The 282,773-nt window shown below is 39.0% G+C and overlaps 19 protein-coding genes, 1 long non-coding RNA gene and 4 pseudogenes across 48 annotated transcripts; 11 read left to right on the forward strand and 13 right to left on the reverse strand.

Annotated features, from left to right (window-relative positions):
• The first annotated feature begins 204 nt into the window (after positions 1-204).
• Positions 205-44,125, forward strand: LOC126622694 (zinc finger BED domain-containing protein RICESLEEPER 2-like; annotated as a pseudogene).
• On the forward strand, positions 32,581-39,480 carry LOC126621324 (uncharacterized). Its single transcript, XR_007622885.1, has 2 exons — positions 32,581-33,051; positions 39,376-39,480. It is a non-coding gene; the product is annotated as an uncharacterized LOC126621324 (long non-coding RNA).
• Positions 44,126-46,147: 2,022 nt separating the features above from the next.
• Positions 46,148-50,317, reverse strand: LOC126621302 (G2/mitotic-specific cyclin-2-like). Of its 2 annotated transcripts, none has more exons than XM_050289726.1 (11): positions 49,994-50,317; positions 49,743-49,803; positions 49,532-49,631; positions 49,342-49,401; positions 49,216-49,249; positions 48,895-49,116; positions 48,667-48,789; positions 47,575-47,661; positions 47,141-47,461; positions 46,859-47,037; positions 46,148-46,662 (listed from the first exon to the last, which is right to left on the reverse strand). In XM_050289726.1, exons 2-11 carry the CDS (start codon positions 49,792-49,794, stop codon positions 46,524-46,526), a joined length of 1,317 nt encoding a protein of 438 aa, XP_050145683.1. In that variant the 5' UTR covers positions 49,795-49,803; positions 49,994-50,317; the 3' UTR covers positions 46,148-46,523. The 2 variants fall into 2 exon arrangements, with proteins under 2 accessions (XP_050145683.1, XP_050145682.1); XM_050289725.1 differs by having other exon boundaries at positions 47,575-47,664; positions 49,994-50,315.
• An 11,688-nt stretch (positions 50,318-62,005) lies between these two features.
• Positions 62,006-65,002, forward strand: LOC126621296 (U-box domain-containing protein 15-like). The gene is made up of 4 exons (XM_050289722.1): positions 62,006-62,572; positions 62,696-62,812; positions 63,072-63,503; positions 63,858-65,002. Exons 1-4 carry the CDS (start codon positions 62,231-62,233, stop codon positions 64,911-64,913), a joined length of 1,947 nt encoding a protein of 648 aa, XP_050145679.1. The 5' UTR covers positions 62,006-62,230; the 3' UTR covers positions 64,914-65,002.
• A 27,262-nt stretch (positions 65,003-92,264) lies between these two features.
• On the forward strand, positions 92,265-96,252 carry LOC126621298 (ubiquitin domain-containing protein DSK2a-like). The gene is made up of 8 exons (XM_050289723.1): positions 92,265-92,859; positions 93,142-93,918; positions 94,501-94,709; positions 94,801-94,908; positions 95,075-95,130; positions 95,441-95,469; positions 95,566-95,652; positions 95,773-96,252. Exons 1-8 carry the CDS (start codon positions 92,622-92,624, stop codon positions 95,919-95,921), a joined length of 1,653 nt encoding a protein of 550 aa, XP_050145680.1. The 5' UTR covers positions 92,265-92,621; the 3' UTR covers positions 95,922-96,252.
• A 337-nt stretch (positions 96,253-96,589) lies between these two features.
• LOC126621312 (uncharacterized) lies at positions 96,590-100,392 on the forward strand. The gene is made up of 4 exons (XM_050289740.1): positions 96,590-96,728; positions 98,047-98,718; positions 98,821-98,904; positions 100,036-100,392. Exons 2-4 carry the CDS (start codon positions 98,061-98,063, stop codon positions 100,119-100,121), a joined length of 828 nt encoding a protein of 275 aa, XP_050145697.1. The 5' UTR covers positions 96,590-96,728; positions 98,047-98,060; the 3' UTR covers positions 100,122-100,392.
• Positions 100,393-102,229: 1,837 nt separating this feature from the next.
• On the reverse strand, positions 102,230-103,627 carry LOC126621306 (zinc finger protein ZAT3-like). The gene has a single exon (XM_050289733.1). It carries the CDS (start codon positions 103,494-103,496, stop codon positions 102,375-102,377), a length of 1,122 nt encoding a protein of 373 aa, XP_050145690.1. The 5' UTR covers positions 103,497-103,627; the 3' UTR covers positions 102,230-102,374.
• A 1,112-nt stretch (positions 103,628-104,739) lies between these two features.
• Positions 104,740-108,893, reverse strand: LOC126621290 (pentatricopeptide repeat-containing protein At2g17140-like; annotated as a pseudogene).
• Positions 108,894-119,405: 10,512 nt separating this feature from the next.
• On the reverse strand, positions 119,406-123,511 carry LOC126621295 (probable galacturonosyltransferase 3). Of its 2 annotated transcripts, none has more exons than XM_050289721.1 (9): positions 123,249-123,511; positions 122,886-122,938; positions 122,721-122,781; positions 122,042-122,092; positions 121,824-121,935; positions 121,513-121,650; positions 121,090-121,424; positions 120,048-120,996; positions 119,406-119,936 (listed from the first exon to the last, which is right to left on the reverse strand). In XM_050289721.1, exons 2-9 carry the CDS (start codon positions 122,905-122,907, stop codon positions 119,661-119,663), a joined length of 1,944 nt encoding a protein of 647 aa, XP_050145678.1. In that variant the 5' UTR covers positions 122,908-122,938; positions 123,249-123,511; the 3' UTR covers positions 119,406-119,660. The 2 variants fall into 2 exon arrangements, with proteins under 2 accessions (XP_050145678.1, XP_050145677.1); XM_050289720.1 differs by having other exon boundaries at positions 121,824-121,961; positions 123,249-123,510.
• A 1,484-nt stretch (positions 123,512-124,995) lies between these two features.
• Positions 124,996-128,435, reverse strand: LOC126621303 (probable serine/threonine-protein kinase PIX13). Its single transcript, XM_050289727.1, has 6 exons — positions 127,990-128,435; positions 127,246-127,610; positions 126,519-126,654; positions 126,241-126,383; positions 125,864-125,987; positions 124,996-125,718 (listed from the first exon to the last, which is right to left on the reverse strand). The coding sequence occupies exons 1-6, from the start codon at positions 128,054-128,056 to the stop codon at positions 125,264-125,266; spliced, it is 1,290 nt and encodes a 429-aa protein (XP_050145684.1). The 5' UTR covers positions 128,057-128,435; the 3' UTR covers positions 124,996-125,263.
• Positions 128,436-131,097: 2,662 nt separating this feature from the next.
• Positions 131,098-136,576, reverse strand: LOC126621293 (uncharacterized). 2 transcript variants are annotated; one of them, XM_050289716.1, is made up of 10 exons: positions 136,018-136,576; positions 135,405-135,450; positions 135,223-135,307; positions 135,068-135,113; positions 134,884-134,982; positions 133,656-133,724; positions 133,252-133,576; positions 132,997-133,148; positions 132,375-132,570; positions 131,098-132,278 (listed from the first exon to the last, which is right to left on the reverse strand). In XM_050289716.1, exons 1-10 carry the CDS (start codon positions 136,486-136,488, stop codon positions 131,545-131,547), a joined length of 2,223 nt encoding a protein of 740 aa, XP_050145673.1. In that variant the 5' UTR covers positions 136,489-136,576; the 3' UTR covers positions 131,098-131,544. The 2 variants fall into 2 exon arrangements, with proteins under 2 accessions (XP_050145673.1, XP_050145672.1); XM_050289715.1 differs by having other exon boundaries at positions 131,098-132,570; positions 136,018-136,575.
• Positions 136,577-137,554: 978 nt separating this feature from the next.
• Positions 137,555-140,502, forward strand: LOC126621313 (uncharacterized). Its single transcript, XM_050289741.1, has 5 exons — positions 137,555-137,866; positions 138,372-138,555; positions 139,526-139,732; positions 139,990-140,184; positions 140,272-140,502. The coding sequence occupies exons 1-5, from the start codon at positions 137,784-137,786 to the stop codon at positions 140,410-140,412; spliced, it is 810 nt and encodes a 269-aa protein (XP_050145698.1). The 5' UTR covers positions 137,555-137,783; the 3' UTR covers positions 140,413-140,502.
• A 181-nt stretch (positions 140,503-140,683) lies between these two features.
• LOC126621321 (metallothionein-like protein 4B) lies at positions 140,684-141,480 on the reverse strand. The gene is made up of 2 exons (XM_050289751.1): positions 141,312-141,480; positions 140,684-141,025 (listed from the first exon to the last, which is right to left on the reverse strand). The coding sequence occupies exons 1-2, from the start codon at positions 141,401-141,403 to the stop codon at positions 140,860-140,862; spliced, it is 258 nt and encodes an 85-aa protein (XP_050145708.1). The 5' UTR covers positions 141,404-141,480; the 3' UTR covers positions 140,684-140,859.
• Positions 141,481-146,696: 5,216 nt separating this feature from the next.
• Positions 146,697-148,121, reverse strand: LOC126621308 (protein EXORDIUM-like 5). The gene has a single exon (XM_050289735.1). It carries the CDS (start codon positions 148,034-148,036, stop codon positions 146,984-146,986), a length of 1,053 nt encoding a protein of 350 aa, XP_050145692.1. The 5' UTR covers positions 148,037-148,121; the 3' UTR covers positions 146,697-146,983.
• Positions 148,122-162,213: 14,092 nt separating this feature from the next.
• LOC126621284 (uncharacterized) lies at positions 162,214-209,312 on the forward strand. Of its 21 annotated transcripts, none has more exons than XM_050289694.1 (14): positions 162,220-162,575; positions 163,225-164,494; positions 165,129-165,347; positions 165,446-165,678; positions 166,075-166,149; positions 174,629-174,700; positions 174,788-174,886; positions 175,275-175,346; positions 175,425-175,539; positions 175,952-176,020; positions 176,231-176,576; positions 176,651-176,780; positions 177,677-177,894; positions 208,477-209,312. In XM_050289694.1, exons 1-14 carry the CDS (start codon positions 162,426-162,428, stop codon positions 208,931-208,933), a joined length of 3,525 nt encoding a protein of 1,174 aa, XP_050145651.1. In that variant the 5' UTR covers positions 162,220-162,425; the 3' UTR covers positions 208,934-209,312. The 21 variants fall into 21 exon arrangements, 17 of the variants coding, with proteins under 17 accessions (XP_050145657.1, XP_050145656.1, XP_050145661.1 ...); XM_050289695.1 differs by having other exon boundaries at positions 177,677-177,861; positions 208,444-209,312; XM_050289698.1 differs by lacking the exon at positions 208,477-209,312 and adding an exon at positions 184,568-184,846 and having other exon boundaries at positions 177,677-177,861.
• On the reverse strand, positions 178,967-213,552 carry LOC126621286 (disease resistance protein RUN1-like). Of its 2 annotated transcripts, XM_050289708.1 has the most exons (5): positions 212,773-213,552; positions 211,532-212,627; positions 210,777-211,052; positions 209,926-210,683; positions 178,967-179,375 (listed from the first exon to the last, which is right to left on the reverse strand). In XM_050289708.1, exons 1-5 carry the CDS (start codon positions 213,384-213,386, stop codon positions 179,072-179,074), a joined length of 3,048 nt encoding a protein of 1,015 aa, XP_050145665.1. In that variant the 5' UTR covers positions 213,387-213,552; the 3' UTR covers positions 178,967-179,071. The 2 variants fall into 2 exon arrangements, with proteins under 2 accessions (XP_050145665.1, XP_050145664.1); XM_050289707.1 differs by lacking the exon at positions 178,967-179,375 and having other exon boundaries at positions 209,542-210,683.
• On the reverse strand, positions 184,735-192,536 carry LOC126621291 (disease resistance protein RUN1-like). Its single transcript, XM_050289714.1, has 5 exons — positions 191,732-192,536; positions 191,207-191,541; positions 186,185-186,978; positions 185,571-185,846; positions 184,735-185,477 (listed from the first exon to the last, which is right to left on the reverse strand). The coding sequence occupies exons 1-5, from the start codon at positions 192,394-192,396 to the stop codon at positions 185,220-185,222; spliced, it is 2,328 nt and encodes a 775-aa protein (XP_050145671.1). The 5' UTR covers positions 192,397-192,536; the 3' UTR covers positions 184,735-185,219.
• Positions 205,329-207,955, forward strand: LOC126621319 (uncharacterized). Its single transcript, XM_050289750.1, has 2 exons — positions 205,329-206,049; positions 207,443-207,955. The coding sequence occupies exons 1-2, from the start codon at positions 205,900-205,902 to the stop codon at positions 207,605-207,607; spliced, it is 315 nt and encodes a 104-aa protein (XP_050145707.1). The 5' UTR covers positions 205,329-205,899; the 3' UTR covers positions 207,608-207,955.
• Positions 213,553-226,701: 13,149 nt separating the features above from the next.
• Positions 226,702-237,146, reverse strand: LOC126621283 (TMV resistance protein N-like). 5 transcript variants are annotated; one of them, XR_007622877.1, is made up of 8 exons: positions 236,989-237,145; positions 236,008-236,644; positions 234,782-235,889; positions 234,307-234,606; positions 232,721-234,208; positions 231,763-232,618; positions 231,059-231,506; positions 226,702-226,753 (listed from the first exon to the last, which is right to left on the reverse strand). XR_007622877.1 is itself a non-coding variant. In XM_050289687.1 (6 exons), exons 2-6 carry the CDS (start codon positions 236,634-236,636, stop codon positions 231,821-231,823), a joined length of 4,251 nt encoding a protein of 1,416 aa, XP_050145644.1. In that variant the 5' UTR covers positions 236,637-236,644; positions 236,989-237,146; the 3' UTR covers positions 231,573-231,820. The 5 variants fall into 5 exon arrangements, 4 of the variants coding, with proteins under 4 accessions (XP_050145644.1, XP_050145641.1, XP_050145642.1 ...); XM_050289687.1 differs by lacking the exons at positions 226,702-226,753; positions 231,059-231,506 and having other exon boundaries at positions 231,573-232,618; positions 232,721-234,136; positions 236,989-237,146; XM_050289684.1 differs by lacking the exons at positions 226,702-226,753; positions 231,059-231,506 and having other exon boundaries at positions 231,573-232,618.
• An 18,376-nt stretch (positions 237,147-255,522) lies between these two features.
• Positions 255,523-260,588, forward strand: LOC126621301 (alpha-1,3-mannosyl-glycoprotein 2-beta-N-acetylglucosaminyltransferase-like). The gene is made up of 18 exons (XM_050289724.1): positions 255,523-255,803; positions 255,945-255,995; positions 256,370-256,457; positions 256,588-256,650; positions 256,968-257,079; positions 257,190-257,235; positions 257,340-257,402; positions 257,492-257,558; positions 257,633-257,701; positions 257,786-257,855; positions 257,976-258,037; positions 258,493-258,582; positions 258,685-258,779; positions 259,311-259,373; positions 259,482-259,520; positions 259,600-259,770; positions 259,995-260,123; positions 260,223-260,588. The coding sequence occupies exons 1-17, from the start codon at positions 255,735-255,737 to the stop codon at positions 260,109-260,111; spliced, it is 1,335 nt and encodes a 444-aa protein (XP_050145681.1). The 5' UTR covers positions 255,523-255,734; the 3' UTR covers positions 260,112-260,123; positions 260,223-260,588.
• A 137-nt stretch (positions 260,589-260,725) lies between these two features.
• Positions 260,726-262,569, forward strand: LOC126621310 (uncharacterized). Its single transcript, XM_050289738.1, has one exon. The coding sequence runs from the start codon at positions 261,445-261,447 to the stop codon at positions 262,426-262,428; it is 984 nt and encodes a 327-aa protein (XP_050145695.1). The 5' UTR covers positions 260,726-261,444; the 3' UTR covers positions 262,429-262,569.
• Positions 262,570-264,031: 1,462 nt separating this feature from the next.
• Positions 264,032-269,024, forward strand: LOC126621297 (protein NUCLEOLAR COMPLEX ASSOCIATED 4-like; annotated as a pseudogene).
• Positions 269,025-269,120: 96 nt separating this feature from the next.
• On the reverse strand, positions 269,121-270,218 carry LOC126621309 (uncharacterized). The gene has a single exon (XM_050289737.1). The coding sequence runs from the start codon at positions 270,124-270,126 to the stop codon at positions 269,134-269,136; it is 993 nt and encodes a 330-aa protein (XP_050145694.1). The 5' UTR covers positions 270,127-270,218; the 3' UTR covers positions 269,121-269,133.
• A 5,964-nt stretch (positions 270,219-276,182) lies between these two features.
• LOC126621299 (receptor protein kinase CLAVATA1-like) lies at positions 276,183-278,336 on the reverse strand (annotated as a pseudogene).
• Positions 278,337-282,773: the final 4,437 nt, after the last annotated feature.

A 282,773-nucleotide genomic window follows, 5' to 3' on the forward strand; every position in this document is an offset into this window, starting at 1 on the left:
GCTGTCTGTAACCATTGTAAAACTAGGCTAGCATCGGGCTCCATTATTGGTACTTCATCTTTACGTTCACATGTTAGAACATGTCCTATATTGACAATAAAGAAAAAGAGTCCAGTTATAACTGTGATGAGTCTGTTAAACATGGTGCATATAGTTTTGATGAAGGTAATGCTAGGAAAAAGCTAGCTTATATGATTATCTGACATGAGTATCCTTTATCTATGGTCGACCACTTGGGTTTTAAAAGGTTTTGCAATTCATTGCAACCCTTATTTAAGGCTATTTCTAGAAGTACTATCAAGAGGGATATTATGAAAGTATTTGAATGCGAAAATGGAGAGACCATGAAGTTGTTGCAAATGAACAAGAGTAAAATTGCAATCACGACTGACATGTGGACTTCAAGTAATCAGAAGAGAGGGTTTATGGCTATCACTTCTCATTTTATCGATGCTTCATGGACGCTTCAAAGTCGAATTCTAAGGTAATTTATCGAACTATTACTAGCTATGTAAAAGCCATAATCTGTAATTTGAGCTTCTAAGTCTGTTTCTTTTTGTACTTGCTGAAGCTTTTTCTAGAGAGAGTGAGGTAACCATTCCATTTTGTTGACTCTTCAGTTTGAAAATGGGAACTGGGTTTTCTTAATTCGTCGAAATAAAGTGTCTGTTCTATTTTTTGGGACATTCTGGAACTAGGTTTCCTTAATTTGTCGAAATAAAGTGTGTTGGTTCTATTTTCTTGGAGATTTTGTAACTGAGATTTTAAGGTAATATAGTTTATTTTATGCTAGATCTTCACTTTTTGTTTCCTTTTTACATGTGCTTGTTGTGTATTTGAAAATTGACTTGTCACTTTCTGTTTCCTTTTTATGCTAGATCTTCACTTTCTGTTTCTTTTTTCCAGTTTGAGAAATATAGCCGAATAATGGTAAAATATAGCCAGTTTGAGAAATGACTTGTTAGATGTGCTTGCTGTGTATTTGAATGCTCATACTCGTTGGAGGAAGACAAGACTTTAAATGACTATTTCGAATTTAAAAATGTATCTTTGCTCGTTTATAAACTAAATGCTTGTCTTGTTTACTGATGGAAGAGATCATGCTTCTGTGTATTAAATTTTAGTGTTGGATTTATTGCCTAGCACACCATGTTACTCTGAGTTATGGTAATTAAGTGGTGTTTTATATCAGTTTTGCATATATTCCATGCCCACATAATGTCCAGACACTTTCTGCTATAATGATAGATTGCTTATCAGAGTGGAATATTGATGGTAGTTGTCTGCTCTCACAGTAGATAGCTGCTCTACAAATGATGCCATGATTGAGGATATAGTGACATATTGCAAGCTTTCACTTGTGTTAAACGGAGAATTATTTCATATGCGTTGTTGTGCTCACATACTTAATTTGATAGTTAAGGATGGATTGGATGTGATTAGGGATAGTATTGAGACTATTCGGAATAGTGTTGCATATTGGTCTGGGACAGCAAAAAGAGAGGAAAAATTTGTTGAGATAGCTCAACAAATGAAAATTAAGTTCTCTAGGAAGTTAGTCCTTGATTGTAAAACTAGGTGGAACTCGACGTATGTGATGCTTACCACTGCATTGGTATATAAAGATGTATTTCCTCGTTTAAAGCAGCGTGAGCCCTCATATAAAAATGTTCCAAGCGAAGAAGATTGGGCAAAGACTAACATGATTGCTAAAAAGTCGGAGATCTTTCACCAAGTGACTGAGTTATTTTCTGGGATCAAGTATCCCACATCAAATCTTTATTTTCCAAATGTGTGTCAGATTAGGATTGCAATCTGTAAGTCTCTTGAGTCTAACCATGTTGAAGTTAACTTTGTTTGTACCATACTTGACCAATCTCGAAACTACTGAGCACCGGTCAACGTTATACCATCAAGGACCCAGAAGAGTGATGTGAAAATTAACTTGACACACAAATTAAACCCTATGGATGACAATTGTAGTATATGAGCAAATAGGGATCGTTCTAAACCAGGGATTAACTAGGGATGCTAATCAATGTGAAACTGACTCAAGAACATAAAAACATAATGTAGAACACTAAACTAGACTCAATTAATGCAAAACTAGAGCTTAAAACACCTAAACAAACCAAAAACTCAAAACAGCAACTAAAAGACTCAAAACTGCCTTAAAACCACTTTCTGGGCAGTTTTGAGTACCTAACACTAATTAGGACGAAATTGGACTATAACTTGACTCAAAATGCTTAGAAACACAAACTAAATTGATTTCTAACTAATCTAACACTCTAAAATAAATGGGGGATTGATTTTGACGAAATTGAAACTTTAGAACTTAAACTTTGAAAACAAACCTAAAGCAAAACAGATTGTGATGAAATAGAATGATGAGAAACTAGTTAGAGGGTTCCTTATCCACACATGAACATATGCATACGATTCAATTTCCAATTACTCTTTCAACAAACCATGAATAACAATGCCCCAAATTAACTAGATTGAACCAATTAATTCTCAGATTTCCCTAGATTCATTGAATTGAATGGAATACGCATTACAACCAAATTATTCTTATCAAGGACCCTAACTATGGAATACGCATGATAGAGACACATATCAAAGATCATTAAGTTCAATGGAAATCATAAGCATTGATGAGGCATTCATAACTATGGGATACGCATGTTACTCTTGCCTAGGATTTACTTAACGCAATCGTGACTAGCGACTTTTACTACTTATGAATATAAGTTAATAACGATTAGGTGAAATTCCCTTATATCCTAGCATCGAGTTTATGCATGCAAACTAAGTGTCGACCCTCAACCCACATACATAAACAAGTTATCAATCAAATAGATAAGTAAACCACATTCACGATTTATGAAATCATAATTGGAAGAAATCAAGTCATATAAAACACATGTCCATGGCTTCAAATTCGCCTCTAACTAAAAAGAAATTAGTTCCACATGTTTAACATAATTGAAAAGCAAGTTAAATTAAACATGAAAACAGAAACAAGGGAAGAAAGAACTCCAAACACTCCATTAATGGCAGATTGCATGTGCAAGGTGTCTTCCTCCTTTGGGCTGCACGGCACTACTCCTTTCTCTCCTTCAATGGTGGCTGCACAAGGTGGATGAATGGTTGTGGAAGGATGTAGTAATGGGTTGGGGAAGGGGATGGTGCGGCAAAGGTTGTAGAAGTCAGAAATATGGGAGTTTGGGGATGGAAGGTTGCGGCAAGGGTGAATGAATGAATTCTGGCGTGAGTTATGTGAATGGGAGGTGGTAGGTTCGGCCAAAAGGTTTTAAGGAGTATATATAGGCACCTAAAAACCCTAGCAATCAGATTAGGGTTTCTAGAAACCCAAATCCACCAGAAAATAGGTTAAAACAATCAGAAATTGCATGGGAAAAGGCCTAGGGTGCGGCAGGTTTGGTGGGCTAGGGTTAAGGCTTCTAGAAGGCCTTGCAAGGCAAGGAAATCAGATATTTTAGAGGCCTAGGTGCGGCAAAGGGTTAGGGTTTGTAGACAGGGCTTCTAGAAAGCCCAAAACCAAGAGAAAATAGACCCAACCCACGGCAAGAAGGAGGAAAATGTTCTAGAACCATTCTTCGTGTCTTCCAACGCTTCGGAACCTTCCAATGTTGCTAAAACGCAAGGCCATTTAAGTTTAGGAAAGATCAACCCAAAATGGAAACTTTTAGGCTTAGCTTTCCTACTTCAAGTAGGAAACCTCGTTTGAGTAGGAATCTTCGTTCTTCTCGGAATCCATCTTCAACTAGGAATCCCTCGTTGATTAGGAATCCTTCTTCAATTAGGACTCTTCCTCGGACTAGGAATCCTCCTTGTACTAGGAATCCTCAAATCTTCAAATCTTCAATTTCATCCCAACCTTGTGTTCCAAGCATGTACTTTTCAATCCAAGCTCACATTTTGCTCCAAAAACTCCAAATTGCCATCTTTTATGTCATATGCCCATTAAACCTGAAAACACATGAAAGTAGCTTAAAAGACTAATTTAACTAAGAAAACATAGTGAAAATGCATAAGAACTAGCTAACTAAGGCGCATAAATATGCTCCTATCAAAGAGTTTCCCTCTAACTAGGAGGCCAATCACAGTGAGACACGTGTCGACATCAGAAGCCAATCATAGCATGACACGTGTCAACATCAGAAGCCAATCACAACACGACACGTGTCAATGTCAGAACAAAGCTAGAAACTTTCTTCTATAAAAGGAGATCATTCTCCCACAATATTTCCTAATGTCATTTGTACTAAATCATTCACTAGTACTCACTAAAGGAGAGCTTGAACCTATGTACTTGTGTAAACCCTTCATAATTAATGAGAACTCCTCTACTCCGTGGACGTAGCCAATCTGGGTGAACCACGTACATCTTGTGTTTGCTTCCCAGTCCCTATCCATTTACATACTTATCCACACTAGTGACCGAAGCAATCTAGCGAAGGTCACAACCTTAACACTTTCTGTTGTACCAAAGTCATCACTAATTTTGTGCATCAACATTTGGCGCCGTCTGTGGGAATCGACACTTATTCCCACTCTCTTCAGCTTTGCCAAGCTGGTTTCCACCATTCATACACTCTCTTTTGACCAGGCATCATTCTCCAACATGGGGAGCGAATGAAGCCACAACACACAGAATGACACCCATCTTGCACCTAGTGTGAAGTAACGAAAGAATGAAGGAAAGAGGGTTGCTCTTCAAGCTAAAGTCGATGAGCTAGAAGCTCAGAACAACAAGATAGCAATGAAGAATGAGGTCCTCCATGAGCAGTATAAGAAGCTCTTTGAGACGCTCCACGAAACTAGGCGTACACAAACACGCGAGCTCATTGCCTCTGTGGACATCAACCATCATCTAGGTGCCCCCCAACACGAAGGGTCACCTCCCTTCGACATGGGTATCCCTGATGAGGAGCGAGCTAATCATCAAAACATTGATCAACATGAGACTTCTTTCAACCCAGATGCTTCAACTCGAAGTAGGAGAAGTAGAGGAAGACACCTCCTTACAGAAGGGTTGGAAGGATCGAAAGCCATTTATCGTGAATGCCAAGGCTTCCTAAAGCAATGTCGAGAGAATCCCCTCCACATATGCTCGAAGATCAATGACCCAAGGATTTCTAAAAGACTCAGTCTCATCCCACGACCCAGCCAGTTGCCAATCTAGGGAAGGAACGACAGGTCCCAGAGGAACATGAAGGTACAGGGGATTCTGAGGTATTCCAACAGACTCGCCCTAGAAGTCAGTACGGCGAGTCCAAGGAAAAACCACACGCCCTTGCTCAAACTTTCCTACTTCCAAGAGGCGATGGAGACTTACGAAAGAAAATTCTAGTGGTACATGACTCCACTCAGGACCCCCTTGTCCTATAGCTCCTTGAGGAAGTAAACAAGTTGAAAGCCAAACGTCAGGCCGAGATACATGACTGGAACCAACCCAGGCCTGGCCCTCTCACAAGGAGGATCTTCGACACCCCCTTCAAGCGAAGACAAAACAAAAGCTTGGTTTACAACTCTATACTGGAAGGAAGGACCCAATTGAACACCTTAACCTCTGTGAGTCCACCATGGCATATCGGATGCACACCGACGAAGAGCTATGTCTTCTCTTCCCCTCCACCCTCTATGGCGGAGCTCTAAACTGGTATTGCCGTCTTCCACCTGAGACATTAGACTCATTTGAGGAACTGAGGAAACTATTTGTCTCTCAACACATCTTCCAGATCGTTCGCTTGCATTCTGTAGATGACTTGTACACTATTCGCCAGAAGCCGGATGAGTCACTACGAGAGTATGCCGGTCGCTTCAGCCATAAGTATTCTCGCTGGCCTGAGGCAGATGACAAGACCGCCCTCAAGGCCTTCACGGCAGGCCTACGTGATTGTTTCTTCAAGTACATGATCAATGCCAACACTTGGAAGACTTGCTCTGAGGTGATGGCACATGCTTACAACCACGCCTCCGCCGAATCAAGGACATACCAATAGAACCCCCATATGGTTAACCCTATCAACAAGTGGGAAGTGGAAGTCAAGTTCTACCAAGTGAGGAGATCTTGGCCATTCAGACACCCATTGCATCATCTCCTGCCTCATTTAGCTACTCGCTAAGTGACCATACGTATCTGTCTCTTGGTAAGAGGAAGGATTTTTACTCTCAGCAAGCCCATTACAACAAGAGGGATAAAAGTTCGTATCAAGACAACCAGGGGTGAACGTACCGTCGACTATTATGATTATGGGGCCAAGCCTCACTCTTTCAAAGTGGAGGACTAAGTACTGAAGGAAATGCTATTATAAGAAGGCATACACATTACAAATGTTTTGACTCTCAACTGCTTGAGATCTTTTGTCACACAAGCCATTCGGCAAATATTTAAAGAAAAGGGAATTCAGCCAACTTCTTCTGAGTCTTTTGCGTTCCTAGCACTGGAACACTTGGTCTACGCTAACCTACCCTTATACTCCAACTCAGAGCTTCAACATGCGTACTTTGACACAAAGTATGTGATATTAAGTGTTACAACCAACATGGTTCACATATCAAAAGCATGGATCCCTTCATGCATAGCAAAACATTCATAAGCATCACTCATATCAATCAACATAAACATCATACATTCCAACACATTCATACATAAACATCATACATTCCAACACATCCATACATAAGCCAACTGTGCTTCGAAAGGGTTCAACACACTTTGTGTCATTCGACACTTGCTACAATGTGCCTCGACACCTTGCCCTTATTCTCACCAACCAGGTGATGAAATGTGAAGAATGAACTCATCTTCATGCCACCAACCAGGTGATGAAATGTACAACCCGTACTCTCCTTCATGCCACCAACCAGGTGATGAAATATACAACCCGTACTCTAATATCATTTGGCAACTTTCCACTCATGCCACCAACCAGGTGAAGAAGAAACTTATCTTCATGCCACCAACCAGGTGATGAAATGTACAACCCGTACTCTCCTTTATGCCACCAACCAGGTGAGGAAATGTACAACCCGTACTCTAATATCATTTGGAAACTTGCCACTTATGCCACCAACCAGGTGAAGAAGGAACTCATTTTCATGCCACCAACCAGGTGATGAAATGTACAACCCGTACTCTCCTTTATGCCACCAACCAGGTAATGAAATGTACAACCCGTACTCTAATATCATTTGGAAACTTGCCACTCATGCCACCAACCAGGTGAAGAAGGAACTCATCTTCGTGCCACCAACCAGGTGATGAAATGTGATGAAAGATGATGAAGGAACTCACCTTCGTACCACCAACCAAGTGATGAAAGCAACTCACCATTCATTCCACCTACCAGAAGACGAGTGGTACAACTTGTACATGTGAACTCCTAGCATTCACAAATAATCAAAAACCCTCAAGCTTGACAACTCAACTAGGGGAGCACTTATGCCCAACAAGAGTTATAGTCACCAACAAAGATTTATTGCAAGCCAACAACAACTTCAGTGCATGGCATACGAAGATCAAGCTATTTAGCCCTCTTGCATCTACTTCAGACATTTCTCCTCTGTAACAATGCAAACACTACAACTCGTAGAAAGCTTCACACACTATTGATCAAGACAGTGTGAAGCAAAACCGATTTATGGTGCCAACAAGAGCTTCATCAAAGGAGTTCAACCACAACTCGTACAAAAGCTTCACACACTCTTGATCAAGACAGTGTGAAGCAAAACCAATTTATGGTGCCAACAAAAGCTTCATCAATGGAGGGCAACCACAATTCTCAAAAGCTTCACACTCTTGATCAAGACAGTGTGAAGCAAAACCAATTTATGGTGCCAACAAGAGCTTCATCAATGGAGGGCAACCACAATTCTCAAAAGCTTCACACAATCTTGATCAAGACAGTGTGAAGCAAAACCAATTTATGGTGCCAACAAGAGCTTCATCAAAAGAGTTCAACCACAATTCTCAAAAGCTTCACACACTCTTGATCAAGACAGTGTGAAGCAAAACCAATTTATGGTGCCAACAAAAGCTTCATTAATGAAGGGCAACTACAACTCGTAGAAAGCTTCACACACTCTTGATCAAGACTATTCGAAGCAAATTCAAATGGTTCATCCAAACCTTCGACTACTACAAGGTGTGGCTTGCATCACAATTTCTTGCTCAACAATGTGGAAGCAAAATTTGTATATGTTGTCTCTCCCACATTTTCAAATTTCTAATTTTCCCAAAAAAAAAAGGAAATTGGGAAATTCAACAAAGCTTCATCATGGTACCCTACAAAGCTTCAACTCCAAAGCTTCAACTACAAAACTTCAACACAAAAGCTTTACCAACAAAAGCTTCATCAATGGAGGACGACTACAAATTCTCAAAAGCCTCACACTATCTTGATCAAGATAGTGTGAAGCAAAATCAATTCATGGTACCCAACAAAAGCTTCAACTCCAAAGCTTTACCTACAAAGCTTCAACACAAAAGCTTCACCATCAAAAGCTTCATCAATGGAGGACAACTACAAATTCTCAAAAGCTTCACACTATCTTGATCAAGATAATGTGAAGCAAAATCAATTCATGGTACCCAACAAAAGCTTCAACTCCAAAGCTTCACCTACAAAGCTTCAACTCCAATGTTTCACCCACAAAAGCTTCAACATAAAAGCTTGACCTACAAAAGCTTGACCCACAAAAGCTTCACCTACAAAAGCTTCACCCACAAAAGCTTGACCCATAAAAGCTTGACCCACAAAAACTTCACCTACAAAAGCTTCACCCACAAAAGCTTCACCCATAAAAGCTTGACCCACAAAAGCTTAACCTACAAAAGCTTCACCCACAAAAGCTTAACCCACAAAAGCTTCACCCACAAAAGCCACAAAAGCTTGACCCACAAAAGCTTCACCTACAAAAGCTTCACACACTCTTGATCAAGATAGTGTGAAGCAAAATCAATTCATGGTACCCAACAAAGCTTCAACCTCAAAGATTCACCTACAAAGCTTCAACACCAAAGCTTCACCTACAAAGCTTAAAAAAAAAATTATATATATATATATATATATATATATATATTCGGAAATTCGAAAATTCGAAAATTCAAAAATTTGAAAAATCGAAAAAAAAAAAATTGCCTAGGCATCCTCTTCTTTGGGCCTAACAACTTTCATAACAAATATATATGAATGAGGAGCTTTGGGCTACCACTTAGAAAGGAAAATGGTGAAGTTTTGTTACTTTAGAAGCTTGGCTACTAGCAAGACACCTCCTTTGTCAACTCCCTCGACCGGAGACTTGGGGGACTCCTACCATATGCTACTGCACCTTGATACTCGGAAGTCTCACGACCACTCAGTGACTTGGATTTTTCAAGTCTCCAACCGAGAAGTTTTCCTCACTCGGGAAACTAAGGGAACACTACCTCAACCTACATGCTTCACTCACAAAGCTTCAACATACAAGCTTCAACAAAAGAAAAAATTCAAAAAACTTAGTGAAGAAGACTTTGGTGTATTTAACACAATACGTTGAAATGAAGCAAAGCTTATTTATTGATATCTCCGATAAGTTACAAATATGTACATATACATGAGTCAAAATAAACAAACAAGAGGGAACCTTCACAAAGGTTGCTTAAGAGAAGTCTCAACAGTCGGCAGAGCCCCAGAAAGAGAAGGCACCGAAGGGTGATCATTCGGAGCCTCAGTACTGGATAGAACCCCAGAAGGAGAAGGCATCGGAGGTTGATCATTTAGAGCTTCATTACGCGGTACAGCCCCAGAAGACAAAGGCAATAAATGCCTTTGGAACAAACCCACAAACCTCTGATGATCAAGTAAAATCTGACCATCAGATTCCTGCATCTGGTCAAGCTTCCTCTTCATGTTTGTAGCATAGTCATGTGCGAGCATGTGCAACTGTTTATTCTCATGCTTGAGCCCTCTAATCTCCTGTTTGAGACTTATCACTTCAGCCGCCAATGATTCAACTTGGCGGGTTCGAGCAAATAGGCGTTGGGCCATATTAGACACAGAACCTGCACACTGAACACTGAAAGCCAGGGAATCCTTAACAGCCAACTCATCAGACCGTTTGGAAAGTAGTCTGTTATCTTTGGGAGTGACAAGGTTCCTGGCCACCACCGCAGCGGTCATATCATTCTTCATCACAAAGTCTCCAACGGTAAGAGGACCAGTAGGGGATAAGAAGGATAGGCGTCATATGTTGTCTTGACGAGACATAGCTGCCTCTTCACCAAAGTTCAAGTCAAAACGACGGTCGGATGGGCCAGACATTTTCAGAAATGATGAAGGAGAAATGAGGTCAAATAAATCTCTGAAGTACAAAAATAAGGGGAAAATTCCTACAAGCAATAACTCTCTTAATGTACTTCTTGCACACAATTGGTGCCCTTATAAAAGAAAGGGCAACATATCGAAGAGGCACCACTCTCCAGATTTCAATGAGGCACTACTTTCCACACATAACATCAGCTCCTCGGGTACCACAGATAACTTTGCCAAAGATCTCTGACAAAGTTTAGACACATAAATTTTGAAGGTCCAGCTACCCTACTATTACCCACAAGGGTAAATAAACATCACCACTGCTTGATAACTGGAAAGGCCCTATGTGTGTCAACCTCCGTACTCCGTGGCAAGGCAGACTGGCAAAAATGCCTAACCTTTACTCACACTCCCAACAAGATTGCTTGCTCAAAAATCGAAGAGGCATCACTCTCCGAATCTCGAGAGCCAGACTCCCAACAGGATTACTTGCTCAAAAATAGAAAAGGCACCGCCCTCTGAATCTCGAGAGCCAGACTCCCAACAGGATTACTTTCTCAAAAATTGAAGAGACACCGCTCTCCCAATCTCGAGAGCCAGACTCCCAACAGGATTACTTGCTCAAAAATCGAAGAGGCACCGCCCTCCGACTCTCGAGAGCCAGACTCCCAACAGGATTACTTGCTCAAAAATCGAAGAGGCACCGCCCTCTGAATCTCGAGAGCCAAACTCCCAACAGGATTACTTTCTCAAAAATCGAAAAGACACTGCTCTCCCAATCTCGACAGCCAGACTCCCAACAGGATTACTTGCTAAAAAATCGAAGAGGCACCGCCCTTCGAATCTCGAGAGCCAGACTCCCAACAGGATTACTTTCTAAAAAATTTAAGAGACACCACTCTCCGAATCTCAATAGCCAGACTCCCAACATGATTGCTCTCTCAAAAATCGAAAAGGCACCGTTCTCCGAATCTCGAGAGCCAGATCCCCAACATGATTGCTTGTTCGAAAACCGAAGAGGCACCGCTCTCCGAACTTTGAGAGCCAGATTTCCTTGGATAAAGCTTGTCTGTAATCTTCACACGCAAAATCAGCTTTCCAGATACCACATACCACTTTTTCAAAGTGCTCTGACAAAGTTAAAACATGTGAAGCTTACAGCTCCCACTACATTGCTATGACCAAGAAGGGTAAAGGAATAGCATTACTACTTATTGTTAGGGAGACTCCTATATATGTCGACCTCCATCCTCCACGGACAGGCAGACCTGCAAAAATGCTCAACCCTTCCTCATATCTGAGAGGGCACTCCCAACGAAGCCTCTCGAAATACTCAGCTTTCTTCCCCCCCCCCAAATAATACCTATGCAAACCAGCCACACCAGAGCAAAAGTATCTCATATCATCAGGGTCAAAAGCAAGAGTATCTCATATCATGCTTTTTCCCTGTCTTTTCCTTTGCCCTTGTTCTTACCTGCAAGACAAGGAGAAAAAGAGTAATCAGTCAACACTTGGAATCAAGCTTCCAGTCAGGAACTGACTGCCTGGAACCCCTTGCCTGATTACTTACCTCTCAAGTACTCATCTTCAACATCTTATGCTTCCAGAGAAGATACCACATCTGCCTGAGGAACAGATGGGGCAAGTGAGAATGATACAAGGAAGCATGTGGAGACAAGCGTAACAGAACACGTGCCGATACATCCACTACTTTGTCAACAGCAAAAGTATCATATATCATCAGGGTCGAACGTACTCTAGATTTGATGGACTTGTTTTGACCCTCAAATTCTTGAGTCGGCCTTATACTCTGGAGGAAACCAGAAAACCCTCCAGCCCAATTCAAGAATAAGCCTGTGGAAAGTTACTTCTTCAAAAGCAAAAGTATCTCATATCATCTCTTCTCTTTTTTCTTCTCTTTATCTTTTATGCTGCCTGCAAGATAGGGAGAATGAGAACAATCAGCCGGAACTCAAAATCAAACTTCTGATCTGAGACTGATTGCTTGGAGCTCTGATTGCTTACCCTGTCTGTCACCTATTTCGGCAGATCTCCTAGCTCGGCGACTTGGGGGACTCCGACTACATGGTTTGTATCGCGCTTGACCAAGCCTGAAACTACAAGTAAGCTTCAAGTGAAATTGATACATTACCTTATGCATCTCCACCGGTTAAAGATACCACCCCTAGATGGAGGAAGAGTACTTCCAGAGAAGATGTCACATCTACCTATGAGATAGATAAGGCAAGTGAAGACGATACCACACTTCAGTACTTAGAAGTTTCGTGATTACTCAGTGGCTTGGATCTTACAATTCCCCAACCGAGGAGCTTCCCTCACTCGGGAACTTAGGGGAGCACTGTTTGTACCATACTTGACCAATCTCGAAACTACTGAGCACCGGTCAACGTTATACCATCAAGGACCCAGAAGAGTTTCCCTCCAACCAGAAGGCCAATCACAGTGCGACACGTGTCGACATCAGAAGTCAATCATAGCGCGACACGTGTCAACATCAGAAGCCAATCACAACACGACACGTGTCAATGTCAGAACAAAGCTAGAAACTCTCTTCTATAAAAGGAGATCATTCTCCCACAATATTTCTGTAGACATCGAAATTTCGTAAATAAATATTGACTGATAAATAAGTGTCAACGCTCATGTATTACATAAATTTTACACGTAGCGTGTGACTCAATGAAAATTGAAATAAGTTAGAAAAGTCATCAAATAGGACACGTGTCAACACCTGGCAGAAACGACTTATTTCATCTGGGATATTATATTCAAAATTAGGCCTTGGAAAATTCTATAAATACAAGCCCATTTCATTCATTCAAAGGGAACCAATTCATATTACACCTTGAAGCTCTGAAGCTCTGAAACTTCGAAGCTCTCAAGCATCCAGGTTCCCGAAGAATCAAGAAAGTGTTCTTCGTTCTTCGTTCATCGTTCATCCAAGATCAAGCCCCAACGGCCCTTTGGATCAACCATCCACCAATTCAAGATCAAGCCCCAAAGGCCCTTGAAGAACTTCCACCAATTCAAGATCAAGCCTCGACGGGCCTTGAAGAAAGTGTTCATCGTTCATCATCCGTTCATCCTAAGATCAAGCCCCAAGGGCCCTTTGGATCAACAACATCGACAAATCCACACACATCCGACCGTTCTTCAAGATTAAGCCCAAAAGCCCTTGAAGATCTGTTCATCACTGTTTCTTCAAGATCAAGCCCAAAAGCCCTTGAAGATCCGCTCAAATCCACCTTCAAAGATCAAGCCCACGGCCCTTTGAAGAAACTTTCAACTGTTCATCCAAGATCAAGCCTCGACGCCCCTTTGGATCAACGAAACATCCACGAATCAACACCTTACGGAGATCGAATCAGAGGATCAAATTAGAGAGAGATTGTAACCCAAAACCATCAAAAAATACAAATATTTGTTTGTGCACGTTGTTCTTGTCTCTTTCGTTTCAGGAATTTTCCGTGTTCACAAATTGGCACGCCCAGTGGGACTATCTCTGCCTCTCATCTCTTTCCCCGTTCAAAAAAATTTAAGCACACTTCCAAAAGTAATGGCATCAAGGAAGGCTCAAACTGTTCCCGCAACCGGCGCAAAGAACAAAAGCGTCCTCGTCGCAACTGGTGTGACTTTGGGCATCACGACTCGAAGCATGGCAAGAGCTACTTCTACCGCCTCTTTGACCCCTGCATCAACTCTGCCAAGGGAACAAAAGCACCCAAGGCACGAGCCTTTGATCACCTTAGCCTCACTAAGGGCACCAAGGGGGGAAAGCCCAAGGAAATACTCCGAATCCATGCTCTCTGATGCCGATTCAAGCGACAGTTCAACCATGCAAGTCATGACCATTGGAGCAACTTCAATCGATGAGCAGCTGGCTCAAATGAATGAAGCAATCGCAAGGCTAACCCGAACTGTGGAAGAAAAAGACTTGCAAATTGCAGCACTAGTCAACTGACTAGAGGCACAGGACGGCGATAAACCCGACCCAGAGGATGATCCACTAAAGGGAGGAGCTGGCGGAGACGAAGAAACCCCAGTGAAGAAAATCGATGGGAAGCCGGAGCCAAACCAAGCAGCGGCACTCATGGGATCTCTTTCTATCCAGCAACTGCAGGAGATGATCACCAACACCATCAAGGCACAGTACGAAGGGAGCTCACATACCTCTTTGTTCTATTCGAAGCCCTATTCCAAGAAGATTGATGCCCTAAGGATGCCAAGGGGTTATCAACCACCAAAGTTCATGCAGTTTGATGGAAAAGGAAACCCAAAGCAGCACGTTGCACATTTCGTCGAAACTTGCAACAACGCGGGGACGGAGGGAGACTACCTCGCCAAGCAGTTTGTGCGCTCGCTGAAAGGAAATGCCTTTGAGTGGTACACGGACCTAGAGCTTGAGTCCATCAACAGCTGGGAGCAATTGGAAAGGGAATTCCTCAACCGCTTCTATAGCACCCGCCGCACTGTGAGCATGCTAGAGCTAACGAGCACAAAGCAGTGGAAAGATGAGCCAGTCATTGACTACATCAACAGATGGCGCATTCTAAGCCTCGACTGTAAAGACAGGCTCTCGGAAACCTCTTCAATTGAGATGTGCATCCAAGGCATGCAATGGGGTTTGCAATACATCCTTCAAGGCATTAAACCACGGACCTTCGAGGAATTGGCCACTCGCGCCCATGACATGGAACTGAGCATCGCCCATCATGGGAAGAAAGAACCAATCGTCGACTACAAGAACGACAAAGTTCTTGGGACAAAGGTGGAAAAGGCTGCATGGAAACCCACCAAGGAAGCAATGACGGTCAACACAGCTCCCGTCAAAATCTCCACACGAGGCAAGGCGATTCAAACCGAAGCTTTTCAAGAGATGCGTAGACGCACTTTGAAGGAGCTTGAAGAGAAGATTTATCCATTCCCCGACTCTGATGTAGTTGCCATGCTGGATGACTAATGCGAATAATATAAGCACACAAATTAAACCCTCTTTTTGACAATTGTAGTATAGATGTAAGTAGGGTATCGTTCTAGGCCGGGGATTAGGAGGGATTGCTAATCTATTCTAAATTAATTTAAAAATATTAAACAAGACTCAAGGACACAAAACTAGGCTAAAAACTCTAATAACTCGAAACACACTTAGAATGACTCAAAATAATGAAAACAATCAAATTAGACACTAGGAATTGAAATGGACGGAAATTGAATTAAAAGACTAACAACAATGAAAACTAACTAAATAATATAATTTAATAATGGGGAGGGTTTGGTTTTGACGAGAAGTAAATTAAACTTAAATAAATTACAGAATTGACAAAAACATGAAATTAAGGTGAAAGGATAGGTGACGGATTAGCTAGAGGGTTCTTCTCCACACATGACACATATGCAACCTAAATTGATTTTCAGTTGTTCTTTCAATAAATTATAAATCTCAACGCCCCAAATTAACCGTGAATTGCACTAATTAACCCTCAGTTTTTCCACAAGTTATTGGGTTGGATGATTGCATACGACAACCCAAAACATTCCCTACAAGTTCCCTACATGAATTGCATAATAGAGATACAAGCAAGAATCATTAAGTTCTATGAAAAACATAAGCATTGACGAGGCACTCGTTACTATGATTTGCATGAAACTTATGCCAAGAATTTACTTAACGTGATTGTGACTAGCAACCTTCACTACTTGTGAATATAAGTTCATAACGATTAGGTGAAATTCACTTATATTCTAGCATCAAATTCATGCATGTAAATTAAGTATGCATCCTTAATCGACATACAAAAATTAGTTATCAATCAAGCAGTTAAGCAAATTAAATCACAACTCAGAAATCACAACTGAAGGTAATCAATTCATATTACAAATATATTCATGGCTTTGAATTAACCTCTAGCCAAAATAAATTTAATTACACATTATTAAAACAGAAATAAAATATAAGTTTGGAAAGATTTAACCGAAAGAGAAGGCAGCTTTTCTTCTCTCCTTTTCTCCTCCAATGGTGGCGGCACAAGGTGGTTATGGTGGTTGAATGGTTGGTTATATGGAGGAATGGATGTGGAAGGTTTAGATATGTAGGGAGAGGCATGGGAAGGCTTGGAAAATGGTTAATTTCTGGATGATTTGAATGAGGTTGATGCCATGGTATTTATAGGAAGAGGATGGACTTGTTTAACACAAAATGTTGGTGGAATTGAGTAGGTGAGCATGGCAAAGAGTGGGAATTGTTGGTGGGTTAGGTATTGAGTCATCCATTCACATGTCATGGTGATTTAAGCATTGCATCATCCACTGTCTCTCCACTCCCTCTGCTGGTAAAGGCAGCTTTTTATTCCTTTTTCTTCTTTCACCGACGCTTTCCCTCCTTTTCTTCTTTATTTTCTCCTTCTTTGCCGTTCCTTTCTTCTTCTACAAAACATGAATCATGATGCTGTTTCAAACATCATCATGACTTATCATTATTATTTTATTTAAAAGCTGATCTACACAGACAGTTTTGACGAATTTATTACATAAAATTTCACTTGTTCTATTTTTATTTTCTTTGCTAGACAAATCCTATAATACGCAAAAACAAAGTAAATAGCTCAAAAATATAAGGAACTAACTAAGAAAAGACGAGTGAATTCGAAGTAAAAATATATATAAATATGATCCAATCAATGACCTGTTGGACAAGAATGTGATCAGTTTGCCTGAGTGCAGACGGCCGGAAGAGATGAATCGTACCGACAACCCAAGATACTGTAAATTCCACCGCTTCATCAGTCATCCAACGGAAAAGTGCTTCGTACTGAAAGATCTCATCCTGAAGCTAGCACAACAAGGGGAAATCGAGCTTGACCTCGAAGACACGGCTGCGGCACACACTACTACTATCGTGTTTGAATCACTCGATCCTGTGCATCTCCGAAGCATGCATGACCATTCCCGTCAATGTTCAAGTCACATGGCACCTCCTACACAACCATCACCGGGGGCAAGCAACCAAGATGCATCTACTGGTGATAAGAAAGGGTGGACATCGGTGACCTACAAAAAAACGAGGAAGCCAAGACCACAAGCCACAAGGCCAAAAGAGGAGCCTAAACCCGCCCCTCGAACTTCAGTCTTCGAAAGGCTGAATTATTCAAAACCTAGAATTGCAGCACTTGATCGCATCAGTGGTCGAGACCAAACTTCCGTCTTCAAAAGGCTTGAGACGCCAATACCGCAAAGATCAGTCTTTGAAAGGTTATTAAAACCCAAGAAACAAAGTGGCACAGCTAGATCTCCTCCGCAACGGTCGGCTTTGGACAGACTCAAAGAAACTAAGAAGCTTTCTAGAAACAGGAAGACAACGCCAAAGGGAGAGAAGCTCGACAGTCTAGCAGGAAAAGACGATGTTCAAAGCTTGATTCCTTCAAAGATGAAGCGCCAAGCAACTTTGGAAGTCGACACAAAAGGACCATTGAAGGTAAGGAGGCGCACCATCATCTACACCGGCCAATCTTCACGGCAACAAACCCAAGAGGACCGCACTGAAGAGAAGGCCCAAGAAGACAAAGAAGACGAAATCCTGGAAGAAGACGTCACTTTTGGCTCTGTCAACTCAAAATTTTCACCTCAATCGCTGGGGGCATGCTCCAAAAACATGCCAGTCAAACCGAGTGAAGTTGGAGGATGGACTTATGTCACTCCGAAGAAATTGCACAAGAAGCATATGTCTTCTCCACAAGCTCACCAATGGGAAAGGGGGTAAAACAGCTCCTATTCACCTCCAGAACAATGTGAAAGTGTTGGAGATAATGAAACTTTGACACGAAGATCATCCATCCCCATCACGATGCGTGACATCTTCCCAGAAGACTTCTTCAACTACTCAGTCAAGGATCCTTGCTATGAAGATTGCGAGGAACAACTCTCTCAGATCGCTTGACGAACCAATGCTCCTTGTTCGCACGAGCCTAAACTGCATGAACCAAAGCTCCTTGTTCGCACGAGCCTAAACTGCACGAACCAACGCTCCTGGTCTGCACGAGCATAAAAAGCAACACCAACGCTCCTGGTCTGCACGAGCATAAAAGGCAACACCAAATTCTCCTTGCCTGCACGAGTTGAAACTGCAAACGGCACCAAAAGAAAATACCAAGAAAAAAAAAATGTATTTGAACTACGTTACGACTTGATCTCTTCTTTAGAGGGGTACGTAGGCACCTCGAGCATTCAATTTCGAGTTCAGTCACATCAAAAAAAAAAAAAAAAGGTTTGATTAAAGTTTCATTGATGAAGGACAATTTTATTACAAATTTATTTTGTTTAAAAAAAAATCTGCAATTTTTCTTTGACAAAATTAAATTACAGTTTCTTCGAAAAAATAAAATAAAATAAAAAAATGAATACATATGTTATTATGTATTTACAAAAAAAAAAATATATATATATATATATGTATATGTCTAGGCCCAGGTGCAACAAAAGGCACCAGCCCAGGCCCGTTTCTCTCTCTCTCTCAAAATACCCAGAAAAGCCCATCTCTCTGTTTTGAAGAAGAAGAAAGCGAAAATGCGGATAAGCTGTAATTGATGTCGAATACTCCGCAAGGGCTGCAGCGAGAATTGCAGCATCAGGCCTTGCTTGCAGTGGATTAAGACCCAGCCGTCCGATCCGCCGGAAATGGACGCCCTATTCGACTCAATCAACGTCCGAGAGCTCCTGTCGGCGCAGGACCTCAGCGACCCCACGACCCCTCTGTCTGCGCCGGATCTCCGCCTCCTCATCCAACGCCTCGACTCCCACTCGCTCCAAATCAAGTCCAAAATCCAATCTGACCTCCTCTCTCACCACCAGGATTTCGCCAACCTTTTCTCCGTCTGCAACGACGCTGTTTCGCGCTCCAACCAAATATCCGACGACGTGGTCCAGCTTCTAAGTTCAAATTCCAACCGCCCCATCGAGGCGGAGATTGGGCAGATTATGAAGCAGATGAGCGCCACAAACAAGAGGAGGAAGAGAAGGAACAATGCAGTCCTGTTTCTGTATTGGACCCTCCATTCCAAGACGGCGACGAGGGACGTGACGGTGACGGTGAGGATGATGACGACGAAGACGGTTGTGATTTGGAGTGCAGCTATGCCAATGTACAGAGAACAAAGCATCACCTTCTGCAGAAGCTTCGTAGATTTGAGCAATTGGCGGGGTTAGATCCAATTGAACTTGAGAAAAGAATGCTAGAAGAAGATGATGATGACGATGAATGTAAAGAAGATGAGTCTGAAACATCAGATAGCAGCAGTGAAGAAACTTCCAACACAGGATCTGCTTCCGGTCCCGGCAAGCGCCATTGCTCCAAGAGAAGGAACAATCAGGTGAAGAAAACGATTTGCATGCCGGCGATCCAGTTCAAAATCAGAAGCTCCGTACTCCGTCGCCATCGACGGCCAAGCCTCCATCTCCGATCGTCGATCTCAGCAGTGCCCTGCTACAACCTTGCTTCTTCATCTTCAGTTTCTGGATCATTCCAGCACCATGGCCCAAACTCCGTCGTCTTCCTTCGACGGTCGACTGCGAAAATGAAGCGGGCGTTTCCGCCCATAACACTCACCATGTGCCCCTCGTGTGAGCGTGTCGGGGTCCCACCCAACTCATCATCATCCGCCACCTTCCTCCCCGCTGCCGGATGATGGTTATTGAAGGTAAGCGCAAAACGCCCAAATTAATAATCGAGCAGAGGCCAGAGAAACTTGTAACGCCAAACGACTCCTTCGGGGACTGACTTGGCGACGGAGACGAAGCCTGAGCTGCAACCATTGTCGACAACTCTGCTTGCTACAAACTGTTTCATGTGCGAAGAACTGCAACCAGGGAATTCCTCAAGACACCCAAAAAAATGCAGCCCAGGCCCAATCTCTCTCTCCCTCGCAGCCCTCGAAATCAAAGCTAGGACTCTCATCTTCGCACTTTCCGCTGTGACCCTCTTCCATTCTCTCTTCGTCTTTTAAACGGCAGTGGTGGCGGTGACAAATCGACGTCGCTAGCTGCGGAGACTTTGCCTGCTGGGGGTCCAGAGTCGTCGAAAGACGAGTGGGCCTGCGAGCTCCAGTCGATTTGGAGCGGCGGATTGGAGGCCGTGACCGGATCGGGAGGAGGGGTCGAGAAGTGCGGCCTTGGGCTTGGCGGGTTTGGAGGATTGGGAGACTATGCTCTCCGAAACGGCAGCGTCTCCGGCCCACGACCAGTCTCTGCTAAGGTGGATAGCCGGGGACGTGGACGACATGTCGTGTGGACTCAAGCGGCTGTTGCAGAGCGGGAAGGGCAACCACTACAACAGCCCCATCGATTTCGACAGCAACGCCGGGTTGGGAATCGTTGATCAGAGCCCTAATTTCGATCTAATTAGGAGCAGCGGCATCTAGTGATCCCTTCCTCCGTGACGACACGCAGTGCAACGGTTGTGCTCAGTGGCGGTGCTCCGAAGCTCCCCGACCATCCCTGCAAATTCCTCAACTCACCATCCAAATTTATACAGAAAAAATAAAAATAAATAAAAAAAAAAAAAAAAAAAAGAGGTGGTGGTGCATCTGGCACCACATGAAAAAAGGGGGAGGGGTGCATCTGGCACCATAATTAAAGGCAAAATATATATATATATATATATATATATATATATATATATATATATATATAAAGGAGAAGGAATGGTGCCTCTGGCACCGCAGGAAAGTATAATAAAAAATAAAAAAAAATAAAAAAAAAGGGAAAATCTGGATTGATCTGGCACCATACCTAAAAATAAAAAATAAAAAAATAAAGAATAAAAAAAGGGAAAGCAAGTAGGAAGATGGGATGGTGCGGATTGCACCATATATATAAAAAAATAAAAAAAATTATAATAATAATAAAAATATATATATATATATAAGAAATAATGGGTGGGATGGTGCGGTTGGCACCGCATGAGAAAAAAAAAAAAAAAAACAACAACAACAACAAATGCATTAAGAGAAATAGAAGTCCATTTTATTTTTCTGGAAATTTTACATAAATGTGTACATACCTTAAAAAAAAAAAAAAAAATCAAATCAACTCAAAATTACAAGAGGGGATCTTCAAGGACGATTAGGTGGCGCCTCACAACTCGGCGGAGCTCCAGGAAGAGTAGGTGCCGGAGGTTGACTGTTTGAAGCCTCAGCAGTCGGCAGAGCCTCAGAAGACGAAGGCAAATGCTGCTGGAACAAACCCACAAACCTCTGATGATCAAGTAAAATCTGACCATCAGATTCCTGCATCTGGTCAATCTTCCTCTTCATGTTTGTCGCATAGCTATGTGCGAGCTTATGCAACTGTTTGTTCTCCTGCTTGAGCCCTCTAATCTCCTGTTTGAGACTCATCACTTCAGCCGCCAATGATTCAACTTGACGGGTTCGAGCAAATAGGCGTTGGGCCATATTAGACACAGAACCTGCACACTGCACACTGAGAGCCAGAGAATCCTTAACAGCCAACTCATCAGACCGTTTGGAAAGTAGTCTGTTATCTCTGGGAGTGACAAGGTTCCGGTGTTGGAAATGTGCCCTAAAACCAATCATATGATGATACTTTACGGACATTTCAAATGTTAAACTAATCTAGTTTAACATATAAAGGGCAAAGATTATTGTTTGAGCCGTCTCATATAAATGTTATATGCTTAAACGATAAAGTCCAAGGAATATGTGATTGGGAGAATGCAATCTAATGAAGTTAGATTAATGAGACCATTCTTTCGTAGACACATCCTAAATGTTCCTGATCATAGGATTACCAATTGGGCATTGACAGTCCGTTAAGATCAGTACGTACTGTGTCTTCTCTCAGGGAGAGTGACTAGTCTCGAGTCATTGGTGTGTGTGACATCAAGACAAGTACGTAGGTGTTCAATAAGAGAATGAGTTCACTGAACGTGATCAACAAAAGAATTCTTATATTCCATGTCACATGAGAACTCATGGTTGGGATAATGCAAAGTAGTCCTTTTACCTGAGGCATCACAGTTGTCTTGTGGTTAAGTCCTTAATCTTTGATTATGTCTAATTCACCCCATCGGGGTGTCACGGCATCGTTGGGGTTAAGCCACTTAGCTATGGAGACAAGTGAATGCGCAACAAGGGATCTCTAACCTTCAAACAGTTGAGGGAGAATACTCTATGATATGATTTGGAATCTCTGGCCAGAGTATGAATGAGATTGGGGAATGCGTTCCAAATCACATTCAAGGAAATCATATAAGCAAACGATTCACATTGGATAGTAGACATGAGTAAATAAACTATCATACCAAACAATGTGGTCAAGAGTATTAGATTAGAGAAGGACCGTATTGCATTTGTAATCCCGAACTGAATAGGTTCTCCACCTCTTCTGATTAGCTTGGGTAACCATGATATGCTGCTAGGTGTCACTCATGGTTTGTGGAAGCCCTAAACGTGTGTAATCACTAAAGGGAGAATTGAAAATAGTTTCAATTCACAATCGATGTAAAATGGTTTTAATCGCCCACTACCTCGCTAAAAGGAACCTAATGGATCGCACACCGTAAAAGGTAGAGATTGGAGATTAAACGGAAATGAGTAAGAATGATTAAATGGTTTAATCATTTAATTATGGCAAGGATTAATTAATATGTTAATTAATCAAACGAATAAGTTCGTTAAAGACTTCGGGATAGTTTTGGACCTTAAGGCCCAATGGGCTTCGAACGTCAAGCCCATTAACTTAAATTGTATGACAATTTAATGAATAAAGATTCATTAAAGCCCAAAAGCCCAAACATCCCTAAATGGCCGGCCATATTAGATGAATTAGGGTTTTGGTTGTTTAGGTTACTTAAAGAAGTGACTATATAAATGACTTTATAGCCAAAATTCATTAAGGAAAAATTAAGGGTTTATTTTAGGGGAAAATTGGTGAGAATTGTCTCTCCATTTTCTCTCTAAAAAGGCCAACACCTTGGAGGGTACATCTAGCAATCCTACTACTCCAAGGTCACTCATTTCTTCTACAATCAAACCTTGGTGAAGAGACTTAGAGGTTCCCTATTTTGGGAACTTGGAGAAACCTATTTTTCCATCCAAATCCATGGATCTAAGAAACAAGGAATGAAGGCCCTATCTCTTTGGGTGATTAGCCTTTGCTTATGCAAAGAGGAATCTACAAAGGTATTTTTCAACTCACTTTGTTTTTGAGTTGATTATTGGTTCACCAATCTACTAGGCTTTGAATTTCATGGTAATGTTTTGTTTTTGAGTGCATGCAAGCATGATTCCGCCTTTTAATTGTTAATTGCATGCTATATGATGTTGCTCAAATGAACATGTTTTTCAAAATAAATCCTTCAAGTGGTATCAGAGCCTAGGTCTAGTAGTTGGTGAATCCTTTTGGGTTTTGTAGTTCATAAGTTTATGATTTAAAAGTTGTAATTGTTACAAGCTTTATTCTTGCTTCTTTGAATGTAAATTTTGTTTGAAAATTTGCCATCTCAAATGTTGTAGATGTAGTTCATATGAGGATGAATATTAGAGCTAAAATTTGGTGCCATGATTTTAGGGATTTTCGGCCAAATCCAAAGGGTGATTTTTTGGGTTCATGTTTGTCTTGTTAAAATGGTTTTAAGGTGACTTTTGGAACCCCTAAGTACCCTAGGATGTTAGCCTCATTTTGAATGATAAAAATTTGAGTTTTATTGCATGAAAACATTCATGGAGCTCTTATGGGTTTTCATGGATGTTCTTCATATGTTCTTGATGTTCTTGCCAAGAACACAAAGGTTTGTGTTTTGATTCAAAGTTTTGATTTATTTCATAAAGTTTATGATATATGTTTTTCAAATGATTTATCATGTATTTAAAGTGTTAAATATTTGTATAAATGATGATGGAAACATCAATCATCAAAACATATATTATTTTTATGAAAGTATTTAAAGTGTTAAATATTTGTATAAATGATGAAAGAAATATCAATCATCAAAACATATATTATTTTTATGAAAGGTGAAAGCACTACTTGATTGTTTTTTACAAAACTAATAAATCAAAACACCCACCACTCATTTTTATCCCTAAAAACCGGCCACCCTAATAAAATAGGGTATTTTTGGGGCTTTTATGCAATTACATAAAGTTTTGATACTTTAGTGTATTTGTACTTTCACCCGAAAGTTTACGTTTTGACGTTAAGGCCTAAAAACGCTAAAGGACAAATTGTTTTGCTCCTTTAATGAAGTTTTGAATTTATTTAAATTTTGGGTTCTAGTTGTATTTACATGAAGTAGTGACTTTTGTGTTTTTACAAAGTGACCCCAAAAGTTTATGTTTTCGCAATATGGCCCAAAAAGTTGTGGTTATTGCATGATGGCCCAAATAGGATGAGAACAAAATTGTTTTGTCTCTTTAAATGAGAATTGGATTTTCATTTTGTTTAGCTCCACTTAAATCAATTTTATGGATACAAAAACCAAATGAAAATGTTGCATTCAATTAATTAGTTAAAGCGTTAATTAATTAAAGGATGATTATGAACCTAAGCATAATATAATTGAGCTATGTGAAAGGCGTTTCAAATTTGTTTGAACCATGGGAATGTGTAGATTAGATTTTGGTTGTAATTTGATTTGATCAAATGTTGTAAAAGGGCATAAGTCCTTCTTTACTTTAAGGTAATTTGTTTTATGCAAATGTTGTAATGAGCATAAGCTCATCCTTTACTTTGAAGTATTTCTTTCTTGCTTTATATGATATGCATGAAAATGAAGTAATTGGGTCCAACGCCCCTAAGACAACACGCCTTAATGTGATTAAACGCGTAACTAAAATCAATCTCCATCCCTAGACCGAGATTCAACACAAGGCTCGTGTTGAATCTAAACAAAGGTTCATAGTCATCCTAAGGCCCTAAGGCAACTATATAGTCCATCAAATGAATGCAAACCTTATGTTAGTAGTAACATATACTCTTGCTTTAAAAACCGTTTTAAAAGCATAGTGGGATTATTATGTACAACTAAAACAATCATATGGACCAATAGTTGTAATAGGACCAAAATTGTTTTAATAGAGATTAAAATGTATATTGATATGTGATGAGACCTAAAACCCTCAACCAAACCAATATTAAGTTGATAAGCGGAGAGTGCTTAGAACACTCTTTCGTGGCCTTCCACCGTGGTAGGCTCCGATCGTTTGTGACTCGTACACCGGCTTCACCCTATAATGGGGGAGTACAAAGTGCGTGCTTACACTCAGGAGGAGTTCTATATACATACATGATGAAGTGAGGTAGGGAACGAGTTTAGCCAACATGATATAATTCTGAGGCTATGCTTGAACACCTACACGAACTAGGCATGGTGGGAATGACTTAACTAAGTACAATGACGCCAACATGATATAATTCTGAGGCATCATTTTCTAGAGGCCAAACTAGATGGGTACTTGCAAGAGGTTGTTGCAAATGAGTAAGCGTACTCTCTCATTATTATTAACGCTAGCCAACATGATATAATTCTGAGGTGGGCTTGGTAGTAGTGAGTCTCCCATAACCTCCTAAGAATTTCATCCAAAACTCTCGAATTCCAATGAGGGATATGGAATTTGCCAAAAATAGTGGGTGATGCTATTTGATTTAAAGACCCGAATCAAATGGCTTAAAATCAATCAATTTATATACGTTATGTATTTGTTTACCAATATATTTGCAAACGCTATCCAACACTTGACAAATAAAAGCCGAACGTTTAGTTTACGGACTTGGTACTACAAAACCATAGATTGTCTTTAATGGCTTGTAAATGTACCTAAGTAGTCTCATCCTCACAATCTTCCTATTGATAATGTATCATTAGAAGAATATGTTAGAAAAGGTCTATCATAGAGAGGACAACACTTTTAATGTCATAATTCTTCAATTACAAATTGTTGTATGAAGAAATAGGAGTTGCTTTGAACAACCCTTAGTCAATGCAAACACTTAGTGCTTGTTTTTTTGTTAAATGAACAAAGAACTTGAGAAGAAAGCACAAAGGCATGGACACTTAATGTGCCATGATTCTTCACTTGCAAATTGTTGTATGAAGAAATGAGAGTTGCCTTGTACAACTCTTGAAAGTTTGTAATTATGTTTAGAACATAATGGTTGGTTGACAAAAATAGTCCATTAACATGGACTTATGATGATTTTGAATCATTGAGTGTTGAAGTGTTAAACCACTTAACGAGACGGAAACTAGGCAAGGACTTCACCTTTGTTTCCCCTATCCTAATGGTTCACTAAGTTTATGGTAAACTATGTAGTGAACAATAACCACATACTCTCCAAATTGTTTGATGTGTATAACACAATTGAAAAAGGTTTCAAGAGAGATAGTGGGAGTTTAGGGACCATGACTAATGTAGTCAAAGGTGAAACTCAAATAAAGAAGATAAATAACTCCAAGGGAACAAACTTTCTTTATGAAAGGATGGACATTGGAAGGGGTATTTGCAAGAAATGTCTTGCAAGTGTCAAGAACACACCTTTCGAAGGTGTTGTAAAATGTTCTTGAAAAGTTCAAAACAGTTGGTTCTTCTACTTGAATGTATGATTCCGTATTAGTAACTATATTTTACAAATCGTTGTAAAAGTGTGACTAATAAGAAGTAGAAGATATATGAGAGAAGAAAAGGTGCTTCACATACGGAACGTGAATAAGATATAGATCTCTGCGAAAGCAGATAGTACTTACTTCCTCATATGAACTACCAAAGAAATTGGATTATAGTAATCTAATTGATTGTCTCTATAGTAGAGATGATATGGTAGTGTTAACTGTTTAGAATAAAATGATGCTTAAAACCCAAAAGGTTGCAAGGTAGTGACTAATCCTAACTAAATTGTGATACCTCTAAAACATAAGTTACGAGTTGGTGAAACAAGGATGTTTTGGATCGATAGATCCGGATCCAATACCTTCTTGTTAAAATTGTATAGAGGCGAAATGTTCGAATCTTTATTCTTTTGGAAAGAAGAAAGAATCACAAAGTTGTTGAGGTTAATTCACTTAGATGTTAGTGGCACTTGTCCACAACATAATACTACTCATGTTATATGACATTCACCGAAGATCACTCTCGGTTGGACTATAGTTTATTTTGAATAAACACAAGTCCGAATACTTTGCAAAAGGTTTCAAAGAATTCAAGAAATGTAAATAGATGAGTAAGATATCTAAAGTATTTACCTCCTTAGATTTGATCCAAGGAAAGGTAACACTTTAGATGAGTTTCCTTGAAAGATATCAAGGAAAATAGCATCATAAGATAATGTATTTCTCCATTAGGAGAAGAACGAACTTGAATAAGATTTAGTTCGTTAAATGTTATCTATTACCCATATATAGGATATATACTTCTAAAACAATATGATTGTCGATGAGAAGATCTTCCAATATTTTCATGACTCCATAAGATGTAGTTGGAAAGAAAGACAAATCTTAAGCATGTTAAAGATTTGGGGTTGTATGCTAACAAGCAATATTTGTTTGATAATAATCTTGTAGGATATCCTTAAAATAACTTTTGGAAATCGCTTCTATAAACCAACTAACAAATGTTGTTTTGTTGGGTAGTTCATTGTAATTCTACAATGTGATTTGCCTAAAAGCAAATGAACGAGAGATAGAACTCAAAGAATGGGTTCTTTGAGAGACAAGATAGTAATCAACAAATATAACAACCTAGTTCCTATACCACAAGCTCCAAGGTAGTCGATAAGAATGAAAATCCTTATGACTACATTGAGTGCATATACGATATATACTCAAGGAAATGGTAAAGTACCATTTGACTCGAAATAATGAAACCTTCATAGCTAATTGGTAGCTTAAGGTAACTACAATCAAAGAGAATGGTTGACTTTGAAGAAACCATCTTTGAGATAGGCTTGGTTTCAATTAATTCGAAGATTGCTAGCTACAACTAAAATGGTGATTCAATGTTTTGACATAATATGGGTTTCCGAAACCATTATTAAGATAGTCTTGATAATATATGTCCAAAACTATAAATCACAAGACATGTAAGTTGTAGAGATCCATCCATCATGGATCTTAGCAAGTTAGTGGGAGCTATTTGCATTTTATGAGGAAAAAGGATCAAATCGTTTGATTTCTCATCAAGATGTAAATGAATCTTTTGTTTACGAGTTTTACAAAAGATTAGTGGGAGTTAATCATGTTCCTAAAATTTAAGTATATATGATATATTAATTTTGGAAATGAAAAGAATACTTCTTCGTTAAAGTTATGACTTTAATACATTATATGAAGATAGAATGTATATGGGAGATATAGTCTATATACATGGGATGGAAATCTATAATGATATATTTCATGATATAATTGGATTATATCAATCCCTAATAATAGACAATGGATGCTAGGAAGTTTCTCATATGATGATAAACTTCAATAAGAAGGACGATTCTAGTGAGACTAGCAAGTTGCCCTTCTCAAAGGGAACGTACCCTTTGACTCCCATAGAAATAATGCGTAAATTGAATCCTTTATGCATAAGCAGAAAGGTGATTTATGTATTTCATATTGTATGAAAAACATTGATATGAGTTGTACCTAGAACGGTACAAGACGATATCAGTGCAAGCCCAGGATCAGAACCGTGGCAACTGTCAAGTGAGTCCTTAAGTATTTAAGAAATACTTAAGGATAGATTCCTCAAAGAATGAGGAAGAATTAGAGTAACGTAATGGAAGCGTAAATGTATTAGATTATGAATCTAATCCATCATTGGATGTTTCTTCATTACGAATGAAGAAATAAACAGATATCTCTTTATTATGACTAAAGAGATATTTGGATGGAAACATTAAAGTAATGACTTTAGTGTGTTCCATTATGAATGCAAGATATATTGCCATATAGAAGTTTACAACAATGTTGTTTGGATGGGAAAGTTCATTTATGAACTCTCTATACGGTTCCAACCAGAAAGTGTATGACACTAATGGGGCGATAGCTCAAGCCTGGGAATCAAGGGCTCATCAAGATCCGAACACAAATGAGAGACTGAACCACATGATTGAGAATCATGTATAATGGTGACGTCGTTATTCTCAAGGTTGCTTCTATGGATAACATATAGATATCCATTGTCTAGGCCTACTTTTCAGCCATTTATGAAATGACTACAGAAGAGGTATCATCACTGATGACCAATGCTGATTGGCTCTAGTGCAAGTGGGAGATTGTTGGAAATGTGCCCTAAAACCAATCATATGATGATACTTTACGGACATTTCAAATGTTAAACTAATCTAGTTTAACATATAAAGGGCAAAGATTATTGTTTGAGCCGTCTCATATAAATGTTATATGCTTAAACGATAAAGTCCAAGGAATATGTGATTGGGAGAATGCAATCTAATGAAGTTAGATTAATGAGACCATTCTTTCGTAGACACATCCTAAATGTTCCTGATCATAGGATTACCAATTGGGCATTGACAGTCCGTTAAGATCAGTACGTACTGTGTCTTCTCTCAGGGAGAGTGACTAGTCTCGAGTCATTGGTGTGTGTGACATCAAGACAAGTACGTAGGTGTTCAATAAGAGAATGAGTTCACTGAACGTGATCAACAAAAGAATTCTTATATTCCATGTCACATGAGAACTCATGGTTGGGATAATGCAAAGTAGTCCTTTTACCTGAGGCATCACAGTTGTCTTGTGGTTAAGTCCTTAATCTTTGATTATGTCTAATTCACCCCATCGGGGTGTCACGGCATCGTTGGGGTTAAGCCACTTAGCTATGGAGACAAGTGAATGCGCAACAAGGGATCTCTAACCTTCAAACAGTTGAGGGAGAATACTCTATGATATGATTTGGAATCTCTGGCCAGAGTATGAATGAGATTGGGGAATGCGTTCCAAATCACATTCAAGGAAATCATATAAGCAAACGATTCACATTGGATAGTAGACATGAGTAAATAAACTATCATACCAAACAATGTGGTCAAGAGTATTAGATTAGAGAAGGACCGTATTGCATTTGTAATCCCGAACTGAATAGGTTCTCCACCTCTTCTGATTAGCTTGGGTAACCATGATATGCTGCTAGGTGTCACTCATGGTTTGTGGAAGCCCTAAACGTGTGTAATCACTAAAGGGAGAATTGAAAATAGTTTCAATTCACAATCGATGTAAAATGGTTTTAATCGCCCACTACCTCGCTAAAAGGAACCTAATGGATCGCACACCGTAAAAGGTAGAGATTGGAGATTAAACGGAAATGAGTAAGAATGATTAAATGGTTTAATCATTTAATTATGGCAAGGATTAATTAATATGTTAATTAATCAAACGAATAAGTTCGTTAAAGACTTCGGGATAGTTTTGGACCTTAAGGCCCAATGGGCTTCGAACGTCAAGCCCATTAACTTAAATTGTATGACAATTTAATGAATAAAGATTCATTAAAGCCCAAAAGCCCAAACATCCCTAAATGGCCGGCCATATTAGATGAATTAGGGTTTTGGTTGTTTAGGTTACTTAAAGAAGTGACTATATAAATGACTTTATAGCCAAAATTCATTAAGGAAAAATTAAGGGTTTATTTTAGGGGAAAATTGGTGAGAATTGTCTCTCCATTTTCTCTCTAAAGAGGCCAACACCTTGGAGGGTACATCTAGCAATCCTACTACTCCAAGGTCACTCATTTCTTCTACAATCAAACCTTGGTGAAGAGACTTAGAGGTTCCCTATTTTGGGAACTTGGAGAAACCTATTTTTCCATCCAAATCCATGGATCTAAGAAACAAGGAATGAAGGCCCTATCTCTTTGGGTGATTAGCCTTTGCTTATGCAAAGAGGAATCTACAAAGGTATTTTTCAACTCACTTTGTTTTTGAGTTGATTATTGGTTCACCAATCTACTAGGCTTTGAATTTCATGGTAATGTTTTGTTTTTGAGTGCATGCAAGCATGATTCCGCCTTTTAATTGTTAATTGCATGCTATATGATGTTGCTCAAATGAACATGTTTTTCAAAATAAATCCTTCATCCGGGCCACCACCGCAGCGGTCATATCATTCTTCACCACTGAATCCCCAACGGTAAGAGGACCAGTGGGGGATATGAAGGATGGACGTCATATGTTGTCTGGAGAAGAAGGGACTGCCTCTTTGATCGGATCATATTTATATATATTTTTACTTCAAATTCACTCGTCTTTTCTTAGTTAATTCCTTATATTTTTGAACTATTTACGTTATTTTTGTGTTTATAGGATTTATTATGCAAAGAAAATAAAAATGGCACAAATGAGTTTTAAATAATAAATTCGTCAAAAAGTAAGATTTGTTTTAGTTTAAGTATTAATTCTTATCCCTTCCACCTTTAGTTTAAAATAAGTAATTGATCCAAGTTTTATATTTTGTTATGCATACACACACATATAAATAGACACACACACGTTGTTCTCTACTTTTGATATAGTAAATATGCATACAGGTGCTTTTCGAGCTGGAGGTGTGAGGAAGAAAAGGAGCACTTGGGGATCAGAAAAGAGAAAAATAATAAAAAGCTTTGCAGAGTGTGGTAGGTGAAAGGCACAGAAGGAATAAAAAAACTGCACTTGCAGCATTAGTGTGGTGGGTGAGGCATTAGCCTCGGGAGAGAAAAGAATAAACAAGACCTTGCAGCCTTGGCAGTGGGGGGAACGAAATAAGCTGCCTTTGGCAGCAGATAGCAGGGGGAGTGAGGGAAAGGAAAGAGCCGCCTTTGGGCAGAGTGAAAGAGGGCGAGGGAAGAGAGGTCAGTACGGGGAGAGATAGAAGAGAGTGACGCGGGGCAGGAGAGAAAGATAAGGGAGAAAGCTGCCTTTGAGCAGCGGGAAGGAGAAAGGGGCTGCCCTTTGGGCAGCTCGCAGAGACGCAGGAAGGAGAGAAGGTCAGCAGGGACGCAAGGCAGTGTGACGCGGGGGGAAGCTGCCATTTGGCAGCGTGAACTGAAGAGAAGGACTGACAGCAGCGGGCAGGTGGAAGGGCAGCATGAGCTGGATAAGACACGGGAAAGCTGCAGGAAAGGAGAGGGCGCCAGCGAGGCGCAGTTCACACGGGCACGAACGCAACAGATCACCTTCTTTCGGTTTAATCTTTCCAAACTTCTATTTTATTTTTGTTTTAATAATGTGTAAATAAACTTATTTTGGCTAGAGGTTAATTCAAAGCCATGAATATATTTGTAATATGAATTGATTACCTTCAGTTGTGATTTATAAGTTGTGAATTCAATTTACTTATCCGTTCGTATAAAAACTGATTTGTGTATGTTGGTTGAGAGTGCACGCTTAATTTTCATGCATGAATTTGACTCTAGAATATAAGGGAGTTTCACCTAATCGTTATGAACTTATATTCACAAGTAGTGAAGGTTGCTAGTCACAATCACGTTAAGTAAATTCTTGGCATAAGTTTCATGCAAATCATAGTAACGAGTGTCTCGTCAATGCTTATGTTTTTCATAGAACTTAATGATTCTTGCTTGTATCTCTATTATGCAACTCATGTAGGGAACTTGTAGGGAATGTTTTGGGTTGTCGTATGCAATTATCCAACCCAATAACTTGTGGAAAAACTGAGGGTTAATTAGTGCAATTCACGGTTAATTTGGGGCATTGAGTATTAATAGCTTATCGAAAAGCAACTGAAAATCAATTCATGTTCAAGTGTGTCATGTGTGAAGAATGGATCTCTAGCTAATCCATCAACCATATATTTAGTTTTACTTTTTATCTCAATCACAACCAAAACCAATACCCCCAATTTATTTTCTTGTATCAAAGTGTGCTTAAGTTTGTTTTGAACTCTTTGAGTCTAGTTTAGTGTTTTAAAGCCTACTTTTGTGTTTTTAAGTTTCTTCTTATTTTTTTTAGTCAAGTGAGAGGTTATTAGCAAGCCCTCCTAATCCCCGGCCTAGAACGATACCCTACTTACATCTATACTACAATTGTCAAAAAAGAGGGTTTAATTTGTGTGTTAACTTATTTTTCACATCAAATTTTGGCGCCGTTGCCGGGGATTAGCAACTTTGCTAATCCTTTTATTTTTGTTTTTGTTTATGTTTATATTGGTGTTTGTGTATTTTACTTTTGATATTTGATTTATTTTTCTTTCTTTGATTTTAGGTTCAAATGGAGCCGAGGGAAATTTAAAGGAAAGATGCGTCCGGCTAAAGACGTTAAATCAAGCGCTTCTTGGGAGGCAACCCAAGCATTCAACGAAGGGAGACTTTGGAATCACTAACCCAATCAGCTTTGCATTCTTCCACCCTTATCTTTACTGCTTTCATTTTGTTTTGTTTAGTTAGTTGTGTTATTTGGTTGATTTCTGTGAGTTTGTGTTATTTAGTTTAAGTGTGGGGGAAGGTTAACCAAAGTCTCTTTACATTAATTTACATATAAAAATAAAAAATAAAAAAAAAAGATAAAATTTAAAATTAATGAAAAAATAAATAAATAAATAAATACATAAACAAAAAATTAAAAAATATAAAATATAAAATATAAAAAAAATAAAAAAAAGTACAAATATTTTATAATGATGTAAACTAATAGTATTCATTGGTCGGGTGGTGCTTCAGTAGTAGGCGGGGCTTCAGCAGTCGGCGGGGCCACAGAAGGAGGAGGCGGCAGAGGTTGATCAGTTGGAGCTTCACTACGCGGTGCCGCTCCAGAAGACGAAGGCAGATGTTGTTGGAACAAACCCACAAACCTCCGATGATCAAGTAAAATTTGACCATCGGTGTCCTGCACCTGGTCAATCTTCCTCTTCATGCTGGTGGCATAGCTGTGTGCGAGCTTGTGCAATTCTTTATTCTCATGCTTGAGCCCTTTAATCTCTTGTTTGAGACTCTGTATTTCAGCCACCAACGACTCAACATGACGGGTTCGAGCATATAGGCGTTGGGCCATGTTGGACACAGAACCCGGACACTGCACGCTAAGAGCCAGAGACTCCTTAACCGCCAATTCATCAGACCGTCTAGCGAGCAGTCTGTTATCTCTGGGAGTGACAAGGTTCCGGGCCACCACCGCAGCGGTCATGTCATTTTTCATCACCGAATCCCCAACGCTAAGAGGACCAATAGGAGATATGAAGGATGGGCGCCATATGTTGTCTGGTGAAGGCGGAGCTGCCTCTTCACCAAGGTTTAAGTCAAAACGACGATCGGAAGGGCCAGACATTTTTCAGAGGTGGTGAAGAAAGAAGAGAGTCGGACAGATCAAGATTAAACAAGTGCAAGAAGGGAGTGTTTACAGGAGGGAGCTCAAGTGTGTTGTGGAACAAAATTAACGCCTCTATAAAAAGAAGAAATCAAAGAGGTGCTCCTCATAAATTGAAGAGGCGTCCTCTCGCAAATCAAAGAGTCGGGGCTCCGTTCTCAAACGCCTGATTCTTTTCTCAAAAGAGGAGTTCCCTTTCTCAAAAGCCGGATTCTTTTCTCAAAAGAGGCGTTTCATTTCTTAAAGGCTGGGCTTGCTCAGAAACCACGAGCCGAACCCCGGATTTCAAAAGATCAATTTGTCCAGACGTGTTGTCACTCGTCACATGCAACCGGTAGCTTTGCGGAAATCACGGGCAGTTTGTCGAAGCACCAATTCAGAAATCAAAGAGGGAAATTCAACAGTCAAAGACACGCTAGCTTTCTCAAAAGCTGGGCTTCAACCCACGGGCAAATCTTCTTTTCCTGATTTATCCGCACGTGTCACATGCTACCTCTACAATCGACGATGCTCAGAGCTCGATGCGCCGATTCCAGATATCAATGAAGAATCTGCTTTGCGGAAATCACGAATAGCTGGTCAAAAAAAAAAAAATTATGGTGAAGTGGGAAAGCACGTTGCACTGTTCTTCTACTCGTGTCGGTAACCCTGGGTTAATTGAACAGTACCTCTACCAGCCATTAAGAAAATTCTTTAAATGTTGAACTTCATTGCAAAGTAGCCTCACTCAAAACTTCTTCATCTCCGAGAATGCATTCCAAAAGAATCCTCCTAAGTTACTCAGTGTTCCTCATTCCTTGGGATACTCTTGCGAACAACCCATTCAAAGCAAAAGTATTTCATATCATAAAGGTTGAAAGCAAGAGTATCTCATATCATACTTTCTCCATGTCCTTCTCCTTGTCTTTGTTTTCCGACAAGGAGAAAGAGAGCAATCAGCCAGCATTTGGTATCAATCTTCCGATCTGGAGCCAACTGCCTGGAACCCCTTCCTGATTGCTTACCTAGCCTTGCTCTCGAGTACTCATCTTCTTCATCTTATGCTTCCGTTTTGTCTACCACATCTACTTGGGGGACAAGTAAGGGAGGTGAAAATGAGACCTCGAAGCATGGGGAGACAATTTGCCAATTCATCCTCAGCTAGGGAAGGAGAAAGAAAGCAAGAGGTGGGCACTTGGAAAGATTGAAGAAAGAATCAAACCAAAACAGCTACCTTGTGCCTGCCCGCCATGCAGAGGAAACAAGCAGAGAAGAATGCAGCTCGTACAATCAAACCAGCACAAGGAGTCCGAGTTGAAGAACTCGAGAAGCTTCAACAACATTTGGAGGGCACCTTCGCCAAAGAGCAAAGCTTCGCAGTACAATAGCATAAAATCATCACTTGCAAGTGAAAAGCTAAGTGTCACCCTGTTCAAGAGGAAAGCTGTGGAAAGTCAACAAGCACGACCAATGATTACTTATTAGTTTTATTCATTATCTTTTATCGTAATTTTCAATTTTTCGTTTGCAATTTTTTTTAATTAATTTTCTTGCGTTACTTAACTGAATTATTTCTTTTCTTTGCAGGAACTTTTGGTTCTTTCCACCCTTGAAGTTGATTGCAGAATTTTAGCTTGGAGGGTCATCGCTTGATTTTACTGCAAACTAGGGAAGTTTTCAGTCCAATTGCTTTATTTTGTTTCTTATTATTTATTTATTTTATTTTTATTTGCATTATAGTGTTTTCTGACATTGGGGACAATGTCCAGTTTAAGTGTGGGGGTAGACATCTCTAGAATTTCATTTGTTTCTGTGTTGTTGTTTTTTTTTTTTTTTTTTTTATTTAAAAAAAAAAAATATATATATATATATATAATAAAAAAAATAAAAAATAAAAAAATCGGAAAATTTAAAAATCCAAAAATATTGTCTTGTTTCCCTTATTGTTTTGAATTAGATTTTTGTTAGTTTCCCGACCCAATGATATAATTGGATCAAATTTGAACCATGATCATCAAGAACTTAGTTAACATGTGTTTTGTGAAATTCCTAATTCTCTTGTTAGTTTTGTATATGTTTGACCATCTTTGAAAAACCAAATGCACATAGCCTTGTTAATGTGAAACTAAAGTATGAATTAAAGCGTCATATGTGAATTTAGTGACCATATTCATCCTATGTGAGTTTTTGAGCCGATTGAAAGTGTGTGCATTTTTCATACACTCCTATTCTTTCATGTGTGATGAACTTATGTGAGATACATCTCTAGAACTTGCGTAACGATCTTTCGAAATGTTTATCATTGATTGCATGAACTTGGAAATGATAGAGGCATTAGGTTTACCACTATGGCCCAAATAACCATGTTTCCCAAAGAAAAATGATATCATTAGATTGCCAATTTGAGCCGTATTTGTTGAACCTTTTATTTCTTATCACCATATATGTCTACCCTTATACCTGAAACATTTTTTCCTTACCCTTTCCAAGCGAGCAATGCGAGATTGTCTTATGAGAAACGTTTGTGAAGTACTTTGAAGGTGTTTGGCAAAAGAATAAGTGTGGGGGTATTTCATGTTTGTATTTAAAAAAAAAAAAAAAAGAAAAGAAAGATTGTATAAAAAGAAAATAAAAAGTTTTTAAAGTTTCAGTTTAAGGGTGTGATTGAAGGTATCAGAAGAATCGTTGGAGAGCTTGAGTTCTTATAAATCTAAACAAAAGAATTGCTTGCAATGTAGCTTGGAACTTGTGTTTTCCTATTCTTTCGTTTCAATAACCCTATCCCTAAGCCTCATTATATCCAATAAAAGTCCTCTTGATTTAAGTTTTGCAATTATGACTGTGGAGAAGTGATCTTTATGCAAGCTTATGGTAGAAATTTCACATTTGTTTCTTTGAGCGAAACACATTAAAACTAAACACATGTGTGATTGAGTGCATATCCCGTGAGAAGGTCGCTAGTTTGCATATGATGATTTTAAAAATAAAAACTTGAAATTGCATTAGCATGGCTATCTCACACACTACACTTCAATGATGATTTAAAGATTACTGCTAATATTTGAATGAGGAAGATGAACTTGGATTAGTTTGTTGGTGTTAGCTATGGTTCTTGATGATTTGTTTTCTCGAATGAAATTCTATGAGGGTCACATAGGGGGAAACTAATGTTTTTCATGTTAGTACTTTTTCATGTTTTCTTTGTTTTGCTCGAGGACTAGCAAAAGCTAAGTATGGGGGTATTTGATCGGATCATATTTATATATATTTTTACTTCAAATTCACTCGTCTTTTCTTAGTTAATTCCTTATATTTTTGAACTATTTACGTTATTTTTGTGTTTATAGGATTTGTTATGCAAAGAAAATAAAAATGGCACAAATGAGTTTTAAATAATAAATTCGTCAAAAAGTAAGATTTGTTTTAGTTTAAGTATTAATTCTTATCCCTTCCACCTTTAGTTTAAAATAAGTAATTGATCCAAGTTTTATATTTTGTTATGCATACACACACATATAAATAGACACACACACGTTGTTCTCTACTTTTGATATAGTAAATATGCATGCAGGTGCTTTTCGAGCTGGAGGTGTGAGGAAGAAAAGGAGCACTTGGGGATCAGAAAAGAGAAAAATAATAAAAAGCTTTGCAGAGTGTGGTAGGTGAAAGGCACAGAAGGAATAAAAAAACTGCACTTGCAGCATTAGTGTGGTGGGTGAGGCATTAGCCTCGGGAGAGAAAAGAATAAACAAGACCTTGCAGCCTTGGCAGTGGGGGGAACGAAATAAGCTGCCTTTGGCAGCAGATAGCAGGGGGAGTGAGGGAAAGGAAAGAGCCGCCTTTGGGCAGAGTGAAAGAGAGCGAGGGAAGAGAGGTCAGTACGGGGAGAGATAGAAGAGAGTGACGCGGGGCAGGAGAGAAAGATAAGGGAGAAAGCTGCCTTTGAGCAGCGGGAAGGAGAAAGGGGCTGCCCTTTGGGCAGCTCGCAGAGACGCAGGAAGGAGAGAAGGTCAGCAGGGACGCAAGGCAGTGTGACGCGGGGGGAAGCTGCCATTTGGCAGCGTGAACTGAAGAGAATGACTGACAGCAGCGGGCAGGTGGAAGGGCAGCATGAGCTGGATAAGACACGGGAAAGCTGCAGGAAAGGAGAGGGCGCCAGCGAGGCGCAGTTCACACGGGCACGAACGCAACAGATCACCTTCTTTCGGTTTAATCTTTCCAAACTTCTATTTTATTTTTGTTTTAATAATGTGTAAATAAACTTATTTTGGCTAGAGGTTAATTCAAAGCCATGAATATATTTGTAATATGAATTGATTACCTTCAGTTGTGATTTATAAGTTGTGAATTCAATTTACTTATCCGTTCGTATAAAAACTGATTTGTGTATGTTGGTTGAGAGTGCACGCTTAATTTTCATGCATGAATTTGACGCTAGAATATAAGGGAGTTTCACCTAATCGTTATGAACTTATATTCACAAGTAGTGAAGGTTGCTAGTCACAATCACGTTAAGTAAATTCTTGGCATAAGTTTCATGCAAATCATAGTAACGAGTGTCTCGTCAATGCTTATGTTTTTCATAGAACTTAATGATTCTTGCTTGTATCTCTATTATGCAACTCATGTAGGGAACTTGTAGGGAATGTTTTGGGTTGTCGTATGCAATCATCCAACCCAATAACTTGTGGAAAAACTGAGGGTTAATTAGTGCAATTCACGGTTAATTTGGGGAATTGAGTATTAATAGCTTATCGAAAAGCAACTGAAAATCAATTCATGTTCAAGTGTGTCATGTGTGAAGAATGGATCTCTAGCTAATCCATCAACCATATATTTAGTTTTACTTTTTATCTCAATCACAACCAAAACCAATACCCCCCATTTATTTTCTTGTATCAAAGTGTGCTTAAGTTTGTTTTGAACTCTTTGAGTCTAGTTTAGTGTTTTAAAGCCTACTTTTGTGTTTTTAAGTTTCTTCTTATTTTTTTTAGTCAAGTGAGAGGTTATTAGCAAGCCCTCCTAATCCCCGGCCTAGAACGATACCCTACTTACATCTATACTACAATTGTCAAAAAAAGAGGGTTTAATTTGTGTGTTAACTTATTTTTCACATCACTCTTCACCAAGATTCAAGTCAAAACGACGATCGGAGGGGCCAGACATTTTCAAAGGTGTTAAAGAAAGAAGAGGTCGGACAAATCGAGATCTTAGAAGTGCAAGAAGGTACAAGCAAAAATTCAAGTGTGCTTTGAAATGAACTGCCTGCCTCTATAAAAAATCCGCGCTCGACGGGATTTCAGAGATTGAAGAGGCGAGCTCAGAATTCGAAGAGGCCATTCAAAAATCGAAGAGGCAAGCTCAGAAATCGGAGAAGCATCTTGCTTTTCCAGACGCGTCGGCACCCGTCACACGCAAACTCAGCTTTGCGGAAATCACGAGTAATTTGTCGAAGCGCCGATCCCAGATATCGAAGAGGCGCCAGTCTTTTTCAGCTGCGTCATCACCTGTCATATGCACACTCAACTTTGCGCAAATCACGGGCAATTTGTCGAAGATTTTCGGTGAAGGAGAAAGCACGTGAAAGTTTACTGTTCAATCACGCGTTAGTTGCCGACACAAGTGAAAGAATAGTACCTCTACAGGTATTAAGGGACCTCCTATAACTGTCCACCTTCACCCTCCATAGCAAGGCAGACATACAGAACCTTTCTTCATCTCCGAGAATGCCTTCCCAACGAAGCCTCTCGAGTTACTCAGTGTTCCTTATTCCTTGGGGTACCTCAGCAAACAAATGACACCAAAGCAAAAGTATCTCATATCACCAGGGTAGAAAGCAAGAGTATCTCATATCATGCGTCTTCCCTGTCCTTTCCTTTGTCCTTGTTCTTACCTACAAAGACAAGGATAAAGAAAACAATATGCCGGAACCTCCACTCAAACTCGGGTAAGGAACCGACTGCTTGGAACCCTTCCCTGATTGCCTACCTGGCACTGTTCTCGAGTACTCGCCCCCCCCACTGCTGCTGTACTTTCAAAGAAGCTGCCATATCTGCCCGGAGAACAGATAAGGCAAGTGAAAATGATACCTTGAAGCATGTGGAGACAACGTGCAGAAGGAACAAGCAGAGAAGAATGCGGTCTGCACAGTCAACTCAGCAGAAGGAGTCCGAACTGAGGAACTCGAGAAGCTGCCACATCTGCCTAAAGAAACAAGCAGAGAAGAATGTAGCATGAACAGTCAACTCAGCAGAAAGAGTCTGAGATGAAGAACTCGAGAAGATGCCACATCTGCCTGAGGAACAGATAAAGGAAATGAAGATGATACCTTGAAGCATGTGGAGACAAGAGTAACCAAGCACGTGCTGATTCATCCGCTACTTTTTCAAAAGCAAGAGTATCTCATATCATCAAAGTTGCAATCACTCTGACGGTGGACTCGTTTTGACCCTCAAATTCTTGGGTCGACTTGCTAGGCGTTGTGGGCTGCATGTGCCGTTTCACCACCCTTGAATCAAATCCTTAAAGATCAAGTCACCAACTGGAAGAAAAGCCCATCAATCTTGAAGATCATACCGTTGACCAAACTGCTCAGGTGTGAATTAGAAAGATTGAACAGAGCAACAAGTCGTCACCTTCACCTCGTGCCTGCTTGTCATGTGTTCGAGTCAACCTTCAAGAATCAAGCCTCAACCGCCCTTGAAGAAGCTTTCAGCCAAATTCGAAATCAAGCCTCGACGGCCCTGGAAGAAATCATAAGTCTGATTCAAGATCAAGTGTCTACCACCCTTGAATCAAAACCTAGTTCAAGAATAAGCTGTGGAAAATCAACAATTGGAGGAATCCAGAAAATCCTTCAACCCAGTTCAAGATCAAAGCTGTGGAAAGTCAACAAGCGCAACAAAATACGTGCCGATTCATCCACTACCAAAGCCAAAAATCATCTACCACATGAAGCTCCTTGTGGCCCAATTTCAACCTTCAAGATCAAGCCTCGACGATCCTTGAAGAAATTTCAAACAAAAGTTCAAGAACAAGCCTCAACGGCCCTTGAAGAAATCTCAAGCCCAATTCAAGATCAAGCCTCAACGGCCCTTGAAGAAATCTCCAGCCCAATTCAAGATCAAGCCTCGACGGTCCTTGGATCGACATCTACAATAAGGGACTTCAAAACGCATCTCCTACACGTGACAAGCACATGTATACGACGTGCCTTGAAGTGGGGGCATTTGTAGACATCGAAATTTCGTAAATAAATATTGACTGATAAATAAGTGTCAACGCTCATGTATTACATAAATTTTACACGTAGCGTGTGACTCAATGAAAATTGAAATAAGTTAGAAAAGTCATCAAATAGGACACGTGTCAACACCTGGCAGAAACGACTTATTTCATCTGGGATATTATATTCAAAATTAGGCCTTGGAAAATTCTATAAATACAAGCCCATTTCATTCATTCAAAGGGAACCAATTCATATTACACCTTGAAGCTCTGAAGCTCTGAAACTTCGAAGCTCTCAAGCATCCAGGTTCCCGAAGAATCAAGAAAGTGTTCTTCGTTCTTCGTTCATCGTTCATCCAAGATCAAGCCCCAACGGCCCTTTGGATCAACCATCCACCAATTCAAGATCAAGCCCCAAAAGCCCTTGAAGAACTTCCACCAATTCAAGATCAAGCCTCGACGGGCCTTGAAGAAAGTGTTCATCGTTCATCATCCGTTCATCCTAAGATCAAGCCCCAAGGGCCCTTTGGATCAACAACATCGACAAATCCACACACATCCGACCGTTCTTCAAGATTAAGCCCAAAAGCCCTTGAAGATCTGTTCATCACTGTTTCTTCAAGATCAAGCCCAAAAGCCCTTGAAGATCCGCTCAAATCCACCTTCAAAGATCAAGCCCACGGCCCTTTGAAGAAACTTTCAACTGTTCATCCAAGATCAAGCCTCGACGCCCCTTTGGATCAACGAAACATCCACGAATCAACATCTTACGGAGATCGAATCAGAGGATCAAATTAGAGAGAGATTGTAACCCCAAACCATCAAAAAATACAAATATTTGTTTGTGCACGTTGTTCTTGTCTCTTTCGTTTCAGGAATTTTCCGTGTTCACAATTTCCTAATGTCATTTGTACTAAATCATTCACTAGTACTCACTAAAGGAGAGCTTGAACCTATGTACTTGTGTAAACCCTTCATAATTAATGAGAACTCCTCTACTCCGTGGACGTAGCCAATCTGGGTGAACCACGTACATCTTGTGTTTGCTTCCCTATCCCTATCCATTTACATACTTATCCACACTAGTGACCAGAGCAATCTAGCGAAGGTCACAAACTTAACACTTTCTGTTGTACCAAAGTCCTCACTGATTTTGTGCATCAACAAACTTAATGGCAACAAAGATGTCAATCAAGTTTGAAAAGTATTGGCATAAAATTCATGGTGCTATGGCAATTGCAACTATTCTGGATCCAAGGTTCAAGATGAAATTGATTGAATATTATTTTTCTCTTATTTATAAAGAGAATGCTCCATCAAAATTTGAGAAAGTCTTTGACTTGGCTGTTAAGTTGGTCAAAGAATATGAATTGAAGCATAGACCTCGGCTTCGGTCTTCTAAATCTTCTTCTTCAACTGATTTTCCATTATAGTCATGTGATTTCAGAGTTGGTGATCCTTTAACATCTTATGACCAGTTTGTTATGGATTCCACCATCAGTAATGAACAAACTGACTTAGATTTATATTTGGGGGAGAAAGTCTTGCCTATGACTCAAGATTTTGATATATTGTCGTGGTGGAAGGCAAATGGCATTAAATATCCTATTTTGCATAAGATAGCTCAAGATATTTTGGCTATTCATGTATCTACAATAGCTTCAGAGTCTTCATTTAGTACTGGTGGTAGGATTATCGGTCCACACCGTAGCCAACTTCATTCAAGCACAATGGAAGCACTCATGTGTTCTCGAGACTGGTTGTAGAGTCAGATGCGAGGTACTTACTGTAAAATTTCATATAAATTATGTATATGTTCAAAATTTTACTATTTTAGCCTTTTTAATTTTTACTATTGAACCAGATTCAAACTCTGCTCCTCGTGTTGAAGATTCCTCATTCAGTGATGATACTGATGTGAATGTGGTAAAAAACTAATCTTTATTTTTGTTTTTTACTTTGGAGTTATTGGTGATACTAATTCAATTTATGCATATGGGTGTGTGAAAAATCATGGAATGTAAACCTTCTATTTATACATATTGATGAATGGTGATACTAACTCAATTGATTTGGTACTCCGCTTTTGTTTGCTTTTTTTTTTTTTTTTTTTCTGATAACTGAGTGTACAATGTAAACCTTATGTGATCACTTACCTCTGTTGCATTAGTGTTGGTGTTCCTAAATGGGATACTAATTCAATTTATACATTTCTTTTGTATGCCTCTTTTGGTGACAACGAGTCGATGAGACTTTGTGATTGAACGTGCTAAAGCATTAGTGTTCGAAAGTGTTTAGTTTTGGAATATTTTGGAGCTTTGAATCATCTAGTATTCAAGATAATGACTACTTTTTGTTTTTAGAAGCTTTACTTTGTAATCATATGGATTATAATTAAAGACTTGTTTGGGTGTAGCAGAAAAATATCGTTCGTAAACTATTATTTCAATTATTGGAATTGTATGAGGACTTAAATGATTAAAATAGGGAAATGCATGCTAAAATGTACCTATAACGATGTTTAATTGTCAGAAAACGAAAATTATGACAAATTTTTCTTTAGTAATTTTCAAGTTGTTAAAAAAAAACCACGTAGACGGGTGAAAAAAGGGGTAAATGGGTAAAAAAAAAGGATAAACGGGTTCAAAAAAGGGTAAACGGATAAATAAAAATGATTAAATGGGTAAACCGTTATGGTTAAATGGGTACACGGTTATGGGTATGGGTATAACCGTTTATGCAATTACCCAACGGGTAAATGGTTATGCGGATATGAACAAGAACGGTTATGGGTAAATAACCGCAGTTACCTGCCCGCCATAACCATTACCCATCCCTAAGTACTAGAATGTAAACCTTAACACCCAGCTCATTCATGTAGTTATTTTTTACATGAGTTATGCGCCACCATTACTTAATGAGCATTGATTTATTGTGACAGAGATTTGAGATTTGATGATGAGATATGTATTGTAGTAGTACCTTATATTCTTTGACTCACTTGTGCTTCAGGATACCCTAATATATACTAGTATTATATTATTATTTCTGAGAAACTATATACTTGTTTTACAATGAGGCGTTTTCAAAAAGGTTTTCAAAATTTTACTTTTATAGGCCCACTGACCCTTGTATTTCATTTTTTTTTAACTCTAGGATTTAGTGGCAATGCTTTAGTGAGGACGAAGACTTCTAGCAAAAGCAGACATATACAAGTTTACTGCTTATTTACATATGCTCTGACATCACTTGTGTGATAAGAGTTCAAACCGCTCACATGCGCACTCTAGAATTAGTTACTTTAAATTTTAAATTAGTAACACTTTCCACATCTCTATCACTTTATGGCATCATCATCTTGAAAATGTCGGCAAATAGTGATCGATCCTGGTCCAGGTGAACATTCTGGATCGAGGTGTGTCAGCGATGGAGGCCCACGATTATGAGGCAAATAAGTTGATTGATCATGCTACCTTCGAGAAGATTAAGGCCAATGACCTTCAGGCAATCCTAACTACGGCCGGAAGGGAATCAGAGTCCAAGCGTAGGGCCAGAATCCAATTGGAACATGCGTTGCAGATGCACAAACTTGACTACCTATAAAGAAACAAACAACCTTAAGTAACCTAAGCACCGGTGGGGTGCCGGCCAAAGACTCTTTGACGGTCAAGTTATTAAGTAATATTTGAGATTCAAGCAGTAGGCAAGAGAGTATAGTATGCGATAATTGCACTACTAGAGATGTACGCGAGAAGAGTGTATTCATACCAGTCGAGAAAGAGTCATTTTAGGACACAGAATCCGTATTAAACTGGGAGAATCGCAAATGATATCTACGAGCAGATCTTTGCATCTTCTTAGGAGTGTGATTACTAGCGGTGCACGTCAAATCCCTAGTTTGTAAGAATCTCCAATAATACAGGAAACTTGACCAATTCCATACCGGCTATTCTTTAGTGTCACACTATGATGTTGGGGGACGTATGAAATGCATTTTGGCACTACTTAATTTGATTGGATTAGGGGAGCGCATTTTGTGTGGGGAGCTTGTCTACTCCCATTTTCCGTTTGGTTTGTTTGATTCCTGGATGCTAGCGGAGCTGTGGCGGTTGTCTTTCTGGGTTACGGCTTGTGGTGGTATTGTGGCGGCCGTGCTAGCGGAGCTGTGGCGGTTGTCTTTCTTGTTGTAGATCTCTATATTCTTTCACTTCGAATGAATCTTACATTGACCAAAAATAAGGATTAGTTACAATTGACCGATTATATTGTGAATTGAATCTTCAAGCTTCTGTTTTAATTCAAACCTCATCCATCAAATTTCAAGACAAATCTTGATCTCTGTCAATCGACTCAATCCTTCCTTTCTGTTTAGTCTTTTGGCATGGAAAACGGAAGAGACAGACAAACTGGAAATCTAAGAGCATTCATGTTAAAGAAACCATTGATTCCAGGAAACATGAGTCAACGAAAGACTACCCAAAAAAAAACATTCACGTTATCCGCAGAGAGCAGGCTAAATAGATAGCTGTTGGAGTTGACAACAAAAGAAACCCACCCTAATATGTTCAAAGATCCCCCAGGGCAACTTCTGTTGCTCAGTGACATACTCAAGATAGAATCTTGGTCGCTTATATTTGATCGAAGTTGTCTGTCAGTGCGCAATCAGTGATCCAAGAGGAACTCAGCTGGTTGAGCTTTAGCTGCATAGCCAAACTTCCATGTGCTGTACTTCCGGTGCACTCCAGTGAGTTTTGCAGTTTCAGCCTTCTGATGAAACGTAACCATCATCCTCGAGCATTCTCTGTTGATACATAAATTACACATGAAACATTACTTTTCTAACAAGTAAACAAATTTCATGTAACAAGTCAAATGTTTGCTACATACATGATCACACTTGGTTATTTCGTTTGCCAATGTGGTCCAAATAGATTTATTACCACGTGTATACCATAAAATTGCAATGAATCATGACAGTCAGTGCAAGAAGTACTCACAGGAGTTCATCTTCTGAGTAATTCGTATACCACTCACTAGTCTTGCTCCACTGCTTGAACCGGGACAGAGTACATTGAGCAGTATAAATTGCGGCAGCAGCTAGCATAGAAGGGGGGAACCTGAGCATTTCGTACTCCACCAGGCATAGCTCAATGAGGAAGAAGGACAGAAGCTCAAGCTGTTCATTCAATTCCAGGAAAACCAAGTACATTAATACCGTTAGGTTTTATAAAAATAAGTGAAATATTACTGCTTCTTATACTGTGTATCGCATGACTGACCTTTTTCTCTGAATGAGCTGCCTTGAGGAATCGCCTCATGAACACATACACGGTTGGAACAGAGAAGTTGAATTGTAAGCTGTTCACCATTGATTTCTCCATATCAAGCACATCTTTCCGTGAATATGCCTTATCTGATATCAGAACAAAATCCTCCACAATTGGGACAGAAACCTCCTCATACTTGCAAGCTAGTAGCATGGCTGTCACACCAACCAACTGAAGCTTCTTTCTGATCACCATTTGGCGCTCTAAGAACCTGTCTATAAGATTTACAGTAAGGAATAGTGTCTCATCCATAAGCTCAAACTTGTAGTGGACCTGTTAAAAGAATCAAAACCCGTTAACAATCTGTTCACATCACAGTACCAAACTCTTAATACTCAAACTTGGGCATCTTTAAAATGAATCCAACTAATGACACAATATGGTACCTCAATAAGCCAGTCAATGAGAATTGCCCTCATTTTCTCATTGATGTCAGGTTGGTGAGCCATGTAACTTGGGGAGACAGAGCTTGACTTCTGCATGATAAAGATTATCATTTTTTAGTAAACTGAACTTAGTCGGTAACCTCCCCCTCATTTATGCATCTACTTATCTAGTTAAAGGGTGTCTCACTAGACAATCTGGCCAACTAACCAATTTGATTGATACTTATGGCAGAGAAGAATGCATTTCTACCAAAAGAAAACCAGTAAAACCAAAACCAAACAATGAAAACCCCAGAAAAGAAAAAGGCAGAAATTGATTGTCAACATATGCACCTCCAGAAATCAGACCAACCCTAAAATGAAAAGGTATGAGACCAAAAAAAGGTAAAGATTCTCATCTAATCAAACAGGTCAGTTTTCGACAAACCAACATTTGCATATCTGACATCCTTGTATAACTATTTCGGGTTAGCTACCCTAAGCCATACGACAACACAAACATGCAGTGCTTTTTATTTTTGAAGCTCATCTGATCAAACAGATAAATGAATTCAGAATTTTCAACATTCGCTCGAAATAGTTATACAAGGATGTCAGATATGCAAATGCTTTTAATTGGATGTCAGTTATACAAGGATGTCCAATTACCCTATGCTCATATGAGAACAAAAAGTGCAGTGCTTTTAACTTTGAAGTTCATATGATCAAACAGATGCAAGAATTCTGTACTTTCAACATTGGTTAAATTCTACCCTAAGCCATATGAGAACACAAAAATGCAGCGGTATTTCTAAGCTCATCTGGTCAGTGATCACACAGACTTCCAACAAATCTTAAGGTTAACATCTATGCCTTTCATTTCTAATCCTCAAGAGCAGAACTATGTTCTTACATTGGTTTCAGTGATCCATCTAGTAGTAATACCATAGTATCTGCTTTCAATTGATCACAGACTTCCAACAAATCTTAAGGTTAACATCTATGCCTTTCATTTCTAATCCTCAAGAGCAGAACTATGTTCTTACATTGGTTTCGGTGATCCATCTAGTAGTAATACCATAGTATCGCTTTCAATAGCTAATGAAAATATACCTCAGATTTCCTGTAGTGAGCATAGATGTCATCTATGTACTCAACAACATTAAGCGGATCCTTTGAGCTGCTGCTGTCGATATCCATAATGGGGTCCTCAACCTCCAGAGTTTCATCCTCTTCCTGCAGTAATCAACAGAATGTACCCAGTTAGCCTTCTGATATATAAAGATGGGAACTTCTGAAGAAGAAAACTACTAGTAGTACTAGACAGTAAGACACACATACCATCCTATCGATTTCATCTAGCATAGCTTCGGTGTGCTTAACAAACATTGGTACATGAGCATCACAAGCCTCATCCTCAATGTTCTCCACATCTATAATTTCACAATCCACTAAACCACTAGAATTTGCAGTATACGAGCTCAGTTTCTTAGCTTCCTGATTAACGTCCTGCACAGCTTTCGGATTTGCAGCAAATGAACTCACAGTCACTTCCTTGGTTTCCTAATTACATTTAAGAACACCAAAAATTGTAATTTGAATTAAAAGCGAAAAACCAAAATGTAAACAAAAGATCCTTGTCATCGGTCTAAAAGGTACTACCTTTGGCTGCTGCTGGAGCAATTGTGCAAACCTCCTATACAAACATCAAAATATAAGAATCAAATTCTTCAGATAGCCTATTACAACAAAAACAGGAAGGCAAATAGAATAAGAGTAAATTCAAACCTTGTCACTGGTCTATGTGGCAGATCTGGCACATTTTTCTTACATTCCGCAGCATCTTTCCTGAATTACATAATTTATAATGTCTCAAATTAGTTCATTAGTAAACTAAAGGCTACTAGAAAACGAATCAAACATATTAAAACATAAACATGGAAAGAGATTCATCAGATTGTAAGAAAATGTCCCAAACCTAGAACATTCTTTTCTGGTGATGTTATGGACATCCCTTAGTGCTGGTCGATGATTCGGTCCAACCTCCTTCACAAACTTGGAACCCCCCATTCTTGGACCTTTTCCAAAATTTTAAAGAAAATAAATACAAACAAAGAACATAAATTCAAATATTCAGAAATTGAAAATTACGTTAAATTTACATCATGGGTTTTGGCTGCGTCTCTTACCTTGGAAATTTGAGGGCCTAACTAGAGCTGGGTTGTTCTCCTTTGATCCCATTTCGATCACCTTCAATACGAAATCACCATCAAACAACAAAAAACAAAAACCCCAAATTAAAATTTGAATGACATCAGAAAAACCCATGATCTAGAACACGAAGAGCAAGAAGAAAACGACCGAAAATCTGAAACAATCGAAACCCAGAACATTCGAAATTTAAAAAAACAAAACGAAAGATCGAAAGAAACCCACAAACCTTGAAGAGAAATCAAGGGACTTGATCAAAGTAATGCAAATATCAAAGCCTTGAATCTTCAAAATCCCGAGAGAGAAATGAATGGCATATGAAGCCGCTTTCTCTCTCTTTCCCCCTCTCTCTCGTCCTGTCTCTCTCTATTCTGTGCGTCTGTGTTCTTGTTGGGTTCTTTAAAACGGGTTTTTATTTATTAAGCAGATTCATATTCGAAGAAAAAAGGAAAAAGAATTTTTAAAAGCGGAATTTGGGAGAGAAGGGCATGTGCTCCTCCGTTTTGAATACAACGGCTACTAATACCTGACCGTCCGATCTCAATACTGCCGAAAGGTCACGATGGTCTGTCTCCAACGGCTACCTGGCTTTTGTGCTTTGTACCTTATATAATTTCAAATGTTTTATGAAGGCCTCCGGTCCGGTTTTTTTTTGGGTTGGGCTGGGCCTTTGACCTTTTTGTCTGTAATAATAAGCCCGTTTACTACGCTCCAAGCTAATGATTTGGCTTTTTCCTAGGGTCATTTTTGGAAATTTAGCAGATACGCTCTACAGCACTGAGGAATCTGTCCCTATTCTCATACAAGCTCCCCATGCCACGTTCCTCACAAAAAATTAATTTACTATAAATATATCCACGAAATATATGAATTAATAGTTTATTTTAAAATTATTATTGAAATTCCAAACAATGTATTGTTAAGGAAAAAATAAGTGTGTGGTTATAATTTCAGGGCGCTAATATCAATTCTTATCTTTTAGCAAATCAATTATAAATCAATCATCGCGTAATGTGATCAAGTAATATATAATTGCATTAATTTTACACTATCATTTTTAGTTTGAACCTTCAAGCTTTTAACATTTTTTTTTTAACAAACGATATTATTTATACTAAAAAACTAAAAGAGAGAGATAATGGGTTTATCCTCATAATAGGCTAGCAATAATGTGGTTAAAATTTGTCTTTCACGATAATCGAACCTAAGACATCTCACTTACAAATAAAGAGGAATATCACTAGACCGTAGTACTAAATGACCAAGTTTCAACCTAAATAATATGAATTCACTTCATTTTTTGCAAGACAAGAAAAGGAAAGATCTAGAGATATTGAACAGCAAAGTTCTTATCAAATTGTATCGTGTGTACCTCCATTGCATATTCAGTTTCCCTTTTTACCTTTTTCTTGCCAAAGTAATTCAATTTTCTTTCCCATATTCCTCTATAAACTGAAGGTGAATTGGCCTATAAAGTGCTATCAATTTGAAATACAAGCTTGTATCTTATTTTATTTTTTTAGGCTGGAATGTGGACGTTTTTTTTTTTTTTTTTTTTTTTTGAAATGTGTTGACATGTTTCTTTTGATACAAGTTGTGCGGGATGGATTGGCCACAAGACTTCAGATGCATATATAACTTTTATCATTATGTACGGTCTAAGCCTTTTTCATGATATTTTGGGGGGGGGTAATCTTTATATGATGATATTGAAAGTGACGCCCTCCACACTACTACTAAAGACACAATGGTTAAACCAATCATTGTGTCTTTAGTAGTGCAACTTAGTTGCTTCTTGCGTTTGTCATATTCGTAGAAACGTCAATATGGTGTCACATAGATTGGCTAAGTTGGCCTATTTCTGATTTTGTATCTTGTTGATTTCATGAGCTTTCAGATATTATCCAGAAGGCTCTCTTGTACAATTGTATGTTTCCCTGATAATGTTAATAAATTTCACTATCGTTTCTCTCCTAAAAAAAATGTTTATATTCGTTATAAATGAAAGGAAGAATGACTTGACCTAATAAGCTTGGGGAGTGCATGTATCATGCAACCACATGAAGAGAAGAAGACCTGTTGACATGCCAAATGTGGAGGCTGGCAATCACTCACAAGTCGGAACTTTCTTCGGCATTCGATTTGTGGCCCTTAGGAAGACTTAATTACAAAGACCTCAAGCATGAAGTCCAGGTTGACGTGGAAGACTAACCCAAATCGGACGCATAAATCTTCCACTTTGCAGATTCAACCCAATCCATAATTTAATATTTTGAATCCTTGTTAACGGGTCAAATTTAACATTTTGAATGTCTTCTGAAGTGACGCACAGGCTCGGCTTAAACCGTGTGCTAATCACTATCAAGACATTTTCGGGAATAATTGCAACACGTATTTGCACATAAGGAAATGGATAGAACTTCGCTGCTGAAAAGATCAGCAGCCAAGTCCAGTTCTAAGAAAATACTTGCCTCATTTTCGATAATGGGGTAAATCCTAAGTTTTTACTATTATGGATAATTTTACCGTACACATGTTAAATTGAAATCGTTTATTTTATTATTACTAGTCTTCATGCAAGCGCTCACGGACGTGTATAAGGCATTTTTTGAATTACGTCGTGCTACGCGCGACTTACACATTTTAAATGAATTTATATGCGTGAATTGACAAAAGGAAAGTCAAATAATATCTTTTGTTCAAAAAAAAAATCAATCATTTGACAACTAATTTAATCACATTATTATGCGTGTGCGAAAGACCTTTTTCATAACCGGCATTACAAGCCTCTTAAGATGTTTTGAACGTTTTTTAAAATAGAGAAAATAATATTTAGTGAACAACTGATTGAATTGTTGTAAACATTCCTAGTTTAAGTATGATTGTGTAAATCCTAGATAAGATTTGATTCTAGTTATCCTTTCCTATTACAACTTGTATTACTTGGAGGAGAAGGAATATCTTCTCTCCCTTTACTACTATAAATAAAGGCACAATGTAGGAGGGATAACAACACACACATTCCCCTACAATTCTACAAACACACATCTCTCTCCTCTCTCTCTCTGCCGCCGGCCCTAGTCCCTCTGTCAGATAAAATAGACCACAACACGTTATCAGCACGCTCCTACCGCTGCGCTTAGGAATCTGACGTTGGAGATTTTTTCTGCATCAAACCAGTTCATCCATATCATCACGCAATCAAGTTCTTTCTAAACAACGGCTTTTAACTCGATATTTTGCAAGCCCTGATAGCATGAACATTCACCATGATGCATGACCCAACTTTACGTTTAACGTATTTTAGATTCTACATAAATTGTGTATGCTTCATAATCAAAATTGCTACAATTATGTGAATTTGATATTTGTCATGAATTGAATCCTACATATGTACATGCATTGAAACTATTATTTGCATATGCATCAACGTAAATATGTGATTCATTAAAATTATACATGCATATAATATAATTGAATACAAAAAAAAAAAAAAAAAAAAAAAAAAACGAAAAAATTTTTTTTTTGGCTGCACACAGCAGCCCATTCCCTTCTTCTCACCCCGTGGGCCTGTAATCCCACCCGAGGGTTCTTGGCCTATATTTTTAGGCCCCGAGATTTTATTATTTAATTTTTTTTAAAATAATATGGGTTTTTATATTTTCACCCACATTTTAATTTGGCCCCGAAGACCAAAAATAAATTAATTCACTTATCATTATACAATATTTCTGCATATATTCTTTGCATATTTGTTTGCATATATATTTGTGTTTACCTGCAGGAATATATGAACCTGAAGTTCATAATTACTTTGAAACCCGAAGTTTCTTATACACATGCCTTGTTAGAAAACCCGAAGTTTTCACTTAAATATATCACCCATGAAAACCCGAAGTTTTTCATGCAAAATTAAACCAATACATGTCTATTTGAACCTGTATGTTCTACTCCTATGTGAATGGATTGATTTTTTCTCCATTACACTAACCACATCTTGTCCATCTATTTTGTGATAGGACCATGTCGAATTTGAACAAACTCGACTTCACCGCTTTGGAGGTTTCTGGAAGGAACTACCTCAAGTGGGTTCAAGATGTGAAGCTCCACCTCACTGCAAAGAACTTGCGTCCTGCTATTGAAGAAGCAACAGATAAACCTGTTGGCGAGGCTGAAAAAGCCACTGCTATGATCTTCATCCGAAGACATATCCATGACGCTCTACAAACTGAGTACCTTGCTGAGGAGGATCCACGTGCATTATGGGTCGCTTTGGCTGATCGTTTCGATCACCAAAAGGACATATTCTTGCCTGAAGCAAGACACGACTGGCAGCACTTGCGCTTCCAAGACTTTAAGTCTGTGAATGAATATAATTCTGAAGTTTGTCGAATCCGATCACTTCTCAAGTTTTGCAATGAAACTTTGACTAAAGATGATCTCCTGGAGAAGACCTACTCGACCTTCTCTGCTTCTAATATTGTCCTGCAGCAACAATATAGAGCTCAGAAGTTCACTAAGTTCTCGGATTTGATCTCTGTTTTACTTCTTGCTGAAAAGCAGAACCAGCTGTTGATGAAGAATCATCAAGCTCGACCTACTGGGGCTACTGCTGTGCCTGAAGCACATTATAGCACTAATCAGCACCCAAAACGCCAAAAGAGGCGTGGTAAGGGCGGCCAGAAGCCATCCCACCAAGGTCAACAGAGCCAAGGCTCATCCAAGGGAGGAAACAAAGCCCAGAAGCGCCCAAACCTCGCTCCCAAGGCCCCGAACTTCAAGAATAAGGGCAAAGCACCTGCCACAATGAATGACGATATGTGCTATCGTTGTGGTTCCAAGGACCATTGGTCCCGTATTTGCCGTGCTCCCAAGAAGGTTGTGGATGCATATCATTCTCGTCGTACGAAGTTTGAACCAAACTTCCTGCAAGTGGACGAATCGGAGACTACAAAGATGGAGGTTTCTGATTTTCAGGAGGATACCACTCCTATGGAAGATTAGAATCTTAGGCATAGACTTATTTTTCAGTTAAAATAAGACAATTGGGGCCGAATTCCACCTTGTGGCCGAACCCCACCTTGTTTTTTGGTTGATTTTGAACAATTTTCCTTTATGTTTTGGATTATTAGTTGGCGATTTATTTTGGATATTCAGTTTTTTCCTTGAATAAAGGAAATTATTTTGAATTGATACTTGTTTTTATAAACTTTTATGCATGTGACCGATTCAAATTAATTTTTCATTCTAGGTATGACTAGTGGGAAAGTTAGTTGTCTGGCAGATAGTGCAACCACGCATACTGTTTTGCGTGAACGCATCTATTTCACTAACTTCATACCTAAGAATGCACCTCTGACAACCCTCTCAGGCCCATCCAACCTGATCGAAGGATACGGTAAGGCACGTATAATGTTGTCCAATGGTACAATCTTGACCATTGCTGAGGCACTCTATTCTCCACGTTCCGGAAGAACATTACTAAGTTTCAAGGACATTAGAGATAACAATTACCACGCTGAAACCCACGTAGAAAACGGAGTTGAATTTCTGTGCGTAACTTCCTACGAATATGGCCAGAAACGTATTCTAGAGAAGATGGAGCGTAACCCGAGTGGTCTGTATACTACGACCATACGCCCCATAGAATGCCACTATGTGGCCGGCCCTACCACAGGGACCGCGCACGAAATTACACTTTGGCATGATCGTTTGGGACATCCTGGACGAATAGCGATGCGCCGTATCCTCAAAACTTCACACGGGCATCCACTAACCCGAAGCTTAGGTTCCATCCATGAAATTGCATGCCAAACATGTTCTATGGGAAAGCTTATTACTAAGCCTTCTTATGACAAGATTCGTTCGAATCCTCCCATTTTTCTACAACGGATTCAGGGGGACATTTGTGGACCGATTCAACCTCCCTGCGGACCATTTAGATATTTTATGGTTTTGGTTGACGCTTCTACACGTTGGTCACACGTGTGCTTGTTGTCCACAAGGAACGCTGCATTCTCCAAACTGTTGGCTCAGGTTATCAAGCTTAGGGCTCACCACCCTGATTATCCGATCAAATCTATTCGATTGGATAATGCTGGAGAATTCACATCTAAAACTTTTGATGACTATTGCATGTCGGTTGGGGTTGAAGTTGAACATCCTGTACCCCATGTTCACACCCAGAACGGCCTGGCAGAGGCTTTCATTAAGCGTTTACAAATGATTGCTCGATCGTTGGTCATACGTACCAAGCTCCCGATCGCTGCTTGGGGCCATGCAATATTGCACGCAGCAAAGTTGGTCCGCCTGAGGCTTGTTGCGACACAACCATTTAGTGCCCTTCAGTTGGTCACCGGATGCGAACCCGACATATCGCATCTGCGCGTTTTTGGTTGTGCGGTCTATATGCCGATCTCGCCGCCCTTACGTACAAAAATGGGGCCTCAGCGAAGGATGGGAATCTATGTCGGATATGATTCTCCTTCGATTATTCGTTACTTAGAACCTTTGACAGGCGATCTGTTTACCGCTCGTTTCGCGGATTGTCACTTCTATGAGACAATCTTCCCGTCGTTAGGGGGAGATAAGAACGTCAACGTTCCTAATGAACGACGCGAATTATCGTGGACGACTCCCACTTTGTCTCATTTAGATCCCCGCACCGCTCAGTCTGAAGCTGAAGTGCAGCGCATATTAGATCTCCAGAGCATAGCTCAGAGCATGCCAGATGCTTTCACCGATCTAGCGCGCGTGACAAGATCACATATTCCAGCTGTGAATACGCCTGCAAAGATGGATGTACCAAATGTACGACGGACTACCCTCCTGGAAGCCCGGGACGCCAATTCTGGTGATCCACGTACATTAGCGGCTAGCCAATCATCTGCCCCTACACAAAAGCGTGGCAGACCCCTTGGTTCAAAGGATTCACACCCCCGGAAGAGGAAAACCACGGCACAAGGTCCTGAAGAGCCTACCGTGAATCCGACTATCGCTTACTCATTTTACCCAACTCATGAGGAAATTCTAGATTATGGAAGCGTCCTTGAAGAGACGAATCCTCCTCCCGAGAATCGTGAGATTTCGGTCTATTATGCTAGCTTAGATGATGTGTGGCGTAGAAATGAGATGATTGTCGACGATGCATTAGCATTTGCAGTAGCTACTGAGATCATGTTGAGCGATGACATTGAACCGCGTTCCGTTGATGAATGTCGACGTAGAGCTGATTGGTCAAACTGGAAACAAGCAATCCAAGTCGAACTTGATTCACTTGCGAAACGTAAGGTGTTTGGACCTGTAGTTCCTACTCCTCCACATGTGAAGCCCGTTGGCTACAAGTGGGTTTTCGTTCGGAAGTGTAATGAGAAGAACGAAATTGTGCGTTACAAAGCTCGTCTTGTAGCACAAGGTTTCTCACAACGCCCCGGGATTGACTATGACGAAACTTACTCACCCGTTATGGATGTGATTACTTTTCGATACCTTATCAGTTTGGTAGTTTCCGAAAAACTGGATATGCAGCTGATGGACGTAGTAACCGCGTATCTCTATGGGGATCTTGATACGGAAATTTATATGAAAGTTCCCGAAGGACTTACATTGACTGGTTCAAATATTTCCAAACCCCGGAACACGCTTTCAATTCGGCTGAGGCGTTCACTATACGGTTTGAAACAATCCGGAAGAATGTGGTATAACCGTTTAAGTGAGTATTTGACTAGTCAGGGATATGTGAATAACGAACTATGCCCTTGTGTGTTCATTAAGAAGTCACATTCCGGATTTGCGATTGTTGCAGTATATGTCGATGACATGAATCTCATCGGAACTCCTGAAGAGCTCGCGAGAACTGCTTCGCACCTGAAGTCGGAATTTGAGATGAAAGATCTAGGTAAGACTCGATACTGTCTCGGTCTCGAGATAGAGCATTGTTCGGATGGAATCCTAGTACATCAATCGAACTACACCCAGAAGGTGTTGCGCCGTTTTAATGAGGATAAAGCGAAGCCTTCGAGTACTCCTATGGTCGTTCGTACGCTAGATGCAAAGCGAGATCCCTTCCGTCCGAAGGAGGATGATGAAGAGATTTTGGAGCCTGAAGTTCCTTATCTAAGTGCGATAGGCGCTTTATTGTACTTAGCTCAATGCACTAGACCCGACATCTCCTTCGCTGTTAATCTTTTGGCAAGATACAACAATGCACCAACACGCAGACATTGGACTGGCGTGAAAGACATCTTCCGTTACCTTAAGGGTACTACGGATTTGGGCTTATTCTATCCCTACGAATCCTCGAGTGATGCCGCACCATATGCTCATCGGGTTGATTCTCGCCTTGTTGGTTATGCCGACGCTGGATACTTATCTGATCCGCACAAGGCGCGTTCTCAAACGGGTTATGTCTTTACCGTTGGAGGCACCGCAATATCTTGGAGGTCAACTAAACAGACCTTAGTTGCCACTTCGTCTAACCATGCTGAAATTCTCGCCTTACATGAAGCAACTCGGGAATGCTTTTGGTTGAGAGCAGTAGTGGGCCATATTCGAAGCTCCTGTGATCTTCATCCCGCCGTTAATGCCCCGACGACGATTTTTGAAGACAACGCAGCTTGCATCGAACAGCTCAAGAAGGGTTACATCAAAGGAGACAACACCAAGCATATTGCGCCGAAGTTCTTCTTTACACATCAACAACAAGAGCATCAGAAGATTGAAGTCACGCAAATCCGATCACAAGACAATATGGCCGACCTCTTCACCAAATCACTACCGAAGGCGACGTTTCAGAAGCTTGTTCATGGAATTGGTATGCGTAAACTTTCTGAGTTGTAACTTTGCTATTTCTCTGTGGAATTATGTCAAACTCAGGGGGAGTATCTTCTAGATACTTGCTTGATCTTAATGTACTCTTTTTCCCTACGATTAGGAGCATTTTTCCCACTGGGTTTTTGCTACCTAACTAGGTTTTAACGAGGCACCCACCTTGGGCTGGTCATATCCCTGATGACGTCCTGTAGACGTATCTTTTGACTTTGCATTTCTCACGCATTTTTCCTTAGACTATGAATTTTGTCCCTACTTGGGTTTTTGCCATAGCCTTAGGGTTTTTTTTAGTGAGACTTACTACTTATGCAAGTTCCTACCTTATTGAGAATAAGCGTTGTTCCTTGGAATCAATGCCGACGAGTCGACTTCCTCAACTTCTGCATGATGCTGAATCTACCTTGAGTATTTACCCACTCAAGGGGGAGTGTTGTAAACATTCCTAGTTTAAGTATGATTGTGTAAATCCTAGATAAGATTTGATTCTAGTTATCCTTTCCTATTACAACTTGTATTACTTGGAGGAGAAGGAATATCTTCTCTCCCTTTACTACTATAAATAAAGGCACAATGTAGGAGGGATAACAACACACACATTCCCCTACAATTCTACAAACACACATCTCTCTCCTCTCTCTCTCTGCCGCCGGCCCTAGTCCCTCTGTCAGATAAAATAGACCACAACATGAATTACATTATTGCTAGTCTATTGTGAGATACTAATAAAAAATAATTTAAAAAACTGCACAAAAAATTAATTATTAAAAAAAACACTGTTAAAATGATGAAAATACCAATGCCACATTTGATGCATTATTTTGGGCTACTTTTGAAGTTTTTTTTCGGGGCATTTTTGTCCAATTTTTTTTGGTGAAGCATGTGACACCAAAAATTACTGTTCAAAAGCATGTCGACTTTATATATAAGATTAATGTATGTTTCATACAAATAATCTTTAAATGATGGTATGAAAAATTAACCTTTGATTATAACACGTATAGTGAAATGATGTCACATTAGAAGAGAATTAGATTTTTCGTCCATACTGGAAATTAAAAAAACATTATACTTGCAGATATTAAAACTGGTTGTGTATCGCATGTGGCCGGATTCTAGCACCTTCAACTTTTTTTTTTTTTAAGGCCAAGTAGTACTTCAACTTGAGTTCTTTTACATTAGAAGGAAAAAGTTTAATTCATATCTAATCGTCTTCTAATCCCCTCAAAATTAAAACTCTTTTGCATCAACTCTTCAAATGCCTTGAATTTAGAGCGTTATCCCTTTCAATCCAATCCTTTATTCCAAACGAACCATTGACTCCAAATGCCTCCTTAGACATTCCACTAGTGCTCGGATTGGCCTCGCTGTCTTTCCACTTGGACTGGCTGTTGATCGTATCGACTCGACTTTGGCCTAGAAGCTACTGCTTCATCCTCCTAAACTTTGTTCTCTCTCGTATATCACTTGTGTTAACGTGTGTTTTTGGGAGGTCAACTTTGAGCTCGGCAAGTGTTGATCAAATTTGGCGAGGTTGGGAATATGATTTGCACAAGGTAAACAAACAGGTCATCCAACAAGCACCCATATGATACCGGTCTAAGCTTTTTTTTTTTTTTTTTTTTTATGCCTATTTTTACCTAAGAGTATGTCTTTCACCTTGAGTTAAAAAGGGAAATTAGGTTATTATATCAGCTGGCTATCGCGTGAAAGTTTCATTTTTTTTTAATTTTCCATGGATTTTAGCATGTCGTTGGTTATGTGAAAGATAGACATTCAACCCTTAACGGCATCCTAAATTGGGCATCTAGACAAAACTGAGATCAGTGTGTAGATAAGGTGTGATAAATTCTTAGATAAAACTTGATTCTAATTAGGGTTTACCAGTTCAACTTCTAACTAACCATACATAGCCTAAGTCCTTTAGTCTGCTGGGTGCATGCGTTTACATGCATCAGTACCGTATGTCATCCTGATTTCAAGAGGTAGAACATGTCAAACGGACATTAATTCATTTGTGTGCATACAAGTAATTGCATGTCGATCTTTGATGCAAACGAATTTCATAATACACGTTTTAAATGTATTTATATGCGTGAATTGACAAAATAAAAGTCAAATAATATCATTTGTTCAAAAAAAAAAGCCAATCATTTAACAACTAATTTAATCACATTATTATAGGCGTAAGAAAGACATTTTTCATAACCGAATTTCATAATACATCTCATTTCTTATAATTAGTGAGTCATAAAGTTTATTTTGATATAAGTTATTGTTTTTTAGCATTAATACATCGTATTATTTTTTTTTTTTGAAAAATTATCTTAAGCATGAATCTTTTTATAAATTTCGCATAAGGTCCGTGAAATCTCATAAACGACTCTCTGCATCTTAGTTAAAATGCATTCGAGGCTCTCCTAGCGACTGTCACATTCACAACTCATTATTATCCCAGGTTTAACTTAGAAGCAAAACCTATGGGATTGTAAACCCTAAACCCTAATTTGTCTGATGCAGTCTCATTCCTACATAGTCAACATAATATACTGTAACTGTATGCACAGACAATGCTGACATACAGCTAATATAATCATTAAGAGCGTAATCAGGACGGCTAATACATGATAAAACAAGGGTCCCACTCCAACACTCCAAGTCACCACTCACCGTTCAGATTTTCCTTGCCCTAAAATCCCACCACAAAAGGTGGAAGAAGATCAGAGCTACGCGGGACCCCATCACCCATGGACTCCCCAAGTCCTTCAAAAAACAAAAGAGTGCAGAATTGGACACGTCACGACAGCACAACATGCAACGCCAATCCAAAATGATTGCACGTGAATACGCGTCACATTGTCAATAAACCGCGTGAACCGACCCAGACCCGGCCCCACAATCCCAATCCAAATCCCCATCCCCGTGCATGTATGAGCAAAACATATGCAACTGCTTTTCAAATCTTTCTGTTTCTTTTCTTGGCAAAGTCATAAAAACCCGCCAAAAATGCAGCAAGCACGCACCCAAAACCAATCCTAGACTTCCGGATCATGATCGACTGTGGTTTTCCTTTTTTGACAAGTAGACAATAAAATCCAAAGTGGGTTCGAGCATTGATTATATAGTTTAGCGTGTGATGTTAATATACCCTCTTACTAAGTCGTATCAAAGTGTTTGGTGTGACAATGTACGATGTTGTTATTTGTACACAGTCTTGAACAAGATACGTGAGGTCATCATTATATTTAAGAACAATGGAACTGCTAAACTGAGTTTTAGTATATATAGAAATTGACTCAAAATTTATATAGATTTTGTTTTTATTTTTTGGTACATTACATATTAAAATGTTATATACTTGTTAAATATACCATTTGAGTCTAAATGCATTAAAGATAAAAATATAAGCACTATTTGTTACGTGACCAACTGTGTTTTATCAATTTTTTAAACATAAAAATCTAAGCCCTATTTGTTACACAATTAAGGTAATTACTAATTATTGGGTCTTAATTACTTTCTCGGGAAAATCACCATTTGTCCGGGAAAAGTGGAAGATTGTAAGACTTAAAGAAATCCTTTAAGGGGTCTTCGTATTGCTTATAGCCACATATAGCTGGTGAAGTGGTACTAGTGGGAAATGGCAGGGAGGCAGATAATGATGGAAGTTGGGGAGAAGAAGAATGTTGGCAGTTCAACCAAGGGTGAGGATGGTAGCGATGGCGTCGTTGTGGAATTGATGGGAGTGATTGAGACCGTTGGATCGTACTCGGGGTTTCGGAAAACACACAGGAAGGAGTGCGTGAACTTGGTGAGAAGGCTGAAGCTTTTGGTACCACTTCTGGAAGAGATGAAAGAATTGGACATAGTCATGATCATTTCTACAACAAAGGCTTTGAATTCTCTGGTTAATCTGAAAAATGGACTTTCTTCAGCCAAGAAGTTGCTGAAGAATTGCAGCTCTGGAAGCAAGATTTACTTGGTCAGTCTTCTCTCTCTCCCTCTCTCTCTTCTCTCTTTCTCTCTCCAGAATTGGCTTTTGGCTTTTTGGGTTCTCAGATTAATGGTTTTGTTGCATTTTTGTGTGGTTAAAACATGATTTTAGACGCTGGAAAGTGAGGCAGTGATGGGAAGATTTCATGCAGTTTATGATAAATTAAGCCAGGCTTTGGATGATATGCCATACAATGAGCTGGGGATCTCAATCGAAGTCAGAGAGCAAGTAATTTTTATTCCTTTTCCTTTTAACTTTTCCTTGTTTTGCTTTAGCCATCTTCAAATTCTGTTGAAACAATCTCGCAAGCGATTTGTAGCTGAAGTCGTTAAGAACGTTTATATTGTACTTGTATCAAAAGTGGCAATTTTTTTTTTTTTTTTTGAAAACAGAATTGGACAATAGTCACAATACAGGAAATTCTGATATTGGGTTAATTAATTACCGATGTGCTTGTAAAATGGTCAATTTTTCGTGTCGATTTCAGGTCGAGCTAATGCGAATGCAGCTCAAACGGGCAAAGAAACGAGCTGACACACAGGACATAGAGCTGGCAATGGACATGATGGTCGTGTTCTCTAAGAAAAAGGAAGGCAGGAATGCAGACAGTGCAATTCTGGAGAGGCTTGCCAATAAGCTGGAACTTCATTCCATTGCAGACTTGGAGGAGGAAACCGTGGCGGTTAGAAAACTTGCTAAGAGGAGATCGGCAAGGCATAATGCTGAAAGCATTCAACAAATCACTGATCTTCTGGGAAAGTTCAAGGAAATTGCAGGGATTTATGAGGATTTCTTGCTTGATGGTCCTGTTTCGACTAGAAGTCTAAGGAGGTGCCAGTCTTTGATGATTCCTCATGAATTCCTCTGTCCAATTACTTTGGAGATCATGACTGATCCTGTCATTGTCGCAAGTGGACAGGTAATCTCGAATACGAGGACGACTCACCTGTCACGGGGTAAATCCCCAATGTCTCCAGCTCACTCCTCGCGTGAATTACGTGAGGAGTGTGATAGATGCATTGGGATATTAACCCCGGGATAGGCAACTGTTTTCTGCTTAATTAGACCATCTAAACCCTTTCTGCAACTAGTTACTACCATTTATGAAATGTTATAGGCAATGCATCTTATTCAAAGTATTTTTACATTTTGGTTTATGGATCATAAGTCAGAGTTTAAGCGTCGGATAGCCTTCTAAGTCCAACCATAGTTTAATTTTCTCAAGTGCATAACATGGGGTCTGAGATACATTTTCTTGCGTTTTTTTCTGAAGACTTATGATAGAGCAAGTATACAAAAGTGGCTGGATTCGAATCATCGCACCTGCCCAAAGACAGGACAAAAGTTGGATCACTTATCCCTAGCGCCAAATTTCGCCCTCAACAACCTAATCCGTCAATGGTGTGAGAAGAATAATTATGAACTTCCCAAGAAGGATCCCTGCGCAGGTTCGGATGCCTCTTCTGCTGAAATCATAGAGGAAGTATCTCGCTTAGTCCAAAATCTATCTTCGTGTCAGCTGGATGTTTTGAAAGATGCCATTTATAAAATCCGAATGCTCTCTAAGGAGAATCCGGAGAACAGAATTTTGATTGCTAACGGTGGAGGAATCCCGCAGTTGATCAAGCTCCTTTCATATCCGGATTCAAAGATTCAAGAACACACAGTGACAGCGCTTTTAAATTTGTCGATTGATGAGGCGAACAAAAGGCTCATTGCCAGAGAAGGGTCTATTCCTGGTATAATTGAAATCCTGCAGCATGGAACAGATGAAGCTAGAGAGAATTCTGCTGCTGCATTGTTTAGTTTATCGATGCTTGACGAAAACAAAGTACTGGTGGGGGCTTTGAATGGAATTCCTCCCTTGGTAGATCTTCTGCAAAATGGAACAGTCCGTGGAAAAAAGGATGCTGCCACTGCACTATTCAACTTGTCTTTAAACCAAGCCAACAAGTCTAGAGCCATCAACGCCGGCCTAATACCGCCACTGCTTCATTTGCTTGAGGATAAGAACTTGGGCATGACGGATGAAGCCCTCTCGATTTTGTTACTCCTTGCATCACACCCCGAGGGTCGAAATGAGATAGGCCGGCTGTCTTTCATTGAAACCCTGGTCAAGATTATCAAGAACGGGACACCCAAGAACAAGGAATGCGCTGCATCAGTTCTTCTGGTGCTGGGATTGAACAATTCGTCTTTCATTTTGGCTGCACTTCAGTATGGTGTTTATGAGCATCTGGTGGAGCTGGCTAAAAGTGGAACCAACAGAGGTCAAAGGAAAGCAAATTCCCTTTTGCAGCACATGAGTAAATGTGAGCACATACCCTAACAGAGTTGTTGATTATTCTTTATGTAGTATAGATTGTATCATGCTGAAGAGTTGTTGATTTTATTGAGTGAAATATATATTTACGTACAGACTCTTGGACTGTTTAGCATACGTTTAAAAGAGAGGGATTTCCGCACTCTCTTTTTTCTCCATTCCCTCATCGTTCCTTCTTTTTTATACTTTGGACTGAACAAATCAAAAGAGAATGAAGGGCTATATACAAGGAGAGGAGTGCAGCTCCATAAGTTGAAAATGAGAGCGTAAATCAATATCCTATTGAAACTTGCCCAATCATCAACTATAACGGGGTGACTCAGTAGTTGGGATGAATTCCAGGTTCGTATTCTACTAGCACGTTTTGGGTTCAACTCTTAGCATTGGTGAAACACACACTGGTGTCCAGGAAGGCTAAAAAGCTTTTGTGAGTCTTTTCGGGCCTGTTATGCTATGATTGTGGGAGCATCGACTCCTTTCTTGTGGGCTTTCGAGGAGCACGAGAAATTGTTGGAATTCTATGAAAGAGTTTCCATAGTCAGGATGCATGCCAGTTTCATATGACTAGGTGGAGTGGCACAAGATTTGCCTCTTGGCTTATATAATGATTCTTCCACGCAACAATTTGCTTCTTGTATCGACAAATTAGAAGAGATGTCAATCGGCAACCGTATTTGGAAACAACGATTAGTGGATATCGGCGCTGTCACTGCACAACAAGCAAAAGATTGGGGATTCAATCATGTAACGTTAACGTTAAGAGGTCGTGCGAGATAAACTGTTGTGGCGAAGTCACCAACTTGTAATTTTTAGAAAAAAATGATGAAACTTGCCCAATCATCGTATGGATTATTTTTCAGTGCCAAGCCCGGATAAAGGAGGAGGGGGAGGGCGTCAGGTAGTCGACAACCGGCACTCCATGATCACGTCGAATCCTTATGAAAATGAATCCAGAACAAAATCGCGCTAAAGCTAGGGCGTCACCCGTAAGTGGCGCGCTGTGTGGCCTGAGCACAGTGATAAGTGAGCAAGGGTCGCTGTATCTCCATCGGCACCCGGATGCAGTGTTAAATGAGCAAGGGGGCCATAGAAACTTCTTTTCGAACGACTCCACTCAAAGTTGTTTGGGAGCATATGCTCCTATCAACTTTACCCGGGACACACAAAAGAAGTACTTTGATCCTATTAGACGGGGGAGGGTGAAGAAGCTAGGACAGAAGGGTAGAGTTCAAGAGAGCAAAATGCGTTTAGGAACGTGGAATATAGGAACCTTAACGGGAAAATCTATGGAAGTAGTGGAAGTTATGGTGAGGAGAAGGATAAATATTATGTGCCTACAAGAAACTAAGTGGGTTGGTAGTAAGGCAAAGGATCTAGAAAACTCAGGGTTTAAACTTTGGTATTCGGGCACAAATAGAACGAGAAACGGTGTTGGCATCATCGTGGACAAGACCTTGGTACAAGATGTTGTAGATGTCAAGAGGGTAGGAGATAGAATCATGGCAATCAAGATTGTAATAGGACAAGAACTTATCAATGTGATTAGTGCGTACGCACCTCAAGTAGGGTTGGATACGAGTTCGAAGGAGAAATTTTGGGAAGATCTTGGAGACTTGGTGCAAGGAATTGCTTAGACGGAGAAGTTATTTATAGGAGGAGATTTAAATGGACACGTGGGCAGGGAGACAGGCAACTATGGAGGTTTTCATGGTGGCCATGGTTTTGGGGAGAGAAACGAGGATGGGGAAGCTATCTTGGATTTTGCAATGGCATATGATCTCTTCTTAGCCAACACCTTCTTTAAGAAGAGAGAAGAACATGTGATCACCTACAAGAGTGGGTCGTCAAAAACACAAATAGATTTTCTTCTAATGAGGAAAGGGGATCGTATAACTTGTAAGGATTGCAAAGTTATACCAGGAGAGAGCGTGGCTAATCAACATCGCTTGTTGGTGATGGATGTACATATCAAAAGAGTAAGACAAAAGAACAAGACTTGGAAGTGCCCAAGGACTAGATGGTGGAATCTAAAAGAAGAAAAACAAGCCATTTTCAAAGAGAAGGTAATCACCCAATGTGTGTGGGATAGAGAGGGGGAAGCTAGCCAAATGTGGGATTCCATGGCTAGTTGTATCCGAAAAGTAGCAAAAGAGGTATTAGGAGAGTCCAAGGGCTTTGCCCCACACCAAAAGGAATCTTGGTGGTGGAATAAGGAGGTACAAACAAAGGTGAAGGCTAAGAAGGAATGTTGTAAAGCCTTATACAAGGAGAGGACTGATGAAAATGGTGAAAGGTATAGAAAAGCGAAGCAAGAGGCGAAGAAAGCTGTCAGAGAAGCTAAGTTAGCGGCTTACGACGATATGTATAAACGACTAGATACCAAAGAAGGAGAGTTGGATATCTATAAACTATCTAGAGCAAGGGAAAAGAAGACAAGGGACCTAAACCAAGTGAGGTGCATCAAGGATGAGGATGGAAAGGTTCTTGCTACAGAGAACGCGGTTAAAGACAGATGGAGAGGTTATTTTCATAATCTTTTCAATGAAGGACATGAAATGAGTGCTTCTTTAGGGGAGTTGAGTAACTCAGAAGAGTGTAGAAACTACTCTTTTTATCGTCGAATCCGGAAGGAAGAAGTGGTTGTAGCTTTGAAGAAGATGAAGCATAAAAAAGCAATAGGCCCAGACGATATACCAATCGAAGTGTGGAAACTTTTGGGAGAGACAGGTATAACATGGCTCACTGACCTTTTCAATAGGATTTTGAAAACGAAGAAGATGCCAAATGAGTGGCGAATGAGCACTTTGGTGCCTATCTACAAGAATAAGGGCGACGTACAAAATTGCATGAACTATAGGGGTATTAAGCTAATAAGTCATACAATGAAGCTCTGGGAGAGAGTCATTGAGCATAGATTGAGGCAAGAGACACGGGTTTCGGACAACCAATTCGGGTTCATGCCAGGGCGCTCAACCATGGAGGCAATCTATCTCTTACGAAGATTGATGGAAAGATATAGAGATGGGAAAAAGGATTTACACATGGTCTTTATAGATTTGGAAAAAGCGTATGATAGGGTCCCAAGAGACATTCTTTGGAGGATTTTAGAGAAGAAAGGAGTACGAGTAGCATATATCCAAGCTATAAAGGATATGTATGAAGGAGCAAAGACTGCCGTAAGAACTCATGAAGGACAAACCGAAAGCTTTCCCATAACTGTAGGATTACATCAAGGCTCATCCTTAAGTCCTTACCTTTTTGCGTTGGTAATGGATGAGTTAACACGACATATTCAAGATGATATTTCTTGGTGTATGCTTTTCGCAGACGATATAGTGTTGATAGATGAAACTCAGGAAGGGGTAAATGCAAAGCTTAACCTTTGGAGAGAAGTGTTGGAATCTAAAGGTCTTCGCCTAAGCCGATCAAAGACAGAATATATGGAGTGCAAGTTCAGTGCAAATGGAGGCCAAAACGAGTTAGGGGTGAGGATCGGAGATCAAGAAATACCAAAGAGCGACCGTTTTCGTTACCTAGGATCTATCTTGCAAAAGAACGGAGAATTAGATGGAGATCTCAACCATAGAATACAAGCTGGATGGATGAAGTGGAAGAGTGCATCCGACGTGTTGTGTGACCGCCGTATGCCACTGAAGCTCAAGGGAAAATTTTATAGGACGGCAATAAGGCCGGCGATGCTGTATGGCACAGAATGTTGGGCGGTGAAACATCAACACGTACACAAAATGGGTGTAGCGGAGATGAGGATGCTTCGTTGGATGTGTGGGCACACGAGAAAGGATAAGATTAGGAATGAGGATATCCGGGGTAAAGTAGGAGTAGCCGAAATTGAAGGAAAGATGAGAGAAAATCGGTTACGGTGGTTTGGACATGTGCAAAGAAGGCCTACTGACGTTCCGATTAGAAGATGCGACTATGGGACAGAGGTTCAGGGCCGAAGGGGTAGAGGAAGACCTAGGAAAACTTTGGAAGAGACTCTAAGAAAAGACTTAGAGTACTTGGATCTAACGAAGGACATGACACAGGATCGAGTACAATGGCGTTCTAAGATTCATATAGCCGATCCCACTCAGTGACTTGAATTTTCCAAGTCTCCAACCGAGAAGTTTTCCTCACTCGGGAAATTAAGGGAACACTACCCCAACCTACATGCTCCACTCAGAAAGCTTCAACATACAAGCTTTAACAAAAGAAAATTCAAAGAACTTAGCGAAGAAGGCTTTGGTGTATTTAACACAATACGTTGAAATGAAGGAAAGCTTATTTATTGATATCCCCGATAAGCTACAAATATGTACATATACATGAGTCAAAATAAGCACACAAGAGGGAGCCTTCACAAAGGTTGCTTAGGAGAAGTCTCAGCAGTCGGTAGAGCCCCAGAAAGAGAAGGCACCGGATGGGGATCATTTGGAGCCTCAGTACTGGACAGAACCCTAGAAGGAGGAGGCATTAGAGGTTGATCATTTGGAGCTTCATTACGCGGTACAGCCCCAGAAGACGAAGGCAATAAATGCCTTTGGAACAAACCCACAAATCTCTGATGATCAAGTAAAACCTGACCATCAGTTTCCTTCATCTGGTCAAGCTTCCTCTTCATGTTTGTAGCATAGTCATGTGCGAGCCGGTGCAACTGTTTATTCTCATGCTTGAGCCCTCTAATCTCCTGTTTGAGACTCATCACTTCAGCCGCCAATGATTCAACTTGGCGGGTTCGAGCAAATAGGCGTTGGGCCATATTAGACACAGAACCTGCACACTGAACACTGAGAGCCAGCGAATCCTTAACAGCTAACTCATCAGACCGTTTGGAAAGTAGTCTGTTATCTTTGGGAGTGAGAAGGTTCCTGGCCACCACCGCAGCGGTCATATCATTCTTCATCACGGAATCCCCAACGGTAAGAGGACCAGTAGGGGAGACGAAGGATGGGCGCCATATGTTGTCTGGAGAAGGCGGGGCTGCCTCTTCAACAAGGTTCAAGTCAAAACGACGGTCGGAGGGGCCAGACATTTTCAAAGGTGTTGAAGAGAGAAAAGGTCGAACAAATCAAGATCTTAGAAGTGCAAGAATGAAGCTTCTACTGGTGGAGATTCAAGTGTGCTTTGGAACCTAATGCCAGCCCCTATAAAAATCTGCACTCGACGAAGCTTCAGAAATCGAAGAGGCGCCTGCTCAGAAATCGAAGAGGCGTTTGCTTTCTCAAAAGCTGGGCTGCTTAGAGATCACGAGGGTTGATCTCAGAAATCGAAGAGGCGTTTGCTTTCTCAAAAGTTGGGCTGCTCAAAGACCACGAAGGCCGATCTCAAAAATCGAAGATGCGCTCGCTTTCTCAAAAGCTGGGCTCCCCAGAGACCACGAGGGCCGATCTCAGAAATCGAAGAGGCACCTACTTTTCCAGCCTTTTCCAGCCTTGTCAGCACCTGTCACACGCACACTCAGTTTTGCGGAAATTATGGGCATTCTGTCAAAGACTTCTGGGGAAGTAGAAAACACATGAATCTTACTGTTCAATCACCCACTTCCCACACGCAACAATAGCTCATGGGTACCACAGATAACTTTGCCAAAGTTCTCTGCCAAAGTTGAGCACGTGAAGCTTGCAGCTCCCACTACATCGCTCTGACCAAGAAGGGTAAAAGAATAGCAAAGAAACAGCACTAACAAAGTTTAGACCCATAAATTTTGAAGGTCTAGCTACCATATTATTACCCACAAGGGTAAAGGAACAGTACCACTGCTGGATAATTGGAAAGTCCCTGTGTGTCAACCTCTGTGCTTCGTGGCAAGGTAGACTAGCAAACATGCCCAACCTTTACTCACATTCGAGAAAACACTCCCAATAAGATTGCTTGCTCCAAAATCGAAGAGGCACCGTCCTCCGAATCTCGAGAGCCAGACTCCCAACATGATTACTTTCTTAAAAATCGAAGAGAGGGTAAAGGAACAGTACCATTGCTGGATAATTGGACAGTCCCTGTGTGTCAACCTTTGTGCTTCGTGGCAAGGTAGACTAGCAAACATGCCCAACCTTTACTCACATTCGAGAAAACACTCCCAACAAGATTGCTTGCTCCAAAATCGAAGAGGCACCGCCCTCCGAATCTCGAGAGCCAGACTCCCAACATGATTACTTTCTCAAAAATCGAAGAGACACTGCTTCCTGAATCTCGAGAGCCAGACCCCCAGCATGATTGCTTTCTCAAAAATCGATGAGGCATCGTTCTCCGAATCAATCGAAGAGGCGCTCGCTTTCTCAAAAGCTGGGCTGCTCAGAGACCACGAGGGCCGATCTCAGAAATCGAAGAGGCACCTACTTTTCTAGCCTTGTCAGCACCTGTCACACGCACACTCAGCTTTGCAGAAATTATGGGCATTCTGTCGAAGACTTCTGGTGAAGTAGAAAGCACATGAATCTTACTGTTCAATCACCCACTTCCCACACGCAACAATAGCTCATGGGTACCACAAATAACTTTGCCAAAGTTCTCTGCCAAAGTTGAGCACGTGAAGCTTGCAGCTCCCACTACATCGCTCTGACCAAGAAAGGTAAAAGAATAGCAAAGAAACAGCACTAAAAAAAGTTTAGACACATAAATTTTGAAGGTCTAGCTACCATATTATTACCCACAACTGTAAAGGAACAGTACCACTGCTGGATAATTGGAAAGTCCCTGTGTGTCAACCTCTGTGCTTCGTGGCAAGGTAGACTAGCAAACATGCCCAACCTTTACTCACATTCGAGAAAACACTCCCAATAAGATTGCTTGCTCCAAAATCGAAGAGGCACCGTCCTCCGAATCTCGAGAGCCAGACTCCCAACATGACTACTTTCTCAAAATCGAAGAGAGGGTAAAGGAACAGTACCATTGCTGGATAATTGGAAAGTCCCTGTGTGTCAACCTTTGTGCTTCGTGGCAAGGTAGACTAGCAAACATGCCCAACCTTTACTCACATTCGAGACAACACTCCCAACAAGATTGCTTGCTACAAAATCGAAGAGGCACCGCCCTCCGAATCTCGAGAGCCAGACTCTCAACATGATTACTTCCTCAAAAATCGAAGAGACACTGCTCTCCGAATCTCGAGAGTCAGACCCCCAGCATGATTGCTTTCTCAAAAATCGAAGAGGCATCGTTCTCCGAATCTCGAGAGCCAGATACCACAAACCACTTTTTCAAAGTGCTCTGACAGAGTTAAAACATGTGAAACTGGCAGCTCCCACTACCGTGCTATGACCAAGCAGGGTAAAGGAATAGCATTACTACTTGTTGTTAGGGAGACTCCTATATATGTCGACCTCCATCCCCAACGGACAGGCAGACCTGCAAAAATGCTCAACCCTTCATCATATCTGAGAGGGCACTCCCAACGAAGCCTTTCGAAATATTCAGCTTTCTTTCCCCCCGATAATACCTCTGCAAACAAGCTATACTAGAGCAAGAATATCTCATATCATCAGGGTTAAAAGCAAGAGTATCCCATATCATGCTTTTTCCCTGTCTTTTCTTTTGGCCTTGTTTTTACCTGCAAGACAAGGAGAAAGAGAGCAATCAGTCAGCACTTGGAATCAAGCTTCCAGCCAGGAACTGACTGCCTGGAACCCCTTACCTGATTACTTACCTGGCATTGCTCTCGAGTACTCATCTTCAACATCTTATGTTTCCAGGGAAGATTCCGCATCTGCTTGAGGAACAGATAGGGCAAGTGCGAAGGATACAAGGAAGCATGTGGAGACAAACGTAACAGCACACGTGCCGATACATTCATTACTCTGTCAAAAGCAAAAGTATCCCATATCAGCAGGGTGGAACGTACTCTAGATTTGATGGACTTGTTTTGACCCTCAAATTCTTCAGTCGGCCTTATACTCTGGAGGAAACCAGAAAACCCTCCAGTTCAGTTCAAGAATAAGCCTGTGGAAAGTTACTTCTTCAAAAGCAAAAGTATCTCATATCATCTCTTCTCATTTTTCTTCTCTTTATCCTTCATGCTGCTGCAAGATGGGGAGAAGGTGAACAATCAGTCGGAGCTCTGATTGCTTACCTTGTCTGTCACCTCTTTCAGCAGACCCCCTAGCTCGGCGACTTGGGGGACTCCTACTACATGGTTTGTATCGCGTTTGACCAAGCTTGAAACTACAAGTAAGCTTCAAGTGAAATTGATACATTACCTTGTGCATCTCCACCAGTTAAAGATACCACCCCTGGATGGAGGAAGAGTACTTCTAGAGAAGATGCCACATCTACCTATGAGACAGATAAGGCAAGTCAAGACGACACCACACTCCGATACTTAGAAGTTTCGTGATTACGAGATCATTCTCCCACAATATTTCCTAATGTCATTTGTACTAAATCATTCACTTGTACTCACTAAATGAGAGCTTGAACCTATGTACTTGTGTAAACCCTTCACAATTAATGAGAACTCTTCTATTCCGTGGACGTAGCCAATCTGGGTGAACCACGTACATCTTGTGTTTGCTTTCCTATCTCTATCCATTTATATACTTATCCACACTAATGACCGGAGCAATCTAGCGAAGATCACAAAAAGCGATCGTTTTCGCTACCTAGGATCTATCTTGCAAGAGAACGGAGAATTAGATGGAGATCTCAACCATAGAATACGAGCTGGATGGAAAGAGTGCATCCGGCGTGTTGTGTGACCGTCGTAGGCCACTGAAGCTCAAGGGAAAATTTTATAGGACGGCAATAAGGCTAGCGATGTTGTATGGCACAGAATGTTGGGTGGTGAAGCATCAACACGTACACAAAATGGGTGTAGCGGAGATGATGATGCTTCGTGGGATGTGTGGGCACACGAGAAAGGATAAGATTGGGAATGAGGATATCCGAGGTAAAGTAGGAGTAGCCGAAATTGTAGGAAATATGAGAGAAAATCGGCTCCGGTGATTTTGAACATGTGCAAAGAAGGCCGACTGACGCTCCGGTTCGAAGATGTGACTACGGGACAGAGGTTCAGGGCCGAAGGGGTAGAGGAAGACCTAGGACAACTTTGGAAGAGACTCTAAGAAAAGACTTAGAGTACTTGGATCTAACGGAGGACATGACACAAAACCGAGCGCAATGGCGTTCTAGGATTCATATAGCCGACCCCACTTAGTGGGAAAAGGCTTTGTTGTTGTTGTTGTTGTTGTTGTTGCCTCATCTGAATGGATGCTTAATCAGATGAAAATATATTCATGAATAAAGAGTGGGAGTATATTAGTAAACTCAGATTATGGTGGGCTCATTGTGATCTTATTATTTAATTAGTGTCATGTGGAAGTGTTAACTCTGCTGCAATGCTACTTGCAGGACATCAAGCCACCGACGATGACCACCTCACATTTAATTTTTTGAAAGTCCAGAGAAATTCTAACAGAAATCCAACCAAAAATATACAAAATTTAATAATAATAATTATTATTAAAAAAAAAAAAAGGTCGTACCCAGTGCACAAGGCTCCCGCTTTACGCAGGGTCTGGGAATAATAATAATTATTATTACAAGAGAAAAATAATAATTTTGCAACTAGCAACGTGTATAAACATAAAGAAATCTATCTCGCAACTCTAAGGCCCTTTTCATTTACAACAGAAAATCATCGTCTCAAATTCTTTTGAACAAGTTGATGACTGATGAGTCAAGCAAATGACCACTTTGGATTTATTTTTTAAAACAACTATAAGAGTTATGGTGTGCTTATTGAGCATGAGCATTGAAATTATTCGTGTACTTTAGGCTGCGCTTATTAAAATATAGGCATTGAAATTATTTTAGTTTTTTAACATTTTTAATGCTTACCGGCACACGTAGAATCAGAAATCAAGTCAACTAGAGGAAATTCATTGGTGTATATTCTTTTTATAAGAAAACTGATACCATATTTGATGAACTCGTAGGCCATATCACTGATAACATATTTAACTTAATCACTTACTATTAAGTCATACAGGAAATGATATGTTTCCAACACTGTGTGCAAGTCATGTTCCTGCCAAACCTTATTCATATGTTTCCAACACTTTGTATTAAGGATCTCTTTTGTAAATCATTGTCTTTTACCTGTTAGCTAATCAGCTGCAAATAATATTTTCAATTGCATTCTTCAAATGGGATAATATATTGAACGCTCATCTTTGCTTCAGATCGTTGTCTTTTACCTGTTAGTTTTAGTCAGCTTCAAAATAATTTAGTGGTGGAGGACGGCCGACTCTGCACCTGGTGCTCCGTTTCCGTAGTGGCACAAAGAAGCGTAAGAAGAAGACCTACACCAAGCCCAAGAAGATCAAACACAGACACAAGAAGGTGAAGCTCACCGTCCTCCAGTTCTACAAGGTCGACGATTCAGGAAGGGTCCAGAGGCTAAGCAAGGAGTGCCCCAATGCTGAGTGCGGCGCCGGAACTTTCATAGCCAACCATTTCGATAATCACTACTATGCTTAGTGTGGTCTCACCTATGTTTACCAGAAGGCTGGCGGTGACGGAGTCAAACGCGTCGTTTTATAAGTTTGTTTTGGGTATCGTTACGGTAGCTTGTTGAATAGATGGTTAAGTTTAAATAATTTTGATTTAGACTTGGAACCGTGTTTGTTATGGAGTATGGTTTATGTATTTTGATATGGTATTTAGAATTTTTTTTAAGGGGTCTATTCTGTTGTAAACATTCCTAGAATAAGTATGATTGTGTAAATCCTAGATTATATTTGATTCTAGTTATCCTTTCCTATTACAACTTGTATTTGGAGAATGAATATTTTCTCTCCCTTTACTACTATAAATAAAGGCACAATGTAGGAGGGATAACAACACACACATTCCCCTACAATTCTACAAACACACATCTCTCTCCTCTCTCTCTCTGCCGCCGGCCCTAGTCTCTCTGTCAGATAAATATAGACCACAACACGTTATCAGCACGCTCCTACCGCTGCGCTTAGGAATCTGACATTGGAGATTTTTTTTCTACATCAAACCAGTTCATCCATATCATCACGCAATCAGGTTCTTTCCAAACAACGATTTTTAACTCGATATTTTGCAAGCCCGGATAGCATGAACATTCACCATTATGCATGACCCAACTTTACGTTTTACGTATTTTAGATACTACATAAATTGTGTATGCTTCATCACCAAAATTGCTACAATTATGTGAATTTGATATTTGCCATGAATTGAATTTTACATATGTACATGCATTGAAACTATTATTTGCATATGCATCAACGTAAATATGTGATTCATTAAAATTATACATGCATATAATATAATTGAATTGAAAAAAAAACATTTTTTTTTGCGATTGGGACCTGGGTTCTTTAGAACCCGTGACCACCATCCTGCAGATGGGGTCTCCACGCAAGCAGAGAGCATGCAGCTCTTTTTGTTCCCAGAAAAAACCCACGAAGCCAAGCCCCAAACCCAAAATCCCGACACCCTTCCTGGTGTCCCCCGACCATGGCATGGCCTGCAGCCACGGCCTTGAACCTTTGGTTCATATTCTCGACGACCTGAAGTCGTCCCATGTCGACAATTGAACCGAGATTCAACGGAATCTCGTCGGAATTTTTTGAAAATTCAATTTCAATTTTTAGGGTTTTGATATCACGTCGAGATTTCATCTCCGTTGATGGATATTTGGGTCTCCGACGAACCATGGCTTGCATACACCAAGGACAACCACCTGCAGTGGCGCCGTCCTAGTTTTTCTGGCCTTCTTCCTCTGCCAAGCACACCCAGCGTCGCTGGGGTGTCTGATACCTGCAACCCGAGCCCTAGTGGGCTCCAGCCTCTCGGCCTGTGCGGAAAAAAAAAGATTTTTTTTGTTTTTTTGGGCTAGCCTAAAGCGACCGTTCAAAAAAAAACAAATTTTGTTTGTTTTTGGGCTCGCTTGCAGCGGCCCAGTCCGGAAAAAAAAAGATTTTTTAGTTTTCTTTTGGGCCTGCTTGATGCAGCCCTTTGTGAAAAAAAAAAAAAAATTTGGGGGGGTCTGCCCGCAGCAGCCTAACCCCCTGCTCTCCCCGTGGGCTTATAGCCCCACCCGAGGGTTCTCGGCCTATATTTTTAGGCCCCGAGATTTTATTATTTAATATTTTTTTTAAATAATATGGGTTTTTATATTTTCACCCACACTTTAATTTGGCACCGAAGACCAAAAATAAATTAATTCAATTATCATTATACAATATTTTTGCATATATTTGTTGCATATTTGTTTGCATATATATTTGTGTTTGCCTGCAGGAATATTTGAACCTGAAGTTCATAATTACTTTGAAACCCAAAGTTTCTTATAAACATGCCTTGTTTGAAAACCTGAAGTTTTCTATTAAACATATCACCCATGAAAACCTGAAGTTTTTCATGCAAAATTAAACCAATACATGTCTATTAGAACCTGTATGTTCTACTCCTATGTGAATGGATTGATTTTTCTCCATTACACTAACCACATCTTGTCCATCTATTTGTGATAGGAACATGTCGAATTTGAACAAACTCGACTTCACCGCTTTGGAGGTCTCTGGAAGGAACTACCTCAAGTGGGTTCAAGATGTGAAGCTCCACCTCACTGCAAAGAACTTGCGTCCTGCTATTGAAGAAGCAACAGATAAACCTGTTGGCGAAGCTGAAAAAGCCACTGCTAACAGATAAACCTGTTGGCGAAGCTGAAAAAGCCACTGCTATGATCTTCATCCGAAGACATATTCATGACGCTCTGCAAACTGAGTACCTTGCTGAGGAGGATCCACGTGCATTATGGGTCGTTTTGGGTGATCGTTTCGATCACCAAAAGGACATATTCTTGCCTGAAGCAAGACACGACTGGCAGCACTTACGCTTCCAAGACTTTAAGTCTGTGAATGAATATAATTATGAAGTTTGTTGAATCCGATCACTTCTCAAGTTTTGCAATGAAACTTTGACCGAAGAGGATCTCTTGGAGAAGACCTACTCGACCTTCTCTGCTTCTAATATTGTTCTGCAGCAACAATATAGAGCTCAGAAGTTCACTAAGTTCTCGGATTTGATCTCTGTTTTACTTCTTGCTGAAAAGCAGAACCAGCTGTTGATGAAGAATCATCAAGCTCGACCTACTGGGTCTACTGCTGTGCCTGAAGCACATTATAGCACTAATCAGCACCCAAAACGCCAAAAGAGGCGTGGTAAGGGCGGCCAGAAGCCATCCCACCAAGGTCAACAGAGTCAAGGCTCATCCAAGGGAGGAAACAAAGCCCAGAAGCGCCCAAACCTCGCTCCCAAGGCCCCGAACTTCAAGAATAAGGGCAAAACACCTGCCACAATGAATGACGATATGTGCTATTGTTGTGGTTCAAAGGACCATTGGTCCCGTATTTGCCGTGCTCCCAAGAAGGTTGTAGATGAATATCATTCTCGTCGTAAGAAGTTTGAATCAAACTTCATGCAAGTGGACGAACCGGAGACTACAAAGATGGAGGTTTCTGACTTTCAGGAGGATACCACTCCTATGGAAGATTAGAATCTTAGACATAGACTTTTTTTTAGTTGAAATAAGACAATTGGGGCCGAATTCCACATAGTGGCCGCACCCCACCTTGTTTTTTGGTTGATTTTGAACAATTTTCCTTTATGTTTTGGATTATTAGTTGGCGATTTATTTTGGATATTAAGTTTTTAATCCTTGAATAAATGAAATTATTTTGAATTGATACTTGTTTTTATAAACTTTTATGCATGTGACCAATTCAAATTAATTTTTCATTCTAGGTATGACTAGTGGGAAAGTTAGTTGTCTGGCAGATAGTGAAACCACGCATACTGTTTTGTGTGAACGCATCTATTTCACTAACTTCGTACCTAAGAATGCACCTCTGACAACCCTCTCAGGCCCATCCAACCTGATAAAAGGATACGGTAAGGCACGTATAATGTTGTCCAATGGTACAATCTTGACCATTGCTGAGACACTCTATTCTCCACGTTCCGAAAGAACGTTACTAAGTTTCAAGGACATTAGAGATAACAATTACCACGCTGAAACCCACGTAGAAAACGGAGTTGAATTTCTGTGCGTAACTTCCTACGAATATGGCCAGAAGCGTATTCTAGAGAAGATGAAGCGTAACCCGAGTGGTCTGTATACTACGACCATACGCCCCATAGAATGCCACTATGTGGCCGGCCCTACCACAGGGACCGCGCACGAAATTACACTTTGGCATGATCGTTTGGGACATCCTGGACGAATAGCGATGTGCCGTATCCTTAAAACTTCACACGGGCATCCACTAACCCGAAGCTTAGGTTCGATCCATGAAATTGCATGTCAAACATGTTCTATGGGAAAGCTTATTACTAAGCCTTCTTATGACAAGATTCGTTCGAATCCTCCCATTTTTCTATAACGGATTCAAGGGGACATTTGTGGACCGATTCAACCTCCATGCGGACCATTTAGATATTTTATGGTTTTGGTTGACGCTTCTACACGTTGGTCACACGTGTGCTTGTTGTCCACAAGGAACGCTGCATTCTCCAAACTGTTGGCTCAGGTTATCAAGCTCAGGGCTCACCACCCTAATTATCCGATCAAATCTATTCGATTGGATAATGCTGGAGAATTCACATCTAAAACTTTTGATGACTATTGCATGTCGGTTGGGGTTGAAGTTGAACATCCTGTACCCCATGTTCACACCCAGAACGGCATGGCAGAGGCTTTCATTAAGCGTTTACAAATGATTGCTCGATCGTTAGTCATACGTACCAAGCTCCCGATCGCTGCTTGAGGCCATGCAATATTGCACGCAGCAAAGTTGGTCCGCCTGAGGCCTGTTGCGACACAACCATTTAGTGCCCTTCAGTTGGTCACTGGATGCGAACCCGACATATCGCATATGCGCATTTTTTGTTATGCGGTCTATGTGCCGATTTCGCCGCCCTTACGTACAAAAATGGGGCCTCAGCGAAGGATGGGAATCTATGTCAGATATGATTCTCCTTCGATTATTCGTTACTTAGAACCTTTGACAGGCGATCTGTTTACCGCTCGTTTCGCGGATTGTCACTTCTATGAGACAGTCTTCCCGCCGTTAGGGGGAGATAAGAACGTCCACGTTCCTAATTAACGACGCGAATTATCGTGGACGACTCCCACTTTGTCTCATTTAGATCCCCGCACCGCTCAGTCTGAAGCTGAAGTGCAGCGCATATTAGATCTCCAGAGCATAGCTCAGAGCATGCCAGATGCTTTCACCGATCTAGCGCGCATGACAAGATCACATATTCCAGCTGCGAATGCGCCTGCAAAGATAGATGTACCAAATGTACGACGGACTACCCTCCTGGAAGCCCGGGACGCCAATTCTGGTGATCCACATACATTAGCGGCTAACCAATCATCTGCCCCTACACAAAAGTGTGGCAGACCCCTTGGTTCAAAAGATTCACACCCCCGGAAGAGGAAAACCACGACACAAGGTCCTACAGATCCTACCGTGAATCCGACTATCACTTACTCATTTTACCCAACTCATGAGGAAATTCTAGATTATAGAAGCGTCCTTGAAGAGACGAATCCTCCTCCCGAGAATCATGAAATTTCGGTCTACTATGCTAGCTTAGATGATGTGTGGCATAGAAATGAGATGATTATCGACGATGCATTAGCATTTGCAGTAGCTACTGAGATCATGTTGAGTGATGACATTGAACCGCGTTCCGTTGATGAATGTCGACGTAGAGCTGATTGGTCAAACTGGAAACAAGCAATCCAAGTCGAACTTGATTCACTTGCGAAACGTAAGGTATTTGGACCTGTAGTTCCTACTCCTTCACATGTGAAGTCCGTTGGCTACAAGTGGGTTTTCGTTCGGAAGCGTAATGAGAAGAACGAAATTGTGCGTTACAAAGCTCGTCTTGTAGCACAAGGTTTCTCACAACGCCCCGGGATTGACTATGACGAAACTTACTCACCCGTTATGGATGTGATTACTTTTCGATACCTTATTAGTTTGGTAGTTTCTGAAAAACTGGATATGCAGCTGATAGACGTAGTAACCGCGTATCTCTATGGGGATCTTGATACGGAAATTTATATGAAAGTTCCCGAAGGACTTACATTGACTGGTTCAAATATTTCCAAACCCTGGAACACGCTCTCAATTCGGCTGAGGCGTTCACTATACGGTTTGAAACAATCCGGAAGAATGTGGTAGAACCGTTTGAGTGAGTATTTGACTAGTCAGGGGTATGTGAACAACGAACTATGCCCTTGTGTGTTCATTAAGAAGTCACATTCCGGATTTACGATTGTTGCAGTATATGTCGATGACATGAATCTCATCGGAACTCCTGAAGAGCTCGCGAGAACTGCTTGATGAAAGATCTAGGAAAGACTCGATATTGTCTTGGTCTCGAGATAGAGCATTGTTCGGATGAAATCTTAGTACATCAATCGAACTACACCCAGAAGGTGTTGCGCCGTTGTAATGAGGATAAAGCGAAGTCTTGGAGTACTCCTATGGTCGTTCGTACGCTAGATGCAAATCGAGATCCCTTCCGTCTGAATGAGGATGATGAAGAGATTTTGGAGCCTGAAGTTCCTTATGATAGGCGTTTTATTGTACTTAGCTCAATGCACTAGACCCGACATCTCCTTCGCTGTTAATCTTTTGGCAAGATACAACAATGCACCAACACGCAGACATTGGACTGGCGTGAAAGACATCTTCCGTTACCTTAAGGGTACTACGAATTTGGGCTTATTCTATCCCTACGAATCCTCGAGTGATGCCGCACCCTATGCTCATCGGGTTGATTCTCGCCTTATTGGTTATGCCGACGCTGGATACTTATCTGATCCTCATAAGGCGCGTTGTCAAACGGGTTATGTCTTTACCGTTGGAGGCACCGCAATATCTTGGAGGTCAACTAAACAGACCTTAGTTGCCACTTCGTCTAACCATGCTGAAATTCTCGCCTTACATGAAGCAACTCGGGAATGCTTTTGGTTGAGAGCAGTAATGGGCCATATTCGAAGCTCCTATGATCTTCATCCCGCCGTTAATGCCCCGACGACGATTTTTGAAGACAACGCAGCTTGCATCGAACAGCTCAAGAAGGGTTACATCAAAGGAGACAACACCAAGCATATTGCGCCGAAGTTCTTCTTTACACATCAACAACAAGAGCATCAGAAGATTGAAGTCACGCAAATCCGATCACAAGACAATTTGGCCGACCTCTTCACCAAATCACTACCGAAGGCGACGTTTCAGAAGCTTGTTCATGGAATTGGTATGCGTAAACTTTCTGAGTTGTAACTTTGCTATTTCTCTTTGGAATTATGTCAAACTCAGGGGGAGTATCTTCTGGATATTTGCTTGATCTTAATGTACTCTTTTTCCCTACGATTAGGAGCATTTTTCCCACTAGGTTTTAACGAGGCACCCACCTTGGGCTGGTCATATCCCTGATGACGTCCTGCAAACGTTTCTTTTGACTTTGCATTTCTCACGCATTTTTCCTTAGACTATGGATTTTGTCCCTACTTGGGTTTTTGCCATAGCCTTAGGGTTTTTAAGTGAGACTTACTACTTATGCAAGTTCCTACCTTATTGAGAATAAGCATTGTTCCTTGGAATCAATGTCGACGAGTCGACTTCCTCAACTTCTGCATGATGCTGAATCTACCTTAAGTATTTGCACACTCAAGGGGGAGTGTTGTAAACATTCCTAGAATAAGTATGATTGTGTAAATCCTAGATTAGATTTGATTCTAGTTATCCTTTCCTATTACAACTTGTATTACTTGGAGGAGAAGGAATATCTTCTCTCCCTTTACTACTATAAATAAAGGCACAATGTAGAAGGGATAACAACACACACATTTCCCTACAATTCTACAAACACACATCTCTCTCCTCTCTCTCTCTGCCGCCGGCCCTAGTCTCTCTGTCAGATAAATATAGACCACAACATATTCAGATTTTTATTTATTTTTAAAAGTCTTTATGTTTATGGGCTTTAAATAGTCATTTTATTTCAGGTTTATAAATCATTTATGTTGCAATCCTATTAGATTATGAATATGATTGTGTAAATATTAACATATCTAGGAAGATTCTATCATATCTCTTAGACTATATATTATCCTATTAGAGTTGTAATCTTATTGGGGTAAGGAATTTATCTTCCCTACTACTATAAGTAAATACACAATGGAGTGATATAACACACACCTCAGAATTAAATTTCTCTCTTCTCTCTCTTGCCGCCGGCCTCTCTCCCTCACTAGTCATAAATACAGTTCAATCAAAGAGGCTTACAACACGTTATTAGCACGCTCTTGACGCTTCACTTAAGTGAGTTTGATCTTCCCGAGTTTGATCTTCAATCAGGGGAGTATTACGTTTTAATCATTCTTTTTATAATTAATTTATTATTTTATTGAATTGATCTACATGATATTGATTCAATTTAATTTTTTTTATTTGTTGAACGTAATAGAATGCATTGGAGATGAAATTCCGACTTTCTGAGAATGATCTTCTACAAATTCAAAGGCTTTTGTTGTTTTCTGTCAATCAGGTACGCTTAAAATAAAGGAAGATATTTGAAATGTCCATGAAGCATAAAAACATTCCTCATGATGCATGAACCCCTTATATTTATATTTTCCTTCCTATATATATATATATATTGTATATGTTTCATATATTTGTCAATATATATATACATGTTTCAATGCATTACGCAATTTTTGCTATGTAGAATTTGTGAGTCAAAGAATCGAAAGAAATTAGAAGCAATTACGGTTTTTCAAACCCTAAGAATTTCGAATAAAAAAAACAATTAAATTTTTGGGAAAAATTTACAGTTGAGTCGTCGTCGCACCAACCTCACCCCAAGCCGAGCCTGGAGCTCGAGGCTTAGGCGCTGGAACCGTAAGGCAACAACCCTTTGGGCTTTGTTGCATGTGTGGACTAGGCCCCTGGCCTGGGTTTAAACCTGATGGGCTTGCAGCACCTATAGATCGCATAACAACCTTGCTGGCCTCCTTCTTAAGATCCAGCCAACACCTTACCAAGCCAGCGCTGTTATTGGCCGCCTTTAGTAGCCTATACACTGCTGGGCTCTTCCCATCTCTTCGGCCCAAATATGTGCCTTGCCTTGCAGCCATGTCCCCAAGCCCAAAGGCTTGCAACTTTTATTTTTTTTGCAGGGCCGTATAATGCAACCAGCCCATATGTGCTAGGTTGCATTCCTCTTTCGACCCGATGCCATATTTTGGCATCTCGTGTTTCTTAACCATACCCAAATAATTTTTGGGACGTTTTTTGGTTAACGCTATTTAAGTTATAATTCACTTGTCACTTGACCCGCCGCTAGTTGAAGCTAATAAGACCCATATGTCATTATTTTGCTTCCACGATCAATCTCGTATGGTCTCGATCTATTGAATTAATTAAAAGTGACCAGCAGTCCATTAATCTGACAAGACATCCAAAATTATTGGCCCGAAGATCAATTTTGGACATTAACGATTCAATAATTTATTTTTCTTCTTTGAACCGTTGACATCCTTTTGTAGTCTCGAAGCGCTCACACTTGAGTTCCCGAAACAACTCAAATCCACTACACTTAAATCAGCATATTGTATTATGTGTTCTTGCAGGAACCTCTTTTTTATGAACTAAACGTTCATAAACTAAATTGAACCTATAGTTTCAAATTTAGTGCCTTTGAAACCCGAAGTTTTCTTAAAACAATACACCCATGAAAACCTGAAATTTTCATGTATACCATGTCTTAGAACTCGAATGTTCTAACTGTGATGCTTATGGATATTTTATTTCCATAGCACCAATCACAATCTTGTTCTTTCCACTCAATGGATTGTCAAACCGTCACAAGTTCAATTTTCCTGATTTGGACGTTTCCAATAGAAACCACTTCATGTGGGGTACAAGATGTGAATCTCCACTTGACTATCAAGAAACTGAGAAACCATGTAGCCAACAAAGGCATGGAAGAGCTGAATAAGCCTCCATCATGATCTTCATTCGAACGAGGATTTCATGGCTCTTTGGTTCGCTCCTACGAACCGTTTAATTAGGGCTGGGTTCAGTTCAAATTGGTTTGGTTTGGTTCTTTTTTTTTAGGTTTGGTTTCGATTTTTTTTTTCAAAAAAATGAAAAAAAATTGAAAATTGAAATTTTAACATCTCCAACACAATCATAACATAAGCATTCCAACTAGAATCAAAGACAATGAAAATAAACATTTAAAGTTCAACTAGAATCATCAATCAAGTCTTCCAAAGTTAAAATAAACATCAAAGTTTAAGTCTTCAAAAAGTCCACAACACAAAAATCGAACAAAATTTGCAAACTGGCTCACTTTTTTCATTTGGGGTTTCACTCGGCAAGTGTGGGCAAAGTTTAGGGTTTGCAGGACTTGTGGGCTACTATTGATGTAGCCAAATACGAAGAGGGAGAAAAAAGAAGAGGATGATTTGAGAGCAAAATAGAATGAAGGTCTAACTGGGGAGAAAAGGGAGAGAAGAATGAAGGTGCGGCTAGAGTCCAGGAGAAAGAAATGAAAAAGGGAGACAGAAAAGAAAAATAAAGAAAGAAGATGGAGAGATGGTAAGGTGTAGCTAGGGTGAAAGAAAGGAAGGGGGAGAAATATTAGGTTAGGGTTTAGAGTTTCTAAAGGCTTTTTTAATATTTTGGGCTTAAAATTTGGCAACATGTTGGGTTTAAAAATAAATACCCAAAACAGATAATTAAATTTTAAAAATATTAATTTAATTAATTCGATTCGGTTCAGTTTGGTTCCCTTTTTTTGGTCTTGGTTCAGTGTTCGGTTCAAATTTTTTTTAGTTTCAGTTTTATGAACCCATCCTTACGTTTAATCATGAAAGATATTGCTTGAAACACACCATGATTACATCTACGAATGAGTACGATTATGAGGTTTATAAATCTGATAAAGTTTTGACTCGAGAATACTTTTTCGTCCTTCCATGTTTCTAACTCGTTCCCGAGGCAACAGTGTAAAGAGCGAAAGTTTACCAAATTCTTGAACGGTATAAACCCAGTTTGGTCAAGCCCACGAACAACATGCCTTGCTTCGGCAGGGATGTACCGAACAGACTCCCATGGTTCGATTGAAACCTTTTGAACCCATTTGTCTCTCTCATCCGCTTTAGGGTTTGTTTTTACAACGTGTGGTAGAATCCTGGCCTGCCAAGGTGTGGCATCATGCCCGAAGCATGTTCCTTGGCACCTAAGACCTAAAACTTCAAGAATAAAGGATATTGTTCCTGAACCTCAACCCTGCATAATCTACTTTCATCTCGATGGAATAGATCATTGGTTATGCACCTGTTTGTGCCCCTACCAATGTTGTTGAGGAGTATTATTCTAGTAGACAATCTATTGGACTAATTTTGCTCCACCAAACACTGTTGGAAAAGCATATTTTTGACATGAATGGCCATGTTGGTCGAATCCACCTTAGTAACCTTGGTTTACTTTGTGAACATTTTTCTATGTTCTTGGATTCATGTTTGGTGTTTGTTTTCGTTATGGATAATCTTATCGATATTGTCCTCAAATATGAGTTAATTGAATCATGTTTCTTGTATACATGTGATCGAATTCAATTAAACACGTGATTAGGTACGAATGTGGGAACGTTAGTTGTCTGGATGAATGTGATACTACGCATACTAACTTTATATCTAAATCACATCTCTAGCAACGACTTCAGGTTTATCCAACCTGATTAAAAGCATTGGCACGCTCCTCGTTGTATGAATGGTACTAAATTACCATTTCAGAGACCTTATATTCTCCTTGTGCTAGAAGAATGTCGTTGAACTTAAAAATATTCGAGAGAACAATGATTATGAATGAAACCACTGATGGAAAATAGAGTGAAATATCTTTGCACCACCTCCAAAAATGAGCCTGAAGCTTTGTTTTGGGGCCAATCGGATGTCTCCCAACTGGGAACACGCCACATATAGCCGGCCTAAAGCCTGATGATTCGAGCAGTTTACTTGCCTTGGCATGACCATTTGGGACACTTAAGTCGAACAATGATGCCACGACGCATCTCCTTACCCGAAGTAAGGATCTTGTGCCTACAAACACAGTTTGCCAAGCCTGCTCGTCAAAGAAATTGATTTTTTAAATCATCCCTAGCAAAGATACGAAATGACCCTCTTTTCACAATGGATTCAAGGGAATATATGTGGACTAATCCAACCAAATTGTGGACCATATAAATACTTATGGTTTTGGTTAATGAATCGACAAACTGGTCACATGTTTGTCCACACACATTGCTGCTAAATCTCCTGGCCGATTTTAAAGGTTCACCACCCTAATTATCCCATAAAGTCTAAAAGACTGGATAATGCCAGAGAGTTTATATCGACGATTTTTTATAAAGTATTGCATATCTTTTAGGTTTATAATTGAACATCGAATTCCCATGTTCACCCCAAAACAACCTCGCATGGTGATCATAGAGAGCAATTTAAATGATTGTGTGGACCTTGGTGAACGCACCAAGTTTTCGGTTTCTACCTAGGGCTATGCAATCATGTATGCATCGATGTTAGTCTGCCTTGAGACCCACTGCCACCCAACCATTTTCGAAGTTACAATTGGTTAATGGGTACGAACCTGACGCTTTGTATTTACGCGTTTTGGGTGTGCATTCAATTCGCCAAGTTGCGTCGCCGCAACATACCAATATGGGTCCTCACAGAAGGTTGTGAATCTTTGTTGATTACGATTTTCCTTCATAATAACTCTCTTAAAGCCCTTGCAAGTGATCTCTTTACTGATCATTTGCGGATTGTCACTTCAATGAGACAGTTTTCCCGCCGTTAGGGGGAGATAAGAATGTCAACGCTCCTGTAAAACGACGCGAATTTTCGTGGATGTTGCTCACTATGTCTCATCTTGATCCCCATACTGCACAAGTGTGATAAGAAAGTGCGATGAATTTTAGCTTTCAGAATGTTGCTCTAGACGCATTCCTCTGATTTAGCTAAAGTGACGAGATCATATACCAGCTGCAAACATACCTGCAATGATAAATGTACATAAAGGACATTGAGTTAACATCCCCAAAGGGTGTGCCGCCCTTGTTGAACGGTTCAGTACACCGGCGGATAGCCAATCCATTTGTCTCAGTCTGAAGCATGACAGATTACTCGGTTCATAGGATTCACTTCCCTAGAAGAGGAAGATCACGACACAACAATGAATCCATCCTCGATCGCTGTCTCAAATCATTTCCATCTCATGAGATTAATCCGGATTACTCCCGAGACTTGAAGTTCTTGGTCCAGTATACTAGTTTGGATGAGAAATGGAATTGGAATGAGATTATCATCGATGATGTTTTCATTTGTATGGTAGCTACCGACATAAATGAAAAGCAACGATATCAAATAGTGTTTCGTTGATTAGTGACAATGCAGAACTGATTGGACAACCAAAATTGCAATATATGTTAAATTTCTTACCAAAGTGTGTTTGGACCTACGTTCCTACCCTGCCCAAGGTAACCCTGTTGTGTTGCTAGTGGGAAAATAAACGTAATGAGATGAATCAAAAAGTGCGATATAATGCATGTGTTACGGCGTAAGATTTCTCTTAAATGCCCTGTGATTGATATCAGCATTATGAAATATGGTTAATGTTTTTCCATGGGGATATTGATACAGAGATTGATATGTAAGTTCCTGAAGAATTACATGTAGTGGTTCAAATAGTTCCAGACTACATAACAGCCTCTCAACTTGTTTAAGGCGTTTACTTATGGATTGAAGCAATCCGACGGATGTGGTATACCCATCTAAGTGATTATTTGATTAGTCAGGGATGTGAATGAATGCCCTTGCGTGTTAAACTATGAAGTCTTATTTTAAATTGCTAGAGTTACAGTTTATGTTAGTGACATGAATCTCACTAAGACTCTAGAACTGCTTGAGAAAACTGTCTTGCACTTGAAGATGGAATTTGAGATGAAGGATATTAGGAAAACTTGTTTATACCTTGAACTGAAGTTCAAGCATTGTTCTGACGGTACTTTGGTCTACTAGTCAAACTACACCCCGAATGTGTTACCTTTGAGTATACCTATGATCTTCCATACGCTATATGCAAATGAGACCCTTGAAGAGGTTATGGAATCCGAAATTCAATATCTAAGTTCAACTTTGCGCTTTGTTGTACTTAGCTCATTGTGTTAGATTGGACATCTCATTCGCTATTGATTTATTGGTAAAGATGCAGCACCACGCCTACATGCGATCACTGAATTTGTATTAAAGATGTTTTTCCGCTACCCTAAAAGGTGTTATAGATTTGGGCTAATCTCAAAGTATCTCGAGCAGATATGACCCTTTTGATCCTCGAAATGATGCTTGCCTTATTTGTTATGCTGACTTTGGTTACTTATCAAACCCGGACAAGGCATATTCCCAAATGGTTATGTCTTTACCTTTAGGGATATCGCAATATCTTGGAGGTCCACGACATGACCTTAGTTGCGAAATCTTCAAATCGTTCCAAGACTCACCTTACTTCATTATGCCACACATGAGACTTGGTTGAGAACTCTTGTTGAACATATTCTAAGTACTTGCTGTTTTCATCCATCGTTGAGTCCTGCTGACGATCCATGAAGATTATACCGCATATCAACTCGACCAAGACATGATACATCAACGAAGTCAACGTTAAGACACATTGCGTCTACATCGACATCAACAAAGCATCATGAGATTAAAGTCATGCAAGCTGATCCCAGACAACCATGCCGACCTCTACACGATGTCACTGCCGAAGTCAACCTTCTAAAAACTTGTCCGAGGAATTGGTATGCCTAACTATTCATATGCAATGCTTATAGTTCTCATTTGGAAGTTCTGTCAAACTCAGGGGGAGTATCCAGAAGTATACTCACTTGATCTTAATGTACTATTTTCCCTACGATTAGGAGCATTTTTCCCACTGGGTTTTTGCTACCTAACTAGGTTTTGACGAGGCACCCATCCTGGCCTGGTCATACCCTTGTGAGTTCTTCTACTTACGTTCAGAAGGCGTATATTTTTTACTTAATGCAACTTCTCACTTTTCTCCTTAGTCTATGGGTTTTTATCCCACATTGGGGTTTACCATAGCGAGGTTTTGTGAGTTTTACCTTTTATGCATTCTTTCGTTGATCTAAGACTCGCATTTGCTCATTGTGCCGACGACTCCATCAATTGAACTTCATTGCTGAAGACTTGATGCGCCATTTGTTTGAGTATTTACACACTAAAGAGGGAGTGTTGCAGTCCTATTAGAGTAGGAATGCGATTGTATAAATCCTAAACTATCTTGGATATCCTTATGAGATTTTACCATATCTCTTAGACTAGATATTATCCTATTAGAGTTGTAATCTTATAGAGGTAAGTAATTTACCTTCCCCACTACTATAAATAAAGACACAATGGGATGATATAACACACATCTCACAATTAAATCTCTCTCTTATCTCTCTTGCCGCCGTCTTCTGTCCCTCACTAGTTCTAAATACAGTTTAGTCAAATAGACCTACAACAATTTAATATGTTTTTATGTAATTATTTGTTTGCATATTAATGTTATTAGTTTAGTGATTTTTTTTTTTGGTGAAGATTAGTTTAGTTTGTTTTTTATGTAATTATTTGTTTGCATATTAATTTTATTAGTTTAGTGTCTTTTTTTTTTGGTGAAGATTAGTTTAGTTTGATAAAAAGCTTGAAGGGCCACAAAAAAAGAAAAAAGGTCCCCTGAGATTATTATAACATAATTACACGCAACCAAGGAGCTTAATGACGGAATTGAATCTCATTTGGATTCACTTTGTGAGAATCTTAAGGATCTCCACATCTTAACCATTCATTGTGTATCGTGCGTTCAAAAATTATTTGATTTTTTTTATTTAAAATTAAACACAAATAATATTTGACAAAAACTAGCCGCACGATGTACGATGAACGGCTAGAATGTGGGGATCCCTAGGATCCCCACAAAGTAGATCCGGAGAGGATCCTCTTCCCTTAATGACAACTACTCATCTTATAATGCTCCATAAAAAATGCAATTGTCCTCTGCAAAGCTAATATATAACGTTCTCACATCCACAATAAGAGTCTGTTGTAACAAATATTATTTTTTAAAAGGGGTACAAAATGGATTATGTATGGAAAATGTTCAACACCCCAGTCTCTTTTCGTTTACATTATAATTACAATGATTAAGAATATTAATCCATGAAATTTATACATATTACTATAGTAGCTATTCATACATGCATGGCACAATAAGAGCTCATATCATATATTAGAGTTAATTAACGTCAAATTAAGCAAAAAAAGATTAAAGAGAAAAATTAACGACATAAAACACAATGATAAACTCCTCAAACTAAAAAGACGGATACCAAATAAAAATCCGAGCAAAATACAGGACCAAAATGGTATTTTAAAAAAAACAAACTTTTCCTCTTCAATTTTAAATGCAAGAGAATTGTGTAGGTCCATCTTATATAATATGACTTATAAAGAGAATTAAAATTAATTTATTATGTCATAAATAAAAATAGTGCTGTTATTTCCAGCCAGTACTTTATTTCTCTATCCATTTTTTTTAATAAAATTTTTATTATAAGTTTGCCCATTTGTAAAATAACCAATAAATACCTTAAAAAATAATAATAGGTTGGGTGCGAAAATGTAACAGGAGCTCTAGACTTACATTAAGTTGTGAAATGAATGGATAATACGTGAGCCAAATTCACAAAAGATACATATTAAAGAGTAAGAAGCTAGCAACCGATGTTGATTGGATACTGATGGTAATATTATTAGATTGCATAATCGCTCAACAACAGAGCAATTGAAGGGTTATTCATTTGCTAGTAGATCATCATCGGAGGAGACTTTGTTGTTGAGCAAATAGCATTCCAATTTTTTTAGGAATAAATAGTGAGTGAGGAAATAACATTTCAAATTTTTAACTTTATATGGTGAGTGAGATTATTATGTAATTGGGGAAACGTGACAATAAGGTAGGTCTAACCGCTATTATAACTAATAAGGTGATGAGCTTCATGTGAACCAGTACTTTATTGAATACGGTGTTAAATTTTTACTCATACGTTTTGAGTTCGGAACTTTTCTTTTCTATATTATTGAATAGTTTCACACATGAGCAAAAATGAGGTTGACCACTTAAACAAGTCATAGTCATAAACTCCAATTCCACAAGAATATGCGAACCTAAATGTAGAGACTCTCACCTCCCTATAATTGTTCTCTTACAAATAGGTTTCCCCTTGGGCACACAAACCCACCTGTACACTCCTTTTACCTGTTCGATTCCAAATCCTCTGCAATTTCCTTCGTTTTCATTACAATTTTAATTTTTTATTCCCCCAAAATTTTTATTTCCATACCTATATATATATATATATATATATATATATATATATATATAATGTATACATTTAATCAGTAGCACAATTTTTCTGGGCTGTTACCTTTCACTTCAGAGGCATCGATTTCAATTTCGTAATTTCTAGGGTTAGGGTTTTCGATTCATTCGTCCTTGCGATCGATCGATTGGTTGGGAGACAATTATGGGTGGGGAGGGCGATTCCAGCGAGCCTAAAGTCAGTGGCGAAGGAGGAGAAGGAGGAGAGCAGATTAACATTCGATGCTCGAATGGTTCCAAGTTTTCAGTGAGGGCGAGCCTGGACTCGACTGTTGGGGCATTCAAGGAAGTTTTGTCTCAGAATTGCGATATTCCAGCTGATCAGCAGAGGTTGATTTACAAAGGTCGTATTTTGAAGGACGACCAGACCCTCACTAGTTATGGTACGCTCGATTTTATTCTCTGCTCGTTTCGATTTTTTAATTTGTATTTTGTATCGAATCTGGGTTTGATTGTGATGTGGGTTTGTGTAAATTTGTCGAAATATGCTTATAATTTTGTTATATTTGTCTCGGAAAATTGATTTGGGTTTTGTGGTTTATCGATGAATGTTTCGGGGTGAGATAGTTGGATTTGGATGCTGTCAATGGTTGTGAAAGTGCCCATATGTCATGTTTTGGGTGATTTACTGTAATCTAATCCATGATTGGTTTCTTGTGTTGAAGGTCTGCAGACAGATCATACTGTTCACATGGTCCGTGCCTTTGCTGCACCTGCATCAACCCCCGCTCCTCCTGCTGCTAATGCTACTTCTGCTAGTCCTACAACTGCTCCAGGTGTTACTCGCGGTGTTGGTTCCACTGAGCGTGAGGGGCTTCAGACTCCTGACCTTGGGGCATCTTTGTTGTTTGGGCAGGGTTTAAACCCACTCGGTGGTGGTGGAGGACAGGGGTTATTTGGAGCTGGTCTTCCGGAATTTGAACAAGTGCAGCAGCAACTGACTCAGAACCCGAACATGATGAGGGACATAATGAACATGCCTGCCATTCAGAGTTTGATGAATAACCCTGATTTGATGCGTGGCTTGATTATGAACAATCCGCAAATGCGTGATATCATTGACCGGAACCCAGAGCTTGCACATGTACTTAATGATCCTGGCATTCTCCGACAGACATTGGAAGCTGCAAGGAACCCTGAACTCATGCGTGAGATGATGCGAAACACTGACAGGGCAATGAGTAACATTGAATCTTCCCCTGAGGGATTCAACATGCTGAGGCGGATGTATGAAAACGTTCAGGAGCCATTTTTGAATGCTACAACCGGGAATGCTGGAAATGATTTGGGTTCAAATCCATTTTCTGCTCTTTTGGGCAACCAGGGTGGGGCACAGGCCCGGGATGGGTCTAACAACCCTTCAACCACTGGCTCAGAAACACCTGCAGGTTCTGTTGCTCCTAATACAAACCCACTTCCTAACCCTTGGGGCGCTGCTGGTGGTGAGCTTCTCCCTCTTTGTTCTCTATTTTCCAAATATTAGTTTTGTTGATAGTGTTTTAATTTTATTATTCTTGGCAAATTATGGATATTAAATGGAAGAGACTTCACATGAAAGTATAATATTTTTATCGGCACTAAATTCTATCCTGAAAGTAGGACTGATATTGCTGTTGGAGATAGTCTTGGTTACGCAAACGTGTTGCTGGGTCTTGAATCTTAACACCAACATGCTTAGTTGTCAATTCCAACACTTGTTACATTTGTAGTTGTGGAAATTTTAGCATGATATGGCCATCTCATTTTTAATGGGGTATGTAGATGTTCTCAGTTTGTGCACCCTTCTGGAAGTTTATGTTCAAGTCTGCATAATATTATTTAAATCGTTGCATAAGAGTCTTTAGTAAATGCAGTTGGACCTTGAAATTGATTATTAGGTTAACTTAGGCCATTTTCTGTTCTATTTTTGAGTTTTTCTTGTTTTTGTTTTTATTTTAATTTTATAGACTTTTATCTTTTAAAAGAATAGGTTCTTTGAATATATTATGAAAACCATATTGATATATCATGATCTGAATTGTTAGGAGGAAATCAGCCAAATACTACCAGGACAAATCCTGTTGGGGATGGAAGGGCAGCCGGTATTGCTGGCCTGGGAGGTCTTGGTCTCCCCGGAATGGAACAGATGCTTGGTGGCATGCCAGATGCTAATGCAATGAATCAGCTTTTGCAGAATCCAGCGATATCACAAATGATGCAAAGCATGCTTTCCAATCCCCAGTACATGAATCAGGTACCATCATTTGACAAAGTTTCCCTCACCCAAGATGTTAGCATTTTCAGAAAGTGATGTTTTTTAATGTTTCTATTATGTTTAACTTTAGATTCTGAATCCACAACTACGCGGAATGGTTGATTCAAATCCTCAATTTAGAGAAATGATGCAAAATCCAGAGCTACTGCGGCAGTTAACAAACCCTGAAACAATGCAGGTATTTTCCCTTTCAAATGTTTGCTAATTTTCCCCATTTCCTGCACGGATCTGTATGTCTTTGTTAATCTAGACATGCTGTCCCTAAGAACACAGAAATTGTTTGGCTTGTGAACCACAAATCTTTAACGTTAATCTTTTTCGTGCTCTGACTTTTCATCTCTCAGCAAATGCTCGCGTTACAGCAGTCGCTATTTTCAGGCAATCGACAGCAACCAACTCAGTGAGTCTTAATAGACCTTACCATGCCTGCTTGGCTTCCACATTCAAATTTTGTAGTTACATTGTGTCGTTATGTGATTGGTTTTTTACTTCATACTTCTGTCTAAATACAGCATCCTTCTAAGGTGTCAATGATTTCATAATATACTTGTGTCTAAATAAATATACATCATTTACCACTAAATTATTTCCATGTCCATGGAGGTGTGCCAACTCATCTCAACTAGGAGTTTTGGCCACTGAAAAAGAAACAGAACAATACTTGTCCTTATGTTAACTTTATTACTAATCATTTGTTGCGTTCTTGCCAGGGATCCAACTCTCACTGGTGGTGCTACAGGTACATTGATAATAAAGAAGTTCAAATATAATTACGGATTCTTGGAATTTTCTCCTTTTGGGTGTTCACTTTTGTTAATTTCTTATGCATAATCAGGTGCACCCAATAATGCTGGGTTGGAGATGCTGATGAACATGTTTGGAGGTCTTGGAGCTGGCAGCTTGGCCGCGGCAAACCCTAATGGTTGGGCTCCCTATTCATTCTCAATACATCTTACCCTTTATGAATTCAACTTTTTGTCATAAGAAGTCGAATTAAATCAACTGTTATGTTGTCTCTGAACATTTGTCTTTGCGGTTGCAGTACCACCGGAAGAGCTGTATGAAAATCAGCTAAGGCAGCTTCAAGAAATGGGTTTCTTCGATACCCAAGAGAATATCAGGGCATTGCAAGCCACTTCTGGGAACGTCCACGCTGCGGTGGAGCGACTTTTAGGGAATCCCGGGGCGTAACTTTACTCGGCTTCATGTTTTTATATTTATTCAATTGGGATTATTTTTCTTGTGGACGTGTAAAATTAGTAAAAACTTGGAGTGAAGTCGTCTCAAGACACAAGACATACAGGCACTTGTAGATTACAGTTTGGGGGTGTGGATAAGCAACAACACACACGATGATGATACAGCCGTGAACTTGTGGCTAAGCTTACGCCTTGCCCCAACTGTTTACCTGCTTATCCTACTCTCACTCATGTTTGCTTGAAAAGTGCTTTGGTATACAAAAGTGCTTTCTGGTTCATGTATACGTGCACATTTTAATTAAATAAATGGTTTCATATTTCAATGCCTTGATTTAGGAAAACAATTTACTTGACACGTGTATACTGCTGTTATAAATAGTACCCGTACATGAGTATCCTTGTGTAGGGGGAACATGGCGATGAGATCCTTTATCAATTCTCTTTGTTCTGTAATTTGGGTGTTTATCTGTGTTAACCTATTACTAGCGGGGATCAAATTTGAGATTTTAGATGCATGAAGAAGACTTTTTAACCGATTAAGCTACAACTTAAGTCCAATAATATACAACCAAAATAAAAGTTGAGGCCCAACAGGCTTCTGTTGAAAATGACAATCAGGTCCTTCTGGGGTGAAAATTAAATATCCAAAGACTCTAGGACCAATTCCAAACTTTCTAAAAGTAGTAAACATAACGGAGGGACCGGACTACAAATTCGTTGCGTTGTTAGAGAGCCAAAGCTTCTGGCTTTTGAAACCCCTTCTTCCTTTATATGTTTCGAGCGGTTCCAATGAGCTAAGGTAAATGCTCTTCCCATTCACCTTCCATTGCTTTTTCTCGATCAACGTCTTCCTTTTCTTTTTCGAATCATTCGCTGTTCTGGTCTTTTTTTTTTGGTTAGGTGTTGTGGTGATAGAACATGAATAAAATTTCAATTGCATGTGGGTCTTTTCGTATGGATTTTGATTTTAAAGTTAAATTGATCAAATGGGTGTTGCTTAATTTTCGATCTTAGTAGAACCCATGTCTCGAAATCGATAAATTCATGCATAAATGCAGTGATTTGGGTAAGGGTAATGCTTTGATGCATGTTTGTCTTGAAGTTTCCGGAATTAGATAGAGGTATCGAAATGTGCGAATAGATCAAGTTATTTGATCATTCATTAGGGTTTGAGCTGCTTTTCGTGTGGAAAAAAGTATGCATTGTTGGGAATTTGGAGGCAAAAATTGTGTTTCTATGGGATTTGAGTTTGGGTCTTGTGTGTAAGTTGTTAAAGTTCAAAAGAAACTTGCAATGCAATTTTAGGTCATAATACCGAACTTAGAGTTTTCCCGCCAAGAAAGAACTAGAAAGATAAAATGTTGATCATACAACATTTAATGTTTTTGCCCAGTTGGATAAGGGTAGTTTCTTTGATGGATAATTGTCTCAAAGTATCCGGAATTAGATAGAGGTATCAAAACGCATCCATAGAGCAAATTAGTTGATCATTCATTAGCCTTTAAGTTGCTTTTGGTGTGAAAAAAGTATGCATTGTTAGGTATTTGGAAGCAAAATTGGTGTTTTTATGAGACTTGAGTTTGGGTCTTCCATGTAAGTAAGTTAAAAATAAACTTGCAATGCAATTTTAGGTTACAATACCAAAATTGAGTTTTTCCCGCCAAGAAAGAACGAGGGAGATAAAATGTTGAGCATACAACATTTAATGTTTTTGCTGATTTCGCTTATTTGTTTATTTATAATGCACTTATTAGCACCTTCTTGTTTTAGAAATAGTAGTTTTCTACTCCTGTGTAGATAATTACAGAGGATGAACACTTGGTCAAACTACCTCTTGTAAGATATTACTTTTGTAGTATTGTGCTTAGATGAACTCTCCCAACGGTTTTAGCTATGTGTACTACTTTGCAACCTATGTCAATGATGATCTAGTCTCTTATGCGCACCATTAGGGTCTGTAGGAGAGAATTTCCGATCAAGAACATTCTTTGTTTGTCGTGCTCTGGTGATCTCATGCAAATAAGCTTGTCTGTTTTAGTTTCCCATTATAAGTTGGATTTAGTAAATCATCGGGTTACTATTTTGTTTCTAATTTTTACTGGTTTTTCCGTCACAAGGTCAATTACTTCAGATGGTTCAGCAAACCATAGATTCTATAGTCAGTGAATATGGGATGGGAACTACAGAATCTGAGTCGTCTATTCATGATAAACAACAGCCAGTTCCTGTAAAGAAGACAGTGTTAAGAGATCTGCAAAATGTGCCCAAGGATGGACCCACTAGTAATGCCCCTAGAGTTTCGGGCATCAAGAGACCTTTACCTGAGCAGCCAATGAGCCCTCCTCAACACCAATCCCCCAGTAGCAGTGCTGCAAATGCGCAGCTTGTCTATGTTCGTAGAAAATCTGAAGCAGATGCAGTCAGAAATAGTTCATGTGATAATGCAAGCATTAATGCTGAGTGTCAGGTGTCAAGGAAACTTAGTCACCATGAGGCAAGCACCCGACCCATACCCCAAACAAAGGAAACAAAAGTTTATTGTGTGCCTGCTTTTGCACCTTTTCCAGTGGCAGCTTCAACCATTCCGCCTGGAAAACCTTCAGTTCCGGTCCTGCCTAGTAAGTCTGGTACTGGACTACCACCAGCAGGAGCCAATGGTCATCCCCATACTTCTTCTACAGTGCCTTGTTCATTGGGTCTAAAATATCTGCACTGGGAAGAGCGATTCCATCAATTGCAGTTGCTATTGAGGAACTTGGACCAATCAGAACATGAGGATTATATCCAGAGTACGCACTTGAATTGAGAAAATCCACCTTAATATGTTTTGTTTGGATTTCCTTAAATTGTAACTGTACTGACTTACCCTTTGGATTTTGATTATCTGTTAGTGCTGCGGTCGCTCTCCTCGGTTGAACTGAGCAGACTTGCAGTTGAGTTGGAAAAGAGATCAATTCAACTTTCACTGGAGGAAGGTAATGTGATTCTCTTCTTTTTATGTTTTTTAAATATCTATTGTAGTTAAAAGGATGTTAAAATGGAAATTCTTGTTTTATTGTCTTACTACAAATATAATTATCATGGTCTTTGTGTAACTCCACATTGGGAAAGTTAGCTATAATATAGATTAAGAAATCTATGACCTGCTTTCAAGATTTTTAGGTTGCAAATGTTTGCCAAATCTGCAAAATATCTGTCTACTTAATCTGTGAAGATTCACAGGTTATTTTGGTTGAAATGATCTTGTACTGTGGTCCTACCTATTTTAGCAACATTGTGAATAAATAGTCAGTTGACTTTCTTTTATAACCATTGACACCTTCAGTGTCTGCTATTTGGTTTCTCAAAATTCTCAAAGTTTTTCACATGTTTGGTAGCTAATATGTTTTGCCATAGTTGTTGTTTGTGTAATAGGATAAAAGAGAATGTTTATATGAAGATGATTTAAACAATAATAATCAGTAAGTTTCTAAATTTCTTCTTCTTTTAAGGTAATAAGTAGAGATGTTTATGTCCACATGGCGCATGGCACACATATTTGTCCAGGTTCTGTAAGCAAGATGATATTTTTATCCTATCCTCATGCATAGAAAAATTAAGTCATCCATTGAGTTGGCCATTGTAGCGCCCACATGATACGGGTGAGTTGGTGATGACAAACCTTGCAAGGCAGCTTGCGCCTTATTCATTCTTGTCAATGAGTTAGGTTACAAATGTATGTGATCTGTGAATTGCTATCACTTTTAGATCCACTAAACTGATGGATGATATTTTTATCGACCTCTTTTGGGTGGATTTGTGTTTTGGTACTTCAATGTAAGTGCAGTCGTCCAAATACGTGGCATTTACCTTTTTTCAAAATAATCCGTTACTCTTTACTCTTTATCATTAAAAACTCTTATGATTCGTTTGAAAGCATAATGTTTCATGTCATATCTGGTAATCATGACTGTTCCTTTTGTCGTCATAACTGTTGTAGCGAGATGGTGGTTACGTATCAACTTTTCAAGCTTTCTATTTATTTTTCCTATTATACCGCCCTGAATGTCTGGACGCAGCACAAAACCTCTCTCTTACATTCCTCTTTACATCTCCCATTACTGCAGCAAAAGAGTTGCAGCACGTTGGGCGATTGAATGTTCTAGGGAAATCTGCGAAGCAGTTTAAAGTGCCCTCAACTCAGGAAGACTGATCGGAGGATTGAAATGACACCAAGGAAGAAGGAGCAGATTGTGCTAATAGGTAAATTGCAGCTGGATAAAGGTGTGCCTGCTAGTTTATTTTCCACCGGTTCCGACCTTTTCCGCAGTTGGTTCTCCTGGTTGTATTCACCGCAAGTTGTCTGTAAAATTTGGGTTGCCGTATGTGCAGTGTTCTTACATCAGCTGTAGCCAAAGCTGCTGAAAGTATTGAATTGTAACTGTTGAAAAATATAATTAAATGGGTAAATTTGTCAACTGCTATCTCAATGCTTTGTTCCTGCGGTGCAGCTTCTAATTTTATACTTGTTTGTTTGTGTATTGGGCTCTGTCCTCTGATGTGCATTGGGCCCAAAATATGGTGGGCCTGTCTATATTTTAAACCCAAGGTTTATGTGAAAGTTTGGTTTTACAACTTATGATTTGTGACAAATCAATGTGGAGAAAGTATTTAGAATTGTAGTCATCCTTTTAAGCTTATGATAATCCCTTAATAACTTAAAACTTCGTCATTTGCTCCTAACCGTCAAAAACTTCCTTAGTTGATGGGACACTTTTTGGCACCTTATTTGTCGGTGCATGCCACGATGGACAAAATCAAATATATTATTTGGCATTTGGCGTGGGTGACATGGAAAATGATGCTTCATGGACATGATTTCCTACAAAATTGAGAGGGTGCCATTGGAGATGTAACGGACTTGGTGTTAGTATCTAATCGGCATGGAAGCATCGGTAAAGCTGTGCAAACCGTGTTTTTAGAGGCACATCATGGAGCTTGTATGTATCATATAGGAAGTTTTAGTCATTAGAGGCATATTGGTATTTTTATATCAAGTTTTTGTTATAGTTATCATAAACTTAAAAAGGTGGCTATAATCCTATATAAGATTCAAATTTAGGTTATTTTTTAATTTCCCATGCATCTTTAGAAGTCTCCTTTTTATCAATTTGAGTGTTCCATTTCTTGTAAACAGGAAGTACAGATTTGCCTAATTATAACCGCATAAAATCATTTATAACATAGTTGTATGATTAAATCATACTTTTGAGTGTCATTAAAAATATAGTTATCATTCACCTTTGCAAGAGAATCTTGGGTCATGCAGCATAATTGGGTCGCATTTTTTGTGTTATTGATTATCGATAAGTGGTCGATATTATTGATGTTATTGATACTTTAACCTTATAGTTAAATATATGTTTATTAGTGTCAGTCTAGGTGGAATTTTCACTGTGGAAAGTACATGACGATGTGGCAAGATTTGCGTTATTGAAAAAGAAGCATGGTTAGGAATAAGGGAAGTGAATAAAACAAATTAAAAAATAAAAAATATTTGGGCTAAATACCCTAATCTGGATCCATTAGTTTAAGTTCATGGTTTAATCAGTTTGCTGCATATTCAAGTGTCCAAAGAAGACCTAACTCAAAAACACCAATTTAATAATTGCTTCCTAACCAACTTAGCTATTGGAATGGAACACAATTGCCAATTTGATTCAATAGCCGTAACGTCTGAACTTTCTGATTTTCAGACTAGATGTCCTTGTATTAGACAGCTTGTAGAGGAAGACTTACATATGTTCCAGTTAGAAGATGCGATTATGAGACATGCTCACGACAAAAAGAGTATAGGAATACTTAGGAATACTTTGAAAGAGATTAAGAAAAGATATGGAATACTTGAAGCTAGCGGAAAACTTGGTGCAAAACTGAGCGCAGTGGCGTTCTAGTGTTCATACAGTGACCTCGCTTAAAGGGATAATGCTTGGTTGTTTTTGTCTTAGACAGCTTGTAGCTACAAATCGATCCGGTTGCCGCTCAGAAATTAGGTCTAACTACTGAAATTATACACAACATGGCTTGTAACTCAATCCCAGAGTTGAATCTGTAGTTCAGTGGACAACACAAAGCAAATGACAAACCAAACTAGCAAGAAGGTGCAAAGTTGAAGTTGAAAGTTGAACAGAATAACAAGCATTGATACAAACCAAACTCAGATAATTTGTAATTTATGCGTATAAATATAAAGCTGTCTTTTCAGGTATTCTGTAAACCACAATATTAATTTATATATAATCTCCCAATTGAGGAGCCAATAACAAGTACTTTAACTACAATACACATATATATCTTCCAAGTCAAATATCAATTGTTACAAAATAAATCACCTAATTATGTTCCAAGACACACATATACATATACATATACATATACATATACATATACACTAATTCAGATTCATTCAAAGACCCAACCTTAAATCCAAAGTGAGTCCAGAAGAAGAGTAAGAAGAGGAGCAGTACTGATCATCTGCAGTGTGAGAAGTAGAAGCAGCAGCAGCAGGCAAATTCAAGTCCAGCCCACCACCACTACCACCAGAATTTTGACCTAATAATAATTCCTTTGAAGTTCCATAAGGCTGCTGCAGGTTGAACCCTAACCCTAACTCTAATTGGGTCTCCTCCCCCTTTTCCCAGTGACACCTCATGTGCCCTCCCAATGCCTGCCCACTTGAAAATACCCTCCAACAAACACTGCACTTGTGCCCTGCTGATGATCCCACCAACTCCATGTGATCCTCATCCATCACATCATCATCACCATCACCATCACCATCTTCATTGTGATGATGATGATCCTGATCAACCTCTCCATCACTCCTTGTAATTGCAAAACAGCCCTTCACATTCTTGTGGCTTGCCCTGTGGCCCCCCAACGCCTGGTGGGACGCAAACACTTTCTTACAACTCGAGCACTCAAACCTACCACTATTGTTACTATTACCACCATCAAACACCTCCTGTATACCTTGGAGATTACTATTATTACTCACACTCTGAGTAGCGGCGGTAGTAACGATGATCTCATTACTTGTCCCAGAAGTAATCCCACTGGAAAGCATTAGCAAACTCGAGGCGGCCTCGTGGTCCTCTTCACCCTTGGCCAATCCCAACTTGCTCAACGTGATGTTGGGTGAAGCGAGCACCCGCAGATTTGGCGGTGGGTCAATGCCCCTCCACTGGCGCTCGGGGTGGCACCGCATGTGCCCGAACAAAGCCTTCCATGACCAGAACGTCTTGCCGCACTCAGTGCAGGGTTTCGTGATCTTTGGGGCAGATGGGTCGGGTTTTTTAGCATACTTGGGCCTCAAAACCTTGTTCGGAGCAGCCTGGTTGTCGAGCCTGATCAGCTTGGAGCGTTTCTTCCTGCGATTGTGGTGGGTTTTATCGTCTGCAGTGAAAAAAGTGGAAGAAGATGAAGCCAAGTAGGCAGTGGTGGTGGCGAGAGCGGCGGGAACGACGGCGTCTTGGTGGGTTGGAGGGGATATGGGGAATCGGAAATCGATGTCGGGAGAGTTGTTCATTGAGAAATGTGCTGTTTTCTTGTAAAAGATGAGTGGATTTGGTGGAAGAAGAGACAAGAAAATGGGGGAAGAGGAAAAAAGTTCAACAGTCGGAGTGGGTTCAGAATTTGTAGGGCAACAAAGGGCGGTTACTTTGGACTCATCTCTGAATTGGCAGTTATAGACAGTTATTCTAGTTCCTATCCGTACAGTTCAAACCCCACTAGCCCACAATATTTACCTTTTTTTTTTCTTTTTTTTTTCTTCCTCTGCTAGCACATTGCGTGCGCATGAAGGTGGTGGTGGGAGAGCTCTTGTATAGAGTTTTTATTGGCCTAAATTTTGTTTCCTTTTCCTGCCTGGAGATTTTGTGCAGGAAGGAGTAACCGAACAATGTTTACTTATTGCAAGTGGCTTGTAGCTCTATTGCTTAAATGATTTTTCTTTGCACTCAAGTTTTCATGTTCGAATTCCTCTTTCTGTAATTTATATAATTATGATAAATTATCCTATCATTTGTCAATAATTTTTTGTTTACTTACTAAGAAGGGATAGGAGAAAAAAAGAATTATTTTTTCAATTCGCGGCTTTTTCATCTTTACCAACACATAGAGAGAATACAAAAGAATGTGCGCTCAACTTCAAATCATTATTTCCATACCATCAAATACTAGAGTGAGGCAACATGCTATGCATGTGAGATAGTTTCTACACGAGAGTAGAGATAAAAGGACAGAAAAATTAGGGTGTGAAAGAAGAGAAGGACTTGCTTGGCAACGGTTCACCGTCACGTAGCTTTTCGTGTTAATAACGTAAGGACATGTGTTAGTTTTTTTCACATGTCCTTGTCTTATTGGCATGAGACGCAACACTGTAGCAATGAACTCGTACCATACAAGTTGTTCTCGTAAAAGAGGAGGTTTTAGGTGCAACACAAACCAGAATTTCTGTTGACAGAGAGGGAGTGGGTAAACTGGAATTATAATGCCGCCTTTAGTTACTAAAGTTACATTTAAACCTTTTAAAGTATTAAGAACACTGTAGTTATTTTATCCTCTATATAGTATAGTTGACAAATAAAATTTTCATAATACATAGATGACCCCCAAGACCAATTACATAATGCCACATGGATTATTTAAGATTCCAAAATCTAAATGACCAAACTGTTGAGTTAGCAAAACATAAAGAGATAATTTGTGATAAAAACCCGTCTTAATTTTTCTCATCACAAATAAGTTGCTCAAAACTCTCACAATAAAAATTAAAACACCGCTGCTGAACACAATTAACAGCCGACTGATTTTGTATTATACATTGGTTTTGGAAGTGTTTTTCACTACTATTTTATATTTATACAATGCTAGAAATATGGATCAGTTCACAGATACAGGCAGAGTGGAGTACCCAAGTACAAAAGTATCGAATATGAAGCACGTAAGGGCCAACGGAGGCGTAATAATCGAGTAGATGCCGATCTGAGGTATTCAATGGACTGATGGAGGTCTCACAGTTGAGTAGAGGCCAGTTTATGACTTGGGGCAGCATGCACCAATGACGAAAATCACACACTTCCTTTCTCATGCATCCTCTGGAGGTAACAACTGAGGTTCTAGCTTCCTCTAACTTTGCTGTGTCGCCAACGCTATTGGAATGTCATCAAATCATAGGAACAGAAGCTGAATCTAGTTAACTTGATGCACATCAGGAAGAAACTCCTGAAGAAGAAAGATTGGGTGAGCTTTTGTGACAGAAATTAAGGAACTATAGCAGGTAGTGGAAAGGTTAGAATAAGAGACAACAAAGGTTGGATCTTCACAAGGAGAAGATAAGAATTCACCTAGTCAGTTAAATTTTATTCAGAGACAATGTGAAACTATGTACACCAACCATGTTGGGGTGAAGAGAACTTTATGGAAGATAAGAACTCAAGCGAGCAGCTTAATACTGAGTGAGTTGCATAGCCATAGATACCATAAACTTTTCCTTTTGCGAATTTTAGCAACTAAAAACAAAGGAAGAAGCATCGACACCATAGTAATAGATGCCTCCCATATCCACAATGAATAAGGGCGTTCTAATTATGGACAGGATGCTAATCAATTTCTAGTTAGTCCATTCAATATTGGAAGGATTCCGGTATGTGTGTGTCGTAAGATATCTGAAATCAGTTAATGTATTCTGTTTAATCATTGAGCTGAGCAAGCATTAAAATCCAGCGAACTTGGCTACAAATCTTAAATGCGATGTTAACAGGATTTACTTCTGGGCTGTCATTGATTTCACATTGCCCGACACTTGTGAGAAATTGTATAAAAATATAAAGTAGAAGAAAATTGAACGAAAAAGTCAAAACCAGAAAACCAATTGAACCTGAGATCCTAAAGGTTGATATCTTTCTTGGCTTTGTTTTGGGGTTCCATTATCTCTCCAACCAACTGAAAGAAATTGACGGATCATTTCCTCACAGTAATCGATAAATTCATTTGTCTGGGGCTGCAAACTCGTTAGACTTTCTCGACCCCAGCCTTTCTATACCTGCTTAAGGGTTTTCAATGCAATTCCACTGCCATCATCTCTGTGAAAGAAAAAAGGTAAGTTACCAAACATCATAATAAAATTAAGACTAGATTGCACAAATAAAAGCGTAAAGAGCTTCAAGCATCAAGCCCGCACTACTGCAAGGGTGAGATAAAAAACCTAGTGAAATTAATATGGGCAGGCCTGCCTCAGCCATCAACTATTGATTTGATGATCAAGGCATTTATGAAGTACCTCAAAGAGTCATTTAATAAGTTGTAAAGTGGAGAGCAGGAGAATAAAAAAGAGTACAACTCATGAAACATCAATTCAAAAATATTAAGAAACCGACATGGTCCATGTATAATGGCAAAGCAATGCCAGAAGTTGTTCGAAACGAAACGGAAAAGAATCATGTATGTATGTCAACCATACCTGTGCACTATGGTCTGCCAATCACTTCCACATGTATTATTTGGTTTCCGACCAATCATTTACCTCTCAATTCGGCAAACCTTATCTGCTACCCTACCTTTGGTCTCCATTTCCATCATTATCTCTGAAAGTTCATCAGCCTCCTGCTTAGTTCCCCTTTTACCTAATCCATCAATTACTGACAGGAATGATGCTGGATCAAATCCGTATTCTTTATTCTTCATTGCGTGAAGGATGCTAGCAACATCCTCTAACTTTTCATCCTTGCAAAGTCTGTCAATGAGATCACTGTAGTTAAAATTCCCCAGATAAAAATACCTGTCCAATGCAATTTCAAATAGCTCTTTAGCACTCCATATTTCCCCTCCAGCGAGCAACTCATTAAACATCAAACAATACAAGGCTTCCTTGTGGCCACATACACTTAAAGCAATGTCGAATACCTCATGCGCAGCTCCAAAATCACATCCCTTGGCGAAAGCTTCAATCAATATTCTGAAGGTAGATATATTCAGGGATATGCCTGTCTGCAGGATTTCATCTGAAAGAGAAGTGGCATCTCTGACTCTCTCTCCTTCACAGAGACTTTTCATCATGTTATTATAAGTGCATACATAAGGAGGGAATCCTCTTTCTCTCATCTCATCCATCAGTCCATATATTTCAAAATTTTGCTTTTTCCTCCCTAATCCCAGGATCAGTGAATTATAAGTTCGAATGCTCTTGTTGCAACCATTTTTCTCCATGTCCTTCAACACGCAAAATGCAGATGATATCTTTCCTTGTTCACAAAAAATTTTTATAATCATATCATAAATCACTGAATCAGGGTGCAAGTTTTTCCCCAACATCTCCATGAACTTCTTCTTCGCTTCATCAAGCCTCCCAGCCTTGCATAACCCACCAATTATGGTTGAATACGTTATCAAATCAAGGATGCATTTCTTCCCATTATTACTATTGTCAACCAGGCCAATAAACGAGTTCCCTATGTTTCCAAGAGCCACACTTCCATGAGTCCACATCCCACTCAAAATTTCAATTGCCTTGTCCAATTTCCCATCGTTGCATAGACCATCAATCACAATATTGCAGGTCACCGTATCTAAGCCATAGCCTCTCTCATTCATCTTTTTCAGTCGCTCCTCTGCTTCTGATGTCCTTCCCTCCTTCCATAGGCTATGCAGCAAAGTGTTGCAAGTATGAGTATTTGGGAAGCAATTATTCGTCATCATCTCATGCAGAATATTGTTGGCCTCAAATACCTTACCTTTACTGCAGAAACCATGAAGTAAAGTACTGTACATAACCGTATGTGGGAAATATTGTTTCTTTCCATTAGACTCATCACCGTTCTTGCATCACGGAGTATCCCGCTTTTGCATAACCCATTTATTACAATGTTGTATGAGCAAATAGTGGGTTCCTGCCTTTATCTACCATCTCTTGAAGAGTCGATCATGCCTCTAAGAGCTTCCTGTCAACAACCATATGTTATAACTCTCTAAATTAAAAAAATTACCAGCCTTTTCCATAGATTTGATCAATGCCTCTGCTTCCTCTAACATCCCTTCATTGCAAAATCCTTGCAACATCTAATTATATGTTATAACATTAGGTTGAGGCAGCCCCAACTCTTGATCATCTATATGCATATCTCTAAATATTCTAGAAGCTTCAAGGATTTTCCCGGCACTACAGAGAGCTGAAATCCTAGAATTGGAAGTAACGGCATCCAGAAACAATCCATCCTCTCGCATCCTCTCTACCAACTTCTCGGCCTCATCAGTCCTGCCTTGTTTACAAAAGCTAGAAATCAAAACTCCTCACCTCATCCAAACTTCCAAACCTCTGCCAGCAAGCCCAGCTCTATAATACCCATGAACCAAAATTCCGACACTGTACTCATTCGGTAGACAACCCTTGCCACGCATTTTATCAAACACCTCGCGGGCATCATCCAACAATCTGATTCACAAAATGCCCATATCAAAAGATTAAAAGTATACGTTTCGGGCTTAACCCCGGAGAGAATCATGTCCTTATACAGCCACAACACGAAATCTACATAGTTCTCCGTGAGAGAAGACTCGAGGAGCAAATTATACAAATACACAGAGGGGGGCTCATCAGGGAACCGGCTGCGGAGGGATTTAAAATGGGCAACGGCCTTATTGGGGAGATTCAACTTGGCCAGGATTAGCATGAGCGAAGGGAGGCAAGGGCGAAGGGTTTCGAGGGGCTGCGAGTGGAGGAGGAGCTGGTGAAGGCTGTCGATTTCGCGGTGCATTTTGGAGTCGATGAGGATACGGGCAATGACAGGGAGGGAGCAGAGGCGGAGATCCGAGGAGGGGGAGGAGAGAATGCGCTTGAAGAGGTGCCATGCTAGCTTGGGATTGTGGGCGTTGTTGAACAAAGCTTTGGTGAGTGACGTTGTTGGGTCCATGTTTTGGCGGGAGACGAAGAGCTGCTAACTGGAGTAACTAACTTTTAAATATTTTTTCTTCCTTTTTATTTTATTTAATTTAGTATTTAACAAGTGCCGTTTTTAAGAAATGAGATTATAATAGAGATGGCAACGGATCGGTTTGGGGATGGAAATACGATATTCATTCCTATAACCACGAAAATTAATTATATTTATAACCGCAAATTAACCATCGGGTATTATCCATAACCATACCCACCAGATAACGGATTTCTCATCGGTTAACGGTTATATCCATCTTCATTAATACAAAAAATTTATTCGCCCAATTGACGCATGATAATTTAGTAAATATTAATTTCGTCATTAAATATTTGATGTATAAAATATTTAATTAATGTATCTTGTGAAACATAAAAATTAAAGCTAAACATTGATAATGTTGGTTGATCTTTGATATCTTGCATAAATACTATTAAATTCTCATAGACTTTGATTCATATCAAAACTTTTGAACTTTGCCACAAAATAAAACTCACACAATGCAATTTTTGTATTATCAAAGTAATGGATTCGGTGAATAATGAAATACATATATGTACATATAATTATATTATATATTATTCGGTTCGGATTCGGGTACGGATATGGATTGGGGACCCTTATAACCATATCCAAAACTATAACCGAATAATATTCACAGTTTTTCCCCATAAACAAAATATACCCGAATTTTTATACTCAAATCCAATCCATTCGGACGATTATCGGGTTTAACGGTTAGAATTGTCATCCCAAGACAATGTCTAAAATATCGATATTATTCCGATATTTCCATCGAAATTTCCGTGTTTTTTTACTACCGATATTTCCGATATCATCGATATTTTAGACCTTGATAGGAACTCTATGTGGTGCTAAGTCACCCATGTATCTTACCATGCAATGTATGAAGTGTAAAATATTGTACTAATTCATTATATATAAATGATTATGGTGTGTTTAAACTTCTTTAATTAATTACTACATATTTTCTACACTCACAATGTTTGCCAGCTCGCAATATAATCAACTTAAATCAGTTAAATCCATCATGCAATGCATTTCTTTCCATTTTTTTTTTGTGATAAACTAATAGATAATTGATTAAAGAAACATCTTGTAAAGTTTCAATAAAAATTTTCAAGTTTTTCTTACAATTTCCGTGGTTTTTATTCAATTTTTATCGATATCGATAATATCCCGATATTTCCATCGAAATTTTCGTGTTTTTTTACTACCGAAATTTCCGATATCATCGATATGTTATACCTTGTCCCTAGATCATAATCTCCTCTACCAAAATAAAGACAGGAGGTAATACGTGGCATGACATGGCTGCTAATGTGTATACAATTAACATTGTCAACTTAATATATTAGTCAAATGATAATTTTTTTTTCTTCATTTTTCTAATAAATAGTATGAGTTATCGTGTATCAATCAACTAATAAATTGACACCAATACAACGTATTTAAATGGATCAACCAAACGGTCATGTATGCGACTTTAGACCTACTTTTATTTACCAGTTGAAATGGTGTCCGTTGTGCTCGCAACTTTGGACCTGCTTCACTTCCTCTTATTGTCAACCCTAATCCGTTTAATTACGTCTCACTTGGGTCCGCCCTGCCCACATGGTGCAGCAACTTAGCCTTGCTTGAGGGACGACGGTACGACGTCGACAATGCTCTAATTGCTACGACATCGCGTTTTAAGGTAATTACCACATCATTGAGGATTCGAAGGTTTTGCTGCCAGGGGTCACTGGAGCTTCTACTTCCCATGCGCGTCGCCAAGCCAATGAAGCTGCTCACCGCCTTGCTTGTTTTCTCCTGTCCTCCCCAAGCAACTGCACTTGGTTCGAGGAACCACTGGATGTTATTATTGATATATTGTTGTCGAACAATAGTTCATTGATGTAGCAGGAGCTTCTCCTGTTTCTTTTTAATTGCTGCTGTTCTCTGAACACTTAATCGATGAAATACCATATCGTTGCTAAAAAAAAAAAAAAAAAAAAGAAGGTAATTACTTAAATCTGTAAACAAACTACCATTAAAAAGATGGAAGGTATACACGCGAGAGACTATGCGACCCTTGACGCGCCCACACAAGAAGCCTGCAACGTTGTATGTCTTTGCTACGTCATATGCCACGAACGTGAGACACCGGTTACATATTGGCAAAGTTTATTTCCACCCGTACAAATCGCAGCCCATATTAAGCATAAACGTGGTTCAGGTAACATTCCTCTTACTTAATGCACAATGTACCCACAGAAAGAGAATCATAATGGATGAATACTACAGATGAGGACACTATACGATTTCTTTACAAGATTTTTGTTATGAAATTGAGGATATGTGTGTAGTGAAATATAAAGTAAATAAGACATAATATTTACGAGGTTTGAGAAGTGTGACTACGTCCTCGAGGCAGCAATAGTACTTTATTTCATTATCTGAAATAATAGGAATATAAAATAACTCTCATTATTTTCTCTATTTTCTCTAGCCTGTCTCACTAGTATTTTATCCAGCATATCTCTTCTTTCTTTTCTGTCTTCCTTTCCTCTTTTCTTTCCTTTCCTCCGAATGTTTCTCTTCTTTGTGTGTTGTGTTTTTTGTTTTTACTCTAAAATGATCGATCTTTTATCATATTGTTGTCATTTGTTTGTTACGTCATCAATATTTAAGTTTTATGCTGTTGATATATAATTTTTTTCAATTCAGCAATGGTATTTGATTTTTACCATTGCTAAATGATATAAAAATTACCCTGTTAGAATGAGTCACCGTTCTATATATATATATTTGTCAAGTTAGGTTGTTACCTATCTCTCAACCGTATAGGAACAATGTTATAAGGAGACTTCCAATGGCATTTGAATGCCCCTTATACGCACAACTAAGTGATTTGTGTACAAAAAACTGTATTTCATTTCCAAAAAGTCATCATGCATCGTCCACATTTTCGCGTTAGAGGTCATACGAAAACAAGTCCCATATACCGTCCTACGTCTTTCGTTTCCCGGAAACTATTGGTAGAAATATAAAGATGTAGCGTAGAGTATTGATGAGTCGATATTATATATGTATTTTACCCTAATCTTAGTATTAATGTATTGGTTATTTTGTGTGAACTTTGATACTTTATTATGTATTTTCAATGTAGGACATTCGACATCCTCTGGAGCAAAAAGTAGTCAAACGGATGAATTTTGGAGTGATTCCAATTAGAAGATGTTCATGAGTATGTTGACTTGTTTGTGTCAAAGTTTTATAGTTTTCTACCAAGCAGTTTATTATAACGATGAAATAAAAGAGCAGCTCGCAGTGCTGTCAAACTGACGTTTTGGACTGCTTTGGGCTTTTTGGCATCTAAAATGATGTCTTTTGGGTTCGAGGCCTTTTGCAATTATGTTCGGGACATCTCAATCTTTAATTCTAGCCATTTTAGGCCTGTTTTGGAACCCTGAAGATCTAGAAATATGGCTGTTTTGAGGCTATGCAGATTTTGGGCGAATTTTACTAGTCAATTTAGGATTATGTTTCCTAATTTATTTGGTTCCTAGTATTATTCTAAGTCCTTTTCTAGGTAGGGTTTTATTTTCTAGTAGTATAAATAAGGCTTTTTAGCCATTAGGGTTTAGAGGAGGAGAGGAAGAGAATGCACATATCAATACTTTGCTAGGATTTGAAGATTCAAGTTTATTTTCAAGGTGTTTTCTATACATATTTTTAATAATATTTTATTTTATGATTGTTCGTCGCTAGTTTCTTTTGCTAGGGCGAGGCCACGAACCTTAGCAAGAATATGTAGTTTATTTTCAATTCACTTATGATATTATGCATGCATATTTTGAATTATTAATCACCATTTTAAACTATCTAAGTGTCTTAGTGATTTGCGACCATTAGGATATTTAAAAAAGTAATTTGATTCAATTTTGGTCGGAAGGTTCCCTGAAATTGGCGCTAGCTTCTTGTGGTTAATAATTGTAATTTCACTTAGGATGAACACCACGTCTTAAGGGTTGCATGGTTTTTCGAAGGGTTTTCATAAAACATAATGAATCTTTCATGTTCATATTTGATCCAAACGTCCGGACAGATTGTATGTTAGATATACATTCTATGTTAAAGCTTTCAAGTAGGATATATATTAGGAAAACCTAACCTTCAAAATATGCATGGGTAATTCATAAGTAATTGGAAGAACTACATAAGATTGTTAAGGTGACGGAAAAAACACTAGGGCTTTTACAAATTGATTTTCTTTAAATTGGTTTCTAGTTGATTTATTTAATTGTTTTTAATTTAAATTCGTTTTTATTATTTTAAGTCACAAAATCAACCTTTTCGGAACTTTGTTCTAAATAATTAATTAAGAATCAGTTTAAATACAAATTATTCATTCAATCCCTGTGGAAAACGACCTTACTTGAGCCGTTTGTACTACAACTACCTTGTTCTATTGCAAGTATTTTTTTAGTGTTTTTATCTCTACTTTTGCAGGTGATAAAAATCCTATCACCTATGTCATAGGGTTCTCCCTAAAGTTTTTTCAATTTTTGACACTGAACCTACACCATCAATCCTAGTCACGACAAGTAACTGACTAACGAACTTTGTTCGATTAAGTTGAAATTTTAGAAAACATCCTGCTGTCGGTCTTGATCATGCAGGTATGCAGCATCTCGAGCATCGAATGCGTATTTCCATGAGAGGGTGAAACGGATTTAGAGTGGGAATTATCGTCACCAGCAACAAATCTACATGCCTTGTTACCAACATGCACTAAGCTGTAACCAGCCACAACACTCACCCTTCTTTCCTTCACCAGCCTTCTCATACTCGCTGCATCAATCCACAGCCTATTCACTGCATAAATACTCAACGCCAGTAAGTACCCGGCTGAGTTTTCAGACTCCAACTCAGGGACACGAGAGGCAACTTCTAAACCAACTTCGTTGTTCCTATAACTTCTACAATGTTGGAACACCTTGTTTGTCCCACGTCCGCTAAGGGAAGGAAATCAAAGCAATTTAAATATAATTACCCCACTCTAACTAACACCGAGACATTTTGTGATAAAACCCCACACCTGAGGATTGTGCAGGTGGTTAAGTGAGGACGGTATCGGTGTTTTTGGAGTGGACCCTCGGCTAGTCAACCTGAAAAATTCCACATGATATCAGAGTAGGTTTTTTAACCTGCCTTTTGCCATTTTTTTTCCGCTGCATCTTTCCTTCAATCTTAAGCCATGGCTGAAGAAGATTGACATCTCGCCAGGGGCGGATCCAAGATTTCAAGACCAGGGGGTCCAAGATAAAAGTTCAAAAAAAATATTAGACTAATTTAGTTCTATATCATTATTTTATATTGAATTTGGTTCATTGAATAAATCAAGATTAATCTTAAGGGTAATAAAACCAACAAATTCTCCTTAGCAACATAAAGCAATTAGTGACTCTACAAAGATAAATTTTGTTAATGTAACATATATATTATCAATTGGGAGTTGGGACTAGAGCCTATGATTAAAAAACTTATATGAATTTGGAAGAAATAAAATTAGGCAGCTGAAGGCAGTAGAACGGCAAATGGTGGTGGGGGATAGGGTAACTTGGGTTTAAAGTTGGAAGGTTGCGATGATTGGGGCTGCGAGTTTTTAAATATAATTTTGGACTACTAGACAAGATCGGGGTTCTCAGGCTCTGTAGAGAAAGCAGAGATATTTTAGTTTTTAAATTTTTTATAATGACCTAGCTAAAAAACGTGGTTGGTTTGGTTAGGTCTTTTAAAAATAAAAATTAAAAACCTCTTCTTCTTCATTTTAAGCACTGCTACCTGAACATCCATGGAGGCAACAAGCCCCTCCATTGCACCCAATGGCAGAAGTAGAATTTTAAGATTGAGGGGTTGTGCAGATGGGTGGCCTTCAGTTGGGTGGGGAAGTGACTGGAGAATGGGATTAGCCAATTAGGAGTTAGAAATGGAATTGGAAAAGTTCTAACTCTGTTTGAAAGTTGAACAATATTTTTTTGATAAAAAATTGCAAAAACTATATATTAAAGAACATTGTATTGAACGCACTGTTTTACTTTTGCTTTCAAACCATACATCAAACGCACCATTTTCCTAAGTCATTTGAATAAAAAGTAGTCGTCTTCTTCTTTCTTCCTTCTGGTTTGCAGAATACCAGAAGTTCCAGAATACTCTGCAACTCCACTCCTATTCTCCTCCACCTTATTCCCAGACTTGGGTGATCTTCGGAGGTCCTCAAAAAAATTATCCCAGCTTCTGGGTGGTCTAAGACCACCCAGGTCCCTTAATAGATTCCCTCTGCACTTGTCCAAATTTTTGGAGGGTCCCAAAGGTCGATCACAAGTGTTCTTCAAGCTTCCGGAGGGTCCCTATATGGATCCGCCTTTGTATCTCGCATACCTCTCCTTCAAATTTCTCAGATGTAGAGGTCAACACCAATCAACGTTTGTGTTCAGTTCTCTTGAATGAGTTTAATTATCTCCCTTGGTCTCGAGCTATGTCTCTTGCTCTCGAAGGCAAAGGGAAATTAGGGTTTGTAAATGGAAGTGTGGAAGCTCTAGACATCTCTTCCTCTACATATGGTGTATGGCTTTGCAAGGATCAACTTGTCATGTCCTTGCTGCTCAACACCATGGAGAAACATGTTGCTAAGATTTTTAGTTACTACAATTCTTCATGTGAGATTTGGAAAGCCTTGCAAGATATGTATGGAAATTAAAACAACTATACATGTGTCTTTCAACTTAAGAATGACATTGCCAGTGCCCAACAAGAAGGGAAAGCATTTGTTCAACACATTGGACACCTCAAGGCTATGTGGGAATGAGTTGGATGTATACTTTCCACATACCACAGATCCTGTCATTCTCCTAAAATAAGCCGAGGAAGACATAATCTACCAGCTGTTGGGGAGTTTGAACTCCGAGTACGAGGATCTAAGGAGTCACGTCTTGATGAGTCAAGAGCTTCCCACCTTCAACAATGTCTATGCAACTATCCAACGAGAAGAAGCAAGGAAGAAAGTGATGAATGTTGAGCACAACTCGAGATTGATTGAGACTCATGCATACGCCTCAAATTACAAGACCTTAGAGGCTAAGGTGTACAAAGGTAGAAATCCACACCTGAAATACAAATATTGCAATGGCGTTGGTCATGTGGAAGACAAGTGTTGGGAACTTCATCCTGAACTTAAGCCTAAGTTCAGCAAATATGGAAAAATGAAACCAAGGTCCTTACAACAATTTCAACCTCAGTATAAGGCCCAACTTGCTAATGCTTATCCCTCTATTGTCTCATAAGGATCCATGGAGTTCACTGCCAATTCATTGTCTCTTATCAATGAGTTTGCAGCTTATCTTCAAAGCAAGGGACACGGAGGAGGTTCACAAGCTCAAGGAAATGAAGAGAACAATCATGCAGCCATGTTGGGACAGTTTGCCGGCTTTCTTGCTGGAAATGAGAAAGTTTCACGGGATGAAGCACCAAGTATACTCAAAGCATTCACTACTGCCTTGTTAACTAGTACTGAAAATGATTGTTGGATAATTGATTCAGGAGCCACATATCATATGACAAACAAAATCACAAATTTGCATCATTTTAAACGCTTTTCAAATCCCACAAATGTGTCTGTTGCAAATGGAAAAACTGTTTTAGTTTTGGGAAAATGAGAAATAAACTTACTCTCACACAAAACACCTTCCACTGCCTTATATGTACCAACATTTCCCTTCCAACTTCTGTCAATTGGAAAGATCACAAACACCCTAAACTACCATGCCATTTTCTCACGAAATAACGTGATGTTTCAGGATGTTCTCACCATGAAGATGATTGGTGAAGGGGTCTTCATAAATGGACTTTACTACCTGTGCAAGAACGCCTGTTTTACTCAGGCTCTTCAAGTTCAATCGAAGTCCATAGATGAAAACCAACTTTGGCATAAGAGATTAGCTCACCCCTCTGAAGTTATCTTGTTTAAATTGTTTCCAAATTTTTGTAAATCACATTTTACTTGTGATACTTGTCAATTTTCTAAGTTTACTAGACTACCTTTTGGTAACTCAATGTCGAGGACAAGTAAACTTTTTGAAATGGTGCACACCGATGTGGATTTTCACGTGTAACCCATAAATGAGGTCTCACGTGCAGGGGAGTGTTGGAACCCTCTGTTTGTCCCACATCGGCTAGAGGAAGGAAAGCAAAGCAATTTAAATAGAATTACCCCACTCTAACTAACACCGAGGCCTTTTGTGATAAAACCCCACACCTGAGGATTGTGCAGGTGGTTAAGTGGGGACAGTATCGGTGTTGTTGGAGTGGACCCTTGGCCTGTCAACCCGAAAAATTCCACATGCAAGCACTCAATAATGCACCCCAAGCATTACTTGTTCCGGAGGCCATCAAACTTTCCGGGACTTTTCTTATAAATTCCATTGCTGTTACAAGCTTTCCTGCTCGACTCAACATGTCAACTACACAAGTGTAATGTTCCAATCTTCGTTCAACTTCGTGATTTTGAACCATTGAAGCGAACAAGGAACGACCCTCTTCGATTAAACCTCCATGGCTACATGCAGATAGCAGAGACAGAATGGTCACTGCATTTGGTTTCAAACCATACAGCTTCATTTCTGCAAGCAAAGATAGCGCTTCATGGCCAAGACCATTCATTCCACACGCAGCTATCATGGCACTCAATTACACAATGTTTTTTTTTTCTTCACAAATTTGTCCAAATGCCTTGGGAGCAGCCTCTCCATAAATGGGGGTAAGGCTAGCCGACATTCACCTCTCCCAGACCCTGCGTAAAGCGGGAGCCTTGTGCACTGGGTACGACCTTTTGCCTTTCTTGATTCTCCTATTGCCCCACATTTCGAGTACATGTCAACAATTGCAGTTCTGATGGCTACTTGTGCTGCCAAACCTCTTCTAATAGCAATTCCATGAGCCCAATTCGACCTCTTCAATTCAACTGAAGCTGAACAAGCGTCAAAAACATAGATGACGGCAATCTATTGGGCTTCCAATCTTGTTCCTGCAGCCTCATCATCTAATTGAAGACCGCAATTGCTTCATCAGGTCTGCCACAACTGGCAAAACCTCCAATCATATTGCTCCACGAAACCACATCTCTTTTCTTCATCCCTCTGAAAAGCTTCCATGCAAGTTCAACATCGTTGCACTTTGCATAAGCATCCATGAGAGAATTTAGGAGCAATTCGTTTGATTCGTATCCCGATCTGATTGTTATGCAGTGCACTGACTTGCAATGAATCAAGCCCAAATGTCAGATGTTTGAAGAACATTCACAAGAGTCACTTCGTCCGCGTCAATTCCTTCCTTCTCCATAGAGAAAAAACAGAGACAGGGCCTCCAAATGTTTCTCGTTAAACACAAATCCAGATAAAATAGAACTCCACGAGACCTTATTCCTTCCCGGCATTGCCTCGAAAACTTTTAGTGCAGAATCTGCATCGCTGCACTTGGTATACATGTCGATCAAAGAGTTTCCAACAAACATATCACAATCTAGACCTCTACAGATTACCAACCCGTGGACCGCCGTTCCCATGGTCAAGCCCTTCAAATTAGTGCATGCTTTAAGAACACTGACCATAGTAACACCATCCGGTCCAATGCCAAGCTCAGATACCATCTTTCGGAACATCTGCATCCCAATTCGAGCTTCCTCACAACACTCAAAGCCACCAATCATCACACTCGAAGAGACAACATCTCACTCACGTGTTTCATCAACCAAGTTCCGCACGCTGTCCATGTCACCTTCTTCTGCATACAGACTCAACGAAGAGTTCTGAACCAAAGATACAAAGCAAAACCCGCCTCGAATCACATAACCATGCACCGCCAGCCCCTTGCACTTAGCTCCGAGGCAGCGACAAGCTTGGATTACAAGCACCAAAGTAGAGTTATTAGGTTGAAATTGAAACCCATCAGCAGAAGCCCCAGCATTGTTAAACCACTACAACCCAGGTGCCAAATCACCCTCATCAAGGCACCCACAAACCACAATATTCTCTGCTCCTCATGCCGTTGAAAAAAGACATACAGCCTTGGCAAGAACAACGTTCTGCGGAAGATATGACTCATGCTCAAAAACACACAATGCAGAACCCAATTCCCCTGCTTTGACGTAAAAATCCATGGCGGAGTTCGCCACGGAAGTGCAGGATTCGAAACCGGTCTTGATCAGGCTTCTATGCACCGCCTTTCAATGAGTGTAACGGTCATGATAAATTATATATATACATACATATATATATATATGTTCTATAATATTAGTGAATTCGTAACAGCGATCCTGTGTTCGATTTCCCCCTCCCCCAATCTCATTTGTATCAACAGAAAAAAGGGGAGAAAAATGACTATTTACGTTCAGCAGCCAGCATAGAAACAACAGAAAAGAGAACCGCCGTAACCATCAACAAGCATTTGATAAAAAGTGTATTTCTTAATATGATTTTCGGCAATTTTTCACACTCGAGACTATGGATTAGTTTTTGGAAGCTGTTAGTAGCACTCCAAAATAACAAGTACAGTTTCCAATCTGCAAAAACATCTTACTGCTCTTCCTAGGCTACAATGGCAACGTCTCTGAACGAAATAAAGAACTTCGAATTTCCATTTCTTCCGACAACGACGAATATTACAAGAGCGTGTGTGTGTGGTGAGGGGAGGGTAGGTTTTTATTCACTGATTCTACAAAGTCGAAGGTAAGGGTTATCAAACATTACATATTTTGACCAGTATGCCTTGTATTTTGAAATAGCTAGATCCAACCATGGCTTGTAGTTTCCATTGTAATGGATCACAGCTGCGTTCTTTATCGCTGTTTGGTTGAGGGCCGGGTCATAGCCGAGTCCCAACGCATGCCAACCCCGATCCAGCGGATAGGTCAGGTTGTAAAAAGTTATAAGTCCTGGTGGCAATGTCCCAAGTTTCCAAAGAGTTCTATCCTCATTCTGCAAAACAGTTCTTCCATCGGTTACAGTTTCTTAATTGGGAATATCTTAAGAACTTGGGAATGAAAAATGGAAAATAATGGGAAGAACGGAACAGGTGATGAATTTTACCATGTCTTGCCAACGATGATATATTCCAGTGATGTTTCGCTTCCTCCACTCCTTCAAGTCGAAGATATTCATGCCATATGCCCAGCCACAAGCATGGGGATCGAAGTTCGCAGAGATTAATGGATTTGAGAAGTTGAGATATTTATCATACCGATGGAAGCTCTCTTTACAGGTCTCTACTGCACCATTTACATTCCCTTGAAGATCAACAGACCAAAGAGGTGTCAAATCCTTCTGAATGACAATATCATCATCCAGAAATAGGATCTTATCCAGCTTCGGGTAAACATCAGGAAGATAGAATCTCAGATGATTCAGCAGGGACAAATATTTTGGATTCCGATATTTGAGATGGTCAGAACCAATAGAGAGGGAAGAAGGATCATTTGCCTTGAAATAATATTCTTGAAGTCTGGCAGATTCAAGTTGACGGAGAACAGAACACGAAGAAGAATTCAGCCACTTGAAATCATCAATGTTTTCAACCTGGACTGTTGCTCCTCCTGCAGGAGGGTTGACAATAAACCACATTCTCATAGCAGCATAATTTAGTTTGTCAGTGACTACATGAAAAACATGCTTGTTGGGTTCCTTCGCATGCACTACGGTAGAATTAACAACCACTGATGTTGCTAAAACATTATCAGAAAATATGGCATAGTGGTAGAGAGAAGGATCCTCAAGCTTTTCTTTGTTCGCATCCTCTCTATTATGATAACCCAACAAGAAATAGTCAGATGCAAGTTGTAGAGGAAGGCAATGTAACGGTTTAGGGACTATTTTTGCAGCAAGCTGAATCAAGAATGCACTCTTTTTCTTCAAATCATTTACTTTCTCTTCAGTTGACTGAAGCATGGCTCTTAACTTCCTTTCCACAGTGAGGCAGTCATATAGTTTGTCCTTCGCCGCGGAGAGAACACGGCCCATTGCTTTTGCTCGATTAAATGCACTGGTAAAAGAAAAAAGAAACGAAATAAAAACTCTGCATGAAAAATCAAAACTGACCCTGGTAAGCTTCCAAGCAGATAAGGAATAGAAAAACCTTGAATGAAGCTCAAGGTCTGAACTTGCTTCTCCAATAGCATGCTGACTGAGTTTAAGGTGTTTCATGAGAGAATTAAAAAGATCGGTTTCATTCTTAGACTTGGCAATGTTTGCGTAAGCTTTGGCCATTATGATCTGGTCCTGCATAAGTTTCAAGGTTGAATCAGAATTTGGGCTTTCATAATCACTCCTCCATATGCTGTACTTTCCCTTGACTAGGGGGTCAAAGTCATTTGATCGTTCAATTGCTGCTGCAGCCATCTGGTTATTAGCTTCTGTATCTTTTCCTATCAACTCTGCGGTCCGAAGATTCCTCCTTTCTTGCCTCATTACCTAATGGGCCAGGAAAACGTTCAGAATTCAAACCCAACTGAACAAAATGAATAGAGTGAAGTAAAACAAGAAGCATTTGACAATTCACCCGACGCTTGAGCTTCACTGGGCTCATTGATGATAGACGAGGATATGGGAGTTCACCTTCTCCAGATTGATGATCATCTGTAGGATGCTGAGTCTTTTCTTCAAATATCATTCCAGATTGAGATGAATCCTCCACCATCTGGAAAGTAGCATTAACTAAGTTAATTTCCTATCTTGTTTCTATCTAGAACATACAACTCCAATCCAATTCAACTAAGAGCCTGTGACAAATAGATACATAGAAGTTGTGAAATTTCAATCTGTGTGACGTTCATTTTCTTCAGCTATGATTAGAAACTGAATATTCAATACCTGAAAACTCTTTGGATGTTCCTGCTTTCCATCAATAGGATTTTCCAAGACCCAGGAAGCAGATAGGTCCCCCATTCTAACCCTACTAATTTGCACAGCTCCAAGATTGTTGCTGTATGTTGCAATTATGTCAATATTCTGTTCAGGATAGGATAAAAGACATGAGTACCAATGGCATATACTCCAAACATAAAGAAAAAGTACCCGTTATCAATTACCTTTTCATCTGGAAGAGTGCTGGCTCCAATGACAGAAGATGCACCCTCTCCCTGCTCAGCCAGCATATGGTAAAGATTTGGCAATATGAGACGTTTACATAGCCACTTTAATTGATGATAAAGATAAACATATGAATGAAGGGTTTGTGGGTGTCAGTCACGGATACATATTACTTCAGCGATCAATCTACTCTACTCTAACAATCATTTGAATTCTACCAGTCATTCTATATCACTTCAGCGATCAATCTATCTCTCATATAGCAACCCAGTAAGGTAACTTAAACGATTGTAGATCAAATACAATTCCTTCGGAAATATCCTTCTGTGTAATGTATTTTCCTAGATCATCAAGAAAAATCACAAAGGATAACTTTTCTCATAAAATAAATATCTAGTAATCTATATAACTAACTCCGAGAACAGCTATGCAGAAACTATAATTCCCAACTTAGGTTCCATTTCGTTGTCCTTTTCTAAATGGCCCCAAATGTTTCCAAACTAAGAACTCTCTCAACAAATAAAAAATATAACACAACTGGATGCAAGGCCATGAAAGCAAAACGAACATAGGCGACTAAACATGTGTGTTTCCTACAGACTGGTACAACTAAACTAGCATCACCACAAATGCATAGTTACTAAATGAACATTAAATGAGGAAAGACGGGATACAAACCTTGCTATCTCGACATTGCTCGCAATCACAGAGCGATCGGTATTTACTGATATCTCTTTGTCTGAATTAAAATCACCAACAATAATTAAAACAATAAGAGTACAAAAAATTGGAACAAAACAAACAGAAGCAATTCCGTAAAACCAAGAACAAAGCGGGACATACCGCGTTGTAGCATCAGATACATCTGCTCCAACTAGGTCACAGTGGAAGGCAACCTGAATTAATTGATTCATCAAAAGCAGAACTTAATACCGAATCTGAAATTAATTGATGCATAACCAGAAACTGCTCAAATAAATGAATGATCTAACGGGCAAACACTAATCACTAAACCGAGATTAGCATTAATCAGTCAATCAGACAATGCAGCAGAATCTGAGCTATCGGTCTCGACTAATACAATTAGATGAATAATTTGCGGATTATATGCATAATAAAGAGGGATCTACGAGTGTAAGTTATGGAAATCGATCCGCCATAGAAACAAAAAACCCTAGAAAATCACAGAGAAAGTAAACTTGGTACCAATGAGATGCAGAGGATAAGCAGAGAAGCGAAGCTAGCTGACGTTCTCGGAAGAACTTCCATTGCCGATGTACAGACAGAGAGACAGAAAGAGAGAGATCGTCGCCTCTATTTCTGAATTCCCATTCACTCGACGACACGCCGTCCTGCCTTTTTTCAATTTGATGTTTTCGCCGATTTACCCTTTAATTTTTAAACATTTTTTAGTGTTATAATATTACGAGCCATTCAACGTGTGTTGATGGCCAACCCACTATATCCCACTCATCCCACTCTACATGTCCTTCCACTAGGAGCAGCCACTACTTACTTTTGGTGCTCCTGCTTTGCCTATAAATCAAAGGAGATACGAAGAGAATAAAGAAAAGAAAATAACGGAAGAGAGAAGCCAGAAGGCGAGAGAGGAAAAAGAGATGAGAGAATAGATAGAGCTATTTTTATAATCTTATTATTTTAGATTATAAATGGAAAGCATCATTACTGCTTCGAGGACGCTGCACACACCGTCAATTTTACAACATTTAGGCAATTATACCTCTTAATTTTAATTTTTATATTCGTCACGTGTATAGTTTGTGACCTATAATTTGAGTTAGATATTTAATATATAGGCATAAACAACTTAGTAGTTCAAAAGGAAAATCTAACAGCATAACATTTCAAAGTATTTGATAAAAAGACATTTCTTATTTATATTTCAAGTTGTACAAGGATCGCACCAATACGAATCCAGCACGATTACGACTCGTTTAAAGTGGGACAAGCACGGCACCAAATGATTAAAAATGGGACGGCTTCTAGCCTTAAAGATGAGCCATATGATGAGTAGAACGAGAACCGATGTTAAAAATTTGACCCTTACCAACAATTGGTGTTATTAGGAGTCCTCAAATTCCATAGGCTACGTACAATTATACGTGGGAACATACTTGAAAGCAATATAATTATATGTACCGCGTTGTCACGACTCACGTACGATTAACTAGTTGAATGATTCATCTTGGCCAAGTCAAAGTCAAATATCTTGACAGTATGCAACTGCACTACAAGATATGAAGGATTTGAAGGATTGTGCGTGTCATTGTACTAATAAATTGAATCCGATTAAAAAAAAACATATAATTGATTGGGCACTAAATGAACATCATATGTGTACTGATGGGATACAAAAGTTAATCGCGTGACAATGTTTCAGATGACTAACCAATATCTAGTCTAAATCATAAAGTGGGAGAATCTATTTAAGTAGCAAATATCACTTGTGTGTCATGCATGACACACTTAAAACGGGACTTGGATTGTCTGCCCTCCCATTTCGGTGCCCTTCCCGTGCCCCCTGTTTTGTGTGGTCACGGTTAAGCCACGTCAACATTTTATATTGTTTTTTTATAAAAATAATAAAACAAAAAGAAATAGTAATATAAAACGTTGACGTGGCTTAACCGTGACCACACAAACAGAAGGGCATGAGGAGGGCACCGAAATAAGAGGGTAGACAGTCCAAGTCCCTTAAAACAGGCTATACTCGTGTTATATTTGTGTTGACTTCGTCCATTGTACTCCTCGAATTATGAACTAGTCCTTACGTTTACGCTTATTTTAAATTTATAACTCAAGGTAGCATTCTAATAACAACTAGTGTAAACATCACTGTTATAAAATTAATGTAACGTCTCTATGTTTTACATGATTTGCGCTGAAGTTGCTGTAATACCAACATTTCAAATTTAAACTACAAAAGGTAAACTGACAGTAAAATATTTTGTCCTTGAATCTTTAAACTTGATAACAAAATAGAAGGTTAAATTTCCCTTCCAGAAAAATCACAACTAATTACTCTGCTTACAAGTTTTGAAGCTTAATTACCGAAGCGAAACAATAATTACAGTGTCACAGCTAACAGAACACACCCGGTTTAACACAACAATAAGCTTAATCTAAACTCCCAGGAGATACATACATGAACAAATCGAAACTTTTTGACACAATATTTCCTGACAGCAGTCGTGCTAGAGTTACTTCACTCGAACCTGGTGTGACTGTTGGTAGCTTTGAGATCCGTCTTGCCTGGGGTGAAGTGGAGAGCGATGATGCAACGGCTTCTGGCCTTGTCGATGAGTCATAGGATGAGTAGAACGAGGCCTTGGTTCCCTTGTAAGTTCATTAGCAGATTCTATCCGTTCCAATTCCTCCACGACATCCTTCATTGATGGCCTGTTTCTGTGTTCAGATTCGATGCATTTTAGAGCAAGAAGAGAAATTCGAAAGGCAGCTTTGGAAGGATATCTTCCCTGCAGCTGGGGATCCATAATGCCTTTCAGTTTTCTTTTGTCTGAAAGAAATGGTTTTATCCAGTCTACTAAATTCTGTTTTCCACTTGGACGATGTGTATCAAGGGCCCTCAAGCCGGTCAATATCTCGATCAAAACAACACCAAAACCATACACGTCGCTCTTCACATACAGATGACCTGTAAAATTAAGCATGGTACGAGGAATGTCATGGCTTGAACTTGAATTTTGTAATTGGCCTAAATCTTTGCCAATCCAGCATCAAAAAGTTGACCCTTTCCACCAATTGGTGTTAGGATCCCACAATAAGTTATATAGAATTACCTGTGGCAACATACTCAGGAGCAGCATAACCATATGTACCCATAACCCGTGTTGTCACGTGCGATTGACTTGCTGAAGGACCCATTTTTGCCAAGCCAAAGTCGGATATCTTGGCAGTATATGACTGCAGTACAACAAAAAGTAAAATATAAGTCTAATTTGTCTTCTTTTGTTTTTTCAATCAACTACTTTTGAATTAGAAATGATTTCAACAATATGTTGGATAAAAATGAGTATGTGGCATGGGTAAGGTTTGAACATATGAAAAAATATCTCTTGAGCAATCGGAGAAGCACTTTGATGGTAAGAAAATGAAACATATAAGCGTTTCTTAGCTTAATTCTTGATAACTGTTCATAAATCAAATAGAATTTTACCCCGTCAAGAAGTATATTTGAAGCTTTGAAATCTCTATAGATAACTTGCTTCTCTGATGTATGCAAGAATTCCAGGCCTCGAGCAGCTCCTATTGCAACTTTAATCCGTGTATCCCATGGAAGTGGTTGAACAGCCGATCCCCCTGCAAAAGTAGAAAACATGAAGTGTCAGGTGAAGAACGAACTTGCTATATTTGCAAACACCATATGCCTGCACACAGGAAGATGCGCATGTATAACTTGTAATGTTTGAAACTTATTTATGCTTATTTACTTACTTCCAAATAGATGGTTTTCCAAGCTACCCTTTGACATGAACTCATAGACAAGCAGCAGCTCTTTATCCTCCCAACAGTATCCGAATAGCTTTACAAGATTAGGATGAGATAGTCGCCCTAAGAAATTCACCTCTGACTGCACCAGCAAAGAATACTCGGATAAGAATACAATGCATTAACTAAACTGACTTGACACACTGCTTGCAAACTTATACTCCCAGAAGACTGATAAAACAGGCCAGAAGTCTGCCAAATGTTAATATTTATGTGTGTACGTGCAATCATGCCAGGAATGCGGGAGAGAGATTATGGATTGAGTTTGGGGGTTTGGCGAAAAGAACTCGCTTGACTTAGCCTTTTTTTTATTCAAACTAGAATCCACAGTATCACCTAATCAAATTTGAAGAAATTGCATATCATGGCATTGTTTTATCATCCATAGAACTCAATATCTCCCTTAAATTGTTGTGGACTCAGGGCACCAGCTGCATTAACCAATCGGCACTCCGCCCTCCTAAGGGGCAGTGGATACCACAGTGATTGTAGCTACAAAAATAATTATTTACTGTTTAATTTTGGTAAAGGATCAGTATTTTACTTTCCACTTTCGATTAACATATCTAATCAGAACTGCAACTCTTAAGATCTTATTTCCTTGAACACTTGCTAATATAAAACAAGAGAGCATCACCAGTTATATTCATTCCCTCAAGTGCAGCTAATTTACCTGCCATTCCTCAAATCCTTGCAAGCTCTCAGAACTCAATTTTTTCACCGCGATAACTGTTGATTTTCCTGACTTGGCCGGCGCCTTGTCCTCGAGCCAGCCTTTGAAGACCATCCCAAAACCTCCTTCCCCAAGCACTGTATCTGGTCTGAAGTTTCTGGTTGCAACCTTCAACTCCAAAAAACTGAAGATCCTCAAGTTTGGGGTGGGTAAGATCTGCCCATGTGCACTGGCCTCGTCGCCGCTTGCAGCGGAGAACTGGCTATTCCGAGAAACAGTACACTCCCCTGAAGATGTGTTATTACTGGTTGTCTGAGATAAGTTGCTGATGTTAATACTGGTTGTCTGAGATAAGTTGCTGACCACTGAAGAAGTAGCACAAAGTCAGAAAATAATATTCAAATTAAAACCCATGGATTTTTCATTTTTCCCATTTGACATGCAGAAAGAACATCAACTTTTCCTAGAAATCCAAACAAATACCAGCAGAAACCAATTATAGTAACTTGAAATCCAATAGCCACAATATTCATGATTTAGTAATTACTGGTCAATCAATGACACAGTTCATAAACACAATTTGCAGCTCAATTAATGATGGGCATTGCTCAAAATCTAGTCCCACAAAATCAAATACAACAAAAACCCAAATCAAAAGTCGAAAAATTTATTAAATCTAGTGAAAGAAAACAACAACAAAAAAAAAAATATATATATATATATATATAAAACTGTGGGTTTTACCTGTACTGAGATCACCAGTAGTTACTGGTGTTGGGTTTTCAACTGGAGAACCCCAACAATTCCCCATCTTCTTTTTCTTCTTCTTCCTCCTCTTGATTCTGCCTCCTCCAAGCTTCAACCACTAAAATGATATTTCTCCCTCCTCCCTCTCTCTCTCTCTCTCTCCAGTTTCCCAGAAGAAGAAAAAAAGGCTACTCTTGGATTCTACCTCCTGAAAGCTTCAACCACTAAAATGATATTTCTCTCTGCTCTCTCTCTCGCCACTTACCCAGAGAAGGAAGAAAAAAAAGGCTATGACTTTGTTATGGCTTTGGTTTTTGTGAGCCAATTGAGCATAAAAGAGAAAGCGAGTGAAGACTGAGTCCTTTACAAAGGAAGAAGGTGAAGAGCTTGGTGGCGGGTAATGCAGAATTTGCGGACTCTCTTATTCCAAGTCAAGTCAGCTGCCGCAACTATTTGTAAATCAGTTTGGTCACCACACAGAATTTCAATTCAATCAAAGTAACAAGAGTGCGCAATAAACTAATAAATTTAAGAGCCAGGCTGTTACTGTTTTTTTTTTTTTTTAAAAGGTTGAACAGTAAACTTCGTTACGGTAATTCGTTACTTCAAAAGTCGGAAAAACTCATAAAGACATTTTAGCTTTCCTTAACCACCATTGTATGATTCATCAGTGCCAAAATATAAACCTAAAACATATCATGTGGAATACAAACCTAAAATTCGTCCCTAGCTACTAAATCTCTTTGTGATGGCTACGTTGTTATTGTTAGATAGTAAGTTGTCCTGAGCAAAAAATAAGTCTCTCTCTTCTACCTTCAAATTATTATTTAATTAGTGTGGGAACTAGACAAGTTTTGTCATTTGTTTCCAATTTGCCACCTTAAAATGAAATTTGTAACCCCAATTTAATTAAACTTTTGTTAAAATTTATAATTGTGCTCCTTGACGTTGACTTCGTGTTTGTTAAGAATTGGGGGAATGACTAAAACGTTTTTTTTTTTTTTTGAAGAATTACGATACGTTTGACAGAAAAAGTTATATATGTTTTTCGAGTTTTAAAGTGTTTTTTAGAGAAATACATAATATTTTGTTTTTTATGAAACATTTGGACTTCAATAAGAGTTTCCCAAGTGAGTTGCGTTTATCATTATGCTTCGAAATTTAGTGTATATTCTACACCGGATTTTAAAAAAAAAAGTGTTTACCGATATTTTCGCCATTAGGGTACCCTTCAAAGAGGTCATCAACAGAAGACCCTAATTTTTGGAACAAAAAAGGTAAATGGAGTTGGAGTAGATGAGACATTGCAACCCCATTGACAACGTCTTTGGGAGGTGACAGATGGGGTACTGTTGGTCCTGAAAACTAAAGTTTGTGTTGTTGTTTCTTTGAAGCACAACAATTCCAGGCAAATATAAAGGTGATAAGGGTTTGCAAAATGTAATTTGGGTCAATAAATTAGCTAATGGAGTATTTGACTGGTCACCGAATATTCGAATTGATCCAAATAGAAGCCAAATCTTGTTAGCCATTTAACTTAGACAACTTTTCATATTATTAATAAAAATTTGGTCCACGCGTTTGAAAATTACATAATGTTAATGAGGGTTCGCAGCATATTAACAACTCGCAATCATTCAAGAGCGTGTGTAAAGGGACTCGACATGGCCTCCAAGGTGCCAGCTGCTTGTCATCCATTTCTATGAGTGACGCTGTTAATTGCTATGCTTAGACTGAGCAATTGAGTTAGCAACATCGTGCCATTGTTGACCAAGTTCCTTCCAAGAGCATAAAGACAGCACTACCTCTCTCTCTCTCTCTCTCTCTCTCTCTCTCTCTCTCTCTCTCTCTCTCTCATGGGTCATCCACTGCCTCAGGTCAAGACCTTTTGTTCCCAGAGTCAAACCTGTGGCCGACTTTTAAATAACAAAACAATTTCACAAGGGTACGAGTCACGACCAAAACTGAAGACAATTCCACAAGAAGAAAATGTGTACACACACTATCTAGATCGTACACATGTCTATTAAAAGGTAAGGGTAAGAGGATAATGTTATTTACGTATCCGTTTTTATTTTTCACACATTTTTGTTAATTTAATTTATTGATTTTTTTTAATTCATTTCATTCGATGAATGAAATTGAGAAAATATGTAAGACGTAAAAATTGGTGTTTGGATAACACCACCCAAAATAACAAAATGATAAAAATGAAACAAAAGCTTGAACCTCTACCTGTAATTTCACATTAACACCATAAGACAAATAGTTTGTAACTTAGTTAAAAGTATTTATTAGTTTACTAAACGTCTCAAGTTTCGATTCTTGTTTCTGTAATGATCCTCTTCAACCAATGTGCGCATTGCTTGCAGGGGTGCAAGAGTCTTTTCAAGCCTAAATTAGGGTTAAGTTTACTTTAATGGCAGGCATATTCACAATTATAACTGGGGCATACTTAAGGGTTCTACTTCGATGCTACGTAAATATTACGAGTATTGAATTATTTGAATTTAAAGAACCATACTAATTTAGATCATCCAATGCTACATAGCATAGAAGAATTTTTCTGCACATTGATCGAAATTTTACAAAATTTAGATGAAATATTCAATTTTAAACCGATAAGAAGAACAACAATGTATGATAAAGAATTTTATTCATCCCAAAGGTAACTGTGTAATACATTAAAAAATAAAACTGTGCCCACTTCCCACGTTAAGAGAAATTGTCCATCTTGATTGTCCCATTTAAGAAAAATTGTCCCATTTAAGAAAAATTGTCCCATCATTCTATTTTTCATAACTTGATTTTTTTTTAAATTAAAAACTAATTATACTCCTTAATAAAAAATAAAAAATAATGAAAAGTAAAGCTTTCACCAACTTTGATAAACTAAATTTGTAAATCATATGACGTGTCATCAATCACATATAATAAGACATCAATTAAAACAAAAACCAATTCTGTCTTCCAAATCTGACGATTATAAACACATCATTGAATAATCTCAATCGAACTTTTTTATACAAACTACATTCCATTGTAATTTACATAAACCCGAGAAACAGTGAGTTAAAGCAAAGAAACCCCAAACCACCAGGTCAATTTCACCGCTTACAAAACCTGAAGTAAACTTTATTTCTCCAGGCTAACAACAAAGATTCCAAATGTGTGAAATAACAATATTATCATCAGAGATTACACTCCTTGCAGGACTACACAAGGATTTTCTAAGTTGAAGAATAGATTGTCGTACATCTTCTTCAGACAAACATCCTAAACCCTGCCTACATCATCGTTTCTTCCTAACCTCACAAATCAAGCCTTTTTCTTTTACTTTTGCCCCCCAACAATTAGCATTAGGATACATTAATAACCTGTACAAGAACAATCTACTCCTTTACATTACAGTCGAGTGGGGATGCGCTCGACCACGCAGAGAGACCGCCTATGGTCTCGTCGCTACAAGGAGCAACTTGAATCACTCCCCATTCTATTGGTTAACTTAATCGAAGGAGAATCGTAATGGGGGAGGAAAAAAATGGATTAATCTCAGAGCTGCAATGCTAAATCCGGCTGCGCTGAATCAGCCCGGCTAGAACTAGGGGACCCTGGGGACTGGAACCTCACATTCAGGTCTGGTGGAACTGAGTCGGGCTTTTGTTGTGGCGACAATGCTGAACTGGCTTTCTGCTGTTGTGACAACCCTTGCCAAGATGGCCGAGGACGAGTTCCCATTGTCCGAGCTGCCGTTGCCTCATTCACTGAATTTGGAAATGAACTGGAAGAGCTTATTGTACCTGGAGTTTTGGAGAGTTTAGTTTCTTCTGAAGTTAAGCTGTTTGAAGTAGCTGGATGGAAGTTAGCGTTAGTCCTAGATACTGAGTCGAGCATTTGAGACGGCTGGAAGTTAAAACCACCGGGCCTGGCCACTCCAACTGGCTTTCCCATCTGAGCAGGAATGTTTAATCCGTATGTGCCGTTAAATCCGTTGATCCCAGGTCGGAATACAGAATTCTGATGGATCTGAAATGGAGACTTCGGTCTCATTACACCAAGATTGCTGCTCGGCATATTAAACCCAGTATGAGCGTTTGATCCTTCAGCAGTTTCTACTTTTCCAGGGAGGGGTTCAGGAGATTTATTGGCAACAATGGGGGGTGATGAGGTAGCAGCAGACAGAGGAAGAGGACTGCTTGTATTTGCTGAAGGAATGGAAGGCACATGCTTCTCTGATGAGTTATGTCCCGATGGCTTCTCTGATGAGTTATGCCCCGACAACTTCTCTGACAATTTATCTCCGTTAGACTCAACAGAGTAAGATGTTGCAGCAGAAGATGCATTTGGACGAATGGGAAAGGGCTCTGATGAAGATGGCTGACCTAGTGAGGCTGAGGCTAATTGCAGTGGCCTATTTGGCGCAACATCATTTTCTCCAATCCACCCTGGGCCGAACTTAACACCAGGGGGCAAAGACCTTTCGATCTTCTTTGCAGCAATGTTCCATGCAACAGGTCCAAGATTTGCAGCAAATCGAGCCAGGCTCCTTGCATAACCATAGTCCGAGTGAAGCCCTACCTGATTCACATAAAAGACAAGTCAGCAAACCACACAAATTTAAATCCACACAAAAGACAAGTCAGCAGACCACACAACCGACAAGTCAGCAGACCACATAATATCATCCACCAAAAGGCAGGAAGCAGGACGTGCTGGGGTATGTGAAACCCACTGCAATGAAAATCTCTCACAGGGCAGCAAAAAATCCAAACCTACTGCATGGTTTAATCGTATGTAATATAGAGTTAAATATCCTTTTTCCTTAAGTATGGGTTTTCCACTTAAATTAACACCCTCGACGGGTCATGACCATTCACTAGCAAACAAGTAACCCCTAAATATATCTAAGACACCAATATACACAGTTCTTATACAAAGTTGTGGCAAAATTCAGGCACCAACTAAAGTCTGAACTCAGAGAAATGCATAAAGTTATATACGTACAGCCATTAGCTGTTTCCTTTCTCCATCAAATGTAGTCAATACAGATGACTCTTGTCCACTGGCTGAAGGATGAGATTGATTATATGTATTACGCCTGTTCTCATCAAACACAAAATGTTTTTTCCCTAGCTTCAAATTAGCCTTCGTGGAACCTGAAATAATTGCAGATTTAAGATCCATATTAATCAAAGATCCACCAAGCCTATTAAAGGGACAAGTAATACCAGAATTGATTTACATAAAAGCATTTGAAACCTGTGACGTCATCATTCCTCTCAAACTTGTTATCCGTCAACCAATTAGTATAAACATCATTATTCCGTGAACCTGTCAAACCAGACTTGTCTGAAAGATGAGATCCTTTTTTATGATCCAATGTGGCGTTTTCAGCCCCAGTAGCAAGAGTGGCATGTGAGAACTCTGAACCAGCACGGTCCAGGGAAGGCCTGCCCAGTTTTTTATGCAAATTTTTTGTTGGTGGTCTACCTCTTCTTACGACCTTTGGTCCTGATTCATTATCATCACTGTCTTGCCTCAAATTTTCAAAATTCTTTTTCGCAAGCTCTTGTATTGAGCGTGCCTGGAAAGAAGTCATCAAAGTTTAGACAACAAACAAATAACCTCAAACAAAGTATGAAAGGAGCTGGATCTAACTGTACCTGTCGAAAATATATGGTATCTGGGGCATTGTACTGCATCGCATTGGAGCAGATTAAGAAAATATCATCCTGCAAGATCATAAAATCGATTTTTAATTCTGATATGCCATGTTCCAGCAAAAATGGAAAATTTAGATAATCATCCCTTCGTCAATGGCACCACCAAATTCTATTGCTAATTTTCAGCAGTCCAAGACAGAATTTGCTACATAGTACTCCATGAAGATACTACATACTAGAATTTCAACAGTCTGAACCAAAAGAAAGCCAAAAAGTTTTTAAAGAAAATGATTTTAAAGCAAAAATAGATTTTTGGAACATACAAGGTCAACACGAAGCAAACATTGCATGACAATCAAACATGGTAAACTGTTATTGCTTAAACTAAATAAGGAGGGAATTATGCAGTTAGTAACTATAAAAGCAACATGTTGGTGGCCCGAATTTCAAGGTGTGAATATTTGATAATGTCCTAGCTGAGCATCTACACATAAACTCCTAGCTGAGCATCAGAACAAAATGCTTTTTTGACAAATGCATCAGAAGATTGATCTTTTGATTCAGGGAAAGCAATACAGTGGAATCTTTCTTATTAGGTACAATCATGTTAACAAGTGAAGATTGAGCTGTCCAATTATGCTTCACTTCTGAATAGAATCTTCAGTAATTAACTCTCCAAACTGAAAAGGCTCTAAGCTGGAAAAATATAAACTGTTGAAGTTAATAATCTCAAATTCCCAATACGCATTGTATATTGACCTACTCGAATGGCATTTAACAAAGTGCAAATTTTGTGAAAGTTAGAGAAAGGTACGTACTGGACTTAAGTACGCAGCTCAAAATAAAACCAAAATGAAACGTGAATGTACATAGACTAGAGCTTATAGTGTTTATTGTTTAACTAACAACTGATCAAAGTAATTCGTAACGCCACGATGAAAATGGATACTAGAAGAAGAACTAATCCAATGGTCACTTAACCAATTAAATGTAAATGACCACTAGAAGACATGCAGGATGGATTTTCAGCCGACAAACTCTGATAAGGTGGGTAACATGCTATTAAAATAACTGCAAGGAAACCTCATTCCAAATCAGGACTTCTCATAATCAACCTATTCAAATGGCATACTGAAACACATCACACCAGTACCGGATAAAATAATTGGAGATCTCAAACAGATGATGCAAGAAGGACTAAAAGAAGATGATATTGGTGTAAGCTGACCTCAAACTGTTCCAAACTGGAGTACACTCCACTCGTAAGTTTCTTCTTCACCGTCCCGAAATCCATAGGGTGCTCTATTACTTCATGGTAGTCCGGGAGCTGCATAACATAGAATAAAAGTTAACAAAAAAGAAATCTTTACACAAATCCTGGAGGTTAATGTGTTACCACAAGATATACCAACCTCTTTTGGGTCCACTGGTTCAGAAAACACTCCGTACGTGTCCTTCCTGAAAAAAAATTGAAAAAACACAATCAAACATCATCCAACTCTGATGTTCTAGAAGCTACTGCAGCAAAGCAAGCATAGCACAAATCCAGAAAACCACAAAAACACACTTTTGGAGCCTGTCGAGAACGAACAGCAGCAACTTTTTATCAGGCAAAGGGGTAGAGGGTCCAGGGTCCAACGTTGTAGCCACTCCTGCACATGATTAAAACCCCATTGTATAAAAAACAAAGCTTCCAAAATCCAAATCCCAACCAAAAAAAAATCAAAGTTGTTTCCAGTAAAAGCAAACCTTGGAGGCTGCTTGGTGGGTTTGCAGCAGGAATTGATTTCTCACCCTGCAAAAGTGAAAAATTAAATTTAGCAACCCAAAAACAGCAAATATATATTTTCCATTGTTGGCTGTGAAAAGGGATTCAAGGTACCCCAAAAGGGGCAAATAATACAGTTTGCAAAAACTGTGAAATAAAAATTATAAAATTTGAAAAAAGGACAAAAGACAAATTTAAACTTTAGCAGATAGATATGACAGTCAAATCATCATTGAGGGTTAGTAAATAAAACATGAATCTAATCAACAAAATCTAAGAAAAACACTGACAATTATGATCAAAGTTAAAAACTTTTTGGGAAATTTATGCAGCTCTGCAGAAATTCAATAAAGACCAACCAGGTCAACCCTATTTACTAAAGATTCTAGAAAAGAAAAAGACCTAAAATAAAACATAGTTCAAAGGTGCGAAATTCAAGGAATTTTGAAATAATAATGTCAACGTATAGTTTTCCAGACCCACAGAAAAATACCGGGTTAAAAAGGAGGTATATTTTTTGGCGCTTCGAACCCGCGAAAATTAAAGACAACTGAAAATCTGGGCATCTCGCCCAAAGCCCCAAAATTGAAATACCTTTTGAGGGTGAGCGAGACCAGATCCATCGCCGATCGCATTGATCTTGCGCTTCCGGTCGGTTCTGTAGTCGCCGTCGTCGTCGTCATTGGACTCGGAGCCGCCGCCGTGGGAGTTCCGAGTCGCGGAATTGGCCGACGATTTCTGATTGTTGGGGGGCAATTTGAGGACGAGCTTGAGTTTTTTCTCGCGGCGCTTCCCGGCCGAAGCGTATTCGTCTTCGTCTTCATCCTCCTCCTCGTCGTTTGAATTACCGTCGGGGTCAGGGTTGCGGCGGGTGGATCGACGCAGGGAAGCGCGGGCAGAGTCGGCAGGAGCAGTCCTGTAATTAGGGTTGGAATGAGGGGCAGAGTTGGGCTTTCGCTTCTGCTGCTGTTGCAATTGCTCCTGCTGCTCTCTGAGAGTCCTTTTTTGAAGATCCAAAAGAGAGGGCCGTCCTTTCTTCTTCTTCCTCTCCACTACCTTACCCATTTTTGGTGCCCTCTCTTTCTCTCTCTCTCTCTCTCTCTCTCTCTCTCCCCTCTCCTCCTCTCTCTCTAGGCAGACAACAAACAGGGTCTTATTTTTAAAAAATTTAATTATATTTATCTTTTTTTACTTTATTTATGTGGGAAATTATGACTTTTGGCGACGGAAGGAGCATGCGAATCACGTGATTCACACTGCCTTCGCGTAGTGAATCGACACGTGGTGCGGGAGATGCCTGGAATGGGAGCCGTGTCAGAGGGGAACCTCCCGGTTCTGAGAACTGACTCGGTTTTTGTCTTTTTGTGTACCTACGACTGTCGACGTGGCGGAATTGCAGACGGAAGGGACAAGAGCTTTGCGAGGCGAGGTTCCACAACGTGTTTTAATGTCGACTGATCTGACAAAACAGTTAAAAGAGTGGATTATAAAACATAAATAGGTTGTTTTACAAGTACGAGCAGTTTCGGGTGCTGTTATTGTCGCTCGAAAAATATTTATACTGCATCCTCGTGGAAGAATATATAAAAAAAAAGTTTTACTTAATTGACTCAAAGTAATTAAATTTTGCGTAAATTTTAACAAAGAGACCTGAAATGAGTTTTAAGATTGTAATTGGGAGACGATAGGGGATTCAAATGAGCTTACCAATCTTCAATATTTCCAAAGACTCAAGTGACCGGCTATTTTTAAAGACTCAAGTGAGCGCGACTATCGTTATATCAATAAGAATTTAAATTGCATGTTGATTATGTTTTCGGCTGTCATTTAATGTCGACCTAGAATCTCATATTTTTCATTGGTTATGACATTTATCTCCCCTCCTTGTTCTACCTGTTTATGTCCTCGACATTTATTCTCATTTAATGTCGTGGTCTTGAGTTAATATGTACTAAAAATAAATAGAGGATCCAAAATTCATGTAAATTTCATCTGATCATTGTAAAATGAAGCATTTGCTTCTTTGGGTCTTGTTAGAACATGAATCAGACAGATATTAAAAGTACGCTTCATGTGATATGTGACACAAAATCCTCCGCAGCTAAAAAAGTTTCCTCTTTTGGAATCAAAACCTTACCGCCAATCCCACGTAAAATCCTGAAAAAGTGCAGAGCTTTACCCCAAGGAGGCAGCTATTGACCCACGTTTCAGTGGGCCCAACTCACGAGGTGGAGAGAGAAAGCGAGAGGGGATGGACCGACCTTCAACGCAGAATCGTTGTAGACTGTAAGCGTTGAGGAACCAAAACTCTGCAAAAACGAAGTAAAAATTGTGGGGAAAAATAAAAAAAGGGCTACCAAATGTGTATAGCTGTGTTCGTGTGGCGAAATCACCCAGTTTACCCCTTCCTTTTGCTGCTCAACAGGGACGAGTTTCACAGCAGGTAAGTGTGGCAATTCTGGGTTGTTCTTAATTTTCTATTTTCTGATTGAACTTTGATGATAGATCTGATTCAATCGGGAGACTAAGCTAAAACCTAAAAGTAAAAGTGGTTTTTTTGGTTAATTGGTTTGGTTTTTGGATGGCTCTTCTGGGTTGCTGTTAATTTTATGTTTCCGATTGAATTTGAAATCAATTTATCCAATGGATTAGTGAGCTAAAATTGCAAGTGGGGTTGTTTTGGTTTTGGGTTGTTCTTAATTTTCTGTTTTCTGATTGAATTTGATTTTATTCAATGAGGTTAATGAGCTAAAACTGCAAGTGGGGGTTTGTTTTGGTTTTTGGATGGTTCTTCTGGGTTGTTGTGAATTTCACTTTTCTGCTTGAATTTCATTTGATTTTATGGGTTGTTCTTAATTTTATATTTCCTGATTGAATTTGATTTGGTTCGATGGAGTGAATGAGCTAAAATTTCAAGTGGGTGTTGCTTTGGTTTTTTGTTTTTGGAGGCCAACAGAGCCTCTGGCATGGTGGGAAGGAGGGGAGATCTTAGGGGGAAGAGATGGATTGGCAGGTGGGACATGGCTGGCTTGCACCAGAGATGGTAAGGTGGCTTTTATCACAAATGTTAGAGAAGTTCAGAAGCTTGCTCAAGCTAAGAGCAGAGGGGACCTTCCGGTTCGATTCTTGGAGGTGATTATCCTGTTTGATTTCATATGTTTTGCTTCACCCACTCTATCTGCTTGTTTAATTTTCTCTACCATCTGTTGGCAAGAAGTTTTGTTTGCATATATTGACGGGATTTTGGGTACTTTAGTTAGTGTAATGGATTGCAAGCTGAAATCCCATGTGCAGGGAGATAATTGATGGGAAATCAGGTGGAACATTGAAGTGTAGGGGTCCAATGAGCTTGTGATACACCAGTTATTCTCCTGGCAGGATTTAAAGAACGCACGCCATTTAGAGCTTAAACTTAGGATTCTAGTCTCGGATTGGTTAAAAATCGATTCGATTTCAGATTTAAGTATCATACTTTCGGCAAACCAGAAAACAAAGTATAAAGGTTCAAGATTTAAGGTGTAGGTGAAAACTTAATTAAGTTATATGAAGTTATGGAGCAGGTTCCATCCCCCCAACCTTCTAGATTGGCATTGAAGAAAGTTACTCTACCGGTTTGTGTTTACGTGGTTAATTAAGTTTTAGGTTCTTATTGTGTTATTGTTTGAGTAGGGTGAATGATTTTACTGCAATGTACTGTAGAGAGCTTCAACTCTGACATGTGATTCAATTGCCAGCCAATTCTTCAGATAATATCGAAAAGGAAATTTTGTTGGTAATAATGTTCCCTTCTTATTTTTATCTTGGTTATCTGTATGGAGGTAACGGAAGACTTGTGCAAAAACTGAGAGCAATAAGATTCGTATAGCCGACCCCACTTAGTGGGATAAGGCTCTGTTGTTGTTGTTGATTCTCTGTCTGATTTTCTCTAGTGAATTCAACAATCATTCAATATTTCTTGGTTTATTGGTATTCCTTTTTCTTCTAAGCATGGTGATTTCCAATCTAAACTCTAGACTTTAATGTTTCATCATACTAATTCCTTTTATTAGAGACAAGCTGAGAAATTTCCTCGGATAATTATCGCAGCTTTTTGTGACTGCAGAGCAAGAAGAGTCCCATGGAGTTCGCCGATGAAGTTGTGGAGGAGGCGGATCAATACAACGGGTTTAACCTGGTATTGGCCGATCTTTGTTCTAGGACCATGGTTTATGTAACCAACAGACCGAAGGAGGACAGGAATTTTGTCACTGAGGTCTCTCCCGGGATCCATGTCTTGTCAAATGCACAACTAGATTCTCCTTGGCCTAAGGTAAGAAAGCTTCTTGTTCCACCTTGTTTGCTTTGAAATAGTAAAATATCGGTCCTGGGATCGGAACCTGGAACCCGACTCCACCACCATATTAGAACGAGAGCATCCAACCCAACGGACCCGGAGAGGTCCTGCATCGTTTAAACTACTATCAATTGTGTTGCCATCTCTATATTTTTGTTCAACTTTCAATCCCCGGGCTTACAGATTTCGGAGTTATCTCGCATATCGTTTTGATTCAGCTTCCTCTTTTGCAGGCTCAACTACTAGGCGATAGTTTCAGAGAGACACTTACGGAATCCAGCGGCGACGATCTTCCGATAAAATTAATGGTTGAGAAACTAATGACGAACACGGTTAAAGTCGAGGACGAAAGCCTCCTGCCTCACATATATCCTCCAGAACTGGAGTACCATCTCAGCTCCATATTTGTGGAGAAAGCCCCTCCGTTGGTAAATCCATTTATCTATCTATCTCCCCATGCAGCTTTTGTCTGTGTTTCAACAGAATCTCTCAAATGCTTTGTTTTGCATATATAGGGACACTATGGCACTCGAAGCACCTCGGCATTGTCTGTGAAGACAAATGGGGATGTTAGCTACTACGAGAGATATCAGGAAAATCAAGTGTGGAAAGAAGGAACAGTAACTTATCAGATTGGAGATGTCTGTAACTTGTAACTCTTTCAGCTTTGTAAGATTAAATTCGTGTGCTAAATTTTTACTGACTATCCAGTTTGGACTCATTGAAAGGAAAATGATTTCCGCAAATCCTTTATCGCCTTATAAATACTTGCGTTTGTTTATTTATGTCTCTCGATTCTCTGAGTTATTGTAATCTTCCAAAGGAGATTGAACCCCAATGCTTTGGTGGGATTTCAGTATCAATAATATCGATAACTGTAATTGTGAGGAGGAATAATCATCTAAAGAGGAACAAAGAGGGGAAACATAAAACACTAAAAACACACTTTACTTATTCTACCATTCCAAAGCATCATAGAGCCAGTAGGGTTTATAACTACTTGATTACACGACACTATCCATCGACCGCGATGGAGCTTAACTTAAGCTGTCTAAAGCTAATTACACCTTCTTAGATACTTGGGGGTTCACGAGTCTGAACCATTAGGCTGCGCAAGAGACGCATGCGCAGCCCGCGCCACACGTGCATTTGGCCTTGCCAGCCGTGACGACGCTCTCAGCGCAAGTGCATGGGTTGCAGCTGCAGTGCTCGCCACAGGAGCATGTCATGTGGTCGCCCCCGCTTGTGGTGTCGGAGGTGGTTGTGCACCTGGAAATACATACAAGTACGTAACAAAGAGTTAGATGCGTCAAATTGTGAATTAGAATCATCAGATCGATGAAATGATTTCGAAAACTATGGCAGAACATTCTGTTTAATTCCAAATGGAATCTAAAAACATAGTATATCTCAATTGATGTGGAATCTGATAACCAAATACGATATTTTCATAACTAAATATAATATCCAAAAGTCCGGTAATTTAACATACCAACTAACTGAAGGTCTTACAACATAACATATCAGATATGCGATTTCTTAAGCAGTTACTTACTTGCAAGAGGCGCCACCGGGGCACGGATTAGTGCAGCCACATCGGTCGTTGCAGCTGGCACTGAGACCCCCCGCTGTGGTTGTATCTGCCATTGTTGCTTCTTGCTGTGAGATGTACTGACAGAGCTACCAGCTGCTAGAACTAACTGCTTCCTTTTATACTGCTTGGAAGAAGGGACACGTGTGATGCATGCCGTGTTCGTTCGCACAGGAGACCAACAAGTGGTAGATAATAGATATCGTGGTGATTCGATATTTTAGGAGCAGTGGAGGTGGCAATATTTTTCCATGCATATATTGTAGTTGCACCACGTACACAAAGCATTCAATATCCTTCTAGCGATTGGGAATTTATTGGAAAAGTGAAGAGATAATTATCATTAAATTCAGGGAAAATATTGTTCCTGAAAATTCCAGCCTCGTATGCGTTCTTCTCATCCTCGCTCGAAAGTCAAAGTATTTAACTCAACTTTCTTTTCTTTAATTTGATAAATGTTTAGTATTTTTCATATTTATTATTTTACAGTAATTTTCTACCATTATTATAATGATAAGGTTTAGGTTACTTTTCCATCTTTTAGTATAGATATTATCATTTGTTAAAAATAAAAAATAAAACTCTAGATGATTAAGTTGACTATAATATCAATAATGTTGGTGATGAATCATATTTAGTTTAAAATGTTCATCAAAACTTAAGCATGTCTGATACCTCTCTGAAAATTAACTTAGCACTCAACGATTATAAACTAATATTTATATTTCTCTTATCACGTGAATATAAAAAGGTTAGTGTTTGAAAGGGTCATATAAAATTGAGCAAAGAAAAGAAGACAGGGTCCCATGGAGGGCCTGCTTAAGGATGTTTTTATGTGAATTTCATTGTTTACACGAGCAGACAACAGAAATTAAGCTCCACCATCTTTTTAGCTAGATTGAATTAAGCATCCACCTTCGCTTTTGGGGGGTGGGGGCAGAATGGCCGGTGGGGTGGGGTGCGAGCGTTAGATATTTCACAAATATCATTGACAAAACAGTGAGAAACAAATCATTCCATAATCGATAATTGAGGTAGTTCACATGCACAACATCGAAATTTACTGCGACAAAAATTGGACCCAACTTTTAAGTGACAATCATTTAAGGGGTTGTAAATTATGAACAAATTTGAGTATATATCATAAACTAAAATTAAACAATTGGATATCGTTCGTCGCTCATGCGTTTTTTTACAGGATCTGATCGTTGATATATACTATGAGCTAATATGTAAGATGAATATGAAATTTTCATGCAAGCAAGGGCAATGAGAAGACAAAAACACTTACATTATATTTGGATGAGGGAAATAAACTTGAAATTTGGATAAACGTTAGAATTTATAAATTGACATACATCAGTTCCCTTGTTTGAACTCGTAAACATAGAAATTTAGAATTTTCGCATGAAAAAAAAACTTGGAATTTGGGACCTCCAATTCCCAAGTTTAAATTTCATGTACATAGGTGTCATTTTCCTAATTTCTATGATTGAGAGTTAAAAATAACAAATTCCGTATTGAATTCCATTGTTCATTTTTAGGTTAACTAAACAAGAAAATTTACAAATTCTAGAAAATAAAATCTCGTCATTTCAATTTCCTCCATTTTAGAATTGCTTAGTAATCTCAAATTTCTTCATCCAAACATAGTGTTAGTTTCTATTTGGCTTTCTAATTAAAATTGTCTTTTAGATTGAGATAACTCTTTAACTTTGGTCCCTAATAATCAATAAAAGTGGTCAGAGAGTTTGTCCATCATCAATCATTTTGGTCATTTCATAAAAATTTTGTTAATAAGGACTAAAATGACAAAAGTATTCTCAATTTAATAAACAATGGGCCAAAATGATTTGATAAAAATTAAAGATATTTATGTCTTTTTATCCTCGTTTAATGATGATTTTACACCGAATGACCAAAATGAATTATGGTAGACCAACTCATAGACAAGTTTTATCCAATTCAAATCGCATGGACCAAAATAAAGAATTATACCAATCTTATAAACCATTTTGGCTAAAAAGCATTCCTAATTTAAAAACGTTAAGAAATTATAAGTGATTTGATAGATGAGCCAAGTGGGCAAAGTTTTTGACAAGGAGTGTATACATACAAACTTAAAATGTTTTATGGTGGTTATTTTACTTAGCTGGGCAAGACAAGTTATATGTACAATAAAAGGAATAAAACTGTAGTGTGTTTATATTGTATAGATTCTTCTAGGTAAAATAGGATAAATTGTTGTAGTTATGTAGTTGAAAGCTTTCAAACTAGCTCTCCCTCTTATATTTTAATCTTAGCACATTAGCTCATTTAAATTACCAAGGTCCTTAAAATGGAGAACCGTCTATGATTCTGTATATTTTTTAATTAAAATGCAGCTTAATAACTGTGGCGGTAATTGAAATTAACGTGTTAACTCTAACATTGACATCCTTCCAAGAAAAAACTAACAAAAACTATCATGATTGAAGAAATGACAACGTCACATCATATCATATAAGAAGTTTTAAAAGAGTGCATTTTACACACTCTTTTTATCTCTTACATATTTTTATTAATTTTTATTTATTGATTATTTTCAATTCATTTGATTCGATAATTAAAATTTTTTAGAATGTATAAGAAGTAAAAACAGGAATATAAATAGCATTAGCACCCCCAAATATTATTGTCAACGGAAGGGGGGGAAACGAGTCAGAGTTTACCACCGCCATCTGCAGCAGAGTTTGGTGTTTGGACTTTTTGGACCCACCGCCACCGTAGTCATAATTTGGTATAATTAAATTTAAGGAAAACTAATGAAAAGGGCTTGAAAACTTTGAGTTTTAATGATAAGGACAAAATAAAGGGTAAAGTGAATAGTACCAGGATTGACTTTTTAGTGTAAAAATGTGATTTTTCGTTAAAGTGAACAGTACCGAATGCTTTTCGTTAAAGTTCTCTTAAATTTAATTCCTTCTTTATTTTTTATTTTACAAGCGGCCACTCCAAAGGCTTTGCAAAATTGCAAGGCCCAGGGCCCTCTTTTGTAAATAATAATATGTGTACTTTTGTGGTCCCCAATATTAGCTGTAGATCTCGAATATGCCATTAAAGTTGGGACCTTTGGGTCATGGGTGCGGCCTTATTGTCTAAGTTTCCACCAAGTACCACACAATTTGACTACAAAAAGCTTAAATATATGTAATGTTCATACAACTCAAAGATAAGTAAGAACACTTAAAATTCTTCTTGAATTATAGAATCACTCTGTAATATTATATCTACTAAAAATAAATTAAAACTAAGGTGGTTTAGTCAATTTATTGTAACATATACATAGATGGTTAGTAATGTTTTTACCAATTTCGTTTATCTGTTTTTATACAGCTAGATGACCAAATGACCTTAGTTTTAAATGAGTATATATAGAGATAATCTTTATAGTGTGATTTATATTATGAACGATTTTGATCATAAACACGAAGTTCTATAACGGTCTCCTTTTCAAAATCTTAAAAAAAAAATCTTTTGGTTAAAATGAAGTTTTGGCAATGGCGGCGAGGTTACAGAATCTACATTGATTGGCTCTTGGACGACGTACTTCTCTTAACCTGCAAATTACGGTTGGAAATGCTTACATTTTAAATTATAATAAATTAATTAACAATAATAAATAGGCCCAAGAGATTCAAGACCTTTTAAGTGATTAGAACCGTTGGACATGCCACATGGATAATAAGAGAATTTAAAACTAATTGCATATTGTTGTGTGTTGGAAATCTGACGTAACAAGTATATTCGGTTATTTTACTTCTGATTGTACGAAGATCTCTTGTGGCATGTGATCAAGATAACAATTGATGGATCAGACTCTGAATTTTTATCACATTATGTAGAGACAGATGTGCTCGTGAGGTTGAATTTCTCTTCCCGCACTTTGGATAAAAGGGCATGTTTACTTAATAAAATTGGGGAAATGAAGGCATTAGAGAGCTAAAGATACGAGAAGAAAAAAGAATCAGATCAATTAGTCTTTATGGATCGATTTGGTTTCTGATTTTTAGGTATTTAATATGGATTTCAAGGGAACTTTTCCATTTTTTTATGTGCAAGTAAATACAGTAGAAAATTAAGGAGTGAAATGATTCCCTTACGTATATTTTAGTGAACGCAAAGAACTCAAGAATCAAAAAAATTTATATTTCTAACTCATGGAAGTAAACATGCTCAATTTAAGCTTAACAAAGATCCATTTTCAATATGAAGGTCGAGATACAGTCAACATAAATGACTCCTTTCATGCATGAAGCGAAGCATTTTGTTTAAAGATTGAAGGGAAGGGGCATCAAATCACATGACCAAAATGCTTGTAAGGTAGGTGGCGACGGTGATTAGCTGCATAATACAAGATTTCGTCCGCCAAATGACAAACAATTAAGATTATGTAATCAAACTTTTGGACTTATGTTCAACAAATACTTTAAAATTATTTAATCTTAATTTTATATTTTAAAATTTTTCTTTAATTTTGTATTGAGTAAAGACACGAGAACCCCAATTGAAATGGTGACTTGAAATTCCAATGGTAGTGCCTTTGACATCATGACCATGACGACAACCGTGAAATATGACATTTTTGGCTCTCTAGCTTCTATTCAAAGCATGACAATGACGACGACCGTGAAATATGACATTTTTGGCTCTCCAGCTTCTGTGTATCAAAATCTAAGTAAAATGCTTAAGTAAGTGCTACACTTTATTCACTTTGACAAGCTTCTAAATTCTACTACTAAATAGTGAATTCCACAAAGGATCCCTTCCACCTAATCCTTTTCACCAAACAATCCGGACTCTTGAAATTTGATTTAACGGTTAAAGTTATTATAATTTTTTGAGTGAGCTCCTGTTTGTAGTCGTTGGATCAAATTTTAAGAACCCAGATTGTTTGATAAGGAGAATCAGGTGAAAGAGATCCAAAGAGTATCCCTTTTCCGTTTAAAATACCTAACTCTTTGTCCAAGTTGTTAGTGTTGATAATGACATCGGCATCCACTTTTATCCATTTTCATACAACCCAATTTCCCAATACGTATCAACATATTTTATAATACGTGAATTTGTAACTTTACGTGAGAGTACAGGTTACTTGCATTCTTATCAACTTAAAAATCACTTAGTACTACAATGTAATGATATTCTTCTTCACTTGTAAATGAGAAGTCTCATGTTCGATTTTCGCCAACAATAAATTTGAACTCCATTATTGTTAACACATTGTAAGATTAAAACCCACTCATTTCCTTGGTGTTGATTATACTGTTTGTCAAAAAAAAAAAAGTGAACAAAACTGCCAATGCAAACTTTAGCAAAAAATTGCCAATGCAAATTTCCTTCAAATGGAGAAAAAGGAAATAAACACATGAACATATAGTATAAAAATTGATATCTAAATAACCTAACTAAACCCACCAAAATAAAAAAGAAAAATCAAGAAAATTACTATAAGCTCAAGCAGAGCTTACTTTATCCTCCTCCTCCTCCACTGCCGCCGCCGCAACCACCACCACCATCCAGATACTCTCTGCCTCCAACTATCCCTCTTATAACAAAATAATACAAATTTCTATCATTTTTCGTTCAAATTTAATCTAGTCCAAAGCATTAGGCCCAGCGCAGGCCTTCAAAACAGGGCTCCAAATCCACTGCAACAAAAACTTCCTCCCTTTGCTTCCGTTCACATTGAACGTCCTCCCTTCCCTATCCCTCATCACCTGCCCAATGTACCCGCCACCGCCACCGCTCCCGTACAACCCTTCGCACAAGTCCCCGATCTCCGTCGGCGCCGTCGGGTCCTCCCCGGCGTACCACGCATTCACCAGCGGGTTGGACGCAAGCTCAGCGAGCTCGTGCCCAATCACGCTGATCATCCCGTCCACGCCCACGTCCCTGTTGGGCGGGGACAGCGCCCCGGGCCCGCCGCCACCCATGTACCCTGGGATAGCGAACGGGTAGGCGCAGACTTCCGGGCATTGCTTGCCAGAGTTTCCGATCCAGGCGTATGGCAGAGTGTGGCCCACCATGGAGGGGAAGGTGAAGTAATGGAACCCACAAACGGCTCGACAGAAGTCCTGAACGGTGACATCCTCGGAAGTGAGGATTAGGTAGACGCCGTGCTTGTGATCGACTGGGAAGGGGGCGGATCGGACGGAGGAGGCGATGACCTGCTGGACGGAGAGGCGGGTGAGGTGATTCCCGTGGGAGTACTTCATGTCGGAGTACTGGCCGGCGACGACGACGGAGCGTGAGACGTTGGCGCCGGTCTGGTCGGTGTACAGGGAGACAGTGCGCCACCACTCCGCGACGGAGGGGGATGCGGAAGGAGCGCCGGAGATGGAGTGGATGAAGTCGGTGATGAGGAGCTTTTGGGGCGGGGCCCACTTACCGTACCAGATGAGGTAGATGTTGATGGGGGAGGAGGAGAGGACGGGGCCCATGTGGTAGCGGAGGTCGACGAGGTTGGAGGAGCCCTCGAATTTCTTATTGGAGGAGAGGGTGCGGGGAGGGAGCTTGGGGTTGAAGAGCTCATGGGTGTTTAGGGTTTGGACGGAGGGAGTGGCGGCAGCATTGGCACGGGAGAAGAATGTGGTGGTGGCGATGAGGAGGAGGAGGAGGAGGAGGGAGGCGAGATTGGAGAGCGGCATTGTTGGGGGTGGAGGAGAATTGGAGAGAGGAGGAGGGAGGAGGGGTATATAAAGGTGGGAGTGGGAATTGGGAGGGAAATAGGCTGGAGACAGCTGCAATGTGGGGGCATAGAAGACAGAGTGAGAGTGTGATATTTACTGTGAGTGAGTGAGAGTGGATGTGTCACTGTCTCTCTCTTCTGTTTGTTCTGGAAACCGGGTATCGGCTTTTTGAGCGATGGGTTTTTTTTAGCTTTTTAATCGGTTATTAAGATTTATATAACTCATTTGATTCATAAGATTAGAAATCAATAGAAGTAAACTCTGAATTGATTAACTCTCAATCATTTTGATCATTCCATGAAAAATTGTATTAAATAAAGACAAAAATGACAAAAGTATCCTCAATTTAATAAATAATGGACCAAATGATTTGACAAAAATTGAGGGTGTTTTTGTTATTTTAGCCTTATTTAATAGAAATTTTCATGGAATGACCAAAATGATCGATGATGGACAAACTCATTGACCATTTCTATTGATTTCAAATCTCATGAACCAAAAGTGAGGAGTTATGCAAATCTCATGAATCATTTTGGCTAAAAAGTCTTAATTTTTTTTCTTCTGTTTTGAAATTTTTGTACTGAAAAGATGTGAGTTAGTTTAACTGACAAAATAGTGTGTAATTTACTGCACTCAAGTTTGAATTTTTGTTTTAAATGCTCAAGTTTACATCTTTTGTAGAAGTTTCTACATCGCAAATTAGAATAATTTAAGATATTATTAAAAAAAGGTTCTTTAAGATATTATCATATTGAAAATTAAAAAAAAAACTACAATTTCCCTTGATTTTAGACCTTATAGCAAAATTGTCAAATTTACATCACAAGTTTAGCATTTACTTTGAACATTCAACTTGGTTGTAAATCCTCTAATCTATTAAAAAGTATCAATTTAAATAGTCAGCTAGCACGGATTCAAGAGCTTCTATTTCAATAATTGTTAAAAGGAGTGTGCTATCCACACACCCCTTTTTACTTCTCCCACACCTTTGTTAATTTATGTCCTTTGATATTCTTTAATTCATCCGATCTGATAGTAGAAAATTAAAAAGGTGTGAGAAAAGTAAAAAATGATGTGTGGATATCACACCCCTTGTTAAAAATAGTAATCATTTTTCTGACTTCGCTTTTTCACTGGATCGTTATAAGGGGCTTGTAGTGTAGATCTGTGCCAAGATTTAAGCAGAAAAGCGGTAATGGAGAACCGGGAGTGGTGAATTTGGCAATTCGTCAAAACTCAAAGAACTCAAGTCTGGGAGCGGCATGAATTCGTCAATTAAAAACATTAAAGTAATTTTAATAATAATAAGTGTTCGAAATTGTTCTATTACTATTAGGAGTCTTATTATTTAGTATTTTTTTATTAATAATTTTATTTATTATTTCGATTGATAAGAGAAAAAAAGAGAAACGATATTATTTTTTGACAAGCAACAATATTTGGTATTTCATTAAACAACCGAGAGCAATACATAGGTGCCAATTGGGTACAATCCTCCAGTGACCAAGAAAATGATCTGGAGGTGAATTTACGCAAATGAGACAATACTAGTAAACCTCTAAACAGCTACCATATGTATGAAAACTTCCCACTACACCCATACAAACTTGTCACATAAACGATATATAATAGATTTGTATAGTGATTGTAAATAGTCACCGCCAAATAACTCGGTCACATAAAGTCATCGCTTGAGCGAGACCATATAAGGTCATCATTAGTAAACGAGACCACATAACACAACGCTCAAAGCGAAAACCAAATACAGTCATCGTTGCGACACGGCCACAACACTCACTAGGCAAGACAATACAACTAGACTAAACTAGCTCAAACTAACTAAACTAAATTAAACTAAACTAGGTAAAAATAAATTAATCCCAGAACGGAACCACAAAACGACATTATCTGATGGAAGGATAGGACCCGCAGACAAGGACCACAGTCGTGCCACGACACGAGACGGGTTTGCCACATGCACAAGTCCAACGAAGCATCAAAGATGAACACCAAGCGGCAAAGGTTCCAAATGCAACCACTATCAAGAGCGGCCCAAACAGAGCCACAACCAGATTTGCAAGCCCAAACCAAAGTAGCACCACCAAGGAGGCTCTCTTCTTTACTCCGAGCGTAGATATAGACAAATCCACAACACCAAAACAAGGTGACGAACTATGGCTCCAACCCACCAGGCCCCAATCTAAGCCCAAATCACAAGTCATACCCCGAAACAAGGAAGAGACCTTGAGCAAGGCATAACCTAGATCTAGGAAGGAGGCGTGAAGCTAAGAATCAAAATGGTGGGAGAGAAAACCACCTGCATCTGCAGACCCACCCATACACCCTGAGCACATGTGCCATAACAAGAAGAACCTTAAAATGGGAAGGTCCGGATCAAAAGGCTGGGGGAGAGACACGGGAGGGGAGATGAGGGTGGAAGGTTAAGAAGGCTGGGATGGGGGAGATGGCGTAAGAAAATTGAGGGGGGAGGTGGATAGCAAGGTGATAGAAATAGACGACGAGAAGAAATGAGGGAGGTAGGAGGAGAAAAAGGGAAAGAGATGACGGGAAGAAGGAGGGGAATAGAGAGGAAATGGATGACAGGAAGAAGGGAAGGAGGTGGGAATAGAAGGAGAAGTTGCCACCGACCCCCAGCCCTTGTGGCAGCCTTTGCTAGAGGCAGGCGGCCATGAAGAAAGCTAGGGTTTGGAGTTGGTTCAAGAGAATTTCTAGAGAGAGAGAGTCAATACGGTGTCGACTTTATCTTCTTCCTCGCCATAAGCTTTGAACAAGAAAACGACTTCTCCTTTTCAAGATTGCAGTCGCTCCGAGCTGTTTTCAAGATGAATTCCTTGTGAACCCAAAATAATTTGGCCGCTCCCGTTCTAGAAGCACAATTCATCACCAACTCAAAAAATTGACATGCAAAGTTCGAAAAATGTCACAAATTCACGGTATTAAATTTTATTTTATTTTGATTTATGATAATATAATAAAAAAATTAACATTTTAGTCTTTTAAATATAAATTACATATTGGTGCAGAAAACATCATGCATGTGCACCATGGGAGCGAGGATCCTCGCCAGATCCTCAAATCACATCCCTTTATCGTACATCGTGCGGTTATAAATTATTGTAAATTTTTTTTATTTAAAATTGAATATAAACAACACTTGACGGAAATTAGCCGCACGATGCATGATGAACGAATGTGATTAGAGAATTCTCGAGATCCTCTGTCTGCACCATGGTATTCTCACTAATTTCACTTTTCTTGACAACTAACTATATAACTAACTAATGTTATCGCTCTACTAATATATATAAACTACATTAATATAATTCTATCATAATCCTTTTAGACCTAATTTTTTTTATTCAAGACCTAGTTACAGTTGTTAATAATGCTATAACAAAATTCAAACTACCATAACACCAAGAAATTGGTTCCCTAATTTCTCCCATTATACAGGGATAAGGGCCACAAATATAATTTTGGCAAAGAAATTGTTAACCCCGAAAGGATTTTTGAATAAATTAATTAGCACTCGTTTGTTTCTTATCGTTGTCTTGGCTCATTTTTCTAAACTTTCTCTATTATTTAGGAGAAAGAAACACATGGTCAATAGGCATGGGGCTCCCAAACATTCGTTATCAAAGGAGATGGGAGGTGATAAAAAGGCAAGCCGCTTGCCTTTTTCCTTTTTGGCAGTGAAGAAATTTTTCTTAAGATTTATTTCAAAAATTAAAATGTTCACTGATAAATACAAAAATATATTGAAATAAATGATAACCGAGGAATACTGTAGGTTGCGCAGACATTGGAGTAGTGTGTTATCTATCTTCCACTTAAGTTTGATATCCCTTTCCTGTGAATTATAGTAATTAAAATATCGAACTGTAAAGGAAAAGAAAAATAAAACGCTTTACAGTTTGCTACCATTTTCTACTTGGAATAGAATCGAATGAACGGAGGAGGCTACACGAGCAACTTCATTTTACTCCAGAACCCAAAAAAATAAAAAAAGGTTATTTTTAAACTAAAATAAAACATGTTAGAATTTATTGTGACTACGATGGAGACATATCTCCTAAAAGTTTGGGGCAATATTTGTTATTGCCAATAATTTTTTTTGAATAAATCATATTATGAATAGGTTTAGCATCACAATATGTTAGTAATAATATGCTTCAAATTCATCTTTGACAAGAATCGAACCTACGATCTATCACTTATAAGTGAAAAAAAAATATCGTTAAACCATAGTGCTAAGTGACTATTATTTAAAAATATTAGTAACACTTATTTAATTAAACAAAATAACAGTGAATATTGAGCTGTCTAATTACAACACACAAAACATTTCAGTAAAATTTCCAAAAAGTATGAAAATAACATCCCAAGTTGACCCAAAATTATGTTCCTTGTTGTGATCAAGACGCAAGTTTTGTCATGGAACTGGAGACAGATCTGCTTAAAATTTACTAATTTTTTACCTGTTTTCTGAAATAATTGAGAGGGCAAAAGGGCCTACAAAATGACGTTGACCAGAAAATGCAAAGATATACCTTTTAAATTGTTGAGTTTCTAAAAATATCTACAAAACCTCTGAAAATATCTAGTGGAAAACTTCAAGTTTTCTGTAACTAGTAACTACTGCAGTTGCATTTAATGGGAGCGATCAACTAGCAGAAGAGAAAGAGGAGTTGTGTTATTTTATGTTTATATGAAACATAATTTTTTTTTGGGTCCTTGAGGAAAGGATTCATTATCAAGGCACAACGGCCAGACAAGAACAAAGAAAGCCGAAGACGGCTAACAGAATAGGGAGACCAACATACCCCAACATAACAAGAGGCACATGATTACACACGATGCTGCCACAATTGGCGAACACGTTGTCCCACAAAAAACAAGCACAACTAACCACTCGGAGGGCAAGCCAACCCATCCTTGTTTAAAATTCTAACAAGCGAAGATGGGGGTCGATTTGCCCACACAGAATTGCACATCTCCGAAGTAAAATTCTTCACAACGAAATTCGCCGCATAATTTGCTGATCTTGGAAACCAAGACCAAGAGCAGGCTTGGAAAGTTTTCCCAACCACCCAGATACGGTTTCGGATTGGGAGGATTTCCCAAGCGCAACTTAAAGAGCTATCATGCAAACATGAAATAATCTGTTTCGAGTCCTATTCTATCACCACCCGAGGGATATTCAGACCCTTCGCTAGATGGCACCCCTCAAGAACTGCCAAGGACTTAGCCACATCCGCCGATGAAGCCGGAACCTCCACCCTTTTGACCTCCAAACATATGCAACTCGAGTCTCGGACCACCAAGCCACCCAAGTCGAATTAGCACATTGTCTCCAGCTCGCATCCACATTAATCTTCACCAAGGGACAAGGAGAAGGAGATCACGGAACCGCACGATCACGACTGGGCAAGAGCGGGGGAACAAGACCAGATTCCCTTGACTTAGCAATAACAAAATTCTCCCAAGCACTGGAAAGATTGAATATGGTTTGTGATAGAGATGGGGTACGACTGTTGAACACCGCATCGCATCTGGCTTTCCAGATAAACCAACAGGAAAAGGCCACCTGAGACAAAAATCGAGACTTAGACTCATTAGACCCCAGCTGCAGCGTACACAAGTGAGAGAGCTAGCCATCGAATGAGGTAATTGAAGTGCCATTAATTCGAATACAAAGGGGACCACCGAACCACACAAGTTGCACCCACGGGCATAGGAGCAGGAGGTGCTCAACAGATTTCGAATAAGTAAGGCAAATAGGACAACACGAATTATCAGCATACCTCATCCTAAACAAGTTCTCCCGAGTAGCAATGACATTCCTTATGAAGTGCCACACAAATATTTTCACTTTTGGAAGGACCTGAAGCTTCCAAATACCAGCCTACACCACAGACTCAACAAAACAGGAGGAAGAATGACGATCAATCCACCTACCAGGAGTAAAGTTTCTACCCACCAATTCCCCGATTTAAGCGAATATTCGCCATTCTTAGAGGTGGGCCAGATAAGGTGATCCAAGGAAAATGAATCCCCACCTGAATCCTGGAGATCGCAACCCCATCCGACTCGAAAAAAAGGGCCCTAAGTTCATCTGTTCTCCATGTCCTACGTACCGTGTCAATGATCAAAGCCACCACCGGTGTCCTGTCAACCTCAACCCCATATCTAGGAGTCGGATGGCCATTCATGATGCTAGGAGCCCAATTATCAATCCACAGATTGATTAAATTCCCGCTTAAAACCTGCCATCTCGATCCACGGGTGATAAGATCTCATCCCTCCAGCAAGCTAGACCAAATCCACGACGCACGCTCGCCCCTCTTGGCCGTCAAGAACAAATCCTGAGGGAAATATCTATCCTTCAACACCTTAACTCATAGCGAATCCGACTCGTGGAGAAGCCGCCAACATTGCTTGGCGAGAATGGTGGAGTTGAAATCTTTCAAATTACAGAAGTTCAAACCACCATCCCTCTTGGTGCGCCCCATTCCGCTCTTTGTTCGTATTTCCCCACCAGAACTTGGCAAAAACAACATCAATCTCCCTGCATAGTCGATCAGGCAGCTGGAACACGTTCATCGGGTATGTTGGGACAACCATGTCAATAGCCTTAATAAGCACTTCTTTACCTACCTGGGAGATGAATTGTTGCTTCCACCCCATAATTTTTGCCAGGACCCGGTCCTTAATGTAAGTCAGTGCGTCATATTTCGACCTCCCCCACACCGTAATGACACCCAGATACATCCCTATATCCTCCATAACCGGCATTTCCAGGTTGACACTGAGCTCTTGGGCCAATGTCACAGGGGTGTTGGCGCTAAAGTAGACTGTTGATTTTTGTAAGCTAATCTGCTGACCAGAAACCCGACAGTAAACTTTCAGCAAGTTCGACATATTCCTGCAATTGTCAGGAGTAGCTTTCAGGAACACAAGCCTGTCATCAGCAAAAAGTAAATGGGTAAGCTTTGGTTTATTCGCACTGAGCTGAATACCATCCAAGAACCCAAGATTACTAGCCCTCTTGATAAGGCGGGAAATAACTTCACTAACAATAAAAAAAGGTATGGGGACAGGGGGTCCCTCTGCCGCAGCCCCCTCAATGGCTTGAACTTCTTCCCAGGCTGCCCATTTAGAAACACAGAAAATTGGACAAATGATACATAACGTATCACAACATTCACCCAAGCATCACAGAATCCCATTTTCCTCATCAATGCCTCCAAAAAATCTCATTCAACCCGATCATAAGTCTTGTTCATATCTAGCTTGATGCCTAACTCAAATCTATGCTTAGCTTTCCGGAGCTTGAGGAAGTGGAAGACCTCATGGGCCAAAATAATATTGTCCTGAATTTGGCAACCATGGACGAAGGCATTTTGACTAGGGGATATTAACTCCGGCAAAAACAGTTTCAGCCAATTGGTAAGAATTTTTTATAATACCTTGTAGGAATAATTGCATAGACTTATCAGCCTGAATTGGTTCACAAACTCCGGGTGCGGGACCTTGGGAATTAAAACAATATGCATCGAGTTGATCAAATTCGGACAAGCTCCCCCAATAAGACATTCAACAGCCATCCCCATCACTTCCGAAGAAATAATTTCCCAAAAGTGTTGGAAGAACACCCCCCGAAATCCATCAGGATCAGACGCCTTTAGCCCACCCATCTGTGCCAAAGCCTTTCTGATCTCCATCTCCTTCACAGGCTTCCTTAACGCATCATTCATCTCAAGTGTTACAATTGGGTCAACACACTCCAGAATGTACCCCTACCGGTGACTCCCCTCCGTAGAAAACAACCACATGCCGGATACCAAGGAGGTTATCTGTCTAATTCCCGCTAGCGTTTTGGAGTCTGCCAATGTGGTTAGAACGCCGACGTTGTATCGTAGATTGATGGAAGAAAGCAGTATTAGCGTCCCCCACTTGTAACCATCGAACGCGTGACATTTAATGCCAAAATTGCTCCTCTTGCTCCTCAAGTTTGTTAATCTTCTCTATGGTTACCTTAATCTCATCCATATTTACCCCCCAATTCATCTGAAGCATCCCCAAATGGTCAGAAATGGAGGTAATCTAATTTTCCGGCCTCTGAAAGAAACTGCACTCCACATCTTCAAATTTCTTTTGGTAGCTTGGATTTTCCTATGCCACTTATTTAACTACGTACCCTCAAATTCCAAGTTCCAACTTCTCTCGATAGCTTCCTTGCACCCTGACTCCTTACACCAGAAAGCATCGAACTTGAACATGTGTTTACCCTGCATGTCACCAGGGTCCGAATTAATAATTATGGGAGAATGATCAGAGGCACAGACCGTGTTACAACCACCCCCCATATTTCCCCTTTATTTCTATTTTTCCTTAGAACATTTTTAAATTTATCAATTTAATCCTTTATTCTCTTTTAATCCTAGCTGTTGATCTAGATTCCATACCTCTCTTAAACTGCAACGTGGCAGGTCCTCAACTCTCTTCTTTTTCCCCTCTGCCCGAGTCTCCCTCTCATACATCTCTCTCTCTCACGGGATCTCTCTTCTCTCCATTTCTGTCCCTGCACCGTGACTAACCCCTGGGAAATCTGCATGCAACTCCATTATAGATCATTTTCATCATTTTCCTGGCACCACCTCTTTCTCTCTCTCTCTCCGTCATAGCAAAGTCGGGGAACCCAAAGAAGGCACCTCCGACGGATTTCTCCATTTCTTCCGACTAGGTAAGTTCAATTACCTTTTTAAATTACCATTGTGGTTGCTGGGCGTTGTGTGATGAAAATTTTGTTGTTCTTCCAAGGTTTTGAGGACGGGAACGGCTCGGGGGAATTTCACCCATATTTTCCGACGAACTCGTGACCTTCAAGGGTTTTTCAGAGCTCTCATGGCCATTCAAGGCGAAGCTAGGGTATGGAAAATACTCCACTCTCTTCCCTCTTCATTTTAGTAATTGGTTTTGGTAGTAGTTTGCACGTTCACGTCGACCGGAGCTACAACAGCTTCGGTGTTCTTCCCCGATTTGCACCCAAGCCACCCAGGCCATCATGCTTTCTCAAACCCACGGGCCTTAGCCCTTAATTGAATCGGCCCATTTCCTTTTTTGGTTAATTGGCCTGCAGGCCATGCCCTGCTTGGGCCGTGAATGTGTGTGGAGTGTGTGTGTGTATGTGTGATGTGGGTCGTGCCCTGCATGGGCCTCGTGTGTGTGTTTTGGGCTGTATGTGCGTGTGTGTGTTGTGTGAGTGTGTGCGTGTGTTGTGCACGTGTGGGTGTGTGCGTGTGTTGTGCACGTGTGGGTGTGTGTGTATGTTGTGTGTGCAGGTGTGTGTTTGTGTACTATGTGTGTGCAGGGCCGTGTGTGTGTGTTCAGTGCGTGTGTATGTAAGTGTGGGTTTGGGTTTAAGCCCAAACCACCCTTCTTCACCCTAAACCCTTTTAACCCAAAAACCTTAGGATCCTAAAACCCATTAGACCTTAACCCATTCAACCCAAATCCTTTATTTAATTTAGTTCAAGTCCAAATCCTTTAGAAAATCCTTTTATTTATTTATTACATTTTTGTGCTTAGGTGAAGTTGCTAGTGAGGGAATTCGTAATCCTTATCCACACAACTCTACTACTAAGGAGTATCTGTGAGTGAACCCTTTCTAAAATTTGCATAATTTCATAGTTTAATTGCATAAATGAAATGCATGCCTTACGAGCTATGAACTGATTTTTATGTTAAGCATGTTTATGAAATATGTTGTTTATCATCTCGTTTTTTGTGAGCATTTAATTGTTGGCCTATATTGAGCTATATTTTTAAAACATCGTATTTTCTATAAAAACCATGAACTGGTAGACTATCTAATGGATGACGATATGATGCTAGAACATGTTTTAGAAACCCCTATTTATAGTATAGACGATGAATGACTTTATACTATGAAGTGGTTATAAAGGCGTAACTATTTGTGCGTACCTAGTGGACACTATACCGCCTGGGGCGAGGATTTTGGTGTTGGCAGTTAGGCCGGGAGAAATAATCCCTAGCTACGGGCTGAGGGACACAGAGCAGGCATTAGGTCGGGAGTTGGTAATCTCTGGCTACGGATGCAGAGATCACAGTGATGGTATAGGGCCGGGAGATATATTTAATTCAGTGATCTTACTAGTAGAACATTACGCTAAGAGACGATTTATGAGACGTTTGATATTTTGTGTTTCATGATATGTCTCTTGAGATATTTTTGGCATGCTAGGATTTTCATTAAACTTATAACTTAGTATGCTAATAGTTTTCTTTATATAAACTGTGGGGGTTAGTATCTTGATAACTATTTTATTATTAGTGTATATATGAACTTGGTCCACTCAACTTTGTTTTGCGCCCCCCATTCAGGTCTTAGAAACGAGGACTACGACATAACGTACGAGGCATTCCCCTACCAGTAGCAATCTATCACCCACTTGTGTGATATCCTGTAATGATCTTTCCTTTTATGATCATGTTTTAGATTGTGTTCTATGCACCCTAGACATTTCCTTAAACTTTGTTTATTACTTCTAGATTATAATGTTTATTCATGAAATTTTCCTCCTAATCATTACTCTTGTAATCAATAAATGGCTTTCGTTACCCTCATGTGTCGGCCATCACTTGCCTATCCGGGTATTTAGAGAATATCGGGGTTGGGACGTGTCAGACCGTGCCATGCGCGACGGTGGTGCGAAGCCGGGCTTACCAAGCACCATTAACTAATCCCCCTATCCAGTCTGTCTTAAACAAGAAAATTGTTACGAGTTCCCCGCCAAGTGAACTTAGGACCCGTGAATCCCAGATCAATAAGCTTCATGTTGTCCATGAATTCCTGCAGGTACCGCGGTCATGAAAACAATCCTTGAGACCCACATTCCTTCTTGAAGTCCTATAGAATTTCATTCAGGTTTCCTCTACAGAACCACGGCCTATCCACCGATTCCAATTCCCGTGAGATCCATCTCCAAAAATCCCCCTTCTGAGCCCTATAAGGGTTACTATACATCCAGGAACAGTGAATCAGATTCTTTGACGAGTTGAGTATATTAACCTCAATCATGCCATTCCACCATAGACTCAGCCTCCTGCAGCGCCTATAAGGGGAACATCAAATCCTTCCTGATAACCCATCATTCTCTGCACACCTTCAATCTTGTGGTGTTTCATTTTGGTTTCTGAAAGAAAAACCACAGAGGATCTATACTACCTAATCAGCCTATGGAAGGCCCAAACCACTGTGTCCGACCCAAGACCACGGTAGTTCCACATCAGAAAAATCATGGCGATTTTGCGGTTGTTTCGGGCCAACCGCCACCACCATATTTTGATTCATTGACTTCAGTAGCCTTTCGGTTCCAGTCATCTACCTTCTGGATTGGGACTTCCAAAAGATCTTCCTCCTCAACGGGTGTACACATGCTATGATGCCTCCCTCTTTAATAGTTAGCCCCCTTGTCGATCGCCTCTAACCTTTCCTCATTCCACTACCCAAGCTACTACCCCCTACCCCCACCCTTTACCCTCTTGTTATACTCCCTAGAGTTGGCCCTCGGCCCCTCGACTGCCCGCTTCATTCCCAGCTTCCCTAAGACAGCACTAAGATGGTTATTCTTGGTACCTCCCTCAACTAATTCCGGCAGTGAATGTTGCAAAGCAGGTAGGTTGGGAATAGTAGGCCTTATCCCTGAGATTTCAGTTTTAGCATTAAGCATGGTTGACCCAATCACACCAATAGATTGCCTAGCTTGCCTCTGAGTCAGGCCATCACTAATCAGAAGTTGAGGCCCATCAGTTTGTGGCGACCTATGCATCTCGTGCCCATCACTGCCACTCTCGCGGGCTTGAATAGAAGAGCTTCCCATCATAGCCGTGGCTTGCCTTTTTTCCCTACTCTTTCTAGCACACATTCACTGTCCTTGAAAAATCACCTCTGGTCTGGTAATCTTCTACACATCACGAACCATCTTCGTTCGTGTCCACTCACCATACCCCACGACACTGTTCATGTTTGGTTGAAAGTAGCATTCAACACATTTGTGCCCGATTCTCCACCTGTATAATCTTCAATTTAACCTAGGAGTTGTATTAATCTTTAACCTTGTATTTAGCATTGATTCGATCGACAATTCTTTGACACAAGCTCGTTACATTACCCAACACCAATGGTCCAACACGATCGTGTTGTGTCTCATTACGATGAGGATTGAGTATGCTGAAAATTGAAAGAGCACTGGCACCCTTTCATCAAATTTCACTTTCATCATAATGTTCTCGTTGCTTTCTACATGATTGGCCACAGACTCAACTTTAAGAATAATGCTAGGCTAATTAATTTTTTAAATTATATTTATAAATCATCTAATGTGTCACTAATAAAATAAGCATATTAATAAATACTTAAATAATATTTCAATTATCAATAATCGCGTTATATAATTTACAAAAGAATTTTAAGATAATCTCCTTAGCATTATCCCAACTTTATACGGTATGAAATGGAAATTTGGTGTTGTCTTTGTCTTTTGATGCTCAAGAGAAATGCAGCCGTGTGGCACACCAAAATGGACAACGGGATGCTTAGGTGTCATGATGTGATTTGTGCAGCCAAAAACAAAGGAATAAGGACAACGACAGGCGTGTGAGATGTCTAGTGTCGTTTAGTTGTAAAAGGAAAACTATGTCTTTTGTGTCGTTTTTGTTGTGACATGACATGGTATGTGCCATAAGAAAATATGGACATCGTCACGTTGTCGTCTGCTTCTAATTCTGATTTGAACTAAATGCTTTGAGAGGCCTAGGCAATTGGGCTTTTATTAGCTAAAAGTAAGGCCTATTTTGAAAGATAAAAACCCATGTGGCCCATTGTTCGCTGGCTAATCAATTATTGATCGCTTGATAGCTAGTTTGGTACTACTATGCTTTGAAAAAAAAAAAAAACTATTTTTGTTATGATATAAGAATAAGCAGATATGAAATAAAATAATAAAGTGTTTTTTTGCAAAAAAAAAAAAAAAAAAAAGCGAAAAAACCTATGTCATAGTATTTGGTATATTTTATGTAAAATAGACGCGACTGTTTAAAATGAACAAAAAAGATATAATACTAGATGTGCTATTGATTTATAGTGTTTGGTAAATCTCCTAACTAAGTAAACATTTTGTATTAGCTGACATATATGATATATCAAAGAGAACTTGATGTATCAGAAATGTTTGGTTCCTTCTAATTACTCTAAGTAGGAAATTTTAATAGTTCCATGAACGTATTTATTGGATCTTTTCATTCGTGCTTAACGATGGGAGAGATTTAGGGAACTTCAATCCGTAAATGAAAAAAAAGTTGCGAAAACTTCCTTCTATTGAAGATGAAGAGATTTAGGGAGAGATACAATGAAATGGGAACGAGATTTTTAGTTTTTGGTACTAAATGGTTGATATCAATGTGTGGAATGAAACATTTTATTGAAAATGATAACATTAAAAAAAAAAAAAAAAACTGAACTAGACTAATTGCGATTTAGTTTGGTTTAGTCCAAAATTGTAGTATTTTAGTATATAAAACCTAAAGCAAACAACTCGAACTAGTGTAATTTAACATGTTTCAATGGTTCGTGCAACTTTTGTTTTGTTTTACCCTTTACTCTCACTAATGTATGTGGGAAATGATCTTCGCATTTCATTTTACCCTCTTGCACTCTTTTTCTTTTTTACATTCAAAAAGAAAAAAAAAAGCGAAAACGTTGATAACGTGTCATCGATGTTGTTGATGACTAGGCAATATGGTATCTACACAGATGATGAGAAAGCCAATTTGCTATGGATTGTTGACCCAAGAAAATATGTCCCATGGAACATGAAAATGACATCTCCTCCACGATACGAAGTAACTTGGAAAATGGTCTTCCCAACAAGGCCGTCATCGGATCTAATCATCAACCTTTTTTTTGTGTTTGAGGAATTTTCATTGGTAATACTTAATGGGCCGGGCTCTTTAGAATCAGTGGTAGTTTTGAAATATCACAACAAATACAGTACCATTTTTGTCACAAAAAATCAAAAGGAAAAATCGATTAACGCGACCGTCTTTTTACCTCAAACTATTGGCATCTCTCAGCGTCTCCGTCGTCTTCCTATTTTCCTCCTAATCGGAGAAGAATACGTCGTCGTTTTCTAAGGCTTCGGAGTCTTGGTCCTCCGAATTCGTGGTTTTCTGATTCTTCCCGGCGCTCCTCACGATTGATTCCATGGTCTGATCTTCCGCGAATCGCAATCCGACTGTGGCGATGGCGTCGGCTCAGAACCAATCTGCGAATGTGGATCTCTTCGATGCGTATTTCCGACGAGCAGACTTGGACCGCGATGGCCGGATTAGTGGCAATGAAGCCGTCGCTTTCTTCCAGGGCTCCGGTCTCCCCAAACAGGTCCTTGCGCAGGTACTCTCTCTCTCTCTCTCTCTCTCTCTATATATATATTTGTATATGCTTGTATATATATGTATAATTGGATGTGTATTGTAGTGTGTGTATAATGGGATGCGTATTGTAGTGTGTATGATTATATTTGTGTAATAATAGTGGTTGATCGGGATTTGATGCTGGTGGAAATGCGTTCCAAATCAGATTGATTTTGAATTTTTAGTCTAATTGTAGTTGAAGTGGTTAATGTCAGCTCGGGATGTCGTAATTCTCTGATCTAAGCAGAGATTTTATGCCGTGTGAGTGAAGGATTTATACTACAGTAGTGAGGTAGAGAGTTTTTAGAAATGTGTTATATGACCCAGGGATTGACCAAGGGTTGTTTATTACATTACAATAATGTAGTAGTGAAAACCTGCAGCATAAGATGACTACGGAACAGTTAGGATTGTAGCATACAAGGGAAATGTTCTTAGGTCATGATCATATCGACAAATAGGTTCTTGAAGCTGTATATTTGGTTTGCTGAAGGAATTTCCGTATAAAATGATAACCGGGGGCATAATATGTTAAATATTGATTATATGAATGCACTTTCTCATTATCTTTTTGTAACAGAAGTTTGGATCTGTTCTAATTTATATTGGTTGCTTATGTTTATTGGCAGATATGGGCACATGCAGACCAGAGGCAGACTGGATTCCTTGGTCGGGCAGAGTTTTACAATGCCCTTAGACTTGTCACTGTGGCACAAAGTAAGAGAGAACTTACGCCAGAAATGGTGAAGGCAGCATTATATGGCCCGGCTGCAGCTAAAATACCTGCACCCAAGATAAATCTTGCAGCGACTCCTGCCCCTCAGTTCAATTCTGCTGCAGCAGCACCTGCCACTCAGGGTGGTGCTGTCACTCCGACGTCCTCGCAAAATCTTGGGTTCAGGGGACCGCAAGTAACACCTCAGTATAGTTCTTTTGGAGCAGCACCTGCCACTCAGGGTGGTGCTGTCACTCCAACAGCCTCCCAAGATTTTGAGTTCAGGGGACCACAAATACGATCTCAGTTTAATTCTGCTCCAACAGCGACTCAGGGTGGTGCTGTTACTCCAACATCCTCCCAGAATCTTGGGTTCAGGGGATTACCTCCAAGTGTGAATGTGAACCAGCAAAATTTCATTTCTCAAGATGGAAAGTCAATTAGGCCTCCAGTGCCTCCATCTAGTTCTGACTCCCAACCCACACAGGGTGCTGCTGCCCCAGGCTTTCCCAGTGGAGGTTCAGTGGGTGGTCCTCAACCACAAAATTCAAGCGTGTCGAATGATTGGGTTGGTGGAAGGGCAAGTGGATCAACGACCGGGATACCCTCGCAGGTTGTAAACAAATGGATCGCTCCTTCTGCAATACAAGATGTATTTGGGCAGGCAACATCAGGACCAACAGCTTCCCTACCACCTAGGCCACAGGCAGGTTCTGGGATCAGACCACCAGGACCACCGACTAAGGATTCCAAACCATCAAATATATCTGGGAATGGCTTTGCTCCCAACTCATCTATTGGAGTCGATGTGTTTTCTGCAACCCCATCTCACCCAAAGCAGAATTTTCCTCTTGGCAGTGTACCCGTCTCATCAACCATTGTGCCAGTATCTGCTGGGACCCAGTCTTCAGCTAGCCCAAGTACACAGGTTGGTGGGGAGCCTCAGCCGTCCCAATCATTTGCAAAAGCAAACAACCAGGTCTCAGCTCAGACTAGTGCTAGTCGAGTATCACCTGGAGCTGGGAACTCTGCTTCTAGTCAGTCCCATATGTCATGGCCTAGGATGATTCAAACTGATGTTCAAAAGTACGCCAATATTTTTGTGAAAGTTGACACAGATAGAGATGGGAAAATCACTGGTGAACAAGCCCACGACCTATTCCTGAAATGGGGCCTACCAAGAGGTAGTATTATTTTCTTTGAAGTCATCTTTTAGCTTGCGTTTTACAGGCACAGGTGCCATGTGGTTATTGAAGCTCTTTTCTTTTGTTTGTTTCTCTTCTATGTTAGCTTGTAACTAAACTGATGCATCTTTGCAAAACATGTACTATCTGTATCCTCAAGTTAAAGTTGTTTATGTTTCCTCTTCCGGGTGGTGGATTGGCAATGTTTAGTTGGTGACACTTAGCCTGAATTCCTGAACATAACAGGCTAGATCAAGCATCTTTTAGCTTGCATCTCATCAACCGTTGTGATGTGTTTGTATATTGATGTAAAACTTACTTGATGCCATAGATATTTTGGTAGATATAAAATTATTTTTGGAAATCGGAGTAATTTTTTTCTGGACAATTGACATACAAAATCCATAAATACTACCTATCATGCCACATTATCTTGAAAGAGAACATCGTTATTGCATGTGAAATTTCAGGGTGTGTTAAAAGCTCATATAGTGCACTTCTTTGAGCTGATAGTGCAGGCATGGACACTGTCCATAGTTACAGTTATGCACCTATATAGTATGACCACAAACATAACTTTTGGAAGCTATAAGTTCCCCCACTCTTAACTTTATGCTTTGTTTACATCTGTCAGAGGTTTTAAAGCAGGTGTGGGATTTATCCGATCAGGATAACGATAGCATGCTTTCTGTCAGGGAGTTTTGTGTTGCGCTATATTTGATGGAGCGGTTTAGGGAGGGACGCCCTCTTCCAGCAGTGCTACCAAGCAATGTTATGTTTGATTTATCCAATATTTTTCAACCTGCAAATAATTACTCCAATGCTGGCAATATAGCCTGGAGACCTGCATCTGGTATTCATCCATAAAACAAATCGCTTTTTTTTTTTTTTTTTTTGAAACCATACGTCTTTCCTTGATGGAGAATAGTTTCTTATTTTTCACTTTCAAAGGCTTTCAACAACAGCAACCGATGCCTGGTCCTGGTGCTTGGCACATGGCGCCCCCAGCTGGAGGAAGGCCACCGAAGCCAGTTGCTCCTTCTCATGCTGTGGAAAGGCAGCTGGCCAATCAGCAGAAGCCCAGAGTACCAGAATTGGAGAAACATCTTGTAAATCAACTGAGTACAGAGGAGGTTAACTCGTTGAATTCAAAGTTCAAAGAAGCAACCGAAGCTGATAAAAAGGTACTTAGAACTTTAATGTTTCCCCAATTTTTTCAGCTTCAGCAGCAAAGTGATGTGTGCATGTTACATTCCGATAAATGTCAAATCATAACAAATATCCCAAAGACTTGGAATTCTTGTGATTGTGAGCTTTGATTTGCTCTTAATATCGCTCATTTCCATGGGAAAGATTTTGATCAAGTTTAAGTAGGGAGGCTTTTAGGGTTTTGAAGTTCATGATCAGTTCATTGATATTAGTAATTTTAATGATTGGCATTCCACAATTGGCATTCCACAATTTTTTAGTGCATGGCATTCATTATACTTTCTTTTTGATACAGCATTTATTATACTTTATTGCTGTTTTGTTCCATGTTCAGCTTGTTTTTCCTCAACGTTTCCATTTGTTCTTTGCAGGTAGAAGAACTGGAGAAAGAAATTTTGGATGCTAGAGAGAAAATTGAATACTTCCGGGTCAAAATGCAGGAACTTGTGAGTATCTCGTGTTCTTTTCTGCCCTTTCTTTCTTTATGCCATTGGTTGTGCATATTGAACATTCTACAGTAGTTTTAATTTTTGCGTTTGAATATAATTGTTCTCGATTGATAGATTTTTGGACGTCCTAATCCTTTGTTGCTTTTAAATAATCTGCAGACTTCTTACTATTTGATCTTTGCAGTGGTTTAAGATGCTTTTTTTGAACAATTGGATGTTTGTGGTCTGAATTAGTATTGAGTCTTGAATTGACAAGTACTCTTGAGAGAAGGTGCAGATCATGTGTTTTATCATTGTCCTCTAGCTTTATATGTGTGGCTGAGATTGTGTAGGGAAGGAAATGTAAGCTGGGTAATTCCTGCAGGGTACATATGTAGTTTGGTGGTGATATGAAGGCTTTTGTGAGGGTGCAGTATGCCAGCAATTTATTGGGGGTTTCTTGGTTTGAGAGAAACATGAGGGTTTTGGAAAACTATATATTTGGGCAAGGAGTAGTTATTGAATAAAGTTAGATTTTTTTCACCACATTGGCTTAGTATTTTCTCAATTTCATGATCTATATTTCTTAGCCATGTTCTTTGATTGGAAAGATGCTGTTTTTGGATATTCTATGTTGAAGTTCCTGTATGTAGGAAGAAATTGTATTGTTCATGTAGTCTATTTTTCATTGTTGTCCGTTTTAAGATGGGGACAACTTAGCCGAAGAGATTGCACTGTTTGAATAAAATTGTGTTGAGGAGCTTTGGTAGGCAATTAAAGCATTCCTTTGTATGCACCACAATGGTGATGAAATAAAGATCCAATTTGGTTGAACGGGGAACTGGGGGTTGGGAATATTCTTTAAGAAGAGAGAAGAACATGTGATCACCTACAAGAGTGGGTCGTCAAAAACACAAATAGATTTTCTTCTAATGAGGAAAGGGGATCGTATAACTTGTAAGGATTGCAAAGTTATACCAGGAGAGAGCGTGGCTAATCAACATCGCTTGTTGGTGATGGATGTACATATCAAAAGAGTAAGACAAAAGAACAAGACTTGGAAGTGCCCAAGGACTAGATGGTGGAATCTAAAAGAAGAAAAACAAGTCATTTTCAAAGAGAAGGTAATCACCCAATGTGTGTGGGATAGAGAGGGGGAAGCTAGCCAAATGTGGGATTCCATGGCTAGTTGTATCCGAAAAGTAGCAAAAGAGGTATTAGGAGAGTCCAAGGGCTTGGCCCCACACCAAAAGGAATCTTGGTGGTGGAATGAGGAGGTACAAACAAAGGTGAAGGCTAAGAAGGAATGTTGTAAAGCCTTATACAAGGAGAGGACCGATGAAAATGGTGAAAGGTATAGAAAAGCGAAGCAAGAGGCGAAGAAAGCTGTCAGAGAAGCTAAGTTACCGGCTTACGACGATATGTATAAACGACTAGATACCAAAGAAGGAGAGTTGGATATCTATAAACTATCTAGAGCAAGGGAAAAGAAGATAAGGGACCTAAACCAAGTGAGGTGCATCAAGGATGAGGATGGAAAGGTTCTTGCTACAGAGAACGCGGTTAAAGACAGATGGAGAGGTTATTTTCATAATCTTTTCAATGAAGGACATGAAATGAGTGCTTCTTTAGGGGAGTTGAGTAACTCAGAAGAGTGTAGAAACTACTATTTTTATCGTCGAATCCGGAAGGAAGAAGTGGTTGTAGCTTTGAAGAAGATGAAGCATAAAAAAGCAATAGGCCCAGACAATATACCAATCGAAGTGTGGAAACTTTTGGGAGAGACAGGTATAACATGGCTCACTGACCTTTTCAATAGGATTTTGAAAACGAAGAAGATGCCAAATGAGTGGCGAACGAGCACTTTGGTGCCTATCTACAAGAATAAGGGCGACGTACAAAATTGCATGAACTATAGGGGTATTAAGCTAATGAGTCATACAATGAAGCTCTGGGAGAAAGTCATTGAGCATAGATTGAGGCAAGAGACACGGGTTTCGGACAACCAATTCGGGTTCATGCCAGGGCGCTCAACCATGGAGGCAATCTATCTCTTACGAAGATTGATGGAAAGATATAGAGATGGGAAAAAGGATTTACACATGGTCTTTATAGATTTGGAAAAAGCGTATGATAGGGTCCCAAGAGACATTCTTTGGAGGATTTTAGAGAAGAAAGGAGTACGAGTAGCATATATCCAAGCTATAAAGGATATGTATGAAGGAGCAAAGACTGCCGTAAGAACTCATGAAGGACAAACCGAAAGCTTTCCCATAACTGTAGGATTACATCAAGGCTCATCCTTAAGTCCTTACCTTTTTGCGTTGGTAATGGATGAGTTAACAGGACATATTCAAGATGATATTCCTTGGTGTATGCTTTTCGCAGACGATATAGTGTTGATAGATGAAACTCAGGAAGGGGTAAATGCAAAGCTTAACCTTTGGAGAGAAGTGTTGGAATCTAAAGGTCTTCGCCTAAGCCGATCAAAGACAGAATATATGGAGTGCAAGTTCAGTGCAAATGGAGGCCAAAACGAGTTAGGGGTGAGGATCGGAGATCAAGAAATACCAAAGAGCGACCGTTTTCGTTACCTAGGATCTATCTTGCAAAAGAACGGAGAATTAGATGGAGATCTCAACCATAGAATACAAGCTGGATGGATGAAGTGGAAGAGTGCATCCGGCGTGTTGTGTGACCGCCGTATGCCACTGAAGCTCAAGGGAAAATTTTATAGGACGGCAATAAGGCCGGCGATGCTGTATGGCACAGAATGTTGGGCGGTGAAACATCAACACGTACACAAAATGGGTGTAGCGGAGATGAGGATGCTTCGTTGGATGTGTGGGCACACGAGAAAGGATAAGATTAGGAATGAGGATATCCGGGGTAAAGTAGGAGTAGCCGAAATTGAAGGAAATATGAGAGAAAATCGGTTACGGTGGTTTGGACATGTGCAAAGAAGGCCTACTGACGATCCGATTAGAAGATGCGACTATGGGACAGAGGTTCAGGGCCGAAGGGGTAGAGGAAGACCTAGGAAAACTTTGGAAGAGACTCTAAGAAAAGACTTAAGAGTACTTGGATCTAACGAAGGACATGACACAGGATCGAGCACAATGGCGTTCTAAGATTCATATAGCCGATCCCACTCAGTGACTTGGATTTTCCAAGTCTCCAACCGAGAAGTTTTCCTCACTCGGGAAATTAAGGGAACACTACCCCAACCTACATGCTCCACTCAGAAAGCTTCAACATACAAGCTTCAACAAAAGAAAATTCAAAGAACTTAGCGAATAAGGCTTTGGTGTATTTAACACAATACGTTGAAATGAAGGAAAGCTTATTTATTGATATCCCCGATAAGCTACAAATATGTACATATACATGAGTCAAAATAAACACACAAGAGGGAGCCTTCACAAAGGTTGCTTAGGAGAAGTCTCAGCAGTCGGTAGAGCCCCAGAAAGAGAAGGCACCGGAGGGGGATCATTTGGAGCCTCAGTACTGGACAGAACCCTAGAAGGAGGAGGCATCAGAGGTTGATCATTCAGAGCTTCATTACGCGGTACAGCCCCAGAAGACGAAGGCAATAAATGCTTTTGGAACAAACCCACAAATCTCTGATGATCAAGTAAAACCTAACCATCAGTTTCCTTCATCTGGTCAAGCTTCCTCTTCATGTTTGTAGCATAGTCATGTGCGAGCCGGTGCAACTGTTTATTCTCATGCTTGAGCCCTCTAATCTCCTGTTTGAGACTCATCACTTCAGCCGCCAATGATTCAACTTGGCGGGTTCGAGCAAATAGGCGTTGGGCCATATTAGACACAGAACCTGCACACTGAACACTGAGAGCCAGCGAATCCTTAACAGCTAACTCATCAGACCGTTTGGAAAGTAGTCTGTTATCTTTGGGAGTGAGAATGTTCCTGGCCACCATCGCAGCGGTCATATCATTCTTCATCACGGAATCCCCAACGGTAAGAGGACCAGTAGGGGAGACGAAGGATGGGCGCCATATGTTGTCTGGAGAAGGCGGGCTGCCTCTTCAACAAGGTTCAAGTCAAAACGACGGTCGGAGGGGTCATACATTTTCAAAGGTGTTGAAGAGAGAAGAGGTCGGACAAATCAAGATCTTAGAAGTGCAAGAATGAAGCTTCTACTGGTGGAGATTCAAGTGTGCTTTGGAACTTAATGCCAGCCCCTATAAAAATCTGCACTCGACGGAGCTTCAGAAATCGAAGAGGCGCCTGCTCAGAAATCGAAGAGGCGTTTGCTTTCTCAAAAGCTGGGCTGCTTAGAGATCACGAGGGTTGATCTCAGAAATCGAAAAGGCGTTTGCTTTCTCAAAAGTTGGGCTGCTCAAAGACCACGAAGGCCGATCTCAGAAATCGAAGAGGCGCTCGCTTTCTCAAAAGCTGGGCTCCCCAGAGACCACGAGGGCCGATCTCAGAAATCGAAGAGGCACCTACTTTTCCAGCCTTGTCAGCACCTGTCACACGCACACAGCTTTGCGGAAATTATGGGCATTCTGTCGAAGACTTTTGGGGAAGTAGAAAACACATGAATCTTACTGTTCAATCACCCACTTCCCACACGCAACAATAGCTCATGGGTACCACAGATAACTTTGCCAAAGTTCTCTGCCAAAGTTGAGCACGTGAAGCTTGCAGCTCCCACTACATCGCTCTGACCAAGAAGGGTAAAAGAATAGCAAAGAAACAGCACTAACAAAGTTTAGACCCATAAATTTTGAAGGTCTAGCTACCATATTATTACCCACAAGGGTAAAGGAACAGTACCACTGCTGGATAATTGGAAAGTCCCTGTGTGTCAACCTCTGTGCTTCGTGGCAAGGTCGACTAGCAAACATGCCCAACCTTTACTCACATTCGAGAAAACACTCCCAATAAGATTGCTTGCTCCAAAATCGAAGAGGCACCGTCCTCTGAATCTCGAGAGCCAGACTCCCAACATGACTACTTTCTTAAAAATCGAAGAGAGGGTAAAGGAACAGTACCATTGCTGGATAATTGGAAAGTCCCTGTGTGTCAACCTCTGTGCTTCGTGGCAAGGTAGACTAGCAAACATGCCCAACCTTTACTCACATTCGAGAAAACATTCCCAACAAGATTGCTTGCTCCAAAATCGAAGAGGCACCGCCTTCCGAATCTCGAGAGCCAGACTCCCAACATGATTACTTTCTCAAAAATCGAAGAGACACTGCTCCCCGAATCTTCGAGAGCCAGACCCCCAGCATGATTGCTTTCTCAAAAATCGATGAGGCATCGTTCTCCGAATCAATCGAAGAGGCGCTCGCTTTCTCAAAAGCTGGGCTGCTCAGAGACCACGAGGGCCGATCTCAGAAATCGAAGAGGCACCTACTTTTCTAGCCTTGTCAGCACCTGTCACACGCACACTCAGCTTTGCAGAAATTATGGGCATTCTGTCGAAGACTTCTGGTGAAGTAGAAAGCACATGAATCTTACTGTTCAATCACTCACTTCCCACACGCAACAATAGCTCATGGGTACCACAGATAACTTTGCCAAAGTTCTCTGCCAAAGTTGAGCACGTGAAGCTTGCAGCTCCCACTACATCGCTCTGACCAAGAAAGGTAAAAGAATAGCAAAGAAACAGCACTAACAAAGTTTAGACACATAAATTTTGAAGGTCTAGCTACCATATTATTACCCACAAGGGTAAAGGAACAGTACCACTGCTGGATAATTGGAAAGTCCCTGTGTGTCAACCTCTGTGCTTCGTGGCAAGGTAGACTAGCAAACATGCCCAACCTTTACTCACATTCGAGAAAACACTCCCAACAAGATTGCTTGCTCCAAAATCGAAGAGGCACTGTCCTCCGAATCTCGAGAGCCAGACTCCCAACATGACTACTTTCTCAAAAGCGAAGATAGGGTAAAGGAACAGTACCATTGCTGGATAATTGGAAAGTCCCTGTGTGTCAACCTTTGTGCTTCGTGGCAAGGTAGACTAGCAAACATGCCCAACCTTTACTCACATTCGAGACAACACTCCCAACAGGATTGCTTGCTCCAAAATCGAAGAGGCACCGCCTTCCGAATCTCGAGAGCCAGACTCCCAACATGATTACTTCCTCAAAAATCGAAGAGACACTGCTTTCCGAATCTCGAGAGCCAGACCCCCAGCATGATTGCTTTCTCAAAAATCGAAGAGGCATCGTTCTCCGAATCTCGAGAGCCAGATACCACAGACCACTTTTTCAAAGTGCTCTGACAGAGTTAAAACATGTGAAACTGGCAGCTCCCACTACCGTGCTATGACCAAGCAGGGTAAAGGAATAGCATTACTACTTGTTGTTAGGGAGACTCCTATATATGTCGACCTCCATCCCCAACGGACAAGCACACCTGCAAAAATGCTCAACCCTTCATCATATCTGAGAGGGCACTCCCAACGAAGCCTTTCGAAATATTCAGCTTTCTTTCCCCCCGATAATACCTCTGCAAACAAGCTATACTAGAGCAAGAATATCTCATATCATCAGGGTTAAAAGCAAGAGTATCCCATATCATGCTTTTTCCCTGTCTTTTCCTTTGGCCTTGTTTTTACCTGCAAGACAAGGAGAAAGAGAGCAATCAGTCAGCACTTGGAATCAAGCTTCCAGCCAGGAACTGACTGCCTGGAACCCTTACCTGATTACTTACCTGGCATTGCTCTCGAGTACTCATCTTCAACATCTTATGTTTCCAGGGAAGATTCCGCATCTGCTTGAGGAACAGATAGGGCAAGTGCGAAGGATACAAGGAAGCATGTGGAGACAAGCGTAACAGCACACGTGCCGATACATCCATTACTCTGTCAAAAGCAAAAGTATCCCATATCAGCAGGGTGGAACGTACTCTAGATTTGATGGACTTGTTTTGACCCTCAAATTCTTCAGTCGGCCTTATACTCTGAAGGAAACCAGAAAACCCTCCAGCTCAGTTCAAGAATAAGCCTGTGGAAAGTTACTTCTTCAAAAGCAAAGCAAAAGTATCTCATATCATCTCTTCTCATTTTTCTTCTCTTTATCCTTCATGCTGCTGCAAGATGGGGAGAAGGTGAACAATCAGTCGGAGCTCTGATTGCTTACCTTGTCTGTCACCTCTTTCAGCAGACCCCCTAGCTCGACGACTTGGGGGACTCCTACTACATGGTTTGTATCGCGCTTGACCAATCCTGAAACTACAAGTAAGCTTCAAGTGAAATTGATACATTACCTTGTGCATCTCCACCAGGTAAAGATACCACCCCTGGATGGAGGAAGAGTACTTCCAGAGAAGATGCCACATCTACCTATGAGACAGATAAGGCAAGTCAAGACGACACCACACTCCGATACTTAGAAGTTTCGTGATTACGAGATCATTCTCCCACAATATTTCCTAATGTCATTTGTACTAAATCATTCACTTGTACTCACTAAAGGAGAGCTTGAACCTATGTACTTGTGTAAACCCTTCACAATTAATGAGAACTCTTCTATTCCGTGGACGTAGCCAATCTGGGTGAACCACGTACATCTTGTGTTTGCTTTCCTATCTCTATCCATTTATATACTTATCCACACTAATGACCGGAGCAATCTAGCGAAGATCACAAAAAGCGACCGTTTTCGCTACCTAGGATCTATCTTGCAAGAGAACGGAGAATTAGATGGAGATCTCAACCATAGAATACGAGCTGGATGGATGAAGTGTAAGAGTGCATCCGGCGTGTTGTGTGACCGTCGTAGGCCACTGAAGCTCAAGGGAAAATTTTATAGGACGGCAATAAGGCCAGCGATGTTGTATGGCACAGAATGTTGGGCGGTGAAGCATCAACACGTACACAAAATGGGTGTAGCGGAGATGAGGATGCTTCGTGGGATGTGTGGGCACACGAGAAAGGATAAGATTGGGAATGAGGATATCCGAGGTAAAGTAGGAGTAGCCGAAATTGTAGGAAAGATGAGAGAAAATCGGCTCCGGTGATTTGGACATGTGCAAAGAAGGCCGACTGACGCTCCGGTTCGAAGATGTGACTACGGGACAGAGGTTCAGGGCCGAAGGGGTAGAGGAAGACCTAGGAAAACTTTGGAAGAGACTCTAAGAAAAGACTTAGACTACTTGGATCTAACGGAGGACATGACACAAAACCGAGCGCAATGGCGTTCTAGGATTCATATAGCCGACCCCACTTAGTGGGAAAAGGCTTTGTTGTTGTTGTTGTAAATTATTCTTACAAGATAAGTTTATCTTCCTTTAGGCTCGGAATATTTTAGAAGGCATTCGACTCAAAAATGTAATAATTTTTTATCTAGCTACTAGCATAAGGAAATGATGTTTTTAACTTTTAGTTTTTGAATGCTGATTCTGCATAATTGTGAATGCTGGTGCTTTATTTTAAGTCTCACATATATAGGGTGTGGCGTTGAAACTATGATGTATACCTTGTTATATTTGCTGTAATATATTTTCTTATTGGTATAAGGTTTTGTACAAGAGCAGATGTGACAATCGCCTCAATGAGATCACAGAAAGGGCATCTGCTGATAGACGTGAGGTATGCTGTTGGATACTTGAGACTAAGCACGTATTTGCATCAATCTTTACCTACTGTCTTGGCTCAATGAATATAACATGAATCTAGGCTGAGTCCCTGGCCAAGAAATATGAAGAGAAATACAAACAAGCTGGAGATGTAGCTTCCAAGTTGACTATTGAAGAAGCCACGTTTCGTGATTTACAGGTACCTTTCACCACATATAAATTTGTGGACAATTAGTGACCCCATGTCGTGTATTTGCTTTTGCTCATTCGAAGATCAAGGTGTCAAATGCTTGCTGTTTGTTTTGTTAGATCTGAGTCATAATTGCCTGTACATGTGATGTGAGATGGTGTGCTTTTATTTTTTATGAGATAAGTGCCAATCAAAATTAATAAACAAGTATGAGTAGGACGTTTTACTTTTTGGAGAAACGAAGAGAATTGTTTTATAGTTTTTAGGCTTGTTGGGATAGATGGCTGATGACAGGGAAAGTAGTGTGGGAAAATAGAATCAGTTGAATGGTCATACCCCTAGCAGTGTATTCTTTTTATTATCAGTGGACTGATTATCTTATGTGATTTATATGCAGGAGAAGAAAATGGAGCTATACAGGGCAATAGTCAAGATGGAGCAAGAAGGTGATGGTGATGGCACGCTTCAGGTACCTTTGCACAACCTTGCTGTTTAAAAAATATCTTTGCTCAACTTGTCTAAGATCATTTTCAACTGAAATTTTCAGGATCGTGTTGATCACATCCAATTAGATCTTGATGGGCTTGTGAAAACTCTCAATGAGCGCTGCAAGAAGTATGGTTTACGCGGAAAGCCTACAACATTAACTGAGCTTCCCTTTGGTAAGTTGATCTCTTAGCTAATTTCTTGGGAATCTAAGTATACTACAGATAATCATAAGAGTACTTACATTAGCTTATTCTTTATCAAACTATCTGATGGATTGTACATAGAACACACTGTTTTTGTATATACTTTTGCTCTGGGTAGTCAAATTATTTCAATTTATTAATAGCATTGCCTTTCTAGAAGCCGAAAGTCATTCTGTTGCTAAATTATCAATATCCTACACAGAAACCCTTATTTTCACTATTGTAATCTTTTCCTAATCACTCTGGTTTGTTTGATTATCAATATTCGTATTCTATGTAGCTTTCATGAATGTGTCATTTTCTTTTTTGTTATTGTTCACTGCTACGGTATTTGTACTATGTTGCATTTTGTGATCTGAAATTTTATTTTATTTTCATATAGGCTGGCAACCTGGCATCCAAGAAGGAGCTGCTGACTGGGATGAGGATTGGGATAAATTTGAAGACGAAGGTATTGCCAAAAATGAGTTATTATAGGTCCAGTATTGTCTCTGAGATAATAAACTTCTTGTAGCACTTAAGATTCCTTTTACCTTTTCACCTTTTGGTAAATGGATCATATTGCCTACTTTTTGTAGTTTTTGTCGTCTGGTTGTGGTATGCCAACCTGTTTAGGAGTTTTAACTATTCGAGGTGATTGATTCAGAAGTTTAATTGTCAGGATTCACTTGCGTCAAGGAGCTCACTCTTGATGTGTCAAATGTCTTGGCACCTCCAAAACAGAAATCATCATCAGTTCAGAAAGAAAAAGCTCCCCAAGTTGAGAGTCCAACAACTGCTTCTTCACTTAAAGTTGATGTTAAGTCAGAAAAGCCTCAAAGTACAGATGCCAAGGTTGTTGAAAATGGAGCAGCATATGATAAAAATGAGGACGAGTCAGCAAAAAGTGCTCCGAACAGTCCATTTGCCAGCAGTACTGTTGGAAGCCCATCTAGAGAATTTTCAGATTCTAACTATGGAAAGACAACAGATGCAGATGCCTCACCCCGTAATAAGGAATCTCAAAGGTATAGTTCTCGATTTCTACCTATTTCACCCTGATAGGTGCAAAATTGTTGATATTCTAAACTTTCATGCTCAGTCATGATCATGCGGGTGCTGGGTCTATATATTCTGGCGACAAAGGTTCCGATGAACCAGCATGGGGGACGTTTGACAATAATGATGATGTGGACTCGGTGTGGGGTTTCAATGCAGTTAGTACCACCAAGGTAAGCCGATATTGTACATTCAGTAATTTTTTTTTAATTTTTTTTTTATATTTTCTATTTTTTTTTGTTTTTGTATTTTAGAGTGCATTCAGTATTTATTTATTAGAACTCAATTGTTTGACCTTATGTTTATTCTGACTGGATATTGCTCCATGATTGCTGTTAATACCACCTAGTTGTTTGTGGTGGTGACCACTTATCCTTGTTTTAAGAGTTTGCCTTAAGTGTCCTAATGCTTGCTGAGTTGTTTAGTTATTAAAGATGGTTCTGGGAATTGTAACATTATTTGAATAGTTTCTATCACCATTCTGATGGTTTCATCATGCAAATCAGTTAGTAGTATGGGTCTTTCAACCAAGTATGGCGAAACCGAGTTTCCTGATTTTAGTTTTGGTTCACTGTAGATATAAAAAGAAGGGGTTGCGGGATTGTTCTTGGTGCAATTAATTGCACATTGAAGGGGACTCTGATTTAAGCCTTAGATCTTGGTTAATCTTAGTCAAGATTTTTTTGTGTTGACAACTTGACATTGACAAGAGATGGTGCCATATTGCACACACTTTTCGAATATTGACAGTTTCCAGGTTAACAATGTATTAATCATTGTTAAAAATAGTGACTGGAAAAAAGAAAGTTAAATTTCAAGTTTAAAAACTAGCATTCATTGTCATGTTAGAAACACTTCTTGTTAACATTTTGTAGCCGATGGAAAGTTTCCATTATTTTGCACCTTCCAAGTAGGCATGGATTCTAGGTTCCAGTGAATCCGCTTTCTTTTCTAATAGCATGTCGGTTACATAGCACTTTCAAGCTTTTTGTTTTTGTGGTTTTATATTTGTTGTTATTGCTGGCATGCTGGATTGTGCTGTAACTGCTCTTAATCGTGTCTGATGTAGGACATGGATCTGGAGAGTAATAAGGATCACTACTTTTCTGGCCCTGGGGAGTTCGGCCTCAACCCTATCAGGACTGGGTCATCACAAGGAGGTGGCTTTTCCCAAAAGAGCCGCCCTTTTACTTTCGACGATTCTGTTCCTAGCACACCACTCTCAGCCTTTAATTCAGGGTATTCACCGCCAAGGTACAAGGATAGCTCAGAACCTTCATTTGACACCTTCTCTAGGTATGATTCGTTCAGAAGCACACAAGATACTGGATTTTTTCCTCAACCAGAAACACTCGGAAGATTTGATTCTATGCGCAGCAGTAGAGATTTTGATCAGGGTAATGGTTTTCCAACATTTGATGACATCCCAGACCCTTTTGGCTCTTCGGCGCCATTTAGGTCATCGCTGGACAGTCAAACTCCAAGAAGAGACTCGGACCCCTTCGGATCTTCAGGTCCATTTCGGACGTCACTGGACAGTCAAACTCCGAGAAGAGAATCAGATTTTTTCGGGTCTTCAGCGGCGCCGTTTAGGACATCATTTGACAGTCAAACTTCAAGAGGAGACTCGGACGCATTTGGGTCCTCTCTGTTTAGGACATCATTCGACGGTCAAACTCCAAGAAGAGACTCGGACCCATTTGGGTCTTCAGGGCCTTTCCGGACGTCATTGGAGACTCCGAGAAAAGACTCTGATCATTGGAGTGCATTTTAGTTAGGTAGTTGCTCGGCTTCGTTTTTGTGTCTGCTATTCGCCGTTCCAAGCCTTTCTATCATGAGTGTTACGGGCCTTGGCCATGTTTTATGCTTGAAATCTCTGTGCTTGTAATGTGTCTTTTGTATTTCATTTCTTTGTGTATGCATCTCGCATTGTCTTCATTCTTTTTTCCTTTAGCTTATAATTTTTCTCCGTAATTTTGGAATGTTCCTTGTCATATTGAAGCAAAGACCCCTATAGTTTTATCGTTACAAATTTGATGATTGTATTATTAAACTGGGGCTGTGCCTTTCTTTTTTCGACCTTAATTTGCTGTAATATTTTACCCCCTTAATAAAATATGTTCTGCTGATCTTTTATTTGTTCAAACAAGAACACTGTGTTTTGCCCGTGGTAGTCCAATTGGCCCATTCCTATTTTTCGCTCATTGCAGTTCAGCCATCGAACCATTGCAAATTTTTGTAGTGTCGAATGTTTAAACTATCGCGCTTGGTCATGAGATATTTACTTTGTCCTGAGCTTGACGTATTAATTAATGTCTAAGTTCATGTTATAAAGGCGAATGCCAAGATGCCGCTGGACTTGTTCAAAGATAACAAACATGATATTACACACTTGTCTATAACATTGCGCTTTATAATTTATAAACAATACTAAAATAATAAGAGCCTTGCCTGTTTGTCAATCTTATTTCTTGCACGGACAAGTGAGTGCTGTCCTTGAACTTGCCTGTGTCTTCAGCGCCTTGCAGCCTTGAGCTCGAACATTACATAGCATTTGGAGCTCTGGCAAAGATTGAAGCTGCTTGCAGCCGACTAAGTTGAGTTCAGACAACCGAGAAGCTCGTTTGATGCTTGCAGGTATGCTCCTAATCTTGGTTCCGGACAGATATATGCGTTTCAATGAGGTTGAGCAAACGAGACCATTAGGGATTTCCAATATACCGCTGTCGCTGAGATCTAGTTCTTCTAAAGAGCGAAAACCGGTGTAGGTGAAAGGCAATTTTTCAAGTTCCGGACAGTCATACAAGTAGAGACGTTTAAGTTGGTTAAACGGTAGATGCTTGTTGGGATAACCTTAAGGTGCTCGCAGCTACGAAGGTCTAAATTTTGAAGCCCAATTAGATTTCCAAATGACGAAGGAAGCTTTTGTACAGCTGTCCATCGCAAACTAAGAGACACCAAATGTTCCATTGGCTCCAAGATCTCTGGGAAATGTTCAAGTACAGAGCACCCATCGAGATTGAGTTCCTTGAGATATTTCAACTTCCAAATGTGGATTGGTAAACTCACAAGACTGCCGCAACGAACCAATGATAATTTAGTTATATTCAAGAAAACTCGCACGAGTTATGCAGCCATCTTGACCAAAACTACCAGAGAATTTCAGCTTACAACAGTTATTTGGAAGTTTCTCAAGGTCTTTGCAAAGAGTTATATTCAAGTAAGAAATGTTTTCGTTAGACCACACTGATTCAGGCAACACCTTTATACCACTTTCTTGTAAACCCAAGTATTGAATCTTTCCTGGCATCTTTGGAAGATACTTGAGGCTGGTGCAGCCTCCAAGATTAAGATGAGTAAGCTTGTCAAGATGTTGAAAACACCCAGGAATTTCAACCAAACTAAAACAGCCGCTGACATTTACGTTCACAATTTTTCACTTTAAAAGGCTTTCAACAACAGCAACCGATGCCTGGTCCTGGTTCTCGGCACATGGTGCCCCCAGCTGGGGGAAGGCCACCGAAGCCAGTTGCTCCTTCTCTATGCTGTGGAAAGGCAGCGGGCCAATCAGCAGAAACCCAGTGTACCAGAATGGGAGAAACATCTTGTAAATCAACTGAGTACAGAGGAGGTTAACTCGCTGAATTCAAAGTTCAAAGAAGCAACCGAAGCGGATAAAAAGGTATTTAGAACTTTAATGTTTCCCCAATTGTTCAGCTTCAGCAGCAAAGTGCTGTGTGCATGTTACATTCTGATAAATGTCAAATCATAACAAATATCCCAAAGACTTGGAATTCTTTTGATCGTGGGTTTTACTTTGCTCTTAATATCGCTCATTTCCATGGAAAAGATTTTGATCAAGTTTAAGTAGGGAGGCTGTTAGGGTTTTGAAGTTCATAATCAGTTCTTTGATATTAGTAATTTTAATGATTGGCATTCCGCATGTTTTTAGTGGATGGCATTCATTATACTTTCTTTTTGATACAGCATTTATTATACTTTATTGCAGTTTTGTTCCATTTTCAGCTTGTTTTTCCTCAACCTTTTGATGTGATTCCGTTTGTTATTTGCAGGTAGAAGAACTGGAGAAAGAAATTTTGGATGCTAGAGAGAAACTTGAATATTTCCGGGTCAAAATGCAGGAACTTGTGAGCACCTCATGTTTATTTCTGCCCTTTCTTTCTTGTAAGTCATTGGTTGTGCATATTGAACATTCTACAGTAGTTTTAATTTTTGCGTTTGAATATAATTGTTCTACGAGTGATAGATTTTTGGACGTCCTAATCATTTGTTGCTTTTAAAAAATCTGCAGACTTCTTAATATCTGATTTTTTTCAGTGGTGAAAGATGTTTTTATTTTTTAACAATTGGATGTTTGTGTCTGATCTGAATTAGTGTTGATACTTGAATTGACAAGTACACTTGGGAGGAAGTGCAGATCATGTGTTTTATCATTGTCCTATAGCTTTATATGTGTGGCTGAGGTTGTGTAGGGAAGGAAATGTAAGTTGGGTAATTCCTGCAGGGTACATAAGTAGTTTGGTGGTGATATGAAGGCTTTTGTGAGGGTGCAGTATGCCAGCAATTTGTTGGGGTTTCTAGGTTTGAGAGAAAGATGAGGATTTTTGAAAACAATATTTGGGTAGGCACTAGTTATGGAATAAAGTTAGATTTTGTTCATCACGTTGGCCGAGTATTTTCTCAATTTCATGATCCATATTCTTTGATTGGAAAGATACTGTTTTTGGATATTCTGGTTTATATTGAAGGTCCTGTCTGTAGGAAGAAACTGTATTGTTCATGTATTCTAGTTTTCATTGTTGTCCGTTTTAAGGTGGGGGACAACTTAACCAAAGAGAAGGCATTTTGTTGAGGAGATTGGGTAGGCATTAAAGCATTCCTTCTTTTGCACCATAATGGTGAGGAAATAAAGATCCAAATTTGGTTGAACAGGGAACTGAGGCATGGAAGAATTTATTACGTGTGTAAATTTAGACCACACTTTTAGAAGATAATTTATATTACTGTAGGCTCAGAATTTTTTAAAAGGCATTTGACTAAAAAATGTAAGACTTTCATATCTAGCTACTAGCATAAGAAAATGATGTTTTAAACTTTCAGTTTTTGAATGCTGATTCATATTTGCTTTAATCTGTTTTCCATTTGGTATAAGGTTTTTTGTACAAGAGCAGATGTGACAATTGCCGTAATGAGATCACAGAAAGGGCATATGCTGATAAACGTGAGGTATGCTGTAGGATACTTGAGCCTAAGCACATATTTGTATTAATCTTAAGTTACTGTCTTGGCTTGATGAATACTACATGAATCTAGGCTGAGTCCCAGGCTAAGAAATATGAAGAGAATTACAAACAAGCTGGAGATGCAGCTTCCAAGTTAACTATTGAAGAAGCCACGTTTTTTTATTTATAGGTACCTTTCACCACATATAAATTTGTGGACAATTAATAACAAGGACGAAATTATTTTATAGTTTTTAGGCCTAGTGGGATAGATAGTTGATGAAAGAGAGAAAGTAGTGTGGAAAAATAGAATCAGTTGAATGTCGTACCCCTAGTGGTACATTCTTTTTATTATCACGGACGGGTTATCTTACATGATTTATTTGCAGGAGAAAAAAATGGAGCTATACAGGGCAGTTGTCAAGATGGAGCAAGACGGTGGTGCTGATGATAAGAGTACTTACATTAGCTTATTCTTTATCAAACTATCTGATGGATTGTACATAGAACACAGAGTTTTTGTATATACTTTTGCTTTGGGTGGTCAAATTTTTTCAATTCATTAATAGCATTGCCTTTCTAGAAGCCGAAAGTCATGCTGTTGTTAAATAATCAAACTCCTACACAAAAACCCTTATTTTCACTATTATAATATTTTCCTAATCACTCTGGTTTGTCTGATTATCATAATTCGAATTCTATGTAGCGTTCATGAGTGTGTCATTTTCTTTTTCGTTATTGTTCACTGCTGCAGTATTTGTACTACATTGCATTTTGCAATCTGAAATTTTATTCTGTTTTCATATAGGCTGGCATCCAAGAAGGAGCTGCTTACTGGCATGAGGATCAGGATATGTTTGAAGACGAAGGTATGTCAAAAATGAATTATTATAGGTCCATTATTGTCTCTGAGATAATAAATTTCTGGTAGCACTTGGATTCCTTTTACCTTTTCACCTTGTGGTAAATGGATCATATTGCCTGCTGTTGTAGGTTCTTTGTCATCTGGCTGTGGTTTGCCAACCTGTTCAGGAGTTTTAACTATTTGAGGTGACTGATTCACAAGTTTACTTTTCAGGATTCACTTTTGTCAAGGAGCTCACTCTTGATGTGTCACATGTCTTGGCGTCTCTAAAACAGAAATCATCATCAGTTCAGAAAGAAAAAGCTCCCTCAGTTGAGAGTCCGACAACTGCCGCTTCACCTAAAGTTGATGTACAGTCAGAAAAGCCTCAAAATGCGGATGATAAGGTCGTTGAAAATGGAGCAGCATATCCCATCTAGAGAATTTTCAGATTCGAAGTATGGAAAGACAACAGGCGCATATGCCTCACCCCGTGATAAGGAATCTCAAAGGTATACTTCTAGATCTTAAGTTTTCTACATATTTAAGATACTCTGGTACCTGCAATATCATTGGAATTCTAAACTTTCATGTGCAATGATGATCATGGGGGTGCTGGGTCTCTGTTTTCTGGTGACAATGGTTTCGATGAGCCAGCATGGGGGACATTTGACCCTAATGATGACGTTGATTCGGTGTGGGGTTTCAATGCAGTTAGTACCACCAAGGTAAGCTGATATTGTACTACATTCAGTTTTCTTTTTTGAATTTTCGAGTGCATTCAGTGTTTATTTAATAGAAATCAATTCTTTGACCTTGTATTTATGCGACTGTGTCTTGCTCCATGATTGCTGTTAATACCACCTAGTTGTTTGTGGCGGTGATCATTTATCTTTTGTTTCAAGAGTTGCCTCAAGTGTCGTTATGCTTGCTGAGTTGTTTAGTTATTAAAGGAGGTCCTGGGAATTTTACCAATGCTTGAACAGTTTCTATCTTCACCATGTTTCCAGTTCTGATGGTTTATCATGTAAATCTGTTAGTAGTACGGGTATTTCAACCAAATATGGCGAAGAATGGGTTGCAGGATTGTTCTTGGTGCAATTAACTGCACATTGGAGGGGACTCTGATTTAAGCATTGGATCTTGGTTAATCAAGATTATTTTTGTGTTAACGTTGACAAGAGATGGTGTCATATTGCGCACATTTTTGGAATATTGACGGATTCCGGGTTAATCAATATATTTATCATTGTTAAAAATAGTGAAGGGGAAGATAAATTGGCCAAAATAACCATGAGCGGCTACGATATTGTAGGTTTCTTCCTCTGGGGAAAAAAAAAATTTAATTCTAGTTCCAGTGAATCCACCTTCTTTTCTAATAGCACGCCGGTTACGTAGCACCATCAAGCTTTTTGTTTTTGCAGTTTCATTTTTGTTATTGCTGGCATGCTGGATTGTGCTGTAACTGCTCTAATCATGTGTGATGTAGGATGTGGATCAGGAGAGTAAGGATCACTACTTTTCTGGCCCTGGGGAGTTCGGCCTCAACCCTATCAGGACTGGGTCATCACAAGGAGGTGGCTTTTCCCAGAAGAGCCGCCCTTTTACTTTCGACGATTCTGTCCCTGAACACCACTCCCAGCCTTCAATTCAGGATACTCACCGCCAAGGTACAAGGATAGTTCAGAACCTTCATTTGACACCTTCCCTAGGTTTGATTCCTTCAGAAGCACGCAAGATACTGGATTTTCCCCCAACCAGAAACACTCGGAAGATTTGATTCTATGCGCAGCAGTAGAGATTTTGATTAGGGTAATGGTTTTCCAACATTTGATGACATCCCAGACCCTTTTGGCTCTTCGGCGCCATTTAGGTCATCGCTGGACAGTCAAACTCCGAGAAGAGAATCATATTTTTTTGGGTCTTCAGGGCCTTTCCGTACAGAGACTCCAAGAAAAGACTGATGATTGGATTGCGTTTTAGTCGGGTAGTTGTTTTCTTTGTTTTTGTGTCTGATGATTGGATTGCGTTTTAGGCGAATTTCAAGATGCCGTTGAACTTGAAAATCAAGTTGTAAAGATGACAAATAGGATATTACAACTTGTTAATAATTTGCGCGTTACAATAAATAAACAATGTTAAAATAATAAAAGCCTTGCCTATTTGTGGAAAGAGATCCTCTCCAGATCAAAACATCCGGAGCTCCGGGATCAATTCATTCAGACCTTTAAAATTTGATCTTACAGCAAAAAACTATTGTGGCTTTTAAAAGTTTTGATTAACTTCTCTTCTTTTAACTGTTGGATCAAATTTTTAAGACCCGAATCATTTGATCCCTGAGTTCTGAATGTTTAGATCCGGAGAGGATCTCTTCCCCTTATTTGTTAGTCCAAGCCTTGCCTATTTGTCAGTCTTTTCTCTTGGACAGACAAGTGAGCTATCAAAGTACAAATTTGGCATTCATTATACTTTCTTTTTAATGCAGAAAACTCGCAAAGAGATGTGCATTCATCTAGACTTTCAGCTTACACCTGTAAACCACTGTATTGTAAATTTAAGTATTGAATATTTCCTGGCATCTCTGGAAGATACTTGAGACTGGTGCAACCTCCAAGATCAAGACGAGTGAGCTTGTCAAGATGTTGAAAATACCTAGGAATTTCAACCAAACTTACACAGCCACGGAGATTTATGTTCACAATTTTTAGACTTCTAGAGAGATTTGGAACTTCAGTTAGATATCTAGAGTCATGCATATCGATCACTTGTAAGTTGACAAGTCTCTGTATCAATAGTAAATAGAAATATAAAGAATTAATATAATTTCAACACTTGATTTGATACTAGAATTAAAATAGGCATATAATATAATATACCTGCTCTTCTTTCCAAAGCTTCTTAACTTGGCCACCTGGCATATGAAGCTCAACTAGATTTTCCGGAGAAAAATTTGACGGCAAAAATTCCAGTGGATATTGAAACCAGTCAAGATAACGAAGAGAATCGGGAAGGTCTAGAGAAGCGTTGAATTTGTAGCCACCATCCACAATTAGCATTATTAGGTTAGACATCTTTTTGAAGTCTGCACGTTTCAATGGTCGCTCTTGAAGATTATACCAATCAACCTGTATGCCTTCAACATTTGGAGTTTCCTGAGAATAAGAAGAAAATTTAAATGTGAATATAAACATATTAAAATGTAACGCACATTTGGAACAAAGAGTATTTGCGATAGTAATCATGTACAAGTGTCTTAGTCTAGTCAAATATCCAACATAATTGTATCATCCTCTACTTGTCTAAATAAACAAACATTTGTTCATATTCCAAACACTTCCTAACACAATAAATATTCAATCAAATTCATCTTTTAACAATCTCACTTCTTTATTATAAATTAGTTTTACTTTGTTCTTTTATCATCTCAAGTTTGTAATTTTTATTTTCTAAAAAAAAGAAAAGAAAAAAATTGAATGCATTTGGCTCTTACCGTTTTACTCCTCAATACACGATAGACATCCTCATCATTGAACAACCTACTCCGTTTACCGGGATCTTTAATACCTTGTTCTTGAACAATTTTCCTTCCCATTTTTTGTAGCAAATCGTGCAGCTCTATGGTTTCCCTTCCCATTTCATCGTCCATCTCTATGGTTTCCATTTCTGAATCAATTGATATGAGAGACATCTCAATGAGAATTCTAATTCCAGGTGTCGCAAAGAATCCACGAACATCTAACATTCGTTTTACCTCAACCACAGACTTCCCTTTAAGAAAACATGCTATTTCCAGAAATATCTCCTTCTCATTTTCTCCCAATCTATCATAACTTATTCTCAACACTTTCCGAATATCTCTACTGGGAAATCGTTTCAATTTGTTGAATTCATCTTCCCATTCTTCTTTGCTCTTGCAATTGAAGAACAAGGACCCCAGAACTTTAAGAGCTAAAGGAACGCCTTTGGCATAAGCCACCACCTTTTCTGCCAACTCCTTATAATCTGTTCTACGAGTACTGTTATTCTTGAAAGCACACGAACAGAAGAGCTGAAGAGCGTCATCCGGTTTTAGTACCTCAACCTCGTAGATATTATCCTTTTCAACAGTTTGCCTAAGTGTGCCCCTATCTCTACTTGTTATAATGATTCTACTTCCAGTGCCATACCGAAGACGATCGCCAGCTAAACGTTTCATTTGTATTGAACTACTCACATCATCAAGAACAATGAGGACCTTTGTGCGGCTGAGCCTTTCTCGAACCAAAGTTGATCCTATGGATAGACCTTCTTCCTTTAATATCTCCTTAAGAAGTGTTTTTTCCAAATGATCTAGTCCATTTGCTTGTTCTGAGTTCTCCGTAACATTCTTAACAAAACAAGAAGCTTCGAATTTAGAAGAGAGTTTGTGAAATATAGTTTTAGCAAGGGTGGTCTTGCCAATACCACCCATGCCCCAGATACCTACAGATAAGCAAGTGTCCTGTGAATGAATGTATAATAGCGATTCCATCCGCTCGATGCAGCTTTCATTTCCAACAAAGCCCTTTAAGGAGAGAGAACCGAGAGAGCTGGAAGGCAATATTTTGAATTCCGGACAGGCATACAAGTCGAGACTTGTTTCGACATCCTTAAGGTGCTTGCAGCCACTAAGGTATAAAGTTTGAAGCCTAATTAGATTTCCAATAGACGAAGGGAGCATTTCGACAGCTGTCCCATGCAAACTAAGAGACACCAAATGTTCCATTGGCTCCAAGATCTCTGGGAATTTTTTAAGTTCAGAGCAGCCAGAGAGATTCAGTTCCTCCAGATATTTCAACTTACAAATGTTGGTTGGTAGACTCACAAGGTGCTTGCAGCCACTAAGGTCTAAAGTTTGAAGACTAATTAGATTTCCAATAGACGAAGGAAGCATTTCGACAGCTGTCCCTTGCAAACTAAGAGACACCAAATGTTCCATTGGCTCCAAGATCTCTGGGAATTTTTCAAGTTCAGAGCAGCCAGAGAGATTGAGTTCCTCCAGATATTTCAACTTACAAATGTTGGTTGGTAGACTCACAAGGTGCTTGCAGCCACTAAGGTCTAAAGTTTAAAGACTAATTAGATTTCCAATAGACGAAGGAAGCATTTCGACAGCTGTCCCTTGCAAACTAAGAGACACCAAATGTTCCATTGGCTCCAAGATCTCTGGGAATTTTTCAAGTTCAGAGCAGCCAGAGAGATTGAGTTCCTCCAGATATTTCAACTTACAAATGTTGGTTGGTAGACTCAAAAGGTGCTTGCAGCCACTAAGGTCTAAAGTTTGAAGACTAATTAGATTTCCAATAGACGAAGGAAGCATTTCGACAGCTGTCCCTCGCAAACTAAGACACACCATATGTCCCATTGGCTCCAAGATCTCTGGGAATTTTTCAAGTTCAGAGCAGCCAGAGAGATTGAGTTCCTCCAGATATTTCAACTTACAAATGTTGGTTGGTAGACTCAAAAGGTGCTTGCAGCCACTAAGGTCTAAAGTTTGAAGACTAATTAGATTTCCAATAGACGAAGGAAGCATTTCGACAGCTGTCCCTCGCAAACTAAGACACACCATATGTCCCATTGGCTCCAAGATCTCTGGGAATTTTTCAAGTCTCTTGCAATCAACCAATGATAATTTACTTATATCCCTGGGAAGCTCAGAAAACTCGCGAAGAGATGTGCAGCCATCTAGATTAAAACAACCAGAGACTTTCAGTTTACACCTGTTGCTTGGAAGTTTCTCAAGGTCTTTGCAATGACTTATATTCAAGTAGGAAATATTTTCGTTAGACCAAACTGATTTAGGCAACTCCTTTATACCACTGCTTTGTAAATCTAAGTATTTAATACTTCCTGGCATCTCTGGAAGATACTTGAGACTGGTGCAGTGTCCAAAACGAAGATGAGTAAGCTTGTGGAGATGTTGAAAACACCCAGGAATTTCAACCAAACGTGCACAACGAGAGAGATTTATGTTCACAATTTTTAGACTCCCAGATAGATTTGGAGCTTCAATTAGATACTGAGAGTCATGCAGATCGATAACTTCTAAGTTGACAAGTATTTGCAACAAATTAAATAGAAATATGAAGAATTAATATAATTTCTACACTTAATTTCATAAAAGAATTAAAATAGGCATGTAATATACCTGGTCTTTTTTCCAAAGCTTCTTAACTTGGCTATATGGCATATGAAGCTCAACTAGATTTTCCGGAGAAAACTTTGACGGCAAAGATTCCAACAGATAATTCCACCAGCGAAGATAACGAAGAGAATTGGGAAGGTCTAGAGAAGTTGTGAATTTGTGGGGATGGCCAGGATAGTAATCAACAATTAGCAATTTTAGGTTAGACATCACTTTGAAGTCTGCACGTTCAAATGGTTGCTCTTTACACTGAGACCAATTAAACTTTATGGCTTGAACATTTGGAGTCTCCTGACAATGAGAGCAAAGTTTAAATGTGAATATATAGATATATATGTATATATATTGAACATGTTAAAATGTAATGCACATTTGGAAAAAGAATTCTAAAAAGTTGTAGAATAATCTATAAGTGTTTGAAAAAGAGCAGTGTGTATGTATTGATTTACATAACTTTACATGAGAGTTGTACAAGTAATGACACTCTTTACAAAGTGTTTAAGAATATCTGAAAGATTATTATCCTAACGAGTTTCAGATTTGAAATTCCAATGGGCATCAAGATTAGATGCTGCAGTAGATGCTTTATCATAATCTTAAGAGTATTTGCGATGGTAATGATGTAAAAGTGTCTAGTGAAATATCCAAGATAATTGTAACAAAATAATATAAATGAGTTTTACTTTGGTGTGTTAATCTAAAGTATGCTATTTGTTTTTTTTCTTAAAAATAGAAAAGCAAAAAATTAAATGCATTTGGCTCTTAAATGCATTTCACTTGTACTCACTAAATGAGAGCTTGAACCTATGTACTTGTGTAAACCCTTCACAATTAATGAGAACTCTTCTATTCCGTGGACGTAGCCAATCTGGGTGAACCACGTACATCTTGTGTTTGCTTTCCTATCTCTATCCAGTTATATACTTATCCACACTAATGACCGGAGCAATCTAGCGAAGATCACAAAAAGCGATCGTTTTCGCTACCTAGGATCTATCTTGCAAGAGAACGGAGAATTAGATGGAGATCTCAACCATAGAATACGAGCTGGATGGAAAGAGTGCATCCGGCGTGTTGTGTAACCGTCGTAGGCCACTGAAGCTCAAGGGAAAATTTTATAGGACGGCAATAAGGCTAGCGATGTTGTATGGCACAGAATGTTGGGTGGTGAAGCATCAACACGTACACAAAATGGATGTAGCGGAGATGAGGATGCTTCGTGGGATGTGTGGGCACACGAGAAAGGATAAGATTGGGAATGAGGATATCCGAGGTAAAGTAGGAGTAGCCGAAATTGTAGGAAAGATGAGAGAAAATCGGCTCCGGTGATTTTGGACATGTGCAAAGAAGGCCGACTGACGCTCCGGTTCGAAGATGTGACTACGGGACAGAGGTTCAGGGCCGAAGGGGTAGAGGAAGACCTAGGACAACTTTGGAAGAGACTCTAAGAAAAGACTTAGAGTACTTGGATCTAACGGAGGACATGACACAAAACCGAGCGCAATGGCGTTCTAGGATTCATATAGCCGACCCCACTTAGTGGGAAAAGGCTTTGTTGTTGTTATTGTTGTTGTTGTTTGGCTCTTACCGTGTTACTTTTCATTACATGAAAAACATCCTCATCGTTGAACAACCTACTACGTTTACCGGGATCTTCAATACCTTGTTCCAGAACAATTGTCCTTCCCAATTCTTCAAGCAGATCATGCATCTCTATAGTTTCTCGTCCCCATTTTGAATTAACTGATATGAGAGACATATCAATGAGAACTTTAATTCTGGCTGCCACGGAGCGTGTACGGATAGCTAACCTTTTTTTTACCTCATTCACATCCATCCCTTTATGAAAACATGCTATATCCAAAAATATCTCCTTCTCATATCTTCCCAATCGATCATAACTTAGTTTCAACACTCTTTGAACATCTTCATTGCGACTTTCTTCCAATTTGTCCAATTCATTTTCCCAGTCTTCTATGCTCTCACAATATAGGAATGAGGACCCCAGAAGCTTAAGAGCTAAAGGAACGCCTCGGGCGTAATAAACCGCCTTTTCTGCGAACTCCTTAAAATCTGTTCCAGGAGTACTGTTATTTTTGAAAGCACGCAAATAGAAGAACTGAAGAGCGTCAAGTGGTTTTAATCCCTCAACCTTGTAGATCTTACCTTCTTCAACAGTAAATGTTCTCCTATCTCTACTTGTGATAATGATTCTACTTCCATCGCCATACCGAAGACCCTTGCCAGCTAAACGTTCCATTTTCGTTGAATCACTTACATCATCAAGAACAATGAGGACCTTTGTATTGCTGAGCCTATCTCGAACAATATCTGATCCTATGGATAGACCTTCTTCCTTTAATATCTCCTTAAGAAGTGTTTTTTCCAAGTTTTCTAGCCCACTTTTTTGATCTGTTTCTGGAACATTTCTAAGAAAACAACAGGCCTCGAATTTAGAAGAGTGTTTGTGAAATACGGCTTCAGCAATGGTGGTCTTGCCAATACCACCCATTCCCCAAATACCTACAGTAATGCAACCGTCCTGTGAATGAATGTCCAATAGCTCTTCAACTTTCTTGATGCTGCTTTCAATTCCAACCATGCCCTCTAAATCGCAGGATGATTCGCGAGCCAATTTGGTCCAAATATCCTTTACAACTTTCTTAATTAAATCGGCATCCGTCCTGGCATATATATATATATATATATATATATATATATATATATATATATATATAAATGTATATATGATTATGAAGGAAAGCAATAGTTAATCTTAAATATACCTTACAAAATCTTAGCAGAAATCAATCGTCACAGGTTTAAAGAAAATTTAAAATTTTGTACACGTTAATTAAAGAGTTAGTTTGTTACCCTGCGTTTTTTGGATGAGGAAACCCAGATATATTGGCTGCATTCTTCAAAGCCTCTTTCCACTTGTCCACCTTGTCGATACTTTGGTGTTTAGCAAATGCAGCCGCATAAGTCCCCTGTTGGTCTCGTACATCCGATACATCGGTATGGTAAAAAATGGGTATCACGAACTGGCCTTCTCTTTTTTTGTTGCATTCGATTATATGCACAAGCTCATCCAAACACCATGCGGAAGTAGCATAGTTTTTTGAGAAAATGATCACCCAAATCTTAGATTTCTTGATTGCCTCTAGAAGAGCAGGTCCGATTTCTTCTCCTCTCTTAAGATTGTTATCTATGTAGGTTTCAATTTTCTTTTGAACTAAGGCTTCATGAAGATGACAGGTAAAAGTACAGCGAGTGTCCTTTCCTCTGAAGCTGATAAACACATCGTACTTTTCTAGAAGTGGGGGGATATAATCAGCAACATCATCATCAGCAACAACAGTAGAATCAGCTACAACAGAATCAGACCCAGAAGACGAAGACGAAGAAGAAAATGTTAAGGATCTGCAGCACATGTAAAACAGAGTCCCGATGGCGATGACGATGATGTTGAAAACTTGAATGAACCCAATCAACTCCATCCCTCTTATCTCTAGATCGGAGAGATCAGAGTTTACCATAGAAAAATTGAAATTGTAGTTCTTATTAGGTATGTGCACAAAATTGCAAAGGTTCCAGGGAGGACAAAAATTGAAAAATTGGAGAGACAAGGATTAGTCACTTTCACATACTTAAAAATATTTGATAATTGATACTGCTACTACTTTAAAATTTTCTTTTAAATATAATTAATCAAAAGAAAAGTTTGCCCAAAAGCTTTTTTTTTTGGAAACTGCCCAAAAGCATTTTTTGTAGAGCATCTTTCAGTAAAATATACACACTTTCGAAGAAAATCATAAAGGAGTAAACAAAAAAAATATAATTGCGCAGAAACTATGTGCTTTCAAACGGAAGAAAATCCCTAGTGGAGGAATTAAAGAAAGAAAGATGGAATTGAATCCAGCTCCTCCTGATGGAGGAAGTTTCCTAGTGCTAGTGGAGGACACATGGGATGGGGCCTTAGGTATCGTCTGGTATGCAGACAGGACAGGACGGGACGGGACGGGACGGGACGAGACGGGACGGGACAGGAAGGGACAAAACGAAGAGGGAGCAAAGATGCCCTCGGATGGAAACAAGGAGGAAGAAGAAGAAGACGGATAGGTTATAATTTTGTGTTCCACGGATGTGGAATGAGTCGTTCCAGGGAGTGAGCCGGAACAAAAATTCACCCAAAATTCGTTCCGTGGAACATCACGTTCCACCCGTTTTAGGCACACCAAACGTGGGACGGAACGCTTCGTCTCACTCCGTTTCGTCCCGTCCCACGTATTAAACGGTACCTTAATGAATGTGCAATATTCAAAATCAATGGTAAATGGTCATAAAAGGGGCACATGCGATGGGACAAGAATTGTCTGCTCTCTCACTTTCGGTGCTCTCCCGTGCCCTCCTGTTAGTGTGATCACGGTTAAGTCACGTCAACATTTTATATTACTATTCAATTTTGTTTTATTATCTCTTAAAAAAAATATAAAATGTTAACGTGCCTTAACTGTGACCACATAAAACATGAGGGCACGGAAGGGCACTGGAAGTGGAAGGGCAGACAATCTGTGTCACATGCGATGGGGCTTTACTTGACGCACTTATTCTTCTTTTTTTTTTTTTGTTGGAGAACAAGGAGTAGCATTCCACGGGCATAGAGGCCAAAGAAAACAGGAAAGCCTAAGAAAGGCAAATAGCATAGCTTGAAAAAGCAAAGAAGGCAGAGCAAGGAAGATCAGAGAAAGCGAGACGCTACAACCAAGTGGAAGCGTCACCCCCGAGCACTGCCTACCCCGCCTAATGAGGACAAGGAAGTCCATCATTGTTCAAAACAAAAGCTAACGAAGATGGGGGCCGATCAGCCCAAACAACATCACACATCTCCGTACAATCCCGCGACGTAAGCACATCTGCCGCCATACTTTACGCACTTATTCTTCTTTGACATGACCAAATAAGAGAAAAAACATTTATGTACAACCGAAAAATCACTATAATAGTTATGGTAAGTCAATCATACACTATTAATTATGTCATAAATCCTCATAGTAATTATGTCATAGACTTTTGCCCAACTAAGTACTAACAGCTTCATAGGCCATTGACTAGAATTAGAACCCATTTTTTTCTTTTTCTTTTTCAAGGTTTATACTTTGGAGAGTTTTTTTTTCTGTTAAAGGCTGGGAGGGATTCAGATGGTGGCGTGCAATGAGAATGGGGTGGGCTGGGCTGGGCTGGGCTGGAGGTTCAAATTTTTGGATTAAAATTTGAAAAAGTGGGCGATGGTGGGGTGGGGTTCATTGATTGCAAGAAGGTGTCAATAAAGAGAGACGATAAATACAGTAGGGGTAATAATATCAAATTATAGATAAAAATTTATAAATTAAATGATATAAAAGTTAGTGATTAGTTAGGATTTAAAAGTTGATAAACGTACTTATTTTTATTAGTGACACATTATCTAATTTGCATATTTTGTTTACAAATTTAGCCATAGGTTCGAGAAAAAGAAGAGACCAAACACTACTCCCAAACGCGTTTCCTTATTATCTCATACCTGCTCACCTCACGCGTTCACCATACATTTGTTTCCGCACTCCAAGCCTCCCACAACAAATCAAACCATTTATTTGGGAAAAATTTTAATATTTTGTTTTCTCATCTTTTCTTTAATTTTAGTATATTTGTCCATACATTTTGATACCAATTCGGTGCACTTATATTCTCATGAATATAGTCAGGACCGGCCCAGGCACAGTGCGGGTTGGATGACCGTTCAAGGTCCAAAAGAAATGGGGGCACCAAAATTATTATGGCAGTATATTCATATATGTTTTCATAAGAATATATATATTTAAAATTTGGTTAAATAGTCAAGAAATTTAACTAGAACTAGTGGATTTTGTGCTTTGAAATCTATATGCATGCTTATTCTTTCAATTTTTACAAATTTCTATTTGGTTGTTAATTTCTTTTTAAATTACTAGCTAATAGCTATGTGGGTTGCAATTTCTAAACATTTGTTCAAATTCAGGTCTAACCTTTTAAATGAGTAATATGTAAACCAAATTTACAAATCATATGACGTGTCACTAATAGGTTTAATTTAGTGCTCATTCATTACTTATACATATCTGTTGATGCACAAAATCAGTGAGGACTTTGGTACAACAGAAAGTGTCAAGTTTGTGACCTTCGCTAGATTGCTCTTGTCACTAGTGTGGATAAGTATGTAAATGGATAGAGACAGGGAAGCAAACACAAGATGTACATGATTCACCCAGATTGGTTAAGTCCACGGAGTAGAGGAGTTCTCATTAATTGTGAAGGGTTTACACAAGTACATAGGTTTAAGCTCTCTTTTAGTGAGTACTAGTGAATGATTTAGTACAAATGACATTAGGAAATATTGTGGGAGAATGATCTCCTTTTATAGAAGAGAGTTTCTAGCTTTGTTCTAACATTGACACGTGTCGTGTTGTGATTGGCTTCTGATGTTGACACGTGTCGCGCTATGATTGGCTTCTGATGTCGACATGTGCCGTGCTGTGATTGGCCTCCTAGTTGGAGGGAAACTCTTTTGGGTCCTTAACGGTATAACGTTGACCGGTACTCGGTAGTTTTGGGATTAGTCAAGTATGGTACAAACATTTGGTTGTTAATTTCAACATTTGGTTAAATAGTCAAGAAATTTAACTAGAACTAGTGGATTATGTGCTTTGAAATCTATGTGCATGCTTATTCTTTCAATTTTTACGAATTTCTATTTGGTTGTTAATTTCTTTTAATTACTAGCTAGTAGCTATGTGGGTTGCAATTTCTAAACATTCGTTCAAATTCAGGTCTAACCTTTTAAATGAGTAATATGTAAACCAAATTTACAAATCATATAACGTGTCACTAATAGGTTTAATTTAGTGCTCATTCATTACTTATACATATCAATAAAGACTACCAAGCCTACCAATTTTGGACCTCCATAAGGGATGGTTGAGGAAGAAGACGACGAGGATGATGAGGCCTTAGACGTGCTTCCTAAAACCTTCTTAAAACGCAAGCTCGTTGAACCACTACAAGACAAATTGTCATTAGCGAGGGTTAAATGTCATCGGAATCGACATTTTGCCATCACAAATACTTATTTCCGACGGGAAAAAGCTCTCATTGGGTGTCGAAAATTGTCTCGTTGGAAATACTTTTTTTCATGCCAGCTATCAAAAATACTTTATTATCGATGCACAAGACTTGTCGTTAGTCGTTCGTTTTTCGTTAGAAATGAATTTTCGAAATGGCAAACTTATTTTATTTTTGTCATGGAAATATGGTTGCAAATACTTATATAGTTATCCAAATTACTTTCCAAAAGACGACATGTTTTTTGTGATGTTGTTCCGACCAAATGTTTTGACCTGTCCCTAATTTTTAGTTTTTATAAATTTTAAAAGCGGATTTGGAGTAACGGTATTACCATTTATTATTTTATATATTTTTATAAGTACTATTATATTATTTTAAGATTATCTTTGGTAAGAAATGAGGGAAAAAGAAGAAGAAACGGAGGAAGAAGGGAGAAAGAAGAAAGAGCATTGGCTGCCCAATTAGAGAAGAGGGGGTAAATCAGTTGGAGATGAGGGGAGAGAGATGGACTAATGGGAGGAGAAAACAAGGAGGGAAAGGAGAGAAGGGGGAAAGCATCCAACCAAGGCCGGATCCCCTCGACCCAGCCTTCGATCAGACTTAAACCTGGACATCCCGAGTAGTTTTCCTGCGACATTGCACCCTTTTTCCCACGAATCAGGACTCCCCATCACCTGAAAACACCCTCACGCCCCTCCTCCTTCATTGATCACCAACTATTTGAGCGGATAAGGTCCCGTTTCACGATGAGTTTCGTCGTGGGTGTCCCAAAGCCACGACGATGGTGATCCACCGATTCTGCAACCATCATTGTCGACCACCACCCTCGTTCACCTTCTCTGGAGGTCAGGAGCAAGGCCCAAACAAGTTTAGGGACATCAGAGCTGCAAATTCGTCGAATTGAACCACACCCAATTTCTAGGGTTTTCGACTGGTTTGAGACAAATTGGAGCATTTCCCAGCCGAATTGGACCTCAGCCCATGTATATAAATTGTTCCCCATATGTTTTTTACTCTACGTGCCTGTAAAATTTGAGGGGGGCCGACTGCCACGTGTGGTGGCGACGCGTGGGTTGAGGCATCCCCTGACCTTTCTAGGCTAAATTTAATACTTCAATTTCATATGTGAAGTCCGATTGATGAAATTTCCGTCGTTTGAACTTAGTTCTATTAAGGTCCGCCACTTGAATAGTATAGCAATCGATGATCCGACCGTTGGACCGTCACTAAACCTTAATATGTTATAGTATGTAATATTTGAAGATCATAGGAACTTACGGATCGGGAATCCGACATACGGATCTTCCTGAATTGAATTTATAAGTTCATAAAATAAAACGTTGACCGTCACTTGAGTTTACAATTGGCGGAGATCCAACTGTTGGATCGTAATGAAACTTTAGTATGATGTTTTAGAAGCATAATGTGGATCTTTGGAAGTTACAGATCGGAAATTTGAGATGTGGATCTTCCGGATCAAGTTACATGTTCTATCAATAAGAATTATGAGACGTGACTGAATATTTGTTCTAGGAGACGATCATTCGTAACGCCTCGATATTCGTGCTAGGAAGTTGTAGCGCGGACCTCAGGTGAGTGAGTATTTTTCCTTTTTATAGTGTGTGTGTGTGTGTATATATATATATATATATATATATATATATATATAAACTTTATAGTTTCCACAAATGCTTTGAACTGAGTTATGCATGCTTTGAACTGAGTTATGCATATCATATCATGATTAAATAATTTTATATTTTAAATATTGCATTGTTATACTTGTGAATTGTATGATGTGATGCTGAGGAGACTCAGGTGAGGTTCAAGTGAGTATTATGTGATTGAATGGGTTGTATTGCGTTGGTATGCATACATTTATTTAGAGCTCATCATGGCTGCACCTTGGTATTAGTGCTCCCGTCCGAGGCCAGGGCTAGCCTTCATGTGATTGTTCACCTCTCACACCGCACGCTCACCTTGGATCCAAGTCTAGTGCTAGCATGTCGTACAGACTACAATATGTGGTTCTGACTCGTAGGTGACCCACAATTTATCGCATAGCCTTTACGTGATCGTAGCACTTGAGCGTACATATTTATACCCAGCCTGTCGTACATGTCACACTAGGTGACTTTGACTCGTTTGCTAGCCAGATTGATGAGCTATAGGTCCAGTCGTATAGGTCACATTGGGTGACTCCGACTGGCATGTTAGTTTAGATCGATTGCACATCTGGCTTACATATAGTAGTGCTGAAATGTTATAACATGGCATGCTTCTATTTTCATTACCTTGAGCATTGATTATTATACTTACGTAGTATTTTCTGGGAATTGTACAGGTTTTACGGTGAGGGGTTATAACATTTTCAAAATGTTTTTATTAAAACTTTATTTCCAAGCCCACTCATCCTTGTTTTTCGCCCCTCCAGGTTCTAGTAGCAGAGTTTTCGTACCGACGAGGATTATTGGCAAATCTTGGTGTAGACGATTACCATTAATGGTATAATTCTCATCCTATTTTACTATATTGTACTTATGCTCTGTCATCATGTGTGAATTGGGTTTATTCTTACTCACAGCGCACTCTTGTATTTAGGCACTTTTAGGTTTAAATTTATTCACATTTTCCACATCACTACACTTTATGGCTTCGTCACCTTCCAGGTGTCGGCCAACATAACTTGATTCGGAGTCCTAGTTGACATTTCAGATCGGGGTGTGTCACCAAACAATTGTGTCAGAAAATCCTTTTGGAACAAAATAATCTATATTTGTGAGAGTGTACAATCGTCACAATTATAATCTCTGACCCTTAAATACTGCTCTAGGCTGTCGCAAATATTATTTTCTATACAATAGGGTTATCTTAAAACACCTCACTGGAAAAAATAAAATGAAAGACATTTCCAATGGGAATTGAGGTAAGAAATATATGCTTTATGGTAAAAATTCCACTGAGCATTGTTCAAAAAATATTTTGTATTATCTTTAATAAAACAATTATATAAGATCAATGTGGAAATGCCAGTACATTTATTACAAACCTAAGATATGTGTTTGAACATATTAACACTAGTCCTCAAACTCCGAAATGCAAACTTGAATTGTTTTGAAGATGTGTTGATAAAAGCATCTTCCCTTTTGTACATACAGTGAATGTAGCTCATTCGTCACTTCATATAGCTCCTTCATCACTCCTCATATATCTCACCATGCAAAAACCACACAACCAAAATTTAAATAAAAGCATACATAGGGCGACACGTGTCAACATCAAAGGCCAATCACAGCATAACACGTGTCAAGGTCAGAACAAAGCTAGAAACTCTATTCTATAAAATGAGATTATTCTCCCACAATAATCCCTAATGTCATTTGTACTAAATCATTCACTAGTACTCACTAAAGGAGAGCTTGAACCTATGTACTTGTGTAAACCCTTCACAACGAATGAGAACTCTTCTACTCTTTGGACGTAGCCAATCTGGGTGAACCACGTACATCTTGTGTTTGCTTCCCTGTCTCTATCCATTTACATACTTATCCACACTAGTGACCAAAGCAATCTAGCGAGTGTCACAAACTTAACACTTTCTGTTGTACCAAAGTCTTCATCGATTTTGTGCATCAACATTCGGCGCCGTCTGTAGGAACGACACTTATTCCCACTCTCTTCAGCTTTGTCAAGTTGGTTTCCACCATTCGTACACTCTCTTTTAGCCAGGCATCCCTCTCCAACATGGGGATCGAAGGAAGCCACGACACACAGAATGACACCCTTCTTGCACCTAGGATGAAACAACGAAAGAAGGAAGGAAAGAAGCTCGTTCTTCAAGCTAAAGTCGAGGAGCTGGAGGCTCAGAACAACAAGATAGCAATAAAGAATAAGATCCTCCAAGAACAATATGAGAAGCTCTTCGAGACATTCCACAAAACTAGGCGTACTCAAACATGCGAACTTGTTGCCCATGTGGACATCAACCATCATCTGGGTGCCCTCCAACACGGAGGGTCACCTTCTTTCAACATGGGTATCTCTGATGAGGAGCGAGCTAATCATCAAAACATTAATCAACATGAGACTTCTCTCAACCCAGCTGCTTTGATCCGAAGCAGGAGAAGTGGAGGAAGACACCTCCTTGCATAAGGGTTGGAAGGATCGAAAGCCTTTTATTGTAACTGCCAAGACTTTCTAAAGCAACGTCGAGAGAATCCCCTCCACATAAGCTCGAAGATCAATGACCCAAGGGTTTCTGAAAGACTCGGTCCCCTCCCACGACCTAGGCCAGCTGCCCATTTAAGGAAGGAACGACAGGTCCTAGAGGAACATGAAGGTACAGGGGACTCGGAGGTATTCCGACAGACTAGCCTTAGAAGTCAGTACGGCGAGTCCAAGAAAAAATCACACGCTCTTGCTCAAACTTTCCTACTTCCGAGAGACGATGGAGACTTACGGAACAAAATTCCAGTGGTACATGACTCCACTCAGGACCCCTTTGTCCTACAGCTTCTTAAGGAAGTAAACAAGTTGAAGGCCGAACGTCATGGCGAGAAACCTGACTGGAACCAACCCAGGCCTGGCCTTCTCACAAGGAGGATCCTCGACACCCCCTTCAAGTGAAGACAAAACAAAAGCTTGGTTTACAACTCTATACTGGAAGGGAAGACCCGATTGAACACCTTAACCTCTTTGAGTCCACCATGGCATATCAGATGCACACCGACGAAGAGCGATGTCTTCTCTTCCTTTCCACCTTTTCTGGCGGATCTCTAAACTGGTATTGTCGTTTTCCACCCGAGACAGTAAACTAATTTGAGGAACTAAGGAAACTGTTTGTCTCTCAACACATCTTCCAGACCAATTACACAATCATCATTACTACCAATCTCACCATCATATTATGGGGAAATCAAACATCATATTAAAGTGAAATCAAACTAAACAGATCTTAATGATTACCCATTAATAATCTAATAGGTTGATTTGCCATCTCTATTTTTAAAGCTATCAAGAGATCATAAGAGAATCAAGAACTTTGCCTAAAATTATGTGCCTTGGCCTAAGTAAGTGATTAGGGTGCACTCCATCTCTCTCCTTCTCTTTAGGCACTAAACTAAGCGAAGGCACGGGTAGAAATTGGGAAGCAAGCAAGGGAAGATAGAGCAGTTGCCTGCAGAGACTAGATTATATTTTAGTTCTGCAATTGTATCAGTTGACTTGATTTGACTACTTGCACAAAGTTATGGTGCTCCGAATACGAAGCCTCCAAGAAAATATCCAAAGAGATGATGGGAAAGAAATGGAAATGAAGAAGAAAGACAAATTAAGGGCACATCATCATCGGTTCATACCTTTTATTAAAGCTAGCTAACTACTCACAAGTCACACAGTAGTGGCAAACACACAGTAGCCCCCCTTCGCAGCCTTATGCGCTTTAAGTACAAAAAAGCCATTGAGCTCGCACCACACTTTGAGTTTTAAAACTTTGTTAAATGTGTGGAACATGTTAAAATTTATTTACATCCATATCAAAATCGATTTATATTCTTATGTTCAATAATGAACAAATGATACATGTTATAGAATACAGTAAGCCATTCATATAGTTATAATACACATAGAAACATCTTGTTTTCTACGTCCCAACTTTTCACGTTATTGTTTAGTATTTCACTATTCTTTCCTCTTTACTGTCAAAATTATGATTTTCTTGTACCTGCATAGGATTTTTAGAAATAGTTCAAACCTAACATGCAATATAGAACTTCTGCTTTTCACTTGATTATTGATTTTTAGAAATGAATCAAAACTAACATGCATAGGGCTTTTTTATTCTCGTCACAGTCAAATTTGAACTATATTATTGTTAGCTCATTGTGAGATTTAGTCAACCCTCTTACCTTAGTGTAGATAATATCGTTTATTACAAAAAAAAAGAAGGGATGTTGTTGGGGTGGGATTTATTGAATGTGGGAAGGTGTTAAGAAAAAGAGACAATAAATACGGTAATGTTTAGAGAGAGAGGGGGCTTCTCATTCACGACATGGAGAAATTTTTCATTGTTACCTGAACACGGGTAGTATATCACGTGTTATTATAAAAATGGTGGAAAATTTTATTTTTTAAGTTGTTAAATTTTTAACACAAATATCTCACTATTTATATAATGACACCTAATGTATCATTCCGTGTTCCAAGCACCTTGAAAAAATAAGTGACCAAAAGTGACCAAACACTACTCCCAAGCGCCTCTCATTCACGACTTGAGGGGGTTGGTTGGGCAGTAGGAAAATAAAAGTGATCAAATGCTACTCCCAAGTGCGTTTCTTTATCGTCTCATACCTGCTGACCTCACGCTTTCACCATGCATTTGCTAGTTTGGATATCTCGTCCAAGACTAGTAAATTTGGTAATCAAAATACCAATGCTGGTGGAACAAAATTTCAGAAGAATTTCAAGTTTAAAGGAAAGTAGTGGAACAACAAGTTCACTTCAGGTGTAAGGAATGAAACTAGCAACACTGGTGGTGCTTGCGTATACTGTGATAGGCTACACTATGGAGAGTGTTGGCTGAAAAGGAAGGTTAAATGTCACAAGTGTGGCAAACTTGGTCATATTGCCAGGATTTGCAATCTTAATAAGAATGTTCAGCAAGGGAACTTCGTAAACAAAGTGGAGGAACCTGGAAATCTTTTCCTGGTTAAGCAAACAACTGAAGTAAAAGTTGTGAGTGACATATGGTATATTGACAGTGGATGTAGTAACATATGACCTCTAGAGAATATCTACTTGTAGACATTGATAAAGGTGTTAGAGCAAAAGTGCAAGTTGGCACATGAGTTCTTGTTGATGTGAAGGGCAAAAGAACTCTTGTTATTGATACTGAGAAGGGAAAAAGACATATAAGAGAAGTCATGCTAGTACCTGGACTTGCAGAGAACCTACTCAGTGTTAGATAGATGACTGAGCATGGATATTTCCTTGTGTTTGGTGACTATAAGGTGGATATCTTTAATGACAGGACATTGACAAACTTGGTGGTTAGTGTGAAGCAAAAAGGGAACAGGTGTTTTCCATTGGTTTTCAAATCTAATGATCAATTGGTGTTGAAGGCTAGTGTGCATCAGTGTGCTACAATGTGGCATAGAAGACTTGGACACCTCAATTATAAGAGTTTCAAGCAGTTGCAGGAACATAATATGGTTATTGGACTACCTGTGATGCATGACTGTGAAGGTGTGTGCCAATGATGTGCATTGGGAAAGAATCACAAGAAGTCTTTTCCAAGAGAATCAACTTGGAAAGTAAGGATGCCACTAGAGCTGATACACTCAAATGTATGTGGCCTCATGCAAACACCAACAATGAGTGGAAATAGATACTTCATTACATTCATTGATGACTACTCGAGGATGTGTTGGATCTATTTCATGAAACACAAGTCAGAAGTCTTCCATGTGTTCAAGAAGTTCAAGGCTATGGTTGAGCTTCAAAGTGGTTATTCTGTGAGGAAATTGAGAATAGATAGGGGTGGAGAATTCAATTCAAGTGAATTTGAAAAGGTCTGTAAATCTTTGGGATTAGAGAGACAACTCACTGTTGCATATTCTCCCCAACATAATGGAGTTGAAGAGAGGAAGAACATAACTATAGTGGGAATGGCAAAATGCATGTTGCATGATAAAGGGATTCCCTATAATCTGTGGGGTAAGCCGGTAAGGCAGTGAACACATATGTGTATTTACTAAACAGATGCCCTACAAAAGCATTGAAGAATGTGACACCTTTTGAGAAGTTCAGTGGAAGAAAACCTGGAATTAAGCACCTTAGAGTGTTTGGCTTAGTGTGTTACTTTCTTATTCCAGGAAATCTGAGACATAAACTGGAGGAAACTAGTGTCATTGGTATCTTCATTGGATATGGCACTTTTGAGAAAGGGTATAAAGTGCTTAATCCTAAAACACAAAAGGTGATACTCTCAAGGGATATGATTTTTTATGAGAATGGCAAGTGGGATTGGGAGAAACATAAAGTCAATGAAGTATGCATTCCATTTTCTGCAAATGAATCTCTGGAAATGAAAGAAGTTGATGAAGGTCCAGATTCTATGGAACAAGTTATATCTAGAGGTTCTCAAATTCAAACTGAAGACTCTCCAATTAATGTCTCAGGTGCATCAAGCAATGCAATTTCTACACCTCAGTCTGATGATACTCCACTGAGATATAGAAGTTTGAGCGAGATTTATGAAAGATGTCATGTGTGTATCATTGAACCAGAGTGCTATAATGAAGCTGCACAAGATGACGCATGGAAGAAGGCAATGGAAGATGAAATTGGGATGATTGAGAAAAATAAGACTTGGGAACTAGTGAAAATACCATCTGATAAACCTGTGATTGGGCTGAAAATGGGTGTACAAAACAAAGTTGAACTTAGATGGCTCAGTTCAAAAGAACAAAGCTAGACTTGTTGCAAAAGGCTATGCACAAAAGTTTGGGGTAGATTATAATGAAACATTTGCACCTGTTGCAAGGTTAGACACAATTAGGACTCTAATTGCACTGGCTGCAAAGAACAAATAGAAGTTGTTTAAGCTAGATGTGAAATCAGCCTTCTTAAATATCAAAGCCTACTCGTTTAACATATAAGCCAATGAATGTCAAACCTACGATGTTAAGCTACAAGCCAAATCCAAGCTACAAGTGATGCTTTAATTCCTAGAAAAAATAAAAACAAGTGAATTTCACACTACATAATCATGGAGTGCTAGCAATAGTTCTTCACTATTGGAGATCGCCTAAAGATTTGGAATTGCCATTTTGAGCACAGGTGGCAAACCAATCTATTAGATTATTAATGGATAACCATTAAGAGTCTAAAACCTATTTAGTTTGATTTCACCATAATAAGGTATACACAATCATCATCACTACCAATCTTCCCATCATATTACATTATAATGAAATCAAACTAAACGGATCTTAATAATTATCCATTAATAATCTAATAAGTTAATTTGCCACTTCTATTTTCGAGACTATCAAGAGGTCATAAGAAAATGTGTGGAATATGGTAAAATTTATTTGCATCCATATCAAAATCTATTTACATCTTTATGATCACGAACAAATGACACATGTTATAGAATATATTAAGCTATTCATATAGTATAATACACATAAAAAAAATATTTTGTTTTTTATGTCCCAACGTTTCACATTGTTGTTCAATAATTCAGCCTTCTTTGTTCTTTACTGCCAAAAAGATATTTTCGTGTACCATGCATATGATTTTTAAAAATGGATCAGAACTAACATGTAATATCAAAATTCTGCATTTTGCTTGATTATTGATTGGGATACAATCTAAGCTTGAGAAAAGCGTTCCATGGGCTGAAATATCATAGTTAAGAAAAGAAAAAAGCACGTTACCTTAATTTCATTACTAGTTGTAAATTTATTCAGAATACTAATTGGATGAACAAGTATTAAATCTATGAAGGTGCGTGGAAATGTATGAAAATGTTCTACGCACCTCATATTAAATTTTGTTCTTTGATCTTCTTCGATTCTTCTTGTTCCAGAGCCGAAAATTAGAGCCAGTGGCAGTTTTGAAATATCACAATAATACCGCTTTTGTCGCAAAAAATCGATAGGAAAAATCGATTAACGACCATCGTCCTTTCCCTCAAACTATTGGCATCTGTTAGTGCTCCGTCGTCTTCTGATTGTCCTCCTAATCGGAGAAGAAGGGCAACCAAATCCCCGTTGTCCGTCGTCGTTTTCTAAGGCATTGAAATATTCGTCCTCCGAATTCGTGGTTTTCCGATTCTCCCCGGCGCTCCTTGCGCGTACGGTAGCCTCAGCGCGCGAAACAATCAGACGGTGGCGATGGCGTCGGCGCAGAAACAATCGGCGAATGTGGATCTCTTCGATGCGTATTTCCGACGAGCCGATTTGGACCCCGATGGCCGGATTAGTGGCAATGAAGCCGTCGCTTTCTTCCAGGGCTCCGGTCTCCCCAAACTGGTCCTTGCGCAGGTATGCTCTCTCTCTCTCTCTCTCTCTCTCTATATATATATACACATATGTATATTCTTGTATATATATGTATAATTGGATGTGTATTGTAGTGTGTATGATTATATTTGTGTTATTATAGTGGTTGATCGGGATCTGATGCTGGTGGAAATGTGTTCCAAATCAGATTGATTTTGAATTTGTAGTCTGATTGTAGTTGAAGTGGTTAATGTGAGGTCGGGATGTCGTACTTCTCTGATCTAAGATGAGATTTTTATTTCATGTTAGTATAAATGCGGAATTGATGTTCAAATGGTAGAAAATAAGTAGATGAAGGATTTATACTGCAGATAGTGAGGTTGAGAGAGTTATGTTATCATGTCATTAATTTATTTTCTGGTGTATCCATTCGACCTTAGGTGGTAAGCAGACTTTAGAAATGTGTTATATGACCCAAGGATTGACCTAGGATTGTTTATTACATTACAATATTGTACTTGTAATGTAACTGAACTGATGCATCTTTGCAAAACTTGTACTCTCCCTAACCCGGAGTTAAAGTTGTTATTTTTCCTCTTTTGGGTGGTGGATGACTGACAATGTTTAGTTCGTAGCATTTAGCTTGAATTCCTGAACACAACGGGCTGGATCAAGCATATTTTTCTGCTAAATGCTTTGGTGGTGGATTTTCATTCTTTGCATGATGTGTTTGTGTTTTTATATAAAAACTTACTTGATGCCAAAAATATTTTGTAGATATAAAATTTTATTTGTAATTGGGAGTAATTTTAGGCTGGCCAATTGACATACAATCATCCATAAGTACTATTAAATTGAGTCATGTCTGAACGTGCAGTTTAGGACTCTAGATTGATAGAATGACCATCCATCATGCCACATTATCTTGAAAGAGAACATGTCGTTATCGCATATGAAACTTCAGGGTGTGTTAAAAGCTCATGTAGTGCACTTCTTTGAGCTGATTGTGCAGGCATGGACACTGTCCATTGTTACAGTTATGCACCTATATAGTATGACGACAAACATAACTTTTGGAAGCTATAAGTTCCCCCACTCTTAACTTTATGCTCTTGTTGACATCTGTCAGAGGTTTTAAAGCAGGTGTGGGATTTATCCGATCAGGATAAGCATGCTTTCTGTCAGAGAGTTTTGTGTTGCCTATATTTGATGGAGAGTTTAGGGATGCCCTCTTCCAGCAGTGCTACCAAACAATGTTATGCTTGATTTATCCAATATTTTTCAACCTGCAAATAATTACTCCAATGCTGCAATGTAGCCTGGAGACCTGCATCTGGTATTCATCCGTAAAACAAATTACTTTATTTTTTCTTTAAACCATATGTCTTTCTTTGATGGAGAATAGTTTCTTATTTTAAAAGGCTTATAACAACAGCAACCGATCCTTGGTCCTGGTGCTTGGCACATGGCAACCCCAGCTGGAGGAAGGCCACTGAAGCCAGTTGCTCCTTCTCATGCTGAGGAAAAGCAGCAGGCCAATCAGCAGAAACCTAGAGTACCAGAATTGGAGAAACATCTTGTAAATCAACTGAGTACATAGGAGGTTAACTCACTGAACTCAAAATTCAAAGAAGCAACTGAAGCTGATAAAAAAAGGTACTTAGAACTTTAATGTTTCCCCAATTTTTTCAGCTTGAACAACAAAGTTTTGTGTGCATGTTACTTCCTGATAAGTGTCAAATCATAACAAAATCCGAAAGACTTGGGATTCTTGTGATTGTGGGTTTTACTTTGTTCTTAATATCGCTCATTTCCGTGGAGAAGATTTTGATCAAGTTTAAGTAGGGAGGCTGTTCGGTTTTTGAAGTTCATGATCGGTTCTTTTGTATTAGTAATCTTAATGATTGGCACTTCCCATGTTTTTAGTGCATGGCATTCATTATACTTTCTTTTTGATAAGCTTTCATTATACTTTATTGCAGTTTTGCTCCATTCTCAGTTGTCTTTTCTCAACCTTTTGATGCGATTCCGTTTGTTCTTTGCAGTAGAACTGGATAAAGAAATTTTGGATGCTAGAGAGAAAATTGAATATTTCCAGGTCAAAATGCAGGAACTTGTAAATCCGCTTTCTTTTCTAATAGCATGTCGGTTACGTAGCAGTTTCAAGCTTTCTGTTTTTGTGGTTTTATATTTGTTGTTATTGCTGGCATGCTGATTGTGCTGGAACTGCTCTTAATCGTGTCTGATGTAGGATATGGATCAGGAGAGTAATAAGGATCACTACTTTTCCGGCCCTGGGGAGTTCGGCCTCAACCCTATCAGGACTGGGTCATCACAAGGTGGTGGCTTTTCCCAAAAGAGCCGCCCTTTTACTTTCGACGATTCTGTTCCTAGCACACCACTCTTAGCCTTCAATTCAGGGTATTCACCGCCAAGGTACAAGGATAGCTCAGAAACTTCATTTGACACCTTCTCTAGGTTTGATTCGTTCAGAAGCACACAAGATACTGGATTTTTTCCTCAACCAGAAACACTCGGAAGATTTGATTCTATGCGCAGCAGTAGAGATTTTGATCAGGGTAATGGTTTTCCAACATTTGATGACATCCCAGACCCTTTTGGCTCTTCGGCGCCATTTAGGTCATCGCTGGACAGTCAAACTCAAAGAAGAGACTCAGACCCCTTCGGATCTTCAGGTCCATTTCGGACGTCACTGGACAGTCAAACTCCAAGAAAAGAATCAGATTTTTTTGGGTTTTCAGCAGCGCCATTTAGGACATCATTGACAGTCAAACATCAAGAGGAGACTTGGACGCATTTCGGTCCTCTCCATCTAGGACATCATTCACTCCAAGAAGAGACTCGGACCCATTTGGGTCTTCAGGGCCTTTCCGGACGTCATTGGAGACTCCAAAAAAGACTCTGATCATTGGAGTGCATTTTAGCCAGGTAGTTGCTCTGCTTCGTTTTAGTGTCTGTTATTCGCCGTTCCAAGCCTTTCTATCGTGGGTGTTACGGGCCGTGGCCAAGTTTTATGCTTTGAAATCACTGTGCCTGTAATGTGTCTTTTGTATTTCATTTCTTTGTATATGCATCTCGCTTTGTCTTCATTCTTTTTTTCCTTTAGCTTATAATTTTTCTCCGTAATTTAGGAATGTTCCTAGTCCTATTGAAGCGAAGACCCCTATAGTTTTATCGTTGTTACAAATTTTATGATTGTATTATTAAACTGGGGCTGTGCCTTTCTTTTTTCGACCTTAATTTGCTGTAATATTTTACCCCCTTAATAAAATTTGTTCTGCTGATCTTTCTTTTGTTCAAACAAGAACACTGTTTTTTGCCGGTGTTAGTCCAATTGGGTCATTCATATTTTTCGCTCCTTGCAATTCTGCCATCGAACCATTGCGAATTTTATGGTGTCGAATGTTCAAACTATCGCGCTTGGTCGTGAGATATTTACCTTGCCTTAAGTCTGGCGTATTAATTAATGTCTAAGTTTATGTTATAAAGGCGAATATCAAGATGCTGCTGGACTTGATCAAAGATAACAAACTTGGTATTACACACTTTTCTATTACATTGCGCTTTATAATGTATAAACAATACTAAAATAATAAGAGCCTTGCCTGTTTTTCAGTCTTATTTCTTGAACTTGCCACTCTCATCAGCGCCGTGCAGCCTTCAGCTTCAACATTACATTGCACTGGGAGTTCTGGCAAAGATTGAAGCCACTTGCAGTTGTTTATGTTGAGTGTAGACAATCGAGAAGCTTGTTTGATGCTTGCAGGTATGCTCCTAATCTTGGTTCCAGACAGACCCAAATATTTCAATGCGGTTGAGCAAACGAGACCATCAGGGATTTCCAATATACCGCTGTTGCTGAGATTTAGTTTCTCTAAAGAGAGAAAACCGACAGAGCTGTAAGGCAATTTTTCAAGTTCCCGACAGGCATTAAAGTTGAGACGTTGAAGTTTGGTTAAACGGTAGATACTTGTTGGGACAACCTTAAGGTGCTTGCAGCCACTAAGGTCTAAAGTTTGAAGCCCAATTAGATTTCCAAATGACGAAGGAAGCTTTTGTACAGCCGTCCCTTCCAAACGAAGAGACACCAAATGTTTCATTGGCTCCAAGATCTCTGGGAAATGTTCAAGTTCAGAGCACCCAACGAGATTGAGTTCCTTGAGATATTTCAACTTCCAAATGTTGATTGGTAGACTCACAAGACTGCTGCAACGAACCAATGATAACTTAGTTATATCCCTGGGAAGCTCAGAAAACTCGCGAAGAGATATGCAGCCATATAGATCAAAACTACCAGATACTTTCAGCTTACAACTGTTGCTTGGAAGTTTCTCAAGGTAATAGCAATAACCTATATTCAAGTAAGAAATATTTTCATTAGACCACACTGATTCAGGCAACTCCTTTATACCACTGCCTTCTAAATCCAAGTATTTAATATTTCTTGGCATCTTTGGAAGATAATTGAGACTGATCGAGTCTCCAAGATCAAGACGAGTAAGCTTGTCAAGATGTTGAAAACACCCATGAATTTCAACCAAACTTTCACAGCCACAGAGATTTATGTTCACAATTTTTAGACTCCCAGAAAGACTTGGAACTTCAGTTAGATTTGTAGAGCGCGACAGATCGATCACTTTTAAGTTGACAAGTCTCTGTAACAAGAGTAAATAGAAATATAAAGAATTAATATAATTTCTACACTTGATTTTATACAAGAATTAAAATAGGCATATAATATAATATACCTGGTCTTCTTTCCAAAGCTTCTTAACTTTGCTATTGGGCATGTGAAGCTCAACTAGATTTTCCGGACAAAAATTTGACGGCAAAGATTTCATTGGATATCTAGGCCAGTAAAGATAACGAAGAGAATCGGGAAGGTCTAGAGAAGCATTGATCTTGTAGCCACCATCCACAATTAGCAATCTTAGGTTAGACATCAGTTTGAAGTCTATACGTTTCAATGGTCGCTCTGCAATGTTATAATAATTAAGGAATATGGCTTCAACATTTGAAGTTTCCTGACAATAAGAAGAAAGTTTAAATGTGAATATATGTATATCTTTTCAACATGTTAAAATGTAATGCGCATTTGGAAAAAGAATTCTACAACATTATATAATAATTTAGAGTATTTGCGATGGTAATGATGTACAAGTGTGTAGTAAAATATCCAACATAATTGTATCCTCCTCTACTTGTCTTAAAAAAACAAACATTTGTTCATATTCCAAAGACTTCCTAACACAATAAAAATTCAATCAAATTAATTTTTTTATTTTTTAAGAATCTACTTTTTTATTATAAATGCAAAAACGTTTTTTTTTTTTTAAGAATCTGACTTTTTTATTATAAATGCAAAAACGCTACTCTTTCCATATAATTACACAATCAATTGTACAATCTCTATTAATCTCTAATAAAGATGTGACTCACATGTGTTTTTTCTACAAAAAGAAAAGAAAAGAAAAAAAAAAAATTGAATTCATTTGACTCTTACCTTGTTACTTTTCAATACATGATAAACATCCTTATCGTTGAATAACCTACTCCGCTTACTGGGATCTTCAATACATTGTTCCTGAACAATTGTCCTTCCCATTTCTTCAAGCAGATCATGCATCTCTATGGTTTCTCGTCCCCATCTTGAACCAATTGATATGAGAGACATATCACTGAGAATTCTAATTCCGACCGTCGCAGAGAATCCACGAACATCTAACAATTGTTTTACCTCATCCACACCATGCCCTTTATGAAAACATGCTATATCCAAAAATATCTCCTTCTCATTTCTTCTCAATCCATCATAACTTAGTCTCAACACTCTCTGGATATTTTCATTAGGAAATTGTTTCAATTTGTCCAATTCATCTTCCAAGTCTGCTTTGCTCTTGCAATTTAGGAATGAGGACCTCAGAAGTATAAGAGCTAAAGGAATGCCTCCGGCAATATGCATCACCTTTTCTGCCAACCCCTTATAATCTGTTATACGAGTATTCTTGAAAGCACGCGAACAGAAGAGCTGAAGAGCGTCATCTGGATTTAATCTCCCAACCTCATAGATTTTATCCTTTTCAACGGTTTGCCTAAGTGTGCCCTTATTTCTACTTGTGATGATGATTCTACTTCCATTGCCAAACCGAAGACGATTGCCAGCTAAACCTTCCATTTGCATTGAATCACGCACATCATCAAGAACAATGAGGACCTTTGTACGGCTAAGCCTATCCCGAACAAAAGTTGATCCTATGGATAGACCTTCTTCCTTTAATATATGACTGAGAAGTGTATTTTGCAAGTGTTCTAGCCCATCTTTTTGTTCTCTTTCCCTAACATTTCTAAGAAAACAACAGGCTTCGAATTTAGAAGAGAGTCTGTTAAATACGGCTTCAGCAAGGGTGGTCTTGCCAATACCACCCATTCCCCAAATACCCACACTGATGCAAGCGTCCTGTGAATGAATGCCTAATAGCGATTCAATTTGCTCGATGCGGCTTTCAATTCCAACCAGGCCCTCTAAATCGCATGATGATTCGTGACACAATTTGGTCAAAATATCCTCTACAACTTTCTTAACCAAATCAGCATCCGTCCTGGCATATATATATGTATAATTATGTAGGAAAGTAATAGTTAGTCTTAAATCTATATACCTTACAAAATCTTAGCACAAATAAAATCAACACAAGTTTAAAGAAAATTTATAATATAATACAAGTTAAAGAATTAGTTAGTTACCCATAATTTTTTGAATCAAAGCCAGATATATTTGCTGCATTTGTCAAAGCATCCCTCCACTTGCGCACCTTGTCGATATTGTTCTCAAAACGTTGTTCAAGTAGATCAAGTGCATAACTCCCCCGTTGTTTTCGTAAATCCGATGGAAGGGTGTCGTAAAAAATGGGTATAACCAACTGGCCATGTTTTTCCTTGCATTCTAGGATATGCACAAGCTCATCCAAACACCAAGCGGAGGAAGCGTAGTCTTTTGAGAAAATGATCACCGAAAGCTCGGATTCCTCGATTGCTTTTCGAAGGGCAGGTTTGATTTCATCTCCTCTCTTAAGCTTGTCATCAATGTAGGTTGTGATTTTTTTCGCAAGTAAGGCAGCGTGAAGATGGCTGGTAAAAGTACGGCGGGTGTCCTCACCTCTGAAGCTGATAAACACATCATACTTTTCTTGACATGGGGGGATATCAGCATCGTCATCATCAGCAACAGCAGCAGAATCAACAACAGCAGAATCAGTCGCAGAAGACGAAGAAGAAAATGGTCTGCAGCACATGTACAACAGCGTCCCGATGGCGATGATGATGATGTTGAAAACTTGAATGAACCCAATCAACTCCATCCCCTCTATCTCTTAGATCAGATAGCAGAAAGAGAATCAGTTGCACCTGAAACTAGATCAAAGTTTACCATAAAAAAAATTGAAATTGTTCTCCTTATTGGGTTTGTGCACAAAGTTACAGACGCTCCCAGGAGGACAAAAATTAAAAATTTGGAGAGACAAGGCTTATTCACTTTCACATACATAAAAAAATGCTACTACCTTAAAAATTTCTTTTAAATATATGCTTTAATTAAAGCTGACTAATCAAAACTCACATGTCACCCCCAAATTTTGTTAGAAATATAATATTGGATTGTCTTGTTCCACCATTGGTTTCAGCTTTGATCAGTAGAGAATCTAATGAAATTTAATATTAACAAAGACAAGATGTAAGGATTATGTACTTGTTGTATATCCTTTGATTATTAGTCTAATATATCACGATAACATGAAATGTCACGAATCTTCAATTAAAGATAAAAGCAAACTAAAAAATTTGAAAATGAACTAGCAAACCTTGAGATAGAAAACACACACCTCCCAAATTGGCTTCGGTAAACTAGAGTTTAGCCTGATTATGAGAGATGGTGGATTTCCCTTATGAATAGGGCATTTATCCTTCAATTCACTATGTTTTGGATTCTTAATCTTCTGCATCCCCTTATATCCCCTTGGTATATAAAATGGGGCCACATGGGATGAGGCTCCTTTACGCGTTTTACAGACAAAATTGCGAATATTTCAAGTTAATTAGCACAATTTCTTTGAAGAAAGTTGAGAAAGGGGCATATGGGATAGGGCCTCCCTTCAAGTGCTTTACGCAAATTTTTGCAAAATTTTGAAGTCAGTTAATGGCCAATTTCTTTAGAGAATTTTCCGAACACTTTCTATTGAGTACTTTTTTCTAATTTCTAGAAAAAATAAAAACAACTGAATTTCAAACTACAAAATTATGGAGGGCTAAGAATATAGTTCTTTACTATTGGAGATTGCCAAGTTTTGAAATTGTCTTTTCGACCACAGGTAACAAATCAACCTATTGAGTTATTGATAGGTAACTATTAAAAGTCCAAGATCTATTTAGTTTGATTTTATCATAATAAGATATTACACAATCATTAGCACTACCAAACTCACTAGCATGCAATCTAATCTCAACAAGGACTAACCTACACAAACACTTCACTGTAGCATCTAGGCGGCACACTTATTAGTGCATTAATAGTTTAGAATGTTAAGGTGGCATAAGTAAGATAAAACCAATTTGAAACCTATGAATTTTTTAATCAACAAGCGCGCAACCTACGAATAGAAGGATTCGGCTAAAGCATTGTAAACTGTCAATTTATTTGTTATAGTTGATTAACTAAACAATTTTATACTTAATTGATTTTTTTTTAAGAAACGATATTTTCAAAATGATTTATAGTATGAATGGTTTTAACTATAAACACGAAGTTTTATGAATTGAACACGAAGCATCCTCCTCAACCTCGACGAGCCAAGCATTATTCTTCTTTGACAAAAAAAGTCACTACAACGTATATCGTAAGTCAAATCATACACTATTAATTATGTCATAAAACCTCATGGTAATTATGTCATACACTTATGCACAACTAACAGCTTCATAAGCCATTGACTATAATTAAAACCCATTTTCTTCTTTTCTTTTTCTTTTTTCTGAAAAATAAAGCTTTAGATTTTGGAGAGGTTTTTTATATTAAAAGCTAGGACGATTCATTTGTAAGTGAGAGGTCTTAAGTTCAATTTTTGCTAAAGGCAAATTTGAACCACATTATTGCTAGCGCATTGTGAGGCTTAGCACACACCCCCTCATCTTAGTGTAGATAATCTCATTTGTTACCAAAAAAAAAAAAAAAAAAAAGTGGGGGGATGGTCGGGTGGGGTTTATTGAATGTGGGAAGGTGTTAAAGACAACATATGTTATTTGCGATGATGTTGTTCTAACCAAACAATTGTGTCGGAATATCTTTTTTTAACAAAATAGTCTACATTAGTTATTATCATGACCAAATTAGTTGATCAAATTGGCTAGAGAATAATATTGTATTTCGTTGGTTCTTTGATATGTCACATACTATGGATTGCGGTATGATGTTGAAAACATAGTGATTTATATGATTGATCATGGAAATCTTGAATGTCATGTGGGTTCGTTATGTAGCCTGAATCTAGTAAGTCAAGTTTGTCAAGTTCTAATAATTGATTGAAGAATGTTATGCCTTTCTGTTAGAACGTACTGTAAGAAATGTCGAAGTGTAATGAATGGTGAACTACAAATGGCTTGATCCCTTCTTAGGGTACGTAGGAAATCTAACGTAAAGGTTAGATGCAGCCATGAAATAAAAGAAAATGACTGCGTTGTTGAATCATTGTTTGTGTTTTGGTCTTGTCTCGGATGCGAGACATGATAAATAGACAGGAATGTGGTGACGTCACGTGTTGATTGTGGAGCCTAAAATAATCCCAAAAATTCTAGAGGCGACATGTGGACTTTTGCTCAAGAAAGACAAGATTGCCATCAATAAATGGGCAAGCTCCTCAAATACTCCCACACGCAGCTCACACCCATAAAGGTCTCACTCGTTGAATACGACTGCCCACAGCCCATGCCCTTAGCAAGGAAAAGTCAAAGCATTAAAGATAAGGATCAATTACCCAAATCATATCTTTAATACATTCCCCAATTAAAGATTGACTCCAATCAAGTAAGTAATCCCAATTTAAATCAATTAGGGATACTTACTCCATTATCTCAAGGTATTATTTCCTATTTAATATCTTGAGAATATTTCCCCATAAACCTTGGCCAATAGGATGCCACCATGTGTAGGGTATAACCCTAACACTATGGCCAGTCTTCTCCCCCTATATATACCCCATATTCTACCAAATTTCAGAAGCTTTTGCTACCCTAAAAAAGCCATAAACACTTTACTCTACTCAGAGAAACTAATTTGGGCATCGGAGATCCATTGGCCTAATCCCCCCCACCTCGTGGGCACGTGAGGCTTAGGTTCTTGATCAAAGGTGTTGGTTGTTTTGCAGGTGCATTTTCATCAAAGTTAAAGACGGCAGAAATTTGCGTCAACAAATTGGTGCTTTCATTGAGAGTTGATTCAAATACTCGAATAAGCCTCATGCATTTAGTTTCTTGAATTTTCTGTTACGTTGAATTTCTCACATGTCGTATAAATTAATTTTTTCTAGAAAATTTTCATGATCAATCCCTGGAGAAATGATACAATGGTAGGAAATTCACAAACCACAATGAACGAAACCCTGTACGTACAAGGATTTAGACCGAAGAGTGGAGATGAGGACATAGCCCCGAGACAGCGATCCTCAAGACTCAAGGCGACGACGGGAGAAACCCCACTGCAATAGAGCTACACCACTGCCACGGCCACCACCTTGCAATCCACGACAAAGACCACCACAGCAGCAGCAGCCCAAGCCGTGGCCCAGACACACGCTGTTAAGGCATCAACAGGCTATGAGTAAGAGGCCCACCCTACACCGGCTGCCATAGCAGGCCTAGGGCAGGAGGCCTATACTTAAGCCCAAACTACAGCAGTTGCTACTAGCTAGGCAGCCTAACGGGCCTAAACCCAGGCCACCCAGCCTGCAAGCCACGACGAGGCAGCCTAACAGCCAGGAAAACCCAATCATGTGCAGGCCCAATGCGCAATGCACGACCCTGCCATCCAGCCTGGCTCGCCCGCCCCACGACCCGCTCTGAATACTCGATCCACGGCCCAATCCAATCTGAGGCCACTTCCGACAATCCAGATTCTGATCATCGATCTCGCGATTGGCCTACGTTTATTTTCACCCTACTTTTCTCAAGGTTTTAAAAGACGCTAGGCGCTAGTCGGGCGGCATGCTAGGGCCTAGCGCCTAGTGGGCTAAACGAGGCTTAGGCAGTCGCCTAGGCGTATTTAAGTAAATCTACTATATTTCGTGTATATAAGTGTCTATTTATACTGAAAATATATATAATTTCATTATAAACTACAAAGTAGAATGATATATATATATATATATATATATATATTATGAAGTATTGGAACATAATGAATACATGGGGAACAAACATATAGTGTGTGCTCATTTAAGTATACAATAAGTCCCTAATAATTTATTGTAAAAAATAAAATACAAAATGAAAGTTATCTATTTTTTGTCTAAGTGATTTGCAACCTAGGTGGGTGCCTAGGCGGATCTGGACGGCTAGGCGGGCGCCTCAGCATGTCTAGGCACCCTTTCTTAATTTTCAAATGCCTAGGCATTAATCGGGACGGTGGCCAGCCGCCTAGCGCCTAAGCAGGGATTTTTAGAACAATGACTTTTCTGCAGGAATGCCTGCTATGGGCTCAAGCTTTGTACCTGCAGTCCACTATGCTTTTACCACATATGAAGACACCCATTATCCGAACTCTTCCAATCTAAATGGCGAGCACCACCTGCCCCAACAGGTCACTAATTTGACGAGCGCCCTTGCGTAGCAGACCACGTTGGTGAACTAGCTCCTTGAGCGCATCGAGATGCAAAGCGCCCCAGACGAAGTGTCTCGAAGTAGGACAATGGAGAAAGAACATGACTCATTCCAACGACGTCCTGGCAAAGAGCTGCTCAGCCCGTCACGAACCGTGCTTTCGGGTAGTGTGCGCTCACGTTTGGGCTCTCGAGAAAATATATTCTCCAGCCTCGGTGCGCAGAGAAGTGTTTACTCCCGACTTGGCTCACAAGTCAGTGTGCATTCGAGGTTGGGTCCACACTCTGATGAGCACTTAGGACATTCTAGGCAAAGCGTCCACACAAGGCTAGGCCATAAGGATATCCTCCTGAGAGGCACCGGAGTAGGCAGCCACATGACGGACCAAAGAGAGCACGAAAGCAGTCCAACTCAAGTTCCTTTGGCAGCCCCCGCTAAGTGTGACTGTCACGCCCCGATCCCAACATACGTCCAGAATCGACACGTGACGTCACCAATACCCGTACATCTAACATACCCCGCCTTCGGGATATGTACCAAGTATAAATCAAGATTCAAATTTCATAGCATTTTTCATACAATTTATGGCTGCATCTAACCTCTTCGTTAGACTGCATACGTACCCTCAATAGGAATCAAGCCATTCGTAGTTCAACGTTCGTCAAACTTTAATCTTTTCGTAAAATACTTATAGTGAAAAAACATAGGGTACCACACTACGCATCAACCATAAGCCATATACAATTATCATCTTGTCATGCACGCATGTATGCTATGCCCACACATATATTTTCCACTTCATCCTTCATATAAATCACTACATTTCACATGATTCTCCAATTCATAATATGCAACATCTCAAAGAACAATCAACGGATCATCATGCTATTTTCTACCCAAAATAGTCAACGAGTCTAATTATAATGACAAAAATCATAACCAACATTATTCCACAATCACATCAATCAACAACACATCATATACCAAAATGCAGGGCTAGAGCGACACAGTTTGGCTGAAGCCTACATCTCTGAAGTTGATATCAATCCAAGAAACTAACAAGTCAATGATACGATTCTGGACCATCACTCAACGGAATCGCAGAGTAAAAGGGATTCCGGACCATCACTCAACGGAATCCAAACAAGGATACGATTCTGGACCATCACTCAACGGAATCGTATAGTAGAAGGGATTCCGGACCATCACTCAACGGAATCCAAACAGAACTTAGTTCTGAACCATTCAACAGAACCGAACGGAAGTCCAAGAAGCATAACTATGGCTCGAAGGAACAAGACAGGATTCAAGTTACTCAATTCACGAAGACTCAACAAAACGAACTAATATCGAGCAACAAATCCCCATCACAATGGGTTATCGGTCCATTACTAGATCTCACATCTCCCAAGCAATTCAATAGGCATTTCAATAACATGACACAACCATTTCCAATATACAAGTCAAATCACATTTCACTACATCATACTAATCACTATGCTTCCAACATTATATCTCTATCCATAGCTTGTAACATATCAGGGAATCACGAAGCACAATATTAATATTTAATTACGTTAATCAATCAGTGAGATAGCACATCATTTCACGAGTTTAATTAAAGAACTCTACATAATTCCCTACTTGAGTTATGAATAATAACATGATAATTCTAATTTGTATGCACAAGATCCATTGTGCGTAATTCTCATTCACTTGAATCTAGGATTCTAAGATAACCTTATGGAAATGAGCAAAAGCAAGGATTCCAGACTACTCAACGGAACCAAATTACAAGTATGAGATAATCTATAAAAAGAAAGACCATTGATCATAGTTTATAACCTCAAATATAAGTTCGTAAATATGAAAACATAATCAAGTCTCTAACAACTCCGAATGAGTCACCCAGACATCCAACAACTTATCCCATTCAAACCATCAAGATTCTCAAAAACCATCATTCATATGTAAATTAAAACTAGGGCTAGAGGGACGCAGTTCAACTGAAGCCCACATAAGTAACCAAACAGGAAGTGCCCCCCTCCCAAAGCAGATTAACCAAGCAGAGCCACCTTTAAGAAAGTAACCAAGTAGGCAGTAACCCCCCAATGCGGATTAACCAAGCAGAGTCACCCTTACAACTATTAGGAAATGATCACCCAATGCGGATTAATCAAGCATGATCACTCCTAAGCATACATGGCCATAAGGATTACCTAATGCGGGCTAACCAAGCGCGATCCATATATAGTATGGTCCCCTAATGCGGGTTAACCAAGCAGGACCACTAATGACCCCCCAATGCGGATTAACCAAGAAGGGGTCAAAATAATCAGGTAGGTAGTGATCACCCAACGTGGATATACCAAGCATGATCACTCCTAGGATGCGTATGGTCCCCTAATGCGGATATACCAAGCAGGGCCATCAATGTACAACTACTACATGGTGTAGTAAACTCAACACCTCAACTTATCCACATCTCAACCCCTATGAGTTACAACGTAGTCACCTACACCATCACTCCTCGAGGTCACCACTAATATGTCACCCAAGCATATAAGTGCTACAACATACCTCTAATAGGATTCTAGGATCACATTGTCATAACAATAATCATACTCATCATTCACATTACTAAAAAGATAATTAAACTCACATATATCACAACCATCATCAGTACACAAGCCAAATCATGCTAATAAACATATGTCTACGGCTAAATATATAAAATCACATTTCAATAGAAATCACATTTATAACACCAAGCCATATTCACAAATGATATAAATATAAGAATTTAAAGTATCGTCAACTGTTAGAATATCTAAGTGGTGGACCTATCTAAATATACTCAACCAACAGCATTTCATAAATCGAATGCCACACATCGGAAAATTTGACTTTTTCCAAAAATTCTCATATTTTACAAGAATGAAGATCTCAACAAGGGAAACATTATTCACAACTAGGCCAACAACGAATTCTAACCGGAAACCATCCAAATTCATCGGGGAAAACCGGGTTTCTAGGGTTTTAAACACCCAACTCTAAAACGAATACGAAAGCACAAACCAAGCATACCAACTTGGATATTATGAAGAGTAGATGAAGTTTCATACCTCACTCGAAGGAAATGGTTGCCGGAATCACCGGAAAAATGACACAATCGCCGGAAAACCCACGGGACTTTGCTGCCTCGAACTGGAAAAGTGGATCAGAAAATGGGAAATCTAACACCACAGGGTTGTAGGGCTCGTCAAGAGATTTCCATGGACACCAAGATCACCCAAAACGGAGCTCGGATGAAGAAGATATGAGCAGGTCAAGTTTATGGGTCAAAATGGTCGAAATTGCCCAAAAACGGGTCGAAATCAGACCCTCCTTCCCCTTTTTTTTTTTTTTTTTCTGTCCATTCCCTTTTATTTTCCATTTGTCCCTGGTCCCTCTCCCACTATGTGGGAGTTTTAAAATAAATTAAAATATATAGTTTAGTAACACAACTTCAAATATCTGTAACTATACCGTTAAAACTCGAACTCGCAAGTGGCTTTCGCCTATACGTTCGTGATCTCGAAATCTATTCAACGATATAAATTGTGACCTCGAAAGGTCTACGGATTTTAAATAATTAATCTCCAAACTTCAAACTTCGTAACTAATTTAATTAAAATCTTAATTCAAACAAATTAAAATAAATTCTTGAAAAATAATATAAAATCTCAATCATACAAATACGTAGATTATAACAGTGAAATCCAGGAACGGGATTTCACAGTGACGGTGAGCAACACATAATGAACCACATGCACCGCAATCGCGGCACAGGCGAGCAGGATATGCCAAAAAGCAACATGGACTCGCAGATCAACACCGGGGGCAACTAGAGGCTCTGCTGCCCCACTAGGAGCAAATCCAAGAGGAAGTACAAAGGCTCGTAGTAGAACAACTGCGTGGATTCCAGCGCATTGAGACCACCGACGATTCCCTTCAAAGAGACATGGCAAACATGAGCAGGTCACCGTTTACAAACGAGATCGGCAGATGGAGCCACCGCGGAAGTTTAGCTCGCCACATTTCACCCTTTTCAAGGGAGATGAAGATCCAGACAGGCACTTGAAGCATTACTGCAACACGATGATTCTTTACAACAAGAATGACATTTTCATGTGCAAGGTTTTTGCCACAACATTACAAGGTGAAGCACAAGACTGGTTCCTTGCCTTACCACCGCACTTAGTTCGAAACTTCAACGAACTTTCTTTGGTTTTCACCAAGGAAAGATCATTATAGGATATCAAACAAGTGAGTGATAGGTTGCTACTGGTAGGGGAATGCCTCGTACGTTGTGTCGTAGTCCTCGTTTCTAAGACCTAAATGGGGGCGCAAAACAAAGATGAGTGGACCAAGTTCATATATACAATAATAATAAAACAGTTATCAAGATACTAACCCCCACAGTTTATATAAAAAAAACTACTAGCATAATAAGTGATAGTTTTACTGAAAATCCTAGCATGCCAAAAATATCTCAAAAGACATCGTGGAACACAAAATATCAAACGTCTCACAGATTGTCTCATAACGCGATGTACTGCTAGTAAGATCACTGAATAAAAATATAACTCCCAGCCATATGCCAGCACCGTGGTCTCTGCGCCCGTAGCCAGAGATTACCAACTCCCAGCCCAATGCCTGCTCCGTGTACCTCAGCTCGTAGCTAGGGATGATTTCTCCCGGCCTAACTGCCAACACCAGATCCTCGCCCCAGGCGACATAGTGTCCACTAGGTACACACAAATAGTTACACCTCTCATAAATAACCACCTTATAGTATAAAGTCATCCATCGTCTATACTATAAAGAGGGGTTTCTAAAACATGTTCTAGCATCCTATCGTCATCCATCAGATAGTCTACCAGTTCATCGTTTTTATAGAAAATACAATATATTAAAATATAGCTCAATATAGGCCAATAATTTATTCCTTACAAAATAACGAGACGATAATCAACATTTTTCATAAACATGCTTAACATAAAAATCAATTCATAAACTCGTAAGGCATGCATTTCATTTATGCAAATACTATAAAATTATGCAAATTTTAGAAAGGGGTCCACTCACAGATACTCCATAGCAGTAGAATTATGCGGAAAAAGTTTAACGAAATCCCCACTAGCAACTTCACCTAAGCACAAAAATATACAATTTATCAAACTACCCAACTATAGAATTTCAAGAAATGGAAATGGGTCTTGGGTTTGGATCCGGATTAGGGTTTAGGTTTAGGTTAAATAGGGTTAGGACTTATTAGGTTTTGGGTTTGGATAGGTTTAGGAACAAAGGGGGGGTGGTTTGGGCTTGAGCCCAAACCCACACAACACACACACACACACACACACACACACACACACATACATGCACATCACACATGCACATACCTGCACACACACATGCACACACAGCACAACACACACACATGCACGGCATAACACACACACACACACTCGTTCACACGCACTCACCACACACGCACACACCCACATAGACACACACACACTGTACACGCACACACACATACACAACAACACACACACACACATACACGGGTACACCTACACACACACACACAGCGCAGCCCACCCTACACATACACTATACTGCACACACACACCTGGCACTGATCAACCAAACAACAAGGTAATTAATTACTTAGGTTCGAATTCGAAATGATCCATGCTCCCACAGCAACAAACTCGCCAGAGTTCGTCTTCGGGGAAAGTATGCATGCACATGCAGCGGATAACAGGGCTGAGATTGAAGGTGAGAGCTCAAAGTTCTCGGGTCTTCAATGGCAGAGCGCTCGGAGTTGATCTGATGTTGCATGCAAAGCTACAGTCGTGTTCCCTATGTCCCAAAGGTTCGAAGTATCAAGATTTGGGGTTAAATTTGTGAAGGAATGAACGCTGGTGGTGGCCGGTTTCCTTCTCGGCATCGGAGAGATAAAAGAAAGTGTTTAGAGAGAGAGTACGAGGAAATGGAAGAAAGAGAGGAATGAGAAGGAAGAGATAAGAAACTCGGGGGACAAAAAATTCAGGGGTGGGCCCTTTGGGCTCACCAATTAAAAACTAAAAACCATTTTTTTAAAAATAGAAAGTGGGTGGGGTTGTAACATTGGCCGAGAAGCACACGCTATAGGACGAGGCCAAACAATCATGCAGGAACAAGTAAAAAAATAGGCGCATGGACTGTTCCCTAAACAGAGATAACTCAGCGCCTGAAACGTTCACCAAGTTCATAGTTCCGATTGGCTAGATTCTCCGTAAGCTCAAGAATGAACCATGGTTCGAACTGCCACCACCCATGAAGGGTGATCTTACCAAACTGGATCAGACAAATTATTGCGCATTCCGCTAAGGGCTAGATTGCATTACCAATGACTGCCTGAAATGGAAGCAGTACCTCGAGAAGCTGACGAAGGAAGACTGGTGTGACAATACATCGACAAGCCAGTTGCACAGCTTACACAAGTAGCGAAAACCAACATTGAACCCCTATTGAAGATGACTCGGATTAATGGCATCTTTGCCAGGTCAGAGCACTCTTGGTCCACATTTAGCAATGTGAAGGAATGCCTGGGGAAATCTCTCATCACCTCCTGAACTTCGTCCAGGCCTATCCAAATAAGTTCGAGACCTTAAGCAGTCCGACAAACAAGACCTCGCAGGCCAAGGATTATCCTAGTTGTTATGCAGTTTCTACTTTCCAGCATAGTTGATACATTTATTTATTCTCAATAAAGATCCAATAAGTCATTCACAAACCTGGCTCAACTGCTGCCTACAACAACTGCTCAAAACCTCATCTGGGTATGCTCTCCAGTGCGAGAGCGTAAACTAATCCCTCGACAGCCATCTGGGTATGCTCTCAAGCACGAGAGAGTAAACTAATTCCCTGACATCCATATAGGTATGATCTCCAGAGCGAGAGGGTAAACTAATGCCCCGACACCCATCTGGGTATGCTCTCCAACGCGAGAGGGTAAACTAATTCCTCGACACCCCATATGGGTATGCTTTCCAGTGCGATAGGGTAATCTTATTCCCCGACACCTATTTGGGTTAGCTCTCTAACGCGAGAAGGTAAAATGCTTCGGAATATCCAGAAGTGGATGGATTGTTCGACTGCTCAATCCCCCTGAATGCATTGACTACCTTCGCCAGACGACTCCCAGAATTGACCACAATAGACTTTTTCCTAAAAAAACTTAGCCGACTGAAGGATTCAATTATGCGAGAGCCCAGGTCTCTAACCGGAAGAGACGTAAAATGCAGGATCCCTGCCCATGAAAGAATTCGTGTGACTAGATGGTCCGTCCTTGGCTTGCAACTCTTCATGACCGTAACTCGGCTCTAAAGTGTTGCAATACTAGTTAAACGACCAGTGGAGTCAAGTTACAATCGTTGCCCAAGATATCTGTATCGAGCTGCGTACAGCTTAGAAGATCAAGGGACCGTCAACTCAGAAGGATATGGCCTCTGAGGCGCGATTTCGCCTACACCTTTAGCCTAAAACGCCTTCAAGAGCCAGGCACGACGCCTAAGTGGTCACGCGGGCCGTTTGCTTTTATAAGTAAGATGCCCTGCCGACGACCCAACGGCTGGCAGCCCAAGGCAATCTGTAAGCCGAGACTTACACTTGCTATGACTATGTGCACCCATCTGTCATTGCCATGTCAGCAAGAACAATTTAAGTTTTACCGAGGGACCTCTAGATTAAACTAGATCTAAAGGTTGAGAAGAAGTGCAAAAATATTTATCAAAATCTTTGTCCTTCGATCCTATCTCATATATATAATTTTGGTTAGAACTGTAAACTGCCATAACTAAACCGCCGTGAACAAATTATAAGATTAGTAATAAATTTAAGCAAAACTGGACTGAACTGGATGGTGCCTACCGCTATATCTAAGCATTAAACTAAGCAAAGATGGAGAGGGGTAGATACAAAGTAGCAAGCAAGGGATGAGAAAGTAGTTGCCCGCAGAGACTAAATCAATTATACTAGTTGACTTGGTTACAAAAGTTTTATTCAAGGAAAATCATCGAAAGATATAAAATAAAAAAGAGAACCCAATTTACCCTACCCAAGCACCTTACTTTCCGTGAACAAAAATTCAATGCGTTCACACATATGAGGAAAATCATATTTAAGTCTTTACCCACAAAGTTCTTTTCTCCTTCCACTGGTTTCAACTTTGATCAGCAGACCATCTGATGAAGATCTTGACAATGACATCTTGACAATGACAGCTAATCTACATCCGGTGGGTCATCGTAGCACCTGAGTCACGCACTTGTTAGTTTGTTATTAAGCCCAAAATGTCACAATTACCAAATTTCCACAACTCTTTAATTAAAGATATAAGTAAACCAAAACATTCGAAAATGAACGAGCAGACCTTGAGATAGAAAATGCATGCCTTCCCGGAATTGGCTTCGATGAACTATAATTTATCTAATTACGAGAAAAACAAGTGGTAAATTGCCCTTATAGTTAAGGTAATTCTCTTTAACCCACTGTAATTAGGCACTAACAATGGACTTGTTACTTGTAAGTACAAAAGAAGAGAAAAAAACGAATGCTTGATAATATATCAAAGATGGAGAACGGAGTATTTGAGATGAATAGAATTTATTAAGTTATTGAAATATTATGGTGCTCCGGAATGTCTATACAGCTATACTAAAATATCATGAAAGAGATGAAAAAAAATTACCCAACTCAAGCACCTTTACCTTCGGCGAACAAAAATTCGAAGCGTTCAGACACATAAAGAAAGACAAATTAAAGGAACCTCATCATCAGTTCACACCTTTTATTAAAGCTAGCTGATTAGTCAAAAGTCACAAGGGCATGTTAGTGGCAAAAACACGGTAGCCATTAGGGCCCCCTTCCCTGCCTTCCGGCGCTTTATTTTCAAACTTCGTTGCTCGACTTCATCCAATCCAATTTGATCTCGACAAGGACTACCGTAGCATTTGGGTGACAAATTTTTTGGTGTGTTATTAGTTTAGGATGTTACAGTAAATGTAAGTCAGTCTTCAATTAAAGATAAGACCAACCGAAATCATTTGCATTTTTAAATCCAATGGGCGAAACCTTGAAATCGAAATTCAGTTCCAACTCCAAAGGCCAAGACAACAGGGAGACCGAATTATCTCTTCAAATCATCTTTTTAAAACTTTTAAAACTTTCATGGACATCATATTATTCAATTTATATGAGAAATTATATAGCAGCTTCATGCTCTAACTTGCAACAAACAATCACCAACATTACACAAATTCCACAATCACCAAATTGTGCCAGTAGCCAGCAATTTGAAAAGTCTTGTTACTGTTTGGGCCCAAATTTACACATTCGGCCCGCGTAATCGAGGCCGTTGAGTGAGCATAGCTTCACACCGTCGGATGAGAAATAGAAGTAATTCATTTTGTTATTATTAAAGGATAATGTTATGATGTTTTATCATAATTATCTTTTAATAATAGTTTATTATGAAGGTTGAGATGTATTTCCAACTGGAAACATGTCAGCACAGTTCAAGTTGATATCCGGATGTGGGTGTGCGGCATAGTTCAAAATGGATTTTAAAATTTATTTAGGTAGGATCAGGATACATGATGATGGCCTTGGGTGATGGATAAGACAAGGAGTCTAGGAAGGCTAAGCTTTTGGTAGAGATGTGATAAGCCTAGGTGGTAATGATGATACAAGAAACCTAGGTAGACTAGGTTTTTGCATGGTGATAAAGTTTTCTACTGGAGGTTTTTAATTAGATCAGAAGCCTAGATGGGCTAGGTTTCTGGTGTGGTATGACAAAGCCTAGATAAGCTTTATTTTAGAAGTTGCGAAATCTGAAGGCCACGAATCAGATTTATTTCAGCTAGTTAGAGTTGCAGTCAGACTCTACACAATTATCTAGCCGTGCCAAGCAAGTACCTCAGTCCTATAAATACAGAGGCAATGGCAATAAGAAAAGGACCTCCAATTCAACATACAAAACTGCCCTGCGCAAACCCTCTCAACAACTTTGAGATTTTTTTATTTTCTTTTTTGCCGACACATTTTCAGTTGGCATAAACAGCACTATGGAGGCAACCGGTGATATCTTCAGTTGGCATAAACAGCACTGTAGCCGTAGAATCAGCCAATCTCGCAGCATCTTCAGTTGGCACAAACAGCACTGCGTCGAGGCCAACTGGTTACCTATCCAAGTCTCGGTCGAAAAGGATTTTCGAATCCTTGTTGGTCGAGGTCATCTCATTAGCCTCGGCGAAGTGAGGTGTTACGAGTTACTACATTCGGCACATTGGAAGCCGAATTTGATATTGAACTTCACTAAGTTAGCAGCCTTGTCTTCAGGCTCTAGAACCCGAAGGCCGAGACAAGTTCCTTCCTCGGCCGCAATCGCAAGACGCAGAAGTCAGCCGCGCACCCAACGCAACATCAACATATTTTACTCCTCGGCCAAGCTGCACACAACCAAATGACGTAGTTAGCTTATAGATTAATCGGCATGCGCGCCACGTAGGCTTGGTAGTTTTTAGGGTCAACAGTTACATATAGTGGATACAATTAAAACATAATTGTTACATATATAAGGTTACATTGGTAGTTTGAAAAGTCTTGTTATGCATATCAATCACTGCTTAACTGTGCACGTGGAAAACATAATACTCATTGTTGTTATTTCATGGACACGCATGATCTTTAACATCCTCTAAGTTTTTTCTTAATTTTGTTTTTCATCGAGGCCAACTAGGTTGTGGTCATACTCACTAAATTCCGGGGAACAACATACGTGCATTATAACTAGTGAACAATCCCGCTTCTCATATTAAGATGTAGCAATGCACACCATATGCACACCAAATGCACATTAAAAAATTTCACAAATTTTTGCAATTAGACACTTGAACCAGAAATTGTTTCATCCCAGTTTTGTAGCCCGTCAAAACCTGAAATTTATTCCACAGCCTATAGACCCCAACATGAAAACAAACCCTAATTTAACTTCTACTCATTAATTCATCTTACAAACAACTCATTTATTCCATAAATCATTGATGAATGAACTTGGAACTAAACACTCTACCTTATTATGCCTGCCGAAGCTTTAATCGCCGGAAAAAATGGAATTTTCTGGTCAAAACGGAAAATATGGTACAAAACCCAGTTCACTCTTCTTACCTCTCTCTCGCATCCCTTTGTTCGAAATCAAAGGTATGAAGTCAACCCAAAACCCAGCTCACTCTTATCACCTCTCTTTGGACTTCCCTTTCTTCGAAATCGAAGCTCAGAGATCTAAGCTCAACCCAGAAACCTAGAGATCTCAGAGCTCTCTTGGCATCCCTCTCTTCCAAATGAGAAAAGTGATGCAATGGGCTTCTGATTTTTAGTATTTATATGTGGGTATTATAGTAATTTCGATTTTGTACATGGTGTGTATGGTCGATTTGTCCTATTTTTGTCCCAAGATTAAGAAATTGTCCCATTTTGGGGTATTTCCCTTATATTTTTAAATCTTTTTCTATTGTAGTTCATCATTCTTTATGATTGGTCATGCATGTTCTTCGTTGTGTGATCCAATTACTATCCTTTACCATGAAAATCCTTTGATTTTTTTACGTGCTCTAAATATATGTTTCCAAGATTCAATTGATTTATTATTCGGAACCATGAAGCGAACCAGAACCATTGTGAACCAAACCGTACGGTTTTAGAAATAAATTTAAATGAAACTGCACCGAACTGAACCATTGATCTTTCCCGGTTCAAATTTGAGGGTGGAACTAGGCAGAACCAAACCATGCCCACCCCTGGGTATTTATAGAAAAAAATTATAATTTTTTGTATATTTTTCTGTATTTTTAATAATTTTTAATAACTTTACCTAACTTAATTAATATGGATTGTTGGATTACAAAAAAAATTGTAATCCAACACTCCAGATTTTGACACGTGTAGCCAACAGTAACAATTAAATTTTTTTCTTCTTCTGATTTTCCATCTTTTTTTTTCTACCTTTTTAGCAGAAAAATCTAGACTATTGATCGGAAAATCCAACGGACCAATCATCACCACTACCAATTTAGTTTGATTTCACATAAAAAGGTATTACACAATCATCACCACTACCTATCTCACCATCATATTATGATGAAATCAAACTAAACGGGTGTTAATGGTTTCCCATAAACAATTCAATGAATTGATTTGCCACCTATATTTTCAAAGCTATTGAACGGTCATAAGAAAGTCCAAAACTCAGCCGGGAATTATGTGTCTTGTCCCAAGTAAGAGAGTCATGATACACTCCATCTCTCTTCCTATCTATTTAGGTAGGGGTGGGTATTAAAACCGCCAAACTGGAAAACCAAATCGACCGTATTAAAAAAAAAATTGAAAAATACCATGTTGACCGAAAAAGTAAAAAACCGAGTTAAGAACAGAACCGGACTGGCTCAGATCTGTTCCGATCCCGATTTTGTAGTACTAGGAACTGGCCTCAACTGATTATAAATATTTGTTTAAGTTTATTAGTTTTATGAATGTATGTATGTATTTAACCAGTATTTATACATGTATTATGGCCACTCAGAACTGGTTATTGTTTTCACTTGTGAGTGAAAGGTCTTAGGTTCGAATCTCGTAGATGGTAAATTCGATACCAAATTAGGTTGCTCATTGTATGGCTTAAACGAACTCTCCCTCCCCTTAATGTAAAATATATCGTTGTATTTAAAATAAAATAAAAAAGATGTACTATGTGTATATGTATGTAAATCATGTTCTGTACTCTTTTAACTAGCATTGGAGCAATTAACCATTATGTACACTTTAATTTCAATTTAGGATGTACACCATTATGTACACTTTAATTTCAATTTAGGATGTACACATTGATCTTGATTTGAGGTCTATTAGGTTATTGAAAATTTTATAGTGATCCAGAATATCGTATGTAGTATCTCCTAGAATCATCAAAGAGATGAGGAAACAGAAAAACCCAAACTCAAGCACCTTTACCTTCCGCGAACAAAAATTTAAAGCGTTCAGTCTCATGAAGAGTCGAGGACAGACAAATTAAGGGAACATCATCATCAGTTCATACCTTTTATTAAAGATCATGCATGGTAGCAGCAAACACCCAGTAGCCAATAGGCCCCCCTTCCCGGCCTTACGCGCTTTATGTACAAACTTTGTTGCTCGATTTCATTTTTTGGTCAGCAGAGCATCCAATGCAATTTGACCTCGACAAGGACTACCCTAGCATTTGGACGACATACTTCTTGGTGCGTTATTAGTTTAGGATGTCACGGCGGGTTTAAGTCGGTCTTCAATTGAAGATAAAACCAATCGAAAGCATTTGCATTTCTAAATTAACGAGCAAAACCTTGGAATTGAATTCACTTCCAACTCCAAAGGCCAAGACAACGAGGAGTCCGAATCAGCTTTTTAAAGGCTGCCCGTAAGGGTTCACGAAACATTAATGGGCATCATATCATTCAGTTTGCATGAGAAATTAATAGCAGCTTCATGCTCTAACTTGCAACAAACAATCACCAACACCAGTGACGGTCTCAGGCGCAACAAACAATCACCAAAACTTGCAACAAAACATGAAATGAATTCCAAAACATCATGATACATACGGCCTTTTCTTCTTCTGAGAAGCGATACATACGGCTTTAACATAGTCAGAATATATGAAGAATGTTAATGACGTGCAAAGATTTTACTCCAAGGAAACATCAGAAGTTTACAAATTCAAGAAAAACAGAATGAAGTGAAAGATACCTTACCTGTAAAATAAAACTTAATTTCAGCATTTGGTCCATTGTTGCCCATCCCAATATTACATTTCAATAATTTCTTCAGACTCATCACTTCCGTAGGCTTCATACTCATCACGTCCACCGCTTTCACCACTCGAACTTGTTTCAGACTCATCACTTGATTCTTCAGGTTCATAACTTCCACTGGCTTCAGGTTCATCACTTGATCCATTGGCTTCAGAATCATCTTGTCCCGCACCTTCTTCTACTTGTGTTTCCTGTGACATCACATCAAGTCTTAATTTCTCATCATCTTCAGCATACAACGGGCATATCCCACACCTTTCCACCTCCACATATTTCGGCATTTTAACCTTCATACTTTTCGACACTTTTCGACGCCTTTTGATCGTGGGCTTTGGACTCATCAATTCTCCATCGTCTTTCACTTCTAGATCATCAGAAGTACCCACTGGAATGAAGTAAACAGAGGCCTCACTGACATGTTTGTAGAAATCGGCAGAGCATTTTACTCCCTCTACTGCAAGTTCAAAGGCATTATACCACACATGCACGTGATATCGACTGAAATTGTAGTCATACCATCCACCATCCTTATGCGGAGAATAAAATTTAGGACAACTGATATTATGGCTCTCACCATTATCAGTTTTGAACTTGAAATTGACTTCCACCCACATAAGCGGATAAAAGTCGTATGCAATAACAACAGAGAAAGAGAAACCCAAGAAACCTTTTCGAAACCAATCCCGAGGAAGCTTGATTGAAGATCCCTCATTTTGATAGCTGAACCAACTTGGAATTTCTTTTCCCTGGTAAACAATGGTAAGCAAAGGCCGCGGATAAGAGTCCCTTTCCTGCAACATTTATAGACATCAGATTATTCAATTCAGCAACACGTGTGTGTGTGTGTGATAGTGAGAGAGAGAGAGAGAGAGAGAGAGAGAGAAGACACATACATTACCCTCTCTTCGTCCAACATTTGAGGACGTAGTTGCCACTCGCATAATTCTAAGTTGTGCATCAGCCATCATGTTGCTCCTTGCAGTCCAGTCCAATGCTCGACAATTATAAAATTTAAGAACCCCTCGAAAAAGTTCATATTTATCCCAACCTTGAACGAGTGCAGTCCTTGAACTTGACACTGTCTTCAGTGATGTGCAGCCATCGGCTTCAAGAATTTGTAGCACTGGGAGCTCTGGTAAAGATTGAAGCCTCTTGCAATTGTTTAAGCGCAGGCTCCGCAACTCAGAAGCTTGTTTGATGCTAGCCGGTATGCTGTTAATCATGGTTCCACTCAGTTCTAAATCTCGTAATGAGGCTAAAAGAATGAGGCCACTGGGGACTTTCAATATCCCACTGTAACAGAGGTCTAGTTTTTCCAAAGAGAGCAAACCGACTGAGAAGGGAGGCACTTTTTTAAGATGCAAACAATGGCGAAAGCTGAGAGTTTTAAGATTGGTTAAACTGCTGATGCTGCTCGGGTAGACCTCAAAGTTACTGCACAGACGAAGATCTAATGTTTGAAGCCCAATTAGATTTTCGATCGACGACGGAAGCTTTTTAACCCTTGTCCCAGCTAAACGAAGAAACTCCAGATGTTCCATCGGCTCCATGATTTCAGGGAATTTGAAAAATGCAGAGCAACCAGTGAGATCAAGTCTCTCGAGAGATTTCAACTTACAAATTCTCGTGGGAAGACTTGTAAGCATTTTGCAACCTGTCAGTTGAATTTTTTTTAGAACAAAGAGAAACTCGATTGATGGATGTAGCTCTTTAACCGCTGTTCCTTCTAAACTAAGAAATTCCAGATGTTCCATTGGCTCAAATATTTCCGGGAAGTTTTTAAATTTAGAGCAACCAGTGAGATCAAGTTCCTTCAGAGATTTCAACTTACAAATGCTGGGCGGGAGGCTCACAAGCCGTTCGCAATCATTCAGTTTAATTGTACTAAGACTAATGAGGCACTCCATTGATGATATGGGTAATACTTCTATTGATGTACAAGTCAAATCTAGCACACTGATATCCCTGGGAAGCTCAGAAAACTCGTCAAGAGATGAGCAGTATTCTAGACTAAAATAACCTGAGACCTTCAGCTTACAATTGTTGTTTGGAAGTTTCTTAAGGTCTCTACAATCTCCAATACCCAAAAAAGAAATTTTTTGGTGAGACCAAACTGATGGAGGTAACTCCTTTATACCACTGCCACGTAAACTTAAGTATGCAATATTGCCTGGCATCTTCGGAAGATACTTGAGACTCGTGCACCAAGCAAGTTCAAGAGAAGTAAGCTCGTGAAGATATTGAAAATATGAAGGAACTTCAACCAAACTTGTACAGTAAACAAGATTTATACACTCAAGTTTTCGACTCTGAGAGAGATTTGGAAGTTCAGTTAGATTTCTGGAGGAACGCATATTGAACACTTTTAAGTTCATAAGAATCTGTAACAAATTGAAAAGAAACAGCAAGAATCAAAACCTTAGCATGACTAATTTTCAGCATGATTACATGTTATACAAGAAGTAAGATAAGCATTTACCTTGTCTTCATCCCAAAGTTTCTCAACTTGGCTTTCGGGCAAATGAAGCTCAACCAGATTTATAGCAGAGAATTTTGATGGCAAAGATTCCAAAGGATATGCATGCCAGAAAATGTAACGAAGAGAATTGGGAAGATCCAGAGAAACGTTTAATTTTCCGTAGATGTTAAACCTATAGGTGGAACTCTTATCCACACCTAGAAATATTAACTTAGACATCTGTTTGAAGTTTGCACCTTCCAAGTCTAGCTCTTCAATGTTTGACCTGTCAAAGAATACGGCTTGAACCATTGAGGTTCCCTGACAATCAAAAGCAAAGTATAAATTTGAATACAATATACATAAAAAAAAATTTAACCAATACTACATTTGTAGGAATCTGACTTGTTTCTTATAAAAGAGTTTTCCTTAGGTGTCTTCCCATAGAAAGTTCACGTTTTATTTTCTCAAGAAAGGGAATGAATTTAGCTCTTACCGTCCTATTTTTCAGCACATGATAGACATCCTCAGCGATGAATAACCTACTACGTTTGCCAGGCTCTTCAATGCATTGTTCCAAAACAATTGCCCGGCCCATTTCTTGTACCAGATCATGCATCTCTAAGGTTTTCCTCGTAGAAACAATTGATATGAGAGATTTCTTAATGAGAACTCTAATTCCGGATGTTGCAAACAAACCACGAATATCTACCATTCTTTTTACTTCATCCACATGCTTTCCCTTATGAAAACATGCAATATCCAGAAATATCTCCTTCTCGTTTCTTCCCAATCCATCATAGCTTAGTTTCAACACGTCCTGGATTTTTTCATTTGGAAATTGTTTCAATTTGTTCAATTCCTCTTCCCATTCTTCTCTGCTTTTGCCATGAAATGAGGACCCCATAATTTTAAGAGCTAATGGAATGCCTCCAGCATAACTCACCACCATTGATGACAACCTCGTATAATCTGTTATAGGAGTGTTATTCTTGAAAGCATTCAAACGAAAGAGCTGAAGGGCGTCATCACGTTCCAGTCCCCTAACCTCGTATATATTTTTATCATCTACAACAATTCCCTCTAGCAGGGCCATATCTCTAGTTGTTATGATGATTCGACTTCCAGGACCAGACCCAACACCATCTCCACGTAACTGATCCAATTGACGTGAATCATTCACATCATCAAGAACAATGAGGACCTTTGTACTGCCTAACCTCTTTCTAACAAGAGTTGACCCTATGGTTGAAGTTTCAATATTTAGATCTTTTTCCTTGAATACCTCCTTAACAATTGTATTCCTCAACTGAACTAGCCCATCCTTTTGTTCTCTCTCCCGAATATTTCGAAGAAAACAAGAAGCTTCGAACTTATATGATAGCCGATGAAATACAGCTTCAGCAAGGGTGGTCTTTCCAATCCCACCCATTCCCCAAATACCTACAGTATTGCAAGCATCTGGCGAATCAAGGCATAATAAGGACTCGATTTGCTTGATGCGGCCTTCAATTCCAACCAGGCCCTTTAAATCACATGATGATTCACGAGTCAATTTGGTCCAAATATCCTCAACCACATGCTTAACTAAGTCAGCTTCCGTCCTGCCAAATATGTTTATTATGAAGGCTAAGCAATACTTAGTAATAAGTATGTTTAATTAATATTGTATAAATCAAAGAGCCACGGGTAGAAATCAGTATAAGATAGAGAACTAGTCACCCTTTTTTGGTTGTATTATCGAATCCGGATAGATTGGCTGTAGTCGCCAAAGCAGCCCTCCACTTGTGCACCTTGTCATTACCCTTGAATCGTTTTTCAAGTTGAGCAAATGCATGTGCGTAACTCCCCTGTTGTTTTCGAACTTCTGATGGATTAATGTCGTAAAAAATGGGTATAACCATCTGGCCATATTTTTCCTTGCATTCTAGGATATGCACAAGTTCATCCAGACACCATGTGGAAGTAGCATAGCTTTTTGACAAAATGATTACCGAAAGTGTTGATTTCTGGATTGCTTCTAAAAGGGCAGGCCAGATTTCTTCTCCTCTTACAAGCCTGTAATCTATGTAGGTTTCAATTTTCTTCTGAAGTAAGGCATCGTGAAGATGGCTGGTAAAAGTAAGGCGGGTGTCCTCACCTCTGAAACTAATAAACACATCATACTTTTCTTGGTGAGGAGGGATATCATCATCCTCCTCGTGGTCATCATCATCAGCAGCATCATTAGACGCAGCATTAGGAGGAGTCCAACAAGAAAATTTTAATAATCCGCAGCGGAACGTGTAGAACAGAGTCATGATAGTGATGAAAATGATGATGAAAACTTGAAAAATCCCAGTGAACTCCATCTCTTTCTCTGAAATAATAGACAGGTGTTTTATTAATAGGATATTATAAGGCTAAAAACCAACACATTTTTCACTAAGATAATATTTCAAGGCTAAAAACCAACAAAACTTTCACTAATTGAAGGGTTCGACTGCAATTGTAGGAGTGGTGCGGAATCTAACCATTGCAAAGATCAATTAGATCCCTTCTTACCGTTGATTTTCCGGACCACTCAGTGGTACGTACCATGGAAGAAAAATTGCTAATTCAATCAATGATTAGGGTAAGATGTTCAGCAATAAATGGAATTGAAAAGTTTTGTAACCAAAAACCAACATATTTTTGTACAGAAGAAGAAGAAGAAAACTTAACTGAATCTTGTTAAAGTGCAGTCTTCTTCCCTTAGATTTCTTCTCACTCTACAGCGCTTCTCTTTCTTCCAGTATTACTCTCTCTCTCCCTCCATCACTCAAACAAGCAGCAAATCAAACAAATAAGCAAAGCAAGAGCTAGAAACTGGAGAAGAGAGAGCGGTTCCTTCTTCTTTGAAGAGATTGGTACAGATTTTGCTTTACCAAATTGTAATAGTTGAAGACGACAGTTAACGCAAGAAAGGGACAGATCTTTTCCACCTGATCCTCTTAATCCAAGAGTCAAATTTCATCTAACAGCTACAATTATTATCATTTTAAATGAGTCATTTTTTTTGTTGCCGTTGAATAACATTTGAACGGTCCGAATCCCGAATTAGGTGGAAAATGATTAGGAGATGATCCATTTCCGTGTTTTGGGACCTGGTACCTGAACGCTTTAATAGTTCTTTTTTTGGGTCAAATGATAGATTTTATTAGGTTTGATGTTAGATTAGCTATTGACGTGGGTTTTTTTTGTCAAATGATAGATTTTATTAGGTTAGATGTTAAATTAACCACTGACGGGATTTGAATCCACACCGTCATCCAATGATTGAACACATTTCCACTACTATAGTAAAGAGCCACTTTCGAACGTTTTAATAGTTGAAGTTTCAATTTTTATATCTTGAGACAAAATTTGACAGTTAAAATATCTGAGGTAGTTGGATATCAAATTTCTATAGCATGCTCACTATGAGAGATTTCAATGTGACCAGAATATGGGTTGGTACACCACGTGTCACATACAAATAATGGGCTATGTGTGTTGAAAAGTTAATAACTTAAAAAATAAAATTTTCAACTACTCACATAAAAATATGTGATGTACCGTCCGTGTTCCAGTCCAATGAAAAATTTCTTAGTATGTAGCTTATCCTCTGAGCACTTTTAATAGATAAACAAAAAATTGAAAGGGTTATTAGCATAAATGGTCTTTAAAATTGACTCACACTATCAAAATGATCTCTGAAATTGAAAATCGATTAATGTAATCCATGAAAATAGGTGTTACAAATCAATGTGGTCTTTCTATTAAAATTATGTTATATACTGACGTGGCACATATATGGATCTCACAAAATTTACAGGTTTTTATCATAAATGATCCCTGAAATCTACTGACACTATCAAGATAGTTCCTGAAATAAAAAATCGATCAATGTAGTCCCTCAAAATAAATGTCACTAATCAATATGGTCATTCTATCACAATTATGTCAACTTTTTTGTTATGTGCTGATGTGAATTTAATAATTTAATAATTAATTAAAAAAGTTGTCAAAAAAACTTTTGCACAATGAGATTATCTCAAGGCAGAGCTCAATGTTCTTTGTGTCACCAAGATCACCCAAGGAGCGAAGCTCTCCAAGATTAAGGTTGTGAGGCTGTCAGTCGCCAAAATATTGACAGTGATATCACAGAAGTCGTCAGCAATCCAAGCCGTCACCAAAGGTGGTCCCGATCTTGGTCCAATTCGGTGCAAAAGGAGTGTAAACTGTAAAGATGGGTGTCTTGAGAATTTTTTTCAAGAGAAGAGACGACAAAGGTTACCATAGATGGAGGTAAATGAGTGTGGGTTGGTATCGAAGGTGATTGCGATACTAGGTTTCTGGGTTGACAACTTTTTAAATTAGTTATAAAATTCTTAAACCTATTTCTAATTTATTTTTAATTTAGGGTAAATATCAATTTACGACCCTTATGTTTCGTGGTTTTCAACATTTAGTACATCAAGTTTTTTTCGTCTCAGAGTCATACCTAAAGTGTTAATTTTCGGACAGTAGTCAAACTATTAAGTCTACCGTTAACTAATGACGTGGCGCTTATGTGGACAATGAATAGGTGCCATGTGTCATTAAGGGGTCCACGTGGATTTTTTTTAGGGCAAAAGACTGTTTACTACCCTCATGTTTCGTGGTTTTCAACATTTAGTACATCAAGTTTTTTTCATCTCATATTCATACCTAAAATGTAAATTTTGGGATAGTCTCATACATCCGTTAGTCAAACTGTTAAATTTGTCGTTAATTGTGACGTGGCGCCCATGTGGACAATGACTGGGCGCCACGTGTCATCCACGTTTTTTTTTCTTCTTCTTTCTTCTTCCTTTTTCTTCTTCTTCCTCCGACTGTAACTTTTTTTTTCTTCCTCCTTCTTCTTCCTTCCTCCTTTTTTTTTTTTTTCTTCTTTCTTCTTCTTCCTCCTTTCTTCTTCCTTCTTCTTCTTCTTTCTTTTTTTTTTCCTTCTTCCTTCTCATTCTCCTTCTTCTTCTTTTTTCTCTGAATCTGGGGAAGTTTTTTTTTTTTTCTTCTTCTTCTTCTTCTTCTTCTTCTAGATTCAGTTTTTTTTTTTCTTCTTTCTTCTTCTTCCTCCTTTCTTCTTCCTTCTTCTTCTTCTTTCTTCTTCTTCTTTCTTCTTCTTCCTCCTTTCTTCTTCTTCTTCTTCTTCTTCTTCTTCTTCTTCTTCTTCTTCTTCTTCTTCTTCTTCTTCTTCTTCTTCTTCTTCTTCTTCTTCTTCTTCGGTCCTTTCTTGTTCTTCTTCTTCGGTCCTTTCTTCTTCTTCTTCTTCGGTCCTTTCTTCTTCTTCTTCTTCTTCTTCTTCTTCTTCTTCTTCTTCTTCTTCTTCTTCTTCTTCTTCTTCTTCTTCTTCTTCTTCTTCTTCTTCTTCTTCTTCTTCTTCTTCTTCTTCTTCTTCTTCTTCTTCTTCTTCTTCTTCTTCTTCTTCTTCTTCTTCTTCTTCTTCTTCTTCTTCTTCTTCTTCCTCCTTCCTTCTTCTTCTTCTTCTTCTTCTTCTTCTTCTTCCTTCTTCTTCTTCTTCTTCTTCTTCTTCTTCCTTCTTCTTCTTCTTCTTCTTCCTCCGACTCCAACTTTTTTTTCTTCCTCCGAATCTGCCCAGAAAAAAAAAGAGTTGCAGTCGGAGGAAGAAGAAGAAGAAGGAAGAAGAAAGAAGAAGAAAAAAAAAACGTGGATGACACGTGGAGCCCAGTCATTGTCCACATTGGCGCCACGTCACAATTAACGGCAGATTTAATAGTTTGACTAACGGATGTATGAGACTGTCCCAAAATTTACACTTTGGGTATGATTCTGAGACAAAAAAAACTTGATGTACTAAATGTTGAAAACCACGAAATATGAGGGTAGTAAACAGTCTTTTACCCTTTTTTTTATTTATTTTATAGAGAAGGGGTTCAAAAAAAAAAGCCCCATCTTCTACCTCCCCGCACCTTTTCTGACACACCCCGATCCTAGAATCAAGTCATGTTAGCCGTCACGTGGGCGTGACGTAACCAAAAGTGCGATGCGGAAGCAAAAGATAAAAGAGATACGAAGGAATAAAAACCAACTACTAGCAATAATATCCAACTAACATGCTAGAATGAGTTTAAGTGTGAAACACACATATTCAGAGCGTAAATACTAAGTGCAGTCAAGTAGGACCATAACTAAATTACAACACCCGAAGGTGAGTCCTACATGAGTAATCTGTTAGAACGCCGTGGGAATCCTCGTGAGCCATCAATACTGCTAACTAGAACCTGGGGGGCGCAAAACAAATTGAGTGGGTCAGTAAAACAAAGCTTTTTGAAAATATTTCATTTAATAACATTTCTAACCCCTCGCTGTAAAACCTGTATACTTTCCCAGAAAATAACATAATATGCATATAATTCTTCAAATATCTCAATTCACCAATCTTTATCAAAAACCAGAAAGTATGCCATACTATAAGCGTCAATAACAGAATAAGGATGCATCAATATAACAGGTGAAATAAGGAATCAACCGGAGACCCTGCAGTGGTCCTGTTCGGCTAATTTTATAGCTTAATATCCAATCTAACCAGAGTCACCAACTGTGACCTGTACGACACTACTCTGCATATAAATCGGAACTACCTGAAGTAGTCTGTACGACAAGAATGGTGTAAGAATACGTTCTAGTGCTTCTCTCATCAACAGCTGTATAATAATCTAAAGTCACCTACAAGTCGGAACCACCTCTAATGGTCTGTACGACATGTCGGAATCACCTTTAGTGATCTGTACGACATGCACCTACTTGGATCCAAGGTAAGCGTGTGGTGCGGGGTGAATAATATAAGCACTAATACCATGGGTGCAGGTTATGAGCTCTCAACACAATTCACATCATTAATAAACCATATGAACAACATACAACTCACCTGATACTCACTTGTGCGTCCACAACACCATTTCATATATATATGCATCAAATACTAATTCATATATTTCATATAATATGCATGCATGGCATTTTAAAACATACTTTCATTTAACTTCAATTTCTGGGAAAAATCAGTAGTATATAGGTATAAACAGAAAATAACTGCCCACTGACTGATAAGTCGAAGGGTCGTAACCCCCGTGACGCCCATGAATGCGTTCGTCCTCGTGATAGGTCTCACCTATATGTGAAACAACTATAAAAACATTATTTAAAGCACATAACCAACAATACATAATAATTTCTCATACGATGCTCAATTTGGGTATATGAATATACCACAGTGATCTACACAACCTCAGGATCATCACCAAATTTTTAGAAAAATTTTTGGACTTGCCACACGCCCTCACGCGCCAAGAATGGTACGGACCTACGCGCCTCCACGCACGTCGTCCCCTACCTCCAGTCGCCAGACTAGTTTCGTCGGCGCCAGAAAACTAGAGATTTTTCAAACTCCATTTTCTCCGTCAATTCTCAACCATTTTTTACGCATTTTACATCAAAATGAAGCCCTAAGCATGTAGAATCACGTTATACTAAATTAAGGCTAAAAAACACACGAAATCTCACCGGAGAAAATCCAAGAAAACCGGCCAACTTCGAACCCTACGATCCCGACGTCCAAAACCTTCAAACTAAGTACTCCGAGCTTCCTTGGGACCTCACTAAGCTCCCTGTAAGCTTAGAATTCCCTGAAAATCAACATTTCACGTGTGCATGAACATTACTCAAAACTGGGGGTTCGGATTTCAGGAGTTTTCGAAGGTTCTAAGTTCCAAAAATGGTACCAATAAACTCACAAGCTTGCAAGGATGAAGGAACTCACCTTTTTGACGTCGATCCGTGGAGATTTGAGGGTTTTTGGTTCTTGTCCGTACGAGTTCGAGAAGGAGAGAGGAAGAATGAACTGAGAGGGAAGAGAGAGAGGGCACGGGGTGAGGGGAGAGAGTGTGAGGTTTATTTTGAGTGTGTCTCCTTCCCCTAACCACACAAAATGCAAACCAATTTTTTTAATCCAACTCAATTTTTCCAAAAACTTAGGAATGTATGAATTATTCAAATAAACAAGTCACACATACCTTAGTAACCTTTAAGGGCAATTCCGTCAAATCACATCTACGATAACTAAATTTTCGGGACGGGATGTGACACTTCCCTCCCTTCTCTCTTCTGCAACCCGCACCCATTCCCTTCCTTCTCTCTTCTACAACCTGCACCACCCTCCCTTCTCTCATCTTTCCTCCTTTATCCCTCCATTCTCTTCTCTGCACCAACCCACCAAACCCTTCTCTCCTCTCCTTCCGATCCACCGTCAAATGCCCCTCAAACAAATATCCTAATAAACCAAAAATTCAATTCCAATAAAAGATAATAAATTTTGTGTTTTTTCAGGCAAATTTCCAAAATAACTACATGAAAATTTCAAAAATCAATATAAAGAACAAAGGGTTTCTGTAATTTTCAGAACAGGGAGAAAGAACACCGTGAACCCAGAATCCCAACCCCGGCCAGACAGTCATGAAGACAAACTAGATAGGGGAGAAAGAAACAAAAATATCAAATATTTGCACCATTGCTACTGTCTATCACTAAATAGTTTGGTAGAACCCATCAATTTTGTGACAAAGAAATAAGCTAAACATAAAAGGAAAAGAGATGAAGCTCATAAAGTAAAAGGCAAAAATTAAATAACAAATTCCTCAAATATTTAAAACCCAACTCCACAATGGCAAAACCATTTCTGCAAAGCAATCAGACCCAATTTCTCAATCGTAAATGGCAACACAGCAAACAAAGCAAAATAACCAAATTCAGCAAGAAAATCAAGGAAAGCCATGTAATTTACACTTCAGAGGAAGAAAAAGAAACCAAATAAAACAAACAAGCAAGCGACACGAACAAAAATTAGAATACCACTAATAAACAATGAAAAGAAAGAAAGAGAAGAAATTGAAGAGATGGGTCGGAAAGAAATGGAATTTGAGAATGTGGGAAAGATCCATAAGAGCGAGAGAGAGAGAGGAAAAAAACCTGAGGAAGTGGTGGTCCTGTTGTGGTTGCTGAGAGTGGTGATGGCGGAGCAGAGGAGAAAGCTGAAGCTGAAGTTGAATATGGTGTTGGTAATGAGGAGGAGGTGGGCGAGAGTCGAGGAGAGGATGGAGAGAAAGAAGGGAGGGTGGAGAGAGAGAGAAAGGAGAGGAGATGATAGTATGGTGGGTTGGTGCAGAGAAGAGAATGGAGGGATGATAAGGGAGGTATGTAAAATGATGATTATGCCCTCATTGGCTTGGTGACGTGGACGTACGTATATAGTTCTAAATTATTTTCCCGCTAATGTAATTAAATTGTACTCGACATCACGAGCACGTTGACGTGAGTTAGGGTCGAATTGGAGTTGTAACGAGAAAGTTACGATTATTAATGCGCGTAAACGGGTAAGTTACGGACCAATTATATTGGGTTCCTACTTCCTTGTGTCCAATCAGGTTTTATTTTCTTTCTTCTTTTTGCCAATCCCGTAAGCCACACACACACGTGCAACCTTCTTCTCTCCCCTCTCTTCTCGAAAATTCCTTTTGTCCATACAACCGAAAGCACTTACCCTCAAACTAAACCAAAACTCTACGGATCGAGCTTTATGTTTCTAGATTCCTACTCCTCTTGAGCTCTAGAATCTAGTGATACCTTTGTTTGGTGATTTGACTTCGAGAATCCTAGATTCCATAAACTATTTTGACATGATCGTAGGATTTATCTAAGGATTTAAGACTCGTGGTAGTTCCCATACAACTTCCTTAGTATCTTGGAACAATTTTGGAGTGGTTTGAACGTCGGGACACTCAGGTTTATCGAGTTGCAGACTTATTTGGAATATCGAAGGATTTTCCGACCATTTTCTATCGATTTTAGGACCTCAAAGAGGTATGGTTATATTCTCCTAGTTGAGAGCTTCGATTCCATATAAAATTTGTGAATTTTGGTGTTGAAACGAAGTAGAAACTAAGGTTTTAAGAATTTCTAGTTTCCGGTGATACAGCGGAGCCCGGAGGCGGATGCTGGCAAAGCACCGGAAAAGAAAGAAGAATATTCCGTCAACTTTGACAGAATATACTAATGACATCAGGTATATTTAACAGGATATTCTATTATTTAGCTGAATTTTCTCTAACGGCATTAAAGATTACATCCAACATGCCAGGCACATGCCCGCGTGTGGCCTGCGCATGAGGGCGTGTGGGATATCGGAAAATTTTTCTAAACATATGGGGATGTTCGTGGTGTTGAGTAGGCCACGATGGTATATTCAAGCGCCCCAATTAAGCAACGTATGAGAAGTTATTACACGGTTTGATTATGTACTTTCAAATTAACGATAATTTAGTTGTTTCGCATATAGGTGAGACATTCCAGGAAGAGGAGCTTAGCCAAGTGAAACTTGAGGGTTACGACCCTAATACATACCAGTGAGTGGGCTTTTGGTTTTCTATATATACGTATATATGCTTTGCATTTTCCCATAAATTGTTTTAAATGGATATACGTCTTTAAATGCCATGTTAATTGCATTACATTTTAGAATATGCATTAGTATAGATATGCATGTTGTTGCTTGACGCTGGGGACGTTCATGTAAGCTTTAGGTGAGTATATATTGATGATAGTGGAATGCATTGTTTGTGATTATACGTAGATGCATTTATAGCTCATTATCCTGCACCCCAGTGTTAGTGCTCCCGCCTGTGGCAAAGGCACAATCCTTCATGTGATGTTCACCTCTCGCACCGCACATTCACCTTGGATCCAAGTTTGGTGCACAGCCATGTCGTATATACCACATTTGTAACATCCCACATCGCCCAAGGGAGTGGATCCTCTAAACCTTATATGTATATTCTCATCTCTACCTAGCACGAGGTCTTTTAGGAGCTCACTGGCTTCGAGTTCCGCAGGAACTCCAAAGTTAAGTTAGTTCGCTAGAGAGCAATCTCATTATGGGTGACCCACTAGGAAATTCTCGTGTGAGTTCCCAGAAACAAAACCGTGAAGGCGTGGTCGGGGCCCAAAGCTGACAATATCGTGCTATGACGGAGTCAAGCCAAGGATGTGGTGGGGGCTCGGGCCAGGATGTGATAATTTGGTATCAAAGCCAATCCCTGGCCAAAAGTGTGTTGACGATGACGTTGGGCCTCTAAGGGGGGTGGATTGTAACATCCCATATCGCCTAGGGGAGTGGATCATCTAAGCCTTATATGTATATTCTCATCTCTTCCTAGCACGATGCCTTTTGGGAGCTCACTGGCTTCAGGTTACGTAGGAACTCTGTGAGCTCCCAAAAGGCCTCGTGCTAGGTAGAGATGAGAATATACATATAAGGCTTAGAGGATCCATTCCCCTAGGCGATATGGGATGTTACAATTTGGTATCATAGCTAATCTCTGGCTGGAAGTGTGCCGACGAAGACGTTGGGCCCCTAAGGGGGTGGATTGTAACATCCCACATCGCCAAATGGAGTTGATCCTTTAAGCCTTATATGTATATTCCCATCTCTACCTAACACGAGGCTTTTTGGGATCTCACTAGCTTCGGGTTCCATAGGAACTCCAAAGTTAAGCGAGTTCGCGCGAGAGCAATCCTATGATGGGTGACCCGCTGGGAAGTTCTCGTGTGAGTTCCCCCAGAAACAAAACCGTGAGTGCGTGGTCAGGGCCCAAAGTGAACAAAATCGTGCTACGGTGAAGTTAAGCTCGGGATGTGGTGGGGGCCCGAACCGGGATGTGACAGCTAATTTGGGGCCTTTCTCGGCCAAATTAGACTTGGCCATATGTATAAAGCTTGCTCTACTTATTGAGATTTTCATTTTTGTGAAATTTGGTAATTTTTTGAAATAGTTGATTTTTTCAACGAGTCGGGGCAGCACGTGGGCCGAGACCCCACCTGTCCTTCCTAGACTAATTTGGATACCTTGACTCCATATGTGACGTTTGATTGATGAAATCTCGTTGTATGACTATAGTTTGATAGAGACCGCCACTTGGACGTATATGAATCAACGATCTGACCTTTAGATCGTCACCAAACTTTAATATGTAATAGTACATAATATTTAAGGATTTTAGTAACTGACAGATCAGGAATCTGACGTACAAATCTTCCCGGATAGGTTTTCTAAGTTTGTAAATCTAAATGTCGACCGCCACTTAATTTTAGCGATTGGCAGAGATCTAACCGTTAGACTGTTCCGAAACTTTAGGATGTTGTTCTAGAAGCTTATTGAAACTCTTGGGAAGTTACGAATCAGAAATCTGAGGTGCGAATCTTCCGGATCAAGTTACGTAGGTTTGTGGACCCTTCCGTCGACCTTTGACAGACGGTTGACTTTTGGTCAATGAGTTACAAATCATTCTAGAATGTCCTTAGGGATGTGTTTTATGTAAGTTATGTGTTCTATCGATAAGAATTCTGAGATGCGATTTGATATTTGCTCTAGGCGACGATCGTTCGTGATGCCTCGATATTCGTGCTAAGGAGTTGTAGCGCGAACTTCAGGTGAGTCTTTTCCTTTTTATAATGTGTGTGTGTGTATATATATATATATGTATATATGATTGATAGTTTCCATTTATGCATTTGAAAAAGAATCACTATTTTCCTTTTTATAATGTGTGTGTGTATATATATATAGTATATATAGTATATATATGATTGATAGTTTCCATTTATGCATTTGAAAAAGAATTTTAGATCCTACGGGATGCACATGTATGCTTATAATCTTTCATGTCATAATTATAATTACGGCTATGAATGTTAGTATGTTGATTAGAACTATCAAATCACAGTGGCATAACTATATTTGTGTTATCTGATCATTGTTTGCTGCACCCGGTGTTAATGCTCGCCCAGGGCCAGCACCAGTCTTTCACGTGTATGTTCACATCCACACCGCATGCTCACCTTGGATCCAAGTAGGTGCCAGTCCTGTCGTACAGGTTGCAATAGGCAACTCTGACTCGTATGTGACCGCGAATAACGCCAGTTTTCACGTGATTGTAGCACTAGAGCGTATATTATGATTACACGCAATTCTGTTCATGTCAGAATACCTCTGTATGAACTCGTGTGTCAGCATGTGTTGATGCGCACCCGTTATGATATGTTGCTTATGTGAGATTTATGGATGTCATGCCCTTATTTACGAGATATTGTGCCGTAATGAATTCTTGAGATTTTGCAGGCTACGGTAAGTATTTTCATACTATACGTAGTATGTATATTTTTGGAAACTATACTTGTTGTACGGCGAGGGGTTATAACATTTTCAAAAGGTTTTTATTAAAACTTTATTTTTCAAGCCCACTTTATTTTTCAGGCCCACTCACCCTTGTTTTGCACCCCTCCAAGTTTTAGCAGCTCAGCTTTCGTATCAACGAGGATTCTTGGCAAATCTTGGTGTAGACGATGGTATAATTACCCCCGATGGTATAATTCTCACCCTATCTTACTATATTGTACTTATGCTCTAACATCATGTGTGAAATGGGTTCATTCCCGCTCACAAGCGCACTATTAAAATTAGGCACTTTTAGGTTTAAATTTATACACATTTTCCACATCACTAAACTTTATGGCTTCGTCACCTTCCAGGTGTCGGCCATCACTGTGAAATCCCATTCATGTATTTCACTTTTATAATCTACGTATTTGTATTATTGAGATTTTATATTATTTCTCGAGAAATTATTTTAATTTGTTTGAATTTAGATTTTAATTAAACTAGTTACGAAGTTTGATGTTTGGAAATTAATTATTTAAAATATGTAGACCTTTCAAGGTCACAATTTATATTTTCGAATAGATCTTCAAACCACGAATGTATAGGCAAAATCCGTTTGCGAGTCCGGATTATAACGGTATAGTTACAGACATTTGAAGTTGTTTTACTAAACTATAGATTTTAAATCAATTAAACTTCCACAAGAAAGAAGCCTAATCAGATTTAAGCAAAAATAAGAGGACCAATCAGCTAAAAGGAGAAGGATCAATCAAATTAAAGGGGGAAGGTTTCAGGAAAAAAAAAGGAAAGGAGTGGGAGGGGTCTAATTCTAACCCGTTTTGGGGGGAGATTAGACCCGTTAACCCACCAACCTCCTACGTTCAAGCTCTGTTTTGGGTGATCTTGGTGTCCATGGAAAGCTCTTGACGAGCCCTACATCTCTGTAGTGTTAGATTTCCCATTTTCTTTTCCATCTTTGCAGTTCGAAGCCACAAAGCCACGACTTTTCTGGCGGTTTTATCATTTTTCCGGTGATTCCGGCAACCATTTCCTTCGAGTGAGGTATGAAACTTCATCTGCTCTTCATAATCTTCAAGTTGGTATGCTTGGTTCGTGCTTTCGTATTCATTTTAGAGTTGGGTGTTTATAACCTTAGAAATCAGATTTTCTTTGGTGAATTTGGATGGTTTCCGGTTAAAATTTATCGTCGGCCTAGTTGTGAAAAGTGTTTCCCTTGTTGAGCTCTAGCTACCACGTAAATTTGAGTTCATTTAGTTAATGTTGAAAATTTAGGTTTTCTAAACCCTTCACCTTGGCTACCACCACGTGTGGTGGTGCGTGAAACCGTCCATGAGTGTTGTCTAAGCACCAAATGCCTTCTAGTGACCCTATGAACATATGTCTAGCTCGGTTTCCTGAAATTCAATTATTTGGTGTGGTGATCAAATTGGACCACCACTTGTTTGTGTGATTGACGACAATCCGATCGTTGGATCGTCGTATAATTTTGTGAGCACCCCAGTTATCAGTTGTTGGACCCTTGAGAACTTACGGATCGAAAATCCGATGTGCGGATCTTCTAGATTGAATAACCTTAGATTGTTGACCTTAATGGACCTATCTTATCGATGGTTGATGTTTTAGTCAACGTGCTCTACTCTAGTGTCATTTATCTCTAGTTTGTTATTGAGGCTTGATGGAGCTTAGTTGGCTCATCATGATGACATGTCGTTTCTATTTGACGTGTGTCTCAATATATGTATTAGTGGCACCATATTAAGTTATACTTGTTTATTAAATGTGCTTTCTATTGAATCGTTATTTTTATTTTTAGCATCGATCAATGTTTATTAATTGTGATTCGACTGTAGCTTGGAAACGTTTATGAAATGTGGTTAGATATGTATGATTAATATGATGTGTATGATTGCTTTTATGATGATGTGAACCCATAATCTTATGAGAAGTATTATGTAGAACTTTTATGCTTGTATGATAAGATAGTTAGTGGTCATGAGACGTTGATAGTAGTGCAAGTGATTACAATGTCAATCATAGCGGATGAGATAAGGGTAAGTGGTTTGTGTGTTGATCTAACTGCACCATGTAGCAGTGATACATGGATGGTCCTGCTTGGTTAATCTGCGTTAGGGGACCATACTATTTTTGGATCGCGCTTGGTTAATCCGCGTTGGGCGATCCTTATGACCATTTATATTTAGGGGTGATCATGCTTGGTTAATCTGCGTTGGGTGATCACTGCCTAATAGTTGAGTAGGTGTGACCCTGCTTGGTTAATTCGCGTTGGGGGACCATACTATATATGGATCGCGCTTGGTTAATCCGCGTTTGGTGATCCTTATGCCCATGTATGCTTAGGAGTGATCATGTTTGGTTAATCCGTGTTGGGTGATCACTTCCTAACTGCTATAGGAGTGACTCTGCTTGGTTAATCTTCTTTGGGGGGTCACTACAACCTTGGTTACTTTCTCAAGGGTGGCTCTGCTTGGTTAATCCGCTTTGGGGGGCCACTTCCTATTTGGTTACTTATGTAGGCTTCGGGCGAACTGCGTCCCTCTAGCCCTAGTTTTTATTTTATTTTATTTTATTTTATGTACATATGAATGATGGTTTTGAGAATCTTGAGGTTTGAATGAAAAAGCCGTTAGATGTCTGGGTGACTCATTCGGAGTTTGCAGCGACGTGATTATGATTTCATAAAGCATGATTCTATACTCGATATTTATAGATTGTGATCGATTGTCTGTTTTTACTAAATATCACATACTTGTATTATTGTCACTCACCCGAGCCTCGCAGTTTATCAAATTGTCTGATTGGCCCAATGTACCATATCCATGATGCAAGCATTGATTTTACATGTGACAGATCTGGGTAGATTACGAGAAACCGCTTGATATTTTGGATTCTGTTGAGTGGTCTGGAATCCTTGCTCTCGCTCATTCCCATAAGGTTAGTCTAGAACCCTAGATTTGAGTGAATGAGAACTACCCACAATAGACCTTGTGAATATGAAATAGATTTATCATGTTATTGCTCATAATCCAAGTAGGAAATTATATAGAGTTCCTTGGTTAAATTCGTGAAACAATATGTTATTGCATTCATTGATTAACATAATTAAATGCTAAGATCATGTATATTTGATTCATGAATTGATTAATTGATGGAATTGTGGAATGACCTTGGTATGGTTGTTATTATTCTGATTATTTTAGTTGATCAATGGGGCTTGAGAATAATATGTGCTTCATTGGTTATTTAATATGTTACATGTTGTGGATGGAAGTATCGTGTTGAAACCATGGAATTTATATGATGGATGGAATGAGAGTCTTGAACGGCATGTTGGTTTGTTCTGTAGCCCTGAACTTGGTAATGTCATGCATGTCAAGTTCCAATAATTGATTACAGAATGCTATGTATTCATGTTAGAATACACTGGAATAAATGTCTAAATTAGTGAACGATGAACTACGAATGGCTTGATTCATATTGAGGGTACGTAGGCAGTCTAACGAGGAGATTAGATGCAACCATAAGATATATGAAAAATCACTACGAAATTTGATTATGGAGTTGTAATTTGCCATATTCCGGAGGCGGAATAAGTTTGAGATACGAGTTTTGGTGACGTCACGTGTTGATACTGGGTGTATATTGGGATCGGGGTGTGACAAGCACAACTCGATTCAGAGTCCAAGTGGGCATTCCGGGTCGGGGTGTGTTAGAACTAGTAATAATGTGATTGAAATTCGCCTATAGCGAAAATTAAACCTAGGACCTCTCATTTATTAAAATAGAAATGAAGAACAAAGACAAATTAAGGGCACATCATCATCAGTGCATACGTTTTATCAAAGCTAGCTAACTACTCACAAATCACAAGCCACAAGTGCACATTAGTGGCAAACACACTGTAGCCAATAGGTCCCCCTCCCCGGCCTTACGCACTTTAAGTATAAACAAGCAACTGAGTTTGTGCGATGCCGCAAGTTTTAAAACTATATTAAATGTGTGGGATATGTTAAAATATATTTACATCCATATCAAGATTTATTTACATTATTATGTTTAATAGGAACAAATGATATGTGTTGTAGAATATATTAAGCCATTCATATAGTTATAATACACATAAAAAATATCTTGTTTTCTAGGTCCCAACTTTTCACATTATTGTTGAGTACTTCACTCTTCTTTCTTCTTTGCTGCCAAAAAGATGATTTTCTTGCACCATGCATGAGATTTTTATAAATGAATCAAAACTAACATGCAATATAGAACTTCTGCTTTTCACTTGCTTATTGATTGAGTTACAATCTAAGCTTGAGAAAAGCATTCAACGAGCTGAAAAAAAAAACATAGTTAAGAAAAGAAAGAAGCTCATTACTTTGCTTTCATTACTAGTTGTCAATATACTCAGAATACCAATTGGATGAAAATGTATTAAATTCATGAATTGTAAGATAGGAAACAACAAATGCAAATGTTGTTTTATTAAGAAATAGGGGTATTATACAAAATAGTTCATGAGATTTGCATGATCAATAGAAATGGTCCCTGAAATTGAAAATCAATAAAAATGGTCCCTAAGATTGTCCACCATCCATGATTTTAGTCATTCCATTAAAAACTCTTTGAGCAATTTTCAAAGCTTTGTAATTCAATCGTTTCTTAACCAAATTCGACCAATAATATATCAAAATGAAGATAGGAAAGTGTAGAATAAGATTATACCTATTTGGAAGCCTAATGGTTGTCGGAGATGGCCGGACAATAGCCTGAAAGGTGACTGGTCCGCAGGAAAACTAGAAAACTCGCCGGAAACTGGGTAAACTTTAAACGTTCATAACTTCTTCAATACTCAACGAAATCGAATGATTCAAAAACGAAAATCATACTACTTGACGAGAGGAAGAGAATGATACATTTTTAGAAGGCTATCTCGCCGTGGTTTGGTCGGACAACGGCTCGAAAGTGGCTAACCATTTTCGAGTTAGCCACGTTCGAGCAATTTTCCGGCCAAACCACGACGAGTTAGCAATCAAGAAAAATTTCATTCTCTTCGTCTCGTCAAAAAGTATGATTTGTTTTTTGAATCACTCGATTAAAAAAAAGTACTAATAGTTTTGCTTTTGATTTAAACTATGCAATGATAAAGATAAGGTTATCAAATTGGAGACGTCTTTTTCCATAAAATACATATTTGACTCGCCTCAAAAAGAAAATGTATGTGTGTGTGTACATCCTTTTTTTCCTTCCAATGGACGAAGAGAAAGTCCAAGAATGTGGGCGTTATTTGATACAGGTCCTTTCATGAAAATTGGACTTTCATGATACAAGCTAGTACACATCACAAACGAGGCAATAACTCAACCTGTCGGTGACGCAATTTTTTCTGCGAATGTTTGCAACTTTTGTCAGTCTAAAATACTTTTATATATTTTAAGGAGGCATCAAACTCATTTATTATAGGGGTGGGTTCAAAAAACCGAAAACCGAAAAAAACCGACAACCGAACCGAACTGAAGCCGAAAAAAGCCGAATCGAAAAAAAAACCGAACCCAACCGAATCTGGCCAGTTCGGTTTCGGTTTTTGAGGTCCGGAAACCGAACCGGACCGAACCGAACAGAAAAAAAAAATCAAATATAAATACTAAAAAACATTTTGGCATCAGGGTTTGAACCCCTGACCTCTAAGTTGGGGAAAATTGCTTCAAACCAACTTGACTGTAGGCTTTGTGTTGTTATAATTGTACCAGTAATATATTTATAGGTTTCTAATATTTAATGCTTTATAAAATTTCTTAAGATTACAAACCCTAGCCGTCGCTCACTCCCAATCCCATTTCGGTTTTCCTTTTCTCAAGCACTCTCTCCCCTCCGCTATTTCCTCTCTGCCTCTCTCTCTCTCTCTTTCTCTCCCCTTCCTCTCTTCCTCCAAATCACTATCTCTCTTTGTGGATTTCGACGGTAGCAAAGAGGAGAGCCAAACCACAGTGGCAGTGGAGCAGTCCAGTGGCACAACATGGGACTGATGGGCAGTTGACGGCGGATGAGGGCAGTCATTAATCGTTGCAGATCCATGGATAATTTTTCAAGTTTTGTTGAGAGTATTTACTTTTTAAGTTTTGTTGCGTCTGTTGAATGGATAAGTTTTGAGCTTATATATTTTGGTGTTCCGGTATCTCATTATCTTCTATTCGTATTTTTAGTATTGCTGATTCACTTTAAGTTTGTTTACTTGCTGAGATAATGCAATCTGAGTTGGGATTTAATATAGCTTCTTAAAAAGTACTTTATCTGAAAGCAATATGAGCATGTCGATACAACCTAATCCCTGAACTCGGTTAGTCGGTTGTGTTACTCGATTTTTTAATTTTTTCAATGTTCGAACAGGGGTTCGTTGCAGATCCATGGCCAATCGTCCCAGTTCGTATTTATTTGATGCAGAAATTTCTACATCTTCAATGCTCTAACTGTTGCAGATTTGTTCCAGATTTAAAAAAAAAATCATGGAAAAAAACAAAAAAAAAACCGAAATCGAACCGAAAAAAAATCGAAACCAAACCGAACCGAAATTTCGGTTTGGTTTCAATTTTAGCAAAAAACCGAACTGTTTCGAACCGAATCCAGCCCTAATTTATTATGCTTGTCATTGACGGTTAATATCAACAAAAAAGTTGAATAATCTTGTTATTCAAATGTATGCTTGCATTAAGGAAACTAGCCTTCACATTCAATCGCGTGCAGAAAATATTTTTTGAATTACGATGTATTATGTGCGACTTATACGTTTTAAATGTAATTATATGTGTGAATTGACAAAAAAGGAAAATCAAATATTTGAAGTAAATGAATAATTTTAGATCATACTTGAAAAAATCCTTCAAAAACTAATCAAAACAACTGAATCATATAATAAAATTGGTCTTTCAATTTCCATCTACATTATATTAAATTTACATTAAGAATAGAGAAAAAAATATTCAATAAACAATTGATTTAATTATTGTTAGCCCATTGTGAGGCTAAGCTCATTCTCTCATCCTTAGTGTAGATAATATTATTTGCTCAAAAAAAAATCACTAATTTAATCACATTATTATATGCGTGCGAACTTTTTTTAACCGGTATTATACGCCTCTTAAGATGTTTTGAACTTGTTTAAAAATAGAGAAAATAATATTTAATGAACAACTGATGTGAGATACTAATTAAAAAAAAAACTGTACAAAAAGAATTAATTATAAAAAAAATACTATTAAAATGACAAAAAATACCCATGCATTATTTTAGGTTGCTTTTGAAATTTTTTGTTTTGGGGCTATTTTTGTCCAAAACTTTTTGGTGAAGCTTGTGACCCCAAAAGAGGTTGTTGGCTTTATATATAAAGATTGAGTTTCTAATCAAAAGATTGTGGTGAAGATGATATTAAGATCCGTGTTAAGTTTTTTCTATGCCTTGTTTTATAAAAGACTTCAAATATTTTGTTTATGTATGCCAAACAATAACCACAAACTGATTGGCTCTTAGTTCAATTTAGTATGCAATTCTCACATAGATATGTTTACAGAAATGTAAAGATCATAGGAAAATGAAAGAATAGAAAGAAAATTAAGTAAAATTAAGTTAAATACTTAGTAAATATCCAACTACAAAGCAATAACTTGAAAGAAATGAAAAATACAAGATATCGGGCAAATTTAAACCTATTTGGGCTAACTTTCTTGCCAGCGGCTCGTGCAACTAGTTATCGAATTGGGGTGTGTCATAATCAAATAATTAAAAACATTTATCCGCAGTTCGAGGTCGTAAAAAAGGGACCCATTGGGCCTTATTAAATTCAAAGCCCATTTTACCTTCTTTCTTTCGGCACAGAAAGCCCATTTCACATTTCTGGTCCGAACAAAGAAAAAATGGGACACTGTCGTCACTGAGATCAACGTGCAAGAACAGCCGGCGCAGGTTAGCAAGGTCGTGGACCTTGACTGGCAGTAAAGTAAACGCGATCAAAATTCACCGAACACCAAAAAATATGAAGAAAATTCTCTGCAATCCGTAACCCTTATAATTCCATCTGATTCAAATTCGTACATGATTTCCGAGATCGGAAGCTCCCGTAATTTCTTTTTTCGCACCAAAATTAAACAAAATGAAGAAAATTCTCTGCGATTTTCGGTTCCTCCTGTTTCTCGCAGCTGCGGCGTTCATCTATATCCAGGTGGGCTCCCCAAAACCCCTAATTCTCTCACAAATATTTGGAATTGAAATGTATGTGGAGTTGTTGTTGTTGCTGTAGCTGAAAGAAATGACTGAATCGATTTTCTTCTACTTTGTGTTTGGTGTTTCTGTTTGGTTGCAGATACGGCTTTTCACTACGCAGTCGAAGTACGCTGATCGCCTCGCCGATGCGGTATGTCGAAATTATGAGTCTGTTATTGTATCAGAGTTTTCATGAGTAATTCGTCTGCAACGTGAACTCTTTTCATTTATTCGTTTGATGAGAATTTAGGTGCACATTGTTTAGCAGGATCAATTTCTGTTGTTAGTTTATTGTCTGCTTAAACAAATGGAGCAAAGGAAGCAGTTTTTACACAATTTCACATCCATATTGTGTAATTTTCGATGTTAACGTTTCTTTGTATGTCTTTCTTAATGTTACTTTGAGACCAACAAGATGGGTCATGCGTGTATTTCAGAACCGTAAGGCGTATTTATACATTGGAAGCTTCTACGGTTGAAAAGTTGGTTACTTTATCTTGAATGACATCTGTTTTTGTTTTGCAGATAGAGTCAGAGAACCAGTGTACATCTCAATTGAGGACACTTATTGATCAAATAAGCTTGCAACAAGGACAAATTGTTTCCCTTGAGGGTGTGATATATTTCTAGCACATGAGTCTTTTAGATGTTTGTTTATACATTATATTGTGCCCGACGATGACATACTTCTTTTATTCCTCTTTTTTTTTTTCAATTCTGACACTAGACTGCTGCAATTGTAGAAGAAAAGCAACGGCTGGAGCAAGAGTGTGGACAACTGAAGGTCCTAGTTCAAGAACTTGAAAGTAGGTGGTTATCAGACAAAATCTTTTTTTTTTTTTTTTTCCCTAGTGAACGCACCCCCATTTACTTATTTTTAGTTTTCAGGCCATGTATATAGTAATAGTCTGTTAGAAGAAGAAAAACATGGGTTTCGGTGATTCATCGTTTATACTATTTAATTTTATAAAATCCTTTCCGTAAACCAGAATTAGGCTAGATGAATGTATTTGAAGTGGATTTCATATAACTATAGACAATGAACCATTTGAAGCCCATGTTGGCCATAATACATTCCAAAGAACTCAAATTATTCTTTTGTCACCTTTTTTTTTTTTTTCAGGGAAAGGCCTAGGTCGGCTGATTGACAAAAACCAGGTGCCAGTGGCCGCAGTTGTAATTATGGCATGCAATCGTGCTGATTATCTGGAAAGGACCGTTAAGTCTGTTTTAAAGTAAGTTCCATGTTCTTGTCACATAAAAAGTAAGTTTCGTACTTACACCTCACATCACAGTTTTTAAATTTGTACTACTGACTCACTGGCCTAATTATTCTAATATCCAGATATCAGAGCTCCGTTGCATCAAAATTTCCTCTATTTGTCTCCCAGGTATCATGTGCTTAATATATGGTAAAACATTATGGGTGTCATTGTTATTTTTTAGATTTTATCTAGTAGAGAATCAATGGCTCAACGGGGTTCATTTTTCTTAGGATGGATCGCATCCAGCTGTCAAACAAAAGGCTTTGAGCTACGATCAGCTTACCTATATGCAAGTAAGTTGTACATTTATAATCAAACTGTGTATCCTTGATGTTGGAAGCACACCAGGATGGCTATCAACTCTGACTTCAATGAATTGCAGCATTTGGATTATGAACCAGTTCATGCTGAAAGACCTGGGGAGTTGATTGCATACTACAAAATTGCGCGTAAGGATTCTTTGCTGCTTCAGTTGTATTAGCTTCACTACTACATCTCACTATTATATCCCGCTTTTTTTTAGTTCATTACAAATGGGCACTGGATGGATTGTTCTACAAGCATAACTTCAACCGCGTAATCATACTTGAAGGTTAAAACAGAATATCTTTTGGATCTTTTTATTTTATTTTATTTCCACTATAAGTATGACACAATCCATCATCCTTGAACACAGATGATATGGAAATTGCTCCCGATTTTTTCGATTATTTTGAGGCTGCAGCAGCTCTTCTTGACAAGGATAAGTATGTCTTCTAGATGAATCCGAGGTCTTATGACTTGAATACGTATTATATAAATGTTCTGGACTCCAGAAATTCTGACTTTTCCTCACTTTTTTAATTTTGTATATTGAACTGTGGTAGGTCTATCATGGCCGTTTCCTCGTGGAATGACAATGGGCAAAAGCAGTTTGTGCATGATCCTAGTGAGTTCTTGTTAATTTTTCAAGTTAATCTTCCTAAGATTGGAATCAAGCATAATACAATATTTATTTTTTCAAGACCAATTGCATTAATGTAATAATAAGATCACTATCTGACACCCCCCTTTTGTTGTCCTTCGTGACTGGATAGAGAAAATGTTTTGTTTTTGTGGGAGAACCAATGCTTATTTAAGCATGGTTGTTCAGGTTCCTGGCTCATGTAGGTTTGTAACATATTGCTCCTATTTTTAAGGATTGACAATGATCTTTGCATCTTGGTCTTCTGCTACATTATCTAACCTTATCAGTTAACACATTACATTACTATCATCTTACCAACAAGTGTATGCATCCTCAGTATTTTCCACTGATGTTTGGGCACAAGACATTGACAGCTATCAGAAATAGAAACTCAGAGCCACTGTGCTTTCTGATCTGCTATCTGATTCACCGTGCAGAAATACTTTATAGATCGGATTTCTTTCCTGGACTCGGGTGGATGCTGACTAGATCTACATGGGATGAGCTATCACCAAAATGGCCAAAGGCATATCCTTGTTGCTGAAATGTGTTTTATTTTGATTCACACTTCTCTATGCTGTTAGAATTTAGATCCATATCCTCTAAATGTTTTCTTTCACAATGCTTCACTTACTGGGATGACTGGTTGAGGTTAAAAGAAAATCATAAAGGTCGACAATTTATACGGCCAGAAGTGTGCAGAACATATAATTTTGGAGAACACGTATGTATTCTTACTTTTTCTTGTTTATTGCTTCCCAACCTCAAGCGTTATATAGTGCATGCAGTCATGTATTTACTTTTTGTATAAATTCAGTGATTTAGTGTATTGATTTCTGCACTGATTTTATTTAATATCTCTCCCGGAAAAAGTCAGGAAATATTATCTTAAAGTGGTTATCTGTTCCTTGAAACTGCAAACATTGTTATGAGAATAAATTTCATAAAGTTCCGAGTTATCTTAAAGTGGTCCTTTGTTTCTTGAAAATGCAAACAATGTTAGAGGAACAACTTTCATAAAGTTCTGAGTTAAAGTGGTTCTTTGTTTCTCCTCCCATCTTTATATTGCCCTATATAGTTTCTTTAAGTAATCCCTATATAGTTGTTTTGCATTCTGATTAACTTAATCTAAGTGATATTGTCAAATGTCAAGTGCAATGGCTTGAGAATGTAGTAGTGCTAGTCTCTTCCCCCTCACTTGTAGGATTGTGAAAATTGTCATGCTTCAATTCTCATGACTTGTAATTTTATGCAGGGTTCTAGTCTGGGACAGTTTTTCAAACAATATCTTGAGCCAATCAAGCTAAATGATGTCCCGGTAATTACTAATCTCTCTTCTGTATCATTCCATCTAATCTATGTTTGTCCTTATCATTATTCAACATTTTCATATTGAATTACTCTTTTCTACCTTTTGCTTCTAAAGGTTGACTGGAAATCAATGGATTTGAGCTACCTGATGGAGGTAATGGATGCTTTAATACATTGGTTAGAATGCTCTTTCTTTTCATCTATAATCAATACATATTTCAACCTGTTTGCAGGACAAGTATATAAAGCACTTTGCTGACATTGTGCAAAAAGCTAAACCTATCCGTGGATCTGATCTTGTACTAAAGGCACGCAACATTGGTGGTGATGTTCGCGTACAGTACACGGACCAGCAGGACTTCGAATACATTGCTAGCCAGTTTGGTATCTTTGAAGAGTGGAAGGTGATTTTTCATTTTTACTGTGTAACTTCCTTTAATTATCATTGAGGTTAAGGAATAATGCATTTGATTTTATGAGACTCTGGAGAATCTTCGATTCGATAAGTCCTGCCCCCATTAGTTATGCAAGTAGCTCTGGAAATAAAATGCTCTAAATGCCTAGCTTTAAACCCAGTTGCTAAATTATTCATCTGGAGTTGTTTGTTTGTGTTTCTTTCGTTTTTCAGGATGGTGTGCCACGGACAGCATATAAAGGAATAGTTGTTTTCCGGTACCATATCCCACACCGTATATTCCTTGTTGGTCCAGATTCTCTCAAGCAGCTCGGAGTTAATGATTCTTGATGCAAAGTTGAGGTTAGTATGGTTCAACTTGCCGCTATTTCTCTGCTCAAAGTTCTGAAGTTTCAAAAATTAATAGTATCTGAGATTTTTCTTCTCTTGGTTACCTTACAGAGTTCACAAGGAGAAAACATTGTTTCCAAAGTTTAAGATTTTGAGGTCCATGCTCTTGAAGCACAAACGCAACTCATACCAAAATCGATAACCAATGCTAACTACACCTAGATGAGAGCCAGGTGCGTTTTTCGTGATTTGAGTTCTGCAGCCGGCTATGTCTTCAGTCTTCTGTAATTTGAGTTTTTTTCGGAAACTTTACCGAGTTACCCCATTCAACATGTAGCAGTCTCCATATTCAGTTTGCCCTTAATAGATACCATTCCCTTCTGAAAGAGTATTGTAATCCTAATCCTTGAGATGTATGATATTTTGACAAAATGTACTCATATAGTAGCATACAGAAGTCCAAAATATTACTTTTTATTTCTTTGTTAAAATTATTATTTATTTAATTTTTAACAAACTTGTGGACCAATGGAAAAAGTGTCATTACCTACTTTTGTTAATTTACTAAATTTGTAAAAGAAAAAGAAAATGACCATTTTCGTACTCAATTTTTGTTAGGACAAATAATAATTTACACTAATTTACACTATATGAGAGGAGGGTTTGAAATTGGAACACAATATCACTAGGGCTTCACCACTTATCCAAATATATTTTAACCGAGTAAAAAATATTGTCTATTCCATTAAAAAAATGTTTTTTTGGCCAAAATGGTTTTTGAGATGGACATCTTTTTATTTTTGTCCCTGAGTTTGTCCACCCTTAATGAAAAATCTTCGTAAACTAAGGACCAAAATGACAACAACAAAAATTCGTCAGTTTTTGTCATTTGATCCTTATTTATCGAAGATTTATTACGCAAGGATTAAAATGATTGAGGGTGGGACAAACTTAGAGACCACTTCTAATGATGTCAAATCTCAAAAATTAAAATGAAGAATTATGTCATTCTCAGGAATCATCTTGGTTAAAAAGCCTTAAATAAATTGAATTTAAGAAAAATAAACAAATAAATGTCTCTGTTTACATACTCTCCTGTTTCTTAGGACATCAATTTCCCAATCCTATTGGGATTAGGAAAAATTCCTAAACCGCGCACCGCCAATCCCAACCCTCAACTATAAATAGACTTTAGCCTTCCATTAATTACATTACAAGCTACAATTTCCAGTTCATTCGCTTTCCGCATTCGATTGCTCTGCCAAGTAGTAGTTGCTTAGAAAGCAAGTTAGGGTTTCCAAGTTAGAAATCTACGACTTTGGAATCGGAAGAGATGGCTGCTCTAGTTATGCGTCCTGCCAAGACGAAGCAATTCGACTTCCTTCAACTCAGGCAGCAACTGAAAGATCGCATTCGCATGAAGAAATCAGGAGGCTCTGCTGCTGCTCAAGGCTGCTCGGTTAATAGTACTACTGATGATGAGGAGAAGAAATTGCCTTTCGACAACTTTGGATCCTTCTTTGGTCCCTCGGAGCGTGTCATGGCCAAGAGAGTGCACGAAGAGATGAAGGATTTCGTGCCGGAGTTGAAGAAGTTGGCGTCTAGGGTTCTGAATTCCTGTGACAAGGCTAAAACCGCCGCAAAGAGTCCTGCCCCCTTGAGCAAGGCATTGAAGTGTAAAATCATCAAGGAGTCCCGGGATTATTCCTTTTTGCAATCCGATGGTGCAGAAATTCCAAAGCCGTCTAAAGGAGAGCCTGAAGAAGTTGGCAAGAGAAAAACCTCCTCTGCAAAGTCTGAATCCTCTTCAACAAAGCAATGTAGCACAAATCCAACGCCAAAACAAAAGAAATCTGTCTTGAAACATCCAATCAAATATCGCGTGAAGGAGGAGCATCCAGAGGCTGTGATTGGCAAAGTCCCCTTGGCAAAGTCAGAATCTTGTTCAACAAAGCAAGGCTTGAAGCAAACAAAGCAATCTATTGAGCTGAAACGCACAGCAAAACCAATGCCACCGAAAGTATCTGTCTCGAAGAATCAGGTCAAACACCGTGCCAAGGAGGAGCAATCAGTTGATGTTTCTTCTGTGATCCAGGAGATATTTGGGCACAAGCGCCCTAGGGAGGATGATGACGGAGATGATCGTGCGATGGTGTCCAGTTTTGATGACATTCTGAAGGAAGAGAGGAAGAGTGCAAAAATTGCCAGGGAGGAAGATGAAAGAGAGCGGTTGCTGCTCGAACAAGAGGAGAAGCATGAAGAAGGATTAAAAGCAACAAAGAAGCTGAAGATTAAGATCAAATTATCCAAAACATGATGTTGTTCCATTTAGATTTTGGAGATTTCATTTATTCAGGTAATTGGATTTCAATTCCTTAATATCAAGTTCTTTTTAAGGAAATTGATCTTAATGTAAGATCTTTAAGGAAATTATTGATAAGAGTAGAAGTTTCAAGTATTTTTGTTTGTGTTTATTGGGTTAATGATTCGGAAAAATCCGTAAGTATCTACCCTTTTTTTGGGTCATTGTCCTTTTGTGAAGTGAACTAGTTGCTTTTAGAACAAGTTACGGTTTCAAAATTTGAAATTTAACTCTTCTTGGGACGGGAAAACATGGCTGCTGAAATTTCGCATCCTGCTGGTGCGGAGCAGTTCTTTCTCCAGCTGAGGCAGCAAATGAAAGAGAGCATTAGAGAACATAACATGTAAAAATTAGGAGGCTCTGCTGCTGCTCAGGGCTGCTATGGTAGTAACGATAACAAGAAATCTCCTTTCGACAACTTTGGATCCCACTTTGGCCCCTGGCAGGCTGTCATGTTGAAAAGATTGAACGAAGAGATGAAAACTTTCATGCCGGAGATAAAGAGGTCGTCATGTAGCCCTTTAAATTTGGAGACTTGGTATTCCTCCTTGCTAGAAGTACTGGACGGAAAACCATTCCTGAACGATAATCAGGTTAAAAACAGTATGATTAAGGAAACATAAGGACGCAATCATAAGCGACATAGGGAGGATGACAACAGCAAGAACTAAAAAGGAGAGTGGCAACAATGAAGAAACTCGATCTTCGTCTTCTTCCAGCATTCCTTGTGCCACAAGCAATGTAGATGTTAAACAATTGGAAAACTGTGGAGGACTGTTTCGTCTTAGATTTCGACCCATCTGAGCCGCTGACTCAGCTATCCAAATTATCCGTGATTTCCGATGATATTTCTGTTGTTGGTGGGAGAGGGCGGGCTGCTTTTAGAGATTATCCGCATTCAAGGCACCTCTGTGTGAAATTGCTTTTCAAAACAACGCCTCATGAAAGCTACCGCGAAATGTGCTACTGCTACGTTTGTGATTCACCCGCTTCGTGCGGGTTTTGGAAACCAACACGTTGTCATACTTCTGAGCACATTGGTGACTGGAAGTCCAGTAGGAAGTTGAGGAACAGCAAGTGACGCGGGGACGGCGCCGGCTAAGAAATGAACAAACTTGTTCCTTAGGCCAAATCCATTGCAGTTAATGGTGGTAAGGTGCAATTAACTTTGTACTTCTAATATGTATGGCTTGAGAAGATGTAGTAGTAGTTACTACTTGAATTTCTTTCTGATATATATCGAATTGAATTTGATTTGTTCAGTTGATCTTACCATAAGCTTTTTATGTAACGAAATTATTGATGTAAATTGTCTAATTGTTTAAATGTTTTCGTCTATAAAAATAAGTAACATTTTTATTCATCTAATCGTTGGGAGCGATTTGATATGTTTTTTTGTTGTTGAAAAATTGTGCGTAAGAATCAAATTGAAAGTCGAGAAGGCAAATTTGAGGGCAATGCCCCGGGGACACAGTTAATTTAAAAAAAAAACAAAAAAAGTATATACACACACACATACCAACCTATTACGACATGTCGTTCTAAGTGAATTGAAGTCGTCTCTCTCGCTCCTAAAACCCTAAACCCTCCTCCACACAGTCCCCTTCAGTTCCGTCCCGCCGAGCTTTTACCAGAAGCAGCCATGGCCTCAATCCTCTCCAAGAAGCAGAAGCAGAAGCAAAAAGCCACCAAAATTTCCGACCTCAAAACCCTAGGTAACGAGCTCCTCTCGTCTCGGGCCCACATCAACAACCTCCCCAAGCTCCTCTCCTTCGTTTCCCCGGCCTCGCCACCTCAGAACATCGTCGAGTCCCTCCTCTCTCTCCAGTCCTTCTTCACCCCTCTCCTCCCCGACCTCCCTTCCTCCTCCTCCAAGCCCCCGACTCCGATGGCTCCCACGACGACCCCGACTTCATATACCTGACCTGGCTCCGCTCCAAGTTCGACGAGCTCGTTGAGGCCCTCGTCGAGGTCCTGCTTTCTACGCAATCCGATGAAGCTCTCAGGGTTGCTTTTCGATTTATTGAAAGTCAGTTCTTTTCTCTTTTGTTTTTGTATAAGTACGATTTCAATTTTAGAATTCGATTCTCTGAATGCGATTAGGAGGTGGTGTTGGACACGATAATGGAGTTTGTGATGTTCGGAAATGGTGGAAAGTTTCACTCTGCAATGTACCATAGGCTGCTTCGTAGTATTGTAAGTTGTATTGATTCTCCGAAAGCTTAGTTTGAGTTTTATTTTTTCATATTTCTCTGTTGTAATTTCAATAGTAAGCTATAATTTTTTTTGTTATCGCTGATAGGTTTACACTACGTCACCAGTTGATTTGTTGTTAGACTTGCTCTCATCCAAGTATTTCAAGTATATTGATGTCCGGTAAGATCACATTCCATTGATTTTAGGAATTATGATATTTCTTAGGACTTCTATTATTTGTTGGAACCTTTATTGTGGAAATTTGTGGTACTGGCCACTTAAAAAGTGCAATAATTGTGGCATCTATTTCTTGCAGTTATTTTACCTACATTAGCTTGGAAAAGCTTTCCAAAGTTCTGGATGCAAATGGGATTTCTGGTACTTTCTGCTGTGTTTCTTGCAAAAACTTATGTTTTTCATCTTTTCGAGTGAGGGTAGTGGCGATGTTATAGTTAACTTAGTAGGTTTGTTCATTTCTATCTCCCTCTTAGAGGATAAAAACATCAAGACAGACGGTAAAGATGTGGAGCATCCTAGGGAAAGGTTAGTATAACGCTATCGCTTAGGAAATTTCTGTTCTCTTATTCTCTCATTGAACTTCTCTTGTTAAGAGATGTACATGACCCTAATATAGAATGTGTTGCCTTCTGTGCTCTGATTGAGTCAGACATAATGGCAAGTGTTGAAGTTATTGTTACATTCTGCATATGCAGATTGTTGACAATATGTGTAGATGTTTTGGTCTCAGATCAAGATTTCTTGGAATTAAACATTTTACTTTTACGTTACTTGGATCTTTGTATACCTTTATGTAATATTGGATTCTTCCTTGACTCAAAGTCCATTTTCATCTGTGCTATTCTTTTATTTTGTAATCGAGTCAATGAATTTATGTTTAGCATGCATATGTGTTGGATTCTTTAGTATGTTAATGCGTTAACTTAATAGCTTTTGATGGCTAAAATTATTTACTTGCAGCATGGATCAATTAATTCACAAGATTCATTATTTGATATCACACATCCCCTCTCTGGAAAGCTCAGTTGATAAAACTGATCATGAGATGTGGAGTGGATCGGGTTAGTGTTCCCTGCCTTCTCACTCAGTAATTAAGCAGTTGACCTCATACTTTGCTTCCTTTTAATACTTTTTCTTTTGGTGGAAGACTTTTTTAATGATGATGGATAAGTCAATCACCTACCAAAACGGAAAATAGAGTATGCATCAGTTAGTCAGTCCTTGCTATGGGCTCCAACATGATTATTGCCCAACATTCTTATTAACTTAATGAAATGTAAAGATGCTATTTTCAGTTCATTTGACTGTATAAGTAGTGGAATGAGTGAGTAATATATGGATAATTATTTCCATAAACATTGGAAGGAAGTGTTATCTTTCTTTTCTTTTTTCGTATGTTTCTTGATTAAATGATGGCATGAGAGAAAAGTCTCTTCAAGTCTGGACAATTTACTGCCATTTCTGCTTCAAGAGGGTTCTTCTAATAGACTATTCTCATAGTTTCACCACACAAGTACACAGTGATGTATGTGAGTGAATGTGTGGTTTTCCTGTATGATTGCTTAGCTTTTTTTTTTGTTTTTTTTTGAGTATCTGCATGCCTTGCGTCTGAATTTCAGACTAGTTAACATGGTGACAAGTGATAACTATAAGCACTAGTTTCTTCCCTGTTTCCTATTGTATTTACTTTTGTGATCATTTGAGCTTTTAAGTTTTCTTCGTTTATTGATGAGATTTTTGTATAAAGGTGAATATGAAGACCTTTCTGGGAATCTGAAAGCAGATGGTAAACAGCACAAGACTGAGAAGCATAAGGATAACGTAATATAGATGTGTCAACGCAACTATCAAAATTAATTGTGCATTTCGTTCACTAAGTTCTCATCTGTACTTTTCTTATGATATTAAAGTTTTAGATTCCTAATGATTCACAATGTCTTCAGGTGTTGTCTGCAGCCAATATTGCCAAAAAGATGAAATTAAAATTTACTAAAGCATGGTTATCATTTCTAAGGTTACCACTTCCAGTTGATGTGTACAAGGAGGTAAGACTCATACGCGCTACTCCATTAGTTCTCACCACTTGTATCTGAATCTCTTCACAGCTCAACTCTAATTAGAATTATACTTGTTTTCTATATCTGGAAAGCTGTTCTAGTATGTAGAGGCAGTATCTGCTTTATGCTACTGCACTTCTCATGCGTTTTGGTTTTGTGACTTCTGCCTCTTTAGCCTCTAGCAAAAAGACTAAATGCCGTTTTCCTCTAGTTTATGTCTGTTAAATCTGTTTACCTTGCAGTGATAGTTTTCTACTTTTATTCTCTACAATTTTCTTACCAGGCTGTGTTTTGATGCTCAGGTTCTTGCCACACTCCATCAGGCAGTCATTCCTTTTCTAGCTAACCCTGTCTTGTTATGGTAAATTTACTTACGAAACATGTTTTATTTATGTTTTCAGTTTGTCTTTTGTGACTTTGATTGTAGTTCATTTCTTGACAGCTTTCTGTGACTTTTCTATAAAATCATATGACATCTCATATATTGACTATGTGCAGCGACTTCTTAACTAGATCGTATGACATTGGTGGTGCTATCAGCGTCATGGCTCTTAGCAGTCTTTTCATCCTCATGACGCAACATGGTTTAGAGTACCCCAACTTCTATGAGAAACTTTATGCATTACTGGTTCACTCTATTTTTCTGGCAAAACATTGATCAAAGTTTTTTCAGGTAATACTAATCATTAATGCAGTAACAGTTGGTCTAAAGTTAAACTTCTATAATACAAGCCATATAGGACTAATTGGTTTTGAATATTCAGATTGAACGAATTGGTTAATTAACTTAATTTACAATTGTTCTATTTGATTTGCAGCTTGTAGATGCTTGCTTAAAATCGCCACTTCTTCCTGCATATTTGGCTGCGGCTTTTGCCAAGACATTGAGTAGGCTATCATTTTCAGTTCCTCTGTCTGGAGCGTTAGTTATTATTGCACTGGTTCATAATCTTCTACGGAGACATCCTTCAATTGCTTGGTGAATCGGGTATGAAGACAATCTTTAATTGTTTCTTTGTCAATGAATTTACCATCCTCGATCTGACGTAGTGAGTATTTTTTTGTTATTCTTGTTTCATTGATGTATATGAGGAGATTGATGTTTGTACAGGGAGGTGGCGGTGAAACTGGGAAAGATGATCCAGAAGCAGAACAGAGGGTTGCTGATGGCGCGGATGGCACCGTAACTGGTTCGGCAGATAATTCAATAAAAAAATCAGGCATTGATCCTTTTGATAATGAACAAACTGATCCTATGAAATCAAATGCCATGAGTAAGTATTTATTTCCCCCCAAATGTGATTACCTCATACCAAATCTTTTGCATTTTGCATTTAATTGCTTTACTTATAAAATAACTTTTACTTGTTCATCTCTTTTTGAACAGGAAGTTCACTGGGGGAGATCGATACCGTCCGTCACCACTACTGCCCTGCTGTTTCAAGGTTCATGCTCGAGTCCTGCTCATTTGTGATTATTGTATGGTCATTTAAACCTTTCGACTTTTCCTGATATCTTTTTGTTTGCTCTTAGGTTCGTTTTGTCACTCGAGAATGATTTGACAGTTAGAGCCAAAACTACTGAGATATCCGTTGGAGATTTTAGCTCAGGTTCATATGCGACAATATTTGGAGAGCAGGTATTGTTATCTTGTCTCGGAATTCCTCGAGTATATATTAGAATTTATGCATTCCAGGAATTTATCGTTAAAAGTAAAAAAAATATAGTGGAAACTGGTACTTGCATCCCAAGAAGTTAAGTTGTAGAAAGCTACTGTTAGTATGCCTTGTGCAATTAATTTGATGGTTTCATTCAGAGGCATTTTAGTTCACTGCATTGACTCTATATTGCAGGTGAGACGAAGAATAAAGTCGGCTCCACTAGCATACTACAAAGCAGCTCCGACCTCTCTGTTCTCGGACTCGGAGTCTCAGTTTCTCGGTTGGACGTTCAAGTCTGAAGACAGTAAGCGAAAGAACGAAAGCGCTGATGAGAATGGGAAAATAGATAAAGAATGCGAAGATAGTCTGGTAAAACGACAGCGGATCAAGTGCTGTTAACCAAAATGTACTCTCTCAAGGCGGCAGGAAAATGCTCGTGAATTATAAGATTGATTTCGAGCTACAACGCTAGAGTTATAGGTCTAGATTTTCTTCACTTGTAAGGTGCAACAAATTTTGACCTATTTATTTGATTGACAAGTTATCCTTGTACATGTATTTTTCTTGATGTATCCGTTGTACCTTAAAATTCCACCAAATTTAATCATTTTTCATGGCACAGTCTATCCCTTTCTATATTTGTTAAAACAAGTTTAGTAAATCTAATTAGTAATTTTAAAACATTTTTCACAATTCCCTAATTATATCTCCAATCAGAAAATGCAACATCAGCTTTTGGAAAACTTGATCTTAATCTTGAGCTTCTTTGCTGCTCTTAACCTTGCTTCTTGCTTCTCCTCACGTTTGAGCAGCAACCGCTCTCTTTCGTCTTCCTCCCTAGCAATTTTTGCACTCTTCCTCTCTTCCTTCAGTATGTCATCGAAACTGGACACCATCGCAAGATCATCACCATCATCGTCTGCCCTAGGGCGCTTGTGATTGTGTCTGAATATCTCCTGGATCACAGAAGAAACATCAACTGATTGCTCCCCCTTCACAGGGTCTTTGACCTGAATCTTTGAAATGGATTTTTTCGGTTTTGGCATCGGTTTTGCTGTACTTTTCGGCTCAACAGATTGCTTTGTTTGCTTCAAGCCCTGCTTTGTCGAAGAAGATTCTGACTTTGCCGAGGAGGCTTTGCCAATGACATCCTCCGGACGCTCCTCCTTCAGGCGATATTTGATGGGATGTTTCGAGACAGATTTTTTCTGTTTCGGCATTGGTTTCATGCTACATTGATTTGTTGAAGAAGGTTCTGACTTTGCCGAGGAGTGTTTGGTTTTGCCAACTTCTTCAGGCTCTCCTCCTTTCAAAGGCTTAGGAATTTCTGCACCGTCCGATTGCAAAAAGGAGTAATCCCGGGACTCCTTTAGGTTTTTACACTTCAATGCTGTGCTAATAACACGGCTATTTGCAGCGGTTTTAGCCTTGTCACCGGAATTTAGAACCCTAGACGCCAACTGCTTCAACTCCGGCACGAAATCCTTCATCTCTTCGTGCACTCTCTTGGCCATGACACGCTCCGAGGGGCCAAAGAAGGATCCAAAGTTGTCGAAAGTAAATTTCTTCTTGTTATCATCAGTAGTACTATTAACCGAGCAGCCATGAGCAACAGCAGAGCCTTCTGATTTCTTCATGCGAATGCGTTCTTTCAGTTGCTGCCTGAGTTGAAGGAAGTCGAATTGCTCCGCCTCTGCAGGACGCATAACTAGAGAAGCCATCTTTCCGATCCCAAAGTTGTAGAATTCTAACTTGGAAACCCTAACTTGCTTTCTAAGCAACTCCTACTTGAAAGAGTGATCGAATGCGGAAAGAGATGGGAATTGTAGCTTGTAACGTAATTAATGGAAGGGACAAGTCTGTATTTATAATTGAGGATTAGGATTGGATGTGCTTTCATTTTACGGCGGTTTCCTAATCCCAATAGGAAAATGGGAGTGGATTTTCCTAAAAGGAATAGGAGAACGTAAAATAATCATTGAATCAAATGGATATAAACAAACTACACCCAGGTCTTTTTATGACGTTTTTCTATTTAAACACCACAACCGCAAGTGATTTGTAGCTCACTCAATTAAAAACATTTGTCTTTGAACCCGAGTTTTTCTATTTGAATCATCCTTTTTATAGTTTTGATGAGTTTAATGTAGATTATTCTATTGTCTGTTAAAAAAAATAAAAAATAAAAAATTAAACACCACCACCTTTCTTTTTTGCGTTCACTCCAATTTCAATCTACACCTCATTAAAATTTTGAATTTTAAATTTTTCCAAAAAACAACACACTTTTCACTAAAGTACCCTGAAATACGAACACACCACTCCCACCAACAAAAAAAAAGAAAAATGACAAGACTGCTCCACACCCACCACACCAGCGTGTTCATGGTGGCACTAGGTCTTGATCACAACAAAAGAATATGAGATTTTTAAGGATGAATCTCATTTTGAGGTCCTCATGTAGTAGCCTCCTTTGCTTGCTTGGAGTTTCGGACGTTGGTGTTTGGGATTTTTTAAGATCACAAATCCTATTAAACTAGAATGTTCCTTCCAAATTGATTTGTCAATCAATCCACTCAAAGACGTTAAGGGGCTGTTTGATAATCATCATTCAAGAGCGTAAAATCTTAAGACTACACACACATGAGCTAAGAATAGGATTGTCTCTAAGATTTCGGGGCCTTGTGCCAACTTTTCATTTTCCTTTTAGTCTTTTATCGTTATAGTCTTTATTTATCTTCTCTTTTTGGCCCTTGATTTGGTGCCCTCATCTGAGTTTTTGTCTCAAGTTTGGGCTTTCATGTCTCTTTCTTACTCAGTTGTCATTTCATGTTAGTGATGTCACAAGTCTTCAACAATCAACCTCTGCTACTTAACCTATCGGAGGCCTCTCTTCAGTAGCGCACTTTGGTGTTGTGTGTTGTTTAAGTGTTTTTAAGACTATTTGATAGGATTATGGGAGCACTCAATGCGTGAGTGGCTTGCTTACCCCTATATTATGTTGGTGCAATTGTTTTGTTGGTTTGTTCTCTTGGTTGTGGCGGCCTTGCGATTGTGGCGCAACTGGCTTGTTAGACGCTGATGTTTCCTCTCCAAATTTAGAGCATCTCCAGTTGAGTCCCTATATAGGGACAACCACCGTATAAAATGAGTATAAAATAAATATAAGGACAAAATGAATCTCCAATGGATCGGAAAGTGAGTCCCTAAAGTATAGGAACTCGCCGAATACTTGGTGTATGTACCCATATATAGGGACTGAAATAGTGAACCTAATAGGACAATTTAAGTGGAAAAAGAAAGTGTGGGTCCCAGTCATATAACCTTGTCTTTTTTTTTCTTTTCTTTTCAACAGTTTAAAATGGAAGGTCCAAATTGATTCTTGCTTTTTAATTTTTTTTACCATTGAAAGATCAACAGTTCCAATTAAAAACCCTTTCAATTTAGGTTACTCTCTCATGTTGGTTTTCAAATTCTTTTGTTTTCTCTTTTCATAATACTTCCGTTGAAATATTAATATTTTCAATTTGGGTTACTCTTTCATTTTGTTCTCTCATCATTCCTATAAATACCAAATTATCTAACCGAAACTTACCTCAACTTCATCTCATATACTCAGTTCACTCGTACTCAATTCACTCATTCTAGTTACGTTTTTGTGAAGAAAAAAAATTAGTGTTAGAATTTGAATATTTTTTCACAAAAATATTTTACGAGAACGTAATGTTAACATAAGCAAAAATGTGCACCTAATCAAATTATCACATAAAATTGTAAAAACCTCAAATCTAGGGATTCTACTATAATTAAGGACTCTCCCATTGGAGGCAATATTCCTTTAGGGACACAAAGATTCCCTTTAAGTCCTTAAATGAGTACTCAAATGTGGTGGTAGGAGTCCCTAAGACCATCTCCAACCTTTGGGCTAAAAGCCAAATTTTTTAACCCAAAAAATTTAGTTTTTAGCCCATAAACAGCTTTTCTGCTTAAACCCTTCTAGCCTAAAATTTTAGCCCGAGTTATTAAAAAATGAACTTAGGCTAATTTTTTTCTTAAATTTACTTTTAAAAAAATTATGTAGACTATCGTAAATTAATTTTATGAACATTTTAATCTAAAAATATTTAAATTCTGATAAATATTGAAAAATCACTAAATCGATACATGAAACTCATGAAACACTATGGAAGAATATGAAAGTCATGATAGAGATGTATAAATACAAGATACATAAAACACACAAGACACACAGAACACATGTAAAGCACATACAAAACACGTGTGAAGCACATGCATATGAGAAGGACATACAAAACACATGATAGAGATGAAGCACACACAGAACACATGTGAAACACATGACACACACGAAACACATACAAAATACATACAAAACACATGATAGAGATGAAGCACACACAAAACACATGTGAAACACATAACACACGCAAAACACAAACAAAATACATACGAAACACATGAAACACATGAAACATAAACCTACACACATGAAACTGAAACCTTCAATCATCTTCTATATAAACATAAGTTGAATATCAGTTGATCACATAATCTTTCAACCTTCAATCATCTTCTATATTCACCAATCTTTCAACTTTCAAAGTGTTTTTGTTTCCTAAAAATCCTCAATATCTCATCAGTGGGTGATAGAAGAAGGCATAGCAGGGCAACGCAGATGGCACAATACCAAGCAAGAGGATGCAAAAATGATGAACGCAAAAGCTGAACTTGCAAACTCGCTTATGCAATATGAGCACCATGCCGAATCTAGCTATTGTGGTTCTGTCACGAGGCGTTCATTTGTTCAGCATGATAGAGAAGAGTGTCATGACTGAATGATGAAAGATTATTTCATCGAGCATCCGAGATTTCCTGCTTATGATTTTTGAAGGCGGTTTCAGATGAGGAGAGAGCTTTTTGAAAGCATCTTGAACGCAGTTGTCAATCATGACCGCTACTTTGCAAGGAAGATAGATGCCGTAGGCCGACAAAGTCTATCACCTCATCAAAAGCTCACATTTGCATTTTGGATGCTAGCTAATGGGTGCTCTGCGGAGAGTGCAAAGCTGACCTCTTCCTCTCTCACGGTTTGAACAAATACATAGGTATTTATAGAGTTTTTTGGTGAATTTTGAGTTAAATAATTTTTTTTAATTATTTTAGCCGTTGGATTTAAATTTGGGTTGTTAAATCTTTTTTTTTACCGTTAGATTTGATTATATTCGATCTCAGCCGTTGGATTCAATGTATTTTAAAATAACATTTTTTAAAAAAATAAAATTTGAATTTGGACCGTTGGATCAACCAATAGTCCAAAAATGTCAGCCGTCAGATGAACAAAAGAGTTGTTGGACTCATGATTGTGGCCGACAGCGGCCCTGACAGTGGGTCCCACCTTGTCGGGCGTTGAAGGCTTCAACCCGCGTGGGGCGAGTTGAGCACTTGACCGAGCCAAGATTGGGTTGGGCTTGGGTGAGTCCACGCACATGTGGGCTAAATCTTGGGGGGAATTTGGCTTGGGTTTAGCTTTTAGCATTTAGCCCAAAGATTTGGCTTGGATTGATTTGGGTTTTGGGGGGGGGGGGGAATAAATGGGGTAATTTCCTTTAGCCCAGGGTTAGGTTTGGTCTAAATAGGGACCCCAATTGGAGATGCTCTTAAGGTTTTTTGTAATTATGAGCTAACTCTTTTTTGAGTTTTTTTACTGTATTTTCTTTCTTGCAATTGGGTTTGTATTTAAGTTGTGGGCTGATTTTGAGCTCTATTTTTCTTGTACTAGTCTTTTTATTTAATATAAGTAACTTGGTTTGACAAAAAAAAAAAAAAATTGAACCAGGTGGCTAAGGAATTTGAGCTATTATTTTCGGTACTTGTTTAAACCAAACTCCAAATGATTCGTAAAAGGATGAAAAGTTAAAAATAAATAATAGAGCAAGTCAGTGTCACGATGATCGAATCCGTGGCCGTTTCCATTATATAACAAGTAAGCAAAACTAGCCCTGCAAATAGGATACTTTGATAAGAGTTTTTATAGTCGGATAATATTAAGAAGATCAAATTTTAAACTCAATGATGTATCATTAATAGGAAATAAATATGTTAATTAATAGTGAAATAATAATCTAGTCATCAACATCTACATCATTTAATTTGTAAAATTTAGCTTAAAATTTTGATCTTCATAACATTATCACGCCAGAGTCACCAACATGAATGCGGGCCTCCTCGCTCTCACTAAAGCATTCAAAGTAGAGCATTATTGCCATTGAGGATTTGTTTCATCTCTCATTTTCACTCAGTTAGTGATATAAAGGTTGATGTTGGATAAAGTCTAGACCCACAGCACGATATCAACAAGAAAACAGAAAAAAAAAAAAATTAGGCAACAAGAGAATAAAAAAATTAATTAAAGAACCCCCAATTTTAAATTTCAAATTAAGGAACTCAGAGAAGGCGGGAGAGAGCCGGGAGAGAGCCGGAAGTCGACGGCGGAGCCTGTAGAAATCACAGCTGATCGTTAGAAATGAATCGTGGGTTTCTTTACTTCTGTTTTCCTTTTTTTTTTTTTTTTTTTTAACAAACGATATTATCTACATTACAGGTAGGGGGTGGACTTAGCCTCACAATGAGCTAGCAATAATGTGGTTCAAATTCGTCTTTGACTAGAATCGAATCTAACCTCTTACTTACAAGTGAAGAAGAATACCACTAGATCGTAATACTAAGTGAGTACTTTTTTTTCTCTTGGTTTCTTAGTTTTTGATAGGGGTAAAAATGGGGTGAACTTAGATGAATAGTGGGGTGTAAATAGAAATATAACCCCATTTTAATAGAAACTTATAATTTTTTGGTGCCACTTACTCTTTGGGGTCCGGACGGTCGTCTTGCTAACCCTGAATTAGAGTCGGCTCTGATCGTATTTAAATAGAAAAATTATTTTTCTTTTGGGAAATATACATTCAAAACAATTAAGTTAACAGAATTGTTAAAGTTATTCAAGAAAATGTGCTAAAGTTAGTCCAAGTCAATAGGTCAAATCCTATCCCAACACGCGATCTTTAACAAACTTTTAAGAATTCAATTCATGTATACCAAAACTTTACATAAAGGGAGGGATGCACGTGTATCATGTATGAAAGCGAAGTGATTCAAAACGAGATGTAATCAAATGATGTTACCAAGACACACATCAACGATAAACATAACATTCTTGATTTTCTCTTTGATATAGATAGACGTTAGTCTTTACTATGGTAAGAGAGATACAATTATACTATAATTGTGATCAATTAGAAACAATAACCTAAATGATATTTGGAGACACTACATAAAAAGTGAGCAATAGTTACCCGTGGTGCAACTATTACCTACTTTTTTACTTTTTTTGTCACGTTCATCACTTTATCTAATTAATAAAGTAACCTTACATTCACCACATTTTATATATCACATCTCTACTCTAATAAAGTTATGACCCACTAGTATGAATACGTCTCACCTATATTAGACGTTAGGAATGTAGTACAAATGTGTACAAAATGAAAGAGTACAATGCACCTTCACAACTCATCTCTGTTGAATGAACAAAAATAATCACTTTCACAACTCAACCCCGGATTTATTGTTGTGGATTCACTCGCCGATGTTACAATCAAACTTCCATCAGAACAAACTGGGAAAATTATAATTTTGTGCTTCAAATGTGTGAAGAGAATGAATAATATTCATTTTGGACCAAAAATAAAAGAAATTAAAATTTTCAAAAGAAATATCTGAATTCCATTGAATTATATTTTTTAATAAAAGTTTGTATTGTGGAGACTGATACAACAGTGGTGCAAATTTCAAAATTTTATCTTAGACTACTCCAATTTAACACGCTGATATTCTATTGGTAGCCTTTCTACCTTTAACACCTCCAGTTTAACATCAAAATTAAGATTGACTATGCTTGGAGAAGACTATGTAGGAGGATTACTGAACAGGTGAACTACTTCCCTCATCGTAGGTCTTGCAGAGCTGTCGTTGTCGACACACAGCATTGCCAGTTTGAACAAATGTATGGCAGCCGCCAAGGGGTATCCGGCGAGATTTGGATCCACCACTGCTGGTACCGATGGTGAACTGGACAACGACTTGGTAGTTTTCCTCACCCAACCCACTATGTTTATGGCGTCTTCAAAGTTCATTACTGCTTTCCTCCCTGTTATGAGCTCCAGCAAAACCACACCAAAACTGTACACGTCTATTTTCTCATCCACTTTTAGCGTATAACCGTACTCTGTAAGTTTGCACCATCATATAAAAAAAAATTATTGTTAGTGGAAGTGGACCAAAAAACAGGTCTAGCTAGATAGATGCTCGACTAACAAGAAACTTGATTATATTTGACGTGTTTTGGTGAAGGTAGGTTTGATAACCATTTCATTTACATTTTTAATTTTATACAAATAAAATCTGATTTCAAAATCAAGTCAGAATGTAAAAACTCACAAAAACATATTTTAGATTTTGGTTTTAAGTTTTTATTTTTCATATTTTTTTATTTGAAAATTAAAAACCGTTATCAAACAAGTTTTAATTTTTCGATTTTAATGAAAGAAAAAACTAAAAACCCTATAAACTGAATATTAAAATAGTTATCAAACAATTGTTTAATTAATTAATCGAAGATGAAATAGATTACGGACCTGGGGCGATGTAACCGAAGGAACCAGCAACTGAAGACATGCAATCAGCTGCTACTCCATGAAAGTACTTAGCGAGCCCAAAATCAGCAACATGAGCCTCGAAGTTTGAATCCAACAAGATGTTATGGGACTTAACATCTCTGTGTATAATCAGGGGTGAACAGTCATGGTGCAGATAACACAATCCCTTTGCAGCCTCCACTGCAATTTTATACCTCCTCTCCCACTGCAACTCCCCTCCATTTTCTCCATGCAATATTTTTCCCAAGCTACCATTAGGCATGTACTCGTACAACAACAAATTAGAGTCCTTATTGTTCGACATGTATCCCAAAAGCCTCACTATGTTTCGGTGTTTGATTCGTCCCAGCGTCTTACTTTCCGCTGCAAATCCATGATCCGTTTTTGCTGTATTACTTGATGATCCTACTAGCTGTTTGATTGCTATGACGAGGCCGCTTGGCATGGTTGCCCGGTAGACAACCCCAGCACCACATTTGCCTATAATGTTCTCTTGCTTTAAGCACTGTAGCAAGTCCTCGACTTTGAGGTCGAGCTGCTGGAACAATGTGAGCCTCCAACCACTAGATTTTTGAATATTTCTTCCTGTACAAACCTTTATCAGTAGGAATACCAGAAGTAGGATAAGTAGGGAACCGAGAACCGCAGGTAGTCCAATGATGATCCTAAGACCGAGCCTGGAGGAACCAAACACATTGTGGTCTTGAGATTTCTTGTTAATGAAGGAACACGGGCGTGAGACGTTGGTACAGAGATAGGGGTTCCCACGAAACGAGGCAATGTCCAGAAAATGACCCTGGTTGGGATTCTACTGGTGAAATTATTATAAGAGAGATCCAAAGTTGTAAGGGTTTCCATGGCGGGTATTCTGTCAGGTATTTGGCCAGTGAGTTGGTTCCGAGACATTCAGAAGAGAAACTAGTTTCAGCTTCTCTATCCCTCTTGGGATTTTGCCGACCAAATTGTTTCGACTCAAATCAAGGGACTCTAGAGACGAACAATTAGAAACAGAAGCTGGAATTTCGCCATCGAGCTTGTTGACACTGATGTTGATCTTTGATAACACTATCAAGCTGGAATTTATGTGCCACATCAGTACTTAATGAAATTTTTAACAGAATTTTGACGAAATGACCACATTGATTTGCGACACCTATTTTCAAGGACTATATTGATTGATTTTTAATTTTAGGGACCATCTTGATGGTGAGGGTCAATTTTAGGGACTATTTGTGATAAAAACCCAAAAAAAAATTGAAGAACCCCCCATTTTTATTTCAAAAACAAGAACTCAAAGAAGGCTGGAGAGAGAAGTCGTGGGAGGAGCTTGTAGGGAACTAGGGATCATAGTTGATTTAGAAACGAATCGTGGGTTTCTTAACTTTTTTTTTCTCTTAGTTTTTTCAATAGGGGTAAAATTGTATTTTAAAAGATAAAAAAATAATGGATGAACTTGGAGCATTTTCAAAGGAGATGTCAAAAAGTCCACATCAATATTAACAGTAAAAAATGACATAATCAGTGTTCTCCAACCACAATGTCAATTCATATATGACATGACATGTAATAGCAGAAGGGGAGAGTTGCTATCAAATCTGACAACAGCTTCAAATATGCTTTTTATGATTTTTATTATTATCTTTTGTATTAAAACTACTAATTATAATTATAAAAAGTAAATAATGTAATAAATAATAGTTTAAACTTGGCATATCGGGGTGAAGAACAAAATTTAAGAGGAAATCAATGTGCCACAACCTTCAAATTAAATTTTTATGTCTAAAATTTGACATTTCCTTTCCACTTAGTAATACGGGGTATAGTAGTATTTTACTTATACGTGAGAGGTCTTAAGAACGATTCTTGCTTAAGGCGAATTTGAACCACATTATTATGGCTCGCCCATTGTGAGGCTTAGTCGATTCTTCCACCTCTTTAATGTAGATAATATCATTTGTTTAAAAAAAAAATTAAAGAAGATGGTGTTAGATGGAAAATGCCATAATGGTATGTAAATAGAAACATAACCTCATATTAATAGAAACTTAATACTTATGGTGCCCTGATTTTCTGGGGACCTGGGCGGCCATCTTGCTAGCCTGAACCAGTGCCAGCTAGTGTTTAAGTAGGATTTTTATTTTTTTTGGAAAATATACAATTTATTTTTGTGTAACACAATTAACTTAAAATAATTTCTTAATTTCTTCAACAAAAAAAATGCATTAATTTTTTTTTTATTAATTTGTATAAAAAAAAACTAATACAAAAGGTTTCATTTAATTTAAAAAATAATTTATGGTCCAATCATGTTTCTTGTCTAACTGCACTCAACTCCGAACAAAATTGAATCGTAGCTAAGGGCTCGTTTACTAATCCGTAATCAGATTGAGAGGAATTGAATTGAAGAGGAATTGGATTAAGGAGGAATTGGATTAAGAGGGAATCAGAATTAGATTCTTGTTAAAGTTGTTTACTAAACTATCTAGAATCGAAGTAAGAATGATATTAGTTTCGTATAACTTGTTTACTAATTTTCCTGAATCGGAATTAAAACTAGTTTGATTACTAAATTGTCCTTGTTAAATAAATTATTCTGGTCATCTTCCGCAAGGCTCAACTGTCTCCCTACCTCTTCACCCTTCTCGTCTTCATCCTCTTCATCTGCATCCTCTACGGCGAGGACCTCACCTGCATTTTTGGCCAGCAGCTTCAACTCACCTCCAGCTCCAACCCAATCGCCATCAAAACAGGTGAGTCAACCCACCCCATTCCACCGAATTAACTTTTTTTCCGATGCAAAAAATTGAAATTTTGGAATTTGGTAAATTGGGTCTTTTGTTTTGGGGCTATGGAAGAAGAGAGAGAAGTTGCCGTTCACCGTCGACAAGACCGACAAAGGGTGCGACTTGTTCAGCGGGAGGTGGGTCTCCAATTGTTTCTTTCCTCAACCTGCACAGCCCTCCCACGCCTTCCCCCTTTTCTTTCCCAGCCCTTCCCATCAACTCCCGTTTTCACAGGTCCTTCACGCCTCCCCCTTTCCTCCATATCATCTTCTTCCCCTAGCCCCAACAACTTTCCATATTCACAGATCCCTCCCATCGCCTCCTAAATTGGTGGATTTCTGGAGAAGACGAATTGAGGGCAATTTTGGAACAAAAGTCTGATTGCTGGAGGACATCAATTCAAGGAATCCAAATACCACCAAATGTTAGAGAATCCGACTCCGGGAAATTCCGGAACGTGATTCTCGAATTGAGCTAGGTCCCACCCAGATTTTCATTCCTCTTGCGCTAGTAAACAAGGGAATTGCTCGAACTCTGTGCAATTCCATTTCCGCTCGTTTCATTACCCCTTAGTAAACACGCCCTAAGTCTATTCAAGTAAATGTGCTAAAGTTAGTCAAAGTCAATGAAGTCAATCCTATCCCCTGAAACATATTGCCCTGCAGCATCTAGTACGGATCTTAACAAAACTTTTAAGAATTCAATTCATTCATACCAAAACTTTACGTAAAGTAATTCTGCAAAACTTTTAAGAATTCAAACCAAAACTTTACGTAAAGGGAGGGATGCACGATTTTCATGTGTGAAGGCGAAGTGATTCAAATACGAGGCATAATCAAATGATGTTATTGAGACACATGATAATGATAAACATAACATTGTTGATCACCTCTATGCTATAGGTAGACGTTAAATTTCGACTCATTTTTACTGAAATTGTGATCAACATTATGATCAATTAGAAACAATAACCTAATTAATTTTTGGAGACACTACAAGAAAAGTGAGCAATAGCTACTCCAGTTAGTGACTACTTTGGTGATTGTTGCTAGGTGATAATGGTATTGCCAATGAGGAAATAGTGATAAAAATTTAAATATATCTATATTGATTCATTTGTCGCCATTGTGGTGTAACTATTACCTACTTTTTAGTTTTTTGTAACACTCATCACCATAGTAAAATTACATTCACCACATTTTGTATATACCACATCTCTAATAGAGGAAAGAATCCACTAGGCCACACATATATTAGACATTATAGGGATGTAGTACAAATAAATGTGTAAAAAATGAAAGAATTAATATAATGCACCTTCACAAAACAACTCTGTTGAATGAAAAAAATTAGTTACTTTCTGTTTGGGCCGAAATTTACATCATCGCCCCGAGCAATCAAGGTCGTTGAGTGAGCATAGCTCCCGATCGTCGGATGGAAAAATGAAGATAATTTTGTTAAAAAATAATATTATGGTTTTTATCATAATAATTATTCTTTTAATATGAATTATCTTGGCATATTCTTAAGCAGATAAATAAGGTGCGAATTATATCCCTAAGCAAGCGGTACAATTCAAATTGAGTTGGGATTTGTGTGGACGTATGGATTGGATATGCTGCAAGCTAATATTAAAAGGGGATCAGGATGCATGCACGGATGGATTATGAAGAAGCCTAGATAGGCTTGGATTTTGGTAGTGATGTGACAAGTCTAGGATATAATAGTCATGGATAATGATGGCATAGGGAACATAAGTAGGCTGGACCTTTTTCTATGGTGTTTTGGTGGTCAAATAAAGCATGGCTACTGATGGTTTTTCTTTTATGAAGAAATAAGAAGCCTAGGTGGGCTAGAAATATGATGTGATAAGCCTAGATGGACTTTTATTAAGTTTGAAAAGTCTTGGAACAAATCTCACGGCTCAGTTTGAAGGATATACCCTGGTTTTTGGCTTTTGACGCGGATCAACTTCAGGAATTAGAGTTGCAATTAAACTCTGCAACATTATCTGACCGTGCAAGCGTAGTACTTCAGTCCTATAAATACAGATGCAATGGCAACGGGAAGGGGACCTGCAATTCAACACACAACTGCCTTGCGCAAATTCTCTCAACAGCTTGAGATTTTTTATTTTCTCTTTTCGCTGACACATCTTCCGTTGGCATCAACAACACTGTGAAAGCAACCGGTGATATCTTCAGTAGGCATAGATAGCTCTGTCGCCGTAGAATCAGCTGATGTCGTAGCATCTTCCGTTGGCATCAATAGCACTGCGGTGAGGACAGTTGGTTACCTATCCAAGTCTTGGTCGAGAAGGATTTCCGAATCCTTATTGATCGAGGTCATCTTATTAGCCTTCTCGGCAAAGTGAGGTGTTACAGTTTACTGAGCTCGGCACACTGCACGCCGAGTTATTTTATAATTGGATACTCTCAAGTGGGATTTAGAGTTCGGCATTCAGACGGCCGAACCACGTTCACTATTAAGACTTATATTCGCTTTGAGTATTTCTGCCCTTACACTTTAGTGTCGATTCGGTGTGAGTTTACTCTGACGAATACCATCACTGTGACCGAATCCGACGACAACGATTTGTGAACTTCATAAGAATAGTAGCCTTGTCTTCAGGTTCGAGAACCCAAGAGGCCGAGACGTGTTCCTTCCTCGGTCGCAATCGCAGGACACAGAAGTCAGCCGTGCACCCAACGCAACATCAACAAATTTACTCATCGGCCGAGCTCGGCCGACGAGTTGGCACGCCCGCATTCACCGAAGGACGTAGTTAGCTTATAGATTACTCGGCCTGCGCACCACGTAGGCTTGGTAGTTTTTAGGATCAACACTTTCACA

This window comes from Malus sylvestris, chromosome 5 (genome assembly GCF_916048215.2).
Source record: "Malus sylvestris chromosome 5, drMalSylv7.2, whole genome shotgun sequence".
Lineage (NCBI taxonomy): Eukaryota > Viridiplantae > Streptophyta > Magnoliopsida > Rosales > Rosaceae > Malus > Malus sylvestris.

Coding starts and splice junctions, on each gene's coding strand:
- LOC126621302 (XM_050289725.1), bottom strand. CDS start 49,794: ATGGGATCAAAGGAGAACAACCCAGCTCTAGTTAGGCCCTCAAATTTC. Junction 48,790..48,894: donor TAGATGAAATCGATAGGATG/GTATGTGTGTCT, acceptor TGATTACTGCAG/GAAGAGGATGAAACTCTGGA. Junction 47,665..48,666: donor CTCACTACAGGAAATCTGAG/GTATATTTTCAT, acceptor TTTATCATGCAG/AAGTCAAGCTCTGTCTCCCC.
- LOC126621296 (XM_050289722.1), top strand. CDS start 62,231: ATGGCAGGGAGGCAGATAATGATGGAAGTTGGGGAGAAGAAGAATGTT. Junction 62,573..62,695: donor CTGGAAGCAAGATTTACTTG/GTCAGTCTTCTC, acceptor ACATGATTTTAG/ACGCTGGAAAGTGAGGCAGT. Junction 63,504..63,857: donor TCATTGTCGCAAGTGGACAG/GTAATCTCGAAT, acceptor TTTTTTCTGAAG/ACTTATGATAGAGCAAGTAT.
- LOC126621298 (XM_050289723.1), top strand. CDS start 92,622: ATGGGTGGGGAGGGCGATTCCAGCGAGCCTAAAGTCAGTGGCGAAGGA. Junction 92,860..93,141: donor CCAGACCCTCACTAGTTATG/GTACGCTCGATT, acceptor CTTGTGTTGAAG/GTCTGCAGACAGATCATACT. Junction 95,653..95,772: donor GGCCGCGGCAAACCCTAATG/GTTGGGCTCCCT, acceptor TTGCGGTTGCAG/TACCACCGGAAGAGCTGTAT.
- LOC126621312 (XM_050289740.1), top strand. CDS start 98,061: ATGGTTCAGCAAACCATAGATTCTATAGTCAGTGAATATGGGATGGGA. Junction 98,719..98,820: donor ACATGAGGATTATATCCAGA/GTACGCACTTGA, acceptor ATTATCTGTTAG/TGCTGCGGTCGCTCTCCTCG. Junction 98,905..100,035: donor TCAACTTTCACTGGAGGAAG/GTAATGTGATTC, acceptor CCATTACTGCAG/CAAAAGAGTTGCAGCACGTT.
- LOC126621306 (XM_050289733.1), bottom strand. CDS start 103,496: ATGAACAACTCTCCCGACATCGATTTCCGATTCCCCATATCCCCTCCA.
- LOC126621295 (XM_050289720.1), bottom strand. CDS start 123,311: ATGGAAGTTCTTCCGAGAACGTCAGCTAGCTTCGCTTCTCTGCTTATC. Junction 121,651..121,823: donor AACATCCAAAGAGTTTTCAG/GTATTGAATATT, acceptor GCTACTTTCCAG/ATGGTGGAGGATTCATCTCA. Junction 119,937..120,047: donor ATCATCGTTGGCAAGACATG/GTAAAATTCATC, acceptor ACTGTTTTGCAG/AATGAGGATAGAACTCTTTG.
- LOC126621303 (XM_050289727.1), bottom strand. CDS start 128,056: ATGGGGAATTGTTGGGGTTCTCCAGTTGAAAACCCAACACCAGTAACT. Junction 126,384..126,518: donor GGAAAACCATCTATTTGGAA/GTAAGTAAATAA, acceptor CTACTTTTGCAG/GGGGATCGGCTGTTCAACCA. Junction 125,719..125,863: donor TCCTGAGTATGTTGCCACAG/GTAATTCTATAT, acceptor TTAATTTTACAG/GTCATCTGTATGTGAAGAGC.
- LOC126621293 (XM_050289715.1), bottom strand. CDS start 136,488: ATGGGTAAGGTAGTGGAGAGGAAGAAGAAGAAAGGACGGCCCTCTCTT. Junction 135,308..135,404: donor CCCACCAAGCAGCCTCCAAG/GTTTGCTTTTAC, acceptor AATCATGTGCAG/GAGTGGCTACAACGTTGGAC. Junction 133,725..134,883: donor CCAGTTTGGAACAGTTTGAG/GTCAGCTTACAC, acceptor ATGATCTTGCAG/GATGATATTTTCTTAATCTG.
- LOC126621313 (XM_050289741.1), top strand. CDS start 137,784: ATGTGTATAGCTGTGTTCGTGTGGCGAAATCACCCAGTTTACCCCTTC. Junction 138,556..139,525: donor TTCCGGTTCGATTCTTGGAG/GTGATTATCCTG, acceptor TTGTGACTGCAG/AGCAAGAAGAGTCCCATGGA. Junction 139,733..139,989: donor TAGATTCTCCTTGGCCTAAG/GTAAGAAAGCTT, acceptor CCTCTTTTGCAG/GCTCAACTACTAGGCGATAG.
- LOC126621321 (XM_050289751.1), bottom strand. CDS start 141,403: ATGGCAGATACAACCACAGCGGGGGGTCTCAGTGCCAGCTGCAACGAC. Junction 141,026..141,311: donor CCCGGTGGCGCCTCTTGCAA/GTAAGTAACTGC, acceptor ATGTATTTCCAG/GTGCACAACCACCTCCGACA.
- LOC126621308 (XM_050289735.1), bottom strand. CDS start 148,036: ATGCCGCTCTCCAATCTCGCCTCCCTCCTCCTCCTCCTCCTCCTCATC.
- LOC126621284 (XM_050289691.1), top strand. CDS start 162,426: ATGGCGTCGGCTCAGAACCAATCTGCGAATGTGGATCTCTTCGATGCG. Junction 176,021..176,230: donor GGATAAATTTGAAGACGAAG/GTATTGCCAAAA, acceptor TTTAATTGTCAG/GATTCACTTGCGTCAAGGAG. Junction 176,577..176,650: donor CGTAATAAGGAATCTCAAAG/GTATAGTTCTCG, acceptor TTTCATGCTCAG/TCATGATCATGCGGGTGCTG.
- LOC126621291 (XM_050289714.1), bottom strand. CDS start 192,396: ATGGTAAACTCTGATCTCTCCGATCTAGAGATAAGAGGGATGGAGTTG. Junction 186,979..191,206: donor GGAGATATTAAAGGAAGAAG/GTCTATCCATAG, acceptor TAAAGGAAGAAG/GTCTATCCATAGGATCAACT. Junction 185,478..185,570: donor AGCTTTGGAAAGAAGAGCAG/GTATATTATATT, acceptor CTATTGATACAG/AGACTTGTCAACTTACAAGT.
- LOC126621319 (XM_050289750.1), top strand. CDS start 205,900: ATGGCGTCGGCGCAGAAACAATCGGCGAATGTGGATCTCTTCGATGCG. Junction 206,050..207,442: donor CCAAACTGGTCCTTGCGCAG/GTATGCTCTCTC, acceptor TTATAACAACAG/CAACCGATCCTTGGTCCTGG.
- LOC126621286 (XM_050289707.1), bottom strand. CDS start 213,386: ATGGAGTTGATTGGGTTCATTCAAGTTTTCAACATCATCATCATCGCC. Junction 211,053..211,531: donor ATGTATTGAAAAGTAACAAG/GTAAGAGTCAAA, acceptor TCTTATTGTCAG/GAAACTTCAAATGTTGAAGC. Junction 210,684..210,776: donor AGCTTTGGAAAGAAGACCAG/GTATATTATATT, acceptor CTCTTGTTACAG/AGACTTGTCAACTTAAAAGT.
- LOC126621283 (XM_050289684.1), bottom strand. CDS start 236,636: ATGGAGTTCACTGGGATTTTTCAAGTTTTCATCATCATTTTCATCACT. Junction 235,890..236,007: donor GATAATACAACCAAAAAAGG/GTGACTAGTTCT, acceptor CATATTTGGCAG/GACGGAAGCTGACTTAGTTA. Junction 234,607..234,781: donor ATGTGCTGAAAAATAGGACG/GTAAGAGCTAAA, acceptor TTTGATTGTCAG/GGAACCTCAATGGTTCAAGC.
- LOC126621301 (XM_050289724.1), top strand. CDS start 255,735: ATGAAGAAAATTCTCTGCGATTTTCGGTTCCTCCTGTTTCTCGCAGCT. Junction 256,651..256,967: donor CCTAGTTCAAGAACTTGAAA/GTAGGTGGTTAT, acceptor TTTTTTTTTCAG/GGAAAGGCCTAGGTCGGCTG. Junction 258,583..258,684: donor ATCACCAAAATGGCCAAAGG/CATATCCTTGTT, acceptor CACAATGCTTCA/CTTACTGGGATGACTGGTTG.
- LOC126621310 (XM_050289738.1), top strand. CDS start 261,445: ATGGCTGCTCTAGTTATGCGTCCTGCCAAGACGAAGCAATTCGACTTC.
- LOC126621309 (XM_050289737.1), bottom strand. CDS start 270,126: ATGGCTTCTCTAGTTATGCGTCCTGCAGAGGCGGAGCAATTCGACTTC.